A 288,358-nucleotide genomic window follows, 5' to 3' on the forward strand; every position below is an offset into this window, starting at 1 on the left:
CAAGAATATAACTACTATAATACTGCTCCTATGTACAAGAATATAACTACTATAATACTGCCCCTATGTACAAGAATATAACTATGATAATACTGCTCCTATGTACAAGAATATAACTACTATAATACTGCCCCTATGTACAAGAATATAACTACTATAATACTGACTCCTATGTACAAGAATATAACTACTATAATACTGCCCCTATGTACAAGAATATCACTACTATAATACTGCCCCTATGTACAAGAATATAACTACTATATTACTGCCCCATGTACAAGAATATAACTACTATAATACTGATCCTATGTACAAGAATATAACTACTATAATACTGCTCCTATGTACAAGAATATAACTACTATAATACTGCTCCTATGTACAAGAATATAACTACTATAATACTGTGCCTATGTACAGGAATATAACTTCTATAATACTGCCGCTATGTACAAGAATATAACTACTATAATACTGCTCCAATGTACAAGAATATAACTACTATAATATTACCCCTTATTATTGAGAAATGTCATTCATCCATTGCCCAGATCTCGAAAGCGTGGTCACTGTCTTTCGGTTATGCAATAATTAGGGACTACTAGTTTCTCCCATCCTAGGTAGAAGACCAACCAAAGTTGGGAGATGTTTGCGTTGGGTCTGTCACAGGATATCGCAGTACAATGGGCAAGGAGCTAATCACCGAGAACATCATTCAGATTTATTTCTAGAGGAGGAACTGATCGGGTTGTAAACAAGTCTTCGGATGCTTTGTACATTTTTGAATCCTGACCGTTGACTATGACAAATAAATGTGGGGTTGGGTGACGTCACACGGGGTATTTTAAGGATGCTACGTGCCCCGGAGTGACTCAGAGGCACCTTGGAGAGCCCCAGAAATGGACAGGTGAGACCCCCATCATCCCTCCTAGTTCCACTATGAGTCTTCGTTCTACTAGCTGAGTTTTTTATTCTTAGTCATTGTCAACAACACAAAAATGTACAATTATTTTTAGCAGTTTGCAAATAGCTGCGGCGCCTTCTCTTACTAACAACGAGAATATCAACATTTTTTGTAAATTTGATGGACTCATCTCAGTCCTTCCTGACTCAGAGTGAAGCTTTTACAGTGATTCTCACAGATGAGTGATTATACAGTAAGTAGGGCGCTTATTAATAATACCGCACGGTACACAGCAGAGTATACCGCTATTAGTTTAGATTTTAGTTGCTTTATATTATTTTTAGTTTCTGTCTTTTTGAACATTTTTGGGCTGTGCTGATTTTCTTGGTCCTACTACTTGATATTATTTTCTTATTATTTCTTTAGTATTAGTTTTTACATCATTTTTTATCTTTAAGTAAATAAATAAATAGCTCCTTCTTGTGATCTGTATTGTATATGTGTCTTGTTACTTGCAGCTCTGGCAAAAATTAAGAGACCACTGTAAAAATGTTCAGTTTGTTTGATTTTTCTCTTTATAGGTATATTTTGGAGTAAAATGTAAATTGTTCTTTTATTCTATAAACTACTGACAACATGTCTCCGAAGTTCCAAGCAATACATTTTGTATCCTAATCATTTAGAACAACAATACTCAGGAAGAGTTCAGAAATCAATATTTTGTGGAATAACAATGATTGTTAATCACAGCTTTCCTGCGTCTTGGCAGCTTTCCACCAGTCTGTCACACTGCTCCTGGTGTAATAATTTCAGTAGTTCTTCTTTGTTTGATGGCTTGTGGCTATCCATCTTCCTCCTGATTACATTCCAGAGGTTTTCAATGGGGTTCAGGTCTGGAGATTGGGCAGCCATGACAGGGATTTCATGTGGTGGTCTCTTAATATTTGCCAGAGCTGTATATAGTGTAAACCTACAGCAGACAAAGAAGCATGGGATTTATCCCAGTGGAAGAAAACTCTTACTTAGCACCAAATTTTCCTACAAAGTCATGCATCCTGTATACTAAGGCTTGCTCCTTATATTTTACTGTCAGCAGAAAGACAAATCTAGGCTAGCATTATATGCTGTCCACTGGTGCACCCCATTCTCCATTATAGGAGGCATAGGAGCAGATTTACTATCCAAAATGCAGCAGGATTCTGGAAGCTGTAAGGTACATCACATTTATTAAAGGGGTTGTCCAGGACTGATTTATTGATGATCTATCCCTGGGATCATTTTCAGGAGAGTCTGAAAACCAGCACCCCCAGTTCCCGAATCATCTGCCACCAGCTCCAGCGTTGCCTGGATGTCTACATTGTACAAAACTGGAAAACAGCACAGCGCCATGCACTGCATAGTGGCTGTCCTCTGGTACTGCAGCTCAGCTCCTATTGAAGTCAATGAACACTGAGCTGCAGTATCCAGGAATGGCCACTACACAGTACATGGCGCTGTAGTGTCCTCAGTTTATATCTAGCATAAACCTAATTCCAGGCCGCCTAAATTACTGCAGCATTACTCAATCTGCCCCCAAGTCAGACAACCCACAGCTGAGGCTTTGTTACAGTTGCATCCAATCCTCTGTCACCTGCACTCCACACTGATACATTTTAGCAAACATTGTGCAGCTGATGTTTTTAACTTAGGCTACTTTCACACTAGCGTTAACTGCATTACATCGCAAATCCGTTTTTTGCCGAAAAAAACGGATGCGTCAAAAAAAGGGAAAAACGTATGCAACGCATACAGCATTTCGACGGATCCGTCGCAAATCCGCTAAACGTTTCCGTCGAAAATACTGGATGCGTTGCATACGTTGCATCCGTTTTTACCATCCGTTGCATCCGTTTTTATGACGGATCCGTTTTTAAAATGGGAGGCTCCCAAATTTGATTGGCTACTGGAAAATATGGAAAACTATATAGTTACTGTTTTTACAGCCCATCTTTGAGGGTTTTAGTTTTGTGGCAGCGATGGAAGGTGTTCTTGGGAGGATTGCTAGTTTGGTTACCGACGTTATCTTTGAGACGAATCGCCTGGATATCATAGTGCGGGAGAAGGAGGCGGCAGCGGAAAAACGTAGGATGCTTCTGCAGCAACGGAGACGGAGACGACTCTGGATACATCCGATTAATGAACTACGGATGATGATAAAGGGATCCAAACCCTAACCCTACCCCTAACCTCACACCTAACCGTTTAATGAACATTTTCTGACAGTCATAGTGCCACGTATTTCAGTGCCACGTACTATAAATACTATAACTACGTGGTTATACGTGGCACTGAAAAATCGTGGCATTTACGTGAAATAAGTGGCACTTAAATACGTGGAACTTATGTACGTGGCACTTAAATACGTGGCACTTAAATACGTGGCACTTAAGTACGTGGAACTTATGTACGTGGCACTTATATACATGGCACTTAAATACGTGGCACTTAAATACGTGGCACTTAAATATGTGGCACTTAAATACGTGGCACTTAAATACGTGGCACTTATATACGTGGCACTTAAATAAGTGCCACGTATATAAGTGCCACGTATATACGTGGCCATATATGTGGGGTTGAAGGCCCAGGCCAGGTTTATATAGATTTGGGGGTGTCTGGCCAATTGGCAACAAAATCCAGCTTCTGAGCATGCTCAGTGTAAAAAAAACGTATTGCAGCGCTGCATTGCGTCGTACGACGTGTCCCGACGCATCCGTCGCTCATAGGCTTCCATTATAGCCAACGACGCATGCCGCAGGATGCGTCACGACACGTTTTTTAGGCGGAGACAAAAAACGCTACAAGCAACGTTTTTTGCCGACGACGTATCGCCAAATTTCGACGCATCCGTCGTACGACGTACACGACGTATGCCAATCCGTCGCAATACGTCGCCAATACAAGTCTATGGGGAAAAAAACGCATCCAGCAAAAACTTTTGCTGGATGCGTTTTTTCGAAAAAAAGACGTTTTGAGACGGAATGCAGTTAACGCTAGTGTGAAAGTAGCCTTAGGCTACTTTCACACTGGCGTTAACTGCATTACGTCGCAATGCGTCGTTTTGCCGAAAAAACGCATCCTGCAAAAGTGCTTGCAGGATGCGTTTTTTCTGCATTGACTAACATTAGCGACGCATTTGCGACGCAATGACACACGTCGCAAACGGCCTGCGACGGTTGCGCCGTGCTGTGGCGGACCGTCGGGAGCAAAAAACGTTACATGTAACGTTTTTTGCTCCCGACGGTCCGCTTTTTCCGACCGCGCATGCGCGGCCGGAACTCCGCCCCCACCTTCCCGCACTTCCCCGCACCTCACAATGGGGCAGCGGATGCGCTGGAAAAATGCATCCGCTGCCCCCGTTGTGCGGCGGAGACAACGCTAGCAACGGGAACCCGACGCTAGTGTGAAAGTAGCCTTACAGATGATTGTCCAGACTGGATACAATTGTAGCAAACCCTCAGCTGTGACTAGTATTGGATGTACCCAGTATTGAACTGAGGTCACCAGTAACCAACTCCAGGTCCCCACCTTTCAGCTACGTGGAAATGTGATATTATCCTCAATGACACATCTTTATAGCAATAAACTGGTAGATTGTTACATGAATAAGATGCCGCCATTGTCTGTACATACTGAGCCAAGTGTATTGTGCCAAGTACTGCTCATATAAGAGGTATGCGGCCCACCGGAGGATTCTCCTGCTCTCCTGCCGGCCAGTCCAGCCTGGATGTACTGTATACAGTTTACAGTTTTATGCATGCAGCATTTCTTACATTATAAACTCCCTTCACCCTCTAGTTTGTTCTTGAAGCGCCACAAGTTCCTGTACCACTACAAGAACCTCCGTTGGGCACGAGGTCGGCATGAGACCTACTTGTGCTACATAGTGAAGCGCCGCTACAGCTCAGTCTCCTGCGCCATGGACTTTGGCTACCTGCGCAACCGAAGTAACTGCCATGCAGAGATCCTGTTCCTGCGCTACCTGTCCATCTGGTTGGGGCATGATCCAAACAGGGCGTTCAGGGTCACCTGGTTCAGCTCGTGGAGCCCGTGCTGCGACTGTGCGCGGCGCACTGCCGAATTTCTGCGCAACCACCCTAACCTGACCCTCCGCATCTTCAGTGCCAGGCTGTACTTCTGTGAGGAACAGAACGCGGAGCCCGAGGGTCTGCGAAGGCTGCAGAGGGCGGGGGTACGACTGGCAGTCATGAGTTACAAAGGTAAGATATGAGAGCAGCGTCGGACTGGAGCACCTTGGGCCCACCAGAGAAAATCATTCTTGGGGCCCACTATGTAGCTACATAGAAATAAATTCAAGACCATCAAATGTGTGGTAAAACACACTAATATAAGGTAGTACACATCTTAATTATGTAGCAGGGGTTGGGATAGCCCCTCATAGAATATAAAGTAGCCCCCCTCATAGAATATAATGTAGCCTCCCTCATGGAATATAATGCAGCCCCCCTCATAGGGTATAATGCAGCACCCCACAAAATATAATGCAACCCCTTCATAAGGTATAATGTAGCCCCCTCAGAGTATAATGCAACCCCCTCATAAGGCAGCCCCCCATAGAATATACTGTGACCCCCTCATAGGGCATAATGCAGCGTCCCTCATATAGTATTATGTAGCCCCCTTAGAGTATAATGCAGCCCCCCCACATATAATATAATACAGCCCCTCCACAGAATATATTGTAGCCCCCTCTGAGTAAAATGCAGCCCCCTCATAAGGCAGTCCCCCATAGAATATACTGTAGCCCCCCTCATAGGGTAAATGCAGCCCGCCTGAAAGGGTATAATGCAGCCCCCCTCCACCACCATCATTGCTTCCTCCCTCTCCACCACCATCTTTGTCCTTTACACCACAACCATCATTGCTTTCTCCCCCACCACCCCATCATTGCCCATTCCAACACCTCCATCATTGCCTCCCCCACCACCATCATCATTGTCCTTTCCACCACCTCCATCATTGCCTTCTCCCCCACCACCCCATCATTGACCATTCCACCACCACCATCTTTGCCTCCCCCACCACCATCATGATTGTCTCCCCCACCACCATCATCATCATTATTGCCTCCACCACCATCATCATAATCATCATTGCTTCCACCACCATCATCATTGCCTCCACCACCATCATTGCCTTCTCCCCAACCACCCCATCATTGCCTCCCCCACCAACATCATCATCATTGCCTCTTCCACCACCATAATAATCATCATTGCTTCCACCACCATCATCATTGCCTCCACCACCATCATCATTGCCTTCTCCCCACCACCCCATCATTGCCTCCCCACCACCATCATTATTGCCTCCACCACCATCATCATTGTCCTTTCCACCACTTCCATCATTGCCTTCTTCCCCACCACCCCATCATTGACCATTCCACCACCACCATCTTTGCCTCCCCCACCACCATCATTGTCATTATTGCCTCCACCACCATCATCATTGCCACCACCACCAGCATTGCCTTCTCCCCACCACCCCATCTTTGCCTCCCCCACCACCATCATTGACATTATTGCCTCCACCACCATCATCATTGCCACCACCACCAGCATTGCCTTCTCCCCGCCACCCCATCATTGCCTCCCCCACCACCATCATCATCATTGCCTCCCCCACCACCATCATAATCATCATTGCTCCACCACCATCATCATTGCCTTCTCCCCACCACCCGATCATTGCCTCCCCCACCACCATCATCATCATTGCCTCCTCCACCACATCATCATCATTGCCTCCACCACCATCATCATTGCCTTCACCACGATTATCATTGCCTTCTCCACCACCACCATTATTGCCTCCCCCTACCATCATCATTGCCAATCTCCAATACACACACTCACAACACCACTATCACACATACAGGACCACACACAGACAGCACCGCATCACTCTCTCACACACACACAAAGCACCGCATCACATACACACACAGCCGCACACACGCAGGCAGGCAGATGTGACACCCCAGGGTCCGGGTCGTCACAGTGGCATTGCTTTCCTCACGGGGAGAGTGATATCATGCTTGGAAGCGATGAAGGATCTCTTTTATCAGGTAATCACCATACACACAACATGTTCACACTTCAGGCCAGAAGGGGGAGCTCTAAACCTAGTTTAGGGTGAATTCCCCTATAAATACATTCTGGTCTGGAGGGAAAGGGAGATTAGACAGTCTGTCAGAGGACAGAGAAGAGAGCAGTCAGGCATTGAGTGTCGGAAGGACTGAAGGAGCTGTGTAGCCATAGTTGCTACAGCTCCTAAATTAAGAGAATTAAGAAGGAAAGGACAGCTTGTGGAAAGTGTACAGGAGAGCGAAGCACAGGAGAGTGATTACAGTGGAGCAGAGCAGTGAATTAGCTACCACCCTAGCAGAGTGCAGATTAACGGTAGCCAGAACACCGAGGTTGTAAGGGACTCGAAGACATACAGCAGAAACCGGCAGGACAGCTGGATTACACATCGCCTGTCTGCCCTAATACCCAGGAGGCACAGTGACACATACTGTAGAGCCTGGGTCGGAATAGAGACCCTATAAAAAGGCTCGAGTCACCTGCTATACGGGTTTGTGTCCCACCTTTATGAAGGACAGAGAGAACTGTGAGGACCTTGATAGAAGCCACAGGCAGCAAGGCACTACTACACCACTGCGCTATGAGGAAGGCTTTTAACTCCACCTGGTAAAGGGGACTCTGGATTCGCTTCCAAGCCGGCCGGACCCTGCCTGTCCTGTGATCTGGTGCCCTGGACTGTGGCTGCCTGAAGTCTTCAGTAAACCAGGTAAAGAGACTGCAAACCTGTGTCCTCCAATCTTTACTGCACCACTCACCATCTCCATCTACACACCTGGGGCCCTGGGGATGTACTTCACCTGTGGGAAGTTATACCATCTAGCTGCCATAACATCACCCCAGAGAACCCCTTTAAGCAGCTTTGGTCCCCACTGACCGAATACCACAGGTGGCGTCACAAGCACAAACTTTCACAATACCCCTTAAAAGACCGTTCCCCTTTAATTGAGACCCAGGGCCACGGACCGGGTCACAACCACTGTGACATCCCCTTTAAGAGCGACCGGACCCGGTACCGAGTACCCCACTGCCCTGGTGGGCGACTCACAGACACACACACGGCACCTACTCAACTCTCTGCACGTAACCCGCAGCCACAGCACATACCGGCGGCTTCTTCTCTGAAACAGCCGCGCTGAATGATGATGTCATCCAGCCGCGCTGAGTCAGACAGGAAGGGCCATGCAGCGGGCAGGAAGGAGGATGACGTTGGACCACTGCAGCTCCGCTCCGGCCCCAAGCTCCTGGGCCCCAATTGAGCAGCACCGGCAGGCAGTGTAAGCCTTAGTCTGCGGCTAACGCTGCCCGCTATTACCGTGAAATGAATATACACCCCTCTCCACACCCATAGGGGCGTGGGGAAGCATGAATATTCATTTCTCTTTAGCAGCGGGGACACCTGCTGCTCTCTGGCACCGGGAGGGCCGCCCTTGACTCAGGGACCCCATAGCAGCTGGATGTGCCGATATTAGCGACACGCCACTGGCTGAGGGGCCCCTGGAGCAATGGGGGCCCTAGGCAGCTGCCGGCCAATATGTCAGCAGGTGTCAGAGCCAGGGCCCACCGGAGACTCCTCCGGTTCTCCGGTGGGCCAGTACGACCCTGTATGAGAGGAGTGACGGCACCCAAATGCCAAAGCCCAATATGGGATTGTCATCATAGCTTCAGTTAAATGACATATTCGACTCTGCTACATCTGCATGGAGAATATAATTTCTTACATTTTTAATCTTTTCTTACATTTTTAATCCATGGCAGATTACTTCTACTGTTGGAATACCTTCGTGGAGACTCGTGAGCAAAGATTTGAAGCATGGGATGGACTGCATGAGAACTCGGTGAGACTCTCCAGAAAACTGAGGCGCATCTTAGAGGTAAATACAAGTGTATATATATATATAGATAGATAGATAGATAGATAGATAGATAGATAGATAGATATAATAATGTAAAGGACTTTAAAGGGATAGTCCCATTAGAAAAACTTGGCTTATAAATATATTTAGGAGACTGCAACAAAATAAAAAACAAAATACGCAGCACCACTGGCAACCACTAGGCGGTGTAAAGAGACCTTTTACAATTAAAATATTATATTTCAAGTTCTCTTATAGACTAACCCAATATTCCTTCTTTCCATACAGCCTCCCTATGACATGGAAGACTTACATGAAGCATTTGATCTTCTGGGACTTTAGAGATGGAGGCAAAACAGATTCAAATTCAATTTTTCAGTTCAAATAGAAACAAAATCTTCAATAAATGTAACCTGCAACAGCAGAATTTACATCCAACGTCAACAGAGAACCTTCATGCAGGTGAAATGTAAAATGGTTGCATTTTAATCTCTGCAAAGTTAAAACTAGCATCACTGGTATATTAATAATGTCAGGTTCCATACACCCCGCTAAACTAGGAAATAATAAAAATATGCAACGCCAATGTAAATAGGGGGCAGTATTATAGTAGTTATATTGTTGTACATAGGAGCGGTATTATAGTAGTTATATTCTTGTACATAGGGGCAGTATTATAGTAGTTATATTCTTGTACATAGAAGCAGTATTATAGTAGTTATATTCTTGTACATAGGAGCGGTATTATAGTAGTTATATTCTTGTACATAGAAGCAGTATTATAGTAGTTATATTCTTGTACATAGGGGCAGTATTATAGTAGTTATATTCTTGTACATAGGGGCAGTATTATAGTAGTTATATTCTTGTACATAGGAGCAGTATTATAGTAGTTTACTCATAGTTTGTAAGCTTGCGAGCAGGGCCCTCATTCCTCATGATATCTATTTTGAACTGTGATTTCTGTTATGCTGTAATGTCTATTGTCTGTACAAGTCCCCTCTATAATTTGTAAAGCGCTGCGGAATATGTTGGCGCTATATAAATAAAATTATTATTATTATTAGTTATATTCTTGTATATTGGAGCAGTATTATAGTAGTTATATTCTTGTACATAGGGGCAGTATTATAGCAGTTATATTCTTGTACATAGGAGCAGTATTATAGTAGTTATATTCTTGTACATAGGGGCAGTATTATAGTAGTTATATTCTTGTACATAGGAGGCAGTATTGTAGTAGTTATATTCTTGTACATAGGAGCAGTATTATAGTAGTTATATTCTTGTACATAGGAGCAGTATTATAGTAGTTATATTCTTGTACATAGGGGCAGTATTATAGTAGTTATATTCTTGTACATAGGAGCAGTATTATAGTAGTTATATTGTTTCACATAGGGGCAGTATTATAGTAATTACAGTCTCATATATTGGGGCAATATTTTAGTAGTTACTGTACTTTCAGAACCATTAATTTCTTCATGTCCTCATCCTATAATTTTAGAATATTTTCGATATGATTGATGTGAATTTTAGTGACACATAATGCTTGTTAATTCATCTTTCTTGATTGTGTTTTCTTTTTGATATGTTGAACATTGTTGGTGTAATATATATGTATCATATATAAATAAATAGCGAAAGAGCAAAAATTGTGTGTGAATTGATTTTTTTGCAGAAATTTTTATAGAATTCAGAGCAGCTGTAAGGATATGTGAAGACCACCTTAAACACTGTGGGTTGGACGCTGCGTACTTGTGCAGCGTTCAACCAGCAGCGTCCAGATATTACAGCATAGTGGATGGATTTTAAGAAATCCCATGTCCACTATGCGTCCAGAGACGCCCGCAGCTCACCCGTGGAGACGGACATGCTCTCCAGATCGCAGCATGTCAGTTCCTCTTGCCGAGACGCTCAGTCTCTGCAAGAGAAATTTCACCCATACAATGTATTGGACTCGGTGAATCTACACCGTTCAGTGATCCCATGCGGATCCACCTGTGTTCAATAGACAGCAGTGTTTTTATTCAGGGGCACTTTGCAGGGCATTATTTATTTGTAGATATGGTGTGGGGTAGATTTGTGTTCATGGGGAGCATTGTGGAACATGTTTTTATAGACAGGGTGTAGTGAGGAGAATTGTTTTTATTCAGGGCCTAAAGGGTCTGCAGATGATCAGAAAGAAATGACAGTGACTGGTTAATTATTTGTCACTTCATACTTCCTTCTGTCAGAGGCTTGTTCTCATAGCAGCCATGTATTTTACTTCCATTGAGTTTATGCCGCTTTATAATTTTAGGACCTTTACTGAGAAACTAAACGAGCGCACAGTAGGCCTCACTGAGGCCTATTAAAACTGACTCACAGTAAAACTGTCTTTGTTGCCTATAGCAACCAATCAGAGTGCAGCTTTCATTTGACAAGAGCAGTTTAAGAAATGAAAGCTGAGCTCTGATTGGTTACTAGGGGCCACGAGAACAGTCTTACTGATAGGCAGATTGGATAACTGAGGCCCAATATCTCTGTTTTATAAGTAAAAATCACTTATATAAGGCAGAATGCGTTTTTTTACTGAATGCCTTTGAATCAAATAACTCACTCTACTGCACTATTCCAAAAAAGGTATATCAGTGTACACCAACTCTAAAGAGGTCAAAATGTCTTCAGTGAAGAAGATAAAGCCCGGGCATTGTTGGACCTTCTAACAGGGCAATGATACCAAGCACCTCACAGTCCACTACTTGGTTTCAGAAGTCCTGGAAGATTCTGGATCGGCCGTCACACTCGCCTGAATTGATTTCCATAGAAAATTTATGGAGGGATTTGAAGAAAGCAGCTACAGCCTGAAACCCAAGAATATTAGTGACCCGCAGGCCTTTGCTTATAAGTTATGAACTAAGATTCCTCAGGATCGCTACCTGAAGCCGGTGTCTGGCTATTCTTCATGTTTGCAGCAGGTCATAACAGCCAGAAGGGCAGAAGGTCATAACAGCCAGAGGGTTTCCACTAAGATGTTTGTCATGAGGGGTGAATAATCCTGAGACTGTAAAAGTGGAATTTTGCAGTGAATTTGTAGAAAGCATTTGTTATATAGGTTATATTAGTAGTGTTCATTTATCAACTTACATTGTTCATTGATCTATTTGCAAACAGCAGAACTTTACAAATTTGGCTAAGAAAATGAATTTGCGATGGTGGTTGAATAATTTTGATTGCATCTGTATATACACACACGACAGATGTATATATGCAGCGCCCCAGAGTCCTGGTCGTTGCAGTACTGTGGATCCGCCACTATGGGGAGCCATGGTGCGTTCGATGGCACTGAAGGAGTTCATCTGACCAGGTATCACAGACACCAATATGTTTCACAGCAGGGCCTCCGGGGGGAGCTAAGGGTTCTATTCATTAGGCCACTCCCCACCATAGTGGGTAAACTGGGGGTCAGGCAGGAAGTTAGAGGAGAAAGCTGACTGGATTGAACGAAGCAACACCTTGTGGCAGAGGGTGTTGTGGAGGAAGAGACAGTAGGGTCTCTGTCAGGGGTGGGATCCTGACAGAGGCTTGGCATTAGAAAGAACGTAACGGGACCGTGCCTGCTCAGCATAGCGGCGGTGCCCAAGAAAGGACTAGAAGCGAGATAGATTGTGCTGAGTGAGAAACGAGATCAAGCAAAAAGGAGAATACCAGTAGGGGTCATGCTGTAGGACCGGAGCAACATCCTACTGAGGCGCATTACCGGTGGCCGGAACGCCGAGGGAATGGAATAGCATACAGCTTCAAGCCATACTCCAAACAGCGGCAGGGCAGTCAGTTTAAGGCGGGCTGTCTACCACATATCACCTATGAAGTCTTGGGGGGCAATTGCGGGAGAGGGGCGTCTCTAGGGTCCCGGAAGAACTCCAGGCCTACCTGACAAACGGGTGCCGTTCCAACCTGAATAACAGGGAGGGATGGAATACGAGAAGAACATCAGTGAATCGAGTTGTGAGGGAACTTAAGAAACAGACACAACAGTTGTGGGGTACTTTCCGTGAGCACAGCAGGGAAGGACTACAACACATAGCGCTAAGAAGGAGGGCACTGATTTCCACCTGTGAGGAGAACTATGGAAGTGCCATCGGACCGACCAGACTTGCGCAGCCTGGTGAACCGTATTCTGGACTGCGGACTGAGAGATCTCCAGTAAAGAGGTAAAGAGACTGCAACCTGGTGTCCTCGTTATTTACCGCGACCTGCACTCCACAACTGCACCGCTACACCACCGTTACTGCACCATCATCATCACTTATTCTACCGGACGTCCCCCACTGACAGACAGGGCCACGGACCGGGTCTAGCCACCGTGACAACCCCAAGACTGAGACCCAGAGGCCCGGCTCCGGGTACCCCTAGGCCCTGCGGCGGTGTGGGGGCGCTCCAACTTGGCGTCACGAACAGGATCTACTTAAGCCTGAAGAATCAGGTCATGTGTGCCTTGGAACTGTGATTTGTTGTGCTTGAACTGTACTTTATTGCAAAGACTGTGTGTTGTGCCATTTGCCGCCAAAATCCGCCGCCATTGTAGCGCTGGGGAGAGCGCAGGAAGAGAAGAGAGGCGTGAAGTGGGCGTAGGCAAGCTGGAGAGCGCGAACAGCAATGGCCGCCCAGTCTAAGTATTTCTGTGTCCTGAGGACGTGCCCGTCAACAGCCGAGGTCCGCCTCCTGATCTTGGTTGGAGGGTGGAGATCATGGGGACGGGGACGCCCACGAAAGAGACCGCGAAAAGAGGACATTGGAGGACAAATAAAGATGGCGACACCAGAAGTACCACACGGAGCTGACCCGGCCCGGCCTGAGGCTGCACAACCCGGGACAGCCTCAGAAACGCCAACGCTGCAGGGTCTGACCCTCGCCGGGCCACCGATGGGTCGGGCCCCTTTGCCGCTGTCTGCGGAATGTGCGGCTGCAGCCGAGGCTCGACAGCTAGCCCGCCGGCTGAGGGCCGATGCCCGCGTACTTTCACGGCTAGGCCAGCCCACGGAGATCCATCTGGCCCCAGTGTCTCCTGTCGCTACCCACCCGACCGTGGCTGGAGGTACGTCCCAGACGCCGGACTTAAAGATTCTACCCGATGCTGAACATCTGCGGCGGTTGATGGCCGCATGGAGGAGCCGACCCCAGCCTGCGGAACAGATTGATTTGATTAGCGCTCCGGAAATCCTGCCCTCACACTGGGGTGTAGTAGTGGCCTTTAACCCTCAGTGTGGAAGAGGAGTGATCCAAGAGATCGGGGAACCGGTGCAAGTCCGCGTGGACCGAGAGGAGGTAGAACCTTGCCGCGGGAGGTTCGATCGCGACCTAGAACCAGGCGATGCGGTGACGTATACCCGATGGAGGAGGGCTACGGGGGAAGCTGGCTGGATGGCACGAGGCGTGCAGCGGTGCACTGCCTTCCAGGCTGCTGCTGAAGCACCGGAAAGAGGTGACTCCAAGGGGAAGACAGCGGAGCCCGGCCCCGCGGAACCGCAAGAAGCCCAACCTCACCGTGCCCCGGAGGGACGTGTACACCTGCCGACAAGAAGGATCTCCCGGCGAGGGATTTTATCACTGTTGGGACCGGAACAGCGTCCTGGCTCACCAGTGCGATCTGTTGGCCTGGTGAGACCGGACAGGAGACCACCTCCCGCTTCACAACAGTAAAGTATCACTGCTCTTTTATGAAAATGTAAATAGTTTTCCCGTTAACTGTTTGTGAACTGTTTGCTGCTAAACCCGCTCAGGGTTAACTCTTTATGGATCCCTTAGTTGACCCGGGATCCCTATTGTTTGCTTTTCCTACCAGTTTTGCACAAGTTTTACAAACTGAGAAATCATGAACAGTGCATGATCCAAACTTTCTTGTAAATAGTTTGCACCTTCTTAAAGGCGCTTTCTACTGGTTTTACTTAAAGACTCTTTGCGAAGATACCGTTCTGGAACCTTTGCTGAGCAAAGACTGGTAGGCTGAGAAGACGAGCTACCTCAGAAAGACTTGATCCCCTCTTAAAGGGGATGTTTGACCTGAACTTGAAAAGTGATACTGTTTTAGAACAGTAATATGATGATGCTCTGGAAGAAATGTAACTGTTTTTGCATAAAGAAAAGTTATGTGTGTTTAATCTGTTTGAAATGTGAAACCTAGATAATGTTCTTTAAAAAGAAAGATGCAGAGAGCCCGTAGGGGAGGAATTAGAGTCCTGCATAGTTGAAAGAAAGGAAGTAATAACGGAGGTGAGGATAGAAGGTAAACCCTGAGTCCCCATAGAAAGTTAATAATGTGTTACTAAGGACAGAAAGTGAACCCGTAGGGGTTAGTGAGTGAGTCCTTAGAGGAGCCAAGTAGAGCCGGCTCAGTGTTCTCAAACTGAAAGAAAAGTTATGTTCTATACTGTGTATAGTAGTTGAAAAGGCAGTAGGCCCTGGCTGAACGGGGCGGTCCTGTAATAGAAAGGAGAGGCAGTAGGTCTGGTGCCGTTAGGACAGGCGGTCCTGCAGATTCCAAAGAAGGCGAATGCAAAGTTAAAATACCTTATAATGTGATTATAGGAAGGTCTTTAGCGGATTAAGAGTGTATATCCTTAAAGGCAAAGTTAAATTATTGGTCAATAATGTTTGTACCTAGTAGAATACCCGGTTGGGTAATGAGAGCTAATTGTAGCCTGTTGCTATGATATTTAATTATGTTTGTAACGTTAAAGTGTCCTCACCTCCCATAAAGGGAAGCCTGTTCAAGTATACTTATTGTTTTGCACTCAACGAAAATTGTATGTCTTTTTGCTAACCTGTATTGTTGTTTTCTTCCCAGTCCCGGAGTACTGTGTTTAACCAGGGGGGAGTGCAGCGCCCCAGAGTCCTGGTCGTTGCAGTACTGTGGATCCGCCACTATGGGGAGCCATGGTGCGTTCGATGGCACTGAAGGAGTTCATCTGACCAGGTATCACAGACACCAATATGTTTCACAGCAGGGCCTCCGGGGGGAGCTAAGGGTTCTATTCATTAGGCCACTCCCCACCATAGTGGGTAAACTGGGGGTCAGGCAGGAAGTTAGAGGAGAAAGCTGACTGGATTGAACGAAGCAACACCTTGTGGCAGAGGGTGTTGTGGAGGAAGAGACAGTAGGGTCTCTGTCAGGGGTGGGATCCTGACAGAGGCTTGGCATTAGAAAGAACGTAACGGGACCGTGCCTGCTCAGCATAGCGGCGGTGCCCAAGAAAGGACTAGAAGCGAGATAGATTGTGCTGAGTGAGAAACGAGATCAAGCAAAAAGGAGAATACCAGTAGGGGTCATGCTGTAGGACCGGAGCAACATCCTACTGAGGCGCATTACCGGTGGCCGGAACGCCGAGGGAATGGAATAGCATACAGCTTCAAGCCATACTCCAAACAGCGGCAGGGCAGTCAGTTTAAGGCGGGCTGTCTACCACATATCACCTATGAAGTCTTGGGGGGCAATTGCGGGAGAGGGGCGTCTCTAGGGTCCCGGAAGAACTCCAGGCCTACCTGACAAACGGGTGCCGTTCCAACCTGAATAACAGGGAGGGATGGAATACGAGAAGAACATCAGTGAATCGAGTTGTGAGGGAACTTAAGAAACAGACACAACAGTTGTGGGGTACTTTCCGTGAGCACAGCAGGGAAGGACTACAACACATAGCGCTAAGAAGGAGGGCACTGATTTCCACCTGTGAGGAGAACTATGGAAGTGCCATCGGACCGACCAGACTTGCGCAGCCTGGTGAACCGTATTCTGGACTGCGGACTGAGAGATCTCCAGTAAAGAGGTAAAGAGACTGCAACCTGGTGTCCTCGTTATTTACCGCGACCTGCACTCCACAACTGCACCGCTACACCACCGTTACTGCACCATCATCATCACTTATTCTACCGGACGTCCCCCACTGACAGACAGGGCCACGGACCGGGTCTAGCCACCGTGACAACCCCAAGACTGAGACCCAGAGGCCCGGCTCCGGGTACCCCTAGGCCCTGCGGCGGTGTGGGGGCGCTCCATATACACACAACACTTATACACACATCTTATAGTATACAGTATGAGGATTATCCATTCTGCCTCCGCCTGCTCTGTAGTAGGACGCTCCTCCTGAATGGGGTCTCAAAGGATCACTCAAGAGTCCTAGCAAAATGACTTCTATCACTGATGGTGGAAAGACCCCTTTAACTTCTAATCCAGCCCTGGCTTAGCTCAACATGGGTTAAGTAAAAGTCAAATTTCATTTCTTTACAGTAACTATTGTCAAAGTAATGTGTTGTGATATAACTGAATAGACTACAGTCATGGCTGGCACCACAATGCTGTATGAGCCAGTGGTGGTACGTGTCATACAAGATCACCTACTTTTGCCAAGACATATGAGACTACAAAGTTACATAATGGCGCAACATGATATCACAAGTGATGCGTCTGACATCAGTGGTGCCCACCATGCCCATTGTGACATCAGAGCTACATGATATCACAATAACCGCTGATACGAATTGTGCCAGTGACTGTGACGTATATGATTCTATTGTGTAGTCATGTAAATTGTGACTTCACAATAGCTGTGGCCCTATAAATACCAGTGCAGGGGCCCCTGATCCTCAGTCTTTCGGACAGTGCCTTATTAGACAGTTCCTTTTGAGATACAAGCCATTGGATTGAAAAATAGAATATTCAGTTGGAGTCTTGAAGTCAACATGGACTCTAATAGAAATAACAAGAAAACATCACCCTCAAAGGAGGAGATGAAGTGTGGAAAGGAGGAAGAGGAGATTGTCCCAAAGTGGAGAGCCACAGAGATGGCCATGAGGCACAGGAGGGATTTAGCAAGGTGAAAGCAGGTAACCAAATGACAGCAGAATCCTTCAGAGAATGGACTCTGCCTATTGACTAGAAGGACTTCAGGAGCAGTAGGATCTTAATGACATCACAACCACGACAATGGTGAGCAATGAAAAATGGAAGTGGACGTCATGTGACTCTAAGAAACCCTGCCCAGGAGGAACTCAGGGGCAGCTATCAGACTGATTCTAGTGCCACAGTGGAAACACAGGGGCCTAGTGACTGACACTGATGGCCTGTGTATGGCTAGCATTATAGGGGGTCATCTGTGGCTGGTAGGAGCTAATGTGTAAGGGACAATGGAGTTACTGTGGTGGTGAAATGTGCAGCATCTGAAGGACAATATTGGATTTAAAGGAGTTGTCACTATTAGGGCATGTGGATGAGAGCTGCCCATGTGCCCCCTCTAAAGTTGCTACTCTGCAGGACTCAGGACAGGGGAGAATGCTTCGCTCTCTCATTAACATTTTTTTTCATTAATGCTAAATTGACTGCTTGGGCGTTCACCTGTCAGAAAAGTGACGATCATCTGATCATCAGTCGATCCACGTTTAGAAAAAGTCCTTTCTGCCACATTATTCTAAAAAAAAAAAGGTAAATGGGGAGCCCGTTTACTGAGGAATTAGGCTTTCAATGTATTTTTCATTGATTTCCAACAATCTGGATGATACCCCCACCACCCCCCAGTTACAGGGGCAGCATTAATGGTGAAGAACATATGGCACATAGGAGGCTTTGGTTCCCGCTTTCACACTATATTTAATTGTTTACTCATGTTTGTTTTTTTGTTTTCATTGTTGTATTCAGTTGCATTATGCCAACCCCCCATCCTCTAGTTTCAGATTCTGCTAAGAATGGGACCCTCCACTGCAGAAAGAGGGAATTGAAACCACAACTTGTCTTGCCCACCCCTTCCTATGCACACATCCATTATATTCACATTTACTATGGTCAGATTTATAGGGGACCTGTCACCACATACCATGTCCCCTTATAAAAGAAACATAAAGGAGTCCTCTAGACTGGAGGAGTAATTTCCATAAATTGTCCAGTAGGGAGGCCTGAGCCTCAAAGTTAATGCAAAAGTATGCACTAAAGGGTCCTTATGCAGAGCTGAATTCCTCTGCTGGTCACTGAAGAGTGGCGGAGGTCCATTGGTAAAACATTTGATAAGCCCCAAACCACCTCATCAAGGTCGGACCACCCATACCAATGGCTTTCCAGTGACGTCTAGGACTCAGCCATGCCATTGCCTTACTTAGACCGAAGATATTTATACCCATTCTTGGATAGATAAAATTGTTGTCAGGCATCAGGCAATTAGAGGACCTCTATTATCTTGAGATTTGGGGGTCCCAGAGGTGAGCAGTCTTTACCCATATAGAAGGTTATGTGAAGATATCTCCCCCTAACCATCCACCTCTGCCATAGCATAGTAGAATAGCATGCTGTCTATATTCATATAGTACTGCCATATTGTTCCAAATAATAAAAGTGCCACATCACATAGTACCTCTCACAAAGTGCAGGTTTTGGTGTTGTGAGGGCCTTGTACCGTGCAGGCCACCAGTAGCCAGGACCATGGATTCCACAGATTAATAAAAGAGATTTCAGTTCAAACATTGGGACTTTACTGAAGTTGATAAGGGTTATGTACAAGGGGTAGCGGGTACACAGTCTTATGTACACTACCTTCACAGTAAGAAGCCTTTCCATTCCTACTGTATCCTTCCTCAGTTTTCTCAGTAATTCTCATCAGGATCTCACTATCCTTCTCGGTATGTCTCTTTTACGCTGTTGATCACCCCCAGCACTGCACACTTGTTACTCGCCAACTCCTAACTAATTCTATCCAGGAGGCACAGTCGTGCCCCCCCCCCCCCACTGTGGGCTAGTCCCAACACCTAACTACGGAGGAGACTCTGCAGCGTAGCTAAAGGGTAGGCAGGGGGGGCAGTCGTCTCGTGCCCCAAGCTCAGAGCGGCCCACCCAGAGTTACGCTACCCTTAATTGTATCACTAGGCGCAGCTCGCCGATACAGTTAAGCTCTGCCATAGAACAGGAAGTCATGATCTCCCTGCGCTACCGCTTTCTGTTCTGTAGACCACCGGTTGGTCTATAGAACGGCTGAGGAGCCGACGTACGCGCAGGACATCAGAGTCCCGCTGTGGTGACATCATCGCGTCATGCCTGGACTCTGACTTCCTGTGCAGGCGCCAGCACGTTGGTTCACTCGAGCCTCATTTTAGGATTCGTCAGGATCCTGGATTAGGTGAGCATATGATGGTCTTCATTTTGATTAAAACTTGATGGGGCAAAATAAAGAATGAGAGACTCTGAAACAGTGGAGACACTGATCTCTCCTTCAAACCACATATCCAAGCCCTTTCCACTTCCTGCCGCCTTCAACTCAAAAATATTTCACGGATCCGTACATTCCTAAACCAAGAATCTGCAAAAACCCTAGTCCATGCCCTCATCATCTCCCGCCTCGACTACTGTAACTTCCTGCTCTGTGGCCTCCCCTCGAACACTCTCGCACCCCTCCAATCTATTCTAAACTCAGCTGCCCGACTAATCCACCTGTCCCCCCGCTATTCCCCGGCCTCTCCCCTCTGTCAATCCCTTCACTGGCTCCCCATTACCCAGAGACTCCAGTACAAAAGCCTAACCATGATATACAAAGCCATCCACAACCTGTCTCCTCCATACATCTGTGACCTCGTCTCCCGGTACTTTCCTGCACCCAACTTCCGATCCTCACAAGATCTCCTTCTCTACTCCCCTCTTATCTCCTCTTCCCACAATCGCATACAAGATTTCTCTTGCGCATCACCCCTACTCTGGAACCCTCTACCACAACATATCAGACTCTCACCTACCGGGGAAACCTTCAAAAAGAACCTGAAGACCTACCTCTTCCGGCAAGCCTACAACCTGCAGTAACCACCGATCAACCAAACCACTGCACGACCAGCTCTATCCTCACCTACTGTATTCTCACCCATCCCTCGTATATTGTGAGCCCTCGTGGGCAGGATCCTCTCCTCCTGTACCAGTTGTGACTTGTATTGTTCAAGATTATTGTACCTGTTTTTATTATGTATAGCCCTCCTTACATGTAAAGCGCCATGGAATAAATGGCGCTATAATAATAAATTATAATAATAATACATTATAGGGACTACTGTGGGGACCCTTATAAAGTGGTGGGACCATTATACAGTTTGGGGGCTAATGTGAGGTGAATTATATAGTTTGAGGGCTAATGCAGTGGCCATTATACAGTTTGGTGTCTAATGCAGGGGCCATTATACAGTTTGGGGGCTAATGCAGGGGCCATTATGCAGTTTGGGGGCTAATACAAGGGCCATTATACAGTTTGGGGGCTAATGCAGGGGCCATTATACAGTTTGGGGGTAATGCAGGGGCCATTATACAGTTTGGGGGCCAATCCAGGTGCCATTATACAGTTTAGGGGCTAATGTGAGGGCCATTATACAGTTTGGGAGATAATGTGGGGCACATTATATAGTGTGGAGCCTACCGTGGGAGAAATCATACAGTGTGGTGACTACTATGGGGGGCAATCATACAGTGTGGGGGGTCTCATACATTGTAGGGACATCAGTGGGGGTCATCATAAGTTGTGGGACCCATTATACAGAATGAGAGCTAATGTGGGGGCCATTATACACTTTGGGTCCTGTGGGGCCCATTATACAGTGTGGGAGCTAATGTGGTGTCCATTATACTGTTTAGGGACAATTATATAGTTTCACACAGTTTGGGGGCTAATGCAGTGGCCATTACACAGTTTGGGGAAATTATACAGTTTGGGTGGAATTATACAGTTTGGGGGCTAATGTGGGGCCCATTATAAAGGTTGGAGGCTAATGTGGTGGCTATTATACAGTTTATGGGCTAATGTGGGGGCCAATATACAGCTTGAGTCCTAAAGTGGGGGCAATCATACAGCGTGGTGACTACAGTGGGGGGTCTTCATGCATTGTAGGGACATCTGTGGGGGTCCTGAAAATTTTGGGGGAGCCATTATACAGCATGGGTGCTAATATGGCGGCCATTATACTGTTTAGGGGAAATTATACAATTTTGGGGCTAATTCAGGCGTCATTATACAGTTTGAGGGCTAATCTGGGGGCCATTATACAGTTTGAGGCCTACAGTGGGGGCAATCATACAGCGTGGTGACTACTGTGGGGGGCCATCATACAGTGTTGGGTCTCTCATGCTTTGTAGGGACATCTGTGGGGTCCTCGTAAATTGTGGGAGCCATTATACAGCATGGGAGCTAATGTGGGGGCCATTGTACACTTTGGGGCTTACTGTGGGGGCCATTATACAGTGTGGAAGCTAATGTGGGGGTCATTCTGCTGTTTAGTGGCAATTATGCAGTTTGAGGACCATTATACACTTTGGGGCTTACTGTGGGAGCCATTATACAGTATGGGGAACTAATGCAGTGACCATTATACAGTTTGAAGGCTAGTGAGTGGCCTACTGTGGAGGCCATTACACAGTGTGGGTTTTATTGCGGGGGCCATTATACAGTTTGAGGGCTTCTGTAGGGGTCATTATACTGTTCTTTGAGGGAGCAGTAGAGACATCTTACTATGTATAGAGGAGCTGTGGGCACATTATACTGTGTATAGGGGAGCTGTGGGGACATCATACTCTGTATAAGGGAGCTGGGGCCCACCATACTGTGTAGAGGTCAGCTGTACATTGGGGACTCAGTGGATATTATTTAATGTTAAATGGGTAGGACATATTATAGTTATAGGGGAACATAGAGTAAGAGTATTGTGGCCGTCAAAGGGGCAAAATGTGGGCACTGTTTCCTAGGGCATTTGCACAGGGCATTAATATTTTCTAAGGGGAGATTTACATTCTACAGGGCGCAAATGAGGCATTATTACTTTGTAATGGGCACAGTGGTGGCATTATTATGTGGATGTTGGGCACTAAGAAGAGCGCTGTTATTGTGCCAAACAGCAGGTGCAGTAATAAGGACACATACGGCAGCAGCGGCTCAGTATTGGGGTATCAGGGGCAGTAATAGGGACACATACGGCAGCAGTGGCTCAGTATTGGGGTATCAGGTGCAGTAATAGGGACACATACGGCAGTAGCGGCTCAGTATTGGGGTATCAGGTGCAGTAATAGGGACACATATGCAGCGGCGGCTCAGTATTGGGGTATCAGGTGCAGTAATAGGGACACATACGGCAGCAGCGGCTCAGTATTGGGGTATCAGGTGCAGTAATAGGGTCACATACGGCAGCAGCGGCTCAGTATTGGGGTATCAGGTGCAGTAATAGGGACACATACGGCAGCAGCGGCTCAGTATTGGGGTATCAGGTGCAGTAACAGGGACACATACGGCAGCAGAGGCTCAGTATTGGGGTATCAGGTGCAGTAATAGGGACACATATAGCAGAGGCTCAGTATTGGGGTATCAGGTGCAGTAATAGGGACACATACGGCAGCAGTGGCTCAGTATTGGGGTATCAGGTGCAGTAATAGGGACACATATGCAGCGGCGGCTCAGTATTGGGGTATCAGGTGCAGTAATAGGGACACATACGGCAGCAGCGGCTCAGTATTGGGGTATCAGGTGCAGTAATAGGGACACATACGGCAGCAGCGGCTCAGTATTGGGGTATCAGGTGCAGTAATAGGGTCACATACGGCAGCAGTGGCTCAGTATTGGGGTATCAGGTGCAGTAATAGGGTCACATACGGCAGCAGTGGCTCAGTATTGGGGTATCAGGTGCAGTAATAGGGACACATACGGCAGCAGCGGCTCAGTATTGGGGTATCAGGTGCAGTAATAGGGTCACATACGGCAGCAGCGGCTCAGTATTGGGGTATCAGGGGCAGTAATAGGGACACATACAGCAGCAGCGGCTCAGTATTGGGGTATCAGGTGCAGTAATAGGGACACATACAGCAGAGGCTCAGTATTGGGGTATCAGGGGCAGTAATAGGGTCACATACAGCAGCAGTGGCTCAGTATTGGGGTATCAGGTGCAGTAATAGGGTCACATACAGCAGCAGCGGCTCAGTATTGGGGTATCAGGTGCAGTAATAGGGACACATACAGCAGAGGCTCAGTATTGGGGTATCAGGGGCAGTAATAGGGTCACATACAGCAGCAGTGGCTCAGTATTGGGGTATCAGGTGCAGTAATAGGGACACATACGGCAGCAGCGGCTCAGTATTGGGGTATCAGGGGCAGTAATAGGGTCACATACAGCAGCAGTGGCTCAGTATTGGGGTATCAGGTGCAGTAATAGGGACACATACGGCAGCAGCGGCTCAGTATTGGGGTATCAGGTGCAGTAATAGGGACACATACAGCAGAGGCTCAGTATTGGGGTATCAGGGGCAGTAATAAGGACACATACGGCAGCAGCGGCTCAGTATTGGGGTATCAGGTGCAGTAATAGGGACACATACAGCAGCGGCTCAGTATTGGGGTATCAGGTGCAGTAATAGGGACACATATGGCAGCAGCGGCTCAGTATTGGGGTCTCAGGTGCAGTAATAGGGACACATATGGCAGCAGCGGCTCAGTATTGGGGTATCAGGTGCAGTAATAGGGACACATACAGCAGAGGCTCAGTATTGGGGTATCAGGGGCAGTAATAAGGACACATACGGCAGCAGCGGCTCAGTATTGGGGTATCAGGTGCAGTAATAGGGACACATATGGCAGCAGCGGCTCAGTATTGGGGTCTCAGGTGCAGTAATAGGGACACATACAGCAGAGGCTCAGTATTGGGGTATCAGGGGCAGTAATAAGGACACATACGGCAGCAGCGGCTCAGTATTGGGGTATCAGGTGCAGTAATAGGGACACATATGGCAGCAGCGGCTCAGTATTGGGGTCTCAGGTGCAGTAATAGGGACACATATGGCAGCAGCGGCTCAGTATTGGGGTATCAGGTGCAGTAATAGGGACACATACAGCAGAGGCTCAGTATTGGGGTATCAGGGGCAGTAATAAGGACACATACGGCAGCAGCGGCTCAGTATTGGGGTATCAGGTGCAGTAATAGGGACACATATGGCAGCAGCGGCTCAGTATTGGGGTCTCAGGTGCAGTAATAGGGACACATATGGCAGCAGCGGCTCAGTATTGGGGTATCAGGTGCAGTAATAGGGTCACATACGGCAGCAGCGGCTCAGTATTGTGGTATCAGGGGCAGTAATAGGGACACATACGGCAGCAGCAGCTCAGTATTGGGGTATCAGGGGCAGTAATAGGGTCACATACAGCAGCAGTGGCTCAGTATTGGGGTATCAGGTGCAGTAATAGGGACACATACGGCAGCAGCGGCTCAGTATTGGGGTATGAGGTGTAGTAATAGGGACACATACGGCAGCAGCAGCTCAGTATTGGGGTATCAGGTGCAGTAATAGGGACACATACGGCAGCAGCGGCTCAGTATTGGGGTATCAGGTGCAGTAATAGGGACACATACAGCAGAGGCTCAGTATTGGGGTATCAGGGGCAGTAATAAGGACACATACGGCAGCAGCGGCTCAGTATTGGGGTATCAGGTGCAGTAATAGGGACACATATGGCAGCAGCGGCTCAGTATTGGGGTCTCAGGTGCAGTAATAGGGACACATATGGCAGCAGCGGCTCAGTATTGGGGTATCAGGTGCAGTAATAGGGACACATACAGCAGAGGCTCAGTATTGGGGTATCAGGGGCAGTAATAAGGACACATACGGCAGCAGCGGCTCAGTATTGGGGTATCAGGTGCAGTAATAGGGACACATATGGCAGCAGCGGCTCAGTATTGGGGTCTCAGGTGCAGTAATAGGGACACATATGGCAGCAGCGGCTCAGTATTGGGGTATCAGGTGCAGTAATAGGGTCACATACGGCAGCAGCGGCTCAGTATTGTGGTATCAGGGGCAGTAATAGGGACACATACGGCAGCAGCAGCTCAGTATTGGGGTATCAGGGGCAGTAATAGGGTCACATACAGCAGCAGTGGCTCAGTATTGGGGTATCAGGTGCAGTAATAGGGACACATACGGCAGCAGCGGCTCAGTATTGGGGTATGAGGTGTAGTAATAGGGACACATACGGCAGCAGCAGCTCAGTATTGGGGTATCAGGTGCAGTAATAGGGACACATACGGCAGCAGCGGCTCAGTATTGGGGTATCAGGTGCAGTAATAGGGTCACATACGGCAGCAGTGGCTCAGTATTGGGGTATCAGGTGCAGTAATAGGGACACATACGGCAGCAGCGGCTCAGTATTGGGGTATCAGGTGCAGTAATAGGGACACATACGGTAGCAGCGGCTCAGTATTGGGGTATTAGGTGTAGTAGTAGGGTCACATACGGCAGCAGCGGCTCAGTATTGGGGTATCAGGTGCAGTAATAGGGACACATACGGCAGCAGCGGCTCAGTATTGGGGTATCAGGTGCAGTAATAGGGACACATACGGTAGCAGCGGCTCAGTATTGGGGTATTAGGTGTAGTAGTAGGGTCACATACGGCAGCAGCGGCTCAGTATTGGGGTATCAGGTGCAGTAATAGGGACACATACGGTAGCAGCGGCTCAGTATTGGGGTATCAGGGGCAGTAATAGGGTCACATACAGCAGCAGTGGCTCAGTATTGGGGTATCAGGTGCAGTAATAGGGACACATACGGCAGCAGCGGCTCAGTATTGGGGTATCGGGTGCAGTAATAGGGACACATACGGCAGCAGCGGCTCAGTATTGGGGTATCGGGTGCAGTAATAGGGACACATACGGCAGCAGTAGCTCAGTATTGGGGTATCAGGTGCAGTAATAGGGACACATACGGCAGCAGCGGCTCAGCATCGGGGTATCAGCAGGATGAGGAGGTTGTACAGGTTGGGAATAGATGGTGATGGCTGAAAATATGAGAAGTGAAATGTATCTTTGTTGTAATCTTTGCAGCTGAGTCCTGGCTGGAGAAGTCGTCATGTCGGTCTGGGCAAGATGGAAAAGATGAGAAAAATGAAATAACCCCGTCACCTGTAGGTCACTATATACTGTATAACTGTATTGTAATTATTATTATTATTATAGCACTTGTATGTTCTGCAGGACTGATATCTGCCACTAAATGGTCACCACACGGCGGTAATATCAGTGTGCCACCATAGTTGTAACCAGGGCAGCCAGTTAGCCACTCAGATGTTCCCCCCTCGAGCTGAACCCCTAAGCTACACCGCAGATGATACTAGAGGGGTCCGGCTAACATACATTTTTCCCCCATACCATAATCCTAACAGTAGGACCAGGATGACGTTTCCTCATGAAGGCCTCATGTGGTCTCCAGAAGAAAATCAGAGGCTGGAATGGAGCTCTGTTCAGCAATGAATCCTACTTTGGTCTTGGCCATGCCCCTTCCATTACATAACGCTCACCTTTTAACTTTTGGTGACCATGGTGCAAAAACTGAAAGTTATTAGCAAATTGCAATTATTTTCAAGTTTTTTTGAAAATTGCATTATGGTGTCTCACTATACAAGAAATGTGGCAGAAACTGCTTGATAAATGTGGGCCATCTATATATATAAAAACGAGTGTATGTATCGATGATGATGTCATAATTGTTGTCATGGCGACGTTGATGTCATAATAGATTGCAGTGGTGACGGTTATATCATAATGGTTGCCATGGCGACAATGTCATAATAGGTTGCAGCGGTGACGGTTATGTCATAATTAGTGTTGAGCGATACCGTCCGATACTTGAAAGTATCGGTATCGGATAGTATCGGCCGATACCCGAAAAGTATCGGATATCGCCGATACCGATACCCGATACCAATACAAGTCAATGGGACACCAAGTATCGGAAGGTATCCTGTATGGTTCCCAGGGTCTGAAGGAGAGGAAACTCTCCTTCAGGCCCTGGGATCCATATTAATGTGTAAAATAAAGAATAAAAATAAAAAATATTGATATACTCACCTCTCCGACGCAGCCTGGACCTTACCGATGTAACCGGCAGCTTCCATTCCTAAGAACGCGACCAATCACAGGCCGCGACGTCATCTAAGGTCTTTCAAGTGCTCATTCTTAGGAACGGAAGCTGCCAGTTACATCGGTAAGGTGCAGGCTGCGTCGGAGAGGTGAGTACCGTATTTTCCGGCGTATAAGACGACTGGGCGTATAAGACGACCCCCCAACTTTACCAGTTAAAAAATAAAATCTTCTTAAAAGTCGGGGGTCTTCTTATACACCCTATGTCGTCTTATAGGGCCGGTGAATATGTGCCTTTTGGGGGGGGGGGGAGTGATCCTGATGAGGACGAGGGGGCGTCTCACAGGAAAGTGAGTATCCCCCATTACCTTATCATAGCGCTGCAGCGTGGGGTCTCTGTGCTGGGAGCGGCGGCTGCTGTGCTGTGCTGTGCTGTGCTGTGCTGTGCTGTGGCGGCTCCTCTTCTGCAGTGTGGGGCCTCTGGTGCTGTGGGGCGGTGGCGGCGGCGTATCTTCATACAGTCGGGGCTCCTCCGGCATCTCAAAGACTGGAAGCCCCGCCGGCAACTCCATGGGTACAATGCGGTCAGGTGGCCTCCGGGAAAATGGCCGCTGCTCAGATTCAGATCTCGTCCCGAGATCTCGGGAGACGAGATCTGAATCTGAGCAGTGGCCATTTTCCCGGAGGCAGCTCAATAGGTGCGATGCGGTGGCCCGGCCGCTGGGGGCTGCGCATGCTCAGATTCAGATCTCAACGAGATCTGAATCTAAGCAGCGGCCATTTTCCCGGAGGCCAGCGCATTGTACCGATGGAGTTGCCGGCGGGGCTTCCAGGCTGAGATGCCGGAGGAGCCCCGACTGCATGAAGATACGCCGCCGCCGCCACCGCCCCACAGCACCAGAGGCCCCACACTGCAGAAGAGGAGCTGCCACAGCACAGCACAGCAGCCGCTCCCAGCACAGAGACCCCACGCTGCAGCGCTATGATAAGGTAATGGGGGATACTCACTTTTCTGTGAGACGCCCCCTCGTCGTCATCAGGATCACTCCCCCCCCCACCCACCATATACACCCGGTGTACAAGGCGATTCCCGGCGTACAAGACGACCCCCGACTTTTAAGAAGATTTTCAGGGGTTAAAAAGTCGTCTTGTACGCCGGAAAATACGGTATATCAATATTTTTTTTTTTTATTCTTTATTTTACACATTAATATCGATCCCGATCCCGATTTCCGATATCACAAAAGTATCGGATCTCGGTATCGGAATTCCAATACAGCAAATATCGGCCGATACCCGATACTTGCGGTATCGGAATGCTCAACACTAGTCATAATTGGTTGCCATGGTGACTATGATGTCAGAATGGTTGCCATGGCAAAGATGATGTCATAATGGGCATATGGGCACGGAACTATGGGATGGAGGATGTGTGATGGTTATATGGGCACCGGACTATGGGATGGAGGATATGTATGATGGGAATATGGGCATGGGACAATGGGATGGAGGATATCTATGATGGAAATATGGGCATGGGACTGTGGGATGGAGGATATGTATGATGGGAATATGGGCACAGGACTATGGGATGGAGGATGTGTGATGAGTATATGGGCATGAGACTATGGGATGGAGGATATGTATGATGGGAATATGGGCATGGGACTATGGGATGGAGGATATGTATGATGGGAATATGGGTACGGACTATGGGATGGAGGATATGTATGATGGGAATATGGGCACGGGACTATGGGATGGAGGATGTGTGATGAGTATATCGGCATGAGACTATGGGATGGAGGATATGTATGATGGGAATATGGGCATGGGACTATGGGATGGAGGATATGTATGATGGGAATATGGGCATGGGACTGTGGGATGGAGAATATGTATGATGGGAATATGGGCACGGGACTATAGGATGGAGGATGTGTGATGAGTGTACGGGCACGGAACTATGGGATGGAGGATGTGTGATGGGTATATGGGCATAGGACTATGGGATGGAGGATATGTATGATGGGAATATGGGCATGGGACTATGGGATGGAGGATATGTATGATGGGAATATGGGCATGGACTATGGGATGGAGGATGTGTGATGGGTATATGGGCACGGGACTATGGGATGGAGGATATGTATGATGGGTATATGGGCACGGGACTATGGGCTGGAGGTTATGTATGATAGCTATATGGGCACGGGACTATGGGATGGAGGATAATCATTATAATTTGTTATAGCTAACCGCATTTAGTTACTATGCCCGGGCAACGCCGAGCTCTTCAGCTAGATAAATATAAAAATGGGCCGTCCCTTTTAGGGGAATATTATTTAAGTTCTTTGAATCTTTTATGTATGCCATCAGTATATGATCTGTTAATGACACTATTAATTTGGCACTATATTGCAGCATTAAGTAGGGTGAGACTAAGAGCCTAGACAATAATAGACACATCTATGGTATTATTTTAAAAAAAATACTCAGAAAAACTTTTTTTATTACTTTTTGGCAATTTTTAAATGTTTAGCATCTCAGGATTTTTTTTATGACTTTCATTTTGACCTAATAGTGCTTTTTTCCCCCACAAAATGTAATTTTTTTGTTGTAAACAAAGAGAAAAATACATACATACATATATTATAAAATGAAATACATCACGTAGTATATCCATACAGTAAACAAATATTTTCCTCATGAATCATCATCACTTTCCATAATATGATACAATTTTAAAAACTGATAAATTTGGTTTTACAATTTTTTTTCATTAGAATTTTTTGGTCCCACTATGAAATATGTATATATGAAGGCTGGATATTTGCAAATCAGCAGCTCTAGTATGATTGGGACAGTGCTGGGAACCAACTTCCAGACTCATGGTGCTGGTCCAACAGTCATGGTGGCCAGAAGAAACCATCCAAATGTATTTTTTGGATGACCATTGCTATCATTATTAGGGCTCATTCAGATGTCCGTGCACATTAGTCTACAATGATAGCAATGATCATCTAGATAAGCTTGAACAATGGGCAGCGATTAATAGAATGGTATTTAACAGGAAGAAAAAAAATAACATTCTACATATGGGCAAGAAAAATGAAAATTACATCTACAGAATGGGAGGAATGGAACTAAGCAACAGCAAGTGTGAAAAAGACTTGGGTATACTAATAGATCACAGACTTCACATGAGTCAACAGTGTGATGCAGCAGCAAAAAAGGCAAACACAGTTCTAGAATGTATTAAGAGAAGCATAGAGTCTAGATCACGTGAAGTAATTATCCCCCTCTACTCCTCCTTGGTCAGGCCTCATCTGGAATACTGGGTCCAGTTCTCGACATATTTTAAAAAAGACATTGAAAAACTGGAGCAAGTTCAGACAAGAGCGACCAGGATGGTGAGCGGACTGCAGAGTATGTCCTAAGAGGAACGGTTAAAGGATCTGGGAATGTTTAGCTTGAAAAAAAGAAGACTGAGAGGAGACTTAATAGCCATCTACAAATATTAGATGGGCTGTCACAGTATAGAGGGATCATCATTATTCTCATTTGCACATGGAAACACAGATAAGAGAAGATACAGATTAGATATTAGAAAAAACTTTTTGACAGTGAGGGTGATCAGTGAGTGGAACAGGCTACCACGAGAGGTGGTGAGTTCTCCTTCAATGGAAGTCTTCAACCAGAGGCTGGACAGACATCTGTCTGAGATGGTTTAGAGACTCCTGCATTGAGCAGGGGTTTGGACACGATGACCACTGAGGACCATTTCAACTCTAACATTCCATGATTCTATGCTAGACCGCGGCAGCTAGACTGACCGCGGCGCTCTGACCTGAACGAAGCAGCTTCATGTATTTCTATCAGGCTGTTACTCCCGGGTCAGGAGAGCCGCCGCCAGTCCATGGATTGCAGTCCAATATCGAACTGATGTGCACAGCCATCTTAATGAGCCCTTATTGGAATCAGGATCCCCCCTGCAATCATAGCCCACCCAATTACATGAATGGTAGAATGACTAGTTACACTTGTAATGAGTCCAGGCACCATTCATAAGGGAAGGTCTAAAGAAAGATTAAGGCTAAAAAAATGAATAAGTAATAAATGGAGCAAAAATGGTGGCAAAATGGAATGTGTTCTTTTATCTATTCTTTAAAAAAAATGGATTTGTTTGAAAATTGATGAGATAGTTTCCATTGTGCATCAGTTTTTATTCTGATTTTATGAGTCTCTGAACACTTCTATTGTTCTGTGCATTGCTTATAAAACAGATGCACTAATGGATGATATAATGGATGACCCTTCCGTTATGATCCGTGAAAAGATCTGTTTTTAGGGTTGGACAAAACCAAAAAAGTTGAGCAGACCACATTTTATGTTTCATGGTTCTAAGGTTTGGCCGTACATGCTTGTAATGTCACTAGGATGAGGGGAGTAAGATTGATGGCTCATTGTTCTCAAAGGCAAAGGATGGAACATGCTGAAATTCAGCATGCCCAAGCACTTCTTCACCGGATATATGCAAAACTAAACAATCAATAGTGCACCTGAAAATAAGCTGAGAAATCCACTTCTTTCTCCTCCTGGACTGATAATTCATTTTCAGTTCAGGGTAAGATCTGTAAAATGTGTATTCAATGAAGGCACAATTTCCCATTAATGAGATAACAGTTGGTACTTTTAAAATTCTATGGAGGAGACATTCCACTGCACGTTCTCCTAAAACAACAGTTCCAGTTTTCCATGGAGCTTTATGAGCACCAACTGTCATCTCTTATCTCAGTAATAGGAAAGTCTGTATTCACTGAAGTCACATTTTACCCATAAATACGATCAGCGCAAGAGGAGAGAAAATGAAATTTCTCTGATAAGATCTATTACAGTTTCTTATTTTCATGTGCACTATTGATTTTTGTAAAAGAAAATTAAACCGACAATTACTCTTTAACACTTGCTGTAGATTTGCTAAATATTACTGCTAGATACACAAGGGCCCTTCTAGCAAACAGGGATCATTCAAAGTGGACAATCCCTTTTATTTCAATCTATAATGTAGCCGTGTCTCTGAGATAAGGGAAGGGGGGGAGATGTTTCTGCAGAATCGTGTGAGCCGGACAAGATAGAATAGCAAATATATAAAAATATCTTCTTGAATACACTTTAAATAAATAAACTAGACGAAAAGTTCTTGATGGTCCTGGTCCTGATCATTTGTACCAGGAGGAACAAGGCTCTCCATTCTTATAATACTATACACTATATGCAGTAAATCTGGTTCTGATGGATCCAGGGCCGCTCACATCTGCAGAATGATGCAACTTTTTCCAAGACTTCCATGTAATCCTTGCAAAAAAAAATAAACTTTCCTGAGATGTTTCAGTTCATGGTCTGATCGTGTTTGGAGCAGAAGAGGTGGAGCGTGGTGGACATCTACCATCGCCTCATGTTCTGCTTACTCCAGAGGATCCTGCGGCACCTTAACACCGGTCAGTTCTACGCTGTTGCGCTTCCTGGCAGGTTCTAGACGACTCTTTTTCTGAAATTCCTGGGCTATGTCTTCAAATGTCCGACCCCTTGTTTCAGGGACTTTGAAGAAAGTGAAGATGAAGAAGATGATCAAAAAGCCCATGAATATGAGGAAGACAAAAGGACCGCATCCTTTCTGTAGTTTGGAAAGAGGTGGGTAGAGGAAGAAAAAAGGAGATTTATTAAGTTGAGAGAACACGATTATGGAGCTCGTTCTTTAAAGAAGTTTTCTGCCAAGAGCTGAGACTTTCAATTAGGTCCTACTCTGAGACAAGTAACGGGGCTGACAACCCATGTCCAAAAAAATCTATTCCGAAAAGCAAAAAGATTTCTGGTACCTAGCTCCGATCTCTGGTTTGTTGAGGTTGGGTTTCACTTCTTTGGCCAGCTTGGCATCTCCTGGCACCACTGTTGTTTCCATGTCATGATGTTGACCGGGGTATGCACAGACATCATATAATGACCTGGAGCCTAGGAAATGACCAAGGCTCCCTGGATGCCGGACCAAGGACGCCGGCAAAAGAAGTCCAACTGGCTACAAGTGGACCGGACCAGAGGTCAGAACTGGGTAACGTAAATCTTTTTGCTCACCCCTATGATCCAGTCCTGTCCTAAGTGTGGACAGGATATTGGATATGGTCCACCCACTTCTTGGTGAATATCCCCTTCCGATATCTATACCACCTTTCCAACTCACCAGTGCATAGGGAAACAACATGCCCACTAGAAAGTTTGCCGTCCAGTTGGAACATCCAGATACAGCCATGGCTGCCGGCCGAGGACCTTGACTGAAGAGCTCAGCTACGATGAACCAAGGAATGGGTCCTGGGCCGATCTCAAACAAAGCCACAAACCCAAAGACTGCTGCTATGCTGACGTAACTCCATCCTATTACCTGGCCATCATTCTGGAACAACAGGAGGAAAAATAAAAACGTTATCACTGTCATCAAGGGATCACGCTACCTTCCTCAGGAGGAATGGACATCACTATAATTGGATGGTGTTAGACTGGTGGCGGAGGTATTACTACATGGGTACTGTCATTATAGCATATGTTGGCAATATTATTTCGGGCAATATACAGTGATGCAATTTGGGAACTAAGATATTATGATTAAACCACTGTATGGTGGTCTTATTTGGGCACTATATGGCGGTATTAAGTTAGCACTTTATGGTGGAGTTCTTTAACAATCTTAGGGCAATATTATGTATTTGTGTTATTATTAGTTATGCTATTAATACCCTCTTTATAATTTTTTTAGCACTCTTTACTGGTATTATGTAAGTACTATATAGTAGTGTACGGTGATATTATGTATTTGTTAACACCTTGGCATCGCAGACAGTTTTCACATTTTTGTTTTGCATAACTTTTTGCCATTTTACTATCGATATAGCCATATTTATTTTTTGTGGGACAAGTTGTATTTTTTGTTGGCACAATTTAAGTGACCATATAAAGTAGTGCAAACCATTTTTGCGGTATTTATTTTGCGAGTCAGCAATATAATGACAATATAAAAAAAAATTATGTTTTTTATAAAGTTAGTTAAACTTTTACAAGTTGGTTAGCGTTGCTATCTTTTTGGCTCAAAACTTTTTTATGTTCTTTGTGAGTTATAAATTGGTCTACGACGAGCTGTACTTGTTCTAGCTATTATTTTCACCTTCATATGGCTTTTTACTCAGTTTTTATTCTATTAATTGGGGGGGGGGGGTGAAGTCACTAAAAAGCAGCAATTTTTTTTATCTAGTGCTATCTTGGGACACAGAACAAGGGATATATTGACCACAGGTACAACAATATAGTGCAATACAGACAGACTACCTTAATTGGAGCATTAGCTTAGCAGATGCAGTACTTTCTCAGTTGCCTGTAATTAATTATTTTCCTATATGCTGTGAGCTCCCCCTGGTGGTGGCAGCAGGTAATGGAGTCCATCCCAAATATTGCTGTTGGGCCCCATGACTGTGGAGTGAGCCCCTGTTTTAAGGAGATAAATGGCTAGGAGGGAGTCATGGTCTTACGTTTAGTTTCAAGGAAATTGTCATTATTACTGCAAACACTGCCATTCCACCAAGACCAACTAGGTGCAGAGTCCGACGTCCGGCGCGTTCTACAACCAAGAGCTGGAAGAAATGAGAATATCATTCACATTTGCACATATATTAGTATATGAAGTAGTGAGGAGCAAATCTTCTGCAGTGAAAATTAGGAAATTTGCTCCCATTTGGTCAAAAAATTCAACAACAAATTTATTTTGATACAAATCAAATGTAGATTATTTTGGTTTGATCTCCAGACCCCTGCCCATAATAAACATACATAAAAACAAATAAAATAATTATACTTGCCTTCACCTGTCCAGTTGTCTTCTTTGGTCAAGTCGCCGGTGTGGTCTGCATTGGGCCATCCTTGATGGCAAAGATGGCCCAGTGCAGACCACACCGGTGATTGGATCAAAGAAGACAAGTGAAGTCCAGGTGAATATTATGTTTCTATCATTTTTTACTCTCCCTACACTTTTTAATCCAACCAAAAGGTGGCTGATCAGCCACCTTTTTAGTGGATTCACGTGTTTCAAATCACAAAAAAATCCCGCATTTTGTCAAAGCCAATTATTTTGTGAAATTCGAGTTGAACTCAATGAGTCTCAAAGTGATTGGCTCATCTCTATGGGGATATTACTAATATGATGAACTAAGCTCACACTGTGGGTCAATACTCACCGACACTACCGTAAAAACAGTGTTCACCACACCAGCACCAATGGTTGCATAAACCGGATTCGGAACATTTGCAGTCTTGAAGATACTTGTGGAATAGTAAAACACCTGTAAAGAAAACCAAAGCAGTCAATCAGAGGCTAATAGTGAAAAAAAAATGAAAAAAAAGAACAAAGGCTGAAAAATAAGATGACTTACTGCATTAATGCCAGATAGCTGCTGCGAAAGCTGCAGAACGATGGCGATAATAATGGGCTGCCGGTACTGACTGAAGCGGAACAGTTCTATAAAGGACACGGGTTTCTCCTGTGCCATGCGGTGACCTTCTTCCTTCATCTCTTCTAGGTCAGAGGCCACGTCCTGAGTGCCCCGAAGTTTCTGAAGAACTAAAATCACATATGAAGTCCCTCAGTATTAAACAAAAAGTATTCTACTAATACTCCATTACTAGTGCCTCTCCTACAACTGCTATGACTTCTTCTACTAATACTCTATTACTAGTCCCTCCCCTACCACTGCTATGACTTCTACTAATACTCCATTACTAGTCCCTCTTCTACCACTGCTATGACTTCTTCTACTAATACTCCATTACTAGTCCCTCTCCTACCACTACTACGTCTTCGTCTACTAATTCTCCATTACTAGTCCCTCTCCTACCACTACTACATCTTCTACTAATACTCCATTACTAGTCCCTCTCCTACCACTACTACATCTTCTACTAATACTCCATTACTTGTCCCTCTCCTACCACTACATCTTCTTCTACTAATACTCCATTACTAGTCCCTCTCCTACCACTACTACATCTTCTTCTACTAATACTCCATTATTAGTCCCTCTCCTACCACTACTACGTCTTCTACTAATACTCCATTACTTGTCCCTCTCCTACCACTACATCTTCTTCTACTAATACTCCATTACTAGTCCCTCTCCTACCACTACTACATCTTCTACTAATACTCCATTACTTGTCCCTCTCCTACCACTACATCTTCTTCTACTAATACTCCATTACTAGTCCCTCTCCTACCACTACTACATCTTCTTCTACTAATACTCCATTATTAGTCCCTCTCCTACCACTACTACATCTTCTACTAATACTCCATTACTAGTCCCTCTCCTACCACTACTACATCTTCTTCTACTAATACTCCATTACTAGTCCCTCTCCTACCACTACTACATCTTCTACTAATACTCCATTACTAGTCCCTCTCCTACCACTACTACATCTTCTACTAATACTCCATTACTTGTCCCTCTCCTACCACTACTACATCTTCTTCTACTAATACTCCATTATTAGTCCCTCTCCTACCACTACTACGTCTTCTTTTATTAATGCTCCATTACTAGTCCCTCTCCTACCACTACTGCATCTTCTTCTACTAATACTCCATTATTAGTCCCTCTCCTACCACTACTACGTCTTCTTCAACTAATTCTCCATTACTAGTCCCTCTCCTACTACTACCACCATCATATTCTCCTGACACTCACTGGTCTCAGCTTGTTCATGCTCCTTCTTTACAATCAGTAGATATCGGGGGCTCTCCGGGCAGAACGGCAGCAGCCCGCACTGAAGGACCGACAGGAGAACCGTGATCCCCAGTAAGAGAGGCCATAGGGTGGCCGACCCCAGGATGACTTCCAGCCCGAAAATCTAAAAGAGAGAAAACAAAGACCAATCAGGATGTGAGATACTTAGTAGACAACGCAATCTCATTGATCCATGTCCTATGTTATGGGCACACCTGATATCGGCCAACTTTAGTCCAATGTGTATGGGGGCCTTTAGAGGTGAGATGAGGTCCTGAAGGGTAAATCAGGCTTCTCATAGCCATAAATGTTACGAATAATTGTATAACACAGTTATTCGATTATGGTATGGATGGAGGCCATGCTATTTGAGCACTATATGGCGGTATTTACACACTACAGAATAACAATTAAGAAGTGTATATTGGCCTCCATGGGAAATGCCAGCTGAAATCACAGTACCGCACAGGTCTAACATAACACTTGGCACCCACTGTCATTAAGCTAGGGATGGATTATGGCATGAACCGCGTGGGAGTATTTTCTATGGATGTATTATGAAGATGCCATAACCAGTTGGTTGGAAGCCAACTCTGACTCTGCAACTGATCATCTGATTGAGGGTGCTGCAGAGCTCCATCCATGGTGTTATGGCCATGAAAGGTACTGCAGACTCTCCTTCATTCATTTCTACATGCAGTACCATTCATGGCCACTACAAAATGTGCGGCGCTATTGGCTCTTCAGGTGCACTGTAGCACCTCCAATCACTTGCTCAGACGGGGTCTCTTTAGGATTAGGATATACACCGATCTTATTGCACCCTCAAGCCAACCAACCTGCGCTATCAATATTCCCACTACGATGCCAAGCTGGTTCAGAGTGCCCAGAGCGCCTCGGTAAGCAGTCGGTGCCAGCTCCCCGATATACATAGGTATGAGACCGGTGCAGAATCCAGAAAATACTCCAATGATGAATCTTCCAATAATAAGCATCTCAAAGGACCAAGCAAGCTTCGAGAGAGCCATAAGTGCTCCCCCCACCAAGGCGGCGATATTGACCAACAGCATCGAATTCCTCCTGGTAAAGAGAATGTGATCAGATCAATCGATGGCTTCACAATGAACTGGAGTCAATCATATTATTCTGCATGAACGCAGAGTCGATTGACACCAAAACGTCACAAACCTACTGAAACTGGAGATGTTTTTGTACCAGAGAGTCAGGTCAATTGGCCCCGAAATGCGTTGTCATCTAATAGAACCTTATTGTGTAATTATGACTGAGGATTTCATAATTTGGTCCCGAAGAGCGCTGCAATTAACAGGAACTGGATCGGATTGTGTAATTAGGCCTGAAGAGTGTTTTAATTAGCTTCAGAATGTGTGGCAGTCTAGTAACGTGGCACAGGTCCCGTCTAAAGCCTGGAAAACCGTCCCGAAACGCGCTTCAATCAACTGTGAGTGTTTTATATAAAAAAGTGTTAATTAAAAAGTTATGCAAGTCGCGAATGGGTTATTCCAAAAATGACACGTTATCCCCTATTCATAGGATGAGGGATAACTTACTAATCGCTCAGGGGCCGACTAATTGGGACTGTAGGACCCTGAGAACCGGGTTCTGCTGCTCTTTCCTTCTAGAAGGGAGCTGAGGTGCACATGCTTCATCTCTGCTCCATTCTCTGCCTGTGTGACTGCCAGAAATAGCTGGATGCTGTGCTTTTCTTTTCTCCAGCAGCCCCGTTAACCAAGAATGGAGTGGAGACCAAGCATGCGCACCTCAGCTTATTCGGGTCAGGGTTCCAATGGTCCCGGATGACCAAAGGATCCCCAGCGATCTGCACGTTATCTCATATCTTATCTATTTTTGAAAAAACCCTTTAATAAACTAATTTTCATTCATTTTATTTACACCTTTGCTCGACAAGGCAAGTGATAATAAAAGAATTGTGGCTTGAAATGTACCAACAGTGACAGTGACAGTATCCCCGCTCTCACCTCCCAAATCGGTTGGCAACATATCCAACAGAAAGAGATCCAAACATCCCCCCGACGGAGAAGATAGCCACGGAGAGGGACCACAGTGAGGTGAGCAGGCTCTCCGACATCGGCGTCCGGTATCGATGGATGTACGCGTCATTATAGAAGGCTCTGATGATCTATGAAAAAACAAGAAACCATCCCTTTTTAGAAAGACAGAATGATAAAATCACCTATTTCAGAAAAAAAAAATCATATAATCTCTGTTACATCTTTCTTTTTGTCAACTGCCAGTAGCTCACCTACTATCAACACCATCAACTATCAATGTCTACTTGCTAACGCTTTCGAGTTTTCTATCATTTCTTAGTTTTTCTTGAAAAAACAAGAAAATTAGACTATATAGCATTGGGTCAAGCATGAGAGAAAACAGCCATATACAGTGTCACCTAAAGTATAATTAGATATTGCTGCCATACTGTACAAATAAATAATGACGTAAACAGTACAGCATCCACAATTAATAGTAACATACACCGTGCAATCAAATATATCTCTACACATTTAAAGCTAATATATACTGTGCACACAAAGAAAGTCTTCAGGTACAATACACGTACTATATAATGTGTGCATATAAATAATACTACTATATAGTGCAGATAAATTATACTGTAATATACTGTCTTACTCTTTATATGATGATATATAATTGTGCTACACTGTACAAAATGCAAAGTAGCACATACAGTATTCACGTGTGTATGTTAAAGGTCTCCGTTTCATGTACAAAGTCAGGTCCAGAAAAGTTGTGTCGCTGTGTAAAATGTAAAGAAAACAATAATGCAATGATTTGAAAATCTATTATAGCCATATTTTCTTCAGAACATAGGATAGAGATAAGGAAGGTGAGATAAAGTGATAAAGCAGTTGAACGTCGGTAATTTTTCCATTTTATTTTAAAAAAATAACTCATTTAGAAATTGATGACAGCAACACATCTCAAAGAAGTCAGGGCCGAGATAGTAAAAGGCTGGAAAAGTAAGAGGAATTAAGGAAAAACAGTCGGAGGGTCAATTTATAACTAAGTCACATGACTAGATTAAAAGAGCATGTTAGAGAGGCAGAGTCTCACAGTAGCAAAGATAGTCGGAGATGACCAGTGTGTGAATGACTGTGTCTACAGATTGTGGAACAATTTCAGAAAATATATATATACACGCACACAGTGGTATGAAAAAGTGTTTGCCCCCTTCCTGGTTTCCTTTTTTTTGCATATTCGTCACACTTAAATGTTTCAGCTCGCCCAAAAAATATAAATATTAGATAGAGATAACACAGGTAAACACAAAATGCAGTTACACCTATATGTCTGGCCACTTAACTAACAATATTTTCTATTCCGTTTCTTATAAACATCTTGTCGATCTTATTACAGGCTTTCGATACTGCAGTACAGTCACTATTTTTTCTGCTTGTTTTGATTTTTGTCGTTCCTAAGAAACTAAACTTTTTATGTAACATACACTAGTCACAAAAAGTTAGGGATATTTGGCTTTAGCGTGAAATTTCAAGATGAATCAAAAATGCCCTCCAACCTTTTCAGATGAACTTAATGTGACCTCCTCTAACCTTCTGAATGCACAAGTCCAACTGTTCAATGTCTCAGGACTTTTTGCACAACTTGCTGTTTTCTAACAAGGAGCTTAATGGCAAAATTCACAACAAGTGTTTGATCCATTAATCGGCCAATACAATTTGGCGGTCAATTAGAATTAGTATTAAGCAGTCGTCCACATCACGCTCTTCACATTTTGACATCATGAGACCAAGATGACAGCTAACAATTGATGAACGGTACCTCGTCACTGCGAGGCTTCAAGCAGGATGTTCTCAGGTGGCCACTGAGCTTAGAGGGTCACAGAGTCATCAGCAATACCGAGAGACTGGAAGAGTCACAAAAAGGCACCGAAGTGGACGTCCTATGGCCACATCCCACTCTGATGACCGCTTCATTCTGATGAATGACCTTCGAAACCGGATGATGAATGTCACAACTTCAGGCACATTTAAGAGAGGTGAGAGGCGCCCAAATGTCTCCTCAGACTATTCGAAACTGGCCTCAAAATGAGGACATATATATTAAAGACTGGTCATGTCAAAGGTACAAAAATACATCTTTATTAATCAATAAATATGCATGAACAAGACAGTAATAATGGGAATAAATCCATACATCGATTTAAACAGGCGGGCAGCAGTGCAACCACGAGGCAGCAGAAGGCAATTAGTACAGTGCCTTGCGAAAGTATTCCACTCCCTGTAACTTTTCAACCTTTTCCCACATATCATGCTTCAAACATAAAGATACCAAATGTAAATTTTTGGTGAAGAATCAGCAACAAGTGGAACACAATTGTGAAGTTGAACGAAATTTATTGGTTATTTTAAATTTTTTGGGAAATTCAAAAATTGAAAAGTGGGGCGTGCAATATTATTCGGCCCCTTTACTTTCAGTGCAGCAAACTCACTACAGAAGTTCATTGTGGATCTCTGAATGATCCAATGTTGTCCTAAATGCCTAATGATGATAAATATAATCTACCTGTGTGTAAGCAAGTCTCCGTATAAATTCAACTGCTCTGTGATAGTCTCAGGGTTCTGTTTGAAGCACAGAGAGCATCATGAAGACCAAGGAACACAACAGGCAGGTCCGTGATACTGTTGTGGAGAAGTTTAAAGCCGGATTTGGATACAAAATGATTTCCAAAACTTTAAACATCCAAGGAGCACTGTGCAAGCGATCATATTGAAATGGAAGGAGTATCTTACCACTGCAAATCTACCAAGACCCGGCCGTCCCTCTAAACTTTCATCTCAAACAAGGAGAAGACTGATCAGAGATGCAGCCAAGAGGCCCATGATCACTCTGGATGAACTGCAGAGATCTACAGCTGAGGTGGGACAGTCTGTCCATAGGACAACAATCAGTCGTACACTGCACAAATCTGGCCTTTATGGAAGAGTGGCAAGAAGAAAGCCATTTCTCAAAGATATCCATAAAAAGTGTTGTTTAAAGTTCTCAACAAGCCACCTGGGAGACACACCAAATATGTGGAAGAAGGTGATCTGGTCAGATGAAACCAAATTCGAACATTTTGGCAACAATGCCAAACGATATGTTTGGCGTAAAGGCAACAAAGCTCGTCACCCTGAACACACCATCCCCACTGTCAAACATGGTGGCAGCATCATGGTTTGGGCCTGCTTTTCTTCAGCAGGGACAGGGAAGATGGTTAAAATTGATGGGAAGATGGATGGAGCCAAATACAGGACCATTCTTGAAGCAACCTGTTGGAGTCTGCAAAAGACTTGAGACCGGGATGGAGATTTGTCTTCCAACAAGACAATGATCCCAAACATAAAGCAAAATCTACAACGGAATGGTTCACAAATAAACGTATCCAGGTGTTAGTATGACCAAGTCAAAGTCCAGACCTCAATCCAATCGAGAATCTGTGGAAAGAGCGGAAAACTGCTTTTCACAAACGATCTCCATCAACCTCACTGAGCTCGAGCTGTTTGCTAAGGAAGAATGGGCAAGAATTTCAGTCTCTCGTTGTACAAAACTGATAGAGACATTCCCCAAGAGACTTGTAATCGCAGCAAAAGGTGGCGCAACAAAGTATTAAGTTACAGGGGCCGAATAATATTGCACACCCCACTTTTCAGTTTTTGAATTTCCACAAAAATTTTAAAAAACCAATAAATTTCGTTCAACTTCACAATTGTGTTCCACTTGTTGATTCTTCACCAAAAATTTACATTTGGTATCTTTATGTTTGAAGCATGATATGTGGGAAAAGGTTGATAAGTTCCAGGGAGCCGAATACGTTCATAAGGCACTATATCATAGAATAAGTGGGGAGACCATAGAAACTCGGGTCAAAATTGTTATCATATATATTAATCATTATGAGAAACATACATAATAAGGTTTCCCCGCAAAAAAATTCATTCCTAAACTGGGAAGAGAAATTGTGTCAAACAAAAGAATTTGGCCATTCCAATTCTTTGAATCGTAGCGGATGCAATGTATGAGTATATGAAAAAATGCCAAACAGCTTCATTGTGATATAACGATTATATAATGACGTACAGACAACACGGGCCCAATTTCACCTACATAGACGACCATGCTCCAACTCATTGAGGTCGCATTGAGGGAACGGCTGCTGGAGACTGGGGGTCCTCACATGGAGCCGCTTGCACTTTCTCCACACCTGAAACCCATAGAAATACCCATGCCGTGTAAAGGCTCGTAACTCTGTACCCTAAAACCTCAATGACCTGAGGACCACCCTTCAAGAAGAGTGAGATGCCATGCCTCAGCAGACAAAAGGGCCTAGCTGCACCCTGTGAAAATGGAAAAATGTGCAATAAAAAATGAAAAATAATGTATATGATAAATACATTACATGAGGTATTGGTCGATATTTTGGCCAAAATACATAAGCTGGTGACCCACGTCAAGGGTCCTCATGCTTGCGAGTCCCAACACAAAAATCAGAAATGACAATGATCCAGCACATCGAGGTCGCATAATAAGGGAATGGCTACTGGAGACTGAGGGTCCTCCAGACCAGAATCCCATAGAAAACCCATGCCGTTTAGAGGCTCATAACTGTGTACCCCAGAACCTCAATGACCTGAGGACCGCCCTTCAAGAAGAGTGGGACGCCGTGCCTCAGCAGACAATAGCTCCACTTGTGAGCAGCAGGAGACATCGTTATCAGCTGTGATTGATGCTGAAGGCCACATGACAAGTTATTGAGACAGTGACATGTCTTGTTGGGGTACACCCACCGCTGGTGTTGGCTTTTGACTCAATACATCGTTTGAGATGAGGAAATCACAATTGCTGCTTCTACTTAATGCCCGACTGTCATGATAAAATATCACTGTAGCAGGAACTTTTTTTCCCAGAAGTTTCACCCAAAAGCCGAATATCCGGAACGTTTTGTGAGTCGTGTATTTGATGTGTGGTCTCCTACCGTTGTACAGAACTATGTGCAAAGACTCAGCAGCCCGGGGGCAAAGCAATAAAACCAACGAGTTCATAGCACGTAAGAGAATCTGCACTGATCATGGGGAGAAAACGTCAACTCAGACGATGGTTACAAGCCATCATGTCTAAACCCCGTTCTGGGGAGCGGAATTCCAAGTTACCCTCCATTTGTGATGTATCTCCAAACGTTCATGCTTTTGTCTAGTGTCAGTAGTTTTCCTGTGTTGGTAAATTCCAGGACATTCTGTGATTATCGGTCAGGACTCATCAAGAATCCAAACAAAAATGTAACTGTAACAAGTTGAATCATGAAACCTATTCATTCCACATACAGGCAGCCGGCAGGAAGAGTAGGCAGAAAGATATATGACCGTCAGGTCAGGAAGGGTCACAGGAAGCATACAGCATCAGTATCATGGTGGTTAAATGAGGTGGTACTATAGCAGTAATATTATTGTATATAGATGGCAGTATGTAACTACATGCTTGTACAGTTTTATAGTGGTTATATTCTTGTACATAGGGGCAGTATTATAGTAGTTATATTCTTGTACATAGGAGCAGTATTATAGTAGTTATATTCTTGTACATAGGAGCAGTATTATACTAGTTATATTCTTGTATATAGGGAGCAGTATTATAGTAGTTATATTCTTGTACATAGGAGCAGTATTATAGTAGTTATATTCTTGTACATAGGAGGCATTATTATAGTAGTTATATTCTTGTATATAGGAGCAGTATTATAGTAGTTATATTCTTGTACATAGTGGCAGTATTATAGTAGTTATATTCTTGTACATAGGAGGCATTATTATAGTAGTTATATTCTTGTATATAGGAGCAGTATTATAGTAGTTATATTCTTGTACATAGGGGGCAGTATTATAGTAGTTATATTCCTGTACATAAGAGCAGTATTATAGTAGTTATATTCTTGTACATAGGGGGCAGTATTATAGTAGTTATATTCTTGTACATAGGAGCAGTATTATAGTAGTTATATTCTTGTACATAGGAGCAGTATTATAGTAGTTATATTCTTGTACATAGGAGCAGTATTATAGTAGTTATATTCTTGTACATAGGGGGCAGTATTATAGTAGTTATATTCTTGTACATAGGAGCAGTATTATAGTAGTTATATTCTTGTACATAGTGGCAGTATTATAGTAGTTATATTCTTGTACATAGGAGGCATTATTATAGTAGTTATATTCTTGTACATAGGAGCAGTATTATAGTAGTAATATTCTTGTACATAGTGGAAGTATTGTAGTTATTTTCTTGTACATAGGGGCAGTATTATAGTAGTTATATCCTTGTACATAGGTGCAGTATTATAGTAGTTATATTCTTGTACATAGGGGGCAGTATTATAGTAGTTATATTCTTGTACATAGGAGCAGTATTATAGTAGTTATATTCTTGTACATAGGAGGCATTATTATAGTAGTTATATTCTTGTACATTGGGGGCAGTATTATACTAGTTATATTCTTGTACATAGGAGCAGTATTATAGTAGTTATATTCTTGTACATAGGAGGCATTATTATAGTAGTTATATTCTTGTACATAGGAGCAGTATTATAGTAGTTATATTCTTGTACATAGTGGCAGTATTATAGTAGTTATATTCTTGTACATAGGAGGCATTATTATAGTAGTTATATTCTTGTACATAGGAGCAGTATTATAGTAGTAATATTCTTGTACATAGTGGAAGTATTGTAGTTATTTTCTTGTACATAGGGGCAGTATTATAGTAGTTATATCCTTGTACATAGGTGCAGTATTATAGTAGTTATATTCTTGTACATAGGGGGCAGTATTATAGTAGTTATATTCTTGTACATAGGGGGCAGTATTATAGTAGTTATATTCTTGTACATAGGAGCAGTATTATAGTAGTTATATTCTTGTACATAGGAGCAGTACTATAGTAGTTATTTTCTTGTACATAGGAGCAGTATTATAGTAGTTATATTCTTGTACATAGGGGCAGTATTATAGTAGTTATATTCTTATACATAGGAGCAGTATTATAGTAGTTATATTCTTGTACATAGGAGGCAGTATTATAGTAGTTATATTCTTGTATATAGCGGCAGTATTATAGTAGTTATATTCTTGTACATAGTGGCAGTATTATAGTAGTTATATTCTTGTACATAGGAGGCATTATTATAGTAGTTATATTCTTGTACATAGGAGCAGTATTATAGTAGTAATATTCTTGTACATAGTGGAAGTATTGTAGTTATTTTCTTGTACATAGGGGCAGTATTATAGTAGTTATATCCTTGTACATAGGTGCAGTATTATAGTAGTTATATTCTTGTACATAGGGGGCAGTATTATAGTAGTTATATTCTTGTACATAGGAGCAGTATTATAGTAGTTATATTCTTGTACATAGGGGCAGTATTATAGTAGTTATATTCTTGTACATAGGAGCAGTATTATACTAGTTATATTCTTGTACATAGGAGCAGTATTATAGTAGTTATATTCTTGTACATAGGAGGCATTATTATAGTAGTTATATTCTTGTACATAGGAGCAGTATTATAGTAGTTATATTCTTGTACATAGTGGCAGTATTATAGTAGTTATATTCTTGTACATAGGAGGCATTATTATAGTAGTTATATTCTTGTACATAGGAGCAGTATTATAGTAGTAATATTCTTGTACATAGTGGAAGTATTGTAGTTATTTTCTTGTACATAGGGGCAGTATTATAGTAGTTATATCCTTGTACATAGGTGCAGTATTATAGTAGTTATATTCTTGTACATAGGGGGCAGTATTATAGTAGTTATATTCTTGTACATAGGGGGCAGTATTATAGTAGTTATATTCTTGTACATAGGGAGCAGTATTATAGTAGTTATATTCTTGTACATAGGAGCAGTATTATAGTAGTAATATTCTTGTACATAGTGGAAGTATTGTAGTTATTTTCTTGTACATAGGGGCAGTATTATAGTAGTTATATCCTTGTACATAGGTGCAGTATTATAGTAGTTATATTCTTGTACATAGGAGCAGTATTATAGTAGTTATATTCTTGTACATAGGAGCAGTACTATAGTAGTTATTTTCTTGTACATAGGAGCAGTATTATAGTAGTTATATTCTTGTACATAGGGGGCAGCATTATAGTAGTTATATTCTATAAGTAGTATTTATTTTATCACTATACAATAAGCTACACTATGTAGCAACATTTTATTATTTTGTGATGGTTATATTAGTGTTTTGTAGTCACTTTTCTACTTCAGATTTAATGTTATTCCTCTTGGGGGGTCCCTCATCCTGGGTTGCAGTTCAGAATGGGGTAACATTGAGCACATGAGAAAGCTTCTACAAGAGAATGTGAAATCTTCCCCTTTGATTGCTATTAGAAGGACATTTTGAATGATACATGTTTATCGGATCCTACATGTTGACAGAATCATTATCGTTTCTCCTGGACTTATTCCCTTTACCTCTTCGGGAGCGTTGATGACTCCTGTGTTGTATCCAAACTGCAAGGAACCAATTGCTGCCACAATTACAGCGAAAGCCAGGGAACATGTCAGACCTCCCTGCAGAGAGACAAAGGTCATATATTATATATACTTTACCTATTTTAAAAAGGAAAAATATATTTGTTTTTATTTCTTTTTGCATTTATTTGATCAACTATATTATTTTTATATTCGTTAAAGGGAATCTGTCACAAGATTTATGATACCACATCTGACAGCAGCAAGATGAAGGGGCAGAGACCCTGATTCCAGGAATGTGTCACTTACTGGGCTTGCTGCTGCAGTTTTGATAAAGTCACTGTTTTATCTGCAACATATCTAGCAGTCCTCTGAATGCTGAGCTCTGTATAACCCCACCCACATCACTGATTGGCCACTTTCTGTGTACACTGCGCATAGGCAGAAAGCTGCCAATCTGTGGTGGGGGTGGGGCTATACAGTTCTCATGGCAGCAGGTTTGCTCATTCTTCAGTGATAATAGTCTGCTGACGATACAGTGATTTCTATCAAAACTACAGCAAGCAGCCCAGTAAGTGGCACATAACTGGAATCAGAGTCTCTGTTTCTACATCATGCTGGTCTCAGATTAGGCGGCTTAAACCTAGTGACAGATTCTCTTTAAAAGAGAGGGGTGCGTAAAGGGGTTGCCAGTGGTCAAGCATGCTGACTACCAATTCATTCACACTTTTGGAGGGCAGCGATCATTCATTTGTCATGATGAGATTTCTGACTGTATATGGCTATTACACTGGTCAACCAGCCCCACATAAAGTTCATCATCTATTGACACAGTGTAATACCTTGTTTTCCCTCTAGGGGAGCTGCAGGAACAATAAAACTGATCACCAGCGTCCGATCAATTGACCCAGTATCCAGAATAAGCCGAGTATCTCATAGATTCCTGCTGACACCTCTGACTATGCCCAATACTGTATATAGGACAGGGGGTGATCACTTTAAAGAAGACCTGCCACTTGTCATAAATATGTATTTTCCTACCTGGTGTAAATGTCGCTGTCCTCCTGAATCTAGCATTTTTTTTCCTTTTTTCCCTGCGTCTCTCCGTTCCTGAGATATAGCCCCCTCTTCTCTTTCTGGAATTCTAGCCTTTTTCATCCAAGGGGGCGTGGTACTCAAGAAGACACCCACAGAGAAGGGTTAAAGACCACTCCCACTTGGCTAATAAGACCAGATATATAAACAGATAAAAAAGGGCCATATCTCAGGAACAGAGAACAGTATTATCACGTGAAAAACAGCGCCGGATTCAGGAGAACAGCGACATTTACACCAGGTTAAAAAAAAAACAAACTTTTTATGGCAAATCTTTTTCTAATGTCAGTTTCCAAATAAAGCTATAACCATGATTGGCCGTGTAACCTGCGGTATACTATGCAGCTCCTCTTGTAGCTGTTGTAACCCGCAGGGAATTTCTGGTGCTAAAGAATGAAGATTGTTTTCTATAAAAAACAAACTAAAACTTTTCTGTGCTTCCTTGTCTCTGCCTGTAGGTGGCGCCCCGCATGCATCATTAAATAGGCTTTTGGTTCTCAGATATGATTTCCACATATCATGTTATTAATTAGTGCATTAAGGCGGTGACGAACACAGAATATAAAATCCTGGAGCCACGATCAGGAATCTACAGAACTGTACACAACATATTTAAAGGGATGGGAAATATTTGCATTGATTAAATAAAAGACTTGCTGCAATTAAAGCCTGAATATTTACATGGGACTGCTGATAACCTATTTATGTCCTATTTACCCGAAGCTGAGATATGGGGAGCTGCTTGCAGCACCCTCACGCTGTTTATAGGCCATGATTTTGTTTACCTCCTGGTGTTCGCACTGACGTGTGACTTTATGATTCGGGTGGAATTGCCCTGTAAATTGCCGGTAATTATATGTTCTATGTGATATTATGCAGATGTTATAATTCCTTACTAATGGCCATGACCGGGACTCTAGCTCCCACATTGTATGGGAAGATGAGATAGATGGAGGAGAACGCTTCTCGCTGACAACAGAGGAATTTGCTAACACAAGAATTCATTTGGAACGTTCGTGGTGAAACATGTTTCCCTCACATTTTTACAATATCTTCATTACTTTTTTTCTTCTTTTTACTTTTCCTTTTTAGACTCTATAATTTAGGGGAAAAATACTGCTGTAATCAGTAAACTATCAGCAAGCAGGGTTATTGCTGATCTTTAGTAATGATTGATTCTATCCGCTCAGTCGTATCCGACCCTTGGATACTGTGTAGGCCAGATCTCCCCTTGCTTCCCCATTTTCCACAGCTTCTTCCAACTGTTTGATGCTCATTTCACAGTCATTCTTGATGGTGTCCAACCAATGGGCCTTCAGTCTCCCATGTTTCCATTTACCACTGACCATTACCGTGTCCTTTCTCGTGAATCTACCTTCCTCACATGTCCAGAATAGGTCAGTCCCTGGTTATCTCAACTTCCGGGGAAATCTTTGTTCCTGATCCTCGCTGTCCATGGGATTTGTGGAAGTCTTCTCCAGTTCCACAACTCAAAGACATCAATTTTCCTTCTATCTGCTTTCGTCAGTATACTCGTCTCATGGCCATATGTCCCAAGTAGGGACACAATGGCCGTGATCGGTTTTTGATGGTTATTGAGAAGTCTTTGCACTTCCATATTCAGTCCATGGCTGAACACCCCAGTCCTAAGTGATGCTTGATTTCTGCTGTCGTGCCACCATTATGGTTAATTAAGGACCCAAGAAAAACTAAGCCGTTGAACACTTCTATTTCTTCAATGTTGATCTTTAAGTGGACCTCCTCGTTGGTGGTAGTCAGGATTTTCGTCTTCTTCATGTTGAAGTTAAGTCCCACGTTCTCTCTTTCTATTTTCAGAATCAGTTTCTTCAGATCCTCCCCACTTTCTGCTTACAGGGTTGTATCATCTGCATATCTCAGATTGCTGATGGTTCTTCCATCTATGTTCACAACACTTCAATCATCTAAGTCCAGCTTCTAGAGGTTGATAAGAAAAGGAGAGCTGATGCATCTTTGTCTTGTGCCCTTTTTGATCTTGAACCATTCTGTATCTCCATAGCTGGTTGACTTTGTAACTTCTCCACCATCATAGAGTGACCTAATTAACCTAATCAGATGCGCCGGCACTCCTACCTCACTCAGGGTTAACCACAGCTTGTCATACCGGCAAAAGCCTTGGTATAATCAATGAAGCTCAGATCCTCTTTTGATATTCCCTTGTCTTTTCTATGATGCCCTTGTGGTTTGCGATGTGCTCATGGGTTCCTCTATCCTTAGACAACCCAGCTTGGGCATCAGAAAGTTATGAAGGATGTTGCCCAAGATGCTTTAGGATGACCTTCTGAAGAACCTTAGGGACATGGGGGATCAGGGTTATTGTACTATAGTTGACTTCATCCCTGGCGTCACCTTTCCTCTACAGTGGGATGAACACTGATCTTTTCTGGTCCTTTGGCCAAGTGCAGGTCCTAGAGATCTTCTGGCATTTTGCTGCCAGTGAAGGTCCTGGGAATATTTTAATCAGCTCTGCAGTGTTACCCTGAATGTCAGCTGCTTTTCCTGTTTGCCAGCTGCCTCAGTCTCCAATGTACTTCACTTTCCAAAAGGTTTGGTTCTGGTTCCTCTCGTCCCCCACACTCCTCATGATGGTCAACGCTGAGCATAGGTCCTCCCGTTTCTGATTGATGTCCCGCTGGTGGCTAATTTCACTGCCATACATGTCTTTGATGGTTGCTTGGCATACTAAGAAAGACTTTTTCACTTGTTTCACTACGGCAAATAATTCCTTGTTGTGGCCACTCTTCTAGGCTTCTTCGAGGTTCGTGGGTCTTCTCTTTGAAAGTCGGAATTGAGTCGCCTCCCATCGTGAAACCTTTCCTAATCCTTGGCCGCTCTCCTTCTTACTTTGGTGGACGGTGATTTCCGTTCACTAGTTTGTGCTTTAGTAATACTTCAATACGTTACTGGAATTTATTTTTGATACTTTTATTATTATTGAAATTGCTGCTAATTCTATCAATCGCTTATAAAACAATTCCACAATTCATATTAGCGAGGAGGAGTTTGTTAGGTCCTACACGTTGCAGCCATTTCTCATTCTCATCATCTACATAACTGTCCGGACAGAATGTGGTGTCCGAATTACCTTTATATGGGAAATAGGAGTTTCATGTATTATGTTTTTATATGACAGATCCCTAACTGAGAGAAGAGCAGGAGAATTCCATCCAGGAGAACCATATTGTCCAACTCTTCCATAAAGAAAGATCTCCTGGACTCCTGAAGGAGCCATCCGATTTCCTGATTCCAAACATACTCCCCTCCCGCTGTTCCTACATTTCCCTCCAGGCAGTAGAAGGACTTTGTCTGCAGGAGGTAGGAGCAAGAGGGTGAAAGACTTTATTGGGATCTGTTAATGGGAAGGTTTTGTCTGTCTCTACGTAGGGGGTCCTGGTCTGGGGTCTAAATAAAGGACTTGGTCAACAAAGGGGTCTGAAGGGGGTCATATGTACTATATATGATTACATACTATAGGTAAAGGATATGTCCTGTAAATATGGGAGGGCCAATCTTCCTGATGCCCCTTCCTAAAACGTTGAAAAGTATGCCCCGAATCAAACCGAATTCCTCAGTTTTTGACAGAATTCTGTTGTAAAACTATTTGAAATCTTGCCAGATTTTTAAGTAACTTGCAGATGTGCAAAAAACTTTGCTATTACACTTGCTTTGGACAGTTCCACCTAACTTTTCTAAAGTGAGCGAAAGAGAGCAAGAGGGGACGTGAGTAAGTGCAGCCAAGAAAGTGATCACAATTTACCCCTCACAATTATGGCCGAAATGTACTCCAGTCCATGGTGGAGCATGGCAGCTGCAATAAGCACCAAATTCATTATTTAGGGTTTATTACTCTTGTGCACCATGCATCAAGACTGGAGCGAAAAACGAGAACGAGGGTGGATGAGATAAAGAGCGAGAGATAACGACAGAGAGAAGGAGAGTGCGAAAGAATGAGAAAATAACAAAAGGAGAGTGTAAAAGGGGGAGAACGAAAAATGGAACAGAGAGTAAGAGAAAGAGACAGGGATGATGAAAGAGTGAATGAAAGAGTCAGAAAAGAAGAAAGAGGATGATAGAGTGATACAGAGAGAAAGACAGAGGAGAAAAGAATGAGAAGGAATGAGAGATGAGAAAACAAACAAAAACGAAGAATCAGAGCACTACAAAGAGAATGAGAGGCAGAGGAAAAAGAGAGGGAATATATGAAAAAGAGTGTTAGACAAAGGCAATAAAAGAGGGAAGGAGAGACAGAAAGAAAAGAGGCAGAGATCTGAGACAGAATGAAAAATGCAACAGAGAATTAAAGAGGAAGGATAAGAGAGAAAGTGTGAAAGAGAATGAGACAAAAGTGATTAAATAAAAGAGTACTATAGAGAGAAGAGACAGAAAGAGTGAAAGAGAATGGGAGAGACAGAGAGAATAAGAGACAGAGAGAATAAAAGACAGAGAATATGCGATAACAAAAAATGAAGAAGCAACAGAAGAACGTGAAAAAATGAAGCAGAACAAAAGAAGATACAAGAAAAAAACAAAACTGGTGAGATCAAGAGACAGAGAGATTGAGAGATGGAGATGGATAAGCACAGGAAGCCGTGTAATATCAGCCAGAACATGTATCTCTACCCCCATATTATCATCATTACATGGATACATTGTATCTTTTCTGCTTCCTACAGATATTTAAAGACCCCCTTGTAGTTGTAAAAAAGCACATTTTATCCCGGACACAGGACCTCGAGAGCACAAAATAGACCCATCGTCTCACTGAACGGACCACATATCAGAGCTGGAATCGCCCTTTTAATAAATGCCCTGGAGAGAGTGGCCCATCGCTGTGTCCTGAGCTCCAGGCTGTGAGGGATTCTAATGAACAAGCTGCTGTAATACGTAACTACATATTCAACATTTGTAGCGCAAGGGTCCAGCTAGTAGAAAGCAGCAGCACACGATGGCCTCTGTGCACACGCTATACTCCATGTACACACTGGGTTAGATACTAGTTCTGCAAGTCAACAGCTCTTTCCACGTAGGACTCATGGTGCAGTAATTACTTTTCTGAAAAAGTCCTTTATATCAGCAGCAGATAGACTCCTTTACATAATAGTATATTATTAAAACTATGCAGTCAGATCTACAGTGCCCCTGACGTCATCTAATGGCAGCTGTTACCCCTAATATATCCAGTAAAAAAAGGCAATAACGCACCTTTTTAGGCTCCATCTTGCAGATTTTTTGCTCCTTGTAGGGTTAAATCCAAAACCACTAGCAAAGGACCATGCCAAATTTAGCAAGTTGTGTCCTGTCTGCCGTAGTGCAGACGTTCCCAGGGTCACCGCCGTATGAGCTGCTTAGCTTCCACTCTCTGAATATATCAGAGGGTGTGTATATATAGGTTTTGAGGGCTGGGTCTGTTGCATTATTACTAAATGATTATTCTCTATTCCATCTACTCATGGACAGTGACCGGTTGCGCAAAGTATATATAGAGTTATCATTAATTCATATGACATTTCTTAGGGAACTGCCATGGGCACGTTCATCAGTGCTGCACAAATTCTGATTTATAAAGCAAAAAGGAAAAATGCAACTAATTAACATTATTAGTAATGCAGGATAGAGGAACCTATTAACCCCTTTGGCTATGCAGGCAAAGTGCATGCAGGGGTAGAAACTGACAGTAGTGGGCCCATGTGCAGGATATGTGTATACTATAGGGAGAGCAGTATATCAGCCAATCTTTGAAATCATTTAATTAAGTCATGTGGCCTTTCACTCCCATTGCCCCTAGTGTTCAACATCCGGCCCCTCACCCCGAGTGTATAACATCCAGCCCCTCACCCCCAGTGTATAACATCCAGCCCCTCACCCCCAGTGTATAACATCCAGCCCCTCACCCCCAGTGTATAACATCCGGCCCCTCACCCCCAGTGTATAACATCCAGCCCCTCACCCCCAGTGTATAACATCCAGCCCCTCACCCCCAATGTATAGCATCCGGCCCCTCACCCCCAATGTATAACATCTGGCCCCTCACCCCCAGTGTATAACATCCGGCCCCTAATCCCCAGTCCATAACATCCAGTCCCTCACCCCCAGTGTATAACATCCGGCCCCTCACCCCCAGTGTATAACATCCAGCTCCTCACCCCCAGTGTATAACATCCGGCCCCTCACCCCCAGTGTATAACATCCGGCCTCTCACCCCCAGTCTATAACATCCAGTCCCTCAACCCAGTGTATAACATGCAGCCCATCACCCCCAGTGTATAACATCCGGCCCCTCGCCCCCAGTGTATTACATCCGGCCCCTCACCCCCAGTGTCTGCCTTTAATAATATGTGACAGCACTGCCGGTCGTGCAAAGCTCACTGAAACCAGTAACAAGTCCGTCCATGACATTTCTTCCTCCTGAATCTTCCCCCAACACCTATGAGTGATGTTATTGAGAAGTGGAAGGAACCGCAGCAATTCAGCTATGAAGTGGAGACTCCGTAACGTTACAGAGCGGTGGGGTAGTGTTGAGTAGTAAAGGGCAGAAAAGTCACCACTGCACTGCTGACCCCATAACTGCAGAGTGCAGACCTCCTCTGTTATAACATCAGCACAAATGATGCACTCTCGCCAGGAACTTCATGGCCGAGCAGCTACATGCAGACGTACATCACCAAGCACAATGCTGAGTGTCAGATGGAGTGGTGTAAAGCTGCCACCACTGAACTCTGGAGGAGACGTGTTCTGTGCAGTGATGGATCACTGGTGGAGAAGTCTGGGTTTGGTGATTCTAGAATGTTACCCCCTGATTGCATTGTGTCCCCTGTACAGATGGTGGAGGATAATGCTCTGAGCTGTTATTAGGGATCACCATAGGCCCCTTAGTTCCAGTGGAAGAAAATTTTAATGGTTCAGCACAAGACATAGTGGACATTTGCAGCTTCAGCTTTGTCGGAACAGTTTAGAGAAGACCCTTTTGTGTTCCCCATGACTGCGCCCTGTGCACAAGGTCTATACAGACATGGGGGAGTTTGGTGGAAGAACATGAGCGGCCGCACAGAGCCGGACCCCATCCTACAGTGTCTCATCTCATAAATGCTCTGCTGGATAAAGGGTCTTGTAGCGGGAGCTGTTTCATCTGCAAAGTGCCAATTTGGAACAATGTTTAGGAAGACTATAGACATCTTCAGAGTTAACCCAGGGCTTGCAAAGTTTTAGTTGGCTTTCGGAAGCATTTACCATTGAGACCATTTCAGGGATGTTCTTCCTGATTTTGTCATACATACAGCAGGCTTCCTCTTAGCTCATCGTTCTTTTCCTTTTTGTAAACCTCATTGCGTTGCAGAACATCCGCGTTTCCTCATCACCCGATTATCCCACAGTGAATTTACAGTAGCTGCTTGGGCAATGAGAGCGGCACAGATTAATGGACAAGTGTACAAATAATAAGAGAATACACACAAACTCGGACTTACATACAGATAGCTGATGAACGACCAAAAAATTAAATGTAAAACCAAAGTTTATTAGCAAAGATTAAAATAACACATTTAAATTAAGAATCTCAAAAGCAGAGTGCCCATAAGGGGCAAGAACAAACCGGAACGATACCAGAGAGCCAACATCGCTAATCCAAATATCAAAAAATGTGCAATACATATGAGTTATGTATGGCACACCCCAAAGCACGTTTCGCCATCACTTCTTCCGGGGGCATGTCCAGGGAGGAAGAAGCGACGGCGAAACATGAGTTGTGGTAAGAGGCAAGCGCCATCCATACTGACTGTGTGCTCCTGCTCCTACTTTAGATATTGTATTCTGCCACTTTTCTTATCATGCACTCTCTAATCATATACTTGTTTGTATGTACTCCTCTCTGATCTGATACGTTTTGTCATATTCTCTGGTACACTAGCAGGCCATATAACATTTATATAATCCTTATATGTATTGCACATTTTTTTATATTTGGATTAGCTATGTTGGCTTTCTGGTATCTGTGAAATCTTGACAGACCCCATACATCGTGCAAGTAGGCACTCTGTGATTTTCATTATCTTGATTATTATTATTATTATTATTTATTTATATAGCACCATTAATTCCATGGTCCTGTACATGTGAAAAGGGGTTACATACAGATTTATAGATATCGTTAACAGTAAACAAATTTACAGTGACAGACTGGTACAGAGGGGAGAGGACCCTGTCCTTGCGGACTTACATTCTTCAGGATAATGGGGAAGAGACAGGAGGTTGGTGTGCTGCAGCACTGGTGGTGGTGAGGCAGCTGCTCGGGTGGTCGTGGTGGTAGCTCAGGTGGTCAATGACGTGGTGGCAGCTCGGGTGGTCGGTGACGTGGCGGCAGCTCGGGTGGTCGGTGACATGGCGGCAGCTCGGGTGGTCAGTGACGTGGCGGCAGCTCAGGTGGTCAATGAGGTGGTGGCAGCTCAGGTGGTCGGTGACGTGGCGGCAGCTCGGGTGGTCGGTGACATGGCGGCAGCTCGGGTGGTCGGTGACATGGCGGCAGCTCGGGTGGTCAGTGACGTGGCTGCAGCTCGGGTGGTTGGTGACGTGGCGGCAGCTCGGGTGGTTGGTGACGAGGCGGCAGTTTGGCGGTTGGTGAAGCGGCAGAATGGTTATTGCAGGCTGTAAGCTTTCCTGAAGAGATGGGTTTTCAGGTTCCGTCTGAAGGATCCGAGGGTGGTGAATAATTGGACTTGTTGAGGCATGGAATTCCAGAGGATGGGGGATATTCGGGAGAAATCTTGGAGGCGGTTGTGTGAGGAATGAGTAAGTGTGGAGGAGAGTAGGAGGTCTTGGGAGGATCGAAGATTACGTGAGGGAAGATAGTGGGAGATTAGTTCAGAAATATAGGGAGGGGACAGGTTGCGGATGGCTTTGTAGAGCAGTGTTAGTAATTTGAACTGGATTTGTTGGGGAATTGGGAGCCAGTGGAGGGATTTGCAGAGGGGTGAAGCAGGGGAGTCGCGAGGAGAGAGGTGGATTAGCCGAGCAGCAGAGTTGAGGACAGACTGGAGTGGTGCAAGGGAGTTAGCGGGGAGGCCACAGAGGAGGGTGTTGCAGTAATCGAGGCGGGAGATGATGAGGGCATGCACAAGAGTTTTAGTAGATTGTGGGCTGAGGAAGGGACGGATTCTGGCAATATTTTTGAGTTGGAGGCGACAGGAGGTGGCAAGAGTTTGGACGTGCAGTTTGAAGGACAGGGCAGAATCGAGAGTTACCCTGAGGCAGCAGATTTCTGGTGCGGGAGAGAGCGTGATGCTGTTTACTATAATAGATAGATCAGGTAGGGGGGATACGCGAGATGGGGGAAAGATGATGAGTTTGGTTTTGTCTACATTGAGTTTTAGGAAGCGAGAGTTGAAGAAGGAGGATTCTGGACAGAAGAGAGGCGACATCTGAGCCAGAGAGGTAGATCTGAGTGTCGTCTGCATACAGGTGGTACTCGAAGCCATGGGACTTTATGAGTTGTCCTAGGCCAAGGGTATAGATGGAAAAAAGTAGAGGCCCTAGGACAGAGCCTTCAGGGACTCCAACAGAGAGGGGGCAGGGTGAGGAGGTAGCGTGGGAGTGGGAAACGCTAAATGTGCGGTCGGAAAGGTATGAGGCAATCCAGGACAGGGCAAGGCCTTTGATGCCGATGGAAGAAAGAATCTGTAGCAGTAGGAGGTGGTCTACTGTGTCGAAAGCAGAGGACAGGTCGAGAAGGAAGAGGATGGAGAAATGTCTGTTAGCTTTGGCTGTGAGTAAGTCATTAGTAATTTTGGTCAGAGCAGTTTCGGTGGAGTGGTGGGGGCGGAAGCCAGATTGGAGGTTGTCAAGGAGAGAGTTGGTTGAGAGGTGGGAGGAAAGTTGACCATGGACATGCTGCTCAAGGAGTTTGGAAGCAAACAGGAGCAGTGATATGGGGCGATAGCTGGGCATAGCAGTTGGGTCAAGGTTAGCTTTTTTGAGGATGGGTGTGATGGTGGTATGTTTGAAGGCAGAGGGGAAAGTACCAGAAGATAGCGATGGGTTGAAGAGATGGGTTAGGGCTGGAATGAGCATGTTAGTGAGGTTGGGAAGCAGGTGGGAAGGGATGGGGTCAAGTGCACAGGTGGTGAGATGTGATTTGGAAAGGAGGCGAGTAAGTTCTCCTTCAGTGATGTTGGAGAGGGAAGTTATTGGGGAAGGGCAGAGGTCTGGTATATGGAGTGGTTGGGGTGGTGGAACAGTAAAAGTTTGCCTTGTATGGTCGATCTTGTTTTTAAAGTAGGTGGCAAAGTCCTCAGAAGAGATTAGGGGAGTTGGAGGTGGCAGTGGTGGGCGGAGGAGGGAGTTAAATGTGCTGAACAGTTGTTTTGGGTTGTAGGATAGTGAAGATACAAGGTTAGTGAAATAGGTCTGTTTAGCAGAAGTGAAGGCTAGTTTGAAGGCAAGTGTAGCTTGTTTGAAAGCGGTGAAGTTGTGTGGCAGGCGTGTTTTTTTCCAACGCCGCTCAGCGACCCTGGATGCTTGTCAGAGTTTTTTGGTGAGGTTGTTATGCCAGGGTTGCCTATTGATTTGTCGCACTTTGCCATGCATGAGAGGGACGAATGAGTCTATGGCTGATGAGAGGGTGGAGTTATAGAAAGTGGTGGCGCTATCCATGTCGTGGAGTGAAGATATAGAGGACAGGGGTAGAAGAGAGTCTGTGAATGTCTAGGTGTGCAAGGTTTCTGTGAGGATGTGGTACTGGCTGGACTTGGGGGGCAGGTGAGAAGGACAAGGAAGAGAAGGTGAGTAGATGGTGGTCAGATAAGGGGAAGGGAGAGGTTGAGATTAGATAAGGAACAGAGGCGGGTGAAGATGAGGTCTAGCGTATGTCCGGCTGTGTGGGTGGCTGTGGAGGACCACTAAGTAAGTCCAAAGGATGAGGTAAGGGCCAGGAGCTTGGAGGCTGCTGGTTGGCGGGTGTCAGTAGGGATATTAAAGTCACCCATTATGATGGTGGGGATGTCAGCAGAGAGAAAGTGAAGAAGCCAGGTGGAAAATTGGTAAATGAAGGCAGTGGCTGAGCCCGGTGGTCGGTATATGACAGCCATTTGGAGATTAGAGGGAGAGTAGATAGGGACAGAGTGAACCTCGAAAGAAGGGAGTCTTTTGAAAAAAGGAAACCCACTCCTCCACCATGTCTGTTGCCAGAGCGAGGAGTGTGGGTAAAGTGGAGGCCACCGTAACTCAGTGCAGCAGGGGAGGCAGTGTCAAGGGGCATCAGCCAGGTCTCAGTGAGGGCCAGGAAGGAAAGGTTGCGGGAAGTTAAGAGATAGTGGATCATGTGGAGCTTGTTGCAGACAGAGCGGGCATTCCAAAGTGCCCCAGAGAGAGGAAGCAGGGGGATGGGAGTCAGTTGCACAGGTTTTAAGTGTGAGGGATTGCGATAGTTTCTCATAGTGTGAGAAGGATAGGGGTGAGGATTAGTGGAGTGGAAATAGTGAGGGCAAATGTGAGTTTGGTTAAATGGCAGGGGAAGAAAGGAGAAGCAAGTAAAATTAGAATACAGTGATTAGTCTTACCGTCTGGCCGATTCCTGGACTATTTCTGGCATATTTCTGACGATACACTTAAAGATGTCACTTCAAATGATGTCACATCTGACTAAAGTCAAATCTGACCGACACCATTCAGCTTATACCATTCAAGTGTCCAAGATATGAAGCCAGGTGAGAGGGGGGGGGGCAGAGGAGAAAGGAGGTGGAGGACAGTCCACAGCAGGGGACAATTAGCAGATTGCAGTAAATTACCTGATTAGGCTTGGGCACACATACATTATACATCGACCACATACTTACTATACAGGACGGTTTGTTCTTCCCCCTTCTGTGCACTCTGCTTCTGAGATTCTTATTTTAAATGTGTTATTTTAATCTTTACTAAAAAAAAATTTGGTTTTACATTAAATTTTTTGGTCCGCTTCATTGGCTATCCTGTTGTGATTTTGCTTTTTGCTCCCTCTAGTGGTCATTAGTGATTTGACTCTGGAGCTTCTGTCTTTTCCTATATCCTCACCTGGGCCATTAGTTCAGGGGCGTTGCTATATAAGCTCCCTGGACCTTCAGTTCAATGCCTGGCATCGTTGAAATCAGAGCTAATCTGTTGTGCTCTTGTCCTATGATCCGGGTTCCTGTATTTCAAGCTAAGTCTGCTTCCTTGCTTTTTGCTTTTGTTTTGTTTGGTATTTTTGTCCAGCTTGTTCCAATCTGTATCCTGACCTTTGCTGGAAGCTCTAGGGGGCTGGTGTTCTCCCCCCGGACCGTTAGACGGTTCGGGGGTTCTTGAATCTCCAGCGTGGATTTTTATAGGGTTTTTGTTGACCAGATAAGTTATCTTGCTATATTCTGCTATTAGTAAGCTGGCCTCTCTTTGCTGAACCTGGTTCATTTCTGTGTTTGTCATTTCCTCTTACCTCACCGTTATTATTTGTGGGGGGCTTGTATCTTGCTTTGGGGTCCCTTTCTCTGGAGGCAAGAGAGGTCTTTGTTTTCTTCTCCTAGGGGTAGTTAGATTCTCCGGCTGGCGCGAGTCATCTAGCGATCTCCGTAGGCATGATCCCCGGCTACTTCTAGTGTTGGCGTTAGGAGTAGCTATTTGGTCAACCCAGTTACCACAGCCCTATGAGCTGGATTTTTGAATCTCGCAGACTTACACGTTCCTCTGAGACCCTGTCCACTGGGGTCATAACAGTATGCCAGGCCAGTATTAAATGTTTAATGCATTGCAGAAGTGGGATTATAAGAAAGAAAATTTTGAGGGTTTTTTTCCCTCTCTCATTTTTTTTTTTTTTTTTTCCCCTTTACCTCAGAGTGGCTTAAGCTTGCTGCAGACATGAATGTCCAGACCTTGATTACAAGTGTGGACCAGCTTGCCGCTCGTGTGCAGGGTATACAAGATTATGTTACCAGAAATCCTAGGTCTGAACCCAAGATTCCGATTCCTGAACTGTTTTCAGGAGACCGATTTAAGTTTAGGAATTTCAGGAATAATTGTAAATTGTTTTTGTCCCTGAAACCTTGTTCGTCTGGAGACTCTGCTCAACAAGTAAAAATTGTTATTTCATTCTTACGGGGTGACCCTCAGGATTGGGCTTTTTCGTTGGCGCCAGGAGATCCGGCATTGGCTGATATTGATGCGTTTTTTCTGGCGCTCGGTTTACTTTATGAGGAACCCAATCTTGAGATTCAGGCAGAGAAAGCCTTGCTGGCTATGTCTCAGGGCCAGGACGAGGCTGAGGTGTATTGCCAAAAATTTCGGAAATGGTTCGTGCTGACACATTGGAACGAGTGTGCACTGGCCGCTAATTTTAGAAATGGCCTTTCTGAGGCCATTAAGAATGTTATGGTGGGTTTTCCCATTCCCACAGGTCTGAATGATACCATGTCCCTGGCTATTCAAATTGACCGGCGGTTGCGGGAGCGCAAAACCGCAAATTCCCTCATGTTGTTGTCTGAACAGACACCTGATTTGATGCAATGTGATAGAATCCTGACTAGAAATGAGAGGAAAATTCATAGACGCCGGAATGGCTTGTGCTACTACTGTGGTGATTCTACACATGTTATCTCAGCATGCTCTAAACGTATATCTAAGGTTGTTAGTCCTGTCACCGTTGGTAATTTGCATCCTAAGTTTATTCTGTCTGTAACTTTGATTTGCTCACTGTCATCTTATCCTGTCATGGCGTTTGTAGATTCAGGTGCTGCCCTGAGTCTTATGGATCTCTCATTTGCTAAGCGCTGTGGTTTTATTCTTGAACCATTAGAAAATCCTATCCCTCTTAGGGGTATTGATGCTACGCCATTAGCAGAAAATAAACCGCAGTATTGGACACAGGTTACCATGTGCATGACTCCTGAACACCGCGAGGTGATACGTTTTCTCGTTCTACATAAAATGCATGATTTGGTTGTTTTGGGGCTGCCATGGTTACAGACCCATAATCCAGTCCTTGACTGGAAGGCAATGTCAGTGTCTAGTTGGGGCTGTCGTGGTATTCATGAGGATTCCCTGCCTGTGTCTATTGCTTCTTCTACGCCTTCGGAAGTTCCGGAGTATTTGTCTGATTATCAGGATGTCTTTAGCGAGTCCAGGTCCAGTGCATTGCCTCCTCATAGGGAATGTGACTGTGCAATAGATTTGATTCCAGGCAGTAAATTTCCTAAGGGAAGACTGTTTAATCTGTCGATACCTGAACATACCGCTATGCGTTCATATATCAAGGAGTCTCTGGAGAAAGGACACATCCGTCCGTCTTCTTCCCCTCTTGGTGCGGGATTCTTTTTTGTGGCTAAAAAGGACGGATCTTTGAGGCCTTGTATTGACTATCGGCTTTTAAATAAGATCACTGTCAAATTTCAGTATCCTTTGCCGCTGTTGTCTGACTTGTTTGCCCGGATTAAAGGTGCCAAGTGGTTTACCAAGATAGACCTTCGTGGTGCGTACAACCTTGTGCGCATTAAGCAAGGGGATGAATGGAAAACCGCATTCAATACGCCCGAAGGTCATTTTGAGTACTTGGTGATGCCTTTTGGGCTCTCTAATGCCCCTTCAGTTTTTCAGTCCTTTATGCATGACATTTTCCGGAACTATCTGGATAAATTTTTGATCGTTTATCTGGATGATATTCTGTTTTTTTCTGATAATTGGGACTCGCATGTGGAGCAGGTCAGGATGGTCTTTAAAAATTTGCGTGAAAATTCTTTGTTTGTCAAGGGCTCAAAGTGTCTTTTTGGTGTACAGAAGGTTCCCTTTTTGGGGTTCATTTTTTCCCCTTCTGCTGTGGAGATGGACCCAGTCAAGGTCCGAGCTATTCTTGATTGGACTCAGCCCTCGTCAGTTAAGAGTCTTCAGAAGTTCTTGGGTTTCGCTAACTTCTACCGTCGTTTTATCGCTAACTTTTCTAGCATTGTGAAACCTTTGACGGATATGACCAAGAAGGGCTCCGATGTGGTTAATTGGGCTCCTGCTGCCGTGGAGGCTTTCCAGGAGTTGAAACGTCGGTTTACTTCGGCGCCTGTTTTGTGCCAGCCTGATGTCTCGCTTCCCTTTCAGGTTGAGGTGGATGCTTCAGAGATTGGAGCAGGGGCCGTTTTGTCGCAGAGAGGCCCTGGTTGCTCTGTTATGAGACCTTGCGCCTTTTTCTCTAGGAAGTTTTCGCCTGCGGAGCGAAATTATGATGTGGGCAATCGGGAGTTGTTGGCCATGAAATGGGCATTTGAGGAGTGGCGTCATTGGCTCGAGGGTGCTAAGCATCGTGTGGTGGTCTTGACTGATCACAAAAATCTGATGTATCTCGAGTCTGCTAAACGCCTGAATCCTAGACAGGCCCGCTGGTCATTGTTTTTCTCCCGTTTTGACTTTGTTGTCTCGTATTTACCAGGTTCAAAAAATGTGAAGGCCGATGCTCTTTCCAGGAGCTTTGTGCCTGATGCTCCTGGAGTCGCTGAACCTGTTGGTATTCTTAAGGATGGTATTATCTTGTCAGCTATTTCTCCAGATCTGCGACGTGTGTTGCAGAGATTTCAGGCTGATAGGCCTGATTCTTGTCGACCTGACAGACTGTTTGTGCCTGATAAGTGGACCAGCAGAGTCATTTCCGAGGTTCATTCCTCGGTGTTGGCAGGTCACCCAGGAATTTTTGGCACCAGAGATCTGGTGGCCAGATCCTTTTGGTGGCCTTCCTTGTCTAGGGATGTGCGGTCATTTGTACAGTCCTGTGGGACTTGTGCTCGAGCTAAGCCTTGCTGTTCTCGTGCCAGCGGGTTGCTCTTGCCCTTGCCTGTCCCTAAGAGACCTTGGACACATATCTCCATGGATTTCATTTCTGATCTTCCGGTGTCTCAAGGCATGTCTGTTATCTGGGTGATATGTGATCGCTTCTCCAAGATGGTCCATTTGGTTCCTTTGCCTAAGCTGCCTTCCTCTTCCGATCTGGTTCCTGTGTTTTTCCAGAACGTGGTTCGTTTGCACGGCATCCCTGAGAATATTGTGTCAGACAGAGGATCCCAGTTCGTTTCCAGATTCTGGCGATCCTTTTGTAGTAGGATGGGCATTGACTTGTCGTTTTCGTCTGCTTTCCATCCTCAGACTAATGGACAGACGGAGCGAACTAATCAGACTTTGGAGGCTTATTTGAGGTGTTTTGTCTCTGCTGATCAGGACGATTGGGTGACCTTCTTGCCGTTGGCTGAGTTTGCCCTTAATAATCGGGCTAGTTCCGCCACCTTGGTTTCGCCGTTTTTCTGCAACTCTGGTTTCCACCCTCGTTTTTCTTCGGGTCATGTGGAACCTTCTGACTGCCCTGGGGTGGATTCTGTGGTGGATAGGTTGCAGCGGATCTGGAATCTTGTGGTGGACAACTTGAAGTTGTCACAGGAGAGGGCTCAGCGCTTTGCCAACCGCCGCCGCGGTGTGGGTCCCCGACTACGTGTTGGGGATTTGGTGTGGCTTTCTTCCCGCTTTGTTCCTATGAAGGTTTCCTCTCCCAAATTTAAACCTCGTTTTATTGGTCCTTACAAGATATTGGAAATCCTTAATCCTGTATCCTTTCGCCTGGATCTTCCTGTGTCGTTTGCTATCCACAACGTGTTTCATAGGTCCTTGTTGCGGCGGTACGTTGTGCCTGTGGTTCCTTCTGCTGAGCCTCCTGCTCCGGTGTTGGTTGAGGGCGAGTTGGAGTACGTGGCGGAGAAGATCTTGGATTCTCGTCTCTCCAGGCGGAGGCTTCAGTACCTGGTCAAGTGGAAGGGCTATGGTCAGGAAGATAATTCCTGGGTGGTCGCCTCTGATGTTCATGCGGCCGATTTAGTTCGTGCCTTTCACGCCGCTCGTCCTGATCGCCCTGGTGGTCGTGGTGAGGGTTCGGTGACCCCTCACTAAGGGGGGGTACTGTTGTGATTTTGCTTTTTGCTCCCTCTAGTGGTCATTAGTGATTTGACTCTGGAGCTTCTGTCTTTTCCTATATCCTCACCTGGGCCGTTAGTTCAGGGGCGTTGCTATATAAGCTCCCTGGACCTTCAGTTCAATGCCTGGCATCGTTGAAATCAGAGCTAATCTGTTGTGCTCTTGTCCTATGATCCGGGTTCCTGTATTTCAAGCTAAGTCTGCTTCCTTGCTTTTTGCTTTTGTTTTGTTTGGTATTTTTGTCCAGCTTGTTCCAATCTGTATCCTGACCTTTGCTGGAAGCTCTAGGGGGCTGGTGTTCTCCCCCCGGACCGTTAGACGGTTCGGGGGTTCTTGAATCTCCAGCGTGGATTTTTATAGGGTTTTTGTTGACCAGATAAGTTATCTTGCTATATTCTGCTATTAGTAAGCTGGCCTCTCTTTGCTGAACCTGGTTCATTTCTGTGTTTGTCATTTCCTCTTACCTCACCGTTATTATTTGTGGGGGGCTTGTATCTTGCTTTGGGGTCCCTTTCTCTGGAGGCAAGAGAGGTCTTTGTTTTCTTCTCCTAGGGGTAGTTAGATTCTCCGGCTGGCGCGAGTCATCTAGCGATCACCGTAGGCATGATCCCCGGCTACTTCTAGTGTTGGCGTTAGGAGTAGCTATTTGGTCAACCCAGTTACCACAGCCCTATGAGCTGGATTTTTGAATCTCGCAGACTTACACGTTCCTCTGAGACCCTGTCCACTGGGGTCATAACACTATCCGTATGTAAGTCCGAATTTGAGTATATACTACGGTATGAAGTGCCAGCTATTGATTCTATGGAAAACGTTTGATAAATTAAATAATAAGAGAAGAAAAACACAAGAACCCAAGAATTCTGAAGTCGCTAAATGTTTGTGCAGTGAGAAAAATGTTGTGACTTTTCAAAATTTCAGCCAGTTACTCCGAACTTTAGCAAAATGGGCTGAACTGGGGCAGGACAAGGGTGTAACAATAGTGTCACACTACATCTTCATTAATTCATGGTGAGCTGTGGTATTCCTTATGCCAGAAGTAAGATTTCTAACATGGCACATTTAGGCGCACGCCACTCATCAGACGTTGTTCCTATGTATAAGGATATAACTATTATAATACTGCCCCTATGTACAAGAATATAACTACTATAATACTGCTCCTATGTACAAGAATATAACTACTATAATACTGCCCCTATGGACAAGAATATAACTACTATAATACTGCTCCTATGTACAAGAATATAACTACTATAATACTGCCCCTATGTACAAGAATATAACTACTATAATACTGCCCCTATGTACAAGAATATAACTACTATAATACTGCTACTATGTACAAGATTATAACTACTATAATACTGCTCCTATGTACAAGAATATAACTACTATAATACTGCCCCTATGTACAAGAATATAACTACTATAATACTGCCCCTATGTACAATAATATAACTACTATAATACTGCTCATATGTGCATGAATATAACTACTATAATACTGCTCCTATGTACAAGAATATAACTACTATAATACTGCCCCTATGTACAAGAATATAACTACTATAATACTGCTCCTATGTACAAGAATATAACTACTATAATACTGCCCCTATGGACAAGAATATAACTACTATAATACTGCCCCTATGGACAAGAATATAACTACTATAATACTGCTCCTATGTACAAGAATATAGCTACTATAATACTGCTCCTATGTACAAGAATATAACTACTATAATACTGCTCCTATGTACAAGAATATAACTAAGAATGAGTCGCCCGCCAGGGCCGTGGGGTACTCGGTACCGGGTCCGGTGTTTCACAGGGGGATTTCACGGTGGCTGACCCGGTCCTTGGCCCTGGGCGCCTATGTAAAAAGGAAAGGTCTTTAAAGGGAATAAAGTTTATGTTCGTGACGCCACCTGTGGTATTCGGTCAGTGGAGACCGACGCTGCTTTAAGGGGTCCTCTGTGGTGATGTTATGGCAGCTAGATGGTATAATTTCCCACAGGTGAAGTATATCCCCAGGGCTCCCAGTGTGTAGTTGGAAGATGGTGAATGGCACAGTAAAGAAAGAGGACACAGGTTTGCAGTCTCTTTACCTTGTCTACTGAAATCTTCAGGCAGCCACAGTCCAGAGCACCAGATCACAGGGCAGGCAGGGTCCGGCCAGCTTGGAGGCAAGTTAGGAGTCCCCTTATCCAGGTGGAGATCAAAGCCTTCCTCTAGCGCTGTGGTGTTGTGGTCCCTTACTGCCTATGGCTTCAGATAAGGTCCTCACAGATGTTCTCTCTCTCTGTCCCCCGTATAGGATAGGACATAACCTGTATGTCTGGTAACTTGAGTCTGTTTATAGGGACTCTACCATGCCCCGGGCTCTAAAGGTGTCACCGTGTCTCCTGGGTATTAAGGCGGACAGGTAACTTGAAGTTCAGCTGTCCTGCCGGTCTGTGATGTAAGTCGTAGAGGGCCTTACAACCTCGGTGTTCCGGCTACCGGTCTCTGCGCCTGAGAAGGAGGCAGCCTGCTCGTGGCTGGTCTCCCGCTGGTATCCTCTCCTGTGCTTCGCTCTCCTACACGCCCACTGCAATATATTCGGCTTTCTGTATGTCTCTTTCCAGGAGCTGCAGCACTGTGGCTACACAGCTCCGTAAACCTTCTTCTGCCTCAGACTTCTCCAGTCTGTTTCCTGGCAAGAACTGTCTAACTTTCCCTACAAACTACCATGTATATGGGGAGTCACCTAGTAAATAGCATCAAAAGCTCCCCTTGGTGGCCTGGAGGGTGAATGTGTTATCCCTTCTTGCCTCCAAGCGTAACATCACTCTCCCCGTGAGGAAAGCAATGCTACTGTGACGACCAGGACCCTGGGGTGTCACAATAATACTGTGCCTATGTACAATAGTATAACCACTATAAAACTGCTCCTATGTACAAGAATATAACTACTATAATACTGCTCCTATGTAAAGAAATATAACTACTATAATACTGCCCCTATGTACAAGAATAGAACTACTATAATACTGCTCCTATGTACAAGAATAGAACTACTATAATACTGCTCCCTATGCTCCAAGGGTCGCTATGTGTCCCCCAAGATGTGCAAAGAAGCATATTGAGGCCGTGGGAGTGCATTGCAGTCACAGGCATAGCTGTGATTGCAATGTGGAATAGAAGTAAGTGTTGATCTTGGGCAAACTATTTGTCCAAGGCAGATTTAAGAAAACCTGCTCTGGGCTTTTATTTTTGAAACGGACTACAGGCTGGTAGTGGGGCAGTCCGTTTCCTCCCCCAGCCAGGGTTTCCAATGTGGCCGACGGCCACAGGTTTTTTTGTAAAAACTCCTGCAGCAGAGGGTTGGGTGTGTCAGTTTTTGTCTTGCAAGGAAGCAGAGCAGAAGGCTCTGCAGAGCTCAACCTGTGTGAGGCAACACAGGGCCAAGTGGAGCCAAAAGGCCTGACACCCATGGCGGTGCAGTCGCCCACAGTAACCGGTCACGGACTGTCTTTGTTTTCCCAGCTGTGATCCAGACTATAATACTACTCCTATGTACAAGAATATAACTACTATAATACTGCCCCTATGTACAAGAATATAGCTACTATAATACTGCCCCTATGTACAAGAATAGAACTACTATAATACTGTCCATATGTACAAGAATAGAACTACTATAATACTGTCATGTCGGATGCTGTTCACACTAGGGCGTCCGACAGACAGTGGTAATATCTCATTCGTCCACTATGTGCTCAGTGGCGCCGGTTAGATTCGATCCAGATTATCCGGGGTTAATCTGGCTGGTACTCGGGTTGAGGGCTGAGTCACGCCCACTGCCTTTAAATAGTTTTGCTGGGCTTTGGGCGTCGCCGATTATAGCTTCTGTCGTGTGCTTGGTTATCTCGGTCTGGAGTGGTGGTCTAGGAGAAGGAGTTTCGTATTCGGTGGTGTATTTCCCTTTGTCATATTTTCTCCTTCCTTTATTTGTATTGTTTTGCCCTGTGCACTTATAGTGTATTCCTGTGTGACTGCGGCGTGGTGCATATTTTCTGTTATCCTTGTCTGTGCTAACTGTGGGTATTGGTGTGTGGTCTATTCACTGGGTGGTGGGTAGTGGTTTCAGCCTATGGTTGAAACAGGAGACAGGGAGAGGGTGGAGGCCCAGACATGCACACCATCAGTGTAAACTCTGGGAGAAGGGTCAGTCAGGGTTTCCCAGAGTTGAGGGAAACTGCAGGGGCCTGGGTTATTAGCTCTTGCCTACCTAGGCTTCCCGTGACATTATAATCGGCCTTATTTTTGTATTCCATGGATCCCATGACTTCCATAACCCGCCAGTTGGAGGCGCTGTCCCTTCAGGTCACTGAGCTGAAGGGGGCAGTTCAGCAGCAGGGTCTAGTAGTATCTAATGTGCAAGCTGAATCTGCAGGCAGAGTTGCCTGAAAGGTTTGCTGGGGAACGCAGTAAATTTGTTACTTTTCGTATGCGCCCTATCTCCTCAGGTAATGAGGCTCAGCGTGTGGGTCTGATGTTGTCATTACTGAACGGGGATCCTCAAGCATGGGCGTTTTCTTTACCATCTGATTCTGCTGCATATAACTCAGTGGAGAGTTTTTTTTCTGCTCTTGGACTCATTTATGAGGATCCTGACAGAATGGGTCTAGCAGAATCTAAAATTCACGCTATCTGCCAGGGGGAGCGTATGGCGGAGGATTACTGTTCTGAATTTCGCCGCTGGGCGGAAGACACACAGTGGAATGATCCTGCGCTGCGGAGTCAGTTTGTTCATGGGGTTTCAGGAAGGGTTAAAAAAGCCCTTCTGATGTATGAGACTCCTGCTTCTCTAGAATCTGCTATGAGTCTTGTTATCTGTATTGATCGCCGTCTGCGTCAGGGGGTGCAAGAGACGCCACCTATGGGAGAGAGCGTGGATACACATGAGGTTCATGCAGGTGAGCTCACGGAGCCTATGCAAATCGCAGGGGTGTCACATGTGAAGCATCTTGCCCCTTTGCTCAGGAAGCAGAGAGCCTGTTTTTGCTGTGGTAAAACTGGTCATTATGTTGATACTTGTCCTCTGCTATCTAAGAAAAGCGCAATGGTGGAAAAACTACGAAGCTCAGAGGGTGTGGAGGAGACCGATCTGAGTTTATGCGTATCCTCCATAGTGGTTTCTCAATGCATGCTCCCTGCCAAGGTTGTGGTCTCTGGCAGAGAGCTACCTATTACTGTGTTTGTGGATAGTGGTTCTGCCACTAATCTCATTGATGAGGAGTTTGCGCACACAGCTGGTTTCAGGATCGAAAAACTGCCTCATCCTATCCGGTTGGTCACCATCAATGCCGCTCCTCTCCCACAGGGGGAGATTACTGAGTTTGTGGCTGAGGTTAAACTCCATATTGGGGTCCTACATGCTGAGCAAGTTACGTGTAAGGTGCTCAGTAATCTTCCTGCTCAAATGGTTCTGGGTTTTCCATGGTTGGCTGTACACAACCCGGTGATTGACTGGAAAACTCAGGACATAATTCAGTGGAGCGGATTCTGCCAGGAGAATTGCCTGGCCACGTGTATGTCTGCTGTGACTCCTAGCATTCCTGAGTCACTGCAGGACTTCGCGGATGTGTTCTCTGAGAAGGGTTCTTCAGAATTGCCACCACATTGCCCCTATGACTGTACTATTAGGCTAAAACCAGGGGCCAAATTACCGAAATCTAGGATGTTTAACATCTCTGGTCCTGAGAGGCAAGCCTTAAAAGACTACATTGCTGAGAGTTTGAGCAAAGGGCACATCAGGCCTTCGTCCTCGCCTGTTGCAGCGGGGTTCTTCTTCGTTAAGAAGAAAGATGGCAGATTACGCTCGTGTCTGGATTTCAGGGAGTTAAACCAGATTACGGTTCGTGACCCATACCCTATGCCACTGATACCGGATCTGTTCAATCAGGTGGCTGGTGCTTGGTGGTTCTCTAAGCTTGACCTCAGGGGGGCGTACAACCTCATAAGAGTCCGTCAAGGTGATGAGTGGAAAACAGCTTTTAATACTCCTGAGGGTCATTTTGAAAATCTGGTGATGCTATTTGGTTTGACAAACGCGCCTGCTGTTTTTCAGCATTTCATAAACGATGTGTTCTCTCATGTCATGGGAAAATTCGTTAATGTGTACCTTGATGACATTCTCATTTATTGATGCGACCGTGATACTCATTTAGAGCATGTCAGGCAGGTGTTACAGCTGCTCAGAGAGAATAAGCTCTATGCTAAACTGGAGAAATGTGTATTTTCGGTTCAGGAGTTGCCTTTTTTGGGTTATATTGTGTCCGCTTCTGGGTTCAAAATGGACGCCGCTAATGTGCAAGCGGTACTGTGTTGGGAACGTCCTGATAACCTAAAAGCGCTCCAGCGGTTCCTGGGGTTTTCTAATTATTATAGAAAGTTTATTAAAAAATTTTCTATCATTGCTAAACCGCTCACTGACATGACAAAGAAAGGTACCGATTTCTCCGCCTGGTCTGAGGCTGCTGTGCGCGCATTCAAGTTTCTGAAAAACAGTTTTACTTCAGCTCCCATTCTGGTGCAACCGGATGTATCGAAACCATTTACTGTGGAAGTCGATGCATCTGAGGTTGGAGTGGTGGCGGTACTGTCTCAAGGCTCATCCTTGAGCGACTTGCGTCCATGCGCCTATTTCTCCAAGAAACTGTCGTCCGCTGATCGTAACTATGATATAGGCAACAGGGAGTTGTTGGCTATCAAGTTGGCTTTTGAGGAATGGCGACACTTTTTGGAGGGGTCGGTTCACCAGGTTACTGTTATTACCGACCATAAGAATCTGCTGTCTTTGGAGTCGGCCAAGCGTCTGTCCCCCAGGCAGGCTCGCTGGGCATTGTTTTTCACGCTGTTCAACTTTTTTGTCACTTACCGACCTGGGTCTAAAAACACTAAAGCGGATGCTTTGTCCAGGTGTTTTCCCGAAGGAGAACCTCGGGAAGAACCGGTACCCATCCTCCAAAAGGGTGTAGTGGTCTCGGCTCTCACGACCGAGGTTGAGGCTGAGATTGCCGAGGCTCAGGAGGAGGTACCACCTGAGCTTCCCGTTAACAAATCCTTTGTACCGCTCCATCTTCGCCTAAAGGTGTTGGGTGAGCATCATGATGCTGTCCTGGCTGGCCATCCAGGGGTTAGGGGTACCTTGGAGTTGGTGTCGCGTCGGTTTTGGTGGCCCAAAATCTGACAGGACGTGGTCTCATACGTGTCAGCATGCACCACGTGCGCTAGGGCTAAGACGCCCCGCTCCCGTCCTGCTGGCACACTACTTCCTCTCGAGGTACCCAGTAGGCCATAGACGGAGATCTCCATGGATTTTATTACAGACTTGCCTTCCTCTGCTGGGAACACGGTCATCTTGGTGATTGTTGATCGTTTCTCAAAAATGTCGCACTTTGTGTCTTTGCCTTCGTTGTCTAACGCTAAGACTCTGGCTCAGGTATTTGTGCAGGAGGTGGTCAGACTTCACGGGGTCCCGTCTGACATCGTGTCTGATAGGGGTACTCAGTTTGTGGCAAAATTTTGGAAAGCATTTTGCTCACGGCTGGGGATCAAGTTGTCGCATTCTTTGGCGTTTCATCGTCAGTCAAATGGTCAGACCGAGCGTATGAACCAAAATTTGGAGCAGTACTTATGCTGTTTTGTTTCCGACAACCAGGAGGAGTGGTCGACGTTCCTTCCTTTGGCTGAGTTTGCCATAAATAATCACCGCCAGGAATCTTCTGGGGAGTCTCCGTTCTTTTGTGTTTATGGGCATCATCCTCAATTTTGTACTTTGAGTCAGGAGGGCTCTTCCGGTGTTCCGGAGGAGGACATGTTAGGAGCACAACTGTCATCCGTCTGGAGGAAAGTGAAACAGCGCCTGTTGAGTGTGGGTGCAAGGTACAAACGTGTGGCTGACAGTAGACGTGTGCCAGGTCCGGACCTGAGTGTGGGTGACTGGGTGTGGTTGTCCACAAAAAACATAAGACTTAAAATACCATCCCTTAAATTGGGTCCTAGGTTTATTGGTCCGTTTAGGGTCGCCGCCATCGTTAACCCGGTAGCTTACCGATTGGAGCTCCCTACGGTATATAAGATTCACAACTTGTTCCACAGATCGTTATTAAAAAAGGTGGTGGGTTCTGTGGACGCGGTGCCGATGCCTCCTCCAGTCTTGGCGGATGGCAATTTAGAGTTTGAAGTCTCCAAGGTGGTTGACTCTCATGTGGTGCGCCGCACATTACAGTACTTGGTACACTGGCGTGGTTATGGGCCGGAGGAGAGGTCTTGGGTACCAGCTTCGGACATACATGCGGACCGGCTGGTCAGTATGTTTCACCGCCGCAATCCGGACAAGCCGGGTCCTATAAGTCGTGAGGGCCCTGGGGTCCCTCGTAGATGGCGGGGTACTGTCATGTCGGACGCTGTTCACACTAGGGCGTCCGACAGACAGCGGTAATATCTCATTCGCCCACTGTGTGCTCAGTGGCGCCGGTTAGATTCGATCCAGATTATCCGGGGTTAATCTGGCTGGTACTCGGGTTGAGGGCTGAGTCACGCCCACTGCCTTTAAATAGTTTTGCTGGGCTTTGGGCGTCGCCGATTATAGCTTCTGTCGTGTGCTTGGTTATCTCGGTCTGGAGTGGTGGTCTAGGAGAAGGAGTTTCGTATTCGGTGGTGTATTTCACTTTGTCATATTTTCTCCTTCCTTTATTTGTATTGTTTTGCCCTGTGCACTTATAGTGTATTCCTGTGTGACTGCGGCGTGGTGCATATTTTCCGTTATCCTTGTCTGTGCTAACTGTGGGTATTGGTGTGTGGTCTATTCACTGGGTGGTGGTATCAGCCTAGGGTTGAAACAGGAGACAGGGAGAGGGTGGAGGCCCAGACATGCACACCATCAGTGTGAACTCTGGGAGAGGGTCAGTCAGGGTTTCCCAGAGTTGAGGGAAATCGCAGGGGCCCGGGTTATTAGCTCTTGCCTACCTAGGCTTCCCGTGATGAATATTGCTCCTATGTACAAGAATAGAACTACTATAATACTGCCCCTATGTACAAGAATATAGCTACTATAATACTGCCCCTATGTACAAGAATATAACTACTATAATACTGTCCATATGTACAAGAATATAACTACTATAATACTGCTCCTATGTACAAGAATATAACTACTATAATACTGCTCCTATGTACAAGAATATAGCTACTATAATACTGCCCCTATGTACAAGAATATAACTACTATAATACTGTCCATATGTACAAGAATATAACTACTATAATACTGCCTCTATGTACAAGAATAGAACTACTATAATACTGCTCCTTTGTACAAGAATATAGCTACTATAATACTGCCCCTATGTACAAGAATATAACTACTGTAATACTGCTCCTATGTACAAGAATATAACTACTATAATACTGCCCCTATGTACAAGAATATAACTACTATAATACTGCCCCTATGTACAAGAATATAGCTACTATAATACTGCCCCTATGTACAAGAATATAACTACTATAATACTGTCCATATGTACAAGAATATAACTACTATAATACTGCCTCTATGTACAAGAATAGAACTACTATAATACTGCTCCTATGTACAAGAATATAACTACTATAATACTGCTCCTATGTACAAGAATATAACTACTATAATACTGCCTCTATGTACAAGAATATAACTACTGTAATACTGCCCCTATGTACAAGAATATAACTACTATAATACTGCCCCTATGTACAAGAATATAACTACTGTAATACTGCCCCTATGTACAAGAATATAACTACTATAATACTGCTCCTATGTACAAGAATATAACTACTATAATACTGCCTCTATGTACAAGAATATAACTATTATATACTATCCATGGTTATGTGTAGAATTAAGGCCCCGTCTCACACAGCGACGCTGCAGCGATACAGACAACGATGCTGATCGCTGCAGCGTCGCTGTGTGGTCGCTGTGTGGTCGCTGGGGAGCTGTCACACAGACCGCTCTCTCCAGCGACCAACGATCAGGGGAACGACTTCGGCATCGTTGAAACTGTCATCAACGATGCCGAAGTCCCCCTGCAGCACCCGGTAACCAGGGTAATCATCGGGTTACTAAGCGCAGGGCCGCGCTTAGTAACCCGATGTTTACCCTGGTTACCAAAAAAAACAAACAGTACATACTCACCATCTGTTGCCCGTCAGGTCCCTTGGCGTCTGCTTCCTGCTCTGACAGTGCCGCCATACACTGAGAGCAGAGCGCAGCGGTGACGTCACTGCTGTGCTCTCGCTGTACGGCCGGATCTCAGTCAGAGCAGGAAGCGGACGGCAAGGGACCTGACGGGCAACAGATGGTGAGTATGTACTGTTTGTTTTTTTTTACTTTTACGCTGGTAACCAGGGTAAACATCGGGTTACTAAGCGCGGCCCTGCGCTTAGTAACCCGATGTTTACCCTGGTTACCAGTGAAGACATCGCTGGATCGGTGTCACACACACCGATTCAGCGATGTCAGCGGGACCTCAACGACCGAAAAAAGGTCCAGGCCATTCCGACACGACCAGCGATCTCGCAGCAGGGGCCTGATCGCTGGTACGTGTCACACATAGCGAGATCGCTACTGAGGTCGCTGTTGCGTCACAAAACTTGTGACTCAGCAGCGATCTCGCTAGCGATCTCGCTATGTGAGACGGGGCCTTTACTGTCTCTGGGCATTATAGGATACTTCTAGCTTTTGTTGGAGATTATTCCATTGTTTGCGCTGTGTGGCACAGACACGCTCTACTGGTCACAGTCATCTGAGCAGTTGAATCTGTCTCTCACCCACACTGGTAGTTATATAAGGAACTCTTTGAGGTAGGCTGAATATGACATTTTTCCTAAGACCTATTTTTCATTAAATAAAATTGCATTTAAAATAAAATTGAAAAAATCAATATTGTTAACCAGTAAATCTATAAATATTGTAAGAATAATTTCTCTGTGTGTACGGTATCTGCCGAAATATTGGAAGATCTATCTACAGGACAAGTTTCAGGATGTTTCCAAAAACAAATTGCACCAATAAAGTGTGGGGCAAAATGTAATATGTGATTCAGCCAATTTTTATATTCTTGCTGTGCAGAGAAAGTGTTTACCTCCAAGATCAGATCACAATAATTTGTAGACGATGCAAAGCTAGGAGGGATAGCTAGAAAAGACAGAGAAAGGATTCAGAAGGATCTAGATAAGCTTGAACAATGGGCAGCGACTAATAGAATGGTATTTACCAGGAAGAAATGCAAGATTCTACATCTGGCCAAGAAAAACGAAAATTACATCTACAGAATGGGAGGAATAGAACTCAGCAACAGCACGTGTGAAAAAGACTTGGGTATACTAATAGATCACAGACTGCACAGGAGTCAACAGTGTGATGTAGTAGTGATAAAGGCAAACACAGTTCTAGGATGTAGTAAGAGAAGCACAGAGTCTAGATCATGTGAAGTAATTATCCCCCTGTGCTCCTCCTTGGTCAGGCCTCACCTGGAATACTGGGTCCAGTTCTGGGCATCACATTTTTAAAAAAGACATTGAAAAACTGGAGCAAGTTCAGAGAAGAGCGACCAGGATGGTGAGCGGACTACAAAGTATGTACTAAGAGGAACGATTAGAGGATTTGGGAATTTTATCTCTCAAAAAGAAGGCTAAGAGGAGACTTAGTGTCTGTCTACAAATATCTGAGGGGCTGTCACAGTGTAGAGGGATCATCCTTATTATCATTTGCACATGGAAACAGGCAGGGCTGCCACTAGAAATTTCGGGGCCCCATACTTGCAAAACTTTCGGGGCCCCCTTGAGACTCCGCCCAGGCTCCACCCCAGCCCCGCCTCCACGCTCCACCCCTCAAACTGTCCACAGTCCCACCGCTCTCTCTTGGAAAAACTCCACTTCTCACCAATCACACATTGAGGGTACGTATCCACCTTCAGGATGGCCGGCGGTTGCGTCGGAGCGGCAAACCCGCTCGGCGCTAAGCCCCGCCCCCTACTGTGACGCGATGATGCCGGATGTGTTCATTGCACACATCCGGGATCATCGCACCCCACACATAGGGCCCTGTGTTATAGCTTGCGGTGGCGCAGCTGCCGCAAGGAACACGGACATGCTGCGATCTTAAAAGAAGTGCCGCATGTCCGGAGTCGCAGGGCCGCCGGGTGCGTGTTACCACGCATAGTGGAGACGGGATTTCATAAAATCCCCTTCACTATGCTGGAACATGTGGACGCTGCGTGTTTGACGCTGTGGCCCCACGCAGCGTCAAACACGCAGCGTTTACTTAACGTGGACACATACCCTAACAGTTCCCATCACCAGATCACACATATAGCCGGCAGCTTTTGTTTTGGCCAAAAGATTTTGTAAGCCGCCACCATAACACGGTAGACTCTTTTGGTGAGACCCTACTCTGCTGTAACCTATTAAATATTTGTTAAAATATGCAATACAATTTAGGTATATTTTTATTTATTTTTCAATTTTTAAAATGACCAATAATATCACATAAAAAGAACAAATACCGCTACACCATGACCAGATGACATATTACCACCACAGTGATCGAATAATATCACATACAAGGGACAAATACCGCTACACCATGACCAGACCGCATATTACCACCACAGTGATCGAATAATATCACATACAAGGAACAAATACCGCAACACCATGTCCAGACCACATATTACCACCACATAGTTACTGAATACTACAATTCTGATCAGTAATAAAAAAAAAGCACCACACTATCACCATAAGTGCCATTATACACAGGAGATCTGTACTTAGTATGCAGTGTCTGTGTACAGATAATACAGTGATCACTAGTGAAATTATACACAGGAGCTCTGTATATAGTATACAGTGTATAGTGTCAGTGTATAGGTAACACTGACTCACCAGTGACGTCTCTAGGTGAAGTCCTTCATCTTTCATCCAGCACAGACCGCCATCATGTCTTCCAGCCAGGACTCGTTTCTGCAGGAAATAACACAGTTATCTCGAGCTCCACTTGTAGAACACATTACTTAATTTTTCCCAACTTCTACATTACACCGCATAAAGAAAAAGAGGCGACATAGTGTCATTCTACACAGTAACAGGACCGCCCCCTCATTTAAAACAGTGTCCTCAAAAAATAAATACATCACTGCAGTAATAATATCCCTTAATTAGTCCCTATGATAATAATATTCCCCATCCTGGCCCCCGTGTGTCTCATTCCTGGCGTCAGCCATATATTCTCCCATCCTGCCCTCATGAGTATCCATCCTGCCCCATATGATCTCCCCATCCTGCCCCATCTGTCTCCATCGTATCCATCCTGCCCCATGATCCTGCACAATCTGTCTCCAATTCTGCCCCCAGTGTCTCCAATCATGCCTCCTGTGTCTCCAATCCTTCCCCATCTGTCTCCAGTCATGCCCCCATGTCTTTCATCATACCCCATATCTCCATTCTGCCCCTGTGTCCAGCATCATTCATAGCCCCTGTGTCCAGCATCATTCATAGCCCGTGTCCAGCATAATTCATAGCCCGTGTCCAGCATCATTCATAGCCCCTGTGTCCAGCATCTCTGCCCCTATGTCCAGCATCTCTGTCCCTGTGTCCAGCATCTCTGCCCCTGTGTCCAGCATCTCTGCCCCTGTGTCCAGCATCTCTGCCCCTGTGTCCAGCATACTGCCCGTGTCCAGCATACTGCCCCTGTGTCCAGCATTCTGCCCCCTGTGTCCAGCATTCTGCCCCCTGTGTCCAGCATTCTGCCCCCTGTGTCCAGCATCCTGCCCCTTTGTCCAGCATTCTGCCCCTGTGTCCAGCATCTCTGCCCCTGTGTCCAGCATACTGCCCCTGTGTCCAGCATCTCTGCCCCTGTGTCCAGCATCTCTGCCCCCTGTGTCCAGCATCTCTGCCCCTGTGTCCAGCATCTCTGCCCGTGTCCAGCATCTCTGCCCCTGTGTCCAGCATCTCTGCCCCTGTGTCCAGCATCTCTGCCCCTGTGTCCAGCATACTGCCCCTGTGTCCAGCATTCTGCCCCTTTGTCCAGCATTCTGCTCCCTTGTCCAGCATACTGCCCCCTGTGTCCAGCATCTCTGCCCCCTGTGTCCAGCATCTCTGCCCCCTGTGTCCAGCATCTCTGCCCCCTGTGTCCAGCATCTCTGCCCCTTTGTCCAGCATTCTGCCCCCTGTGTCCAGCATACTGCCCCCTTGTCCAGCATACTGCCCCCTGTGTCCAGCATCTCTGCCCCTGTGTCCAGCATCTCTGCCCCTGTGTCCAGCATCTCTGCCCCCTGTGTCCAGCATCTCTGCCCCCTGTGTCCAGCATCTCTGCCCCCTGTGTCCAGCATCTCTGCCCCCTGTGTCCAGCATCTCTGCCCCTTTGTCCAGCATTCTGCCCCCTGTGTCCAGCATACTGCCCCCTTGTCCAGCATACTGCCCCCTGTGTCCAGTATCTCTGCCCCTGTGTCCAGCATCTCTGCCCCCTGTGTCCAGCATCTCTGCCCCCTGTGTCCAGCATCTCTGCCCCCTGTGTCCAACATCTCTGCCCCCTGTGTCCAACATCTCTGCCCCGTGTCCAGCATTCTGCCCCCTGTGTCCAGCATCTCTGCCCCCTGTGTCCAGCATCTCTGCCCCCTGTGTCCAGCATCTCTGCCCCCTGTGTCCAGCATCTCTGCCCCTTTGTCCAGCATTCTGCCCCCTGTGTCCAGCATACTGCCCCCTTGTCCAGCATACTGCCCCCTGTGTCCAGCATCTCTGCCCCTGTGTCCTGCATCTCTGCCCCCTGTGTCCAGCATCTCTGCCCCCTGTGTCCAGCATCTCTGCCCCCTGTGTCCAGCATCTCTGCCCCCTGTGTCCAGCATCTCTGCCCCTTTGTCCAGCATTCTGCCCCCTGTGTCCAGCATACTGCCCCCTTGTCCAGCATACTGCCCCCTGTGTCCAGCATCTCTGCCCCTGTGTCCAGCATCTCTGTCCCCTGTGTCCAGCATCTCTGCCCCCTGTGTCCAGCATCTCTGCCCCCTGTGTCCAGCATCTCTGCCCCCTGTGTCCAGCATCTCTGCCCCCTGTGTCCAGCATTCTGCCCCCTGTGTCCAGCATCTCTGCCCCTTTGTCCAGCATACTGCCCCGTGTCCAGCATACTGCCCCCTTGTCCAGCATACTGCCCCCTGTGTCCAGAATCTCTGCCCCTGTGTCCAGCATCTCTGCCCCCTGTGTCCAGCATCTCTGCCCCCTGTGTCCAGCATCTCTGCCCCCTGTGTCCAGCATCTCTGCCCCCTGTGTCCAGCATCTCTGCCCCTTTGTCCAGCATTCTGCCCCCTGTGTCCAGCATACTGCCCCCTGTGTCCAGCATCTCTGCCCCTGTGTCCAGCATCTCTGCCCCCTGTGTCCAGCATCTCTGCCCCCTGTGTCCAGCATCTCTGCCCCTGTGTCCAGCATCTCTGCCCCATGTCCAGCATCTCTGCCCCGTGTCCAGCATCTCTGCCCTGTGTCCAGCATTCTGCCCCTTTGTCCAGCATTCTGCCCCTTTGTCCAGCATTCTGCCCCTTTGTCCAGCATTCTGCCCCCTTGTCCAGCATACTGCCCCGTGTCCAGCATCTCTGCCCCCTGTGTCCAGCATCTCTGCCCCGTGTCCAGCATCTCTGCCCCCTGTGTCCAGCATCTCTGCCCCCTGTGTCCAGCATCTCTGCCCCCTGTGTCCAGCATCTCTGCCCCCTGTGTCCAGCATCTCTGCCCCCCGTGTCCAGCTTTCTGCCCCAGCGTGTCCAGCGTTCTGCCCCGGGCCCCAGCGTGTGTGTCCAGCGTTCTGCCCTGGGCCCCAGCATGTCCAGCGTTCTGCCCCGGGCCCCACCCCCCTGGGATCGCCGCTCTCAAAAAAAAAAAAAGAGTTCTTACCTTGCCATGCTCCTGCATCGGGGAACCACCTCACTTCCTCCACGCAGGTGAAGGACGCACTCGCCGGCGGCTGACAATGACGTCAGACGCCGGCGAAGTGCGACTGCGCACTGCGGCCGCTCAAGTCAGCTGCCAGCCTCCGACTGGCTGGCGGCGGCTGTTAACCATTGACGTGCGGGCACGGGCCCGCACGTCAATAGTGGCCCGCAGCGCCGGCAGGTGGGGGGCCCGCAGCGCCGGCTGGGGGGGGGGCCGCAGCGCCGGCAGGGTGGGGCCCGGTGAGCAGATTAGACGGGGCCCGATGCGGGCCCCCTCTGCTCACCGGGCCCCATACGCCAATCATGGCTGTCATGCCCTGATGGCGGCCCTGGAAACAGGAGAAGCAATGGGATGAAACTGAAAGGGAGAAGATACAGATTAGATATTAGAAAAATCTTTTTGACAATGAGAGTGATCAATGAGTGGAGCAGGCGGCCACGAGAGGTGGTGAGTTCTCCATCAATGGAAGTCTTCACACAGAGGCTGGACAGACATCTGTCTGAGATGGTGTAGTGAACCCTGCATTGTGCAGGGGGTTGGACACGAGGATCCTGGAGGTCCCTTCCAACTCTAACAGATATTTATGGGGACCGTACTATTTGTACTGAGCCATGATGTGGGCACATGGATGAGCCTGTACTATAGACCGTGAGTGCAGCCTAGAGCAGCGCTCTCTGACATCCCTTCTGGCAGAAAGAGGAAACACCTTCTTCTCTCTTCGCTGTAGTTCTATGACGGGACACGTCTTCCTTCATTTGCCGCTCTACACTTCATACGTGACCAGCAGAGTTTTCCACTCGTAGTGGAAGTCCCCCCAATCCTTCCCAGTATACGGTACATTAGTCATGGACTGCGTCAGTCATACCAGCCAGGTCTTGGTTTCCGTCATCAATGATGAGTGTCCGTAGGGACCATGAAACATCCGCCATAGATCATTTTCACTTCCTGTGGTCTTGTCCTCCTCTGTCTGCCATGTTACATGAGAGGTTTACGTATCTCCAGAAGCCTGAACCAGGCGTCCATCTGCAGCAAAGGCTTCAACATACAGCAATTATAAAATAGAACTCAAATCTGTCCTAGTGGAAAAGGAACTAAAATGATGTGGTTGCATAAATATACACACCCTTAAAAACCTTCACGACCTTGCGATTTTCCATTCTTGTGCTTTTGTTTTTTCCTCCCCATCTTCCAAGCGCCATATCTTTTCTATTTTTCCATCCTCATAGCCACATGAGGGCTTGTTTTTTGTGGGACGATTTGTACTTTTGAATGACACCATTAGATTTACCATGTGATGCACTGGAAAGCAGGAACAAAATTCCAAATGTGTCAAAATTGCAAAAAAAATGGTGAAAAATTTAAGAACTTTTTTTTCTGCTTATGCCGCCATTGTCCGAGACCTGTAATGTTTTCTCTTTTCGGGATATGATGCAGGGCGAGGGATTATTTTTTTGCACCCTGAGCTAATATTTTTATTGATACCATCTTGGGGTGGATACGATGTTTTGATCACCTCTTATTACATTTTTTTGCAATGTTGCGACGACCAAAAAAACTTAATTCTGCTGTTTCAATTTTTTACTTCTTACGACATTTACAGAACTGATTTACTTATTTTATATTTTGATCAATCGGAATTTTACAAATGCAGAATAATGGTGTAAAAGGGGGGTGATTTGAACTTTTGTGTTTTGTTTTTTTTTCAGATTTTTAAATTTTTTGCTCACCTTTCACATATGTTATAGTCCCCTTAGGGGACTTAAAGCTGCAATTGTCTGATCGCTTGTGCCATACATAGCATGAATTACAATCTCCTATGAATGCCAGCCACGGGACGGTGTTCACAGGAGGCTTGTAATGACAGGCACGGGGTCATCAGCAGACCCCAGCTGTTGTGACAACCCATCGGCGTCTCGCAGTCACGTGATGGGCGCTCCACCCGCGGCTGTTATAGACACATGATGGATGATTAAATCAGTCAATATGTGGAGGGAAAGATGTGAGATCGGCGTGTGAGGCAAGGATATGACATGACATAAATGTAGGTCAAAGGTTAGGAGGGTGTTAAAATAATACTTTGTTGAAGAACCCTTTTTTGTCTATAAGGTGGATACATCTAGAATTGGCGATGTTCGCCTGCTCTTTTTGGTGTAGCTCCACATCTGTCAGATTACATGAGCATCTCCTCTGTGGAGCGCCCTCTTCAGGTCCCCACAGATCGACACATGGATTTAGGTCTGGGCTCAGGCTGCGCCATTCCAGAACTTCCATATCCTTCTGGTGAAGACATTCCTTTGGTGATTTGGAGGTTGTTTAGGGTCGTTGCTGTGCTGAAAGATAACATTCCTCTTCATCTTCAATTTTTTAACAGGGACCTGAAGGTTTTGATTCAAAATTGAGTGATATTTGGAACTGTTCATAAGTCCCTTGATATTGACAAAAGCCCCAGTTCCAGCGGCTGAAAAACAGACCTAAAGCATAATGCTGCACCCACCATGCCTCACTGTGGGGATGGTGATCTTTTGGTAATGATCAATGGTGGTTTTGCACCACAAATACATTTTGGACTTAAGGCCAAAAATTTCCACCTTGATCTCATCAGAACACGTTTCCCACATGCTCTTGGCAGACTTGATGTAGGTCTTGGCAAAATACAGCCAGGCTTGGATGTTTTCCTTTGTAAGAAAATGCTTAAGTCTTTCCACCCTGCCCTACAGACTGGGCATATGGAGAATATGGGAGATTGTTGAAACATGCAGGACACAACCAGCACCTGCCTAAAATTACTGCAGCTCCTTTAATGTTGTTGTCGGCCTCTTGGCAGCCTCCCACACCAATATTCTTCTTGTCTTTTTTATCAAGTTTTGAGGCATGCTCAGTAATGTCACAGTTGTGAAAAATTGAAGCTTCTTCTTAATGACATCTTCAGTGTCCATAGTAGATCTTATTCCTTGGAAATGTTTTTGTACCGTTCTCCTGACTGATAGCTTTCAACAATGATATCCCTTTGCTGTGTTGTCAGCTGTTTGCGGACCATGGCTTTTGTATAATGCAACTAAGAAAATATTAGGAATATCTGTAAGAACAGTGACACTATCCATGGGGTTAATCACAATTTCTGAAAATGATGGCGGCGGTGCACTGACTACTGTATGTTACTTGAGTGTAAACATAATTGACTGATTCTGAACACTCCTACATCTCCATTATAAGAGGGTGCTAAAACTTATGCAACCACATTATTTTAATTTTATTATTTTTATTTTCCTCCTCAAAATAATTTCAGTTTGTTTCTCAATGGATTTGTACAGATTATGGGCGACATTAAAGGTGGAAAACGTCTTGAAATGAGCCAAGGTAGGAACCAAAAGAATTTTAAGGCTCAGCCAATGGGGAAGTGTTTTGGGGAAGTGGATGGGTATTTGTTGAAGAAGATGATCTTTGATGTGTATTCGCCCTTTTGAGAAACCAGGAGCCCTTTTCTTAAGCAAGACATAGTCCCCCTGAACTGAGCCTCCTCTATGCTGCCTCTATGGCAGGTACACACTCATCTATCTTGGTGTATCGCTGATAGGTCACATAGACTTTCAGAGTCTCCACCTATATGGTGTAAGAGAGAGAAAGTTTTTCTTTCCGGAGGAGAGCTAATTTGCATAGTTTTCCAAGGGACCATTGTCTTAAAGACTCATTACCAACGAGATCTCAATAAGACGAATCTGCCCCTTTCTGTGCACACTGTGCACAGTCAGTCAGTGGTAGGGGCGGGGTTCCACAGAGCAGTTGACGAGGAGGTACGTAACACCTAGTCCTGTAGTGATAATCTACTGCTGATAAAACACTGATTGTATTGAAACAACAGCACGCAGCCCATTAAATGGCACATTGCTGGAATCAAGGTCTCTGCCCCTACGTTATGCTGCTCTCAGATTAAACAGCAAAAGAACGCTGACAGATTCCCTTTAACCCCGGCTCCCTGACTCTACTTGATCCGTGAAGTTAATTCAATGACAATGTTGTCACAAATCAGAGAAGGTTTTGTGTTATGTTACCGGGTTTTCGCTTTGCTTCATGGGTTTTGATTCTGCGCTCAGGGCGTCATTGATAGTTAAGAACAAACGATAAGATTGAGTTATTGTTACCTGAAGTGTGCAAACATTCATGGTGGCCAACCTTCTCGGGAATACGTGAGGACAAGGAGAAGGAAGCGGCCTTAAGAACACAACTTTTAACTGTTTACTGGAAGTCCATATTGGAAGGTCCATAGTTTTAGCCTTTTTTTACCATCCTTATGTATTTTTTTAACTGATAAGATTGCTTAATAAACATGGACTCGACTTGTTACTCCGAGGTCGGGGTAGAAACTGGCCTCACGGAGACACAAGGTCTACCGGCTACATCAGTCATCTGGACCAGACCCTACTGGCATCCAATACTTAATTGGAGATCCAATTTGGGCTCATTTTTGTTTCGAACTGATAAACATGGACTTTTTTCTGCATCCCAAAAGAATCTTTCCACCATATAACTTGCAAGGACACAAGCTGACCTGATAGGACAACATACGAAGAGATATTCTTGATCTTGACCATCAGATCAAAATTGCAAAAAAAGGAGATTCTTCAAGGGTTGGAAAAGGCCACCATTGAGGTGGTATGAAAAAAACATGTTGAAAAGCCCAGGAGAATAATCATGCTTAGACCTTCCCTAAATTCTGCAAGAACTCATAGGTGGTCCTAAAAAAGCATAGGGTTATTCACAGCAGCCAGATGTTCCTGTAGTTTTGGGCCGTAGATGACGGAGGTTTTACAAAGTGTCTTCTACTATTTTTCCAAAGAACAGAACAAATGTTGCTCTGAACGTATTTATCAAATATCTAGAGCAGAACCCTTGGTCAACCATCCATTTACTAACTTGTTCCTCGAGGTTCCACTCTTAAATGAACATGTCGGTGCTCACGTTCGCTTTCTCGGTGACACAAGGGTTTTGGTTCCACCTCTGGAAATGTAGCGCTTTGGCTTTATTCCATCCGATAGGAGTCAATGTTGCCATAGTCAAATCTTATTATCTAGCGGCCAGCTGGTCCAAAATCTAGAAATCTTTGATGTTTTACTGCATAATATTAATAATTCCGGAGGTCAAAAAATTATAACTATTATCCCTGGTGGTCTAGAAGGTGACAGCTGAACCCCACCATACTTCTCCTCGTCCCTGTACCTGCCATTAAAAACAGTGCGAGAAGGCGAGAACCAAGTGACGGTCATTCATCAGGTTCTTGGCTCTTCGTGACTTGTTACAGTGCCCTGCCCATCAGTAGTCCGGGAAAGGCCGCTACACCCCCTTCTTACCCTTCAAGGAAGTATCAGCAGGATAAAAACAACCCGATATACAGCTGTAATAATATACTTTATGTGCCGACCTGATTTACATTTCCTTACTTGCCAACATATCTGATCAGCAGTGAAAAATAAATTGGCACAAGGGTGTCCACGATATCAAACTAATGGCAAATCAAAGATAACAACACATTCTGTTACCTAATAATACCGTAAATACTAAAGAGATCCGTAAAAAATTGATGAAACTTTATTAACAATTATTGTTAAAAAATACAAAAACACAGGGGAGAGCCACAAAAATAATGAATAAATATACTCAATTATTGAAGAAGTAATTAGCTATAAATTGGCCTAAATAAAAAAATAGCAGGGGAAAAAAATAAAATGTCTAAGTATAATTCAAACAGAGGGAGATGGATAAATCAAGTAATAAATCTCGTGCAAAAGACATGCAACTAGTCACAGTATCCAATGGGAGACCCCCTATGTCAGTCACCAACAATCAAATCACATCATGAAACTACCACTGCCCAATATATATATATATATATATATATATATATATATATATATATATATATATATATGGAGCGAAATCTCCACAGCCAATGGCTTAAACCCAACAGTGGGGGAAGATATATAAGCGAGGACAACTTATCACATTATAATATACCTGAAATTGTAACTGAGTGGACTCCCCACACCCCGACGCGCGTTTCGCTGCTGGCTTCTACCGGAAAAATAAATGTAGAATATAGTTGTTATATTCACATACATTGGGGCAGTATTATAGTAGTTATAGTCTTGTACATAGGAGCAGTATTACAGTAGTTATATTCTTGTACATAGGGGCAGTATTATAGTAGTTATATTCTTGTACATAGGGGCAGTATTATAGTAGTTATATTCATATATGTACATATGGGCAGTATTATAGTAGTTATATTCCTATACATAGGAGCAGTATTATAGAAGTTATATTCTTTTACATAGGGGCAGTATTATAGTAGTTATATTCTTGTACGTAGAGGCAGTATTATAGTAGTTATATTCTTGTACATAGGAGCAGTGTTATAGTAGTTATATTCCTGTACATAGGAGCAGTATTATAGTAGTTTTATTATTGTAATAGGGGCAGTATTATAGTAGTTATATTCTTGTACATAGGGGCAGTATTATAGTAGTTATATTCTTGTACATAGGGGCAGTATTTTAGTAGTTATATTCTTGTACGTAGAGGCAGTATTATAGTAGTTATATTCTTAAACATAGGAGCAGTATTATAGTAGTTTTATTATTGTAATAGGGGCAGTATTATAGTAGTTATATTCTTGTACATAGGGGCAGTATTATAGTAGTTATATTCTTGTACATAGGGGCAGTATTATAGTAGTTATATTCTTATACATAGGGGCAGTATTATAGTAGTTATATTATTGTACATCGGAGCAGTATTATAGTAATTATATTCTTGTACATAGGGGCAGTATTATAGTAATTATATTCTTATACATAGGGGCAGTATTATAGTAGTTATATTCTTGTACATAGGGGCAGTATTATAGTAGTTATATTCTTGTACATAGGAGCAGTATTATAGTAGTTATATTATTGTACATCGGAGCAGTATTATAGTAGTTATATTCTTGTACATAGGGAGCAGTATTATAGTAGTTATATTCTTGTACATAGGAGCAGTATTATAATAGTTATATTCTTGTACATAGGGGCAGTATTATAGTAATTATATTCTTGTACATAGGGGCAGTATTATAGTAATTATATTCTTGTACATAGGAGCAGTATTATAATAGTTATATTCTTGTACATAGGGGCAGTATTATAGTAATTATATTCTTGTACATAGGGGCAGTATTATAGTAGTTATATTCTTGTACATAGGAGCAGTATTATAGTAGTTATATTCTTGTACATAGGGGCAGTATTATAGTAATTATATTCTTGTACATAGGGGCAGTATTATAGTAATTATATTCTTGTACATAGGGGCAGTATTATAGAATTTATAAACGTGCCCTTAGGCTGCATTATTCTATTTTTTTAGAAACTATATTATTCTGGTTTAGTCATTTGCTACTTGATAATCGTAGTCACATACATAACTAAACTATTATCATTCTGAAAAGTGTGTTATGCATTTCCTTTGGTGTAATTTCCTTTTGTGGTTAAGTGAACAGATTATAGAAAAGGATAAGACGACACAGAGAACGTGCCTTTTTGGTGATGCCCTATGTGTGTTACTGGCAGACAACGATGAGCAATAGCAATGTACCATGAAATGATGCGAGACCGAGTACTGTCAAATTCCGACCCTGAAGTTTCTCCATTCATCTATAATAATCAGTATATTCTGAAAAAAAAAAAAAAAAAGAATTTCCACTACTGATCCCTTCATAGTGGCTGATTTTTATTAAGTCAAATTTCTGATCCATCCTAATATAAGATCTGCATTTATATTATCAGAAAAAAAAATCAATATTTTTTATTCTCTGTTCTGTTTTCTACCTTTAATTAGGCCACTTAAGGGGGTGTTATGTTTTTGAGCTTTTTTAGAAGGATCACCTAAAAATGAGTGGATTACGTCATGCTGCTTTGGATCGCTCCCCGCTGCCCCCTGAATGCTGTGATTGGTGAAATCGCAAAATATAGAGAGCAGGCAGAGAGAAGACATTTGGTAAATTCAAAAAAAGTTCTTTTTTTCATATTAACCCTTTAACCCCCAGAGCTTTTTCGGTTTTGCGTTTTCGTTTTTCGCTCCCCTCCTTCCCAGAGCCATAACTTTTTTATTTTTCGGCCAATATGGCCATGTGAGGGCTTATTTTTTGCAGGACAAGTTGTACTTTTGAGTGACACCATTGGTTTTATCGTGTCGTGTACTAGAAAATGGGAAAAAAAATTCCAAGTGCAAAAATTGCAAAAAAAAGTTCAATCCCACACTTGTTTTTTGTTTGGCTTTTTTACTACGTTCACTAACTATTAAAAATGACCTGCCATTATGATTCTCCAGGTCATTACGAGTTCATTGACACCAAACATGTCTAGGTTCTTTTTTATGAGTGGTGAAAAAAAATTCCAAACTGTGTTAAAAAAAAAATTGTGCCATTTTCCGATAACGGTAGCGTCTCCCTTTTTTGTGATCTCGGGTTGGACGAGGGCTTATTTTTTCTGTGCCGAGCTGTTGTTTTTAATGATACCATTTTGGTGCAGATACGATCTTTTGCTCGCCCATTATTTAATTTTAATGCAATGTTGCGGCGACCAAAAAACGTAATTCTGGCGTTTTGACTTTTTCTCTCGCTACACCATTTAGCGATCAGGTTAATCCTTTTTTCATTAATAGATCGGGCGATTCTGAACGCGGCAATACCAAATATGTGCAGGTTTGATTTTATTTTTATTGTTTTATTTTTTTATTTTGAATGGGACGAAAGGGGGGTGATTTGAACTTTTATATTTTTTTTATTTTTTTATATTTTTAAAAACATTTTTATTTCTACTTTTGCCATGCTTCAATATCCTCCATGGGAGGCTAGAAGCTGCCACAACTCGATCAGCTCTGCTACATAGAGGCGATGCTCAGATCACCTCTATATAGCAGATTGCTATGAGCGCTGACCACAGGGTGGCACTCACAGCAAGCCGGCACTGACAACCATAGAGGTCTCTAGGAGACCTCCGGTTGTCATGCTAACACACCCACGTGACCCGCGATCACGTGACCGGGTCACCGGTGTGAGTATTTCCATTATGGTTGCTGGAAACGCTTGTTAAATGCCGCTGTCAGAGTTTGACAGCGACATTTAACTGGTTTATAGCCGCTGGTGGATCGCAATTCCACCCACGGCTATTGCAGGCACATGTCAGCTGTTCATAACAGCTGATATGTGCAGGGAAAGATGTGGGCTCACCGCTGGAGCCCACATCAAAGGGAGGGAGTCCGACATCGGCATAAATGTACGCCTGATGTCGGAAAGGGGTTAATGTACACTCTGCACCCCATATTGACTGGAAAAAAACAGAAATGTAGAAATTTATTAAAAAAGAAAAACTGAACTATCACATGGTCATAAGTATTCAGACCCTTTGCTCAGACACTCATATGTAAGTCACATGCTGTCCATTTCCTTGTGATCCTCCTTGAGATGGCTCTTCTCCTTCATTGGAGTCCAGCTGTGTGTAATTACACTGATAGGACTTGATTTGGAAAGGCGCACACCTGTCTATATAAGACCTCACAGCTCACAGTGCATGTCAGACCAAAGGAGAATCATGAGGCCAAAGGAACTGGCCAAGGAGCTCAGAGACAGAATTGTGGCAAGGCACAGATCTGGCCAAGGTTACAACAGAATTTCTGCAGTACTCAAGGTTCCTAAGAGCACAGTGGCCTCCATAATCCTTAAATGGAAGAAGTTTGGGACCACCAGAAGACTTCCTAGATCAGCCAAACTGAGCAATCGTGGGAGAATAGCCTTGGTGAGAGAGGTAAAGAACCCCAAGATCACTGTGGCTGAGCTCCAGAGATGCAGTAGGGAGATGGGAGAAAGTTCCACAAAGTCAACTATCACTGCAGCCCTCCACCAGTCAGGCCTTTATGGCAGAGTGGCCCGACGGAAGCCTCTACTCAGTGCAAGACATATGAAAGCCTGCATAGAGGTTGATAAAAAAAAACACATGAAGGACTCCCAGACTTTGAGAAATAAGATTCTCTGGTCTGATGAGATGAAGATAGACCTTTTAGGTGATAATTCTAAGCGGTATGTGTGGAGAAAACCAGGCACTGCTCATCACCTGCCCAATACAATCCCAACAGTGAAACATGGTGGTGGCAGCATCATGCTATGGGGGGTGTATTTCAGCTGCAGGAACAGGACAACTGGTTGAAGGAAATATGAATGCGGCCAAGTACAGAGATATCCTGGATGAAAACCTCTTCCAGAGTGCTCTGGAGCTCAGACTTTGCCGAAGGTTCACCTTCCAACAAGACAATGACCCTAAGCACACAGCTAAAATAACAAAGGAGCGGCTTCAGAACAACTCTGTGACCATTCCTGACCGGCCCAGCCAGAGCCCTGACCTAAACCCAATGGAGCATCTCTGGAGAGACCTGAAAATGGCGTCCACCAACGTTCACCATCCAACCAGACGGAACTGGAGAGGATCTGCAAGGAAGAATGGCCGAGGATCCCCAAATCCAGGGGTGAAAAACTTGTATCATTCCCGGGAAGACTCATGGCTGTACTAGCTCAAAAGGGGCTTCTACTCACTAATGAGCAAAGGGGCTGAAGACTTATGGCCATGTGAGATTTCATTTATTTATTTTTCAATAAATTTGCAAAAATTTCTACATTTCTGTTTTTATTTCAGTCAAGATGGGGCGCAGAGTGAACACTAATGAGGAAAATGAACTTTTTACCAAATGGCTCAAATGAAACAAAGAGTGAGAAATGTAAAGGGGTCTGAATACTTTCCGTACCCATTATATGTTCCGTAGGACTGGTATTCACTACTGACCATATGGCGGTAATATCAATATTGGTCTTTACATATAGATTATCTTCAGTAACAGCGCGGTCATCTGCTGAGGTTCCCCTCCACTGTTAGGGTGCGTCCCCCAGTTATAATCAAGGTTACCTGGTTAGGGGCCACTCAGAAGATTCGCATTCCCCCCACCTGAACCAGAACCCTAACTACACCTCTGGTTTAATATGATGGTGAAATGCTTCTAATCAGTGCAGGAGTATTTTGGAATCGGACACCACGGTCTTTTGGCTGTTGTCTGTTGCTGTAAACCCGAGACAGTTGTGTTGGTGCAGAAACACAAAATAACAACAATTGCTCAATTGAGATGAAATCTTTTTTTTTTTTTTTTTTATTTATTTTGACCGGCCTCCAATTATGCCAAAAATCAATACTCAGTTTTCAGCATGATGCCATTTTTGAAATTTTCACTTTTTTATTATTCTACAACTGGAGATCGCAACAATCATAGTAATTAACCCCTTAACGACCGCCGATACGCCTTTTAACGGCGGCCGCTAAGGGTACTTAAACCACAGCGCCGTTAATTAACGGCGCTGTGGAAAAAGTGAATAGCGCCCCCCAGAGTCGGATTTTCTCTGGGGTCTCGGTTGCCGAGGGTAGCCGAGACCCCAGAGAACATGATTCGGGGGGTTTTTACCGACCCCCGAGTTGCGATCGCCGGTAATTAACCGTTTACCGGCGGTCGCAACAAAAAAAAAACAAAACGCGATTTGCCGTTTAATTTCTCTGTCCTCCGATGTGATCGCACATCGGAGGACAGAGAAATAGGGTCCCCGATGGCCCCCAATAGCCCCCCGATACTTACCTACCTCCCCCGGTGCTCCTCGTGTCTCCCCATGGGCGCCGCCATCTTTTTTCCGGGAAAAAATGGCGGGCGCACGCGCAGTGCGCCCGCCGCCCGGCACCCGGATGTTCTTTGGGGTCTCGGCTGCCGGGGGTAGCCGAGACCCCAAAGAACATGATCGGGGTCAGTTTGCACCGACCCCTGCTTTGCGATCGCCGGTAATTAACAGTTTACCGGCGACCGCAAAAAAAAAAAAAAAAAAAAAAGCGATCAGTTATTTCTCTGTCCTCTGATGTGATCGCACATCAGAGGACAGAGAAATAGGGGGATTCGGGGACCCTATCATACTCACCCGGTGTCCCTGGGTCCTCTTCTGTCTTCTCCTGCCAGCCGGCTTTTTCATCATGGCGGGCGCATGCGCAGTGCGCCCGCCATCTGCTGCCATCTGCCGGCCGGCAGGAGAAGACAAGTTGGGGCTAAAATTAGGGTTAGGGTTAGGGTTAGGGTTAGAGTTAGGGTTAGGGTTAGAGTTAGGGTTAGGGTTAGGGTTAGGGTTAGAGTTAGGGTTAGGGTTAGAGTTAGGGTTAGGGTTGGGGCTAAATTTAGGGTTAGGGTTAGGGCTAGGGTTAGGCTACTTTCACACTAGCGTTTTTTGGCTTCCGTCGCAATGCGTCGTTGGAGAAAAAACGCATCCTGCAAAAGTGCTTGCAGGATGCGTTTTTTCTCCATTGGCTTGCATTAGCGACGCATTGCGACGGATTGCCACATGTCGCATCCATCGTGCGACGGATGCGTCGTGCTTCGGCGGACCGTCGACACAAAAAAAACTACATGTAACTTTTTTGTGCGACGTGTCCGCCATTTCCGACCGCGCATGCGTGGCCGGAACTCCGCCCCCGCCTCCCCGCACCTCACAATGGGGCAGCGGATGCGTTGAAAACGCAACATAACGCCCGCAGACAATTCTATCAAAGTCTGCATTCCAAAATGGCGCTCCTTCCCTTCCGAGCTCTGCCGTGCGCCCAAACAGTGGTTTACCCCCACATATGGGGTACCAGCATACTCAGGACAAATTGGACAACAACTTTTGGGGTCCAATTTCTCGTTACCCTTGTGAAAATAAAAACTTGGGGGCTAAAAAATCTTTATTGTTAAAAAATATATATTTTTTATTTTCACGACTCTGCATTATAAACTTCTGTGATGCACTTGGGCATTCAAAGTTCTCACTACACATCTAGATAAGTTCCATGGGGGGTCTAGTTTCCAAAATTGGGTCACTTTTGGGGGGTTTCTGCTGTTTAGGCACATCAGGGGCTCTCCAAACGCGACATGGCGTCCGATCTCAATTCCAGTCAATTTTGCATTGAAAAGTCAAATGGCGCTCCTTTGCTTCCGAGCTCAGCCATGCGCCCAAACAGTGGTTTACCCCCACATATGGGGTGTCGGCGTACTCAAGACAAATTGTACAACAGCTTCTGGGGTCCATTTTCTCCTGTTACCCTTGGTAAAATAAAAATTTGGAGGCAAAAAGATCATTTTTGTAGAAAAAATGCGATTTTTTTATTTTCACGGCTCTACGTTATAAACTTCTGTGAAGCACCTGGGGGTTTAAAGTGCTCACCACACATCTAGATAAGTTCCTTAAGGGGTCTAGTTTCCAAAATGGTGTCATATGTGGGGGGTCTCTACTGTTTAGGCACATCAGCGGCTCTCCAAACGTGACATGGCGTCCGATCTCAATTCCAGCCAATTCTACATTGAAAAAGTAAAACGACACTCCTTCTCTTCCAAGCTCTGCGGTGCGCCCAAACAGTGGTTTACCCCCATATATGGGGTATCGACGTACTCAGGAGAAATTGTACAACAACTTTTGTGGTCTAATTTCTCCTGTTACCCTTGTGAAAATAAAAATTTGGGGGCAAAAAGATCATTTTTGTAGAAAAAATGAGATTTTTTATTTTCACGGCTCTACGTTATAAACTTCTGTGAAGCACTTGGGGGTTCAAAGTGCTCACCACACATCTAGATAAGTTCCTTAAGGGGTCTAGTTTCCAAAATGGTATCACTTGTGGGGGGTTTCCACTGTTTAGGCACATCAGGGACTCTCCAAACGCGACATGGCATCCGATCTCAATTCCAGCCAATTCTGCATTGAAAAAGTCAAACGGTGCTCCTTCACTTCCAAGCTCTGCGGTGCGCCCAAACAGTGGTTTACCTCCACATATGGGGTATCGACGTACTCAGGAGAAATTGCACAACAACTTTTGTGGTCTAATTTCTCCTGTTACCCTTGTGAAAATAAGAATTTGTGGGCGAAAAAATCATTTTTGTGAAAACAAATGCGATTTTTTATTTTCACGGCTCTACGTTATAAACTTCTGCAGGGCCGGCGTTAAGCACAGGCAGACCAGGCAGGTGCCTGGGGCCCCCGCTCCTCCAAGGGCCCCCTGCTGGTTCCATGACCACAATGGAGCTTGCTTACAATTAAAATAGGACAAGGCAGTGCTTTGCTTTGCAGAAGAGGCAGACATAAGTGCATCTGTCTCTTATCTGTTCTGTGAGGCTATATGTGCACACTTTGCGGATTCCACTGCGGATTTTTCCGCGTGGATTCTGAAGAATCGGCAGGTAAAACCCTTGCGTTTTACCTGCAGATTCACCGTGGATTATCTGCGGATTTTATGCAGATTTTGTTCGGATTCCACCTGCGTTTTTACACCTTTGTATTCCTATTATGGAATACGTGTAAAACGCTGCAGAATCCGCACAAAGAACTGACATGCTGCGGAAAATAAACCGCAGCATTTCCGTGTGGAATTTTCCACAGCATGGGCACAGCGGATTTGGTTTTCCATAGGTTTACATAGTACTGTACACCACATGGAAAACTGCTGCGGATCCGCAGGGCCAAGTCCGCTGCAGATCCGCAGCCAAATCCACAACGTGTGCACATAGCCTTATAGGGGTCGCTCACACTAATGTATATTCTCTCATGCAAGATAATTGCGATGATTATCCTAATGACACCACATTGGGCCCCATCTCTTCTGCTCCCGGCCCCAGTGGGACACAGGTTCAGTTACTCTATCGCTGTGCGGGCCCGCACGGCAATAAAGCGCCAGCCAATTGGAGGCTGACAGCTGACGTCAGCACGCACGCCACCGGCGTATTACAACATTGTCATTGGCCGGCGAGTGCGAGCTTGAAACGCTTGGAGGGGTCATCGCCACAGGAGTGCAGCCAGGTAAGGAGAAAGTTTTTTTTTTTTTTTTTTTAATTATATTTATTGAAAGCAGCAAGATGCAATATGTTTCGCCGGCAGGATGGAGACACATAGACCATATGTCTCCATTCTGCCCAGGGTCCTGGCACTAGCGATCAGTGACATCATCACTCTTGGTGACAGTGCACACCACAGAGCAGCCTGTGCAGGATCCTGATCAGTGACCGCAGGTATCATTCATTTCATTATTTCTAGTGAATTAACGCTGCCATGCAATATTATATTTAGCTCAGACATCACTGTTCAAGGGGGTTCTCAAGGTTAGAAGATGTCACTCATCCACGGGATAATTTTCAGATCCCTGCGGTCTGACTGCCAAGACCCCCCATTATTCCCAAGAATCAGGGCTTCAGAGCCCCAGCTGAATGGAGCAGAGATTGATCAGGTGCAAAACAACTCTATCCATTCTTAGGGCTCATACTCATTTGCGAGAAATAAGTGATAAATAAACCTAGAATGCAAATTTCAATGGTGTAATAATATTGTTTAATTTACATATTTTTCACATATCCATTTTCTTGTACTGAATTTAAAACATATTACAAAGCTGTGTTCTTTGTAGGATACAACTAGAGTGAGGATACCCGAGAAAATGTGTTTTTAGTGACTTAACTAGTTGTAGTCAACAAAGAACAAACCCAACCTTGTGATATGTTTTACTCCTTGGACAGAAATTTTGTCTTTGTTATTTAGTGGCTTCTTGGGGGTTAAATATGTTGCTACTAGTTAAAAACTCACTTTAATGCACTGAATTGACTGTAGTGCGGTTGTTAGTGCAATGTTTCAGAATTTGGGGCCCCACTTTGAATTTTGCCTAGGGCCCCACTTTGTCTAAAACCGGCCCTGAACTTCTGTGAAGCACTTGGGGGTTCAAAGTGCTCACCACACATCTAGATAAGTTCCTTGGGGGATCTAGTTTCCAAAATGGTGTCACTTGTGGGGGGTTTCCACTGTTTAGGCACATTAGGGGCTCTCCAAACGCGACATGGCGTCCGATCTCAATTCCAGCCAATTCTGCATTGAAACAGTCAAACGGTGCTCCTTCACTTCCAAGCTCTGCGGTGCGCCCAAACAGTGGTTTACCTCCACATATGGGGTATCGGCGTACTCAGGAAAAATTGCACAACAAAATTTGTGGTTACATTTCTGTTTTTACACTTGTGAAAATTAAAAAAAATGGTTCTGAAGTAAAATGTTTGCAAAAAAAAGTAAAATGTTCATTTTTTTCTTCCACATTGTTTTAGTTCCTGTGAAGCACCAGAAGGGTTAATAAACTTCTTGAATGTGGTTTTGAGCAGCTTGAGGGGTGCAGTTTTTAGAATGGTGTCACACTTGGTTATTTTCTATCATATAGACCCCTCAAAAATCACTTCAAAGGTGATGTGGTCCCTAAAAAAAACATGGTGTTGTAAAAATGAGAAATTGCTGGTCAACTTTTAACCCTTATAACTCCCTAACAAAAAAAAAAATTGTTTCCAAAATTGTGCTGATGTAAAGTAGATATGTGAGAAATGTTATTTATTAACTATTTTTTGTGACATATCTCTCTGATTTAAGGGCATAAAAATACAAAGTTTGAAAATTGCAAAATTTTAAAAATTTTCGCCATATTTCCATTTTTTTCATAAATAATCGCAAGTAATATCGAAGAAATGTTACCACTAACTTGAAGTACAACATGTCACGAAAAAACAATCTCAGAATCAGCGGGATCCGATAAAGCGTTCCAGAGTTATAACCTCATAAAGTGACACTGGTCAGAATTGTAAAAATTGGCTCGGTCATTAAGTACCAAATTGGCTCTGTCACTAAGGGGTTAAGAATCTGTTTGTTTGTTTTTGTTTCAGACAAGTTCAACAGCCGGGATTATGGCCACCGTTCACCACTGTTTTGTTCTCCTTGCCCATTTCACTGCTTTTTTACAGTGCTTATTTATACTCTTTTCATGATATAAAAGTGTCTAAACATATTGTAAAAACCCTATCCCAAAATCCTTATACTTCTTCCATAAAAAAAATTGCAAAAATAGCATAAAAATCTGGAGACAAGACTAGAAGACCCTTTAAGTGGTGAAAAAAAAAACAACTCTGAAATTAGTAAAAATAAATAAATACATAAATACATTTTGCTGTTGTCACGGTTTTCCAAGCCCCCTAATGTTTTCATTTTTCGGGATATGGGATGTGTGAGGGTTTATTTTTGCACCCTGAACTGACTTTTTTAAATTTTCTTATTTTAATGGGGCAACAGTGAGTTAAGTTAAACTTGAGTTTATTTTTATATTTTTAAAAACTTTTTTTTTTTCACTTCTTACTGTAGTTAATACCTGAACCTACAATCGTCCGATGTCTTGTGCTATACGTAGCAGTGAATTGGAGAATAGAGGGATATTTTTGCAGCTGACACATTGGGGCACCGTGGAGCTGTGGACAATAAACTGTAACAAATATTGACTCAGATTATAAGCAAAGTTGTTGTTTTGGATTTTTTAGAAGCATCAGGACAGTAAAAGCTGTTTGTTGCAAAAGTTTACATGTCCTTGAAATATTAGGGAGAGATGTGGCAGAGCTGGTACCGTTAGGGATAGATAAAGGACTGCATCGTCTGTGCACCATTAGAACTCTGTGTGAAATAACCTTTTTAATCTTCCACTACCACAGACGTCCCATCGTGATACACGACCACAGCATCACACCCCGCTCACCATTGTCCCCTGCGATGTTACCTTTTTGCAGCTGCTTCCTCTTAAGGCTACGTTCACACGATCCTTTTTTCACTGCGGATTTTTCAGGTCCTTTTTTTTGGAAAATCCGCAGTGAAAACCGCAGTGCTTTTCACTGCGGTTTTTGATCCTTTTTCTACTGCGGATTCCACTGCGGGTTTCCAACTGCAGTTTCCTATTGGTGCTGCTGGAAACCCGCAGCGGAATCCGCAGAAAGAATAGACATGGTACTTCTTTTTTCCGCAGGCAAATCCGCGCGGATTTTCCTGGGGAAAAAAGGATCGTCGGCACAGCGGGTTTTGTTTTCCATTGGGTTACATTGTACTGTAACCTACATGGAAAAAGGATGCGGATCCGCAGCTGCAAATCCGCACCAAAAACCGCACCGTGTGAACGTAGCCTTACAATTCCTTGAGGCTACGTTCACACGGTGCGGTTTTTGGTGCGGATCCGCAGCGGAATTGCAGCTGCGGATCCGCATCCTTTTTCCATGTAGGTTACAGTACAATGTAACCCAATGGAAAACAAAACAAAACAAAAGCAGTATACTGTATGGGCTATGGGGTGCAGTATAATGTACAGGCTATGGAGTGCAGTATACTGTATGGACTATGGGGTGCAGTATACTGTATGGGCTATGGGGTGCAGTATACTGTACAAGCTATGAGGTGCAGTATACTGTACGGGCTATGTGGTTCATTATACTGTATGGACTATGGGGGTATAATACTGAATGGGCTATGGGGTGCATTATATGGTACAAGCTATTGGGTGCAGTATACTGTACAAACTATGGGGTGCATTATGCTGAATGGACTATGAGGTGCATTATGTTGTATGAAGGACTATGTGGGGGCTATTATAATATTTGGAGGGCTATGTGGGAGCCTTTAAACTGTATGCAAGCAATTATACAGTGTGAAGGTTTGTGTGTGGCCCATCTTTAATGTGGAGGGCTGGGTGGGGGCCATTATACAGTGTGGAGAGGTGTGGGTCCATTATACTGCATGTAGGCCAATTATATTGCACGGAGAGCTGTGTGGGGGTCACAGTCACAGGGATCATCATACTTTTCCGGAGCAGTTGAGGGGTTGGGTACAGTAGTGTCATCATACTGCGCAAGTGGTACTATGGAGGAATTCAGTGTGGGGGTATCATACAGTGTTTGTGGCCACTTTTGTTGATACCATACTTTACGAGCGCAATGAAAGGGGAATCTAGGGCTTCAGTAGGAAAATTAGGGGGCACACAGTACCACACAGCAGGTGCTGTAATAGGGACACATACGGCAGCACGGCTCAGTATTGGGGTACTAGCAGGATAAGGAGTTTGTGCAGGTTGGGAATAGATGGAAATGGAAAGTGGGAAAATAGTTCTTGGGAGCTGGATATGGAAAAGTAGAGTAAGGAAAGTGATGCTACTCCGGTCCTGTAAATCTCAAGACTCGAGTAGGAGCTTTATCCCGGACCTCAGGTAATAGGACAACTGAGCAAAATGCGCAAAATCACCGTTCACTCCAAGCTACAAAGCGCTTTTCTCTCTCTGGAGGACCATCTGTTCTATGGATAGCCTATTCCAAATCATTAGGCGCCATGTAATACCCCATGGTCCCAGTGGAGGCACTGTGGGGAAAGAGGACACTTAGTACCAGGTTATTTCACAGGTTACAGCTGGTTCCTTCTGACCGTCATATATCAGGGGGATTCACAGAACGCTCCCAGTTGGAATCCAGCAATTTCCGCTGAGGTCATGTTTACAGAGCAGCGTCTTCTCTTCCGCTCTGCTCTGTTGACAGAGCGTGAACGCCGTCAGCAGGCTGATTGACAGTCGGCTGCCCACTGCAGAATGTAGGCTAACAAGAAGCAGCATAAAGGTTGAAAATCATACCATAGAGACACATAGCTCTACACAGGTGCTGTATACACACTACGGTATGAGATTATGAGACAAATATTGGCAAAGATACTAATTCTAATATAATTAGAGCCTAACCTGCCGAACATGGGTGTCAAAGATTGCTCCCAGCGGGTTGTATCTCAGATCCCACCCGCTGTTATCTTTGGAGTGAACAGCTCTCCTCTATCTCCCTATCATCCGGACAATTACGTGATTGACCGATGATCAATGGAGAAGGCCATGGGCTGTTTCCACTAATAGGACGGTTATCGGAAAACTATCAATGACTCTATGAAATATGTGTATATACCTCAGATACAGCTACTGTGAACTCCACGATAACTCAAGACTACTCGCTGCCACCACCAGTCGTGTTTTATACAGGCTGACTGGAGTCCTGGTTCTGGTAGCTTATGGCTTCCGGGTGCGGATTACAGAACAAAAGGAACAGAACTATTAAATTTTATAGTTAATCAAAAACAATAGGCAGTGTTTATTAAAAATATACAAAAGATTGTACAAAGTGGACAAAACAATACAGCGTATTCAATTACATAAAATAAAACAGGATTAACAAAAGAACTTACTACACCGATTACAGAGATGATTCAGTTTAGCGAAGGAGAGCATTTCGATTGGAGGTGTTCAGTGAATGGGATTCATGCATACCCTGATATGTATCTATCCACAGGAACACAGATCATAATATGTCTTCTTCACCTTTTATCAGCACCTAAGTTACACCCACACACCCCCAACCCTGTGATGATTTCACATGGGCCGGGTTGTGGGATGTTCTCAGCCCTTCAGGATTTTATGAAATTCCCAACTTATGCGATATCTTCACTCCTGATGATCACAGAAGTTTGAGATCACAGCCATATTTCTTATTGGGATTTTAGCATTACCTAGAGACCAAAAATGACATGGCTGTTGTTAGTTGGTCTGCCCACTGTTGATTTGTGGCTTATAGGCAGGGGTTACAGTTATGAAAAAACATGCATCTTCTTCACCGATTCGTCCTAAAGCTGAAAATATATGTCCCATCACTACTGGATCTATACAAGCCCCAATATTCATATTTTTCTTTCGGCGTCCCTAAGTCTGAGGGGAACAATAGCTTCTTCCACTTCTCTATCTATGTGTAAACACATGTACTATTGTTATCCAACCCTCTGAAAAGACCTCTCCTGCCTTAATTACCTGTCCAATCTATATACCTTTGTCCACGCACAATAGACATCCTCCTTGGCACTGCCGGGGTCTTCTACTTCCAAAAGGAGCTGCATGCATGTCAGGTAAGATTGTCACTTTCCAGCTATACCTAATTTCTTGCTTCTTTATGCCCATTGTACCAGCCTAATTCTAGGAAACTCTGACTGTCAGCTATTGTTTCTACTGCAATTTTGTGTGAGAGGAGGGGGTGAATGCCCCCCCCCCCCACTAGTCACTTCAGAGATTTTAATACTTTCCATGACAATGGGCGATATTTGCAACTCCTACTTAGAACCCTCCCTCCTAGCAATAAGCATGGAGATGATTGTGAATTAATAGGAACATTTTCAATTTAACACTATTTCCTTGTATGACTGCAAATTTATCAACTGCATCCACAACTTGCATGATGCAGCATTGAATTTCTTAATATCGGTACAAATTTCAACCACATTTACTGTAATGCATAGGAAGGTTGCACTCATTTCCTAAAATTACATAAATATATGTGTGCTGCCACTCTGTGACAGATTCAAATGTATTTACATTATTGTTTTTTCTGTTTTTCCATAGTTGTTCTGAAAATGCATTCAGTTTGTATTGTGTTCTTACTTGTTATGATTTGCTGCCACCCAGTGGTCATCTTGGTGTTCAACATGTATATTTGTATATGTTAATGACCTGGGTGGAGACCTTGCTTCCCGGTCAGAACCAGTTCTTCTTCCTGTCTGCATTCTGTAATTGTGGAACATTGATGGAAGTCATACTTTCTGACCTGGCAAAGGAATTGTCTTTTTACCTAGCGGACCGTGATTTGCTTCAAGGCAAAATAAACTGCCAAGTAATCTACTCCCTGACTCCTTGTCTTGTGGATACAGAGGTACTAGAAGAATTCAGGTACGACTCGAGTAATATCTGCATGCAGTTTTCTCACACATGGCAACGTTCTCATGAGGCTGAGCATAAGACAGTCCATACGTGAGGGGCGCGTGACAGAATAGTAAAAAGACAGCTCAGTATATTCAGGAAGAAAGCTTTGTGAGAAGATTTCTCAGCACTACATAGTGTGTGTGTCATAAGCTGCCGGAAGCCTCAGCAGCCCAGTGCAAATCAGAGACTGTAATGTGTAATGCGACACCTGCCTGTGTGTGCCTCATCCAGCAGCCGCATGGTGCCCACAACTGTTCAAGACACAATCCGAACCCATCTGCCCTCAATTAAGTGATAATCCGATCCGATTTGTCATACAATCTGCTTATCTATGAGTGACTGTGACTTATGATCCACCATTTGTGAGAGCACATGTTGAAATCACAGCTTGCCGCCATCTACAGTTCGCGCCATCCGCCACGCGCTCAAAGAGATCTTGATTAATCATAGACTGTATTCCTTTCTTGCATCATCTAAAACCCTGCTTTCTGCCTCAAAAAAAGATTTAAAGTGACAGTACATCTTTATTGCAAAGTGAAGGAAAATGTCTGATATAAGCTCGCCTGCCGATGTAGTGACAGTGATGGACATTCCTGTGTGCACAGAAGTCACAGAGAGTGCAGATGCAGCCACAAAACCTAAAAGGGCACTCCACCCATCCACAAAGGCAGTGGAAAGTTACATGTGCACAAAAAGTGAATATGAAAGCAACTTAAGTGAACTGTGGGAAAGAGTCTCCCAATGCATCTCAGCTTTCCCTCACGGTGATGATACAGCAGAATTAACAGCGTTCATTAACCGTTTATCTGCCAAGCAAGAATCTTATGAGAGGCTTCTTACCAAGTATACCACCTTTCTGAAAAGTAGTAATGTTCCAGATGCCTCACTAACCCTTGCCCAAATGGAAGAACTGAGCCAGCAGAGGCAGGGGACAGTGGAAAACACCAAGGTTAAAGCAGACCTCCGCATCGCCCATTTACAGGAGACCAGATCGCACCGATCTGCTGCATCCAAGCAAACCATCAGGACAGCCAGATCATTACGGTCATGCAGAACTACTAGTTCCAGGAGGTCAGTCTTAAGTGACCAACTCATCCAAGCGCAAATAGCCGCTGCAGACTTAGAGGTGAGGAGTGCCTTCTCAAAGAAAGAAGCAGAAGCAGAGGCTGAAGCCAAACAAGCACAAGCAGAGGCCCAAGCCAAACAGGCAAAAGCAGAGGCTGAAGCCAAACAAGCACAAGCAGAGGCCCAAGCCAAACAGGCAAAAGCAGATGCCCTATTGAAAATCCTCCATACAGAAAAGGAAAAGGCCGCTGCCTTCGCTAAAGTAAAAGTCCTGGAACAAGCGTTGGGCCAGTGCACTAATACAGACTGTTTTCTCCCCACAGAGGAGGTTAGCACGGCTGATCGCACTGCTGAGTACGTGCTGAACCAATCAGCCTCCATGCCTCCTACCAGCGATCTCATGCAACCGCCTAAACCGGATGTCGCAGTGCCGCAGACACTGGCGCCACCTCCAATCCAATCTTTAAATGTGCCTACACACCAGCAGATCTCATCTGCAGCAGACCACAAGGTGAACACCAGCGCACCACCACAGTTCAAGCTACAGCCACCAGTCACCACAGAGGTTAAACCGCAACTCAACCCTTATGCTATGTCATTCCACCCTGGTACAGCTCAGCCTTACACGCCAAACGACTTACCCGTCCAAGAGGGACTACAAGTTTCAGCGGCAACAAGGAACGAGAGGTCAGATCTGTCTGACTTTGCCAGGTACATGATACGCAGGGAGCTGATCAAGGTTAGCCTCTCCAAGTTTGATGACTGTCCAGAGAACTTTAGGGCCTGGAAATCAACTTTCAAGGCTGCAATCGCAGATTTAAGCCTCACCGCCAAGGAAGAACTTGATCTACTCATCAACTGGCTTGGCCCAGAGTCTACCAATCGCATCAAACCGCTAAGGTCAGTGCACATGGATAACCCAGCTCCGGGTCTCGCTGCCGCCTGGAAAAGGCTTGAGGAGTCGTATGGCAGCTCGGAGGTCATTGAGCGTGCCTTGCTCGACAGACTTAAGAACTTTCCTAGGATCCAGATGAGGGAAACTCGCAAGCTTCAGGATCTCAGCGATTTACTGACGGAACTCGAGTTTGCTAAGGCTGACCCACGCCTAACTGGACTGAGATATCTCGACAGTGCTCTTGGTGTGAACCCCATAGTAGCGAAACTACCACATGGCATACAGGAGAGATGGACAATACAAGGCTTCAAGTACAAGGAAGATTATGGTGTGTCTTTTCCCCCTTTCTCTTACCTTTGCAGGTTTGTCCAGAATCAAGCGCGGGTGAGAAATGACCCCAGTTTCGTCTACACCGATCCTGACATGTCAATGCCACCATCTGCCGCTAAGAGGTATGACAACACCACACCAAAACGCAGAGACATCAGAAGGACTGTATCCGTCAAGAAAACTGACATCCCTTCTGCCATGCCCCCTCCTGCTACATCAGTTCTCCCTGCCCCGAGGGAAAGGGATCCCAATAGAGAGTGCCCACTCCATGGCAAGTCTCACTCTCTTCATCACTGTAGGGGGTTTAAGGCAATGCCTCTGAGAGAGCGCAGAGAGTTGTTAAAGAAACATAGAATATGTTACAGGTGCTGCGCGTCTACCCACCATATTGCCAAAGACTGTACGGTAGAAGTCAAATGTGCTGAGTGCAGTAGCAATAGACATGTAACAGCCATGCACCTTGCCTTAGCTCCTGGAATTGCCCAGCATACCCCTGCCTCCAGTCCTGTACCAGTCCATGGCGGGGAGGGTGAGGGGCCAGTAGCTGCTAAAGCAACAGTCTCATCCTCTTGCACTGAAGTCTGTGGGGAGGGATCCGGTCCCAAATGCTGTGCCAAAATATGCTTAGCCAGTGTTTACCCAGAGGGGAAGCCAGAGGGGGCTGTCCGCATGTACGTTATGTTAGATGAACAAAGCAACAGGTCTCTAGCAAAACCCAAGTTCTTTGACATCTTTGGTATAAAGACACCGGCCACTCCCTACACTCTCAGGACCTGTTCCGGCCTGGTAGACACCACGGGCAGAAGGGCCAGCGGGTACATGATCTCTCCAATTAAGGGCACAAAGAGCTTTCCCTTACCTGCATTGATTGAGTGCAATGATATGCCAGATGAGAGAGAGGAAATACCCACACCTGAGGCCGCTTATCATCATCCCCACTTAAGGCACCTGGCCAGTGAGATCCCTCCCATGGACATGAATGCAGAAATACTAATCCTTCTTGGGAGAGACGTCCTTAGGATGCACAAGGTGCGCCAGCAGTGCAATGGTCCCGATAATGCCCCATATGCGCAGAGACTTGATTTAGGCTGGGTAATCGTAGGAGATGTGTGCCTGGACAGGATGCATCACGCAGACTGTGTGAGTTCCTTTAAGACTTATGTTCTAAGTAATGGCCGTCCTACCTGCTTCAGACCCTGTCCCTGTCATTACCAAGTGAAAGAGGGGCCTTCTGACATAGTGCAGACACCCGATGTCATTCCCACCCCTTATGATGACAGTTTGGGGGGACAGGTTTTCCGCACAACTCACGATGACAACAAGATAGCCTCATCAGTAGAAGACGAGGAGTTTGTCAATATTATGGACAGTGGGTTTGTCAAGGACAAGACCAGTCATTGGGTCGCACCCTTACCCTTTAAACTCAACAGGGCCAAACTCCCAAGCAACCGGGAGCAAGCCTTATCCAGACTCAACTCCTTACAGCGCACTTTAAGCCACAAACCTCAGATGAAGGAACACTTTGTCACCTTTATGGGTAGGATATTCAGCAACAACCATGCCGAATCAGCCCCTCCACTACAAGTCAACGAGGAGTGCTGGTACCTGCCTTTCTTTGGGGTATACCACCCACGTAAGCCAAACCAAATAAGAGTAGTGTTTGACTCTAGCGCAAAGCACCACGGTACATCCCTTAATGACGTGCTCCTTACAGGTCCCAACCTCACCAATAACCTAGTGGGGGTGCTATTGAGGTTCAGAAAAGAGCGTGTAGCCATCACTGCTGACATTGAACAAATGTTTCATTGCTTTATTGTGCAAGAGGATCATAGGAACTTCCTCAGGTTTCTGTGGCATCGTGACAATGACACCAGTAAGGAGGTAATCGAGTACCGTATGAGAGTACATGTGTTTGGTAATAGCCCTTCACCTGCCGTAGCTACCTATGGGTTGCGCAGGACTGCATCTGAAGGAGGGGCAGAATACGGGGCAGATGCTCAGCGCTTTGTGGAGAGAGACTTTTATGTTGATGATGCACTGAAGTCCCTGCCCACTGAAGGGGAAGCCATTGATCTGTTGAAAAGAACCCAGAGTATGCTGTCCAAGGCTTGTTTAAGACTGCACAAAATTGCCTCCAATAGCGCAGAGGTCATGAAAGCCTTTCAACATACCTCCCAACTTTTGAAGATGGGAAAGAGGGACAAAGTTTGCGGCGCGCTTTGCGCGCCGCGGCAAATTTTAGGCCACGCCTCTGACCACACCCATTCATAATTAGTCACACCCATATCCACATCCCAACCACACCCATTTAGCACTGCCGATCACAGTTTCATATACAATAATTATAAACAAAAAAATATGGCCACACAGTGCCCCATACTGTATAATGGCCACACATGATGCTCCATACTGTACGATGACCACACATGACGCTCCATAATATATAATGACCACACATGACGCTCCATAATATATAATGAACACACATGACGCTCCATACTGTATAATGAACACACATGATGCTCCATACTGTATGACCGCACATGATGCTCCATAGTGTATAATGACCGCACATGATGCTCCAGACTGTATAATGACCGCACATGATGCTCCATACTGTATAATGACCGCACATGATGCTCCATACTGTATAATGACCGCACATGATGCTCCATACTGTATGACCGCAAATGATGCTCCATACTGTATAATGACCGCACATGATGCTCCAGACTGTATAATGACCGCACATGATGCTCCAGACTGTATAATGACCGCACATGATGCTCCAGACTGTATAATGACCGCACATGATGCTCCAGACTGTATAATGACCGCACATGATGCTCCATACTGTATGACCGCAAATGATGCTCCATACTGTATAATGACCGCACATGATGCTCCAGACTGTATAATGACCGCACATGATGCTCCAGACTGTATAATGACCGCACATGATGCTCCAGACTGTATAATGACCGCACATGATGCTCCAGACTGTATAATGACCGCACATGATGCTCCAGACTGTATAATGACCGCACATGATGCTCCATACTGTATGACCGCAAATGATGCTCCAGACTGTATAATGACCGCACATGATGCTCCAGACTGTATAATGACCGCACATGATGCTCCAGACTGTATAATGACCGCACATGATGCTCCAGACTGTATAATGACCGCACATGATGCTCCAGACTGTATAATGACCGCACATGATGCTCCAGACTGTATAATGACCGCACATGATGCTCCATACTGTATAATGGCCGCACATGATGCTCCATACTGTATAATGGCCGCACATGATGCTCCATACTGTATAATGACCGCACATGATGCTCCATACTGTATAATGGCCACACATGATGCTCCATACTGTATAATGACCGCACATGATGCTCCATACTGTATAATGACCGCACATGATGCTCCATACTGTCTAATGGCCGCACATGATGCTCCATACTGTCTAATGACCGCACATGATGCTCCATACTGTATAATGACCGCACATGATGCTCCATACTGTATAATGACCACACATGATGCTCCATACTGTATAATGACCGCACATGATGCTCCATACTGTATAATGGCCACACATGATGCTCCATACTGTATAATGACCGCACATGATGCTCCATACTGTATAATGACCGCACATGATGCTCCATACTGTATAATGGCCACACATGATGCTCCATACTGTATAATGGCCGCACATGATGCTCCATACTGTCTAATGACCGCACATGATGCTCCATACTGTATAATGGCCGCACATGATGCTCCATACTGTATAATGACCGCACATGATGCTCCATACTGTATAATGGCCGCACATGATGCTCCATACTGTCTAATGACCGCACATGATGCTCCATACTGTATAATGACCGCACATGATGCTCCATATTGTATAATGACCACACATGATGCTCCATACTGTATAATGACATACAGGCACGCAGCTCACACACAGGCACGCAGCTCACACGCACGCAGCTCACACACGCACGCAGCTCACACACGCACGCAGCTCACAAACACATGCAGCTTTGACACAAATGCATCACACACGCAGCCATCACACACACACGCAGCCATCACACACACACACGCAGCCATCACACACACACACACGCAGCCATCACACACACACACACGCAGCCATCACACACACACGCAGCCATCACACACACACGCAGACATCACACACACACGCAGACATCACACACACACACACGCAGCCATCACACACACACACACACGCAGCCATCACACACACACACACACGCAGCCATCACACACACACACACACACAGCCATCACACACACACACGCAGCCATCACACACACGCAGCCATCACACACACACAGCCATCACACACACACAGCCATCACACACACACACACAGCCATCACACACACGCAGCCATCACACACACACACACACGCAGCCATCACACACACACACACACAGCCATCACACACACACACGCAGCCATCACACACACGCAGCCATCACACACACACAGCCATCACACACACACACAGCCATCACACACACGCAGCCATCACACACACACACACACGCAGCCATCACACACACACACACACACAGCCATCACACACACACACGCAGCCATCACACACACGCAGCCATCACACACACACAGCCATCACACACACACAGCCATCACACACACACAGCCATCACACACACACACACAGCCATCACACACACGCAGCCATCACACACACGCACACACGCAGCCATCACACACACACACACACAGCCATCACACACACACACGCAGCCATCACACACACGCAGCCATCACACACACACAGCCATCACACACACACAGCCATCACACACACACACACAGCCATCACACACACGCAGCCATCACACACACACACACACGCAGCCATCACACACACACACACGCAGCCATCACACACACACACGCAGCCATCACACACACACGCAGCCATCACACACACACGCAGCCATCACACACACACGCAGCCATCACACACACACGCAGCCATCACACACACACAGCCATCACACACACACAGCCATCACACACACACAGCCATCACACACACACAGCCATCACACACACACACGCAGCCATCACACACACACACGCAGCCATCACACACACACACACGCAGCCATCACACACACACACGCAGCCATCACACACACACACACGCAGCCATCACACACACACACGCAGCCATCACACACACACACGCAGCCATCACACACACACACACGCAGCCATCACACACACACAGCCATCACACACACACACGCAGCCATCACACACACACACACGCAGCCATCACACACACACACACGCAGCCATCACACACACACAGCCATCACACACACACACCCAGCCATCACACACACACACACACACGCAGCCATCACACACATCACACACACACAATCTCCTCTGTGATGCAGGGGCGGCTGATGTCCATGTGCAGCTCTCTGCTGAAGTCTTCAGTCTCCTGCTCACAGCTCTGCACTATCCCGGCACCTCCCCCGTCTCTCCTTCTCTGCCGGGATAGCAGCTAAGAGCAGAAGCCGGAGCTCCGTGCACACACAGCCAGAGGTAGTGAATCGCTGACCTTTCTTCTTGATTGCTGCAGGCTCTCTCTCCTTCAGCGTGGCAGCGCCGCACAGGGGGCGGGAGGGGGGGGGGTGTTGCGCGGGCGGTCAGGAGGCAGCTTTTATAAAAAAAAAAAAAAAACAGGCTGGCTCTCTCTACGTCCCGGAAGTGGGCGGGGCTTCACCGGCGGCCGCAAATTCGGGATTTTAAATGCCCGAAGCGGGACAGCGGGACCCCGGTGCCAAAGCGGGACTGTCCCGCTGAAATCGGGACGGTTGGGAGGTATGCTTTCAACCTAGTGACCATGCTCCAGGTTTTAAAGACTTAAACCTAGGGTCAGATTTGCCACCTGTGCAGATGAGCCTAGGCCTGAAATGGGACTTGTCAACAGACTCCTTTGGGTTTCAGGTCAGCTGTGCCAACAAGTCATTTACAAAAAGAGGTGTCCTTTCAGTAGTCAATAGCCTCTATGATCCCATGGGATTTGTTGCCCCCATCACCATTCGGGGTAAATTCCTATTAAGGCAGCTTTCAGAGACTGTGAAAGATTGGGATGAACCGCTGCCTGACAGTAAGCTTAAAAAATGGGAATCCTGGAAGCAGTCCCTTCAAGCCTTAGAAGGGGTTAATGTGTTAAGACGCTATGTACCAATACCTCTTGCCTCAAGTAAAAGAACTGAGATACATGTGTTTTCTGACGCATCCACCGAGGCCATAGCAGCAGTTGCCTATCTAAGGATTACAGATTCTTCAGACAAAAACCATATTGGGTTCCTGTTCGGCAAGGCTAAGCTAGCCCCCAAACCCGATCATACAATTCCTAGACTTGAACTTTGTGGGGCAGTGCTGGCCGTGGAGATGGCAGACTTTGTGCAGCAGGAGCTAGATGTCAATGTGGACAATGTTAAGTTTTATACAGACAGCAAGGTCGTCCTTGGTTACATTTACAATCAAACCAAGCGCTTCTATGTGTATGTACATAACCGTGTGACAAGAATCAGGAAATCTTCTAAGCCTGAACATTGGAGCTACGTTTCGTCTGAACTTAATCCTGCTGATCTCGCTACCAGGGCAATATCTGCCAGTGCCCTAGTGAAATCTGCCTGGTTAACAGGCCCATCATTCTTGCTGGACAAGGAGGAAGAGTCAACTCAGGACAACTTCTTCAGTCTCCAGAATCCCAACAGCGATCCTGAGATCCATCAGGAAGTCAAGACTTATAAAACCAGAGCAGGACAGGACCGCCAGCACTTTGAATGCTTCTCGAGCTGGACGAGGCTTGTACGAGCTATTGCAAGAGAAATAGCCCCTTTTCAACTTAATCAGTTCACGGCGGGAGTTATCCTGTGGTCGCTGGGAACTCTTGGATTTGCTACCCTGTGGATTACAGTTACACTGTGGATTACAGTTACACTTTGGATTACAGTTTGCTGTTCTTTTTTCTTGAGGCCTTGGCCAGGAGGCAGCCTCCCACCTTCATTACAATTTGTTCCTGTTTTACATTTTTGCTTTTTTTTATGAACAAAGACTACAACTGTTCTTTTTGCATATTGTGTCTATTAAAAGTGCAATTATTAATGCTTTTCCCTTGCAGCTATTCCATGGACTTTGGGCATTTTCCAGTGCAGTTAATAAAGGAGTAAAATCCCTTGGATTTTAGGCGAGGAGTGTGCTGCCACTCTGTGACAGATTCAAATGTATTTACATTATTGTTTTTTCTGTTTTTCCATAGTTGTTCTGAAAATGCATTCAGTTTGTATTGTGTTCTTACTTGTTATGATTTGCTGCCACCCAGTGGTCATCTTGGTGTTCAACATGTATATTTGTATATGTTAATGACCTGGGTGGAGACCTTGCTTCCCGGTCAGAACCAGTTCTTCTTCCTGTCTGCATTCTGTAATTGTGGAACATTGATGGAAGTCATACTTTCTGACCTGGCAAAGGAATTGTCTTTTTACCTAGCGGACCGTGATTTGCTTCAAGGCAAAATAAACTGCCAAGTAATCTACTCCCTGACTCCTTGTCTTGTGGATACAGAGGTACTAGAAGAATTCAGGTACGACTCGAGTAATATCTGCATGCAGTTTTCTCACACATGGCAACGTTCTCATGAGGCTGAGCATAAGACAGTCCATACGTGAGGGGCGCGTGACAGAATAATATGTGCCCAGTAGCGTAGCTACCAAGGGGGGCAGTGGGTGCGGCCGCCCAGGGCCCACCCAGAGCTATGCTACTATGCAATATACTGTATGGGATATGGGGGCACTACACTGTATTGGCTATGTGGGGCATTATACTGTATAGGCTATGGGGATGCATTATAATATAAAGGCTATGGGATATATTATACTGTATGTACATTATCCTATAAGGATTATGGGGTGCATTATACTGTAGAGCTATGGGGTGAATATACTATATGGACTATGGGGTGCATTATACTGTACAAGCTATGGGGTGCAGTATACTGTATGGACTACGGGGTGTATTATGCTGAATGGATTATGGGGGTGCACTATACTGTATGGGCTATGGGGTATACTATACTGTATGGACTATGGGGTGCAATATAATGTACAAGCTATGGGGTACAGTATACTGTATGGGCTATGGGGTGCAGTATACTGTACGGGCTATGGGGTGTATTACACTGTATGGACTATGGGGTGTATTATACTGAATGGACTATGGTGTGCAGTATACTGTACAAGCTATGGTGTGCAGTATACTGTACAAGCTATGGGGTGCAGTATACTGTACAAGCTATGGGGTGCAGTATACTGTACAGGCTATGGGGTGTAGTATAATGTACAAGCTATGGGGTGCATTATACTGCATAGGCTATGGGGTATACTATACTGTATGGAATATGGGGTGCAGTATAATGTACAAGCTATGGAGTGCAGTATACTGTATGGACTATGGGGTGCAGTATACTGTATGGGCTATGGTGTGCAGTATACTGTACAAGCTATGGGGTGCAGTATACTGTACAAGCTATGGGGTGCAGTATACTGTATAGGCTATGGGGTGTAGTATAATGTACAAGCTATGGGGTGCATTATACTGCATAGGCTATGGGGTATACTATACTGTATGGAATATGGGGTGCAGTATAATGTACAGGCTATGGAGTGCAGTATACTGTATGGACTATGGGGTGCAGTATACTGTATGGGCTATGGGGTGCAGTATACTGTACAAGCTATGAGGTGCAGTATACTGTACGGGCTATGTGGTTCATTATACTGTATGGACTATGGGGGTATAATACTGAATGGGCTATGGGGTGCATTATATGGTACAAGCTATTGGGTGCAGTATACTGTACAAACTATGGGGTGCATTATGCTGAATGGACTATGAGGTGCATTATGTTGTATGAAGGACTATGTGGGGGCTATTATAATATTTGGAGGGCTATGTGGGAGCCTTTAAACTGTATGCAAGCAATTATACAGTGTGAAGGTTTGTGTGTGGCCCATCTTTAATGTGGAGGGCTGGGTGGGGGCCATTATACAGTGTGGAGAGGTGTGGGTCCATTATACTGCATGTAGGCCAATTATATTGCACGGAGAGCTGTGTGGGGGTCACAGTCACAGGGATCATCATACTTTTCCGGAGCAGTTGAGGGGTTGGGTACAGTAGTGTCATCATACTGCGCAAGTGGTACTATGGAGGAATTCAGTGTGGGGGTCTCATACAGTGTTTGTGGCCACTTTTGTTGATACCATACTTTACGAGCGCAATGAAAGGGGAATCTAGGGCTTCAGTAGGAAAATTAGGGGGCACACAGTACCACACAGCAGGTGCTGTAATAGGGACACATACGGCAGCACGGCTCAGTATTGGGGTACCAGCAGGATAAGGAGTTTGTGCAGGTTGGGAATAGATGGAAATGGAAAGTGGGAAAATAGTTCTTGGGAGCTGGATATGGAAAAGTAGAGTAAGGAAAGTGATGCTACTCCGGTCCTGTAAATCTCAAGACTCGAGTAGGAGCTTTATCCCGGACCTCAGGTAATAGGACAACTGAGCAAAATGCGCAAAATCACCGTTCACTCCAAGCTACAAAGCGCTTTTCTCTCTCTGGAGGACCATCTGTTCTATGGATAGCCTATTCCAAATCATTAGGCGCCATGTAATACCCCATGGTCCCAGTGGAGGCACTGTGGGGAAAGAGGACACTTAGTACCAGGTTATTTCACAGGTTACAGCTGGTTGCTGAAGGTACCCTGTGGTCAGTTTAATTGGGGGGCACCTTCTTAAAAAAAATTGTTAAAAGCACAAGAGCCCTTTAAAGGGAAACATTGTTTAAACTGTATATTGCGTGTAACACCTGCAGTGAGACGTGTAAAACTGTAACATTCCAGTTTATAGAACAAGCGATCAAATGACATAAAGTTCAAGACGAAAGTAAAAAAAATTTTTGACAAAAGTGTTAAAAGAAAAGAAAAATGTGAATCACCCTCTTTTCCACCTTTAAAAATAAAGATGTGAAATATTAAAATTGATAAACCTATTTGGTATCAAAAGTCCGACTATGAAAATATAAAACTATTTAACTTATAAAGGTAAAAGCCATAAAGCATTAAAAAATCGAAACATCTTTCTCCAAAACAGCGCAATAAAAAGTGATCAAAACATGATATGTACCCCAAAATCCAACCAGCAAAAACTGTAGCTCACCGGGCGAAATGAAAACCCAGCAATAGAAAAATGAAAACATTATAAGTTTTAACTAAATATGGAGACACCATTTAATTATTTTGTTTTTTTAACAAATTTCTGATGTTTTTTCAATATTCAAATTTAAAAAAAAAAAAATCGTACACATCTTTGATATCGTCGTAATCAGACTGATTAGGAGCATTGTGCCGCCAGGTCGTATTAGTTGCACAATGTACAACATAAAAACAAAATACAAAAATAAATGATGGAATTGTCCCATTTTCACTATTTAACGCACATTTTTTCGTGTTTTTCAGCACATTATATGGTAAAATCAATGGTGTCATTCAAAGATACAATTCGTCTGGCAAAATAAACGAGACGAAAAAGAAAAAGATACGGCTCTTGGAAGAAGGGGAGTGAGAAACAACAGCACAAAAGGACAAAAAAATTTGCCACGATCGGAAGGGGTCACATGGATCCATAGGGGCCCACAATGGTTCCCAAATCGAGCGTAGAGCAAGCAAGCCCTAGGAGGCAGCGGGAGATCTGTCCGATCACAAGACTAAGCTCAGTAAGAGAAGTAGGAAGCGAGATCTGCGTAGCTGAGCCACGGATGGTAAGACCACGGATGGTAAGACCACGGATGGTAAGACCACGGATGGTAAGACCACGGCTGACAGTTGGGCAGTTTGGAGTCATTCCTGAGCATTTGGGATGTTAAGTCTGGATGTGCAGCAAAAAACCTGCAGATTCCTGCATTGAAGAAGTCATGCAAAGTTCTATCAGGTCTCATATTAATGAAGTATTCTCAGCACCATATGGCGACACACAAAGCGCCGTGGCTCCATATTACAGTTCCACCGGGTGCTCAGCATGCGGCCCCCCGCACAGGCATTGTATTTCTTGTACTGGCCCCATGCCCGTGTTGTTGGCAAGCTCCTGTTACTTGTTTTATCTCCGGAGCCGGGCAGTATCTCCATGCCAGCCTGGGATTAGTGTCAGTGCGCCGGGCCCGGCAGGTTACTATATGGATATCACCCAGAGCTGTGCGCTGGCATAAGATAATGCACACGGGGAGGAGGAATCTGCCAGAACGGGTTTTGCAGGTGCCCAGAGCTGCGCCAACTGCTGCTTATTGGGATCATTTTCTGTATTTTATGGGATCACAAAACCTGATCTATTGCGTCAGTGCAGCCATACAAGGGGCGACCCTGCTGGATTCACACTTCGGGGGCGCGCTGCCACTCGGCCTCCCTGCATGCCGGGGATCAAAGGACTCATGAATGATTGACAGCCCAGACTGGGTGGCATGGTGGAGCCGCTGACCCGAACTACGTGCTCTCCAGTGCTGCGGGCAGAGGACAGATGGGCACAGCAAAGAGAATGGCCACTGCTGATGTACTGCAGAGGTGGCCGGTAACCTAGGCAATGGGCAAAAAAAATTGGTAAAGCAAGAGATTTTTATTGCAAAGTTGCTTGCTTTTGGAATTATAAACATGTCCAGTTCTGCCCCACATTACCAGGCAGAAGTGTGAGGAGCCGGATCACACAGCGCCTTGTAAGAGGATCAATAGTCGCTTTCTCAATGCTGTGGGAGCCTTGTTGTGAGTCTCAGGTTTGGGGGTTGTGCACACCGCCGTAATTTCCATCCGAGTGCGATCCGACAAAACATCAGACCAACGTTATTCTACAGGGTCGTGCACACGTCCGATTTTATCCTTGGATCGACTCGGTCCAAAGAAAGTGTTGCATCATGTACGAGTTTGATCTGATAGTCGGCCGTGCAAGCCAATGACACTGCACTCGGATGACATCTGAGTGCAGTCTGATTTTCACAGAGCAGTTGTAAAAGAAAACATCTCCATCTTCTCCTCTGAGAGGATCAGATCAAACTATGCTCACACTCTGATCTAGAGTCATTTTTGTGCTTTCTTCACCTTCTTCCAAGACCCATAACTTCTTTAATTTTTCCATAGCTTTTTAAGGACTTATTTTTTGACCGGATTAATTGTAATTTTGGTTGACACCATTCACTTTACCAAATAATGTAATGCAAAACGGGAAAAAATTCCAAGTGAAGTAAAATTGTACAAAAAAAATGGAACATTTCACTGTTTTTTTTCTCTTCATTTTGTTTTGACAAAGTTCATTGAACAGTAAAAAAAAAAACACTTTACAATATCAATCTCCAGGTCACTATGATTATGGGAATATCATAAGTATACAAGAGGGTTTTTTATATTTTAGTGGTTAAAAAAAAAAAAAAAATTCTGGACTTTGGGGGGAAAAAAAAAGTGGTTTCTGTCTCCATTTTCTGTGACCTGTAATTTTGCTATTATTTGCTGATGGAGCTGAATACGGGATTCTTCTTTTTTGCATGCTGAGCTGTTATTTATTTATTTATTTATTTTATTCATTCTTGCTTTATTTTTAATATTAATATTTTCACACAGGAAAATAAATTACTTTTGCATTTTGCGGTTTGGTGTTTTTTAAAAGTTTTTCCCAAATTTACATAAAATGTGTATTTCCCCTCTGCTCTGCCTGTGTGAGCTCAGTTCCAGGCAGAGGTAATACATCTGCATTTTATAGGGGTTGTTTGAAATTAGAACAACATTTCTGTTTTCCTATAGAAACAGCGCCACTTTTGTCCACAGGCTGCATCTGGTACTGCAGTATTTACTGGAATGGCATGGCAATGCCGCGTCCTCCCATTCTAGATTTCATGCCTATGGTGCCGTGCCCTTTTATGTAATTAAAGATTTATTTTGCAATTTTAATTAGGCTGAGATACAATTATACACTGAATTAGGGAGAGGATCGGTTTATATTTTATATCAAGGTTTCCTAATGAAATACCCACGGTCTGAGTGCCAAGAAGGCAGAGGTATGAGCCGGAGGTGAGGGCAGATTCTTCCCTGTCCATGCACTAACGTCATGCATCTGCTCCAATCTCCTGGCACCGACACTTTGGATCACTGATTGAACACTCTCCTTCCATTAAGGACACAAAGTTTCTTGGCAGCGAAGAAGAGGGACCGAGACACTGCCCGCTGTGCACATATTGAGCCTGGCACAGACTGATGTGTGTATAATTGGTCACTGTGCATTTATTGGGACCGGCTTCACCTGAGTGATAGCAAAATATAGTGACGGTTTAAGGCCATGTTCACACTTTGCGGGTTCTCCTGCAGCGGATTTGATAAATCTGCAGGGCAAAACCGCTGCGGTTATCCCTGCAGATTTATCGCGGTTTGTTCCGCGGTTTCCGCTGCGGGTTTCCGCCTATACTATTGATGCTGCATATGCAGCAATATGCAGCATCAATAGTAATGTTAAAATAAAAAAAAAAGTTTATATACTCACCCTCTGACGTCCCGATCTCCTCGGCGCTGCACCCGGCGGTCCGGTTCCAAAGATGATGTGCGAGAAGGACCCTTCGTGACGTCACGGTCATGTGACCGCTACGTCACGGCAGGTCCTGTTCGCACAGCAACTCTGACCGGCCGGCCGCGTGCAGCGCTGAGAGGTGAGTATAACATAATTTTTTATTTTTATTCTTTTTTTTACACTAATATGGTTCCCAGGGCCTGGAGGAGAGTCTCCTCTCCTCTACCCCGGGTACCACCCGCACATTATCCGCTTACTTCCCGCAACGTGGGCACAGCCCCATGCGGGAAGTAAGCGGATCAATGCATTCCTATGGGTGCAGAATCGCAGCGATTCTGCACAAAGAAGTGACATGCTGCGGAATGTAAACTGCTGCGTTTCTGCGCGGTTTTTCCCGCAGCATGTGCACTGCAGTTTGCGGTTTCCATAGGGTTTACATGTAAATGTAAACGCAATGGAAACTGCTGCGGACCCGCAGCTGCAGAAACGCTGCGGATCCGCGGTAAAAACCGCAAAGTGTGAACATGGCCTAAGGGTTCGCTCACATCTGCGTATATAAAATCGCTGAGATTCTCAGCCAGAAATGTTGGCGAGCATCAGAGAACGTCCTGTGTGTTCTTTCTCACCAAACATCCGTCAGATATTTAATAAGCACTGTGGAGCTAATCTGCCAGCTTTTTAGGAGTTAATGTAAAAAAAAAAATGGCGTGGGGTTCCCCCTATTTGTTAATAACCAGCTAAGGGAAAGCAGAAAGCTGTGAGCTTCTCTTATTAGTCTGGGAAGTGGCGAATAAACACCGAGCCTATTAATATCAAGGCTAAGCAGACAGCTGTGGGCTGATAATAATAGGCTGGTATATTCTTGCACCTAGGAGCAGTATTATACTTGTTATATTCTTGTACATAGGAGCAGTATTATAGTAGTTACATAGTTACATAGTTACATAGTTATTAAGGTTGAAGGAAGACTGTAAGTCCATCTAGTTCAACCCATAGCCTAACCTAACATGCCCTAACATGTTGATCCAGGGGAAGGCAAAAAAAACCCATGTGGTAAGAGTAAGCTCCATCATGGGGAAAAAAATTCCCTCCCGACCCCACATACGGCAATCAGACTAGTTCCCTGGATCAGCGCCCTATCAAGGAATCTAATATACAGTGCCTACAAGTAGTATTCAACCCCCTGCAGATTTAGCAGGTTTAATAAGATACAAATAAGTTAGAGCCTTCAAACTTCAAACAAGAGCAGGATTTATTAACAGATGCATAAATCTTACAAACCAAAAAGTTTTGTTGCTCAGTTAAATTTTTATAAATTTTAAACATAAAAGTGTGGGTCAATTATTATTCAACCCCTAGGTTTAATATTTTGTGGAATAACCTTTGTTTGCAATTACTGCTAATAATCGTCTTTTATAAGACCTGATCAGGCCGGCACAGGTCTCTGGAGTTATCTTGGCCCACTCCTCCATGCAGATCTTCTCCAAGTTATCTAGGTTCTTTGGGTGTCTCATGTGGACATTAATCTTGAGCTCCTTCCACAAGTTTTCAATTGGGTTAAGGTCAGGAGACTGACTAGGCCACTGCAACACCTTGATTTTTTGCCTCTTGAACCAGGCCTTGGTTTTCTTGGCTGTGTGCTTTGGGTCGTTGTCTTGTTGGAAGATGAAATGACTACCCATCTTAAGATCCTTGATGGAGGAGCAGACGTTCTTGGCCAAAATCTCCAGGTAGGCCGTGCTATCCATCTTCCCATGGATGCGGACCAGATGGCCAGGCCCCTTGGCTGAGAAACAGCCCCACAGCATGATGCTGCCACCACCATGCTTGACTGTAGGGATGGTATTCTTGGGGTCATATGCAGTGCCATCCAGTCTCCAAACGTCACGTGTGTGGTTGGCACCAAAGATCTCGATCTTGGTCTCATCAGACCAGAGAACCTTGAACCAGTCAGTCTCAGAGTCCTCCAAGTGATCATGAGCAAACTGTAGACGAGCCTTGACATGACGCTTTGAAAGTAAAGGTACCTTACGGGCTCGTCTGGAACGGAGACCATTGCGGTGGAGTACGTTACTTATGGTATTGACTGAAACCAATGTCCCCACTGCCATGAGATCTTCCCGGAGCTCCTTCCTTGTTGTCCTTGGGTTAGCCTTGACTCTTCGGACAAGCCTGGCCTCGGCACGGGAGGAAACTTTCAAAGGCTGTCCAGGCCGTGGAAGGCTAACAGTAGTTCCATAAGCCTTCCACTTCCGGATGATGCTCCCAACAGTGGAGACAGGTAGGCCCAACTCCTTGGAAAGGGTTTTTTACCCCTTGCCAGCCTTGTGACCCTCCACGATCTTGTCTCTGATGGCCTTGGAATGCTCCTGTGTCTTTCCCATGTTGACCATGTATGAGTGCTGTTCACAAGTTTGGGGAGGGTCTTAAATAGTCAGAAAAGGCTGGAAAAAGAGATAATTAATCCAAACATGTGAAGCTCATTGTTCTTTGTGCCTGAACTACTTCTTAATACTTTAGGGGAACCAAACAGAATTCTGGTGGGTTGAGGGGTTGAATAATAAATGACCCTCTGAAAAGACTTTTCACAATTTAAAAAAAAAATAAACAAAGAAATAACATTCTTTTTTGCTGCAGTGCATTTCACACTTCCAGACTGATCTACAGTCCAAATGTCACAATGCCAAGTTAATTCCAAATGTGTAAACCTGCTAAATCTGCAGGGGGTTGAATACTACTTGTAGGCACTGTATATACCCTGTAACATTATACTTTTCCAGAAAGGTATCCAGTCCCCTCTTAAATTGAAGCAATGAGTCACTCATTACAACATCATATGGCAGAGAGTTCCATAGTCTCACTGCTCTTACAGTAAAGAATCCGTGTCTGTTATTATGCTTTAACCTTTTTTCCTCCAGACGTAGAGGATGCCCCCTTGTTCCTGTCTCAGGTCTATGATTAAAAAGATCATCAGAAAGGTCTTTGTACTGTCCCCTCATATATTTATACATTAACATAAGATCACCCCTTAGTCTTCTTTTTTCCAAACTAAACCGCCCCAAGTGTAATAACCTATCTTGGTATTGCAGACCCCCCAGTCCTCTAATAACCTTGGTCGATCTTCTCTGCACCCGCTCCAGTTCAGCTATGTCTTTCTTATACACCGGAGACCAGAACTGTGCACAGTATTCTAAGTGTGGTCGCACTATATAGTTATATTCTTGCACCTAGCAGCAGTATTATACTTGTTATATTCTTGTACATAGGAGCAGTATTATAGTAGTTATATTCTTGTACATAGGGGGCAGTATTATAGTAGTTATATTCTTGTACATAGGAGCAGTATTATAGTAGTTATATTCTTGTACATAGGGGGCAGTATTATAGTAGTTATATTCTTGTACATAGGGAGCAGTATTATAGTAGTTATATTCTTGTACATAGGAGCAGTATTACAGTAGTTATATTCTTGTACATAGGGGGCAGTAATATAGTAGTTATATTCTTGTACATAGGGGCAGTATTATAGTAGTTATATTCTTGTACATAGGGAGCAGTATTATAGTAGTTATATTCTTGTACATAGGGGCAGTATTATAGCAGTTATATTCTTGTACATAGGAGCAGTATTATAGCAGTTATATTCTTGTACATAGGAGCAGTATTATAGTAGTTATATTCTTGTACATAGGGGCAGTATTATAGTAGTTATATTCTTGTACATAGGGGCAGTATTATAGTAGTTATATTCTTGTACATAGGGAGCAGTATTATAGTAGTTATATTCTTGTACATAGGGGCAGTATTATAGTAGTTATATTCTTGTACATAGGGGGCAGTAATATAGTAGTTATATTCTTGTACATAGGGGCAGTATTATAGTAGTTATATTCTTGTACATAGGGAGCAGTATTATAGTAGTTATATTCTTGTACATAGGGGCAGTATTATAGCAGTTATATTCTTGTACATAGGAGCAGTATTATAGCAGTTATATTCTTGTACATAGGAGCAGTATTATAGTAGTTATATTCTTGTACATAGGGGCAGTATTATAGTAGTTATATTCTTGTACATAGGGGCAGTATTATAGTAGTTATATTCCTGTACATAGGGGCAGTATTATAGTAGTTATATTCTTGTACATAGGGGTAGTATTATAGTAGTTATATTCCAGTACATAGGAGCAGTATTATAGTAGTTATATTCTTGTACATAGGGGCAGTATTATAGTAGTTATATTCTTGTACATAGGAGCAGTATTATAGCAGTTATATTCTTGTATATAGGAGCAGTATTATAGTAGTTATATTCCAGTACATAGGGGCAGTATTATAGTAGTTATATTCCTGTACATAGAGGACAGTATTATAGTAGTTATATTCTTGTACATAGGAGCAGTATTATATTAGTTATATTCTTCTACATAGGGGCAGTATTATAGTAGTTATATTCTTGTATATAAGCGCAGTATTATAGTAGTTATATTCTTGTACATAGGCGCAGTATTATAGTAGTTATATTCTTGTACATGGGGCAGTATTATAGTAGTTATATTCTTGTACATAGGAGCAGTATTATAGTAGTTATATTCTTGTACATAGGGGTAGTATTATAGTAGTTATATTCTTGTATATAAGCGCAGTATTATAGTAGTTATATTCTTGTATATAAGCGCAGTATTATATTAGTTATATTCTTCTACATAGGGGCAGTATTATAGTAGTTATATTCTTGTATATAAGCGCAGTATTATAGTAGTTATATTCTTGTACATAGGGGCAGTATTATAGTAGTTATATTCTTGTACATGGGGCAGTATTATAGTAGTTATATTCTTGTACATAGGAGCAGTATTATAGTAGTTATATTCTTGTACATAGGGGTAGTGTTATAGTTGTAAGAGGGTGGTGCTGTTATGGACAGTAAGGAACACGCTATCACTTTAAGAGGCTGCACCCCCTTGTCTGGCGTGATGGAATGTTCTGCTTCTCCCCTGCAATAGTCGGTGTGATTAACTAGTCTGGCAGAGTGCAGGTGTGGAGCTGGAGCAGCCTGTGTGTGAACTGAGGCTGCGGCAGAGAGGACTTTTTGTGATGATAGCTGAAAGAGAGAAGAACTGTGTCCTGATATAGCTGCAAGAGAGCCACAAAGATACAGAGAAAGGGATTTACAGTTTCCAGGAGCATCCCTAGGATCCAGAAGTAAGGAGAAGACCCCGTTTCACAAAGCTGACAGAAAGCCGTGCGCACCACCGTATAGACTGCTGGGGCCCCCCCTGGGACTGGATCTGATTCTCCAACATCACCGTGAGTTTGTTCCTGTTTGGTGCACCTGTTAGGGTCTAGTGTAGGCTTCAATAGTCAGTACACGGGAGCCGTGTGGCCTGCTTAGTAAAGGCCAGGGAGGTTATACATAGAGTAGCATCATCACTTGTTTATTGTTTACATTTGTTTGTTAATGCATGTAGAGTAGCTGCGGAGACACCATCACGTGTTTCTCAACGCAGTGATCCAGAAAACTGCCCCAATATGCAAATGCATGTAGAGTAGCTGCGGAGACACCATCACGTGTTTCTCAACGCAAGCAATGAATAGCCAGGCCTTTCCCCGGGAAGGAACAACCACGGGAAGGGCAGCATCCAATAAAGGAAAACATCCAATAAAGGAAAACCACCTATGCCAAGCATGGTATCCATGCGAAACACTTGGGGGCAGTGTTCTGGATCACTGCGTTGAAAAACACGTGATGGTGTCTCCGCGGTGTTGGATGTTTTGGTCTCCCCAAGGTCAATCATCTGTACCTTCACAGCCTTTTTACTAGGCACTGCTCCTAATAGCCAGTTTCCTACTCCACACTGATGAGGGGCAAAAACCCTGAAACAGCTGTCTGTGGATGGATACCATGCTTGGCATAGGTGGTTTTCCTTTATTGGATGTTTTCCTTTATTGGATGCTGCCCTTCCCGTGGTTGTTCCTTCACGGGGAAAGGCCTGGCTATTCATTGCTTGCGTTGAGAAACACGTGATGGTGTCTCCGCAGCTACTCTACATGCATTTGCATATTTCCCATAAGGGATGGGGGCAGTGTTCTGGATCACTGCGTTGAGAAACACGTGATGGTGTCTCCGCGGTGTTGGATGTTTTGGTCTCCCCGAGGTCAATCATCTGTACCTTCACAGCCTTTTTACTAGGCACTGCTCCTAATAGCCAGTTTCCTACTCCACACTGATGAGGGGCAAAAACCCCGAAACAGCTGTCTGTGGATGGATACCATGCTTGGCATAGGTGGTTTTCCTTTATTGGATGTTTTCCTTTATTGGATGCTGCCCTTCCCGTGGTTGTTCCTTCCCGGGGAAAGACCTGGCTATTCATTGCTTGCGTTGAGAAACACGTGATGGTGTCTCCGCAGCTACTCTACATGCATTTGCATATTTCCCATTCTGGATCACTGCGTTGAGAAACACGTGATGGTGTCTCCGCGGTGTTGGATGTTTTGGTCTCCCCGAGGTCAATCATCTGTACCTTCACTACATTTGTTTGTTAGACGTATTTTAAGTCTGTAATAGCTGGAGCACCGTGCTATTTTACGGGAAAGATAACGTTTATAACTCTTGTAAATTGTCTTTTGCCATTGTATACCCCTGTTTGCATCTTCCTCACCCACTTCATTCCTTGCCTCCCAATAAATCTACCCTTTGTTGTTTGCACCTCTTCTTGTGTACAGTGCCACCTCTTCAAGAGAGAGATCGAGTACCTGGGCCACATAGTGTCGCAAGATGGAGTTCTACCCTCGCCAGAAAAAGTGGCTGCTATCCAGAAGTGGCCAGTCCCTCGAACAGTAAGAGAACTCCAGGCCTTCCTGGGACTCGCTGGGTACTACCGCCGGTTTGTTAAAGACTTCGCGAAGGTGGCGGGTCCTCTTAATGAGTTGTTGAGGGGGATCGCTGGAGTGCCGAAGACCCAGCGCATCCCCTGGGCACAGTGACAAGACAAGACCTTCCAGGCTATAAAGAATTCCCTTACCTCAGCCCCGATTTTGGCCTATGCAGACTTCGATTAACCATTCCTGTTGTACACAGATGGTAGCCTTCATGGACTCGGTGCAGTACTTTCTCAGATACAGGATGGACATGAGAGGGTCATCGGGTATGCTAGCAGGTCCCTGCAAGACAGCAAAAGAAACCCTCACAATTACAGCTCCTTCCGGTTAGAGCTCCTGGCCTTGGTGTGGGCCATGACAGAAAAGTTTGCAGGCTTCCTGACAGGTACCAAGGTTCAAGTTCGAACAGATAAAAATAATCCCCTGGCCCACCTTGAGAATGCTAAATTGGGGGCCTTGGAACAACGGTGGGTGGCTCGCCTAGCCAAGTTCGACTTTACCATCCGTTACCGCTCTGCTACCGAAAACGCAAATGCTGATGGGCTGTCAAGACTGTGGAGACTCCAGTGGGAGATCTTGATGAGCAACTTGAAGAGGAAGAAACCCCAGACTTTCGTAAGTTTAAGTCCCCAATGGTTGCGGCCCAGTCAAGAAGGGAGGCCTGCGCATTACCCCGGTCCCTGGGGAGAATCAATGAGGAATGGGGACACGTTCAGGATGAAGACGAAGGGCTGAGACAGATGAAATGGTGGTTAACTCAAAAGCGTAAGCCTGGCAAACAAGAGAGAGATGATCTGGACTCTGAAATGAGGAGTGTGTTACACCAGTGGGATAGACTGCTATATCGTAAGAGGCAACAGCCAAAAGATATGGAAGTAAGGTGGCAAGTGGTCATCCCAGGAAGAATGGCTCAAGAAGTAGCTAAAGAAGCCCACGAATTTGGAGCACATTTCGGCCCCACAAAGACCTACCAATGGTTACAGCGGTATGTGTATTGCCCCCGTTTGGAGTTTGTGGTGGAAGAGGTTTGCCGGCAATGTCGAGTATGTGACCTCATTAGGAGTACCGAACAGAGGGCACCCATCCAAACCATACAAACTAAGGATCCGCTAGAAGTCTTGATGATCGACTATCTCCTCGTGGGACACTCGGCCCGGGGGCTGCAATACTGTTTGGTGATGACCGATCATTTCTCTAAGTTCGCAGTAGTCACTCCGACTAGAGATCAGACTGCGGAATCGGCGGCGCGAGCCATCTATCAAGACTTCATCCGGGTGTATGGGTGCCCAAAGCGCATCCACTCCGACCAAGGCGCATGTTTCCAAGGCAAGGTGATGGAAGAATTGTATCGTATGTATGGCATTGAGTGGTCCCGGACCACCCCTTACCACCCTCAAGACAACGGAGCTTGTGAACGCTTCAACTGAACCTTACTTCAAATGCTGAGAACGTTGGAGGAGGATAAGACTATCTGCCGGAATTGGTCTGGACCTACAACAATCGGGTCCACTCCACCACTGGTTATACCAGCTATCTACTGTTGTTTGGAAGAGCTGGACGAGAGATCATTGAGCTGAATTTGGAACAGCCAGAGGAGCTGATGGAGCGAACTGTCACCTCATGGGTGAAAGAGCATCGACAATGATTGCAAACGATACGGCGGTTGGCGGATCAGCAGCTGCAAGAAAAAGAATATACGGGCCGCAAACCGACACAAGAGTTACCGCACCAACCTGAAGACCGAGTATTAGTCAGAGAGAAACACACCCAAGGGAAAACTAAGTGAGAGATGGGAAGTACAGCCATACAAAGTTATCGAGCGAGTGTATGCTAACGGCCCTGTCTACAAGGTACAGACTGAGACAGGGGCATCCGCCCCTAGAGTACTTCACAGAAATATGCTGCGGCCTTGCCGGTCTGAGGTCTGTTCTATGCCATTGTCGCCTGAAGGCGCTACTCCACTTCCTGAATCTGTCATGCCTGATGGTGAAATCGATGATGAGTGGTGGACCGTCCCTGACACAGGAGGGGGTCCTCAGCCGCACAGAGACGGTAATCCCATGGATGTACCAGTACCGCCATGTGAGGACGAGACCAGACAAGAGCTCACAATGTCTCCTGCAACAAGTGTTCCTCTGGAAGATAGTCAAGCCTTGCCTGACAGCCAAGAGCTCCGGAGATCCCAGAGGTCTAATGCAGGGGTTCCACCAGTCCGATATGTAGAACAGTGTGCTCTGTCTGTTTTTGCAACTTTATTGCCTCCTCTATAGGTGCTGTTTCCGCATTGAACGTTCCTCCATTACACTTTGACCCTGATGCTGTGATGGCCGAGGACGACCATCATTAAGAAGGGAGGCATGTAAGAGGGTGGTGCTGTTATGGACAGTAAGGAACACGCTGTCACTTTAAGAGGCTGCACCCCCTTGTCTGGCGTGATGGAATGTTCTGCTTCTCCCCTGCAATAGTCGGTGTGATGAACTAGTCTGGCAGAGTGCAGGTGTGGAGCTGGAGCAGCGTGTGTGAACTGAGGCTGCTGCAGAGAGGACTTTTTGTGCTGATAGCTGAAAGAGAGAAGAACTCTGTCCTGATATAGCTGCAAGAGAGCCACGAAGATACAGAGAAAGGGATTTACAGTTACCAGGAGCATCCCTAGGATCCAGAAGCAAGGAGAAGACCCCGTTTCACAAAGCTGACAGAAAGCCGTGCACACCACCGTATAGACTGCTGGGGGCCCCCCTGGGACTGGAGCTGATTCTCCAACATCACCGTGAGTTTGTTCCTGTTTCGTGCACCTGTTAGGGCCTAGTGTAGGCTTCAATAGTCAGTACATGGGAGCCGTGTGGCCTGCTTAGCAAAGGCCAGGGAGGTTATACGTAGAGTAGCATCACCACTTGTTTATTGTTTACATTTGTTTGTTAGACATATTTTAAGTCTGTAATAGCTGGAGCACTGTGCTATTTTACGGGAAAGATAACGTTTATAACTCTTGTAAATTGTCTTTTACCATTGTATACCCCTGTTTGCATCTTCCTCATTCACTTCGTTCCTTGCCTTCCAATAAATCTACCCTTTGTTGTTTGCACCTCATCTTGTGTACAGTAGTCCGCCGGCCATCGCTTCATAGTAGTTATATTCCTGTACATAGAAGGAGTATTAGGCCGGCGTCACACTGGAGTTTTAAACGGCCGAGTGCAATGCGATAAAAAATAGCATTGCACTCGGACCAATGTTAACATATGGGGCAGCTACCAGCAGCCGACTTTTTGTCGGCCGTTTTCTTTGGTCCGAGACAATCGCAGCATGCTTCGATTGTCTCGGACCGAGGAAAACTCTGGGCTCACTCGCACCCATATAAGCCTATGGGTGCGAGTGAGACAGCGCACACCACTCGGATATCATCCGAGTGACGTGCGTTATAAGCGGACCCCAGCAATGGAGGAGATGGAGAATTTCATTTCTCCGCCTCCTCCGCAGCTGTGCTCCGATCCTCCCTGTGTGAAAGAATCGGAGCACAGACGCATGACACTCGGCTCCTGCTCTGCTGCGAGCAGGAGCCGAGTGTCATTAGCATATCGCATCCGATGATCTCGCATCGCATGCAATACGCCAGTGTGACGCCGGCCTTATAGTATTTATATTCTTGTACATAGGATCAGTATTATAGTAGTTATATTCTTGTACATAGGGAGCAGTATTATAATAGTTATATTCTTGTACATAGGGAGCAGTATTATAGTAGTTATATTCTTGTACATAGGAGCAGTATTATAGTAGTTATATTCTTGTACATAGGAGCAGTATTATAGTAGTTATATTCTTGTACATAGGGAGCAGTATTATAGTAGTTATATTCTTGTACATAGGGGCAGTATTATAGTAGTTATATTCTTGTACATAGGGGCAGTATTATAGTAGTTATATTCTTGTACATAGGGGCAGTATTATAGTAGTTATATTCTTGTACATAGGAGCAGTATTATAGTAGTTATATTCCTGTACATAGGGGCAGTATTATAGTAGTTATATTCTTGTACATAGGAGCAGTATTGTAGTAGTTATATACTTGTACATAGGGGCAGCATTATAGTAGTTATATTATTGTACATAGGAAGCAGTATTATAGTAGTTATATTCTTGTACATAGGAGCGGTATTATAGTAGTTATAAACTTGTACATAGGGGCAGTATTATAGTAGTTATATGCTTGTACATAGGGGCAGTATTATAGTAGTTATATTCTTGAACATAGGGGGCAGTATTATAGTAGTTATATTCTTGTACATAGGAGAGGTATTATAGTAGTTAAATTCTTGTACATAGTGGCAGTATTATAGTAGTTATATTCTTGTACATAGGAGCAATATTATAGTAGTTATATTCTTGTACATAGTGGCAGTATTATAGTAGTTATATTCTTGTACATAGGAGCAGTATTATAGTAGATATATTCTTGTACATAGGAGCAGTATTATAGTAGCTATATTCTTGCACATGGGGCAGTATTATAGTAGTTATATTCTTGCACATAGGGGCAGTATTATAGTAGTTATATTCTTGTACATAGGGGCAGTATTATAGCAGTTATATTCTTGTACATAGGGGCAGTAGTATAGTAGTTATATTCTTGTACATAGGGGCAGTATTATAGTTGTGTTATTCTTGTACATAGGAGCAGTATTATAGTAGTTATATTCCTGTACATAGGAGCAGTATTGTAGTAGTTATATACTTGTACATAGGGGCAGCATTATAGTAGTTATATTATTGTACATAGGAAGCAGTATTATAGTAGTTATATTCTTGTACATAGGAGCGGTATTATAGTAGTTATAAACTTGTACATAGGGGCAGTATTATAGTAGTTATATACTTGTACATAGGGGCAGTATTATAGTAGTTATATTCTTGAACATAGGGGGCAGTATTATAGTAGTTATATTCTTGTACATAGGAGAGGTATTATAGTAGTTATATTCTTGTATATAGGGGCAGTATTATAGTAGTTAAATTCTTGTACATAGTGGCAGTATTATAGTAGTTATATTCTTGTACATAGGAGCAGTATTATAGTAGTTATATTCTTGTACATAGTGGCAGTATTATAGTAGTTATATTCTTGTACATAGGAGCAGTATTATAGTATTATAGTAGATATATTCTTGTACATAGGAGCAGTATTATAGTAGCTATATTCTTGCACATGGGGCAGTATTATAGTAGTTATATTCTTGTATATAGGGGCAGTATTATAGTAGTTAAATTCTTGTACATAGTGGCAGTATTATAGTAGTTATATTCTTGTACATAGGAGCAGTATTATAGTAGTTATATTCTTGTACATAGTGGCAGTATTATAGTAGTTATATTCTTGTACATAGGAGCAGTATTATAGTAGATATATTCTTGTACATAGGAGCAGTATTATAGTAGCTATATTCTTGCACATGGGGCAGTATTATAGTAGTTATATTCTTGCACATAGGGGCAGTATTATAGTAGTTATATTCTTGTACATAGGGGCAGTATTATAGCAGTTATATTCTTGTACATAGGGGCAGTAGTATAGTAGTTATATTCTTGTACATAGGGGCAGTATTATAGTTGTGTTATTCTTGTACATAGGGGCAGTATTATAGTAGTTATATTCTTGTACATAGGGGCAGTATTATAGTTGTTATATTCTTGCACATGTGGCAGTATTATAGTAGTTATATTCTTGTACATAGGAGCAGTTTTATAGTAGTTATATTCTTGTACATAGGGGCAGTATTATAGTAGTTATATTCTTGTACATAGGGAGCAGTATTATAGTAGTTCTATTCTTGTACGTAGCGGCAGTATTATAGTAGTTATATTCTTGTACATAGGGGCAGTATTAGAGCAGTTATATTCTTTTACATAGGAGCAGTAATATAGTAGTTATATTCTTGTACATAGGGGCAGTATTATAGTTGTTATATTCTTGCACATGAGGCAGTATTATAGTAGTTATATTCTTGTACATAGGGGGCAGTATTATAGTAGTTATATTCTTGTACATAGGGGCAGTATTATAGTAGTTATATTCTTGTACATAGGAGCAGTATTATAGTAGTTATATTCTTGGACATAGGGGCAGTATTATAGTAGTTATATTCTTGTACATAGGGGCAGTATTATAGTAGTTATATTCTTGTACATAGGGGCAGTATTATAGTTGATATAGTCTTGCACATGGGTCAGTATTATAGTAGTTATATTCTTGTACATAGGAGCAGTATTATAGTAGTTATATTCTTGTACATAGGGGCAGTATTATAGTAGTTATATTCTTGTACATAGCAGTATTATAGTAGTTATATTCTTGTACATAGGAGCAGTATTATAGCAGTTATATTCTTGTACATAGGAGCAGTATTATAGTAGTTATATTCTTGTACATAGGAACAGTATTAGTTATATTCTTGTACATAGGAGGCAGTATTATAGTAGTTATATTCTTGTACATAGGAACAGTATTAGTTATATTCTTGTACATAGGAGGCAGTATTATAGTAGTTATATTCTTGTACATAGGAGCAGTATTATAGTAGTTATATTCCTGTACATAGGAGCAGTATTGTAGTAGTTATATACTTGTACATAGGGGCAGCATTATAGTAGTTATATTATTGTACATAGGAAGCAGTATTATAGTAGTTATATTCTTGTACATAGGAGCGGTATTATAGTAGTTATAAACTTGTACATAGGGGCAGTATTATAGTAGTTATATACTTGTACATAGGGGCAGTATTATAGTAGTTATATTCTTGAACATAGGGGGCAGTATTATAGTAGTTATATTCTTGTACATAGGAGAGGTATTATAGTAGTTATATTCTTGGACATAGGGGCAGTATTATAGTAGTTATATTCTTGTACATAGGGGCAGTATTATAGTAGTTATATTCTTGTACATAGGGGCAGTATTATAGTTGATATAGTCTTGCACATGGGTCAGTATTATAGTAGTTATATTCTTGTACATAGGAGCAGTATTATAGTAGTTATATTCTTGTACATAGGGGCAGTATTATAGTAGTTATATTCTTGTACATAGGGGCAGTATTATAGTAGTTATATTCTTGTACATAGGAGCAGTATTATAGTAGTTATATTCCTGTACATAGGGGCAGTATTATAGTAGTTATATTCTTGTACATAGGAGCAGTATTGTAGTAGTTATATACTTGTACATAGGGGCAGCATTATAGTAGTTATATTATTGTACATAGGAAGCAGTATTATAGTAGTTATATTCTTGTACATAGGAGCGGTATTATAGTAGTTATAAACTTGTACATAGGGGCAGTATTATAGTAGTTATATGCTTGTACATAGGGGCAGTATTATAGTAGTTATATTCTTGAACATAGGGGGCAGTATTATAGTAGTTATATTCTTGTACATAGGAGAGGTATTATAGTAGTTAAATTCTTGTACATAGTGGCAGTATTATAGTAGTTATATTCTTGTACATAGGAGCAATATTATAGTAGTTATATTCTTGTACATAGTGGCAGTATTATAGTAGTTATATTCTTGTACATAGCAGTATTATAGTAGTTATATTCTTGTACATAGGAGCAGTATTATAGCAGTTATATTCTTGTACATAGGAGCAGTATTATAGTAGTTATATTCTTGTACATAGGAACAGTATTAGTTATATTCTTGTACATAGGAGGCAGTATTATAGTAGTTATATTCTTGTACATAGGAACAGTATTAGTTATATTCTTGTACATAGGAGGCAGTATTATAGTAGTTATATTCTTGTACATAGGAGCAGTATTATAGTAGTTATATTCCTGTACATAGGAGCAGTATTGTAGTAGTTATATACTTGTACATAGGGGCAGCATTATAGTAGTTATATTATTGTACATAGGAAGCAGTATTATAGTAGTTATATTCTTGTACATAGGAGCGGTATTATAGTAGTTATAAACTTGTACATAGGGGCAGTATTATAGTAGTTATATACTTGTACATAGGGGCAGTATTATAGTAGTTATATTCTTGAACATAGGGGGCAGTATTATAGTAGTTATATTCTTGTACATAGGAGAGGTATTATAGTAGTTATATTCTTGTATATAGGGGCAGTATTATAGTAGTTAAATTCTTGTACATAGTGGCAGTATTATAGTAGTTATATTCTTGTACATAGGAGCAGTATTATAGTAGTTATATTCTTGTACATAGTGGCAGTATTATAGTAGTTATATTCTTGTACATAGGAGCAGTATTATAGTATTATAGTAGATATATTCTTGTACATAGGAGCAGTATTATAGTAGCTATATTCTTGCACATGGGGCAGTATTATAGTAGTTATATTCTTGTATATAGGGGCAGTATTATAGTAGTTAAATTCTTGTACATAGTGGCAGTATTATAGTAGTTATATTCTTGTACATAGGAGCAGTATTATAGTAGTTATATTCTTGTACATAGTGGCAGTATTATAGTAGTTATATTCTTGTACATAGGAGCAGTATTATAGTAGATATATTCTTGTACATAGGAGCAGTATTATAGTAGCTATATTCTTGCACATGGGGCAGTATTATAGTAGTTATATTCTTGCACATAGGGGCAGTATTATAGTAGTTATATTCTTGTACATAGGGGCAGTATTATAGCAGTTATATTCTTGTACATAGGGGCAGTAGTATAGTAGTTATATTCTTGTACATAGGGGCAGTATTATAGTTGTGTTATTCTTGTACATAGGGGCAGTATTATAGTAGTTATATTCTTGTACATAGGGGCAGTATTATAGTTGTTATATTCTTGCACATGTGGCAGTATTATAGTAGTTATATTCTTGTACATAGGAGCAGTTTTATAGTAGTTATATTCTTGTACATAGGGGCAGTATTATAGTAGTTATATTCTTGTACATAGGGAGCAGTATTATAGTAGTTCTATTCTTGTACGTAGCGGCAGTATTATAGTAGTTATATTCTTGTACATAGGGGCAGTATTAGAGCAGTTATATTCTTTTACATAGGAGCAGTAATATAGTAGTTATATTCTTGTACATAGGGGCAGTATTATAGTTGTTATATTCTTGCACATGAGGCAGTATTATAGTAGTTATATTCTTGTACATAGGGGGCAGTATTATAGTAGTTATATTCTTGTACATAGGGGCAGTATTATAGTAGTTATATTCTTGTACATAGGAGCAGTATTATAGTAGTTATATTCTTGGACATAGGGGCAGTATTATAGTAGTTATATTCTTGTACATAGGGGCAGTATTATAGTAGTTATATTCTTGTACATAGGGGCAGTATTATAGTTGATATAGTCTTGCACATGGGTCAGTATTATAGTAGTTATATTCTTGTACATAGGAGCAGTATTATAGTAGTTATATTCTTGTACATAGGGGCAGTATTATAGTAGTTATATTCTTGTACATAGCAGTATTATAGTAGTTATATTCTTGTACATAGGAGCAGTATTATAGCAGTTATATTCTTGTACATAGGAGCAGTATTATAGTAGTTATATTCTTGTACATAGGAACAGTATTAGTTATATTCTTGTACATAGGAGGCAGTATTATAGTAGTTATATTCTTGTACATAGGGGCAGTATTATAGCAGTTATATTCTTGTACATAGGAGCAGTATTATAGTAGTTATATTCTTGTACATAGGAGCAGTATTATAGCAGTTATATTCTTGTACATAGGAGCAGTATTATAGTAGTTATATTCTTGTACATAGGGGCAGTATTATAGTAGTTATATTCTTGTACATAGGAGCAGTATTATAGCAGTTATATTCTTGTACATAGGGGCAGTATTATAGTAGTTATATTCTTGTACATAGGGGCAGTATTATAGTAGTTATATTCTTGTACATAGGGGCAGTATTATAATAGTTATATTCTTGTACATAGGAGCAGTATTATAGTAGTTATATTCTTGGGAAATAATCATGAATGAGCATTATTAAAAATGTTTTGTTAACGATTATCTTGCTGTGTAAACTGGCTGCTGATCACCCAATGACCAAGTTCATTGTTCTTGCCGGTGCTTTGTTCTGTATAAACACCCGCACTGCCGAGAACTGTATGTCATGGTTTCCACATTGACTGTGGCCAAGGAACACTTTGTGCACCAAGTGATTTAGTATAGGTCGCTTAGGGTACCGTCTCACAGTGGCACTTTTGTCGCTACGACGGTACGATCCGTGACGTTCCAGCGATATCCATACGATATCACAGTGTCTGACACGCAGCAGCGATCAGGGACCCTGCTGAGAATCGTACGTCGTAGCAGATCGTTTGGAACTTTCTTTCGTCGCTGGATCTCCCGCTGTCATCGCTGGATCGGTGTGTGTGACACCGATCCAGCGATGCGTTCGCTTGTAACCAGGGTAAACATCGGGTTACTAAGCGCAGGGCCGCGCTTAGTAACCCGATGTTTACCCTGGTTACCATCGTAAATGTAAAAAAAACCAAACAGTACATACTCACATTCCGGTGTCCGTCAGGTCCCTCGCCGTCTGCTTCCCGCACTGACTGAGTGCCGGCCGGAAAGCAGGGCACAGCCGCTGTGCTCTGCTTTTACTTTACGGCCGGCACTCACAGTCAGTGCGGGAAGCAGACGGCGAGGGACCTGACGGACACCGGAATGTGAGTATGTAGTGTTTGGTTTATTTTACATTTACGATGGTAACCAGGGTAAACATCGGGTTACTAAGCGCGGCCCTGCGCTTAGTAACCCGATGTTTACCCTGGTTACCCGGGGCCTTCGGCATCGTTGGTCGCTGGAGAGCTGTCTGTGTGACAGCTCCCCAGCGACCACACAACGACTTACCAACGATCACGGCCAGGTCGTATCGCTGGTCGTGATCGTTGGTAAATCGTTTAGTTTAACGGTACCCTTAGTGTGCATTGTTTCCTTTAGTCTGGCTGTGTAAACAGGCAGTCAAATGGCCTCCAATCGGTAAAAGTTTGCTGATCAGTGGTAATGTCGTACCATCAGTTGGTCAGTGTAAATGGACCTTAACACTCTTATTCCTATCTGTAACTGTTTATCCTCCTTATATCATTTGAATTTATGTAAGGATTCATACATTTTGTAATACAAAATTGCAACATTCCATGCATAGACATTACAGTCAAACATTCATGTCACCTGTAGCCACCACTAGGGAGAGCTCTCTGTATATACAACCCCTGGTAAAAATTATGGAATCACCCTGTAAATTTTCATTCCCAAAACTAACACCTGCATCAAATTAGATCTGCTCGTTATTCTGCATCTAAAAAGGAGTGATCACAGCTTGGAGAGCTGTTGCACCAAGTGTACTGATATCAATCACGGCTCCAACATGAGAGATGTCAATTGGAACAAAGGAGAGAATTATCAAACTCTTAAAAGAGGGTAAATCATCACACAATGCTGCAAAAGATGTTGATTGTTCACAGTCAGCTGGACCAAATACAAACATGAAACATGGGAAGGCTGTTAAAGGCAAACATACTGGTAGACCAAGGAAGACATCAAAGCATCAAGACCGGAAACTTAAAGCAATATGTCTCTAAAACAGGAAATGCACAACAAAACAAATGAGGAACAAATGGGAGGAAACTGGAGTCAACGTCTGTGACTGAACTGTAAGAAACCGCCTAAAGGAAATGGGATTTACATATAGAAAAGCTAAGCGAAAGCCATCATTAACACCTAAACAGAAAAAAACAAGCGTACAATGGGCTAAGGAAAAGCAATCGTGGACTGTGGATGACTGGATGAAAGTCATATTCAGTGATGAATCGCGAATCTGCATTGGGCAAGGTGATGATGCTGGAACTTTTGTTTGGTGCCGTTCCAATGAGATTTATAAAGATGACTGCCTGAAGAGAACATGCAAATTTCCACAGTCATTGGTGATATGGGGCTACATGTCAGGTAAAGGCACTGGGGAGATGGCTGTCATTACATCTTCAATAAATGCACAAGTTTATGTTGATATTTTGGACACTTTTCTTATCCCATCAATTGAAAGGATGTTTGGGGATGATGAAATCATTTTTCAAGATGATAATGCCTCCTGCCATGGAGCAAAAACTGTGCAAACATTCCTTGAAAAAAGACACATAAGGTCAATGTCATGGCCTGCAAATAGTCCGGATCTTAATCCAATTAAAAATCTTTGGTGGAAGTTGAAGAAGATGGTCCATGACAAGGCTCCAACCTGCAAAGCTGATCTGGCCACAACAGTCTGAGAAAGTTGGAGCCAGATTGATGAAGAGTCCTGTGTGACGCTCATTAAGTCCAGGCCTCAGAGACTGCAAGCTGTTAGAAAAGCCAGAGGTTGTGCAACAAAATACTAGTGATGTTTTGGAGGTTTTTTTTGTTTGTTTTTCATGATTCCATAATCATCCCTGTATACATAAATATCAAAAAAGAAGGCAGCACTCCATTATTTCCAAAAAGATGTAGGATTTATTTAAACCCACATATCAGTGCGACGTTTCAGCTCTACTGAGCTTTTCTCAAGCAGTGGATACAGCGTTGTCTGTGTCTCAACGCTGTATCCACTGCTTGAGAAAAGCTCAGTAGAGCTGAAATGTCGCACTGATATGTGGGTTTAAATAAATCCTACATCTTTTTGGAAATAATGGAGTGCTGCCTTCTTTTTTGATATTTATGGAAAGTGGACGACCAGTGGACAGGTTGCCTGGAGGCTTTGCACCTGGAGATAAGTAATATTGTGCTGTTCCTTTTTTATGAACATCCCTGTATACAGAGATACATGATAAGATTCTGTCTGCAGTCACCACTAGGGGGAGCTCCCTGTATACAGAGATACATGATAAGATCCTGTCTGCAATCACCACTAGGGGGAGCTCCCTGTATACAGAGATACATGATAAGATCCTGACTGCAATCACCACTAGGGGGAGCTCCCTGTATACAGAGATACATGATAAGATCCTGTCTGCAGGCACCACTAGGGGGAGCTCCCTGTATACAGGGATACATGATAAGATCCTGTCTGCAGCCACCACTAGGGGAAGCTCCCTGTATACAGGGATACATGATAACATCCTGCCTGCAGCCACCACTAGGGGGAGCTCCCTGTATACAGGGATACATGATAAGATCCTGCCTGCAGCCACCACTAGGGGGAGCTCCCTGTATACAGGGATACATGATAAGATCCTGCCTGCAGCCACCACTAGGGGGAGCTCCCTGTATACAGGGATACATGATAACATCCTGCCTGCAGCCACCACTAGGGGGAGCTCCCTGTATACAGGGATACATGATAAGATCCTGCCTGCAGCCACCACTAGGGGGAGCTCCCTGTATACAGGGATACATGATAACATCCTGCCTGCAGCCACCACTAGGGGGAGCTCCCTGTATACAGGGATACATGATAAGATCCTGTCTGCAGCCACCACTAGGGGGAGCTCCCTGTATACAGAGATACATGATAAGATCCTGTCTGCAGCCACCACTAGGGGGAGCTCCCTGTATACAGAGATACATGATAAGATCCTGTCTGCAGTCACCACTAGGGGGAGCTCCCTGTATACAGAGATACATGATAAGATCCTGTCTGCAGTCACCACTAGGGGGAGCTCCATGTATACAGAGATACATGATAAGATTCTGTCTGCAGCCACCACTAGGGGGAGCTCCCTGTATACAGAGATACATGATAAGATCCTGTCTGCAGCCACCACTAGGGGGAGCTCCCTGTATACAGAGATACATTATAAGATCCTGTCTGCAGCCACCACTAGGGGGAGCTCCCTGTATACAGAGATACATGATAACATCCTGTCTGCAGCCACCACTAGGGGGAGCTCCCTGTATACAGAGATACATGATAAGATCCTGTCTGCAGTCACCACTAGGGGGAGCTCCCTGTATACAGAGATACATGATAAGATCCTGCCTGCAGCCACCACTAGGGGGAGCTCCCTGTATACAGGGATACATGATAAGATCCTGCCTGCAGCCACCACTAGGGGGAGCTCCCTGTATACAGGGATACATGATAAGATCCTGTCTGCAGCCACCACTAGGGGGAGCTCCCTGTATACAGGGATACATGATAAGACTCGGTCTGCAGCCACCACTAGGGGGAGCTCCCTGTATACAGGGATACATGATAAGATCCTGTCTGCAGTCACCACTAGGGGGAGCTCCATGTATACAGAGATACATGATAAGATTCTGTCTGCAGCCACCACTAGGGGGAGCTCCCTGTATACAGAGATACATGATAAGATCCTGTCTGCAGCCACCACTAGGGGGAGCTCCCTGTATACACACATACATGATAAGATTCTGTTTGCAGTCACCACTAGGGGGAGCTCCCTGTATATAGAGATACATGATAACATCCTGTCTGCAGCCACCACTATGAGGAGCTCCCTGTATACAGAGATACATGATAAGATCCTATCTGCAGCTACCACTAGGGGGAGCTCCCTGTATACAGAGATACATGGTAAGATCCTGTCTGCAGCCACCACTAGGGGGAGCTAGCTGTATACAGAGATACATGATAAGATCCTGTCTGCAGCCACCACTAGGGGGAGCTCCCTGTGTACAGAGATACATGATAAGATCCTATCTGCAGCTACCACTAGGGGGAGCTCCCTGTATACAGAGATACATGGTAAGATCCTGTCTGCAGCCACCACTAGGGGGAGCTAGCTGTATACAGAGATACATGATAAGATCCTGTCTGCAGCCACCACTAGGGGGAGCTCCCTGTGTACAGAGATACATGATAAGATCCTGTCTGCAGCCACCACTAGGGGGAGCTCCCTGTATACAGAGATACATGATAAGATCCTGTCTGCAGCCACCACTAGGGGGAGCTCCCTGTATACAGAGATACATGATAAGATCCTGTGTGCAGCCACCACTAGGGGGAGCTCCCTGTATACAGAGATACATGCTAAGATCCTGTCTGCAGCCACCACTAGGGGGAGCTGTTGTGAACTCCGTTTTCAGGCTCCCTCTTGTGGTCACAGATGGTATTGTGTGACTTTGGTTTTTTGGCTCCCCCTGGTGGTTTGGTTTATTATCCTGCGGGTCTGCTGGATCAGCTGCCTCGTTATTCACCAGGGAGGCTCCTATTTAGCTCTGCTTCACTTCCACTTGTTGCCGGCTGTCAATGTATTCAGTGCTATTCTGATTACTCCTGATTATCTCGTTTTCTGCCTCTTCAGGATAAGCTAAGTTCTGTGTGAATATTTTTTGCTCATCTGCCTGCAATATGATTTCTGTGTATGATGAGTCTAGTCCAGCTTGCTAACATGTGATTTCTTTTTGCTGGTAAGCTCTGGGGTACGGAGTTGCTTCCCCCGCACCGCTAGTTGGTGCAGGGGCTCGAGCAATCTCTGTGTGGATATTTTGAATAGGGTTTTTTATTGACCGCACAGTTTCCTTCCTATTTTCTGCTATCTAGTATTAGCGGGCCTCATTTGCTAAATCTGATTTCATCTCTGCGTTTGTGCTTTCCCCTTAACTCACCGTTAATATTTGTGGGGGGCTATTCTATACCTTTGGGGTCTTCCACTGAGGCAAGTGAGGACTTACTTTCCCTCCAGGAATAGTCAGTTTCTCAGGCCGTGACGAGACGTCTAGGATTTTTAGGTAACGTTCCACGGCTGCCTATAGTTGTTTGCGGATAGGATCAGGTTGCGGTCAATCTAGTTACCACTTCCCCAGAGCTAGTAGTCTGTTCAGTTACTTAGCTAGTCCGACCTGCGATCCTTGCCACTAGGATCATAACAGTACAGCCGGCCTATAAAGTGTTAATTGCATGGCAGAAGCAGGAGAAAAGAAGCTTGGAGACATTATTTTTTTTTTTTTTTGCTGCCGTGTGTCTAGCTGCTGTGTGTCTGGCTTCTCTCCTCCTCTTAATCTTGGTGTGGCTCTGAGTTCAGCTGCTGATGTGGATATCCAGAGTTTAGCCTCCAGTGTAGATCATCTTGCTGCAAGGGTACAAAGTATTCAGGATTTTGTTGTGCACAGTCCTATGTCAGAGCCTAGAATACCTATTCCGGAGTTGTTTTCTGGAGATAGATCTAGGTTCCTGAATTTTAAGAACAATTGCAAGTTGTTTCTTTCTTTGAAACCTCGTTCCTCTGGGGATTCTGTTCAGCAAGTTAAGATTATTATTTCTTTCTTGCGTGGCGATCCTCAAGATTGGGCTTTCGCATTGGCTCCAGGGGATCCTGCATTGCTCAGTGTGGATGCGTTTTTTCTGGCGCTTGGATTGCTCTATGAGGAACCTAATCTTGAGAACCAGGCTGAAAAAGCTTTGTTGGCCCTCTCTCAGGGGCAAGATGATGCAGAGGTGTACTGCCAGAAATTTCGGAAATGGTCGGTGCTTACTCAATGGAATGAGTGTGCCCTGGCTGCAAATTTCAGAAAAGGTCTTTCTGAAGCCATTAAGAATGTCATGGTGGGGTTCCCTACGCCTGCAGGTCTGAATGAGTCAATGACTCTGGCCATTCAGATTGATCGGCGTTTGCGAGAGCGCAAACCTGCGCACCATTTGGCGGTGTCTTCTGAACAGACACCTGAGTCTATGCAATGTGATAGAATTCTGACCAGAAGTGAACGGCAAAATTATAGACGGCAAAATGGGTTGTGCTTTTACTGTGGTGACTCAGCTCATGTTATCTCAGCATGCTCTAAGCGCACAAAAAAGATTGATAAATCTGTCACCATCGGTACTTTACAGCCTAAATTTATTTTGTCTGTTACCCTGATTTGTTCCCTGTCATCTTACCCGGTTATGGCTTTTGTGGATTCAGGTGCTGCCCTGAGTCTGATGGATTTGTCATTTGCCAGGCGCTGTGGTTTTGTTTTGGAGCCTTTAAAATTCCCTATTCCACTAAGGGGAATTGATGCTACACCATTGGCTATGAATAAACCTCAGTACTGGACACAAGTGACCATGTGCATGACTCCTGTTCATCAGGAGGTGATTCGCTTTCTTGTATTGCATAATGTGCATGATGTTGTCGTGTTGGGCCTGCCATGGTTGCAGACTCATAATCCAGTCCTGGATTGGAAAGCAATGTCTGTGTCAAGTTGGGGTTGTCAGGGAATTCATGGCGACGCTCCTGTGGTGTCAATTGCTTCATCCACTCCTTCTGAGGTCCCTGCGTTTTTGTCAGATTACCAGGATGTATTTGATGAGCCCAAACTCAGTTCTCTACCTCCTCATAGGGATTGTGATTGTGCTATAAATTTGATTCCTGGTAGTAAGTTTCCTAAGGGACGACTTTTCAATTTGTCAGTGCCGGAGCATGCTGCTATGCGGAGTTATATAAAGGAGTCTTTGGAGAAAGGACTTATTCGCCCCTCCTCCTCCCCTCTTGGTGCGGGGTTCTTTTTTTGTGGCTAAGAAGGATGGTTCCTTGAGACCTTGTATTGATTATCGCCTTCCAAACAAAATCACGGTCAAATTTCAGTATCCTTTGCCATTGTTATCTGATCTGTTTGCTCGCATTAGGGGGTCTAGTTGGTTCACCAAGATAGATCTTCGTGGTGCGTATAACCTTGTGCGTATTAAGCAGGGTGATGAATGGAAAACTGCATTTAATACGCCCGAAGGCCAATTTGAGTACTTGGTGATGCCTTTTGGACTTTCTAACGCGCCTTCTGTCTTTCAGTCCTTTATGCACGACATCTTCCACGAATATCTGGATAAATTTATGATTGTGTATCTGGATGATATTCTGGTTTTTTCGGATGATTGGGAGTCCCATGTTAAGCAGGTCAGGATGGTGTTTCAGGTCCTGCATGCCAATGCTTTATTTGTGAAGGGCTCAAAATGTATTTTTGGAGTCCAGAAGGTCTCTTTTTTGGGTTTCATTTTTTCTCCTTCTGCTATTGAGATGGACCCAGTCAAGGTTCAGGCTATTCATGACTGGACTCAGCCTACATCTGTTAAGAGTCTTCAGAAGTTCTTGGGTTTTGCTAATTTTTACCGTCGCTTCATCGCTAATTTTTCTGGTGTTGTTAAGCCATTGACGGATTTGACCAAGAAGTGTTCTGATGTTACTAACTGGTCTCCTGCGGCTGTGGAGGCCTTTCGGGAGCTGAAGCACCGGTTTTCTTCGGCTCCGGTCTTATGTCAGCCAGACGTCTCCCTTCCTTTCCAGGTCGAGGTTGATGCTTCTGAGATTGGAGCGGGGGCTGTTTTGTCGCAGAGAAGCTCTGATGGCTCTGTGATGAAGCCATGTGCTTTCTTTTCAAGAAAGTTTTCGCCTGCCGAGCGGAATTATGATGTTGGTAATCGGGAGTTGTTGGCTATGAAGTGGGCATTTGAGGAGTGGCGACATTGGCTCGAGGGAGCTAAGCATCGTGTGGTGGTCTTGACTGATCACAAGAATTTGATTTATCTCGAGTCGGCCAAGCGGCTGAATCCTAGACAGGCTCGTTGATCGTTGTTTTTCTCTCGTTTTGATTTCGTGGTCTCATACCTGCCTGGTTCGAAGAATGTGAAGGCTGATGCTCTTTCTAGGAGTTTTGTGCCTGACTCTCCTGGTGATTCAGAGCCAGCTGGTATCCTCAGAGAAGGGGTGATTTTGTCTGCCATCTCCCCAGATTTGCGACGAGTGCTGCAGGAGTTTCAGGAGGATAGACCTGACCGTTGTCCATCGGAGAGACTGTTTGTCCCGGATAGATGGACCAGCAGAGTTATTTCCGAGGTTCATTCTTCGGTGTTGGCAGGCCATCCTGGGATTTTTGGTACCAGAGATTTGGTGGCTAGGTCCTTCTGGTGGCCTTCCTTGTCGCGGGATGTGCGTTCCTTTGTGCAGTCTTGTGGAATTTGTGCTCGGGCTAAGCCTTGCTGTTCTCGTGCCAGTGGCTTGTTGTTGCCTTTGCCTGTCCCGAAGAGGCCTTGGACGCACATTTCCATGGATTTTATTTCAGATCTCCCTGTCTCTCAGAGAATGTCGGTCATTTGGGTGGTGTGTGATCGTTTTTCTAAAATGGTCCATTTGGTGCCCTTGCCTAAGTTGCCTTCCTCCTCCGAGTTGGTTCCTCTGTTTTTTCAAAATGTGGTTCGTTTGCACGGGATCCCTGAAAATATTGTTTCCGACAGAGGATCCCAGTTTGTGTCTAGATTTTGGAGGACCTTTTGTGCTAAGATGGGCATTAATTTGTCTTTTTCGTCGGCCTTCCATCCTCAGACGAATGGCCAAACCGAGCGCACTAATCAGACTTTGGAAACCTATTTAAGATGTTTTGTTTCTGCTGATCAGGACGACTGGGTGACTTTTTTGCCATTGGCCGAGTTTGCCCTTAATAATCGGGCTAGTTCTGCTACTTTGGTTTTGCCTTTTTTTTGTAATTCAGGGTTTCATCCTCGTTTTTCCTCGGGTCAGGTGGAGTCTTCTGACTGTCCTGGAGTGGATGTTGTGGTGGATAGGTTGCATCAGATTTGGAATCATGTGGTGGACAATTTGAAGCTGTCACAAGAGAAGGCTCAGCGCTTTGCCAACCGCCATCGCTGTGTGGGTCCCTGACTTCGCGTTGGGGATTTGGTGTGGTTGTCTTCTCGCTTTGTTCCTATGAAGGTCTCCTCTCCTAAGTTTAAGCCTCGGTTTATCGGTCCTTATAAGATTTTGGAAGTCCTTAACCCTGTGTCATTTCGTTTGGACCTCCCGGCATCGTTTGCTATTCATAATGTGTTCCATCGGTCGTTGTTGCGGAGGTATGTGGTGCCTGTGGTTCCTTCGGTTGAGCCTCCTGCCCCTGTGCTGGTTGAGGGAGAATTGGAATACATGGTGGAGAAGATCTTGGATTCTCGTATTTCTAGACGGAGGCTTCAGTATTTGGTTAAGTGGAAAGGCTATGGTCAGGAGGATAATTCCTGGGTTGTCGCCTCTGATGTTCATGTGGCCGATTTGGTTCGTGCCTTCCATGTGGCTCACCCTGATCGCCCTGGGGGTTTTGATGAGGGTTCGGTGACCCCTCCTCAAGGGGGGGGTACTGTTGTGAACTCCGTTTTCAGGCTCCCTCTTGTGGTCACAGATGGTATTGTGTGACTTTGGTTTTTTGGCTCCCCCTGGTGGTTTGGTTTATTATCCTGCGGGTCTGCTGGATCAGCTGCCTCGTTATTCACCAGGGAGGCTCCTATTTAGCTCTGCTTCACTTCCACTTGTTGCCGGCTGTCAATGTATTCAGTGCTATTCTGATTACTCCTGATTATCTCGTTTTCTGCCTCTTCAGGATAAGCTAAGTTCTGTTTGAATATTTTTTGCTCATCTGCCTGCAATATGATTTCTGTGTATGATGAGTCTAGTCCAGCTTGCTAACATGTGATTTCTTTTTGCTGGTAAGCTCTGGGGTACGGAGTTGCTTCCCCCGCACCGTTAGTTGGTGCGGGGGCTCGAGCAATCTCTGCGTGGATATTTTGAATAGGGTTTTTTATTGACCGCACAGTTTCCTTCCTATTTTCTGCTATCTAGTATTAGCGGGCCTCATTTGCTAAATCTGATTTCATCTCTGCGTTTGTGCTTTCCCCTTAACTCACCGTTAATATTTGTGGGGGGCTATTCTATACCTTTGGGGTCTTCCACTGAGGCAATTGAGGACTTACTTTCCCTCCAGGAATAGTCAGTTTCTCAGGCCGTGACGAGACGTCTAGGATTTTTTAGGTAACGTTCCACGGCTGCCTATAGTTGTTTGCGGATAGGATCAGGTTGCGGTCAATCTAGTTACCACTTCCCCAGAGCTAGTAGTCTGTTCAGTTACTTAGCTAGTCCGACCTGCGATCCTTGCCACTAGGATCATAACAGGGAGGGGAGCTCCCTGTATACAGAGATGCATAATAAGATCCTGTCTGTTTTGAGCAATGGTGACAGTGAAGAGGTGAAGATGCGCACATTCTGGATTGGTGTTTCTTGGCGAAATCCCAGAGACACTTGTCATATTTGCATTTTGGCTTCCTAATTTGCTAAATACATTGAGATGAGAATTTGAGGCTGAGCTTTGGAAAGTCTCCAACTGAGCAGAATTATAATTATCTTTTTTATTTTCCCAAAGTAGAACATCATTATACATTTAAATGTAAAGAGACGAGCATCTATTATATAAAACTGCTGCCGAGTGTCACATGTGTGGTAAACCATGCTGGTCAGGAACCAGCTGTCAAAACTCCTAGATTCTTTAGCACTTAGCCCTAGTTTTGGTTAGAGAAAGCCACCTACAATAATTCCAGGATTTTTTTTTTACCGAAACCCAAGATTTTGCATCATTACCTAAAAATGTATTCAAACAATTTGGTTATGGCATCGTTTTTGGGCACTATACGGGCGCATAGAATTTGGGTCAGACTATTTATTATGTGGCTGACCTCTGAAACAATGTAGATTGAGATATAGGAGATACGTCAGAGTGCTACATACAAATTAAGACCGGCCTACCAACAAATCCAAATGTAAGTATAAAAATTATCCAGTATAAAAATTATCCAAAATATGTGACCCGATCTCTCTCTATTGTGGAGCGACTGAGGTTCAGTCAGATGTAAAGTCACGGGATATGAGGAGAAATCCACATGTGTCCTTGTGATAATTATATAGCTCAGAGGTGCGGGTTTGATTAGCCTCAGACGATCTCCTCTTCTGATTTACATAAATATCTACATAAAGATACAAGTACTTCTTTCTCCATTAACCCGTAATCCATCTTTTTTTATCTGGGGTAAATGCCGCTGTTCTCCTGAATCTGTTGATGTTTCTCTCTTGTTCATGCGTCTTTCCGTTCCTGAGATATGGACTTTTCTCCTCTGTATATAAATCCAGTCTTGAATGCCAAATGGGCGTGGTTCTCAAGAATACTCCCACTGACAAGCGTAAGGACAACACCCACTTGGATAAAAAGACTAAATTTATATGTAAGAAAGAATGGGCCATATCTCAGGAACAGAGCAGCGCAGGAACGAAAGAAAAACATCGCCGGATTCAGGAGAACAGCGGCAGTTGAAAGGAAATAATCATTTATGTAAAGTGTCAAGTCCTCTTTAAGGACCACACATTTGTCACCATGGCTTTAAATCTATGCCACTGTAATAGCTCGCTGTCCAAACAAGTCTGGTGCCCCCATTCCCCATCTTCTTACCTCCAGCAGTGAGTCCCACCATTCACAGATCAGTCCATGAAGATGAACGTCATATTCCTTAAAAGTCTAATCTTTTTATTAAACTTTTATGTAAAAAAAAATACTGCATAAAAAATCAGAGACTCACACATTACCTGTGCCAACACTAGGCATCACTGGAGCTGCCCGAATTATATCCTGATGGCCACAAAATATTGTCAAATAATTTTTTTGTTGTTTTATAGCTTACCTTCATTAAATACAACAAAATATTGCTTTAAAAAAATCGTTTCGAAATGCAGCCTCACGGGTCCAAAATATTTTCGGTAGCCAAACTTCTAAAAATTACAAAAATTTTCCGGTCATTTGGGTTATTAACGTTCTTCATAAAAAAAAAAGTTACGGTAAAGTCCAAATCTATTGGAATTTGCTGTTCCTGCCGGCTGGTGAGGCATACAGGGTTAATCCCGCCGTGCTCAGAAGGTACTGCTCCTCTTTGGAGCCACGTAACGGGAAGTATTGAACAAGGTAAGTATGAAATCCAACTGTGTTGGCGCCGAACCCCGGAGTAAGGAGCCGTTCTGTACACAGATCCGTGTTTACTGCCACCGTCCTGCCAACTCCGCAACGTACAAGCTCCTAGAAACAGTGACACAGGGCGGCATGTTCATACCTGTCGCTCCTTCTTCAGTCTTATCAGGTGTCTCGCCCGCAGCACTCCAGATCCTGCTCCAAACTCAAGAGGTTGCATGAGAATACAGAATAGCAACCGTCAGTGTACCGTCAGGTGATGAGGATCAGTCCTGACCATGTGATGGGCGCGCGGAGCGTTACATGGTGCTGCCGTACAGACCCAGCTTTGTGCCTCTGACTTTATTAGGTGTTTTTATGTTTTTAGCCCGGACTTTTCAGTATCTTGTGCTGGGATCTCTCTGCTGCTACACCGCGCTCCATACTCCACAATTCCAGCACTGTAAGATCATCACTCTGCTTCACCAGCTCTGCTGCATCAGTGTCCATTGTTCCAGCACTGCTACATCACTCTACCATGCTAGCTCTGCTATATCAGTGTCCATTGTTCCCACACTGCTACATCACTCTACCATGCTAGCTCTGCTATATCAGTGTCCATTGTTCCAGCACTGCTACATCACTCTACTATACTAGCTCTGCTATATCAGTGTCCATTGTTCCCACACTGATACATCACTCTACTGTACTAGCTCTGCTATATCAGTGTCCATTGTTCCCACACTGATACATCTCCACTGTACCCACTCTGTTATATCAGTCTCCATTGTTCCAAAAATGCTATTTCACTCCGTTGTAGCTCTGCTATATCAATGTCCATCGTTCCAGCACTGCGACATCATCACTTTGTTATACATGCGCTATTAAATCAGTCAACATCGTTCTTGCACTTTACTACACCATCTCTGCCACATCAGTCTAAATTGTTCCAGCATAGAAACAATAGTCCACTGTACCAGCTCTGCTATATCTGTTTCCATCTTTCCAGCACTGCTACATCAGTCTACTGTCCCAGGTCTGCTACATCAGTGTCCATTCTACAAGTACTGCTATGCTATATCACTCTGCTGTACCAGCTTTGCTATATCAGTGTCCATTGTTCCAAGACTACTGCATCACTCTGCTGTACCAGCTCTGCTATGTCAGTCTCCATCGTTCCAGCACTGCTACATAACACAGCTGTACCAGCTCTGCAACATCCACTATTCCAGCACTGCTGCATCATAACTCTGCAGTGCCTGATCTGCTATCCGTTTCCATCGTTTCAGCACTGCTACATCAGTCTACTGTCCCAGGTCTGCTACATCAGTGTCCATTGTATAAGCACTGCAATATCACTCTGCTGTACCAGCTCTGCTATATCAGTGTCCATTGTTCCAGGACTACTGCATCACTCTGCTGTACCAGCTCTGCTATGTCAGTGTCTATTGTTCCAGGACTACTGCATCACTCTGCTATACCAGCTCTGCTATATCAGTCTCCATCATTCCAGCACTGCTACATAATTCAACTGTACCAGCTCTGCAACATCCGCTATTCCAACACTGATATATCAGTGCACTGTTCCATCACTGCTATATCAGTGTCCATTGCTCCAGGACTACTGTATCACTCTACTGTTCAAGCTCTGCTATATCAGTGTATATTGTTCCAAGACTACTGCATCATTCTGCTTACCAGCTCTGCTATATCCATGTCCATCATTCCAGCACTGCTACATAATGCAGCTGTACCAGATCAGTAACATCCGCTATTCCACATAATCTGCAGTACCTGCACTGCTATCCGTTTCCATCGTTCCAGAACTGCTGCATCAGTCTACTGTCCCACGTCTGCTACATCAGTGTCCATTGTTCCAGGACTACTGTATCACTCTGCTGTTCAAGCTCTGCTATATCAGTGTCCATTGTTCCAGGACCGCTGTATCACTCCATGTTACCAGCTCTGCTCTGTTTTTGGAAGAAAGTACCCATATATTTACAACCCTATAAAACATCTTCATTATACTGAGGAGCAGTACTTCTTCCCTATATGCTCTATTGGGAAAATAATGGAAGTAAGCCCTGTGTTCGGGAGCTCCTTCTCTTTGTCAGAGTGAGGAGTGCTACAAAGGAGGACCCGTCCTGTCCTGTATTACACAAACATACCATTCATAAGAATAGGAAATGTGTAATACTTAACTTTCCCTGTGGAGGCGCTGTAGGCAAACACTTCCACTGGTGGAAACAGACACTGATAACAATTTATTGCAGGGGATTCTCTGGAGGCGGAAACTTTGTGATCAGATTATTGCCTAGAGACCCTTCTGTAGGTCATCACAGTTATCACGGATCCATTAGGGCCCCGATATTTTTACTTTCTGCAAATTGCACTATTTTTTCAATTAAAAAGTCTGCAGTCCCCAATGTAACGAGGCTGATCGCCAATGTGAACGGAGCCTGACCCATCACAAGCAGATATAGATGATCTACGTCGCATTCGGAGTCACAGATTTCCACTCTATCCGGATAATTCCGCAGGTAAACATATTTTCCCCGCTCCGCGGTGTCACAAGAACAAGCTTAGGCTAATCCTATAACAAAAAAAGAAATTAATACACAAGTGATGGCGGTCAGAAGTGGAAGGTCAGAGAAAGGACGAGGAGGAGGGAAGGTGGTGAGCAAAGAGGAGTCCACCATGACTAATGGGTGACCACATACAGGGATGGAAACATGGACTATCTCTGATGTCACCGGGTGACAGGATCACATTCGTCCTGTTATGTAACCGTCCATGTCCCAAGGGTAATACGTCCGGTCACCGACCTGAAGAGCTGAGATCAAGCCCTGACCTCCCAGAGCTGCACTCATAATTCTGCAGCTTTTTCTAAACCGACATCTCCCAACATCCCTTGCTGGTTCAGGGTCTGCACAGTCAGGAGGGAGTGCAGACCTCACACTGTAATCTCCCAGGATGGCAGGCAGCCATAGTGTTAAGGTACCGTCACATTAAGCGACGCTGCAGCGATATCGACAACGATGCCGATCGCTGCAGCGTCGCTGTTTCGTCGCTGTGTGGTCGCTGGAGAGCTGTCACACAGACCGCTCTCCAGCGACCAACGATGCCGAGGTCCCCGGGTAACCAGGGTAAACATCGGGTTACTAAGTGCAGGGCCGCGCTTAGTAACCTGATGTTTACCCTGGTTACCAGTGTAAATGTAAAAAAAACCAAACACTACATACTTACATTGCTGTGTCTGTCGCGTCCCTCGCCTTCAGCTTCCCTGCACTGTGTAAGCGCCGGCCCTAAAGCAGAGTGGTGACGTCACCGCTGTGCTTTGCTTTACGGCCGGCACTGACACATTCAGTGCAGGAAGCTCTGAGCAGCAGCGCGGACGCCGGGGGACGTGACAGACATCAGAGGGTGAGTATGTAGTGTTTGGGTTTTTTTTACTTTTACAATGGTAACCAGGGTAAATATCGGGTTACTAAGCGCGGCCCTGCGCTTAGTAACCCGATATTTACCCTGGTTACCATTGTAAAACATTGCTGGCATCGTTGCTTTTGCTGTCAAACACGACGATACACGCCGATCTGACGACCAAATAAAGTTCTGGACTTTCAGCAACGACCAGCGATATCACAGCGGGATCCAGATCGCTGCTGCGTGTCAAACAACGATATCGCTATCCAGGACGCTGCAACGTCACGGATAGCTAGCGATATCGTTGCAAAGTCGTTTAGTGTGAAGGTACCTTAAGGCCAGCAGTCGTCACCACAAGTAGTCAGCCATAAATGAGAAATGTCAAACTGCAATGAAACCTCAGGACAATGAGCATTCCTGGAAAAGTCAGAACCTCCTGCTGAGCAGCAAAGAAAGAGCCGAGCAATGGAGTCCGAGCTGCTCCTCACACTGCAGCCACAGGTGACGATCCTCAGATATGTGCGGTGGTGTGTATACAGGGCCCTTACACTGATCCGCCATCTGATAATCTGACATTCTTCCTCTAACCCCCACCCAAACATATCACTGAATAATCATTGGGGCGACGGACGGACAACGTAGAGAAAAATATTGGGTCCCACATCTCGTTCAGTGAATTCTGGCTTCTCATTCACCCCCCATTGGCCCCTGCGCATACCCTAACTTGCCTCATCCTGGGGTTAATGTGCTCCATCCTGGGCCCCTTCCTGGGGTTAATGTGCCCCATCCTGGGCCCCTTCCTGGGGTTAATGTGCCCCATCCTGGGCCCCTTCCTGGGGTTATTGTGCCACATCCTGGGCCCCTTCCTGGGGTTAATGTGCCCCATCCTGGGCCCCTTCCTGGGGTTAATGTGCCCCATCCTGGGCCCCTTCCTGGGGTTATTGTGCCACATCCTGGGCCCCTTCCTGGGATTAATGTGCTCCATCCTGGGCCCCTTCCTGGGGTTAATGTGCTCCATCCTGGGCCCCTTCCTGGGATTAATGTGCCCCATCCTGGGCCCCTTCCTGGGGTTAATGTGCCCCATCCTGGGCCCCTTCCTGGGGTTAATGTGCCCCATCCTGGGGTTAATGTGCCCCATCCTGGGCCCCTTCCTGGGGTTAATGTGCCCCATCCTGGGGTTAATGTGCCCCATCCTGGGCCCCTTCCTGGGGTTAATGTGCCCCATCCTGGGCCCCTTCCTGGGGTTAATGTGCTCCATCCTGGGCCCCTTCCTGGGATTAATGTGCCCCATCCTGGGCCCCTTCCTGAAGTTAATGTGCCCCATCCTGGGCTCCTTCCTGGGGTTAATGTGACCCATCCTGGGCCCCTTCCTGGGGTTAATGTGCTCCATCCTGGGCCCCTTTCTGGGGTTAATGTGCCCCATCCTGCGCCCCTTCCTGGGGTTATTGTGCCACATCCTGGGGTTAATGTGACCCATCCTGGGCCCCTTCCTGAGGTTAATGTGCCCCATCCTGGGCCCCTTCCTGAGGTTAATGTGCCCCATCCTGGGCCCCTTTCTGGGGTTAATGTGACCCATCCTGGGCCCCTTCCTGGGGTAACGTGGCTCCTGAGCCCCAATATAGAGACCCCAACTACTAGACATCAAACATAGCGCTCACCATTTGGGGCCCCTCATAAGGGGGCCAGTGTGCACCGTGACCTCTGCACCCCGTCCAGTCTCATCTCTGCCAGTGACCCCTTATCCCCTTCGTATGTCATTGCTTTTTGCCTTATTTATCACTTCTTCAGGAAGTGTCATTTTTCATACACTCCGGATCTCATGACATGCTGCTTCTGGCTGCACATCAGTGGCCCATGAATCCACACAGGTTGGTAATTCACCAACTCACCTAAATGGCCGCATCCCAAGGGGATCAGAGGAGCTGCAAGCAGAAGACACAGCACATTAGTGAGAAACAGCACCACCTGGTGGAAAACATAAACACTACTGGCTGACATTAAATAGTGGGTTTGTTGCCTACAGCAACCAATCATAGTGCAGCTTAAAAATACTGTGGATGAAAGCACCGCTGTGATTGGATGCTATGGAAAAAGCTGCACTGTGATTGGTTGATGTGGTAAAATGGAAGCTGCACTGTAATTGGCTGAGGTAAAATGAAAGCTGCACCGTGATTGGTTGATGTGGTAAAGTAACAGCTGCACTGTGATTGGTTGCTGTGGTAAAATAAAAGCTGCACTGTAATTGGTTGCTGTGTAAAATGGGAGCTGCACCGTAATTGGTTGCTTTGGTAAGATTAAAGCTGCACTACTGCACAATGATTGGTTGCTGCGGCAAAATAAAAGCTGCACTGTGATTGGTTGCTGTGGTAAATTGGAAGCTTCACCGTAATTGGTTGCTGTGGAAAAATGAAAGCTGCAGTGTGATTGGTTGCTGTGGTAAAATAAAAGCTGCACTGTGATTGGCTGCTGTGGCAAAGTAACAGCAGCACTGTGATTGGCTGCTGTGGTAAAATGAAAGCTGCACTGTAATTGGTTTCTGTCATAAAATGAAAGCTGCACTGTGATTGGTTACTATGGACAACAATGACAGTGTTACTGTAAATAAACATAGATCTCCCCCAATGAGTTCACAGAGGCTCGTCACTCCCTTTATATTAACCTCTTCATGCCCACCCAGGACCCTATGTCGCTCCATGCTGGGCTCACAGTGGCCATGTTAACCAGAATGTTACACAGGAATATTGAGAATAAAAAATAAAATAAACGTGTGATCATTGTGTCAATAATAATAATGATCTAGCGAAATAAATCACTCTTCCTATGTACAATAAAGAATAATGAAAAAGCCGGAATTGCTGAGTTTTGGTTTCTGCACTTTGCCAAAAAAATGCAATAAAAAACTATTAAGGGTCGGAGCCCACGGCTGTTCGGTCCATCTAATATATAATTGCCTAGAATACTACTTCCTGCAATTTGTGCCAACTTCCGTGGCTTTGTCCGGAGCTAATGTCCGGAGATAAGTGACGTCACCAGTGTCCTACACCCAGGCAGAGCACAGGGGCCCCAGGCAGCATATGGGGCCCCAGGCAGAGCACAGTGGTCCCAGGCAGAGCACAGGGGCCCCAGGCAGCATATGGGGCCCCAGGCAGAGCACAGTGGTCCCAGGCAAAGCACAGGGGCCCCAGGCAGCACATGGGGCCCCAGGCAGAGCACAGTGGCCCCAGGCAGAACATGGGGCCCCAGGCAGAGCACAGTGGTCCCAGGCAGAGCACAGGGGCCCCAGGCAGCATATGGGGCCCCAGGCAGAGCACAGTGGCCCCAGGCAGAGCACAGGGGCCCCAGGCAGAACATGGGGCCCCAGGCAGAGCACAGGGGCCCCAGGCAGAGCACAGGGGCCCCAGCCAGCCTATGGGGCCCCAGGCAGAGCACAGTGGTCCCAGGCAGAGCACAGGGGCCCCAGGCAGCCTATGGGGCCCCAGGCAGAGCACAGTGGTCCCAAACAGAGCACAGGGGCCCCAGGCAGCATATGGGGCCCCAGGCAGAGCACAGGGGCCCCAGGCAGCAAATGGGGCCCCAGGCAGAGCACAGTGGCCCCAGGCAGAGCACAAGGGCCCCAGGCAGAACATGGGGCCCCAGGCAGAGCACAGGGGCACCAGGCAGAGCACAGGGGCCCCAGGCAGCATATGGGGCCCCAGGCAGAGCACAGTGGTCCCAGGCAGAGCACAGGGGCCCCAGGCAGCATATGGGGCCCCAGGCAAAGCACAGTGGTCCCAGGCAGAGCACAGGGGCCCCAGGCAGCACATGGGGCCCCAGGCAGAGCACAGTGGCCCCAGGCAGAGCACAGGGGCCCCAGGCAGAACATGGGGCCCCAGGCAGAGCACAGTGGTCCCAGGCAAAGCACAGGGGCCCCAGGCAGCATATGGGGCCCCAGGCAGAGCACAGTGGCCCCAGGCAGAGCACAGGGGCCCCAGGCAGAACATGGGGCCCCAGGCAGCATATGGGGCCCCAGGCAGAGCACAGGGGCCCCAGGCAGCCTATGGGGCCCCAGGCAGAGCACAGTGGTCCCAAACAGAGCACAGGGGCCCCAGGCAGCATATGGGGCCCCAGGCAGAGCACAGGGGCCCCAGGCAGAGCACAAGGGCCCCAGGCAGAACATGGGGCCCCAGGCAGAGCACAGGGGCCCCAGGCAGAGCACAGGGGCCCCAGGCAGCATATGGGGCCCCAGGCAGAGCACAGTGGTCCCAGGCAGAGCACAGGGGCCCCAGGCAGCATATGGGGCCCCAGGCAGAGCACAGTGGTCCCAGGCAGAGCACAGGGGCCCCAGGCAGCACATGGGGCCCCAGGCAGAGCACAGTGGCCCCAGGCAGAGCACAGTGGCCCCAGGCAGAGCACAGGGGCCCCAGGCAGAACATGGGGCCCCAGGCAGAGCACAGTGGTCCCAGGCAGAGCACAGGGGCCCCAGGCAGCATATGGGGCCCCAGGCAGAGCACAGGGGCCCCAGGCAGAACATGGGGCCCCAGGCAGAGCACAGGGGCCCCAGGCAGAGCACAGGGGCCCCAGGCAGCATATGGGGCCCCAGGCAGAGCACAGTGGTCCCAGGCAGAGCACAGGGGCCCCAGGCAGCATATGGGGCCCCAGGCAGAGCACAGTGGTCCCAGGCAGAGCACAGGGGCCCCAGGCAGCACATGGGGCCCCAGGCAGAGCACAGTGGTCCCAAACAGAGCACAGGGGCCCCAGGCAGCATATGGGGCCCCAGGCAGAGCACAGGGGCCCCAGGCAGCAAATGGGGCCCCAGGCAGAGCACAGTGGCCCCAGGCAGAGCACAGGGGCCCCAGGCAGAACATGGGGCCCCAGGCAGAGCACAGGGGCCCCAGGCAGAGCACAGGGGCCCCAGGCAGCATATGGGGCCCCAGGCAGAGCACAGTGGTCCCAGGCAGAGCACAGGGGCCCCAGGCAGCATATGGGGCCCCAGGCAGAGCACAGTGGTCCCAGGCAGAGCACAGGGGCCCCAGGCAGCCTATGGGGCCCCAGGCAGAGCACAGTGGTCCCAGGCAGAGCACAGGGGCCCCAGGCAGAATATGGGGCCCCAGGCAGAGCACAGGGGCCCCAGGCAGCATATGGGGCCCCAGGCAGAGCACAGGGGCCCCAGGCAGAGCACAGGGGCCCCAGGCAGCATATGGGGCCCCAGGCAGAGCACAGGGGCCCCAGGCAGAGCACAGGGGCCCCAGGCAGCATATGGGGCCCCAGGCAGAGCACAGGGGCCCCAGGCAGCATATGGGGCCCCAGGCACAGCACAGTGGCCCCAGGCAGAGCACAGGGGCCCCAGGCAGCACATGGGGCCCCAGGCAGAGCACAGGGGCCCCAGGCAGAGCACAGGGGCCCCAGGCAGCATATGGGGCCCCAGGCAGAGCACAGGGGCCCCAGGCAGCAAATGGGGCCCCAGGCAGAGCACAGTGGCCCCAGGCAGCATATGGGGCCCCAGGCAGAGCACAGTGGCCCCAGGCAGAAGACAGGGGCCCCAGGCAGCATATGGGGCCCCAGGCAGAGCACAGTGGTCCCAGGCAGTGCACAGGGGCCCCAGGCAGCTTATGGGGCCCCAGGCAGAGCACAGTGGCCCCAGGCAGAACATGGGGCCCCAGGCAGAGCACAGTGGCCCCAGGCAGAGCACAGGGGCCCCAGGCAGAGCACAGGGGCCCCAGGCAGAACATGGGGCCCCAGGCAGAGCACAGGGGCCCCAGGCAGAGCACAGGGGCCCCAGGCAGCATATGGGGCCCCAGGCAGAGCACAGGGGCCCCAGGCAGCATATTGGGCCCCAGGCAGAGCACAGTGGCCCCAGGCAGAGCACAGGGGCCCCAGGCAGAACATGGGGCCCCAGGCAGAGCACAGGGGCCCCAGGCAGCATATGGGGCCCCAGGCAGAGCACAGGGGCCCCAAGCAGCATATGGGGCCCCAGGCAGAGCACAGTGGCCCCAGGCAGCATATGGGGCCCCAGGCAGAGCACAGTAGCCCCAAGCAGAGCACAGGGGCCCCAGGCAGCATATGGGGCCCCAGGCAGAGCACAGCGGTCCCAGGCAGAGCACAGGGGCCCCAGGCAGCTTATGGGGCCCCAGGCAGAGCACAGTGGCCCCAGGCAGAACATGGGGCCCCAGGCAGAGCACAGTGGCCCCAGGCAGAGCACAGGGGCCCCAGGCAGAACATGGGGCCCCAGGCAGAGCACAGGGGCCCCAGGCAGAGCACAGGGGCCCCAGGCAGCATATGGGGCCCCAGGCAGAGCACAGGGGCCCCAGGCAGCATATGGGGCCCCAGGCAGAGCACAGTGGCCCCAGGCAGAGCACACACCAAATCGGAGGCCGAGGGGCCCCGCCAACCAAATCGGAGGCCGAGGGGCCCCGCCAACCAAATCGGAGGCCGAGGAGCCCCGCCCACCAAATCGAAGGCCGAGGGTCCCCGCCCACCAAAGCGGAGGCCGAGGGGCCCGGCCCCGCCCACCAAAGCGGAGGCCGAGGGTCCCCGACCACCAAATCAGAGGCCGAGGGTCCCTGCCCACCAAATCGGAGGCCGAGGGTCCCCGCCCACCAAATCGGAGGCCGAGGGTCCCCGCCCACCAAATCGGAGGCCGAGAGTCCCCGCCCACCAAATCGGAGGCCGAGGGGCCCCGCCAACCAAATCGGAGGCCGAGGGGCTTCGCCAACCAAATCGGAGGCCGAGGAGCCCCGCCCACCAAATCGAAGGCCGAGCGGCCCCGCCCACCAAAGCGGAGGCCGAGGGGCCTGGCCCCGCCCACCAAAGCGGAGGCCGAGGGGCCCCGCCCACCACATCGGAGGCCGAGGGGCCCCGCCCACCAAAGCGGAGGCCGAGGGGCCCCGCCCACCAAATCGGAGGCCGAGGGTCCCCACCCACCAAATCGGAGGACGAGGGGCCCCACCAACCAAATCGGAGGCCGAGGAGCCCCGCCCACCAAAAGTAAGTGCGGCCCCAAAAGTAAGTGCGCCCCCGGGTGCAAAAGTAAGTGCGCCCCCGGGTGCAAAAGTAAGTGCGCCCCCGGGTGCAAAAGTAAGTGCGCCCCCGGGTGCAAAAGTAAGTGCGCCCCCGGGTGCAAAAGTAAGTGCGCCTCCGGGTGCAAAAGTAAGTGCGCCCCCGGGTGCAAAAGTAAGCGCGCCCCCCAGTCCCGTGTGTGAAAAGTGCTGCTGTAAAGCTGGTAGTGCTGTTCAAGCACCATGTATTTCCTTCAGGAAATGCCCATCTAATATATAATTGCCTAGAATACTACTTCCTGCAATTTGTGCCAACTTCCGTGGCTTTGTCCGGAGCTAATGTCCGGAGCTAATGTCCGGAGCTAATGTCCGGAGCTAATGTCCGGAGATAAGTGACGTCACCAGTGTCCTACACCCAGGCAGAGCACAGGGGCCCCAGGCAGCATATGGGGCCCCAGGCAGAGCACAGTGGCCCCAGGCAGAGCACAGGGGCCCCAGGCAGCATATGGGGCCCCAGGCAGAGCACAGTGGTCCCAGGCAGAGCACAGGGGCCCCAGGCAGCCTATGGGGCCCCAGGCAGAGCACAGTGGCCCCAGGCAGAGCACAGGGGCCCCAGGCAGCATATGGGGCCCCAGGCAGAGCACAGTGGCCCCAGGCAGAGCACAGGGGCCCCAGGCAGAACATGGGGCCCCAGGCAGAGCACAGGGGCCCCAGGCAGAGCACAGGGGCCCCAGGCAGCATGTAGGGCCCCAGGCAGAGCACAGGGGCCCCAGGCAGAGCACAAGGGCCCCAGGCAGCATATGGGGCCCCAGGCAGAGCACAGGGGCCCCAGGCAGCATATGGGGCCCCAGGCAGAGCACAGTGGCCCCAGGCAGAGCACAGGGGCCCCAGGCAGAGCACAGGGGCCCCAGGCAGCATATGGGGCCCCAGGCAGAGCACAGGGGCCCCAGGCAGCATATGGGGCCCCAGGCAGAGCACAGTGGCCCCAGGCAGAGCACAGGGGCCCCAGGCAGAACATGGGGCCCCAGGCAGAGCACAGTGGCCCCAGGCAGCATATGGGGCCCCAGGCAGAGCACAGGGGCCCCAGGCAGCATATGGGGCCCCAGGCAGAGCACAGGGGCCCCAGGCAGCATATGGGGCCCCAGGCAGAGCACAGTGGCCCCAGGCAGAGCACACACCAAATCGGAGGCCGAGGGGCCCCGCCAACCAAATCGGAGGCCGAGGGGCCCCGCCAACCAAATCGGAGGCCGAGGAGCCCCGCCCACCAAATCGAAGGCCGAGCGGCCCCGCCCACCAAAGCGGAGGCCAAGGGGCCCGGCCCCGCCCACCAAAGCGGAGGCCGAGGAGCCCCGACCACCACATCAGAGGCCGAGGGGCCCCGCCCACCAAATCGGAGGCCGAGGGTCCCCGCCCACCAAATCAGAGGCCGAGGGGCCCCACCTACCAAATCGGAGGCCGAGGGTCCCCGCCCACCAAATCGGAGGCCGAGGGTCCCCGCCCACCAAATCGGAGGCCGACGGGCCCCACCCACCAAATCGGAGGCCGACGGGCCCCACCCACCAAAGCGGAGGCCGAGGGTCCCCGCCCACCAAATCGGAGGCCGAGGGTCCCCGCCCACCAAATCGGAGGCCGAGGGTCCCCGCCCACCAAATTGGAGGCCGAGGGGCCCCACCAACCAAATCGGAGGCCGAGGAGCCCCGCCCACCAAATCGAAGGTCGAGGGGCCCCGCCCACGAAAGCGGAGGCAGAGGGTCCCCGCACGCCAAAGCGGAGGCAGAGGGACCCCGCCCACCAAATCGGAGGCCGAGGGGCCCCGCCCACCAAAGCGGAGGCCGAGGGTCCCCGACCACCAAATCGGAGGCCGAGGGTCCCTGCCCACCAAATCGGAGGCCGAGGGTCCCCGCCCACCAAATTGGAGGCCGAGGGTCCCCGCCCACGAAATCGGAGGCCGAGAGTCCCCGCCCACCAAATCGGAGGCCGAGGGGCCCCGCCAACCAAATCGGAGGCCGAGGGGCTTCGCCAACCAAATCGGAGGCCGAGGAGCCCCGCCCACCAAATAGAAGGCCAAGCGGCCCCGCCCACCAAAGCGGAGGCCGAGGGGCCTGGCCCCGCCCACCAAAGCGGAGGCCGAGGGGCCCCGCCCACCACATCGGAGGCCGAGGGGCCCCACCCACCAAATCGGAGGCCGAGGGTCCCTGCCCACCAAATCGGAGGCCGAGGGGCCCCGCCAACCAAATCGGAGGCCGAGGGGCCCTGCCCACCAAATCGGAGGCCGAGGGGCCCCGCCCACCAAATCGGAGGCCGAGGGTCCCCGCCCACCAAATCGGAGGATAAGGGGCCCCGCCCACCAAATCGGAGGCCGAGGGGCCCCGCCAACCAAATCGGAGGCCGAGGAGCCCCGCCCACCAAATCGAACGCCGAGCGGCCCTGCCCACCAAAGCGGAGGCAGAGGGACCCCGCCCACCAAATCAGAGGCCGTGGGGCCCCGCCAACCAAAGCGGAGGCCGAGGGGCCCCGCCAACCAAATCGGAGGCCGAGGGGCCCTGCCCACCAAATCGGAGGCCGAGGGGCCCCGCCCACCAAATCGGAGGCCGAGGATCCCCGCCCACCAAATCGGAGGATAAGGGGCCCCGCCCACCAAATCGGAGGCCGAGGGGCCCCGCCAACCAAATCGGAGGCCGAGGAGCCCCGCCCACCAAATCGAACGCCGAGCAGCCCCGCCCACCAAAGCGGAGGCAGAGGGACCCCGCCCACCAAATCAGAGGCCGTGGGGCCCCGCCAACCAAAGCGGAGGCCGAGGGTCCCCGCCCACCAAATCGGAGGCAGAGGGACCCCGCCCACCAAATCGGAGGCCGAGGGGCCCCGCCCACCAAAGCGGAGGCCGAGGGTCCCCGCCCACCAAATCGGAGGTCGAGGGTCCCCGCCCACCAAATCGGAGGCCGAGGGTCCCCGCCCACCAAATCGGAGGCCGGTCCCCGCCCACCAAATCGGAGGCCGAGGGTCCCCACCCACCAAATCGGAGGACGAGGGGCCCCACCAACCAAATCGGAGGCCGAGGAGCCCCGCCCACCAAAAGTAAGTGCGGCCCCAAAAGTAAGTGCGCCCCCGGGTGCAAAAGTAAGTGCGCCCCCGGGTGCAAAAGTAAGTGCGCCCCCGGGTGCAAAAGTAAGTGCGCCCCCGGGTGCAAAAGTAAGTGCACCCCCGGGTGCAAAAGTAAGTGCGCCCCCGGGTGCAAAAGTAAGTGCGCCTCCGGGTGCAAAAGTAAGTGCGCCCCCGGGTGCAAAAGTAAGCGCGCCCCCGGCCCTGGGTGCAAAAGTAAGCGCGCCCCCCAGTCCCGTGTGTGAAAAGTGCTGCTGTAAAGCTGGTAGCGCTGTTCAAGCACCATGTATTTCCTTCAGGAAATGCCCATCTAATATATAATTGCCTAGAATACTACTTCCTGCAATTTCTGCCAAGAAAGAACATACCAATATACATAGTTATTGATACATATTATTTATTATTTACATTATTGTTCTTAACCCCTTAGTGACAGAGCCAATTTGGTACTTAATGACCGAGCCAATTTTTACAATTCTGACCAGTGTCACTTTATGAGGTTATAACTCTGGAACGCTTTATCGGATCCCGCTGATTCTGAGATTGTTTTTTCGTGACATGTTGTACTTCAAATTAGTGGTAACATTTCTTCGATATTACTTGCGATTATTTATGAAAAAAATGGAAATATGGCGAAAATTTTTAAAATTTTGCAATTTTCAAACTTTGTATTTTTATGCCCTTAAATCAGAGAGATATGTCACAAAAAATAGTTAATAAATAACATTTCTCACATGTCTACTTTACATCAGCACAATTTTGGAAACAATTTTTTTTTTTGTTAGGGAGTTATAAGGGTTAAAAGTTGACCAGCAATTTCTCATTTTTACAACACCATGTTTTTTTTAGGGACCACATCACCTTTGAAGTGATTTTGAGGGGTCTATATGATAGAAAATAACCAAGTGTGACACCATTCTAAAAACTGCACCCCTCAAGCTGCTCAAAACCACATTCAAGAAGTTTATTAACCCTTTACGTACTTCACAGGAACTAAAACAATGTGGAAGAAAAAAATTAACATTTTACTTTTTTTTGCAAACATTTTACTTCAGAACCATTTTTTTTAATTTTCACAAGTGTAAAAACAGAAATTTAACCACAAATTTTGTTGTGCAATTTTTCCTGAGTACGCCGATACCCCATATGTGGAGGTAAACCACTGTTTGGGCGCACCGCAGAGCTTGGAAGTGAAGGAGCACCGTTTGACTGTTTCAATGCAGAATTGGCTGGAATTGAGATCGGACGCCATGTCGCGTTTGGAGAGCCCTTAATGTGCCTAAACAGTGGAAACCCCCCACAAGTGACACCATTTTGGAAACTAGACCCCCCAAGGAACTTATCTAGATGTGTGGTGAGCACTTTGAACCCCCAAGTGCTTCACAGAAGTTTATAACGTAGAGCCGTGAAAATAAAAAATCGCATTTGTTTTCACAAAAATGATTTTTTCGCCCACAAATTCTTATTTTCACAAGGGTAACAGGAGAAATTAGACCACAAAAGTTGTTGTGCAATTTCTCCTGAGTACGTCGATACCCCATATGTGGAGGTAAACCACTGTTTGGGCGCACCGCAGAGCTTGGAAGTGAAGGAGCACCGTTTGACTTTTTCAATGCAGAATTGGCTGGAATTGAGATCGGATGCCATGTCGCGTTTGGAGAGTCCCTGATGTGCCTAAATAGTGGAAACCCCCCACAAGTGATACCATTTTGGAAACTAGACCCCCCAAGGAACTTATCTAGATGTGTGGTGAGCACTTTGAACCCCCAAGTGCTTCACAGAAGTTTATAACGTAGAGCCGTGAAAATAAAAAATCTCATTTTTTCTACAAAAATGATCTTTTTGCCCCCAAATTTTTATTTTCACAAGGGTAACAGGAGAAATTAGACCACAAAAGTTGTTGTGCAATTTCTCCTGAGTACGTCGATACCCCATATGTGGAGGTAAACCACTGTTTGGGCGCACCGCAGAGCTTGGAAGTGAAGGAGCACCGTTTGACTTTTTCAATGCAGAATTGGCTGGAATTGAGATCGGATGCCATGTCGCGTTTGGAGAGTCCCTGATGTGCCTAAACAGTGGAAACCCCCCACAAGTGATACCATTTTGGAAACTAGACCCCCCAAGGAACTTATCTAGATGTGTGGTGAGCACTTTGAACCCCCAAGTGCTTCACAGAAGTTTATAACGTAGAGCCGTGAAAATAAAAAATCTCATTTTTTCTACAAAAATGATCTTTTTGCCCCCAAATTTTTATTTTCACAAGGGTAACAGGAGAAATTAGACCACAAAAGTTGTTGTGCAATTTCTCCTGAGTACGTCGATACCCCATATATGGGGGTAAACCACTGTTTGGGCGCACCGCAGAGCTTGGAAGAGAAGGAGTGTCGTTTTACTTTTTCAATGTAGAATTGGCTGGAATTGAGATCGGACGCCATGTCACGTTTGGAGAGCCGCTGATGTGCCTAAACAGTAGAGACCCCCCACATATGACACCATTTTGGAAACTAGACCCCTTAAGGAACTTATCTAGATGTGTGGTGAGCACTTTAAACCCCCAGGTGCTTCACAGAAGTTTATAACGTAGAGCCGTGAAAATAAAAAAATCGCATTTTTTCTACAAAAATGATCTTTTTGCCTCCAAATTTTTATTTTACCAAGGGTAACAGGAGAAAATGGACCCCAGAAGCTGTTGTACAATTTGTCTTGAGTACGCCGACACCCCATATGTGGGGGTAAACCACTGTTTGGGCGCATGGCTGAGCTCGGAAGCAAAGGAGCGCCATTTGACTTTTCAATGCAAAATTGACTGGAATTGAGATCGGACGCCATGTCGCGTTTGGAGAGCCCCTGATGTGCCTAAACAGCAGAAACCCCCCAAAAGTGACCCCATTTTGGAAACTAGACCCCCCATGGAACTTATCTAGATGTGTAGTGAGAACTTTGAATGCCCAAGTGCATCACAGAAGTTTATAATGCAGAGTCGTGAAAATAAAAAATATATATTTTTTAACAATAAAGATTTTTTAGCCCCCAAGTTTTTATTTTCACAAGGGTAACAAGAGAAATTGGACCCCAAAAGTTGTTGTCCAATTTGTCCTGAGTATGCTGGTACCCCATATGTGGGGGTAAACCACTGTTTGGGCGCATGGCAGAGCTCGGAAGGGAAGGAGTGCCATTTTGGAATGCAGACTTTGATAGAATTGTCTGCGGGCGTTATGTTGCCTTTGCAGACCCCTAATGTACCTAAACAGTAGAAACCCCCAACAAGTGACCCCATTTTGGAAACTAGACCCCCCATGGAACTTATCTAGATGTGTAGTGAGAACTTTGAATGCCCAAGTGCATCACAGAAGTTTATAATGCAGAGTCGTGAAAATAAAAAATATATATTTTTTAACAATAAAGATTTTTTAGCCCCCAAGTTTTTATTTTCACAAGGGTAACAAGAGAAATTGGACCCCAAAAGTTGTTGTCCAATTTGTCCTGAGTATGCTGGTACCCCATATGTGGGGGTAAACCACTGTTTGGGCGCATGGCAGAGCTCGGAAGGGAAGGAGTGCCATTTTGGAATGCAGACTTTGATAGAATTGTCTGCGGGCGTTATGTTGCCTTTGCAGACCCCTAATGTACCTAAACAGTAGAAACCCCCACAAGTGACCAAATTTTGGAAACTAGACCCCCTAAGGAACTTATCTAGATATGTGGTGAGAACTTTGAAAGCTCAAGTGCTTCACAGAAATTTATAATGCAGAGTAGTGAAAATAAAAAAATATATTTTTTTCCAACAAAAAAGATTTTTAGCCCCCAAGTTTTTATTTTCACAAGGGTAACAGGAGAAATTGGACCCCAAAAGTTGTTGTCCAATTTATCCCGAGTACGCTGATGCCCCATATGTGGGGGTAAACCACTGTTTGGGCGCACGGCAGAGCTCAGAAGGGAGGGAGTACCATTTGACTTTTTTAGCGCAAAATTGGCTGTCGTGTTTGGAGACCCCCTGATGTACCTAAACAGTGGAAACCCCCCAATTCTAACTCCAACCCTAACCCCAACACAGCCCTAACCCTAATCTCAACCCGATCCATAATCCTAATCACAACCCTAACGATAATCACAACCCTAACCCCAAAACAGCCCTAATCTCAACCCTAACCATAACCCTAATCAAAACCCTAAATCCAACACACCCCTAACCCTAATCCCAACCCTAACCCTAATCCCAACCCTAATCCCAAACGTAACACTAATCCCAACCCTAATCCAAACCCTAACCCTAATCCCAACTCTAACCCTAACTTTAGCCCCAACCCTAACTTTAGCCCCAACCCTAACCATAACTTTAGCCCCCGTCGTCACAAAAAAAGTTCAATGTAACCTTTTTTTTGTACGTCGCGTCCGCCATTTCCGCGGATGCGTGGCCTTAACTCTGCCCCCTCCTCCCCAGGACATAGACTGGGCAGCGGATGCGTTGAAAAACTGCATCCGCTGCCCACGTTGTGCACAATTTTCACAACGTGCGTCGGTACATCGGGCCGACGCATTGCGACTGCCCCGTACCGACGCAAGTGTGAAAGAAGCCTTAGGCTACTTTCAGACATAGCGCATTTTTGAGCGCTATTTTGCGGGCGCTTTTCAAAAATGCGCAATGTCATTTTCGTCTGCCGGCAAAGTGAATGAGAAATTCACTTTGCCGTTCAGACACACCGCAAAAAAACGCGGCGCTTTTGTCTGCAAACACGCCGGCGTAAAAAGAATTGACATGTCAATTCTTTACGCAGCGGCGTGTCTGCGTATCCCCCTAGGGCCCCATATTACCTTCCACACACAGCGCCTTTGTCCTGGGTGTCGGCGTCTTTGTACGGAGGGGTTGACACCCAGGACCGGACGTGACGTCGGACAGGAAGAGGGAAGCCCCCGCCCCCCAGTGAAGCAGCATGGAGTCCTTGTGTGTGTGTGCGTGTGTGTGCGTGTGTGTGTCCCCATGCGACGCTAGTGCCACCATTGTGCTAAGTCGCCGTATGGGACTACTACTCCCATCCGGTATTAGGATGGGAGAGTTGTCCCTGTGTCCGGCGACTTAGCACAATTGTAAAGTTACACAAAACACCTACACACAATACACATACATGACACACAGTACATACAACATATAACACAGAGTATATACTCACCAACAGCACACTTGTAGGCGAAGCCCTCGATCCTCCAGGAAAAAATCCAAAAATAATAAACCAAATTCATACTCCCTGTCCGCAGAATCCATAAAACGAGTGTCCCACGCCGATCGGCTGCTCTCCGGCGATACACTGCCAGGAGCGAAGCTCCTAGCAGTGTATCGCGTACTGTTCCGGAGTTCAATGACTCCGGCGTCTCGGTTAACAGCAGTACAGCTGCGTTGAACTTTCCCACGCAGCACTGCCGTTAAGCGAGAGTGCCGGGGTCAATGACCGCCGGTAAACTCGCTCGCGCATGCGCAGTGACACACCGACAGGAACTATGGCTCCTGTCAGTGTGTTGCTGCAGCCGTGGAGAGCAGACATATCTCTGGATGTGTCTGTTCTCCATGGAAAATCTTGATACGTGGCACTTAAATATGTGGCAATTAAATACGTGACACGTGGCACTTATACGTGATACGTGTCACTTAAATACGTGGCACTGAAATACGTGATACGTGGCACTTTGATACGTGGCACGTGTCACTTAAATACGTGGCCCGTGGCACTGAAATATGTGGCACGTGGCACTTTGATACGTGGCACGTGTCTCTTAAATACGTGGCACGTGGCACTGAAAGATGTGGCACGTGGCACTTTGATACGTGGCACGTGGCACTTTGATACGTGGCACGTGGCACTTTGATACGTGGCACGTGGCACTTTGATACGTGGCACGTGGCACTTTGATACGTGGCACGTGGCACTTTGATACGTGGCACGTGGCACTTTGATACGTGGCACTGAAATATGTGGCACGTGGCACTTTGATACGTGGCACGTGGCACTTTGATACGTGGCACGTGGCACTTTGATACGTGGCACGTGGCACTTTGATACGTGGCACGTGGCACTTTGATACGTGGCACTGAAATATGTGGCACGTGGCACTTTGATACGTGGCACGTGTCACTTAAATACGTGGCACGTGGCACTGAAATATGTGGGACACGTCGCACAAAAAAGTTACATGTAGTTTTTTTTGTGTCGACGGTCCGCCGAAGCACGACGCATCCGTCGCACGACGGATGCGACATGTGGCAATCCGTCGCAATGCGTCGCTAATGCAAGCCAATGGAGAAAAAACGCATCCTGCAAGCACTTTTGCAGGATGCGTTTTTTCTCCAACGACGCATTGCGACGGAAGCCAAAAAACGCTAGTGTGAAAGTAGCCTAACCCTAACCCTAGCCCTAACCCTAACCCTAAATTTAGCCCCAACCCTAACCCTAACTCTAACCCTAACTCTAACCCTAACCCTAACCCTAACCCTAATTTTAGCCCCAACTTGTCTTCTCCTGCCGGCCGGCAGATGGCAGCAGATGGCGGGCGCACTGCGCATGCGCCCGCCATGATGAAAAAGCCGGCTGGCAGGAGAAGACAGAAGAGGACCCAGGGACCCCGGGTGAGTATGATAGGGTCCCCGAATCCCCCTATTTCTCTGTCCTCTGATGTGCGATCACATCAGAGGACAGAGAAATAACTGATCGCTTTTTTTTTTTTTTTTTTTCTTGCGGTCGCCGGTAAACTGTTAATTACCGGCGATCGCAAAGCAGGGGTCGGTGCAAATCGACCCCGATCATGTTCTTTGGGGTCTCGGCTACCCCCGGCAGCCGAGACCCCAAAGAACATCCGGGTGCCGGGCGGCGGGCGCACTGCGCGTGCGCCCGCCATTTTTTCCCGGAAAAAAGATGGCGGCGCCCATGGGGAGACACGAGGAGCACCGGGGGAGGTAGGTAAGTATTGGGGGGCTATTGGGGGCCATCGGGGACCACATTTCTCTGTCCTCCGATGTGCGATCACATCGGAGGACAGAGAAATTAAACGGCAAATCGCGTTTTGTTTTTTTTTGTTGCGACCGCCGGTAAACGGTTAATTACCGGCGATCGCAACTCGGGGGTCGGTAAAAACCCCCCGAATCATGTTCTCTGGGGTCTCGGCTACCCTCGGCAACCGAGACCCCAGAGAAAATCCGACTCTGGGGGGCGCTATTCACTTTTTCCACAGCGCCGTTAATTAACGGCGCTGTGGTTTAAGTACCCTTAGCGGCCGCCGTTAAAAGGCGTATCGGCGGTCGTTAAGGGGTTAAGCAAAGAACCGTTGTTGTGGCATTTGCCACAACACGCAAAGTTGTTGTCTGATGTCTTTCATCACTCCCCTCATAAGCATGTTCATGGATCCTGTGTAACTGTACCTTAAATAACAAGAATTGTCAAGAGCTGGTGAGTGCAGCCATTTTTTGTTCTTTCTTACTATTATTTATTAATTGTATTATTCTTACATTTGAATAAATAAAGTATATATGGATTCTAGACTCCCGATTCTTTAGAATCGGGCTGCCATCTAGTCTAATATATAATTGCCTAGAATACTACTTCCTGCAATTTGTGCCAAGAAAGAACATACCAATATACATAGTTATTGATACATATTATTTATTATTTACATTATTGTTCTTAAGCAAAGAACCGTTGTTGTGGCATTTGCCACAACACGCAAAGTTGTTGTCTGATGTCTTTCATCACTCCCCTCATAAGCATGTTCATGGATCCTGTGTAACTGTACCTTAAATAACAAGAATTGTCAAGAGCTGGTGAGTGCAGCCATTTTTTGTTCTTTCTTACTATTATTTATTAACTAGATGGCAGCCCGATTCTAAAGAATCGGGAGTCTAGAATCCATATATACTTTATTTATTCAAATGTAAGAATAATACAATTAATAAATAATAGTAAGAAAGAACAAAAAATGGCTGCACTCACCAGCTCTTGACAATTCTTGTTATTTAAGGTACAGTTACACAGGATCCATGAACATGCTTATGAGGGGAGTGATGAAAGACATCAGACAACAACTTTGCGTGTTGTGGCAAATGCCACAACAACGGTTCTTTGCTTAAGAACAATAATGTAAATAATAAATAATATGTATCAATAACTATGTATATTGGTATGTTCTTTCTTGGCACAAATTGCAGGAAGTAGTATTCTAGGCAATTATATATTAGATGGGCATTTCCTGAAGGAAATACATGTTGCTTGAACAGCGCTACCAGCTTTACAGCAGCACTTTTCACACACGGGACTGGGGGGCGCGCTTACTTTTGCACCCAGGGCCGGGGGCGCACTTACTTTTGCACCCGGGGGCGCACTTACTTTTGCACCCGGGGGCGCACTTACTTTTGCACCCGGAGGCGCACTTACTTTTGCACCCGGGGGCGCACTTACTTTTGCACCCGGGGGCGCACTTACTTTTGCACCCGGGGGCGCACTTACTTTTGCACCCGGGGGCGCACTTACTTTTGCACCCGGGGGCGCACTTACTTTTGCATCCGGGGGCGCACTTACTTTTGGGGCCGCACTTACTTTTGGTGGGCGGGGCTCCTCGGCCTCCGATTTGGTTGGTGGGGCCCCTCGTCCTCCGATTTGGTGGGTGGGGACCCTCGGCCTCCGATTTGGTGGGCGGGGACCGGCCTCCGATTTGGTGGGTGGGGACCCTCGGCCTCCGATTTGGTGGGCGGGGACCCTCGACCTCCGATTTGGTGGGCGGGGACCCTCGGCCTCCGATTTGGTGGGCGGGGACCCTCGGCCTCCGCTTTGGTGGGTGGGGCCCGTCGGCCTCCGATTTGGTGGGCGGGGCCCCTCGGCCTCCGATTTGGATGGTGTGGACCCTCGGCCTCCGATTTGGTGGGCGGGGCCCCTCGGCCTCCAATTTGGTGGGCGGGGACCCTCGGCCTCCGATTTGGTGGGCGGGGACCCTCGGCCTCCGATTTGGTAGGCGGGGCCCCTCGGCCTCCGATTTGGTGGGCGGGGACCCTCGGCCTCCAATTTGGTGGGCGGGGACCCTCGGCCTCCGATTTGGTGGGCGGGGACCCTCGGCCTCCGATTTGGTGGGCGGGGACCCTCGGCCTCCGATTTGGTGGGCGGGGCCCCTCGGCCTCCGATGTGGTGATCGGGGCCCCTCGGCCTCCGCTTTGGTGGGCGGGGCCGGGCCCCTCGGCCTCCGCTTTGGTGGGCGGGGCCGCTCGGCCTTCGATTTGGTGGGCGGGGCTCCTCGGCCTCCGATTTGGTTGGCGGGGCCCCTCGGCCTCCGATTTGGTTGGCGGGGCCCCTCGGCCTCCGATTTGGTGTGTGCTCTGCCTGGGGCTACTGTGCTCTGCCTGGGGCCCCATATGCTGCCTGGGGCCCCTGTGCTCTGCCTGGGGCCCCATATGCTGCCTGGGGCCCCTGTGCTCTGCCTGGGGCCCCTGTGCTCTGCCTGGGGCCCCATGTTCTGCCTGGGGCCCCTGTGCTCTGCCTGGGGCCACTGTGCTCTGCCTGGGGCCCCATGTTCTGCCTGGGGCCACTGTGCTCTGCCTGGGGCCCCATAAGCTGCCTGGGGCCCCTGTGCTCTGCCTGGGACCACTGTGCTCTGCCTGGGGCCCCATATGCTGCCTGGGGCCCCTGTGCTCTGCCTGGGGCCCCATATGCTGCCTGGGGCCCCTGTGCTCTGCCTGGGGCCCCTGTGCTCTGCCTGGGGCCCCATATGCTGCCTGGGGCCCCTGTGCTCTGCCTGGGGCCCCTGTGCTCTGCCTGGGGCCCCTGTGCTCTGCCTGGGGCCCCATGTTCTGCCTGGGGCCCCTGTGCTCTGCCTGGGGCCACTGTGCTCTGCCTGGGGCCCCATATGCTGCCTGGGGCCCCTGTGCTCTGCCTGGGGCCCCTGTGCTCTGCCTGGGGCCACTGTGCTCTGCCTGGGGCCCCATAGGCTGCCTGGGGCCCCTGTGCTCTGCCTGGGACCACTGTGCTCTGCCTGGGGCCCCATATGCTGCCTGGGGCCCCTGTGCTCTGCCTGGGGCCACTGTGCTCTGCCTGGGGCCCCATATGCTGCCTGGGGCCCCTGTGCTCTGCCTGGGTGTAGGACACTGGTGACGTCACTTATCTCCGGACATTAGCTCCGGACATTAGCTCCGGACATTAGCTCCGGACATTATCTCCGGACAATAGCTCCGGACAATAGCTCCGGACAATAGCTCCGGACAAAGCCACGGAAGTTGGCACAAATTGCAGGAAGTAGTATTCTAGGCAATTATATATTAGATTGTATTATTCTTACATTTGAATAAATAAAGTATATATGGATTCTAGACTCCCGATTCTTTAGAATCGGGCTGCCATCTAGTCTAATATATAATTGCCTAGAATACTACTTCCTGCAATTTGTGCCAACTTCCGTGGCTTTGTCCGGAGCTAATGTCCGGAGCTAATGTCCGGAGCTAATGTCCGGAGCTAATGTCCGGAGATAAGTGACGTCACCAGTGTCCTACACCCAGGCAGAGCACAGGGGCCCCAGGCAGCATATGGGGCCCCAGGCAGAGCACAGTGGCCCCAGGCAGCATATGGGGCCCCAGGCAGAGCACAGGGGCCCCAGGCAGCATATGGGGCCCCAGGCAGAGCACAGTGGCCCCAGGCAGCATATGGGGCCCCAGGCAGAGCACAGTGGCCCCAGGCAGAGCACAGGGGCCCCAGGCAGCATATGGGGCCCCAGGCAGAGCACAGTGGTCCCAGGCAGAGCACAGGGGCCCCAGGCAGCTTATGGGGCCCCAGGCAGAGCACAGTGGCCCCAGGCAGAACATGGGGCCCCAGGCAGAGCACAGTGGCCCCAGGCAGAGCACAGGGGCCCCAGGCAGAACATGGGGCCCCAGGCAGAGCACAGGGGCCCCAGGCAGAGCACAGGGGCCCCAGGCAGCATATGGGGCCCCAGGCAGAGCACAGGGGCCCCAGGCAGCATATGGGGCCCCAGGCAGAGCACAGGGGCCCCAGGCAGCATATGGGGCCCCAGGCAGAGCACAGTGGCCCCAGGCAGAGCACACACCAAATCGGAGGCCGAGGGGCCCCGCCAACCAAATCGGAGGCCGAGGGGCCCCGCCAAGCAAATCGGAGGCCGAGGAGCCCTGCCCACCAAATCGAAGGCCGAGCGGCCCCGCCCACCAAAGCGGAGGCCGAGGGGCCCGGCCCCACCCACCAAAGCGGAGGCCGAGGGGCCCCGACCACCACATCGGAGGCCGAGGGGCCCCGCCCACCAAATCGGAGGCCGAGGGTCCCCGCCCACCAAATCGGAGGCCGAGGGTCCCCGCCCACCAAATCGGAGGCCGAGGGTCCCCGCCCACCAAATCGGAGGCCGAGGGTCCCCGCCCACCAAATCGGAGGCCGAGGGTCCCCGCCCACCAAATCGGAGGCCGAGGGTCCCCGCCCACCAAATCGGAGGCCGAGGGTCCCCGCCCACCAAATCGGAGGCTGAGAGTCCTCGCCCACCAAATCGGAGGATAAGGGGCCCCGCCAACCAAATCGGAGGCCGAGGGGCCCCGCCAACCAAATCGGAGGCCGAGGAGCCCCGCCCAACAAATCGAAGGCCGAGCGGTCCCGCCCACCAAAGCGGAGGCCGAGGGGCCCCACCAACCAAATCGGAGGCCGAGGGTCCCTGCCCACCAAATCGGAGGCCGAGGGGCCCCGCCAACCAAATCGGAGGCCGAGGGGCCCCGCCCACCAAATCGGAGGCCGAGGGGCCCCGCCCACCAAATCGGAGGCCGAGGGTCCCCGCCCACCAAATCGGAGGATAAGGGGCCCCGCCTACCAAATCGGAGGCCGAGGAGCCCCACCAACCAAATCGGAGGCCGAGGAGCCCCGCCCACCAAATCGAAGGCCGAGCGGCCCCGCCCACCAAAGCAGAGGCAGAGGGACCCCGCCCACCAAATCGGAGGCCGTGGGGCCCCGCCAACCAAATCGGAGGCCGAGGGTCCCCGCCCACCAAATTATTCTTACATTTGAATAAATAAAGTATATATGGATTCTGGACTCCCGATTCTTTAGAATCGGGCTGCCATCTAGTTGTAGGATAAAATGAACGGAGTCATTCAGAACAATACAACTCGTGGCACAAGTCCTCGTACAGCTCTGCGGACGTGGAAACAAACAGTCTGGGTCCTCGGATTAGAGGAGGACAACAGAGAACAGGGAGCTATTAAAGAATTTTCCATTGTCATAAAAAATTGCATGATATCATGGCTGCAGACCTGTAAATACAAACCATGGGGAGCAGTGGAGAAGAGGTGCTGCAGTAGCTGGGGCTTCAGCAGCCCAGTCGTTTGTTTATGTACAGTATTACCTACCTTTGGCCGATTTGTATGAAGTTGGACAATTTGTTATTCCATTTGACAGAACAAGGCTTTTAGGCTGGCCGTGCCCCTTACCTACAGGGCCCCTATGCAGCTGCACAGGTGGCGCACATAGTATGGCCTCAGAGTTGTATGCTGCAGGGTAATGTGCCACCTAGTGTAGATAGATGATGAGAGTAGTGGTCACAGACGAATTCTGTAATACATCATCTTGGTCTTGGAGTATATTTATTTAAGTTGTTGTAACTTTTATTATTTTCCGTGTTAAACACACCTCAGCTGCTGCAGAACCTCTGAGATAAAAGCCTGTATGTCAATGAATGGTGACATCTGTTGATGGACACAAGTCAGAATATAAGATGATTTAATATTCAAATCAGATTGGTATATTATTGTCACAGATGTGATATTGCGGTTGGGGAGTCAGGTGGGCGGCAAGTTATGGAGGACTAATAGGAGCACAATGGTGGTGAATAGGCTGCGCTTTGGTGGCCAGCCTGAAGGATGTGCTAATCAGGGGCGTAAGTACCGCAGTTGCAGAGGTCGCCACCATGAGTGGACTCTGCAGGTGAGGGGCCCACCGACGCCAGCACACGCTTCAACTGGATGTACGTCCTCAAACACATAGAGCTGAAGTGCAGTGCGGCGCACAGACCAGTCGGGTCCGTGATCGGCAATACACGCTACCGGACAATCAGAGGCCAGCAGATGACATCTGCGTGCACCTCACTGAGGCCGCACAGCAGGGATGTCATGTACTCCCGTCACTTGCACACTGAAGTCAGCTGTTGGCTTCAAAAGAGGACGCCGTGCGGAAGAAGAGCGGATGGTAGGCGAGTATATTTTTTTTTTCTATTCATTCAAGAACAGCAGCAGAATGGGGGATATATATACCAGGATGGGGGACATATACCAGGATGGGGAACACATATACCAGGATGGGGGACACATATACCAGGATGGGGGACATATATACCAGGATGGGGGACATATACCAGGATGCGGGACATATATACCAGGATGGGGGACATATATGCCAGGATGGGGGACATATATACCAGGATGGGGGACATATATACCAGGTTGGGATACATATACCAGGATGCAGGACATATATACCAGGATTGGGGACACATATACCAGGATGCGGGACATATACCAGGATGGGGGATATATATACCAGGATAAGGGACATATACCAGGATGCGGGACATATACCAGGATGGGGGATATATATACCAGGATAAGGGACATATACCAGGATGCGGGACATATACCAGGATGGGGGATATATATACCAGGATAAGGGACATATACCAGGATGGGGGACATATACCAGGATGGGGGATATATATACCAGGATGCGGGACATATACCAGGATGCGGGACATATACCAGGATGGGGGATATATATACCAGGATAAGGGACATATACCAGGATGGGGGATATATATACCAGGATGGGGGATATATATACCAGGATAAGGGACATATACCAGGATGGGGGATATATATACCAGGATGGGGGACACATATACCAGGATGCGGGATATATATACCAGGATAAGGGACATACAGTGGGGCAAAAAAGTATTTAGTCAGTCAGCAATAGTGCAAGTTCCACCACTTAAAAAGATGAGAGGCGTCTGTAATTTACATCATAGGTAGACCTCAACTATGGGAGACAAACTGAGAAAAAAAAATACAGAAAATCACATTGTCTGTTTTTTTTATCATTTTATTTGCATATTATGGTGGAAAATAAGTATTTGGTCAGAAACAAAATTTCATCTCAATACTTTGTAATATATCCTTTGTTGGCAATGACAGAGGTCAAACGTTTTCTGTAAGTCTTCACAAGGTTGCCACACACTGTTGTTGGTATGTTGGCCCATTCCTCCATGCAGATCTCCTCTAGAGCAGTGATGTTTTTGGCTTTTTGCTTGGCAACACGGACTTTCAACTCCCTGCAAAGGTTTTCTATAGGGTTGAGATCTGGAGACTGGCTAGGCCACTCCAGGACCTTGAAATGCTTCTTACGAAGCCACTCCTTCGTTGCCCTGGCGGTGTGCTTTGGATCATTGTCATGTTGAAAGACCCAGCCACGTTTCATCTTTAATGCCCTTGCTGATGGAAGGAGGTTTGCACTCAAAATCTCACGATACATGGCCCCATTCATTCTTTCATGTACCCGGATCAGTCGTCCTGGCCCCTTTGCAGAGAAACAGCCCCAAAGCATGATGTTTCCACCACCATGCTTTACAGTAGGTATGGTGTTTGATGGATGCAACTCAGTATTCTTTTTCCTCCAAACACGACAAGTTGTGTTTCTACCAAACAGTTCCAGTTTGGTTTCATCAGACCATAGGACATTCTCCCCAAACTCCTCTGGATCATCCAAATGCTCTCTAGCAAACTTCAGACGGGCCCGGACATGTACTGGCTTAAGCAGTGGGACACGTCTGGCACTGCAGGATCTGAGTCCATGGTGGCGTAGTGTGTTACTTATGGTAAGCCTTGTTACATTGGTCCCAGCTCTCTGCAGTTCATTCACTAGGTCCCCCCGTGAGGTTCTGGGATTTTTGCTCACCGTTCTTGTGATCATTCTGACCCCACGGGGTGGGATTTTGCGTGGAGCCCCAGATCGAGGGAGATAATCAGTGGTCTTGTATGTCTTCCATTTTCTAATTATTGCTCCCACTGTTGATTTCTTCACTCCAAGCTGGTTGGCTATTGCAGATTCAGTCTTCCCAGCCTGGTGCAGGGCTACAATTTTGTTTCTGGTGTCCTTTGACAGCTCTTTGGTCTTCACCATAGTGGAGTTTGGAGTCAGACTGTTTGAGGGTGTGCACAGGTGTCTTTTTATACTGATAACAAGTTTAAACAGGAGCCATTACTACAGGTAATGAGTGGAGGAAAGAGGAGACTCTTAAAGAAGAAGTTACAGGTCTGTGAGAGCCAGAAATCTTGATTGTTTGTTTCTGACCAAATACTTATTTTCCACCATAATATGCAAATAAAATGATAAAAAAAACAGACAATGTGATTTTCTGGATTTTTTTTTCTCAGTTTGTCTCCTGTCATGATCTCTGCAGGCAGAGATCATAGCAAGCCTATAGAGGGACAAGCTCTCGGAAGATGGAACTATACTGACCATGAACTAAGCCTGCCGCGCAACTAGAAATAGCCAGGTAGCATTTCCTATTTATCGCTAGATGCCCAGCTCTGGCCTAAGACCTAAATAGCTAGCAGAGGGAAATATAAGACCTGGCTCACCTCTAGAGAAATATTCCAAAGAAGACAGTAGCCCCCCACATATAATGACGGTGAGTTCAGATGAAACAACAAACGCAGCAGGAAAATAGTCTTAGCAAATTTGAGGTCCGCTTACTAGATAGCAGAAGACAGATAGTATACTTTCATGGTCAGCAGAAAAACACTAACAAAACACCATCCAGAGATTACCTTAAACTCTGGCATTAACTCATAACGCCAGAGTAGCAATCCCTGATCAACGAGAGCTTTCCAGACACAGTAACAAAACTTCAGCTGTGAACTGGAACAAATAGGCAAAACAAAACATGGACAAAAGTCCAACTTATCTAGTAGTTGTCTAGAAGCAGGAACAAGCACTGAGAGGCATCAGATAACATTGTTGACCGGCAAGAAACCACCAGAGAAATGAGCTTAAATAGCGACACCCACTACTGATGGAACCAGGTGAAACAGGAAAGAGGATGACAAGTCCAATTCCACAAGCGGCCACCGGGGGAGCCCAGAATCCAAATTCACAACAGTACCCCCCCCTCAAGGAGGGGGCACCGAACCCTCACCAGATCCACCAGGGCGACCAGGATGAGCCCTATGGAAGGCACGAACAAGATCAGAAGCATGAACATCAGATGCATTGACCCAAGAATTATCCTCCTGGCCGTAACCCTTCCAGTTGACCAGATACTGGAGTTTCCGTCTGGAAACACGAGAGTCCAAAATTTTCTCCACAACGTACTCCAACTCACCCTCAACCAACACCGGAGCAGGAGGCTCAACTGAAGGTACAACAGGTACCTCATACCTGCGCAATAACGACCGATGAAAAACGTTATGAATGGAAAAGGACGCAGGGAGGTCCAAACGGAAAGAAACAGGATTAAGAATCTCCAATATTCTATAAGGGCCGATGAACCGAGGTTTAAACTTAGGAGAAGAGACCCTCATAGGGACAAAACGAGAAGACAACCACACTAAATCTCCAACACAAAGCCGAGAACCAACACGACGATGACGGTTGGCAAAACGCTGAGTCTTCTCCTGGGACAACTTCAAATTGTCCATAACCTGCCCCCAGATGTGATGCAATCTCTCCACCACCGCATCCACTCCAGGACAATCCGAGGATTCCACCTGACCGGAGGAAAATCGAGGGTGAAACCCCGAATTACAGAAAAACGGGGACACCAAGGTGGAAGAACTGGCCCGATTATTGAGGGCGAACTCTGCCAATGGCAAAAAAGCAACCCAATCATCCTGGTCAGCAGAGACAAAACACCTCAGATATGTCTCAAGGGTCTGATTAGTCCGCTCGGTCTGGCCATTAGTCTGAGGGTGAAAAGCAGATGAAAAAGACAAATCTATGCCCATCCTAGCACAGAATGCCCGCCAAAATCTAGACACAAATTGGGTACCTCTGTCAGAAACAATATTCTCAGGAATACCGTGCAATCGGACAACATTCTGAAAAAACAGAGGAACCAACTCAGAAGATGAAGGCAACTTGGGCAGAGGAACCAAATGGACCATTTTAGAGAAACGGTCACAGACCACCCAGATGACAGACATCTTCTGGGAAACAGGCAGATCTGAAATAAAATCCATCGAGATGTGTGTCCAAGGCCTCTTAGGAATAGGCAAGGGCAACAGCAGTCCGCTAGCCCGAGAACTACAAGACTTGGCCCGAGCACAAACGTCACATGACTGCACAAAGACTCGCACATCTCGTGACAGGGAAGGCCACCAGAAGGATCTTGCCACCAAATCCCTGGTACCAAAAATTCCGGGATGACCTGCCAATGCAGAAGAATGTACCTCAGAGATGACTCTGCTGGTCCAATCATCCGGAACAAACAGTCTATCAGGCGGACAACGATCCGGTCTATCCGCCTGAAACTCTTGCAAGGACCGCCGCAGATCAGGAGAAACGGCCGACAAAATTACTCCCTCCCTAAGGATACCTGTGGGTTCAGAATTACCAGGAGAGTCCGGGTCAAAACTCCTAGAAAGGGCATCTGCCTTAACATTCTTAGAACCCGGTAGGTATGACACCACAAAATTAAAGCGAGAAAAAAATAAAGACCAGCGCGCCTGTCTAGGATTCAGGCGTCTGGCAGTCTCAAGATAAATCAAATTTTTGTGGTCAGTCAATACCACCACCTGATGCCTAGCCCCCTCGAGCCAATGGCGCCACTCCTCAAACGCCCACTTCATGGCCAAAAGCTCCCGATTCCCAACATCATAATTCCGCTCTGCGGGCGAAAATTTGCGAGAAAAGAAGGCACAAGGCCTAATGACGGAGCAGTCGGAACCTTTCTGCGACAACACTGCCCCAGCTCCGATCTCCGAAGCGTCAACCTCAACCTGAAAAGGCAGATTCACATCAGGCTGACGCAACACAGGGGCAGAGGCAAAACGGCGCTTAAGCTCCTGAAAGGCCTCTACAGCATGAGGGGACCAATTAGCAACATCAGCGCCATGTCTGGTCAAATCAGTCAGTGGTTTAACGACATCCGAAAAACCAGCAATAAATCGGCGGTAAAAGTTGGCAAAGCCCAAAAATCTCTGAAGACCCTTAAGAGAGGAGGGCTGAGTCCAGTCACAAATAGCTTGCACCTTGACGGGATCCATCTCAATGGAAGAGGGAGAAAAAATATACCCCAAAAAGGAAATTTTCTGGACCCCAAAAACACACTTAGACCCCTTCACACATAAAGAATTAGACCGCAGAACCTGAAAAACTCTCCTGACCTGCTGGACATGAGAGTCCCAGTCATCAGAAAAAATCAGAATATCATCCAGATATATTATCATAAATTTATCCAGAAAATCGCGGAAAATATCATGCATAAAAGACTGGAAAACTGAAGGGGCATTAGAAAGACCAAAAGGCATGACCAAATACTCAAAGTGGCCCTCGGGCGTATTAAATGCGGTCTTCCACTCATCCCCCTGCCTGATCCGCACCAAATTATACGCCCCACGAAGATCAATTTTAGAGAACCACTTAGCACCCTCTATACGAGCAAACAAATCAGTAAGCAATGGCAATGGGTATTGATACTTAACAGTGATCTTATTCAGAAGCCGATAATCAATACATGGTCTCAAAGAGCCGTCTTTTTTTGAGACAAAGAAAAACCCAGCTCCCAAGGGAGAAGAAGATGGACGAATATGTCCCTTTTCCAAAGACTCCTTTATATATTCCCGCATAGCAGCATGTTCCGGCACAGACAAATTAAACAAACGACCCTTTGGATATTTACAACCCGGTATCAAATCTATGGCACAATCGCACTCACGGTGCGGAGGTAACGACCCAAGCTTGGGTTCGTCAAAGACGTCTTGATAATCAGAGAGGAACTCAGGGACTTCAGAGGGAATGGACGACGAAATAGAAACCAAAGGTACGTCCCCATGAATACCCTTACATCCCCAGCTCAACACAGACATTGCTCTCCAGTCCAAGACTGGGTTGTGAGACTGCAACCATGGCAATCCCAGTACCAAATCGTCATGTAAATTATACAGCACCAGGAAACGAATAATCTCCTGGTGATCCGGATTGATACGCATGGTTACTTGTGTCCAGTATTGTGGTTTATTATTAGCCAATGGGGTGGAGTCAATCCCCTTCAGAGGAATAAGAGTCTCCAAAGGCTCTAAATCAAAACCACAACGATTGGCAAAGGACCAATCCATAAGACTCAGAGCGGCGCCAGAGTCAACATAGGCGTCCGTGGCAATGGATGACAAAGAACAAATCAGGGTTACAGACAAAATAAACTTAGACTGAATGGTGCCAATGGAAACAGACTTATCAAGCTTCTTTGTACGCCTAGAGCATGCTGATATAACATGAGTAGAATCCCCACAATAGAAACACAATCCATTCTTCCGTCTAAAATTCTGTCGCTCGCTCCTGGACAGAATTCTATCACACTGCATACTTTCTGGCGTCTTTTCCATAGACACCGCCAGATGGTGCACCGGTTTGCGCTCCCGCAGACGCCTATCAATCTGAATAGCCATTGTCATGGACTCATTCAGACCTGCAGGCAAAGGGAACCCCACCATAACATCCTTAACGGCATCAGAGAGACCTTCTCTGAAAGTTGCCGCCAAGGCGCACTCATTCCACTGAGTAAGCACAGACCATTTACGGAATTTTTGGCAGAAAACTTCAGCTTCGTCTTGCCCCTGAGATAGTGCCATCAAAGTTTTTTCTGCCTGAAGTTCCAAATGAGGTTCCTCATAAAGCAAGCCCAAGGCCAGAAAAAACGCATCCACATCGCGTAACGCAGGATCCCCTGCTGGCAATGAGAAGGCCCAATCTTGAGGGTCACCCCTGAGCAAGGAAATCACAATCCTAACCTGCTGAGCAGGGTCTCCAGCTGAACGAGACTTCAGGGACAAATAAAGCTTACAATTATTTCGGAAATTCTGGAAGCTAGCTCTATTCCCTGTGAAGAACTCCGGCAAAGGAATTCTCGGCTCAGATACCGGAGCATGTACCACAAAATCTTGTAAATTTTGTACTTTCGTGATGAGATTATTCAAACCCGCAGTTACACTCTGGAGATCCATTATTGTCAGGTGCACACAGAGCATACAGAGATTAGGAGGAGAGAGAGAAAAAAGACTGCAGCAAGGCAGACTGGAGGAAAAAAAAAAAAAAAAAATTCCAGCAGACTTCTTATAACTCTCCTTTCTCAACCTGGGTCTTTAACACTTTATTGGCCGGTCAAACTGTCATGATCTCTGCAGGCAGAGATCATAGCAAGCCTATAGAGGGACAAGCTCTCGGAAGATGGAACTATACTGACCATGAACTAAGCCTGCCGCGCAACTAGAAATAGCCAGGTAGCATTTCCTATTTATCGCTAGATGCCCAGCTCTGGCCTAAGACCTAAATAGCTAGCAGAGGGAAATATAAGACCTGGCTCACCTCTAGAGAAATATTCCAAAGAAGACAGTAGCCCCCCACATATAATGACGGTGAGTTCAGATGAAACAACAAACGCAGCAGGAAAATAGTCTTAGCAAATTTGAGGTCCGCTTACTAGATAGCAGAAGACAGATAGTATACTTTCATGGTCAGCAGAAAAACACTAACAAAACACCATCCAGAGATTACCTTAAACTCTGGCATTAACTCATAACGCCAGAGTAGCAATCCCTGATCAACGAGAGCTTTCCAGACACAGTAACAAAACTTCAGCTGTGAACTGGAACAAATAGGCAAAACAAAACATGGACAAAAGTCCAACTTATCTAGTAGTTGTCTAGAAGCAGGAACAAGCACTGAGAGGCATCAGATAACATTGTTGACCGGCAAGAAACCACCAGAGAAATGAGCTTAAATAGCGACACCCACTACTGATGGAACCAGGTGAAACAGGAAAGAGGATGACAAGTCCAATTCCACAAGCGGCCACCGGGGGAGCCCAGAATCCAAATTCACAACAGTCTCCCATAGTTGAGGTCTACCTATGATGTAAATTACAGACGCCTCTCATCTTTTTAAGTGGTGGAACTTGCACTATTGCTGACTGACTAAATACTTTTTTGCCCCACTGTATATACCAGGATGGGGGACATATATACCAGGATGGGGGATATATATACCAGGATGGGGGATATACAGTTAGGTCCATATATATTTGGACAGAGACAACATTTTTCTAGTTTTGGTTATAGACATTACCACAATGAATTTTAAACACAACAATTCAGATGCAGTTGAAGTTCAGACTTTTAGCTTTCATTTGAGGGTATCCATATTAAAATTGGATGAAGAGTTTAGGAGTTTCAGATCCTTACCATGTGCCACCCTGTTTTTTAAAGGGACCAAAAGTAATTGGACAATTGACTCCAAGGCTATTTCATGGGCAGGTGTGGGCAATCCCTTCATTATGTCATTCTCAACTAAGCAGATAAAAGGCCTGGAGTTGATTTGAGGTGTGGTGCTTGCATTTGGAAGGTTTTGCTGTGAAGTAAACATGCGGTCAAAGGAGCTCTCCATGCAGGTGAAACAAGCCATCCTTAAGCTGCGAAAACAGAAAAAACCCATCCGAGAAATTGCTACAATATTAGGAGTGGCAAAATCTACAGTTCGGTCCATCCTGAGAAAGAAAGAAAGCACTGGTGAACTCATCAATGCAAAAAGACCTGGGCGCCCACGGAAGACAACAGTGGTGGATGATCGCAGAATAATCTCCATGGTGAAGAGAAACCCCTTCACAACAGCCAACCAAGTGACCAACACTCTCCAGGAGGTCGGCGTATCAATATCCAAATCTATCATAAAGAGAAGACTGCATGAAAGTAACTACAGAGGGTTCACTGCACGGTGCAGCCACTCATAAGCATCAAGAATAAAAAGGCTAAAAAACATCTAAAAAAGCCAGCACAGTTCTGGAAGAACATTCTTTGGACAGATGAAACCAAGATCAACCTCTACCAGAATGATGGAAAGAGAAAAGTATGGCGAAGGCGTGGTACAGCTCATGATCCAAAGCATACCACATCATCTGTAAAACACGGCGGAGGCAGTGTGATGGCTTGGGCATGCATGGCTGCCAGTGGCACTGGGTCACTAGTGGTTATGGATGATGTGACACAGGAATGAATTCTGAGGTATTCAGAGCCGCCATACTGTGTGCTCAGATCCAGCCAAATGCAGCCAAACTGATTGGTCGTCGTTTCATACTACAGATGGACAATGACCCAAAACATAAAGACAAAGCAACCCAGGAGTTTATTAAAGCAAAGAAGTGGAATATTCTTGAATGGCCAAGTCAGTCACCTGATCTCAACCCAATTGAGCAGCATTTCACTTGTTAAAGACTAAACTTCAGACAGAAAGGCCACAAACAACCAGCAACTGAAAACCACCACAGTGAAGGCCTGGAGAGCATCAAAAAGGAGGAAACACAGCGTCTGGTGATGGCCATGAGTTCAAGACTTCAGGCAGTCATTGCCAACAAAGGGTTTTCAACCAAGTACTAGAAATGAACATTTTATTTAAAATTATTGAATCTGTCCAATTACTTTTGGTCCCTTTAAAAACAGGGTGGCACATGTTAAGGAGCTGAAACTCCTAAACCCTTCATCCAATTTTAATGTGGATACCCTCAAATGAAAGCTGAAAGTCTGAACTTCAACTGAATCTGAATTGTTTTGTTTAAAATTCATTGTGGTAATGTCTATAACCAAAATGAGAAAAATGTTGTCTCTGTCCAAATATATATGGACCTAACTGTATACTAGGATGGGGGATATATATACCAGGATGGGGGACACATATACCAGGATGGGGGACATATACCAGGATGGCGCACATATATAACAGGATGGGGGACATATATACCAGGTTGGGATACATATACCAGGATGGGGGACATATATACCAGGATGGGGGACACAAATACCAGGATGGGGGACACATATACCAAGATGGGATATATATACCAGGATAAGGGACATATACCAGGATGGCATATATATGTTTATAATGTACATAAGGATGGGGCCCAGGATAAGGGACATACAGTATATGCTCCTCTTCTCGGTATATATGTCTCCCATCCTGGTATATATACCAGGGCACAATACTGGGCCCTTCCTGATAAAAATGCTCCCCATATGTGCTGTATCCTAGGCCCCTTCCTGGTATATACTTATGGTCAAAATTGTTGGTGCCCCTCGTTTAATGTCAGAAAAACCCACAATGGTCACAGAAATAACTTGAATCTGACAAAAGTAATAATAAATAAAAGATCTATGACAATGAACAAATGAAACTCAGACATTGCTTGTCAACCATGCTTCCACAGAAAAAATAAATAAATAAAACTCATGAACTAGGCCTGGACAAAATTGATGGGACCCTTGAAAATAATGTGACAGAAGGGACATGTTAGATCGCGGTGTGTCCACTGACTAGCATCACAGGTGTCTACAATCCTGGAATCAGTGAGTGGCCTGTATATAGGGCTGCAGATCCTCACTGTGCTGTGTGGTGACATGGTGGGTATCACACTCAACATGGACCAGAGGAAGTGAAGGAAGGAGTTGTCTCAGGAGATTAGAAAGAAATCTACATGTTGACAAGCCACAAAGCTTCTGGGAGAATGTCCTATGCACAGATGAGACAAAAATGGAACTTTTTGGCAAGGCACATCAGCTCTATGTTCACAGACGGAAAAATGACAGATGGATAAATGAAGCTTATGAAGAACACTATCCCTACTGTGAAACATGGAGGAGGCTCTGCTATGTTCTGGGGCTGCTTTGCTGCATCTGGCACAGGAGGTCTAGAATCTGTGCAGGGTACAATGAAATCTCAAGACTATCAAGGGATCCTAGAGAGAAATGTGCTGCCCAGTGTCAGAAAGCTTGGTCTCAGGGGCAGGTCATGGGTCTTGCAACAGGATAATGACCCAAAACTCACAGCTAAAACACACAAGAATGGCTAAGGCCTCTTTCACACTTCCGTCTTTCAGCTCCTGTCGAAATACGTAGATTTTTGAAAATGCATGATCCTGTGGAATTTGACGGCCCGTCTTTTCAAAAAAACGTTCCATGAAACGTTTTTTGTCTGCAGTGGAAAAACATCCCCCAACGCCTCCTACGGCATACGTCGTCACAGAGAATGGGAGCCTATGGACACTGGATCCCGCGCACACTGTGAAACGCAGGAATCCAGTGACGGATGCAGTTTTTACATCTGAGCATGCCCGGAAGCATATTCCAACCCGGGGAAAAGGAGTCTCTCTCTCTCGACATTTATACCTGAAAATTCATCCCGGAATTCATGCAACGCATCTGTCATAACACTGGATGCGTTGCACACGTTTTCAACTATTTTTGCAACGTCCGTCGAGATGTCGGTTCACTGCACTCTGACGCAGGACGACCGACGGAAGTGTGAAAGAAGCCTAAGGCTGTGTGCACATGTTGCTGATTTTTTGCAGTTTTTTCGCATTTTTTCACGATAAAAACGTGAAAAAAATGCAAAAAAAAGCATACAATATGCATCATTTAGAATGAATTCTGCATGTTTTGTGCACATGATGCGTTTTTTTCCGTGAAAAAAATTATTTTTTTATTTCTGTGGAAGCATGGTGGAAAAGCAAAGTCTGACTTTCATTTGTTCGTTTTCATAGATTTTTTATTTATTATTACTTTTGTCAGTTTCTGTCATTAAACGAGGGGTATCAACCATTTTGACCACCTGTGTGTGTGACCTCCATCCTGGGCCACTTTCTGGTATATATATTCCATGATCTGAATTTTTTTAAAAAATTCTCGCCTTCCTCCACTCCCTCGATGTGCGGCGTTCCTCTTCGTCGTCCTCTTCCAGGCTCATGTTTTTTGATCTCTGCACTTTGCCAAAAAAAATGCATGCAATAAAAAACTATTAAGGACTGAGGCCTCCATCTCATGTAATAATCTGGTTGCAACCTTTGAGCTGACTAAATTCCCAATATCCTTTTTAATATGTGCAGTCCAAAAACTGGATCCCATATTCAAGATGCGGCCTTAGGAGTTATTTATAGAGGGGTGCCAATTCGTTGAGATCACTGGATTTTATCTTTCTTATTCACCCTAAAATCCTTTTTGCTTTTGCAGCTGCTGCCTGACATTGAGAACTGCTGCTCCGCTTACTCTCTACCAGAATACACAAGTCCTCCTGTCCTGTCGTCCTCATTTTGCCCCCCACTGATGTCAACCTTACAGGACTGTAACTGACTGGATCCATGTTCTTAATCTTCGTGAACATCGGTCCCACGTCAGCCATCCTCCAATCATACAGCATCAATACTATTATAAGAGAGTCTAAAGAGATGAGCGACAGAGGTCTGTCCACCACTGGGGTCAACAGTGCAGGCAGAAGGGGACATACCATGGATGCACAAGTTACACCAATGTTACCACTGTCTCCACCACCGTGCCTGATATGTTGCATTTGGGTTTCAGCAGGACAATATGGCCAACCTTCTCCACTTTTGTCCATATCTCATTATTCCAGAAGTCTTGTGGTTTGTTCAGATGAATCTTCGCAAACTTTAGCCATACTGCCATATTTTTAGAAAGAAGAGGCTTTCTTCCGACAAGCCTTCCAAACAAATCGTAGTAGTTCAGTCGCTTTCTAATTGTATTTTCAAGAGCTTGAACATAGAACATGCTAACTGAGGCCTTTATAGTCTGAGCTTTAGCTCTTGGGCTTTTTTTTGCAATTTCTGTGTGCAGTTCATGGTCGTACCTTGGGGTGAATTTGATGGCATGTCCACTCCTGGGAAGATTGTCAACTTGTCAATTATCTAACTGTAGAATGATGAACATCATAATTATTTGGAAATGGTCTTATTTTCAGGGCCAAAGAGAGCAGCAACTGCGACACATGAAGGGCCACAGAAAGCAGCAGCGACATGTGCAGGGTCACCGAGAGCAGCAGCTACACGTGCAGGGCCCCAGAGAGCAGCAGCGACACGTGCAGGGTCACCGAGAGCAGCAGCGACACGTGCAGGGTCACCGAGAGCAGCAGCGACACGTGCAGGGTCACCGAGAGCAGCAGCGACACGTGCAGGGTCACCGAGAGCAGCAGCGACATGTGCAGGGTCACCGAGAGCAGCAGCGACACGTGCAGGGTCACCGAGAGCAGCAGTGACACGTGCAGGGTCACCGACAGCAGCAGCGTCATGTGCAGGGTCACCGACAGCAGCAGCGTCATGTGCAGGGTCACCGAGAGCAGCAGCGACACGTGCAGGGTCACCGAGAGCAGCAGCTACACATGCAGGGCCCCAGAGAGCAGCAACTACACATGCAGGGCCCCAGAGAGCAGCAACTGTGACACGTGCAGGGTCACCGAGAGCAGCAGCGACACGTGCAGGGTCACCGAGAGCAGCAGCGACATGTGCAGGGTCACCGAGAGCAGCAGCGACACGTGCAGGGTCACCGAGAGCAGCAGCTACACATGCAGGGCCCCAGAGAGCAGCAACTACACATGCAGGGCCCCAGAGAGCAGCAACTGTGACACGTGCAGGGTCACCGAGAGCAGCAGCGACACGTGCAGGGTCACCGAGAGCAGCAGCGACACGTGCAGGGTCACCGAGAGCAGCAGCTACACATGCAGGGCCCCAGAGAGCAGCAACTACACATGCAGGGCCCCAGAGAGCAGCAACTGTGACACGTGCAGGGTCACCGAGAGCAGCAGCGACACGTGCAGGGTCACCGAGAGCAGCAGCGACACGTGCAGGGTCACCGAGAGCAGCAGCTACACATGCAGGGCCCCAGAGAGCAGCAACTACACATGCAGGGCCCCAGAGAGCAGCAACTGTGACACGTGCAGGGTCACCGAGAGCAGCAGCGACACCTGCAGGGTCACCAAGAGCAGCAGCGACACGTGCAGGGTCACCGAGAGCAGCAGCGACACATGCAGGGTCATAGTGAAGGCGCTTATGACCTGTGTCATTTGAGGTCATGCATTGCAGATTCTCTTGTTTTGTAAGTGGTTCTAGAGATCCTGTCTTCCTCTCTGAAGAAACAATTTGCATATTTATTTTCCCGGAGGAGCATGCATGGCCTATAAGTCGCCTTACACCGGAATGTTACTCTCCAAAAGGCTAGACGTTGCCTCACAGACCCCAGTCAGAGGCCTCTCATACCAATCATATCTCTTTCTTTGCACTGAGGAGGAGCAAACACCCTGAAATGTGTGTTTGCAAACACAGGTTCTGGTTTGGATTTTATCCCAAGTCACATAACAAGGTCCATTAAAGGAATAATATTGACTGTTAGGATTGCTACTTCCACTAGGTGTCACTAGAGTTCAGGTCCTCTTCCTCTCTGAAGAGGTGATTTAAATATCTTGCTATGTAATGCATACATGTGGCCACTTGAGGGCGACATTGCATCAGTTTTGCTCCATGGCTCTGCTGCTTTGATTTTCCCTCTTGCTCCAGTCTGATTTGGGTCTTGGAATCAGAACAGCCATAAAGTTATTATCACAGCGGCTTATTTTGTTTGTTAAATTTGGTGCATTGTTTTTTCAAAGAGGGAATATTAGATTTTTTAAGTCAGCTCACTTGTGGTTGTGTTGTAATTTGTGCCAAATGTATTAAAATGTGACAAATTTGGCAGATTTTTAGACAACACTTTTGTCAGCTCTGCTGCATTCGACAAACCTAATATGAGTTGTGCAAAATACCAAACTCTACTCTGCTGCATCTGACAAATTCCCAATAAATAGAAATATACAACAAAGTCTCTATGAATTGTGCTACGGGACAAACTCAGCAGTGCAACATCTGACAAACACATTATAAAATTATGTCAAATGACAAACTCAGCTTTGCTGCATCTGACAAACCAACAAAATTTTACAGATTACAAACCCAACTCTGCTACATCTAAAAAAAACAAAGGCAGCAGTGAATTCCTCCAAACTACAAACTCAGCTCTGCTGCATCTGACAAACCCATACAATTTCCCAGATTACAAACTCAGCTCTGCTGCATCTAAAAAAAAAACAAACAAAAAAAAACAGCAATAAATTCTTCTAAACTACAAACTCGGGTCTGACAAGCCAGTAAATTGTCCCAAATGGCAAACTCAGCCCTGCTACATCTGACTCACCCATGACTTGCTCCAACTTTCAAATCAGCTCTACCGCATCTGACAAATCCATAAATTGTGTTGTTACAAACGCAACTTTGTTGCTTCTAACATGCGCATAACCTATTCTAAATCACAGACTCAGCTCTGCTGCATCAGAAAAAAATCTAAATTGCTCCAGTCAGCAACCTCAGCTCTGCTGCATCTGACAATTGCATAAATTGTTCCAAGCTGCAAACTCAACAGACCATAAATTGTTCCAAAACAAACTTGGATCTACTGCGTCTGACAAACCGACATATGTTCGTGTCAAATTACAAACTCAACTCCGCTGCATCTGACATATACATAAATTGCTCCAAATTACAATCTCGGCTCTGCTGAATGTCACAAATGTGAAATTACAAACTCAACCCTGCTGCACCGAGCAGCCCATAAATTGTGCTAAATAACAAACTCCTCTCTTCTCCATCTGAGAAACGTATCATAAAATTGTGTGAAATGAAAAACCCGGCTCTGTTGTCCTAAATGACAAGGCCAAACAAAATGACAAACTCATCTCTGCTGCATCCGATGAGAAGTTTGCCACAATTTACGGAGCGTCTGAGCAGTTTATGATTTGAAACAAATCATCGATTCGTCAGATGCAGCAGAGCCGAGTTTGCGAGTCACCGCAGTCATTGCGATGTTGCAGACCCTAGAAAGCTGTAGCAATGTTGTGTTTGCCATTTTCCGGCATGGCATCTGACATGCAGCAGAGCTGAATTTGTCATGTAGTAGAGCTGGGTTTGCCATCTGGCACAATCCCCTATAATATCACAATATGTGTGTTTTACATGGGACTGCATTCTATTCTCTGCAGTTCCAGCTCTGCTACATCCGCCATGCTTGGCCTGTGCACTTCTCCTGCGCTCTCCCCTCCCTGCTCTCCTCCTCCCTCCTTCCCCTTCTCTCTCATGTCCTCCCCTCCTTTTTCAGACTTATGGCCCGGAAGAAAACCCAACCCTGCAGGAAGCAGAAAGTCCTCCTCTATCTGTCTGGATCCCCCCACCCCCTCCATCAGAAATCTGCCTCACCCCCTCCCCAGCCTGTGCAGAGGAGAGGGGGCGACCCCCCAAGAAGAGACCAAGAGAGGAGGCGCAAAGTGTCAGAGGCAACAGGAGGGGAACCAGGGTGAGGAGGCAGCAAAGGGGAGACGCAGACACAGGAGTGACAGCTCCAGACAGATGTGCTCACATGCGGATAATTATAGACACACGGACACATAGCAGCCAGGTACACGCTGCACAGTGACAGCTCCAAACACACACGCCCGCCTGTGACAGCAGCGCACAGTGACAGCAGACACATAGCCCCACAGGTAGACGGATGACTGACGAGGGGCAGCTGACAGAGACAGGCAGACTGTGGAGACGGAGGCGAGCAGACTCTAAACGTGATGGCGGGCACTGACAGTGTGTGGCACGGCCAGACAATGAGACTGAGGAGCAGGCGTATCGGGGCTGACGACAGGCAGCGAGATTGCTAGACAAAGCGGTAGACATGGAAAGGGGGCGACGGCAGGGGTGGGCATACATGGCATTGAAATGTGTGGGCGATGCTGAAAATGTGATGCTTGTGAAGAAGGCAAGTGGGTGCTGGTAACGTGGGGCAGGCGAACAAGCGGCTACGGGTGTAGTGGGACACAAAGGGGAGAGGTTGCATGTATTGGGGGCAAGTAGACTGGTAACGGGAAGGCGGGAAAGGCTGAACATGTCAGACAGTGGTTGCATGTATTAGAGGGGGTGAGTAGTCGGGCAGTGGGAAGGCGGGAAATGGCGGGAAGGGCTGATCATGTCAGACAGTGGTTGCATGTATTAGAGGGGTGAGTAGGTTGGTAGTGGGAAGGCGGGAAAGGCCTGGAAGGGCTGAACATGTCAGACAGTGGTTGCATGTATTAGAAGGGGTGAGTAGTCGGGCAGTGGGAAGGCGGGAAATGGCGGGAAGGGCTGATCATGTCAGACAGTGGTTGCATGTATTAGAGGGGTGAGTAGGTTGGTAGTGGGAAGGCGGGAAAGGCCTGGAAGGGCTGAACATGTCAGACAGTGGTTGCATGTATTAGAGGGGGTGAGTAGTCGGGCAGTGGGAAGGCGGGAAATGGCGGGAAGGGCTGATCATGTCAGACAGTGGTTGCATGTATTAGAGGGGTGAGTAGGTTGGTAGTGGGAAGGCGGGAAAGGCCTGGAAGGGCTGAACATGTCAGACAGTGGTTGCATGTATTAGAGGGGTGAGTAGGTTGGTAGTGGGAAGGCAGGAAAGGCCTGGAAGGGCTGATCATGTCGGACAGTGGTTGCATGTATTAGAAGGGGTGAGTAGTCGGGCAGTGGGAAGGCGGGAAATGCCGGGAAGGGCTGATCATGTCAGACAGTGGTTGCATGTATTAGAGGGGTGAGTAGGTTGGTAGTGGGAAGGCGGGAAAGGCCTGGAAGGGCTGAACATGTCAGACAGTGGTTGCATGTATTAGAAGGGGTGAGTAGTCGGGCAGTGGGAAGGCGGGAAATGGCGGGAAGGGCTGATCATGTCAGACAGTGGTTGCATGTATTAGAGGGGTGAGTAGGTTGGTAGTGGGAAGGCGGGAAAGGCCTGGAAGGGCTGAACATGTCAGACAGTGGTTGCATGTATTAGAGGGGTGAGTAGGTTGGTAGTGGGAAAGCAGGAAAGGCCTGGAAGGGCTGATCATGTCGGACAGTGGTTGCATGTATTAGAAGGGGTGAGTAGTCGGGCAGTGGGAAGGCAGGAAATGCCGGGAAGGGCTGATCATGTCGGACAGTGGTTGCATGTATTAGAGGGGTGAGTAGTCGGGCAGTGGGAAGGCGGGAAATGCCGGGAAGGGCTGATCATGTCGGACAGTGGTTGCATGTATTACAGGGGGCAAGTAGTCGGGCATTGGGAAGGTGGGAAAGGCCGGGAAGGGCTGATCATGTCGGACAGTGGTTGCATGTATTACAGGGGGCAAGTAGTCGGGCATTGGGAAGGCAGGAAAGGCCGGGAAGGGCTGATCATGTCGGACAGTGGTTGCATGTATTAGAGGGGGCAAGTAGTCGGGCAGAGGGAAAGGCAGAAAATGCCAGCAAGGGCTGATCATGTCGGACAGTGGTTGCATGTATTAGAGGGGCAAATAGATGGGTAGTGGGAAGGCAGAAAAGGTCGGCAAGAGCTGATCATGTAGGCCAGTGGTTGCATGTAGCAGAGGGGGCGAGTAGACGGGTAGTGGGAAAGCGATAAAGGCCGGCAAGAGGCTTAACATGTAGTGTAGGCATGAGAGCAGGAGCTGGGTATGAAGGGCAAGCACGTACATATAGAGGCAAGTATAGTGGGGCAGCAAGAGGAAATAATATGGGGGAAGCAGAGGAACAGGAGGTGGGAATGCTAGAGATAAGCAGGAGCTGGTAAAGCAATTGCTGGTGAACCATGGAAGTCATGCAGGCTGTTGCCGGTAGGTGGTGTAGTTGGGTAGACCGTTACCGGTTTACTAGAGCAGGAAAAAATGCGTTGCTTGTATCAAGATCAAAAGGCAAGCGGGTGCTGGCAATGTAGAGTGGGCAAGTGGACGGGGCAGGAGGGCAACTGTCAGCTATATGGGGAGGTAAGCAAGGAAGTGCTGGGGTGGCAATGACAAAAGGCAAACACTAGTTGTATGGCAAAGACAGGTAAGCAATCGTTGGGTCAGTTCAGTGGGTAAGTAAATTCTGGTAGGTCAGGGCAAGGCAGGTAAGAAGGCAAGCAATGTGGTGATCAGGTACCAGAAATGCTGGTGGATGTTGTGTGTGGGCCGGGGGGACACTGCAGGCAGCGCTGGTGTAGAGGAGACAGAACAAGGCAGCAATCACACGATGATGGAGGCAGACAGAGAAAGTATCCGAAAAATGGACAACACCGAGGAACAGACATCTAAGATACAATGTGACGACACACAGACGGGCAGACCACTAACAGACCCCCTGACTACACACGTCTAGAGACAATGTAACAAAGACAGAGATACAATGTAAGAACACACGGACACCTGTAGCTACAGACAGACACATAGATACAATGTAAGAACACACGGACACCTGTAGCTACAGACAGACGCATAGATACAATGTAAGAACACACGGACACCTGTAGCTACAGACAGACACATAGATACAATGTAAGAACACACGGACACCTGCAGCTACAGACAGACGCATAGATACAATGTAAGAACACACGGACACCTGTAGCTACAGACAGACGCATAGATACAATGTAAGAACACACGGACACCTGCAGCTACAGACAGACGCATAGATACAATGTAAGAACACACGGACACCTGTAGCTACAGACAGACGCATAGATACAATGTAAGAACACACGGACACCTGCAGCTACAGACAGACGCATAGATACAATGTAAGAACACACGGACACCTGTAGCTACAGACAGACACATAGATACAATGTAAGAACACACGGACACCTGCAGCTACAGACAGACGCATAGATACAATGTAAGAACACACGGACACCTGTAGCTACAGACAGACGCATAGATACAATGTAAGAACACACGGACACCTGCAGCTACAGACAGACGCATAGATACAATGTAAGAACACACGGACACCTGTAGCTACAGACAGACGCATAGATACAATGTAAGAACACACGGACACCTGTAGCTACAGACAGATGCATAGATACAATGTAAGAACACACGGACACCTGCAGCTACAGACAGACGCATAGATACAATGTAAGAACACACGGACACCTGTAGCTACAGACAGACGCATAGATACAATTTTAGAACACACAGACACCGGCAGCTACAGACAGACGCATAGATACAATGTAACAACACACGGACACCTGTAGCTACAGACAGACGCATAGATACAATGTAAGAACACACGGACACCTGTAGCTACAGACAGACGCATAGATACAATGTAAGAACACACGGACACCTGTAGCTACAGACAGATGCATAGATACAATGTAAGAACACACGGACACCTGTAGCTACAGACAGATGCATAGATACAATGTAAGAACACACGGACACCTGCAGCTACAGACAGACGCATAGATACAATGTAAGAACACACGGACACCTGTAGCTACAGACAGACGCATAGATACAATGTAAGAACACACGGACACCTGTAGCTACAGACAGATGCGTAGATACAATGTAAGAACACACGGACACCTGTAGCTACAGACAGACGCATAGATACAATGTAACAACACACGGACATCTGTAGCTACAGGCAGACACATAGATACACTGTAAGAACACACGGACACCTGCAGCTACAGACAGACGCATAGATACAATGTAAGAACACACGGACACCTGTAGCTACAGACAGACGCATAGATACAATGTAAGAACACACGGACACCTGTAGCTACAGACAGATGCATAGATACAATGTAAGAACACACGGACACCTGTAGCTACAGACAGATGCATAGATACAATGTAAGAACACACGGACACCTGTAGCTACAGACAGACGCATAGATACAATGTAAGAACACACGGACACCTGTAGCTACAGACAGACGCATAGATACAATGTAAGAACACACGGACACCTGTAGCTACAGACAGACGCATAGATACAATGTAAGAACACACGGACACCTGTAGCTACAGACAGACGCATAGATACAATGTAAGAACACACGGACACCTGTAGCTACAGACAGACGCATAGATACAATGTAAGAACACACGGACATCAGTAGCTACAGACAGACGCATAGATACAATGTAAGAACACACGGACACCTGTAGCTACAGACAGACGCATAGATACAATTTTAGAACATACGGACACCTGTAGCTACAGACAGACGCATAGATACAATTTTAGAACACACGGACACCTGTAGCTACAGACAGACGCATAGATACAATGTAAGAACACACGGACACCTGCAGCTACAGACAGACGCATAGATACAATGTAAGAACACACGGACACCTGCAGCTACAGACAGACGCATAGATACAATGTAAGAACACACGGACACCTGCAGCTACAGACAGACGCATAGATACAATGTAAGAACACACGGACACCTGTAGCTACAGACAGACGCATAGATACAATGTAAGAACACACGGACACCTGTAGCTACAGACAGATGCATAGATACAATGTAAGAACACACGGACACCTGCAGCTACAGACAGACGCATAGATACAATGTAAGAACACACGGACACCTGTAGCTACAGACAGATGCATAGATACAATGTAAGAACACACGGACACCTGCAGCTACAGACAGACGCATAGATACAATGTAAGAACACACGGACACCTGCAGCTACAGACAGACGCATAGATACAATGTAAGAACACACGGACACCTGTAGCTACAGACAGACGCATAGATACAATGTAACAACACACGGACACCTGTAGCTACAGACAGATGCGTAGATACAATGTAAGAACACACGGACACCTGCAGCTACAGACAGACGCATAGATACAATGTAAGAACACACGGACACCTGTAGCTACAGGCAGACACATAGATACAATGTAAAAACACACGGACACCTGTAGCTACAGACAGATGCGTAGATACAATGTAAGAACACACGGACACCTGCAGCTACAGACAGACGCATAGATACAATGTAAGAACACACGGACACCTGTAGCTACAGGCAGACACATAGATACAATGTAAAAACACACGGACACCTGTAGCTACAGACAGATGCGTAGATACAATGTAAGAACACACGGACACCTGTAGCTACAGGCAGACACATAGATACAATGTAAGAACACACGGACACCTGTAGCTACAGACAGACGCATAGATACAATGTAAGAACACACGGACACCTGTAGCTACAGACAGACGCATAGATACAATGTAAGAACACACGGACACCTGTAGCTACAGACAGACGCATAGATACAATGTAACAACACACGGACACCTGTAGCTACAGACAGATGCGTAGATACAATGTAACAACACACGGACACCTGTAGCTACAGACAGACACATAGATACAATGTAAGAACACACGGACATCTGTAGCTACAGACAGACGACGATACAATGTAAGAACACACGGACACCTGCAGCTACAGACAGACGCATAGATACAATGTAAGAACACACGGACACCTGTAGCTACAGACAGATGCATAGATACAATGTAAGAACACACGGACACCTGCAGCTACAGACAGACGCATAGATACAATTTTAGAACACACGGACACCTGTAGCTACAGACAGACGCATAGATACAATTTTAGAACACACGGACACCGGCAGCTACAGACAGACGCATAGATACAATGTAACAACACACGGACACCTGTAGCTACAGACAGACGCATAGATACAATGTAAGAACACACGGACATCTGTAGCTACAGGCAGACACATAGATACAATGTAAAAACACACGGACACCTGTAGCTACAGGCAGACACATAGATACAATGTAAGAACACACGGACACCTGTAGCTACAGAGAGACGCATAGATACAATGTAAGAACACACGGACACCTGTAGCTACAGAGAGACGCATAGATACAATGTAAGAACACACGGACACCTGTAGCTACAGAGAGACGCATAGATACAATGTAAGAACACACGGACACCTGTAGCTACAGAGAGACGCATAGATACAATGTAAGAACACACGGACACCTGTAGCTACAGAGAGACGCATAGATACAATGTAAGAACACACGGACACCTGTAGCTACAGAGAGACGCATAGATACAATGTAAGAACACACGGACACCTGTAGCTACAGACAGACGCATAGATACAATGTAAGAACACACGGACACCTGTAGCTACAGATGCGAAGATACAGGGGTGGGGCGGGGTGGTGTTGTCTAAAGATGCTGTTGCTCTGTGTGTTTTTGGTGTATTTTTGTATATAGATCATAGAATGTTAGAGTTGGAAGGGACCTCCAGGGCCATCGTGTCCATCCCGCTGCTCAATGCAGGAGTCACTAAACCATCTCAGATAGATGTCTGTCCAGCCTCTGTGTGCAGACGTCCATTGAAGGAGAACTCACCACCTCTTGTGGCAGCCTCTTCCACTATATTTGGATATTTGTAGTCACCTCTTAGCCTTCTGTTTTGCAAGCTATACATTCCCAGATCCTTTAACCGTTCCTCGTAGGACATACTTTGTAGTCCGCGCACCATCCTGGTCGCTTTTCTCTGAACTTGCTCCAGTTTTTCAATGTCATTTTTTAAAATGTGCCCAGAACTGGACACAGTATTCCAGATGAGGCCTGACCAAGGAGAAGTAGAGGGGGATAATTACTTCACGTGATCTAGACTCTATGCTTCTCTGAATACATCTTAGAACTGTTTATCTTTTTTTGCTGCTGCATCACACTGTTGACTCCTGTGCAGTCTGTGATCTATTAGTATACCCAAGTCTTTTTCACACGTGCTGTTGTTTAGTTCTCTTCCTCCCATTCTGTAGATGTAATTTTAGTTTTTCTTGCCCAGATGTAGAATCTTGCATTTCTCCGTTTAATACGATTCTATTAGTTGCTGTCCATTGTTCAAGCTTATCTAGATCCTTCTGAATCCTTTCTCTGTCTTCTCTAGTGTTAGCTATCCCTCCTAGCTTTGCATCATCTGCAAATTTGATCAGTTTACCTTCGGTTCCCTTATCTAGATCATTTATAAAAATATTGAACAATGGGGCCAGGATAGAGCCTTGTGATCCCCACTTGAAACACTTGTCCAATTGGATTTGCAACCATTTATTATCATTCTTTGAGTATGATCACTGAGCCAGTTATGAATCCATCTAACCGTAGCCTTGTCAATCCCATACTCGATCATTTTTCAATAAGGATAGTATGAGATACTTTATGAAATGCTTTGCTGAAGTTGAGATATACAATATCTACCACAGTTCCCTGATCCACCCAGTCAGTGATTCCATCATAGAAGGAACTTAGATTAGTCTGGCATGACTTGTTTGCCCAAACCCATGCTGGTTCTGGTTATTTAGTGGATTGCAAAAAAGCAATAGATAGCATATTTTCATTTTGACACCACCAGTTAAAATGTAATAGGATAATTTTTGCACTTTGGAACATTACAATGATTAGCCAAAGTTACATGATGAAGAGGTGACTACCAGCAGCTGCCATTAGGGGGAGCTCACTGAGCACTATGTATATTCTGATCGAAAAAATGAGCTTACTCCAAGGCAGAAGATATCTAAGGAGAGGATCTGGAACTGTGTATCAGGAAAAGAGAGCATCAAAAATGTAATGTAAAAAGAAATGCATCGCCATTAAATTCGTCATCTATAAAATGGTGGTGAAGGCTGGACATTCCCTTAAAGTCATTAGTGCAATTTCTACACCCAAAGGAAATGTTAGCACCATATGCGGTTATATCAGTACAATGTGTGAACTTATACATTGCATACATTCAGATTCCAGCCAAATTCAGGTGCTGCGTATAATACTGGTGCCAGATCTGCTTACTGAAACATCAGTTACTTATATTCTTACATAGGAGCAGTATTAAAGTAGTTATATTCTTGTACATAGGAGCAGTATTTATAGTAGTTATATTCTTGTACATAGGAGCAGTATTATAGTAGTTATATTCTTGTACATAGGGGCAGTATTATAGTAGTTATATTCTTGTACAAAGGAGCAGTATTATAGTAGTTATATTCTTGTACATAGGAGCAGTATTATAGTAGTTATATTCTTGTACATAGGGGCAGTATTATAGTAGTTATATTCTTATATATAGGGGCAGCATTATAGTAGTTATATTCTTGTACATAGGGGCAGTATTATAGTTGTTATATTCTTACATAGGAGCAGTATTATAGTAGTTATATTCTTGTACATAGGGGCAGTATTATAGTAATTATATTATTGTACATAGGGGCAGTATTATAGTAGTTATATTCTTGTACATAGGAGCAGTATTATAGTAGTTATATTCTTGTACATAGGGGACAGTATTATAGTAGTTATATTCTTGTACATAGGGGCAGTATTATAGTAGTTATATTCTTGTACATAGGGGGCAGTATTATAGTAGTTATATTCTTGTACATAGGGGCAGTATTAAAGTAGTTATATTCTTGTACATAGGAGCAGTATTATAGTAGTTATATTCTTGTACATAGGAGCAGTATTATAGTAGATATATTCTTGTACATAGGGGCAGTATTATAGTAGTTATATTCTTGTACATAGGGGCAGTATTATAGTTCTTATATTCTTACATAGGAGCAGTATTATAGTAGTTATATTCTTGTACATAGGGGCAGTATTATAGTAGTTATATTCTTGTACATAGGAGCAGTATTATAGCAGTTATATTCTTGTACTTAGGAGCAGTATTATAGCAGTTATATTCTTGTACATAGGGGCAGTATTATAGTAGTTATATTCTTGTACATAGGAGCAGTATTATAGTAGTTATATTCTTGTACATAGGAGCAGTATTATAGTAATTATATTATTGTACATAGGGGCAGTATTATAGTAGTTATATTCTTGTACATAGGAGCAGTATTATAGTAGTTATATTCTTGTACATAGGGGCAGTATTATAGTAGTTATATTCTTGTACATAGAAGCAGTATTATAGTAGTTATATTCTTGTACATAGGGGCAGTATTATAGTAGTTATATTCTTGTACATAGGAACAGTATTATAGTAGTTATATTCTTGTACATAGGAGCAGTATTATAGTAGTTATATTCCTGTATATAGGAGCAGTATTATAGTAGTTATATTCTTGTACATAGGGGGCAGTATTATAGTAGTTATTTTCTTGTACATAGGGGACAGTATTATAGTAGTTATATTCTTGTACATAGGGGCAGTATTTTAGTAGTTATATTCTTGTACATCGGGGCAGTATTACAGTAGTTATGTTCATGTATATAGAGGCAGTATTATAGTAGTTATATTCTTGTATCTAGGGGCAGTATTATAGTAGTTATGTTCTTGTATCTAGGGGCAGTATTATAGTAGTTATGTTCATGTATATAGAGGCAGTATTGTAGTAGTTATATTCTTGTATCTAGGGGCAGTATTATAGTAGTTATGTTCATGCACATAGGGGCAGTATTATACACTTGTACAGATGAGGCTGAATGTTTCTCTCTGTATTAAGAGTTTTTTCTTGCTTTCATACAGATCCTTGTCATTCTCATACAGCCATCTTCCATTAATCTTTCAGAGTTACTGACCTGCCCTTTTACTTTCTCAGCCTCATGATGGCGTCTGACCTGGGCAGCAGCCTGACCTCCATAGATTGGCTCCCGCAGTTGACCATCCAGGCTGCAATGAAGGGGTCTCAGCAGAGCAGCGGAGGCAGAAAAGGACCTGGATCTCCCACCGACCCCAACGCCATGTTAACTAAGGAGGAGGCGGCTGCACATCGAGATGGAAAACCCCCTTACAGCTATGCCAACCTCATCCAGTATGCGATAAACTCCGCACCTGCCAGGCGTATGACCCTCAGCGAGATCTATCGCTGGATCTGTGACAACTTCCCGTATTACCGCAATGCCGGTGTAGGATGGAAGGTGAATCAGAAAAGAAATGGAATAGAAATTACTTTTTGTCTGGGGGAAGGGGGTCACTTATTTTTTTCTTACAGGTACATTAACTTGTTTTCTTGTTTCTATCATGCAGAACTCAATCCGCCATAATTTGTCACTAAATAAATGTTTCAGAAAAGTGCCGCGCCCCAGAGACGATCCCGGAAAGGTGAGCGAACCGTAGCCCTAACCCTACACAAAAGTGCCCAAAATTGCGCCCAATAGGTCATGTGTAGTCTGACTAGTCAAAGTAACCAGTGTCAGGAAGCTGCTGCTAAAGCAAAACTTTTTTTTTTCTTACTAAAGTTAAAGGGTCAAATAACATCGTATAAATCGATAGTAAAAGCCAATATAGGAAACTTTGTAATTTATCTCATCAGAGAAATCAACTTCTTTCTCCACTCTTGGGCCACTTCTCCTCTCCCACCTCCTAAACTCCTCATTCACTGTGAAAAATGCTAAAATCAGTTTTCGGTAAAAAAAATAAAAAGCAAACTGAAAAGTTCATTGAGGGGTCAGATTACAAATGCATATAAAGTTTATGAAGATGGAAGAGGAGCAGAGTGAAAAAAGAGAAGCAAAAGGTGCTACTTCTTACTGTTTAAGTGGTTCATTTCACCCGTGCTAAATTCACAGCAACACTGCTCAGTACTGCACTATGATGTACTCCATGGTGCTGCTTTCTAGTAAGTTTTTTTCTATCTCACACCGTTCAAAGCTACACTGCTCAGTACCGCTGCTGCTTTCTACTAAGTGTTTTATCTCATCACAGAGCTGGATTCACAGCTACACTGCTCATTACTGCTGTATAATGTGCTTCATAGAGACAGGAGAGCAGGAATGTCACGTGTGGTTCAGCAAATCTCCACCTTCTAGATTAGAAACAATTGAAAATTAGAGTTTGAGACTACGATGGGGAAAATGGTGAAAAATGCAGCTTAAGAATCGTATCACAGTCAGAAAAAGTGTTATGCCTCTTGTACACAATGACAGCGCTTTCTGAACAGTCTCCTGAAAGAGAGAAAGACAGTAGAGTAATTGATTTAATTTCTGGCAACTAATTTCCAGGGATCGTACTGGATGATTGACAGCTGTCCCAAAGAAGATGTAGCCCTTCCCCGCAGAAAACGTCCGCACCCCGACGATGAGGTAAGATAACGATTGACATACCAGCGTAATAAAAGTCACATTAAAGAACTATGAGCAATCTTCTAATATAACAATAATAAAGGAATTGCTGACTGTACAAACTAACGCTAAGGACCAGAGGATAGACTAATCCCTGGCACTGCCCTGCAGGTGTCGTGGGCGTTTATGGCGGCCCATACAGTCGTAGCATAGACACGATTAGTGCCAATGATCGCCATAATATGGTCAGCTTGTTAATGACTTACATTATGTCTATGGTCATCTTTACAGAAAGTATCTCAGCCTTGAAGTTTTATGGTGTCATCATTTCTCTATACAGCTTTCCCAAGACTCCCCTGAACCGGAGGTCAATAAAAGTCCCCTGAGTTCCACCAGTGACGTCTCCTTACCTACCGAAAACACACAAGGTCATCACATGGAGAACAACTCAGCTCTCCCAAGCTACAGCCAGGTAACAGGCCAGTATGTGGGATCAGAAGTGAAAACACACTGTTCTCTATATATAATACTGCCCCCTATGTACAAGAATATAACTACTATAATACTGCCCCCTATGTACAAGAATATAACTACTATAATACTGCTGCTGTGTACAAGAATATAACTACTATAATACTGCCCCCTATGTACAAGAATATAACTACTATAATACTACTCCTATATACAAGAATATAACTACTATAATACTGCTCCTATATACAATAATATAACTACTATAATACTGCCCTCTATGTACAAGAATATAACTACTATAATACTGCTCCTATGTACAAGAATATAACTACTATAATACTGCCCCCTATGTACAAGAATATAACTACTATAATACTACTCCTATGTACAAGAATATAACTACTATAATACTACTCCTATGTACAAGAATATAACTACTATAATACTGCCCCTATGTACAAGAATATAACTACTATAATACTGCCCCTATGTACAAGAATATAACTACTATAATACTGCCCCCTATGTACAAGAATATAACTACTATAATACTGCCCCCTATGTACAAGAATATTACTATAATCCTGCCCTCTATGTATAAGAATATAACTACTATACTACTGCTCCTATGCACAAGAATATATCTACTGTAATACTGCTCCTCTATGCAAGAATATAACTACTATAATACTGCTCCTATATACAAGAATATAACTACTATAATACTGCCCCCTATGTACAAGAATATAACTACTATAATACTGTCCCTATGTACAGGAATATAACTACTATAATACTGCTCCTATATACAAGAATATAACTACTATAATACTGCCCCCTATGCACAAGAATATATCTACTATAATACTGCTCCTATATACAAGAATATAACTACTATAATACTGCCCCTATGTACAAGAATATAACTACTATAATACTGCCCCTATGTACAAGAATATAACTACTATAATACTGCCCCTATGCACAAGAATATATCTACTATAATACTGCTCCTATATACCAGAATATAACTACTATAATACTGTCCTCTATGTACAAGAATATAACTACAATACTGCTCCTATATCCTATATACAAGAATATAACTACTATACTACTGCTCCTCTATGCAAGAATATAACTACTATAATACTGCTCCTATATACAAGAATATAACTACTATAATACTGCTCCTATGTACAAGAATATAACTACTATAATACTGCCCCCTATGTACAAGAATATTACTATAATCCTGCCCTCTATGTATAAGAATATAACTACTATACTACTGCTCCTATGCACAAGAATATATCTACTGTAATACTGCTCCTCTATGCAAGAATATAACTACTATAATACTGCTCCTATATACAAGAATATAACTACTATAATACAGCTCTATGTACAAGAATATAACTACTATAATACTGCTCCTATGTACAAGAATATAACTACTATAATACTGCCCCCTATGCACAAGAATATGTCTACTATAATACTGCTCCTATATACAAGAATATAACTACTATAATACTGCCCCCTATGCACAAGAATATATCTACTATAATACTGCTCCTATATACAAGAATATAACTACTATAATACTGCCCCTATGTACAAGAATATAACTACTATAATACTGCCCCTATGTACAAGAATATAACTACTATAATACTGCTCCTATATACCAGAATATAACTACTATAATACTGTCCTCTATGTACAAGAATATAACTACAATACTGCTCCTATATACAAGAATATAACTACTATACTACTGCTCCTATGCACAAGAATATATCTACTATAATACTGCTCCTCTATGCAAGAATATAACTACTATAATACTGCTTCTATATACAAGAATATAACTACTATAATACTGCTCCTATGTACAAGAATATAACTACTATAATACTGCTCCTATGTACAAGAATATAACTACTATAATACTGCCCCATGTACAAGAATATAACTACTATAATACTGCCCCATGTACAAGAATATAACTACTATAATACTGCTCCTATGTACAAGAATATAACTACTATAATACTGCCCCCTATGCACAAGAATATGTCTACTATAATACTGCTCCTATATACAAGAATATAACTACTATAATACTGCCCCTATGTACAAGAATATAACTACTATAATACTGCCCCTATGTACAAGAATATAGCAACTATAATACTGCTCCTATGTACAAGAATATAACTACTATAATACTGCCCCCTAAGTACAAGAATATATCTACTATAATACTGCTCCTATATACAAGAATATAACTACTATAATACTGCCCCCATGTACAAGAATATAGCAACTATAATACTGCTCCTGTGTACAAGAATATAACTACTATAATACTGCCCCCTATGCACAAGAATATATCTACTATAATACTGCTCCTATATACAAGAATATAACTACTATAATACTGCCCCCATGTACAAGAATATAGCAACTATAATACTGCTCCTATGTACAAGAATATAACTACTATAATACTGCCTCCTATATCCAAGAATATAACTACTATAATACTGCTCCTATGTACAAGAATATAACTACTATAATACTGTCCCTATGTACAAGAATATAACTACTATAAAACTGCCCCCTATGTACAAGAATATCACTACTATAATACTGCCCCTATGTACAAGAATATAACTACTATAATACTGCTCCTATATACAAGAATATAACTACTATAATACTGCTCCTATGTACAAGAATATAACTACTATAATACTGCTCCCTATGCACAAGAATATATCTACTATAATACTGCTCCTATATACAAGAATATAGCTACTATAATACTGCCCCTATGTACAAGAATATAACTACTATAACACTGCCCCTATGTACAAGAATATAACTACTATAATACTGCCCCCTATGTACAAGAATATCACTACTATAATACTGCCCCTATGTACAAGAATATAACTACTATAAAACTGCCCCCTATGTACAAGAATATAACTACTATAATACTGCTCCTATGTACAAGAATATAACTACTATAATACTGCCCCCTATGTACAAGAATATAACTACTATAATACTGCTCCTATGTACAAGAATATAACTACTATAATACTGCTCCCTATGCACAAGAATATATCTACTATAATACTGCTCCTATATACAAGAATATAACTACTATAATACTGCCCCTATGTACAAGAATATAACTACTATAACACTGCCCCCTATGCACAAGAATATATCTACTATAATACTGCTCCTATATACAAGAATATAACTACTATAATACTGCCCCTATGTACAAGAATATAACTACTATAATACTGCCCCTATGTACAAGAATATAGCAACTATAATACTGCTCCTATGTACAAGAATATAACTACTATAATACTGCCCCCTATGCACAAGAATATATCTACTATAATACTGCTCCTATGTACAAGAATATAACTACTATAATACTGCCTCCTATATCCAAGAATATAATTACTATAATACTGCTCCTATGTACAAGAATATAACTACTATAATACTGTCCCTATGTACAAGAATATAACTACTATAAAACTGCCCCCTACGTACAAGAATATCACTACTATAATACTGTCCCTATGTACAAGAATATAACTACTGTAATACTGCTCCTATGTACAAGAATATAACTACTATAATACTGCCCCCTATGTACAAGAATATAACTACTATAATACTGTCCCTATGTACAAGAATATATCTACTATAAAACTGCCCCCTACGTACAAGAATATAACTACTATAATACTGTCCCTATGTACAAGAATATAACTACTATAAAACTGCCCCCTACGTACAAGAATATCACTACTATAATACTGTCCCTATGTACAAGAATATAACTACTATAATACTGCTCCTATGTACAAGAATATAACTACTATAATACTGCTCCTATGTACAAGAATATTACTACTATAATACTGCTCCTATGTACAAGAATATAACTACTATAATACTGCCCCCTATGTACTAGAATATAACTACTATAATACTGCCCCTATGTACAAGAGTATAACTACTATAATACTGCTCCCTATGCACAAGAATATATCTACTATAATACTGCTCCTATATACAAGAATATAACTACTATAATACTGCCCCTATGTACAAGAATATAACTACTATAACACTGCCCCTATATACAAGAATATAACTACTATAATACTGCCTCCATGTATAAGAATATAATTACTATAATACTGTCCCCTATGTTCGAGAATATAACTACTATAATACTGCTCCTATATACAAGAATATAACTACTATAATACTGCCCCTATGTACAAGAATATAACTACTATAATACTGCCTCCATGTATAAGAATGTAATTACTATAATACTGTCCCCTATGTTCGAGAATATAACTACTATAATACTGCTCCTATGTACAAGAATATAACTACTATAACACTGCCCCTATGTACAAGAATATAACTACTATAATACTGCTCCTTTGTACAAGAATATAACTACTATAATACTGCCTCCATGTATAAGAATATAATTACTATAATACTGTCCCCTATGTTCGAGAATATAACTACTATAATACTGCTCCTATATACAAGAATATAACTACTATAATACTGCTCCTATGTACAAGAATATAACTACTATAATACTGCCTCCATGTATAAGAATATAACTACTATAATGCCGCCTCTATGTACTAGAATATAGCAACTATAATACTGCTCCCTATGTTCAAGAATATAACTACTATAATACTGCTCCTATGTACAAGAATATAACTACTATAATACTGCCTCTATGTATAAGAATATAACTACTATAATACTGCCTCTATGTATAAGAATATAACTACTATAATACTGCTCCTATGTACAAGAATATAATTACTATAATGCCGCCTCTATGTACTAGAATATAAATACTATAATACTGCCCTCTATGTATAAGAATATAACTACTATAATGCCGCCTCTATGTATAAGAATATAACTACTATAATACTGCTCCTATGTACAGAATATAACTACTATAATGCCGCCTCTATGTATAAGAATATAATTACTATAATGCCGCCCCATGTTTTCGTCCTCTGCCTTGCTGTGTATAGTAGCAGTGTCGGTCTGTGTCTCCCCCCATGTCATGTAATAATCCCCCCTCTGGTGTATTATAGGCGGCCTCGGCTCACATGCCAGCAGACTCACGGACTCCATCATACAACAACAGCGATTGCTACAAGTTCTCCTTCTCGGAGATCCCCGACCTCAGCTGTTCCTTCCGCAGCCTGTACCGTACTTTGCAGGGTAAACAGGGTGAGAATGGCGGTGGGGAATTGTAGGAACATGGACGGCACCCACATAATGGGATATTGGGGTGCGGACATGATATTATACAGGTAGTGCGGGAGAATTAGATTTCTGAATATTAATCTCTGTACAATTACAACTTTCCTTCACACTTTGCTTCAGTTTATCCTCATTTTCCAGATCTCTGCTTTCTGTCAGTGAATTGTAACGTTCTCCTTTACATGTAGAACCTGAAATCCTGCTCAGATCGAAGATTTCTTTTTCCGCATTTCTATTGAGTGCAAAGTAGCGATGTGCAGCCTGCAGCTGCTGAGAAACTACAACTCTCAGCATGCCCGGACAGCCAGTATGCTGGGAGTTGCAGTTCCACCACATCTCGAATATGACTGTTCCCATTCACTGACAGCAAGCAGAGATCTTGAGAGCAATGACTAAGATAATTCGGATTTTCTCCATTTTCCCGTCAGGGCTCTCGCCTCTCCCCGCTGACGTACAGCCGCCATCGTCAAGCTGCTGCATGTACCAACAGAATTCGGGGGAGTCTTCCTCGCTGCACCCCCACAACGTCCCCAACATGAACAACCCCTCGTCTTCTCACCATCCCAGCCAGCACCAGCAGCCGCCATACCTCCCCTCCCAGCAGATGCCCCGACCCCCCGCTCCTGGGATGCCTATGGGTACGTTCTGTACGCGACGTGCGCCTTCGCTTCTTCTCGGCGGAAGAGCTGACAATCGCTCGTCTTTTCTCCAGGTCTTCCCAGCGACTGGTGCTCCAACATAGACTCCTTAAAGGAAAGCTTCAAGATGGTCAGCAACTTGGACTGGTCCACCGTGGACCTGTCCCAGTTCTCAGGTAAGGATGTAATGGTTCCCCCTGGTGGACAGTTGCGGAATTACATCTAAAAGATCAGTTCTAATTTATGCGAATTCCGTAAGATTTAAATCCCACATTGATACATTTTTTTGCCTCCGGTCACATCCAAAGCTGCATCAAAATTCAAGACGAAATCTGAATGCAGCTTTGGTTGTGAATTCAGAGCAGATGCGCAACATTTCATAAAGAGTCAAATGGCAAAATGATTTTCCAAAGGGGGTCTGTTCGTTAAAGGGGCACTCTCTAAATGCATGTCTCGCCTCATCAGACCTCATGGAGAGCCTCCGCCAGGCAGAACTGAAGAACTGGAGCCTGGATCAGCATCACATCGCCAGCCTGTGCGACTCCTTAAGTCATCTGCTAAGTCACACCGGACTCCTGCCTCCCACCTCCTCACATGGACAAGCACCCCCCTGCCAGGCCCAATTAATGCCCCCCACCACCAGCAGCGCCTGTGCACTCCAGGGAGCAAAGCCAGGTCATACCATGGCAGGTAGGAATGGGGAACAAAAACAGCGCCACTCTAGTCCACAGGTCGTGTGCGGAATTGCAGCTCAGCTCTATGCACTTCCATGAAACCGAGTTGCAGTACTAGACACAACCTGTGCACAATGGTGGCGCTGTTTCTAGAATAAAAAAAATCAGGGAGTTTTTTTTGTGTGTGTACTTTTATAACACACTTGATAATATGGGAAATTACTGATTTATCTAATATACTTTATTTCTTTTAATTTGTTTTGTTTTACTGATTACTTCCAGTCACCCCCTATGGGCAGAACCAGCAGCCTCCAGCATCCTGTGGTCATAATTTCACTGCACCCCCTGGGTATCCTATCCAAACCCAGGCCCCTCCAACATACAGCCAGCAAGGTGAGGTTCACGGGAAACATGGTCCTAAGATAACTGGTAACTTTGAAAAAAATCTCAAAAATTAAAGGGGAGGTCTAGTGGGGATTTACAAAGACACACCGAGGTCTAGATGGATTTTTGATTTTTTTCCCCATTGGGTTTTGCTCAGCCGCATCATCTACTTGAGACTTGTCTGAAATAAATCCCCGTTTTGCCCAAGAGGCTCTGCTGCAGCTTTGTGCCTCAATGCTTTACACTGCAGCTTTGCTCCTTTGGACACCGGAGGTAGAATTTATCACTTCCTCTGCAGTAGAAAAGTGGCATCAAAAAGAAACAAAATTTGGCGTAAGTGGTATTTTGACTTAGGGAGAAGCAGAAAAGTCTTTTTTATGGTCGTTTACGGCTTTTTTTTCCCCGCCCATAGGCCGCCATTCTCAGCGCGCTCTGTACCCGCCGGCTCGCCAGGTACTCCGTTATCCTCCCAGCAGCGAAGAAATACAAGACGACTTTGACTGGGACTCTATCGCTTAAAGACTCTGCGCTGCAAAACCCCCCAGGTGGAATACAAAAGAAATATAGGAGAGGGTTAAACGCTCCCTCCACGTGTATAGATATATATAAATATATAAATGTATATCTTCGCCCGACAATCAGGGCCGACGGGCCCCTGTCACTGGATTCGGAGACCCTTCCCGCACACAGACGTTTTATATCTCTCCCTCCGGGACACATCGAGGATGGCGCCCGTCCTCTGCCCGCCTCGTACGTCCTAGTGCCAAGCTGTACCGGTGTTACCATGGGGGGAGGCAATCACAGCGTCTCCGGGGAGCGGAGGACTGGGCTGCCAGTCTACCCAAGGTTCACTTATTTATAAAGCGTACGTATATTGCACAGCACAAAGTGTTAACCAGGAGTCTACAGCCATCTTTGGACTTGAGACGTTGGTGAGATTTCCTACAGACTTTCATGACTTTTTTCGGCAGACCCCGTCCCCGAAATCCCAGAAACAACTATTTACAAACCAGCGCGATCGTCCGTCTTCTTTGTATTGCTTCCCGTTGGATGTCTCTTATGCTTTTACCGTTTTGTTGTGAAGTTCATTACTGTAGTGGTATGTGGCACATAGAACGAGCGGACCCGACCATGCCAAGGGAGGCATCATGGTTTGTACATCACAAAAATAAGGCTTTTTTTGGGGGGAGGAAAAAATAACTCCCTCCAACACTTCATCTTTTGGATTGGATTCCTGGGTTGGTTTCCATCTTGGATGATCGATAGAGGACTGGCAACTATGGCTCCTGGGCATGCACGTCCCGGATATGGATCCTACATCGAAAAATGGAAAAATTGGAGAGGCTGTGGTTTGTGGATAGGCTCAGTCTTATGGGTAACGGTCATCCTGGTGGTATTTGTACACAGCCCTCTAATCAGTGGTTATCCTGGTCACTCGTAGACACAGTACTCTAGTCAATGGTTAATATTGGTTGCATTTTAAACTAGGCAATGGCTATCCTGGTCGTATACAGGCACGGTCTTCTAGTCTCTGATTGGTATGTGGGTACAGTCTATGGCTATGCCAATCATAAGTGGGCACAGTCCTTTCATCAATGGCTATCCTGGTCGTATACAGGCACTGTCTTCTATTCACTGATGGGCATACCCATAGACTTTACCCACACACCAATTATAAGTGGGCACAGTCCTTTCATCAATGGCTATCCTGGTCATATACAGGCACTGTCTTCTATTCACTGATGGGCATAGCGATAGACTTTACCCACACACCAATCATAAGTGGGCACAGTCCTTTCTTCAATGGCTATCCTGGTCATATATTGGCTCAGTCTACTAATCAATGATTATCCTAGTTATTTGGGCTCAGGTTTCAAGTCGATGGCTATCCTGGTTATATTGGGCACAGTCCACTAGTCAATGGTTATCCTGGTCAGTTTTGGGCACTCTAGTCAATGGCTATCCTGGTCATGTTAGCACAGTCTACTAATCAATAACTATCCTTGTTGTAATGATGGAGCCAGCTGATACCTTGATGGGCATAGACCACCAAATAGTCCTTATGCCAGTAGCATACTGGCCAACCAGTATTTTTCCATTACGTGGGTGTTGACCCCCCATGATGAAGCAGGCTATATCCAGGTCACCATCACGCTGACCTCCCGAGTCTCACGGGGGCTCTTCAGTTTACAGCAATGCATAATCCTGCAGAATAGTTTAGTATTCAGCTTACATCAATATATTGTGCCAGGTGAAAGATCCAGATGCCGGGTGTACCAGAAAGCGCCTTCTACAATCCTAGTTAGTGGGTTTCCCATATTTGTAGTGCCCATATTCTTCATGTCGGCAGATCGTGCAGTGCCCTGGTGTTACGGGATATCATTTCTCGAGCATCGCTGTGGTGGAGCGGAGAAGCACCAGACCTTTACGGGAGATTCATGGTTGCGGTTAGTGATGGCTCATGGGTCGGCGTGTACACTGTGCATTTCCCCGAACGTTAAATTTCTCGGTAACTATAAATTATGGATTTGTCCTACATGGTAATAATTGTACTTGCCCACTTGTTGTGCTAGTTACACACTGTATAATGTCCACAGCAGTTGACCCTTCCAGAATTGTGCAGATCCAAGTTCGCTCGACAGGGTTTCTTATGGCTCTAGATGTTTTGGTTGGGTAGACCCTCTGGGCTTCAAGTCATAATTGGTGATTATAGGGATATACGTTTCTAAGACAACCACTATGGAGGCAATTACAGCTCCTTTAGGGAATAATTGCCTCTACCTCACTGTTCCCAAAAGTCTCGGAAACTTGAGAGATGACTTGTGAGAACGTTTTCCCTGAAATCGATCAGTTTGAGCAAGGTTGATGACCCACTGACTTTTCACCATTCATTTGAGCAATGCAGGCAGTACATTCAGTGTCCGGGTGAAGGAAGATGGAAGTTGGAGTGGCCGGTCCATCATTGCTCAGTGACTAGAAGGGTCCCATCTTGATCGTCTTCCTAATGATATCGATTTTTCATGACCTTAGAGGTCTGGTGCTCTTCAGTCATGTCTACGTATACACAGTCCAGATTGTTCCAAATCACAGCCAAAATTGCATTCATGTTGGCCATTCTCATGTGCGATGTGCCCGGTCCAGTCCAAATCACACACATGACCTGAAAATTTAACTACCCGGAAAACTTCATATCCATTGTAGGATCTCGTTTACATCGATCTTGGCTGTTGAGTGGTGGAGAAATGGCACAACAGTTGACGAGCTGCCCTGGAATCATTTAACCCAGTCGCCATCCTCTCCGTTCGAAAGCCATCTTTGTGACTCCCAATTATTTTGCTGTTCAAAATGAGTCTCAATGGACGCTTATTAAACATATCAGCAGAAAATGGCTTTTGCTTGATGTTTTTTTTTTCCCAATGATGATACTGATTAACAGATGCACTTGACGCAAAATTGCACAAAGAGGAGAACAAACATCATACAAAATGGATATTTATATAAATAAATGCAGACACGTGTATGGGCAAGGCAGGTAGGTTACGACGTTGCAGTCCGTCACCGGTACGCTGCCTGTTAAATACAATATAAAACTACAGTTTTTATTAAAATATATAAAATAACTGTACAAAATAAAATTCATCCAGCGCACGGGACGCTGGTCGCCGAGTAATACTTTAGAAAGAGCAATCCCATCCAAGAGGGATTCATACATAGCAATGGGCATCCATATATTAGAGTGATTGTCCCGTCTACGTACGTAACATCAAGCCGTGTCCATGGCACGTTCCACTGACCATCTGCGTGTTGGGGTGGTCATGCATGTTTGCATAGTGTGAATTAACAGACTGGATGGAATTACCTTTTCAGTGGTCAAAAAAGTTGAAAAATTTGCTACACACTACACATCCATACAATCACACATCTAGCTTCTGCAGCATAAGACACTGCACATCTCACAACAACAGTCACAACTACATCACACATCTTTCCGTCACCCTGTTCCATACGCATCGTTCCGTCACCCTGTTCCATACGCATCGTTCCGTCACCCTGTTCCATACGCATCGTTCCGTCACCCTGTTCCACAAACTGATTGTCATCACAATATGCAGGTCGGTCCCCACAGTCTCACCATGAGCGTGTATCGATATATAACTGCATTCCGACTACAATCACACATCTTTACTGATATGTATGCAGGTAATCATGCCAAATAGAAATATATATAGGGAATTGCAACTTAATTTCCTCATATATAAGTTCCGGTTAATTTTTTAAGGCTTGTTTTTTTTTTTGCCTACCTAAATGACCGAATTTAAAAAAAAAAAACAAGTTTACCCTGTTTAAACGCAACTTACCAGTGTATTTTTCTGGTGCTAAAATTATCTAGATTGTCGTTGCCTTACCCCAAGCAATGCACTTATGCAACATTGTGGACATACAATAAATTTACACAGCTACCTGGTACTGGGAATCATACATACATCACAGATCAAACATCAAAGTGTTAAACTAACTGTATAACCCACAATACACACTATAAGCTGACTTATTAAAATGGAGTAATATGGCCATTCAGCTTAGTTTTGAGCTAACGGCAATGACCTACAAACATGTCCTTAATAACCCTAATCATTCAAGGTAATGTGACAATCTGATTACCAAGTCACCTACACATCTGGTAAGTTCTACTGCCAATAGACAATCTAATTTTTTCAAGGTTAAATTGAGTTATGCATTTTGAAATATTGAGTGCTTCTGAAGAGAAGCAGCAGGGCTTTTTAAGAAAGGGTTAGGATCAGACCCCATTGCGGTACCCAAATTTTATATCATTCCTGTAGCATAAAAATCATAATGAACACTAAAATTCTGACTTTTTAAAAAACACTACTTTGAGCCAGAAGCAATGATACAACTCTAAAAAGTTGAACTCGTGCACCCTATTACAAAGGTCAGCAACCTTTGACACGTTAGCTGTTGGGAAATTATAATTTACAGGACTTATGATAGTCACAGCCTATCAGGTCATGTTAGGAGTTGCGGTTCCACTATAGTTAGAGGGCCAAAAATTGCTGATACATGCCCCATGTGACAGCTCAGACACTATTCATGAACTGGTGGAAGAACAAAACAACCTTACCAGAAAGATGTCCGTAATTATCAAATTTCTCAAGTAATAACTACGCATTTTTGATTATTCACAGTATAGGATTTCATGTACAAAAATGTTCCACTTTGTTGGAAAATTGTGATGCAAAAATGTACATTTTTCACTAAGTAAAATGTTTTTAAAAGGGTAGGGTCAGACCCCATTTTGGTACCTGAGTGTTTAAGGCCTGGAAGTTTAAAGTGTGGCCAACTTATCACTACAGTGTGGACTTATAATTTTAAGCACGCTCAGTTACCAAAGGACCTTGACACACATGAATTAACACACGTACATTTGATCACTATCGATGATGCCGTTTCTCTTTTCTTGGGAAATCTTCTTTATGGCTTCTTCACGATTTGAACCAATGACCTTTCACTTGGGATTCAACCTAGTAACACACTGAGCTATTAGGGAATGTGAGAACAGGTTGTACTTTGTAGTATTCAGGAAGAAAAAGATTTTTTCATCACCAGGAGCAAAACACTATTGCCAACGGATTTTGAAAAATGGTTGGTGATCAGTCTCTAAAGCTGGTACCATTGCAACTGAACTGAACTTCCGTAAAACAAGCAGGAGAAGAACTTCTTTCACAGGCTGGAATTGGCCATTTTCACACTGTGTGGACCCATCCTGTTTCTTAATGTAAGATGCTTTTATATTGACAACCACATTCAGGTTGGAGATAGGCCAAGGCTGCGGTTTAAAGTGTCATCCAGTTGGAGGGTCTCCCTCTCTAGCACTTGAATTCTAGTATCAGAGGTCACAGCAGCCAGGGAACGAGTCAGATTTTGTCTAAGGCTCATAAGGTCGTCAGTGGTACGGGAACATCGTTGTATGTAACGGGAACGGTGGCCACGTTCTGTCTCGAGCTGCGACTTTAGCGAGGAGATCTGCGGGAAGAGAGAGAAGATCACTATGCGCTATGGCTCCTGACAATTGCAGACTCCTTCTTGTTCTGTCTTATACCTGTTGCTCTAATTCTGTCACACTTGACTGAGATGCAGAAGATTCAACTGTATCCTAGAGGTTAAAAAAAAAATAAAAAATCATGGGCTAATTAAAGGGGTAGACAAACATGGCTTGCTTCCGAATACAGAGCCACCCCTGTTAACAGGTTGTGTGTGATATTTTATTTGTACATCTGTAGACACGGGTGGCACTGTTTTTGGAAAAAGGCAAATGTCTTTTCTGACATTGGACATCTCCTGTAATGAGAGATGCCACAATGCGTCGAGACTAAAGAGGGACCGCCGCGTTACAATGAGCCAAATATAAAAAGTCATCAAATGTGCAAATCAGTTGATGGTGATGATAAAACACAAGTTCCATATTCTAAAAGTATTTTATTTATGACCGACCTCTTGCGTTTTGTCCTTGGAGCCCTGCACTGTTGCGGCATGGAGCTTTCGCAGCTCCCTACGGAGGTTTCTCCGCTCGCTCTCCACCTGGCAACACAAAATGAAACGTAAGAAAACTTTGACTTAGTTCATCATCCACGGCTCTTGCTCATATAGTGGCTCTTACTTCTTGTAATGTCGAACTCAGATGTAGGGTTTGGTTTTCCAATAAAGATTTGTCGTTTTCCAACCTTGCAACAGCCTCCTGGAGGACCTCCAGCCTCCTTTGCAGGGAATCGCCATTCCTTATGACTAGGCCATCCACACGTTTGGGGTCCTTTTTAGGAAAGTGAATAAATGCATGTTATCTAGGCTACTCCTAAACCCCTAGGATCCCCGGTATGGCCATTACAGCTTAGGATCCCTGCTTTCTGGGGACCTTGAAATGATGCTCCGATTGTCACTGCTCATACATTACCGTAAAGTGGTCAACACTATTGTATGTTTATCCTATTTCTTATCTTAATACTTGCTCCTAACACTTACTATTCAGCCATCATGGCGCAATCTAGTGTACACTGCTCTACAATGACCAATCTGTAATGGAGGGGTGAGGATGAATTAACAAGAACAAAGAAAGATGATTCAGTTCGGGGCGAAAGTCTGGCAAAACCGAGGTGCACCTGCTTCCCGACAGTCACAGCGGCTGACAGAGGATAGGGAAACTCGTGTGAAATAATTACCTATTCCCCGACATAAGATGTAATAGTAGCTCCTAGGTCAAGCTCCTATATATCTAACAGGCTCAGGAGCTGAGCCTACACCATACCCGGTCGATGCTGGCTGTTATACAACATGCATGTGTCTAACAGCAGCGACCAGAGCTAGTGCTGCGTAAGCAACTAAAATGTCACTCTCAGCAGTAATTGAATGGTGGGATTGCACGGAGCCTATGGGCTGACATGGCACCTGGGGGCAGATGAAGGCCTCTATGGCTGCCATGTCCTCCTGTAGAGGTCCATCCGTTGTGAAGTTTCATAGGAGAAAGTCATTATGACAATATATTATAGTAAATAGAATAAGTGATCACATAATTGCAGGTTCAAAAACTCTAAAGGGACTAAAGATAAATTTTAAAAAATAATCACATAAAATAAAAAAATTATACAAATTTACAAATTTGAATTCCTCTTCATCTACTTTCTAGTCTATATGACAAAGCAGATTTGGTATTACCACCTCTAATGTACCAAAATATAAAATTAAAGTGAAAAAAAAAAAGCACCAAACTCCCAAAAAAACGGCAATGAAGAAAGGAATCTCTCCATGGAAAAAAAAAATAAAAAAGTGACATGTCTCAGAAAATGGCAAAACAAACATTTTTTAAAACTATTTCTGAATACTTTCAACCCTTAAATAAATGCGCTTTTTTTCACCATTTCAAAGCAGTTGGACTTTTCGCCTCCTCCATTTACCAGTATATTTTATGGTAAAATGAATTATGTCATTCAAAATTAGAACTTCTTCATCCTTCAAAAAAGATTTTAACCCCTTAGTGACAGAGCCAATTTGGTACTTAATGACCGAGACAATTTTTACAATTCTGACCAGTGTCACTTTATGAGGTTATAACTCTGGAATACTTTAACGGATCCCGCTGATTCTGTTTTTTCGTGACATATTGTACTTCATGTTAGTGGTAACATTTCTTTGATATTACTTGCGATTATTTATGAAAAAAATGGAAATATGGCGAAAATTTTTAAAATTTTGCAATTTTCAAAATTTTTATTTTTATGCCCTTAACTCAGAGAGATATGTCACGAAAAATAGTTAATAAATAACATTTCCCACATGTCTACTTTACATCAGCACAATTTTGGAAACAAAATTTTTTTTCTTAGGGAGCTATAAGGGTTAAAAGTTGACCTGCAATTTCTCATTTTTACAACACAATTTTGTTTTAGGGACCACATCACATTTGAAGTCATTTTGAGGGGTCTATATGATAGAAAATACCCAAGTGTGACACCATTCTAAAAACTGCACCCCTCAAGGTGCTCAAAACCACCTTCAAGAAGTTTATTAACCCTTTACGTGCTTCACAGGAACTGAAACAATGTGGAAGGAAAAAATGAACATTTAACTTTTTTTTTGCAAACATTTTACTTCAGAACCATTTTTTTTATTTTCACAAGTGTAAAAACAGAAATTTAACCATAAATGTTGTTGTGCAATTTCTCCTGAATACGCCGATACCCCATATGTGGGGGTAAACCACTGTTTGGGCGCACCGCAGAGCTTGGAAGTGAAGGAGCACCGTTTGACTTTTTCAATGCAGAATTGTCTGGAATTGAGATTGGATGCCATGTCACGTTTGGAGAGCCCCTAATGTGCCTAAACAGTGGAAACCCCCCACAAGTGACACCATTTTGGAAACTAGACCCCTTAAGGAACTTATCTAGATGTGTGGTACTTATCTAGATGTGTGGTGAGCACTTTGAACCCCCAAGTGCTTCACAGAAGTTTATAACGTAGAGCCGTGAAAATAAAAAATCGCATTTTTTCTACAAAAATGATCTTTTTGCCCCCAAATTTTTATTTTCACAAGTGTAACAGGAAAAATTAGACCACAAAAGTTGTTGTGCAATTTCTCCTGAGTACGTCGATACCCTATATGTGGGGGTATACCCACTGTTTGGGCGCACCGCAGAGCTTGGAAGAGAAGGAGTGCCGTTTTACTTTTTCAATGTAGAATTGGCTGGAATTGAGATCGGACGCCATGTTGCGTTTGGAGAGCCCCTGATGTGCCTAAACAGTGGAAACCCCCCACAAGTGACCCCATTTTGGAAACTAGACCCCTTAAGGAACTTATCTAGATGTGTGGTGAGAACTTTGAATGCCCAAGTGCTTCACAGAAGATTATAATGCAGAGTCGTGAAAATAAAAAATATTTTTTTTTTCCACAAAAAAGATTTTTTTAGCCCCCAAGTTTTTATTTTCACAAGGGTAACAAGAGAAATTGGACCCCAAGAGTTGTTGTTCAATTTGTCCTGAGTATGCTGGTACCCCATATGTGGGGATAAACCACTGGTTGGGCGCACGGCAGAGCTCGGAAGGGAAGGAGCGCCGTTTTGGAATGCAGACTTTGATAGAATGGTCTGCGGGCGTTATGTTGCGTTTGCTGAGCCCCTGATGCACCTAAACAGTAGAACCCCCCCACAAGTGACCCCATTTTGGAAACTAGACCCCCCAAGGAACTTATCTAGGTATGTGGTGAGAACTTTGAATGCCCAAGTGCTTCACAGAAGTTTATAATGCAGAGTCGTGAAAATAAAAAAAAATTTTTTCCACAAAAAAGAATTTTTAGCCCCCAAGTTTTAATTTTCACAAGGGTATCAAGAGAAATTGGACCCCAAGAGTTGTTGTCCAATTTCTCCTGAGTAAGTCGATACCCCATATGTGGGGGTAAACCACTGTTTGGGCGCACCGCAGAGCTTGGAAGAGAAGGAGTGCCGTTTTACTTTTTCAATGTAGAATTGGCTGGAATTGAGATCGGACGCCATGTCGCGTTTGGAGAGCCCCTGATGTGCCTAAACAGTGGAAACCCCCCACAAGTGACCCCATTTTGGAAACTAGACCCCCCATGGAACTTATCTAGATGTGTGGTGAGAACTTTGAATGCCCAAGTGCTTCACAGAAGTTTATAATGCAGAGTCGAGAAAATAAAAAAAATATTTTTTTTCCACAAAAAAGATTTTTTAGCCCCCAAGTTTTTATTTTCACAAGGGTAACAGGAGAAATTTGGACCCCAAAAGTTGTTGTCCAATTTATCCCGAGTACGCTGATGCCCCATATGTGGGGGTAAACCACTGTTTGGGCGCACGGCAGAGCTCAGAAGGGAGGGAGTACCATTTGACTTTTTGAGCGCAAAATTGGCTGTCGTGTTTGGAGACCCCCTGATGTACCTAAACAGTGGAAACCCCCCAATTCTAAATCCAACCCTAACCCCAACACACCCCTAATCCTAATCTCAACCCTAACCTCAAACCTAACCCTAATCCCAATACACCCCTAACCCTAATCCCAACCCTAACCTTAACCCTAATCCCAAACCTAACCCTAATCCCAAACCTAACCCTAATCCCAAACGTAACCCTAATGCCAACCCTAACCCTATTCCAAACCCTAACCCTAACTTTAGCCGCAACCCTAGCCCTAACTTTAGCCCCAACCCTTGCCCTAACTTTAGCCCCAACACTAACCCTAGCCCTAACCCTAACTTTAGCCCCAACCCTAACCCTAACTTTAGCCCCAGCCCTAGACCTAACCCTAACTTTAGCCCCAACCCTAACCCTAACCCTAAATTTAACCCTAACCCTAGCCCTAACTTTAGCCCCAACCCTAAGGCTACTTTCACACTTGCGTCGTGTGGCATCTGTCGCAATCCGTCGTTTTGGACAAAAAACGGATCCTGCAAATGTGCCCGCAGGATGACTTTTTTGCCCATAGACTTGTATTGCCGACAGATGGCCACACGTCGCGTCCGTCGTGCACTGGATCCGTTGTGTTTTGGCGGACCGTCACAAAAAAAAGTTCAATGTAACCTTTTTTTTTGTACGTCGCGCCCGCCATTTCCGCGCATGCGTGGCCGTATCTCTGCCCCCTCCTCCCCAGGACATAGACTGGGCAGCGGATGCGTTGAAAAACTGCATCTGCTGCCCACGTTGTGCACAATTTTCACAACGTGCGTCGGTACGTCGGGCCGACGCATTGCGACGGCCCCGTACTGACGCAAGTGTGAAAGAAGCCTAACGCTAACCCTAAATTTAGCCCCAACCCTAACCCTAATTTTAGCCCCAACTCCTCTCCTGCCGGCCGGCAGATGGCAGGCGCACTGCGCATGCGCCCGCCATTTTCTTTCCCGATGAAGAAGCCGGCGGACAGGAGGGGACGCAGGAGGACCCAGGGACACCGGTAAGTATGATAGGGTCCCCGAATCCCCCTATTTCTCTGTCCTCTGATGTGCGATCACATCAGAGGACAGAGAATGACAGATCGTTGTTTTTTTTTGCGACCGCCGGTAAACAGTTAATTACCGGCGATCGCAAAACAGGGGTCGGTAAAAACCGACCCCAATCATGTTCTTTGGGGTCTCGGCTACCCCCGGCAGCCGAGACCCCAAAGATCTCCCGGGTGCCGGCCGGCGGGCGCACTGCGCCCGCCATATTTTTGCCGGGAAAAGATGGCGGCGCCCATCAGGAGCCACGAGGAGCACCGGGGGAGACAGGTGAGTATCGGGGGGCTATCGGGGACCCATTTCTCTGTCCTCTGATGTGCGATCACATCGGAGGACAGAGAAATTAAAAGGAAAATTGCGGGTTTTTTTGCGATCGCCGGTAAACGGTTAATTACCGGCGATCGCAACTCGGGGGTCGGTAAAAAAAACCCGAATCACGTTCTCTGGGGTCTCGGCTACCCCCGGCAACTGAGACCCCAGAGAAAATCCGACTCTGGGGGGCGCTATTCACTTTTTCCACAGCGCCGTTAATTAACGGCGCTGTGGTTTAAGTACCCTTAACTGCCGCCGTTAAAAGGCGTATCGGCGGTTGTTAAGGGGTTAAAAAGCCAATGTACAGCGAAAAAAAAAAAAAAGTTAAAACTTTTGAAAGAAAAGGAGGAATAAATAAGAGGCACAAGTACAGTACAGACCAAAAGTTTGGACACACCTTCTCATTTAAAGATTTTTCTGTATTTTCATGACTATCAAAATTGTACATTCACACTGAAGGCATCAAAACTATGAATTAACACATGTGGAATTATATACTTACCAAAAAAGTGTGAAACAACTGAAATTATTTCTTATATTCTAGGTTCTTCAAAGTAGCCACCTTTTGCTTTGATAACTGCTTTGCACACTCTTGGCATTCTCTTGATGAGCTTCAAGAGGTAGTCACCGGGAATGGTCTTCACTTCACAGGTGGGCCCTGTCAGATTTAATAAGTGGGATTTCTTGCCTTATAAATGGGGTTGGGACCATCAGTTGTGTTGTGCAGAAGTCTGGTGGATACACAGCTGATAGTCCTATTGAATAGACTGTTAGAATTTGTATTATGGCAAGAAAAAAGAAGCTAAGTAAAAAAAAACGAGTGGCCATTATTACTTTAAGAATTGAAGGTCAGTCAGTCTGAAAAATTGGGAAAACTTTGAAAGTGTCCCCAAGTGCAGTGGCAAAAACCATTAAGTGCTACAAAGAAACTGGCTCACATGAGGACCGCCCCAGGAAAGGAAGACCAAGAGTCACCTCTGCTTCTGAGGATAAGTTTATCCGAGTCACCAGCCTCAGAAATCGCAGGTTAACAGCAGCTCAGATTAGAGACCAGGTCAATGCCACACAGAGTTCTAGCAGCAGACACATCTCTACAACAACTGTTAAGAGGAGACTTTGTGCAGCAGGCCTTCATGGTAAAATAGCTGCCAGGAAACCACTGCTAAGGACAGGCAACAAGCAGAAGAGACTTGTTTGGGCTAAAGAACACAAGGAATGGACATTAGACCAGGGAAAATCTGTGCTTTGGTCTGATGAGTCCAAATCTGAGATCTTTGGTTCCAACCACCGTGTCTTTGTGCGACGCAGAAAAGGTGAACGGATGGACTCTACATGCCTGGTTCCCACCATGGAGGAGGAGGTGTGATGGTGTAGGGGTGCTTTGCTGGTGACACTGTTGGGGATTTATTCAAAATTGAAGGCATACTGAACCAGCATGGCTACCACAGCATCTTGCAGCGGCATGCTATTCCATCCGGTTTGCGTTTAGTTGGACCATCATTTATTTTTCAACAGGACAATGACCCCAAACACACCTCCAGGCTGTGTAAGGGCTATTTGACCAAGAAGGAGAGTGATGGGGTGCTACACCAGATGACCTGGCCTTCACAGTCACCAGACCTGAACCCAATCAAGATGATTTGGGGTGAGCTGGACCGCAGAGTGAAGGCAAAAGGGCCAATAAGTGCTAAGCATCTCTGGGAACTCCTTCAAGATTGTTGGAAGACCATTCCCGATGACTACCTCTTGAAGCTCATCAAGAGAATGCCAAGAGCGTGCAAAGCAGTCATCAAAGAAAAAGGTGGCTACTTTGAAGAACCTAGAATATAAGACGTAATTTCAGTTGTTTCACACTTTTTTGTTAAGTATATAATTCCACGTGTTAATTCATAGTTTTGATGCCTTCAGTGTGAATGTACAATTTTCATGGTCATGAAAATACAGAAAAATCTTTTACTTCAAATAGGTTTTTATTAAGAATAACAAGATGATTGACATGTTACATTCGTATTTTCAATACAAAATTTTCTCCCCCCCCCTTCAAACTCCCTTTGATCCCAACACCCCCCACCCCAACCCAACAAGACAGCCCATCTTGCTTAACACCTCCATCAGTAAAACAAAAGGATGACTAATCCCCCAGCCCCTAATGTAAGCCACACTTTACAATGCCATTAATTAGGGATCGTAGTTCATTCAATTTGTATAATACCCCTATCCCTATCCCATGGCGATCCACGGAGACCACAGTTTATTGAACACTTCGATTTTCCCTTTCTTTTTGTAAAACCCCTTTTCGAGTGTCAGGCCTTGTTTCACATATTGTAGGAATTCTCCTCTTGACGGCGGTTCTTCCCTGATCCAATTTCGAGCTATTACCTTCCTAGCCATGTATAACAGTCTGGCAATAGCTATCTTTAGGTTACTATCTACTCCAATCTCATCCACGCATCCCAACAGGCACACAATTGGATCTCTTGGCACCGCACATCCATACGCACCTTCCATACGACTCAAAACTACTAACCAAAATGCAGCCAGTCTCGGACACGTCCACATCATATGAAATATATCCGCATCCGTAGATTTACACCTTGGGCACTCGGAATTATCACGCAAACCTGCCTTATATAGTATTATCGGAGACTTATAGACCCTGTGTATTACATAGAGCTGTGACAGAACAAAAGCACCAACAACAGTTTTTATATCCAAAATATCAAAAGTACTTTATTATAATAAAAATATTACAACAGGTATAAGGGAAACAAGGGGGATCATGCGGCAATGCGACACTGAGAGTGCCCAATAACAACAGTGGACAAAAAACGTGTATCACATACATAAAAGGGTTCCATCTAAAAATACATCACAATTAGTGCACCACGCCATCATAGACAGATGGAAACCCATAATTTATCAATCAGGTGACGGTCCAAATGAAGCAAAAAATGTTGTACATTACCCTGGGGTCAACGGTGGACGGCGTGGTGACTGGCGTGCACATCTTGGTAATGTACAACATTTTTTGCCTCATTTGGACCGTCACCTGATTGATTAATTATGGGTTTCCATCTGTCTATGATGGCGTGGTGCACTAATTGTGATGCATTTTTAGATGGAACCCTTTTATGTATGTGATACACGTTTTTTGTCCACTGTTGTTATTGGGCACTCTCAGTGTCGCATTGCCGCATGATCCCCCTTGTTTCCCTTATACCTGTTGTAATATTTTTATTATAATAAAGTACTTTTGATATTTTGGATATAAAAACTGTTGTTGGTGCTTTTGTTCATTCTTAGTGAGTTTTTGCAGTTTGTCCTGTCATGGTCCATATGTACAGTGGGGATTATCATTTGGCTCTATTATCGGGCCTTTATCTTTGTTATTTATTACTCATTTGTACATGATGTTATTTTTTGGATACCTAATAGAGCTGTGACAGTCTATATGGTTCGCTCACTGACAGTCTTGGGACCCATTCTAGCACCGACTCCCAAGTCTCTTTATCCATTGGACCCAGATCCCTCTCCCATTTAGCTCTCGCCATTATCGGAAATCCCAACAGGAAAGTATGTAGCAGATCTTTATACAAAGTAGATATAACCCCCCCAGTAGACCCTTCATTACACACATACTCCAGTACTATATCTCTTTGCATTCTAATATCTCCGCTCCTATTCTGAGCTCTAAAAGCATGCAACATCCGCAAATACTGATACTCCCCCGCAGTCCCCAGACCAAACTCCGCCTGCAATTGGGAAAATGATTTTAACTCACCTCGCTCAAGTATCTGATACACGTACTGAATCCCTTTGACCTGCCATTCTGTCAGTATCCCCAGTGCCTCAAACTCCTGTAAGTTATTGTTATGCCATAGCGGAGAGAATCTTGTCAAGTCCGTGATCCCGCGTATATGTCTCAATCTAACCCACAACCTACGTATCAACAACACAGTCGGGTATAATTTCCCCAGAGCTCCCAAGGATCCATCCTCCAAACATTGTACTACTGGCTTTCTTTTTGTCATCACTTCCATCAACCGCTGTACTGCTCCAAGAGACCCCTCAAGCGCCCATCCCTTTAGATGCTGACTCTGTGCTGCAAGAAAGTATATTTCAGGGTTAGGCAATGCTAGTCCCCCATCGTCCTTGGGTCGGTGAAGCGTCTCCAGTCTAATCTGCGGATATTGTCTCCCCCATATTAAATTCCTAAACAGAGAATTGATCTGTCTAAATTTCCCGCGTGGTATCCACACTGGTGCATTATGCAAAATATACAGTATTTTCGGCATCAGAATCATTTTAATAAGATTCACCCTACCTACCACAGATAAATGCAGCTTAAGCCAAGCATCCACTTTTGCCTTCAGAACACCCAAGATTGGAGTCATATTCCTATGTATATAATCAGTAACAGGCATAGATACCCATATGCCAAGGTACTTGAATTGGCTCGTCACCTTCAGTCGCCCATCTTCCAGTGGCTCCCCCCCAACATCATCCACCTTAAACAAGATAGACTTACTCCAGTTTATCTTAAATCCTGACACTGATCCGAAGCGTTCAATAATCCCAATGGCTCCCTCCAAGGACGCACCCGGGTCAGCCAAAAACAAAAGAATGTCATCTGCATACAATGCCACCCTTTCTTCAATCCTCCCATATTTAAACCCAGTCATCTCATCAGACCGTCGAAGTTTAGCAGCCAGTGGCTCCACAGCCAGAGCAAACAAAAGAGGAGAGAGTGGACACCCCTGCCTAGTCCCTCTAGTTAGCTGTATGGTCCGTGATAACTCCCCGTTCACCCTGACCCTGACAGAAAAATCTTTAAATGAGAAGGTGTATCCAAACTTTTGGTCTGTACTGTCCATTGGTTACAGCAGAAAGGAGTGAATGACCACACAGTTGTGCAAAAACCATGTGGCCATTGCCAAAAGTAATATTCCTATATTCTATTGGACAGCTGTTGTGACCGTCAGGCAGCGGCACCATCGCGTCTGCATGTCAGTTGCTCACTAGCTTGAGAGCAAGATGCAAATTCCTCCTAAAAGTCAGGAGAGTCCACTTTATATACTCACAAATGCAAAACATAAAGTACTACATAGAGAAAACTGATGCTAATCGACCATCATCTGAGAAGTCAACCAGGTAAGCTTGTGTTCTTCTGGAATCTGTTACTGTAATCCGAAAATAGATGCTGTCCCCCTCCCTCTTACACGGAGAGCGAAAAAGACAAAAAAAAGGGAGATAAAAAGAGTGATCGAGAAATAAAAAAAGAAAGTGAGAAAGTAAGAGAAACAGGTGAGAGAGAAACAAAGAGAAAGAAACAAACGGAGTAAGAGAAAGCTTAAGATGGAGAAAGCTTAAGATTGAGAAAGGGGAAGGGAGAAAGGGAGAAAGGGAAAAAGGGAAAGGGAGAAAGGGAAAGGGAGAAAAAGAAAGGGAGAAAGAGAAAAATGAAAGGAATAAACAAACAAAATAAAAAGAGAAAGAAATAGAAAGGACAATCCTGTCAATCTATGGAACAGAGCCTGTATTTGCTCTGGTCTCCTTCTTAGCACTGATAGGGAGGATGCTGCAGGGTCACTGCCTTCCTCTGGCCGAGCACTGACACTTAAAGAGGTACAGTCTGTGAAGATGGTTTTCAATTGTGCCTAGACAACAGGTTTTCGCATAGTGGTCTATCCCTGTTCAGTAGGAAATTTTTAACGAGTGATTAATCGCACTCTTTGCAATAACTGGGAATGATTTTGTCTGGTCACGTTGGGGTCATTGCTTCTTTTTTATACAACAGGTCTGTTGTGATCCCCTTGAGGAATCAGTCCTGATCTATTATGTTTTTCATGATGCTTTTTACCTCTTTAAACTAGGTCTATGTGATTTACGCCTCCAAGCTACATTATTCTGACCAAAGAATAACAGTGACTTTGCACACTACAGGCCGCCTCTAAAAGACAAGACATCTTACTTTTTGAAGTCTCGTCTTGAATTCCAGAGATGTCTGCCTCAATGTAATCTCCTCAGCCTCCATGCGTCTTAGCGTCATTTCAGATTTCTTCAACTTCCGCTTAAGATCATCTTCCCTCTTCTTAGCTTCATCTCTCTCTTGAGAAAGTGCTTTCATTTCTCTTAACAGCTCTTGTATTTTCGTCTCTTCCTTTAAGTAATTGATCTCCATTAATACAGGTTCCTCATGTTTGTTTCCTAGCAACTTTCTCTTCTTCATCAATTCTGAATGTTCTATGGACTCTTCTCCCATCTCCAATTTGTGACGTGTAAATTTTTGTGAGTCTCGTAAATTATCTTCCAGACGTCTTCTTTCTTCCACAACCATTGGGTCACCTAGATGTTTCTGTCTGTCTTCTTGCACATCCAAATACAATCCAGTATCTGATTTCTTTAAACCTTCACATTTAATCTCCAGAATCTCCCTAGAAGATGTTTCTTTGTCTTCGGTTTTCTGTCGTATGTCTTGGCCTTCATCTGTTATGACTTCTCCAAATACGTCAATCTCCAGAGTCAAAGCATTTTTCTCAATATCCATAACATCTTCTTTCCTTTCTTCTGTGGCCTGAACAAATTGTAATACTTTCTGCCTTAGGACATTTCTCTCTTCATCATGTATCTTACACTGTCGCTCTTTTTCTACCAAGCTTTGTCCTAGCTGCTCTATCTGTTCCCTCAGATGTTTCATCTGCCCTTCCAGGCCTTCTGCTTCTACTTCCTTTTCTGTCAAAGCTTGCGATAGTTCAACTATTTTACTTTGCATGGTTGTCTTTTCCATCTCATGTGATCTTATCTCATTTATCACTTTCCTTTCTTCCTCTTTCAGAGCCTGTTCAACTTGCTTTCTCCCTTCTTTTAAGGACTCCATATTTCCTGCCATTTCTTCTACTTCTCTTACTTTATTTCCTAAAGTTTGAGTGAGATCGGTCACTCTTTCTGTTAATTTTTTCTTTTCAGTTTCCCTCTGTAATTCCTTCTCTTGAATTTCTTGCTTCTTATGAGTCAGAGCTTGTTTTAGTTCTCCTACCTGATCGCTCAGAAATACCAACTCTGCTTTAAGAGCATCGGCTTCTCGTTCTTTCTCCTTTACATTTAATGAAAGTTTTTCCACTCTCTGGCTCATAATTGTCTTTTGTTCATCCATTATATCTTCATGGACCATGGTTCCTTTCCTACTCAGTTCTTCTATCTTCACTCTAAGAGAATTCCTCTCCATCTTGGTCTGATCTGCTTCATGGTCTTTCTCTAATAAAGACTGAGATAAGCTCTTAATTCTCTCCTTCATGACTTTCTTTTCTTCTTCATTGTGTCTTCTTTGCACCACGAATTCTTCGTCCTTATTTACTAAGACTTGCCCAATTTCTTCAAGCCTATTTCTAAGATATTTCATTTCTAATTTCATATCTGCAGCCTCTTGTTCCTTCTCCAGTAAAACTATGGACATTTCTTTCATCCTTTGCGTTAAGGATGTCTTCTCTCCAGCACTAATTCTATTTTCTGCCTGAATCTTTTCTTCTTTCTCCAGTATGACATGTCTAAGCTCTTCTATCTTACGTTTCAGCCATGTCACCTCAACTTTTGCCGTATCAGATTCTTGATCCTTTTCGGCCAGAGCATTGGTAACGTCCCTTACCCTCCGCTGTAGAGTGTTCCTTTCTTCATCGCACTTTCTTCTCTCAGATTTTCTCTCTAGCTCCTTATTTGTAAGCAGAAGCTTAAATTCTTCTATGGTTTCCTTCATAGTGTTTACCTCATCTGCTTCCCTCTTCCTTTCGATTAGGGATGACGTAAGATCGGCAACTTTTCTACTCAAATTATGCATCTCTTCGTCATGTTGCCGTTCATCATCCTTATTTTCTTCTTCCTTTGCACACAGAAGTTGTTGCAGTTCTTCAATCTTTTCTTTCAGAAGCTTCATTTGCATCTCCTTATTGGCATTATTTTCACTCTTTTCTACTAAAGACTGAGTAAGTTCTGTGAATCTCTGTATTTGAGATTCCTCATATTGTGCAATCTGTCCTTCTTTATCATTCATTTCTCTTTCTTTTTCTGTCAACTGTTCTTCGAGTTCTTCTATCTTACTTTTCAATAATTTTGTCTGAGCCCTCGCAAATTCTGCATCCTCGCTGCTCTCGAATAAAGCCTTTGAAAGTTCTGCTGTTTTTTGTCTTACATCTTTAATCTCATGTTCACCCCTTGTTATCTCCTCTTCGAGCTCATGTTCCTTACTTACTAAAACACGATGAAGCTCCGACATCTTTTCTTCAAGAGATATAATTTTTAGATCTTTGTTATCGGTTTCCCTTTCCTTTCCTGTCAGAGATAATGAAAGCTCTGCAACTCTTTTCCTCAGATTTTGCACCTCTATCTCGTGTTTATGTTCTTCATCTTTATTATTTTCTTCTTTTACACATAAAAGTTGTCGCAGTTCTTCAATCTTTTCTTTCAAAAGATTAATCTCCATCTCCTTCTCATCATTCTCTTCATTTTTTTCTATTAAAGACTTTGTAAGTTCTGTAAATCTTAGTCTCTGAGATTCCTCATCTTCAGCAATCTGTCTTTCTTTTTCTACCAACTGTTCTTCGAGTTCTTCTATCTTACTTTTCAATAATTTTCTCTCTGCCCTTACAAATTCCGCATCCTGGCTTCTCTCGGCTAAGGTCTGTGAAAGTTTTGCCATTTTTTCTTTAAGCTTCTTTTTTTCATGTTCACCCCTTGTTAACACCTCTTCGACCTCATGTTCCTTACTTATTAAAGCCTTTATAAGCTCTGCTATCTTGTCTCCCAGAGATATCATTTTTAGATCTTTATTATCGGCTTCCCTTTCCTTTTCTGTTAAAGCTTGAGACAGTTCTGATATTCTCCTGTTTTGAGACTTATTTTCCAGCTCGATAAAGCTTTTTCTCTCTCGTATTTCCTGATCCTTGTCCGACATGACTTGCCTCAATTCTTCGATCTTATCTTTCAGGAACTTAATTTCAACTTCCTTCTCTTCTATATCCAACTTCTTCTCCGACAGATTGTAAGATAGCTGAGATACACTCTGTCTCAACATTGACTTCTCGCCCTCACTCTTCAGCTCCTCATTTCTCACCTCATCTTCATTCTTTTCGATAACTTCTTGCAGTTCATTTATTTTCTCTCTCAGTGATTTTATCTTATCTTCTGCTTCTTCTAATCCATGTTCTCTTTCCATAAGAACTTGAGATAGTTTTGCCATTCTCTCTCTCAAACTGTTTTGATCATTTTTTTCGTCTTCGCACTGTCGCTCTCTCGCTCTTAGGGCTTTTCCAAGTAATTTTAGCCTATCGATTAAAGCTTTATAATCTTTTTGCACTGGAGATATCTCTCCAATAAGAGCCTGGGAAAGTTCTGTCACCCATTTCTGTAATTCTGATCTTTCTTCTTCTCCTTGTTTAGATTCAATAGCTTTCTCCATTAACTCCCGACCCATTTGGTCTATTCTAATTTGCAAAGATTTTAAGTGCCCTTCTCTCTCCTCAAACAGGATCCCTTGGTCGGCAAGCCCTCGAGTCAGTTCTTCAACTTGCTGCTTCAGAGTCATTATCTCTTGATCACTCTGGATTTTCGAGCCGTCTACCTCTCTTTGCTTTTCTACCAGAAAATATTGAACCTGTTCAAGGTCTCGCTTCAGATCTTGTATTTTTGCTTTATTTTCTTGCTCTTGGATGTCTTTTTCTTCCAGGATGTGTAACAGATCTTTGACTCTAGCATCCAAGTTAATGTTAACCCTGCTTAACTGCATCCTCTCCCCATCAGCCTCTGCCTCTTTCTCTAGCAGGGTTCGGGAAAGATCTTGTAACTTTACATTAAAAGATTTGCTGTCTCTTTCCCTCAGTTCCTCGACCAGTTGCCTCTCATACAAGATCTCAGAAAGTTTGCTCTCCAGGTCTCTATTCTCGTTCTCAAGTCTTTTCCGTTCCTGCAATTCTTTTTCATTCTCTTTTAAAGAGCGTGAAAGCGCTTCGAGTCTCGTATTCATGGTTTCTCGCTCTTGCTCATACTTCTCTTCCAAAACTTCAACCTCCAGTTCTTTTTTCTTTAAGGACTGAGAATATTCAATCACTTTTCCCTTGAGCAGTTCTTCCTCTATTTTCGCTTGCTTCTCCAGGTTGTCTTTCTGAGACAGCAACTGTTCTATTCTGGCTTCTACCAGAGATTTATCATGTTGGGACCTCCGTAACGTCTCTTCCAAACTCAAAATCTCTTTCTTCTGCTGCTCTTCAGTTAGTCTATGATGCTCCTTCTTTTGATGGATGTCTTGCAGTGTTCGTTCCAGCTCTTCGTAATCTTTACCTCTTTCTTTCAAAGTATTTTTGTGGAATTCTAAGTCATTACAGACCATTTCTTTTTCTTTTTGAGCATTAGACAAAACTTCCTTCAAAACTCTCATTTCCCTCTCTCTTTCCTTATCTTTTTTAGTTTGAGATTGCAATAAACTAGACAACTTCTCTTTCTCCTCTGCATACCCTTTAATAGTCTCTTTTAGTCTAGCTACGTTTTCTTTACACGCCTTATAATTTTCAGCTAACTGGTCTTTCTCTAATTCGCACTCCACAATTCTAGATCGGAAAGATTCAATCAGAGAGTCCCTCTCTTTTAACATTATGGTTTGATGGGCTACTTCTTCAAGTGTCTTCGCCTTCTCGGCCTTTAGGCTCTCCATCTCCTTTTCCAGCTCCCTTACATTTTGCCACAATGAGTTCACCTTGGTTTCTTGCTCTTCCTGACATTGTCTGAGAAGCTCTTTTAGAGCCAACTGTTTCTGCTTTGCCTTGGAAGTTTCCACAGACAACTTCTGAAAGACTACTTCCTTTTCTTCTAGAACAACGCTCAACTTTTCATTCAGAGTATCAACTTCCCGATCCTTCTCTGCTATACTCCGGCGACTGTCTTCTTCTGCTTTCAGTGCAAGCTCTTTCTGAACATCACACTCTCCAAGACGATTTTCCAATATTGACATTTGCAGCTCAGCCTCCTTACAACTCTGGATGTTCTGTTGTAACTCCGTGACCACTGCCTCCTTCTCTTGTAGGAGTCTCAGTATATTCTCCTTAGAAGTCTTGATTTCACGTTCTCTTTCTTGCACAGTCAACTGGAGTTGAGTGGCTGAAGTCAAAGCTGTCTCCTTCTCCTCGTTACACTCTTCAATATTCTCTCGGAGTTCTGTAATTTGCCTCTCCATTTCTTCTAAATTATCTGCTTGGCTTTCTAACGCATCAAGAGCTTTCTCTTTTTCTTCCTGACAGTCTTTTAAGGTCTTTTTGATCATCTCCATTTCACGATTCTGTTCTCTTTTCTCTATTACTTGACGCTCCAAGTTTTCTATTGTTGCCTCTTTCTCCGATTGACAATTCGCTAGGTGGCCCCTGAGCTCAGAAACTTCTTTTTCCAATTCCTTCTGTAAGTTGGTTACTTTATCCACCTCAGTCTTCTTCTTTTCCTCCAGCTCATCTACCCGCTCTTCAGCAACCTGTCTCAGGCTCTTTTCTTGCTTCAGGCGGTCTTTTAATTCTTCCTGAAAGAAATCAATGTTAAGTATTATTAAATGCTATGCTTCTCCAAGCTCCTTTCTTATCCCACACAACCAGTAAATGCAGTCGTATATATGATGGATAATAGTTATATAATTAACAGACTAATATGTGGACAGACAGGGTTATTCTCATCTTCTATCTTCAGGACTGCACCGCTTATCCGCACTCCTAATGATTGACAGCTGACACCAGTGGCATGACTGAGCCGCCGACCTATACTGTGTGCACAACCATTCTGCACCAGAGACAGATTTGCTTCAGAAGCGTCGGCGATGCGCAGGGACAGTGAAGATCATGAGCTGATCAACTTCAGAGCAGCACTTACAAGCTCTGTACAAAAGAGCTAATACATATTGCGTTCCTTCTCCAGAAAACCGGCCATGGCAGCTAAACTGCAGAAACCTAATAAAATAAAAAACAAAAAAATCCCTCCTGTCTCGAGTGGATTTTTCATAAAAGATAAATTGCAAAGTTGCTTATTTTCCCAGCACATTGCAATTTCACTCATTTATGATGAAAAAAATACCTTTATAGAAATATTACTAACCATGAATTGATTCATTTGGCTTGCTGACATCAATGTGTCAGGCTGCCCTCAAACATTAGATTGCCTGTGGGATCTGCAAGATTTTTATTTTTGCTTTGCATACTTATGTCCAGCTTTACTTTGGGGAAAAGATATACAGAAAATAACCTCCATCAATAGCATAGAGGATAACATAATAACTAGTGGGGATCCATCTGCTGGGACCCCAACAAATCCTGAGAGCTCTGTGTCGAGAAAGAAAAACTCTGGTCGTTATCTAGGAGACTACTCTTAGACAACGTGTACTCAGCAGTGGACCAGTTCTCTTCACACAAGGGATTTTGCAATTGGTATTCAATACCAGTTTAAGTGGTACCTTACCAAGTTTAAGTCCAGCTCTCCTCTCCGTAATGTTTCCGCCTCGTTCTCGGCTTCCAAGTCAGATAGTTTCTGAGAAAGAGCAAGACATCTTTTCTGTAAGACGTCCTGCTCAGTATACAAGAGAGAGAGCTCATCTGTAACGAATTCAGAAAGCCCCCGATAAGTAACAGTCTCCCAACCAGGGATGAGCGAACCTTTCAAGGTTCGGTTATATTCGCCGATCACCATTCAAGTCAATGGGAGGCAAAACCAATGGCATAGACAAGACCTTCAGGGGGGACAAAAGCAGCTCAAATTAGGGGCAGACATCAGGAAAAGTAGCATCAATTGACCCATCAACTGCTATAAATAAATAATTAAAACAAAAAAATGAATGTGGGTTCCCCTGTATTTTTTATAACCAGCCAGGCAAAACTGACAGCTGCGGGCTGCAACCCTCAGCTGTCATTTTTTGCAAGGCTGGTTATCAATAATAGAGACATTTGACAACCAGCCAAGCTAAAGCTGACAGCTGTAGGTTGGTATTCTCAGGCTGGTAAGGGGCCATGAATATTGACCCCCCCCCAGCCTAAATAAAACAGCCATCAGCTACCCCAGAAAGGGCACCAATTCCGGTGCTTTATCCTACTCTTCCCACTTGCCCTGTGGTGGTGGCAAGTGGGGTTCATATTTGAGGGGTTGTCACCTTTGTATTGTCTGGTGACATCAAGCCCACAGCTTAGAGATGGAGAGGCATCCATAAGCATCCATATCGGCTTTCCCTGGGCTGTTTATGAAAATTACGGGGGACCCCATTCAGTTTTTTCATTTATTTCTTTATTTATTAACAATTACAGGAAAATAAACACTTAAGGTAACCTTAGTTCACAGCCTTCAGGTGTTGTTACAGCAGCTGGAAACTTCAGTAACCTTAAAATGTCCCTCAAGGTTTCATATGGAGTTTCTGAGCCTTGCAGCTGTGGGGAGACCCGGTGGCTTTGAACTCTGGTAACCTGAAAGGTTATGGAAAAAAAAGCCAGCTTACCGACAGCCACAGCAGGTGCACGGAACGCTGTCTTGTCTTGACATGGTTAGCAATAAAAACCTGAAGTGTTCCAGCTCCTTCAATAAAATCCAGAATTTATTCAATACACATTAAAACATGTTGAAGGTTCCAGAACCGCATTCAAACAGGGGAGGTACAGCGTTTCGATCGCTGAGCGATTGTTATCAGAGCTGTGATAAAGATCAATTGACCATCGAAACACGTCGCTGTACCTCCCCTGTTTAAATGCGGTTCTGGAGCCTTCAACATGTTTTAACGTGTATTGAATAAATTCTGGATTTTATTGAAGGAGCTGGAACACTTCAAGTTTTCATAACCTGAAAGGCTACCCGAGTTCAAGCCACCGGGTCTCGCTGGTAGCTCCAGTGCCGAACTGTTGAATGCTGGAGTGCTGGACTAGCGGCCGTTCATCAGTCCGGCACTGGTAATTGCAAACAAACAGCTACTATGAACTCAGGTGACATTACTGCTCTTGTTGACAATTAAAAAAAGTAATTTGAAAAAAAAAACCAACATGTAGGGCTACCCTGTAATTTACATAATCAGCAGAGGGAAAGCCAAAGGCTGGGGGTTGATGTTAATTTTCTGGCAAAGAGACAATACTCAAAGGTTTCCAGGCTATTAATATCAGCTGACAGCTGTATACTTAGCCTTTCCTGGTGATTAAAATGGGGGACCCCTCAAAAAAAAAAAAAAAAAAAAAATATGACGTAGGATCGCCCTATATTTAATAACTAGTAAAGGCTAGGCAGACAGATGTGGGCTGATATTAATAGCCTAGGAAGGGGCCATGGATATTGTCCCCCTCCCAGACTAAAAAGATCAGCTCTCAGCCACCCCAGAAATGGCGCATCCATAGCATGCGTCAAATCTGGCACTTAGCCTCGCTCTGCCCATTTGCCCTGGTGCATTGGAAAGTCGGGTGATAGTTGGGGGATTGATGTCACCTTTGTATTGTCAGGTGACATCAAGCCCAGAGGTTAGCAATGGAGAGGTGTCCAAGACACCCTATTACTAACCCCATAGTGATATTGTATTTTAAAAAAAACAACATACACCCAGAATAAAGTCCTTTAATTGAAAGAATGACACACACTCCTTTAATGAAACTAAATTAAAGCAGACACGTCATCGTCCAGTCCACAGAATTAAAATAATAAACCACAATATTCTTTACCTGCTAGACACGTCGCGGGCCAAATGGACTATTATCTTCTCGGTGGACATGTAAGGAATATTGTTGTTTATTATTTTAATTCTGTTACAGGAGACCATGGCTTCTGTGGACTGGGCAATAACGTGAGTATGGTATAATTTAGGTTCATTAAAGGAGTTTGTGTAATTCTTTCAATTAAATGACTTTATTCTGGCTATGTCTTTATTTACAATATAACTATAGGATTAGTAATAGATAGGCGTTTTATAGATGCCTCTCCATTACTAACCCGTGTTCTTGATATCACCGGACGATACAAAAGTGACATCAAACCCACAAATATGAACCCCACTTGACACCGCCACAGGTTAGGTGGGAAGAGCCGGGATGTTATTTTTAGGCTGGGGGGGCAATATCCATAGCCCCTCTCCAGTTTGAGAATACAAGCTCCCCCCCCTGTCAGTTTTAGATTAGCTGGATGTCAAATATGGGGGACCCCCAAGCGGTTTTCTGAAATTATTTATTTAAATAATTAAAAAATACAGCTTGGGGACCCCTCTATTCTTGATAACCAGCCTTGCTGAAGCTGACAGCAGAGGGTTGCAGCCCGCAGCTGTCAGTTTTGCCTGGCTGGTTATCAAAAATACAGGAGAATCCAACATCTTTTTTTGTATTCATTTATTTACAGAGCAGGAGGCAGCGGATGAATAATCCCATCATCCGCCGCCTGCTCTCGCTGTTAACAGTTGAATACAACTCAACATTGCAGCACAAGCAGGGGACAGTGATGTAAGCTGTCTTCACTTAAGCACCCTATGCCAGGGAACAGTGCAAACAGCATGGCCGATTCGTGTCACACTGAAGACACATGGATGTCATCCGTGTGTCACGAGTGTGCACATGTGCGGGATGTTTTGCGGCCCGTGCTGCTACTGGAAACACTGACGTCTGAAAGAGCCCTTAGTGAACTCGATCATGGCCAACTTTTGATTTTTAGGGAAAAAGCTTGGGAATCTGAACACGAATCCAAATGTGCAACGTTCGTGCCGAATTTATGATTGGCGAACGTTTTCCGAACAAGTAAGACAAGGACTCTTACCTTGGACCGTTTTCTTAGACTGACTGATTGTCTGCACTTCCAGCTCTAGTTGGCTGTATGTAATCTCCAGCTCAGATGATCTCTCCTGAGATGCAAATAATGACCTTTCCAGAGATTCTTTCACCTTTCTGAAAAATAAAAACATGAAATGCTGAAGATGATAAGATATGACAAAAGAGGGAAATGCATCATGGCAAGATGTGTCATTGTCTTACTGGAGGTCTCGGAGCTGTTCTTGCAGTTCCTGACACGCTCTCTCAGTTACTCCAAGTTGTACTTTCAGTGTGGACGTTTCTCGATTCAAGGCCTCTGTCTCTTGTGAGAACCTGTCCTGATCTTTCCTCAGGTTCTCACTTTCCTATCAAATAAATGAGTTAAAACAGAGAACTGATTCCAGATAATATTAAGGATGGGAAGAGGCTGCATCCTTGCTTTGTGGTGCAGTTGCACTGGCTGAATTGGAAAATGAGCATTCAGGTAAGCAGAAAGAGATGAATGAGCTGGCTTAAAAATAATCACTTGGCAGCAAATTGTCCTGTGTAAACAGGTCCTGTGCTGCTGAGAACAATGATAGCTTATACGCACAGCACGAACGTATTAAAGAAATCAATCTATGCGCATGAGAAGCTATTAAACAACCACCTAACGTCTTACATGTAAACAATTGGTGATTGTATAATGGCCACCATCATGCATTGTAAGTGCACCCTTACCATCATTATAGATTCATCAGGTTTACCCATGGGATTGTATCGGAGCGGAGTGGTGGTTGTACACCACTGGCTGCAATTGGGCATTTGGGAGCCATGTTCTCAGGATACGCTGGTAATTCCCCCCCACCAATCCACAAGATCTCACCTATCCTCTTTGAAAGAGGTCGTCATCCGAAAATGATACCTGCTCCCTCCATCAAAAAAGAAAGTCTCACAGGCCATTGTAAATGTAAATCAATAGGTCATGTAAGAGGCAGTGTAAAGGAACTGTTGTTTAAACAATGTAATTTCTTCTTGTTTTATTTTATTTTTTTTCCACTAACATGTTCTGTCGAGACAATATGTGATGTCACAGCAGACCTCCTCCCCTTCCCTGCACATGTCGAGCAGCGGCTCGTGTACTAAGCATTTAATTGTGGAAACCATTGCAGCAATTCGTTATAATCCAGCTTTGTTTCAAGAATTAGTGATGCTTCCATTCACCAGTTTAAGCCGAGCCTGCAGCGTCTCCCTCTCCCCCCGGATGAACGACAGCTCGCTCTCCAGCCTCTCCCTCGCCACTTCCGCATCCTGCAGGAGTAGTCGTCCCTGGGTGAGCTCTGCCGTCCGATGGGAACGTTCCTCCTCACATTGCTGCAAATGCTGCCGAGCCGTCATCAACTCCCTCTGCGACTCGTGGAGGATTTCTCGGACAGTCTCCAGCTCTTTATCTCTCTGGGGAACCAAAATGAAGAGTAAATCTTCCCTGTAAAGTGACTGAACGCATCAAGGCTGCAATGACCCTCATCACTCAGCCCGCAGGGTCGATAAGCAGCGGTAGTTCAGATTCAACCATTTAACTGAAAAGGAAAACAATATATGATTTTCCACATCTCTAAAGTTTCGTCTCATTCATCCTGCACTGAAATGTGAGTCCAGGTCTAGACATTTGATATACATTGCGGCCACAGCTTACACTGGATGCATTTTCTTTACCTGCTGCAGGAGACTGTTCAGTCCCACCTTATCCAAGGACAAGGCTCGGTTCAGGTCGCCCATCTTAGCCGCGGCATCTTGCAGGTTGTCCACCTCGGCCTTGTGTCGGCTCTGCTCCACCAGCAGCTCTGCCATCTGCTTTTCTACCTACAAAATAGGAGCAAAATATGCAAAAAACTTTACAACTCTGGACATAATCCGGTAATAATCCCCACGTGAGGAGAGGTTACCTTGTGGAGAGCGTCCTGCGAGCCGGACATTTCATCCCGAGAGAGGTCGGCCTCTAGACGAGAGCGTAGCAGCTCCTCCCGCAGCAGCACTAGATCATGGAGTAGATCAGAGCGCTCGGACTCCACGGCATCAAGAGACCGCTGACTAAATGGGGCAGAACACAGAGAAGGTAAGGGTGGTCTCACATTAGGGGGATGTCACAGCTCACCTCTTCCCCCTCACTGCACTATGTGATAACCAATTTCCCTTCCTTCAAAACAAAGATGCAAGTTTTCATTCATTTACACCGTCTTATGCAAAAGTTTGGGCGCTCCAAAAAATATGTTAAGAGCCAAACACTTGGACAACTTCTCTAACAATTCACGAGGGACCATTTGTTAATCCCTTCACCCTAGGGCGATTTTCCATATTTTTTCCTCCCCTTCTTCCAATAGCCATAACTTTTTTTATTTTTCTGTCCCCATAGGGGTATAGGGAATAGTTTTTTGCCAGAAAAGTTGTACTTTTCACTGACACCATGGTGTACTGGAAAAAGGGGAAAAAAAATCCAAATGTGTTGGAATTGTTAAAAAAAAAAAAAAAAAAGAAAAAAGTGAGCAATTCCCCAACTGTTCATTATTATTATTTTTTATTTACCATGTTCACTAAACGCTAAAACTGACCTGCCAATATGATTTCCCGGGTCAGTACGAGTTTGTAGATACCAAACATGTACAGTTTTCTTTTAGTTACGTGGTTAAAAATAAATGTGGTAATTTGTAAGAAAAACATTTTTGCTTTTGTTGCAATTTTCCGAGACCCGTAGTGTTTCCATTTTTTGGGATCTGGGGCTGTGTGAGGGCTTCATTTTTGTGCCCTGACATTTTTATTGATATAATTTAGAGGAAGATATGATGTTTTGATCACCTTTTATCGCAATGTTGCGGCATACAAAAAACTAAATTCAGGGTTTTTTTTGTTTTTTTTTCATTATGCCGTTTTTGGATCAGATTAATTTTGATAGATTGTATATTTCTTAATGCAGTCATACCAAAATATGTGTATTTCTTTGTTCTATTTTCAGTGAGGTAAAAGGGGTGGGATTAGGTTTTTTTTTTTTTTTTAATTATATTTTTTAAGTTCACTTTTTACTGTCTTCAATATTCCCCTTAGGGGACTTGAAGTTGCGATCGCCTGTGCTACACATAGCAGGGCTTTAGCACAGCTTTGTATAGTGAAAATCACCATCTCCTATGAACGCCGACCTTGGCATTTACAAGAGAATCGCAACGACAGGAACGGGGGTAACCAGCAGACCCCTGACCGTCATGGCATGCCATCAGTGCTCCGCCATCATGTCACTGGTGTGCTGATGGAAGCGTGGAATGAGGCTTTCCCTACTGACACTGGTTTAATCCTGATGTCAGAGATTGATCTAACAGATTAACAGCCGCAGGGAAGCTCCGCTCCACCCGCAGCTGTTATAGGCACATGATGGCTGATGAAATCAGCCATCATACATCCGTGTAGGGGATAAAGCAACAGAACATGTGATAAGAGAAGGAGACGCCAGAAATTTAGCACAGGACCATAACATTTACATGGATAATTGTACAGTCTGGAAACGGTTGATTATAGAGACTGGAAGCTGCACTCACTGCACGTCCCGAAGATCCCGCTTCGTACTCTGAAGCCGCGACTCTTCCTCCAGCTCATGCGCGGTCAGGCGAGACCTCAGAAGCTCCGCCTCCCCGTAACACTCCTGCAGCTCCGCCCTCAAAGAGCGGACTTCTTCTTGCAACGCTCCAGCGCGGTCCCGATGCGTCTCTGCGTCCTGTTCTGAGAACTGCACCTTTATCTCCAGCGATCGCACTTCCTGCCGCGAGGCCTCCAGTTGGACCATTAATGAATCCATTTCCTTCTCGCTCTCTTGAACCTTTGACGTCAGTGACTTTACCTCCGACTCCAGACGTGACCTTGTGGTGTCTTGTTTTGACGTTACAAATTGTGATTGGGAAATGTCCATTAAATTGACTTCCTGTCCGGACCCAGCTCCCTGCCGAGCTGTCTGCAGAAGTGACATCATCTTGCTGGTTTCCAGAGGCGTGGGCTCTAGCAGTGAGGTCATCAGCGGGGTTGATTCTAGCGGTGGTGACAGAGAGCCTGGAAGCGTCGTCTCCAGTAGTGATGTCATCACGTTAGGTTCCTGTGCAGCCGGCACCAGAGGCAACCTCACCACATTACCGCCCTGATGTGGAGTCACAGAACGCAACGTCATCACGCTTCCCTGCCGTGTAGTTATGTCCTGCTGCAAATTCACCTCCAGTTCTGACTTCATAATGCTCACTTCCTGTCCCGCTGTCAGCAGCCATGTCCTCATCGTCCTCGCTTCCTGATTCGTAGCCGCCAGCTGTTCCCTCAGCGTGCTTGCTTCCTGCTCTGCGGCCACCAGCTGTTCCCTCAGCGTGTTCACTTCCTGCCCCGTTGTCAGCAGCCGTGTCCTCATTGTGCTCGCTTCCAACTCCGTTGCCTCCAGCTGCGCCCACATTGAGCTTGCTTCCTGCCCCGCTGTCAGCAGCCGTGTCCTCATCGTGCTTGCTTCACACTCCGTGGCAGCCAGCTGTTCCCTCAGCATGCTTGATTCCTGCTCCGCCGTTACCAGCTGTTCCCTCAGAGTGCTTGAATCCTGCTCCGCCGTTACCAGCCGTGTCCTCATCGCGCTCGCTTCTTCTTGTGCTGTCTCCAGATGTAACCTTGTTGCGCTTGCTCCTTTTTCTGTTGCCCCCATTTGAAGCTTCAGCAAGTTGGCTTCTCGCTCTGCTGCCTCATACCGAGACCTAAGTGATTCCCGTTCCCCTTCTAGTATCTGCACAGATGAGGTTTTAGTTTCCACTTCCAGCTGCAGAGCCTCAATTTGTGATTTTAATGATTCCTCCCTTTGCCCCAATGTATCCAGCAGAGAGCGCTCTTCTGTCATTGCCGCTCCGACCTCCTGTCCTGCCTTCTCTATTGACTCTATCCCTCCACCCCAGGTTACCAGCAGGTATTTTGGGGGTTCGGTTATTTTTCCTGGATCCTGAGGCCTCCATGAAATAATGGAGGAACATGAAGTTTGGAGAAGGCGGATACATCTAATCCATTCAGCACGAAACACGGAGAGATCCCTGAAAAAAATCAAATACATCATATGTAATAAAGTTTGAAAACAGACAATGAACGCGTAACCTCTCCCGTGTGGTGTAGTATATAGAGGATGTGTCCCATGTGGTGTAGTATATAGAGGATGTGTCCCGTGTGGTGTAGTATATAGAGGATGTGTCCCGTGTGGTGTAGTATATAGAGGATGTGTCCCGTGTGGTGTAGTATATAGAGGATGTGTCCCGTGTGGTGTAGTATATAGAGGATGTGTCCCGTGTGGTGGAGTATATAGAGGATGTGTCCCGTGTGGTGTAGTATATAGAGGATGTGTCCCGTGTGGTGTAGTATATAGAGGATGTGTCCTGTGTGGTGTAGTATATAGAGGATGTGTCCTGTGTGGTGTAGTATATAGAAGATGTGTCCCGTGTGGTGCAGTATATAGAGGATGTGTCCCGTGTGGTGTAGTATATAGAGGATGTGTCCCGTGTGGTGTAGTATATAGAGGATGTGTCCCGTGTGGTGTAGTATATAGAGGATGTGTCCCGTGTGGTGTAGTATATAGAGGATGTGTCCCGTGTGGTGTAGTATATAGAGGATGTGTCCCGTGTGGTGTAGTATATAGAGGATGTGTCCCGTGTGGTGTAGTATATAGAGGATGTGTGGTGTAGTATATAGAGGATGTGTCCCGTGTGGTGTAGTATATAGAGGATGTGTCCCGTGTGGTGCAGTATATAGAGGATGTGTCCCGTGTGGTGTAGTATATAGAGGATGTGTCCCGTGTGGTGTAGTATATAGAGGAGGTGTCCCGTGTGGTGTAGTATATAGAGGAGGTGTCCAGTGTGGTGTAGTATATAGAGGATGTGTCCCGTGTGGTGTAGTATATAGAGGATGTGTCCCGTGTGGTGTAGTATATAGAGGAGGTGTCCCGTGCGGTGTAGTATATAGAGGATGTGTCCCGTGTGGTGTATATAGAGGATGTGTCCCGTGTGGTGTAGTATATAGAGGATGTGTCCAGTGTGGTGTAGTATATAGAGGATGTGTCCCGTGTGGTGTAGTATATAGAGGATGTGTCCCGTGTGGTGTAGTATATAGAGGATGTGTCCCGTGTGGTGTAGTATATAGAGGATGTGTCCCGTGTGGTGTAGTATATAGAGGATGTGTCCCGTGTGGTGTAGTATATAGAGGATGTGTCCTGTGTGGTGTAGTATATAGAGGATGTGTCCCTTGTGGTGTAGTATATAGAGGATGTGTCCCGTGTGGTGTAGTATATAGAGGATGTATGGTGTAGTATATAGAGGATGTGTCCCGTGTGGTGTAGTATATAGAGGATGTGTCCCGTGTGGTGCAGTATATAGAGGATGTGTCCCGTGTGGTGTAGTATATAGAGGATGTGTCCCGTGTGGTGTAGTATATAGAGGATGTGTCCAGTGTGGTGTAGTATATAGAGGATGTGTCCTGTGTAGTTTGGGATCTTTCCTTATTTTTCCCACATCCTTCGTACCTTTCTGTTGCAGTCTTTAGCTCCTTAAAATGGCGATGAAATGTCACCACCTCCGTCCATAACCGCAGTAGTCGGGCGTTCTCGCCCTGTATGCGACATTTGTAAACCTGAAAGAGAAAACAACCTGGGTACTTTTCACTGCTCGGTATTACTGGAGACTCATTTTCACTACATAATATTGTAGTATTGCAGAACACAGAACAAAGGATATGTAGAATAAAAAACTTTTTTCATTAAGCTATTACAGCACATGATATAATTTTCGGAAGCGCCGGCATTAGGTTGGTTTTCTGCATCTTTTCACTCTCACCTGCGGACGATTGAGGATCGCCTCGTGGACCAGGAGCCGTGCAGCAGATTGAATAACCAGGACATTGGTTGGGACTTCCCCCCAAGATCAACTTAAGTCTGGTGAGTGCATTAGCTTTGCACTTTTTGTGATATTTTTAATAATGTGCCTAGATCCTGAGCGGTGTTGTCCCTTTTATATTCCCTATCCTCAGTGTATTATATGAATATAGTAAATATATTTGGTATCATTGTCCCTAAAATTACAGGATTTATTAAAATATAAAATTACAGTATTTGATCTGTGCAGTAAACAATGGAAAGATAAAAGAAAACAAAACACCAGTTTTTTATCATTGCACCTACCTCAAAATGTTTAAAAAAAAAAAGTAATCAAAATATTGCTTGTACCCCAAGATAGTATCATTAAAAAGTACAGATTGTCACCCAAAAAAACAAGTCCTCAATCAGCTCCATCAATGGAAATATAACAAATAAAAAAATAATTGCATGCACATCTCAGATAATGACAACACAAACCAAAAATAAATTTATTTATTAATTTTTTTACTTTTTGCAAAGTTAAAAAAAAAAAAAAAAAAAAAAAAAAGCTACCGGATCTTTAGGAAAAAAAAAAAATAAGAGGCAAAAAAAACTTGCAAAAATTGAAATATCACATGGTCAAGAAAGGGTTACAGACTGGTTCTCCTGAACTACCATCCACGTGACCTCAGAGTTACACGGGCGGTCCGGAATTAGTACTGCAGGACCGCTAATGGGTCAGTAATAACACAATGTGCAGTGCGCGCCCCCTAGTGGCAGCCACATGCACCCTACGAGTCATTTTTCAACTCTAATTCAAGGATTTGGAAAAATGGAGCCTGGGCCATTGTAGTCATATCAAAAAATGAACCAGTGCCCAATTTGGGGCTCGCAGCACATAAATGGCTTTTAAAGCACCACTCCAATGTTTTGTTTTTTTTAGTGCTGAAGCAGTTCTAATGTAAGGCGCCTGCCCCAAGCCTTATGTTCACCAACCGCCGTTTGGGCCTTTTTTCAGCACTGCTCCGGTCCCGCAGCTTCTGACCGGCAGGAACTCAGAAGTTTATGTCACAAGCTTTCAATGCAAGTCTATGGGACCCCCAACAAGGCTCTCATACACTTATATTGAGTTGTGACCTCTGCATCGCTCCGGCTAACAATGGGGCGATCCGGGAGGCCAGAAACTGCTGGAGACCAGAAGGAGCAGCGCTGATAGAAAATGAAGATGGCGGCCGGTGAGTATCAGACTAGGGTCAAGGAACTTAGATGAAAAGCAGCACTCCAGCACCAGATTGGTGCTTTAAGGGTTAACACTGGAGTCGCTCACCTCCCTCTCTTCTTTCCATTCATTCTCCTTTCGCTCCAGTTCCTGTAGGGCTCCGGACCAGTCAGCCGTCAGCTTGTGGATATCTTCCCCCAGCAGCTTATTGGCCTCCTGCGTCCGCACCAGATCCTCCCTGAGCAGAGCATTTACTGAAGCCAGACTCTCGCATCTGAGGAAGGAGATGAATCGGCACTTATAAGAGAACACAGCCCCCATCATCACAGCGAGGAGTCCTCCGCTCACCTTTGCTGTTCTTCTTCCAACTTTCGAAGAGCTTTCTCCAACTCCAACTCCCCGCGGCTCTATGGCAGAAGCAAAATACAGCGGTAAAGAGGCGCCGGCTATGAAAGCATCCGTACCTGATAATCTAGGAACTACAGGAGGGCGAGATGACGTCATCTGGACATTGGTCTCGTCAGGCATTGTCATCTAGTAGTCATAACCAAGTGTATCACAAGTATTAGAAAAGGCATGGATGCCGTCATCCAAAAACAGCTACGCCCCTGTCCACAGGCTGTGTATAGTGCGGAGACTCAGAGCAATGAAAAGATAATGCCAGTTGGAAATAGTTGTTACCAATAGGACATCTGGTCGATGAGCAGTAGTCTGCCCGCGGCTGATATCCAGTTAAATGCCGCTGTCAAATCTCTGCCAGGGGTATTTAACACGCGCTGACAAGGGTTCCACGCTCCCATTGGCACTCCTGTGAAAAGACAGTGGGGTGCCGATGGGTTGTCATGACATCCGGGGGTCTGCTCATGACCCCTGTGTCTGTCATTATGATCCACCTGTGCAAGCCAGTCCGTGGTCAGCCTTCATAGGAGAACCAAGGGATTGGATGATTGTAGTTTCATCTTCCCAAAGAGGACTATTAAATACAGTAAAATGCTTTAAAGAAAAAAAAAAAAAATTCAAATCAACCCCCTGTTGCCCTATTAAAAACTTTACAAATCTCGGAAAAAGGCGACATAAGAGAAAATATTTCTTTTGTTTTCCCATCACAAATAAAAAAAACAAACAAACTATATATGTTTGGTATCTGTGTACTAGTACTGACCTGGAGAATCATATTGCCAGGTCAGATTTACCATATAGTGAACAGTGTAAATATAAACCCCCCCAAAAAACATTTGTGGGATTGAAAAAAAACAGAAAATTGCAGTGGGTGAAGGGGTTAATGATTACGGGAGCAGAGTACAGTCATTGCTTACCAGACTGAAGTCCTGGCTCTGCTGCAGATCCTGGTAGCGATTCCTGTACTGTACAACCTGCAAAGTGAGAAAGAAACACAGGAACTATTAGGATATTCTATCAATGTCCAGCACCAAAGAACTAGGAAACTGCATGAATAGCAATCCCCTAATATGCAGTCATCGAGCATGTGGTATAAGACCGCAGGGAAATCAATATTGCCCACATCGGACTTTACATATGGGACCTTTTAACCTAGAAGCTCCCCTGCATGATTAGGCTCAGTGCACACAAAGGGGTTTTTGTTTTTTTTTTTGTTTTTTTTGAGAGGGGGGGGGGTTCAAATACGGCAAGAGAATTTCACAGTGAGACAACTTATAGGAACATTCCTCCTTTGGGGAGTTTTTCTTTTGCTTAAGTACCGTAGTTTAGAAACATTTTGGCGCCTTTTTTTTTTCTTTGCTGAAGACTTTTGATTGATCTTTGATTTATCAGTTTTAAAAAATTCTTAACTTTATAAAAAATAAATAAGGACATTTAGATTGTTATATTTTCTTCTCGTGTGCAGAACTGTAGGGTTTATTTTATATACATTGTAATTGTACGGATACAGCAATAAATAAGCTTCAGTAAAATGGGGAGCAATGGAACTTTTATGTTTCCTTTTGTTTTGTTTTTTTAATTTTTAAATACTTTTTACATTTATTCATTTTACATTTTTGTAGGTTGGTGTTTCATGGATACAGTAATGGCCAAACTTAATTATTTTTTTAAACTGTGAAAAGGGGGGTGGGTTTTGTTTAATTTTTTGTTAAAACATTTTCATTTTTCACTTTTTTTTGTCTTATTACTGGTGACTTGAACCAATGTGTGTACTATGTACTGCAATGTTTTTGTGTTGCAGAGTATAGTAAAAATACCGATCTCTTATTATGCGCAGCCTGAAAACTTCAGAGAGGCACCAAGATGGCGACGACGGCAACTTTCAGCACACCCCAGCTAGCCATCAGCACCACACAAAGGTAGAACATTGGTTTGGGGGAGGGCCATGGGCGCTCAAAAAGAAAGCAGAGACAGGAGTCAGCTGTATCAAACAAATCACAAAAAAAAAAGAAAAATAAATTAGTAAGTGGTTGGTCAGGTGACCTTCCAAGATGGCGGTCTGCAACTATAACTCCCAGCAGACTCTGAAGGCTGCAGACCGTTGCTCCAGGACCAGGTTATTGCATATAAAGCTCTCCATCTAACAGCTGCGGCTTCTTTTAGAAATCACAAACGCAGAATCTGTGCAGACACAGAACGAGCAGCGAAAGATTCCAGCTCTGAAGGCAGCACAATGGTGAACGTCAGTGCGCCGACTTCAGAGAACAGAGAGGATCTAGACTTAGTGTCAGGACGGACGGACGGACGTCACCTTTGCCTGTAATTTCTCCACCAGAACCGCCTGCCTCTTCTGAGCTTCTAGAGAGTTCTGCAGCTCCCTCTGCAGCGTCAGCCAGTCCCTGCCGAGCTCGACCCCCTGAGTCATAGCTGGGAGGGCGTCATCTGCCTCCTACACCTGGGCAAAGACACAAACAGAGCCCAATGTCAGCAACATGTCACATGGGCAGTGTACTCAGGAGCGGAGTCTGGGCTCAGGCCACACGCTGCGATGACGATGCAACAAAAAACATCACCAGAAGACAAGGACTGGCTGTGAGCAAAGACCAGCGCAGCCCAGACCGTCATTGTCCCTCTTTACCACAATATTGTGCTGCTGCATCTAGGAGAGAGCAAACGATTGAAGATCCAAAACTAAAAAATGGAAAAATAAACATTAAAGGGAACCCATCAAGTGAAGAAATGCTAATAACCTGCAGATATGGGGTTAATAGTGTTCTGAATATGCCCGATGCTGGCACTTAGACCCCCACTGCCGGGAGGAGATTAACTTTATTCACCCCCCGCAGTGTTTGGGTTTCAGTCACCACTATGTGTATGGAGAACGATGGTTGTAACTGCCCGGCACTGACTGACCCCGCGTCACTCCGACCACCCTGCGTCACTCCGATCACCCTGCGTCACTCCGACCACCCTGCGTCACTCCGACCACCCTGAGTCACTCCGACCACCCTGAGTCACTCCGACCACCCTGAGTCACTCCGACCATGCGTCACTCCGACCACCATGAGTCACTCCGACCACCATGCGTCACTCCGACCACCCTGTGTCACTCCGACCACCATGCGTCACTCCGACCACCCTGAGTCACTCCGACCACCCTGCGTCACTCCGACCACCATGAGTCACTCCGACCACCATGAGTCACTCCGACCACCCTGCGTCACTCCGACCACCCTGCGTCACTCCGACCACCCTGCGTCACTCCGACCACCATGAGTCACTCCGACCACCATGCGTCACTCCGACCACCATGCGTCACTCCGACCACCATGCGTCACTCCGACAACCCTGAGTCACTCCGACCACCCTGAGTCACTCCGACCACCATGCGTCACTCCTACCACCATGCGTCACTCCGACAACCCTGCGTCACTCCGACAACCCTGCGTCACTCCGACCACCCTGCGTCACTCCGACCACCATGAGTCACTCCGACCACCCTGTGTCACTCCGACCACCATGCGTCACTCCGACCACCCTGTGTCACTCCGACCACCCTGAGTCACTCCGACCACCCTGAGTCACTCCGACCACCCTGAGTCACTCCGACCACCCCGCGTCACTCCGACCACCATGAGTCACTCCGACCACCCTGCGTCACTCCGACCACCCTGCGTCACTCCGACCACCCTGCATCACTCCGACCACCCTGCGTCACTCCGACCACCCTGCGTCACTCCGACCACCATGAGTCACTCCGACCACCATGAGTCACTCCGACCACCATGCGTCTCTCCGACCACCATGCGTCACTCCGACCACCATGCGTCACTCCGACAACCCTGAGTCACTCCGACCACCATGCGTCACTCCTACCACCATGCGTCACTCCTACCACCATGCGTCACTCCGACAACCCTGCGTCACTCCGACAACCCTGCGTCACTCCGACCACCCTGCGTCACTCCGACCACCCTGCGTCACTCCGACCACCCTGCGTCACTCCGACCACCATGAGTCACTCCGACCACCATGCGTCACTCCGACAACCCTGAGTCACTCCGACAACCCTGAGTCACTCCGACCACCCTGAGTCACTCCGACCACCATGCGTCACTCCTACCACCATGCGTCACTCCGACAACCCTGCGTCACTCCGACAACCCTGCGTCACTCCGACCACCCTGCGTCACTCCGACCACCATGAGTCACTCCGACCACCCTGTGTCACTCCGACCACCATGCGTCACTCCGACCACCCTGTGTCACTCCGACCACCCTGAGTCACTCCGACCACCCTGAGTCACTCCGACCACCCCGCGTCACTCCGACCACCATGAGTCACTCCGACCACCCTGCGTCACTCCGACCACCCTGCGTCACTCTGACCACCCTGCGTCACTCCGACCACCATGAGTCACTCCGACCACCATGAGTCACTCCGACCACCATGAGTCACTCCGACCACCATGCGTCACTCCGACCACCATGCGTCACTCCGACCACCATGCGTCACTCCGACAACCCTGAGTCACTCCGACCACCATGCGTCACTCCTACCACCATGCGTCACTCCGACAACCCTGCGTCACTCCGACAACCCTGCGTCACTCCGACCACCCTGCGTCACTCCGACCACCATGAGTCACTCCGACCACCCTGTGTCACTCAGACCACCCTGCGTCACTCAGACCACCGTGTCACTCAGACCACCGTGTCACTCAGACCACCGTGTCACTCAGACCACCGTGTCACTCAGACCACCGTGTCACTCAGACCACCCCGCGTCACAGCGATCACCCTGCGTCGCAACCACCACCCTGCCATCTGGGACATTCTCACTGTCAAAAATTCTGGAAACTGCCTTAAAAAAAAAAGCTTTTGTAAAGTTTAACATTTTTTCTCAGGTTCGATGAGAAACTGAACGAAGCCTGAAAAAACTTTACAACTTCTCCGCAGCGGCGGCGGCTGTACAGCGACATTACGATGGCGTCGTCGCTTAGCAACGTGACACAACCGAGCTGCTGCAGTCAGTCTGTGATTTGGCTCCATAATTGTCACACAAGCCTCTATGGTCTGAGAACAGTTGTCATGGTTACACCCTCACCTAAACCTGCCCGGTTACACAGCTGTACACACTGCTGCTGCCCGTACCTGTCAGAACCCTGATAACGCCGGGTGTCAGCTGGCTGCAGACCCCATCAGCTATATCATCCCCTCCCCCCAATCCCGTTCTCTCACCCCCATTTTGAATCTCCCTCCAGTGTCTCCCGTTTCGGATCAGTCCTGACCCCTGACCTCTGACCTCTGACACGAGAGCCACCGACCAGTCACAAACTGCGCCGAGGTCACGTGCTCACTCATCGTTTCCTCCTGTCATCGAACATTGGAGAGTACGTCAGGCTCCGCCCCCCTTTTCCGGCTCTTTCGCGCTGCACTGTGGGAAATGTAGTTCCATAGTGATAAATGTGAATTCGCAGTGCATCATGGGGGCGGTCACTATTAATAATGAATATAGTGGATTTTGGGGATTTTCGTCCTTTCCCCGCGGTCCTTGTGTCTGTGGGGTTTGTGTGGTTGTATGTAGGACTGACAATGTTATACAGGGAGGCGCCCACGTCTATTACATGCCGCTTCAGGGCTTGTTTTTCATACATTTGCTTTTTCCTATAGAGAAAATACATTCAAAAACTCAGTGTTTGTGAAAAGTCACTGTGTGCACATAGCATGTTGGCATTTTGGGGACTTTTTTCCCACTGCTGATTTTTTCGGAGGCTTTTCCCACGGTTTTTGTGAAATCGTTTTATTATCATTTTCCAGTTGTTGTTTTTTTCATGCCATGAAATAATAAGGAAACTTCTAGTGATTTTTAATTATCGACATATGCTGCACAGGATCCGTGATATGCCGTCTCCCTGACTGATGAGTCACAAAAATTGAAGACGGAAAATGGCATCACAGCAAATTAAAAAAAAAAATTATAGCTAATTTTTTTATTTTTTTTAAAATAAATTTCAGAATTTTTTTTGCCACTTAAATAAAACAAAATCTATCCATGCTTGGTATCTGTGTAATCGTACCGAGCTGGAGAATCGCACCGTCAGATTACTATTTCACCACTCTTGAATGTTTTTTCTCCCTTTCCAGGGCAACACATGATAAAATAATTGGTGTCACTCAAAAAAGTAGAAATCATCCAGCAAAAAACAAGCTCTCATCCAGCTATGGGTACAGAACACTAAAATAGTTCTGGAAGACGGGGAGGAGAGAAGAAAAACTAAAAAAATCACCCTGTCCTTAAGGAGTAAGGCAAAAATGATGGAAAAATGCTTCAAAAAAAACATCTGGACGTCTTTTGAGCTTTCCTATTGATGTTATAAAGGGCAGAGCGTCCAAAATAAGACGTCCAAAAGCCTGAACATATGATCAACGAGTCGTTTTTCCATAGAAACATAGATTTGCAGGCAGATTCTAGATCCTTGCATTTTTTCCTTTTTTTTTTTTTTTGCCGTTTTTTTGATTGGACAATTAATAGTTTGCTACTGATGCCATCAGCAGCCGCTTCATGGAAGTGTCATGCACTTATTTTATTTTTTATTTTTTTTTATGCAATCAGGTGTTTTTTTAAACTTTTTTATGAGCAAAAAAAAAAACAACTAAAAAAACCCCCAAAACTCTACATATGAACAACAACTTGGATTCCCATAGAAATGAATTTGAAGAGTTTTCCAGGCGTCTTTTCAGCAGTCTTTAAGGAGGATCTACTCAAAATAAAAAATCCGTAAAAAATTCCTTGTCAACAAATTGAGCGCCCCCACATCAGGTCAATGGGGTACCCGGTCCTTATCAGTTCTGGGGATGTCACGGTGGCTTGACCCAGTCCGTGGCCCTTTGAGAGGCGTCTAATTAAAGGGGTAGTTTGTACGGTGTTCGTGACGCCACCTGTGGTATTCGGTCAGGATGACCGACGCTGCTGAGGGGTCCGCTGGGAAGATGTTATGGCAGCTAGATGGTATACCTTCCCACAGGTGAAGTGTGTCCCCAGGGCTTCCCGGTGTGTAGATGGTGATAGTATAAGACGCGGTGAATAACGAGGACACAGGGTTGCAGTCTCTTTACCTTTTACTGAAGGCTTCAGCATCCACAGTCCAGAGCACTGGTCACAGGGCTGGCTGAGACTGGCCGGTCCAAAGGCACATCCAGAGTTCCCCTATCCAGGTGGAAATCAGTAGCCTTCCTACTAGCGCCTGTGTGTTGTAGAACCTCCCTGCTGAGCACCACGGGATAGTCCTCACAACTGTCGTGTATATTTCTGATGTTATCTCTCTCTCTGTCCCCCACATGGTATGGATAGGACAACCCGTATGACGGGGTAGGCCTGGGGCTTGTTTGTAGGGACCCTAGAGACGCCCCAACCCCCACAATTTGCCTCAGTGTCTTCTTAGGTATTAAGGTCGGGCAGCCAACTTGGAATTGACTGTCCTGCCGGTCTCTGAAGTAATGCGTAGAGTCAATTACTCCCTCGGTGTTCCGGCCACCGGCTACGCGCCTCAGAAGGAGGCTGCCGATCTTGGGGCAGAACTCCTCCCGGTATTATCTCCTTGTGCTGTGACCTCGTTTCTCACTCTCCACAATATACTTCGCTTCGTGTCCTTTCTTAGGATGCTGCCGCACGTAGGGGCAGGCGCAGCTCCGTAACGTTCTATCTCGTGCTTGGCCTCAGTCAGGATCCCACCCCTGACAGGGACCCTCTGTCTGCAGCTCCGATGTTCCTCCTTTCCCCCTGTCTGCCTGACAGGTCCTCTCTGGGTCAAACCCAGGCAGCTTCTCACTGACTTCCTATCCAACCCCCAAGTTTTACCCGAGTGTGAGGAGTGCCCTAATAGATAGAAGCAAGGCTCCCCCTGGTGGACTGGAGTGTGAAGTGTAGTGTGTGACTTGTGATACCTGGCAAAGTGAACTCCTTGTTGTGAACTATAGTTCTTGGCTCCCTCTTGTGGTCATTAGCGGTATGGCACTTTGAGTGTAGCTTTGTTTAAAATGTGATTCCTGATTTTGCTGGAAGCTCAAGGGGGGCTTTTATCCTCCCCCCACACCGTTAGTCGGTGCGGGGGTTCTTGGATATTCAGCGTGGATATTTTGTAGGGTTTTTTGCTGACCGTATAAGTCATCTTTCTATTTTCTGCTCTTAGTCAGTGGGCCTCTCTTTGCTAAATCTAGTTCATTCTTACGTTTGTCATTTCTTCTTACCTCACCATTATTATTTGTTGGGGGCTTGTATTATAACTTTGGGGTCCTTTCTCTTGAGGCAAGAGAGGTCTTATTTTCTCTGAAAGGGTTAGTTAGTTCTCCGGCTGGCGCGAGACGTCTAGAACCAACATAGGTACGTTCCCCGGCTGCTGCTAGTTGTTTGTGTTAGGATCAGGTATACGGTCAGCCTAGTTACCACTTCCCTATGAGCTGGTTTTTTGTGTTTGCAGACTTAGCTGGTACTCCTGAGATCCTCTGCCATTAGGATCATAACAGTAATCCAGGCCTAAAAAGTGCATTGCTGAAGCGGGACTATAAGAAAAGAAGTCTGAGGTTTTTTTTGTTTTTTTTTCTTCCTCCCCTTTATCTCTGAGTGGCTTGAAGCTCTGCTGCAGACATGAATGTTCAGACTCTGATTACTAGTGTGGATCAGCTTGCTGCACGAGTGCAGGGCATTCAGGATTTTGTTATTAGCAGTCCTATGTCAGAGCCTAAGATTCCTATTCTTGAGCTGTTCTCTCGAGATCGATTTAAATTTGGGAATTTTAGGAATAATTGTAAATTGTTTCTATCTTTGAGACCTCGTTCATCTGGAGACTCAGCTCAACAAGTTAAAATTGTTATCTCCTTCTTGCGTGGCGACCCTCAGGATTGGGCTTTCTCATTGGCGCCAGGAGATCCGGCATTGGCAAATATTGATGCGTTTTTTCTGGCGCTCGGATTGCTTTATGAGGAGCCCAATCTTGAAATACAGGCAGAAAAAGCATTGCTGGCTATCTCTCAGGGCCAGGATGAAGCTGAGGTGTACTGCCAAAAATTTCGGAAATGGTCCGTGCTTACTCAATGGAATGAGTGTGCTCTGGCCGCAAATTTCAGAAATGGCCTTTCTGAAGCCATTAAGAATGTGATGGTGGGTTTTCCCATTCCTACAAGTCTGAATGATTCTATGGCTCTGGCCATCCAGGTTGATCGGCGTTTGCGGGAGCGCAAAACTGCTAATCCTCTGGCGGTGTTGTCTGAACGGACGCCTGACTCAATGCAATGTGATAGAATTCAGACTAGAACCGAACGGCAAAATCATAGACGTCAGAATGGGTTGTGTTTTTACTGTGGTGATTCTACACATGTTATATCAGCATGCTCTAAACGGCCATCAAAGTTTGTTAGTCCTGTCACCATTGGTAATTTACAGCCTAAGTTCATTTTGTCTGTGACTTTGATTTGCTCGTTATCTTCCTACCCTGTTATGGCATTTGTGGATTCAGGTGCTGCCCTGAGTCTTATGGATTTATCATTTGCCAAGCGCTGTGGTTTTGTCCTGGAGCCTTTGGTTAATCCTATTCCTCTTAGAGGAATTGATGGTACGCCATTGGCGGAGAATAAACCGCAGTATTGGACACAAGTGACCATGTGCATGTCTCCTGAACATCAGGAGGTGATTCGTTTTCTTGTTTTGCATAAAATGCAGGATTTGGTCGTTCTGGGTCTGCCATGGTTACAGACCCATAATCCAGTTTTGGATTGGAAGGCAATGTCTGTGTCAAGTTGGGGTTGTCAGGGAATTCATTGCGATTCCTCGTCGGTGTCTATTGCTTCTTCTACTCCTTCTGAAGTCCCTGAGTATTTGTTGGACTATCAGGATGTATTCAGTGAGTCCAGGTCCAGTGCTCTTCCTCCTCATAGGGACTGTGACTGCGCTATAGATTTGATTCCAGGTAGTAAATTTCCTAAGGGACGACTATTTAATCTGTCGGTACCTGAGCATGCCGCGATGCGTTCTTATATAAAGGAGTCTTTAGAGAAGGGACATATTCGTCCATCCTCTTCCCCTCTTGGTGCGGGATTCTTTTTTGTGGCCAAGAAAGACGGCTCTTTGAGACCGTGTATAGACTATCGGCTTTTGAATAAAATCACTGTCAAATTTCAGTATCCTCTGCCACTATTGTCGGACTTGTTTGCCAGGATTAAGGGTGCCAAGTGGTTCACCAAGATAGATCTTCGTGGTGCGTACAACCTTGTGCGCATTAAGCAGGGAGATGAATGGAAAACTGCGTTCAATACGCCCGAAGGTCATTTTGAGTACTTGGTGAAGCCTTTTGGGCTTTCTAATGCCCCCTCAGTGTTTCAGTCCTTTATGCATGACATTTTCCGGAAGTATCTGGATAAATTTATGATTGTTTATCTGGATGATATTCTGGTTTTCTCTGATGATTGGGATTCTCATGTAAAGCAGGTCAGGATGGTGTTTCAGGTTTTGCGTGATAATGCTTTGTTTGTGAAGGGCTCGAAGTGTCTCTTTGGAGTGCAGAAGGTTCCCTTTTTGGGTTTTATCTTCTCCCCTTCTGCGGTGGAGATGGACCCAGTCAAGGTCCGAGCTATTCATGATTGGACTCAACCCACGTCCGTTAAGAGTCTTCAGAAGTTCTTGGGTTTTGCTAATTTCTACCGTCGTTTTATTGCTAATTTTTCTAGCATTGTAAAACCTTTGACGGATATGACCAAGAAAGGTTCTGATGTTGCTAATTGGGCTCCTGCGGCCGTGGAGGCTTTCCGGGAGCTGAAGCGCTGGTTTACTTCGGCGCCTGTTTTGTGCCAGCCTGATGTCTCACTTCCCTTTCAGGTTGAAGTAGACGATTCTGAGATCGGTGCAGGGGCTGTTTTGTCGCAGAAAGGCTCTGGTTGCTCTGTGATGAGACCATGTGCTTTTCTTTCTAGGAAGTTTTCGCCTGCTGAGCGGAACTATGATGTTGGTAATCGGGAGTTGTTGGCTATGAAGTGGGCATTTGAGGAGTGGCGTCATTGGCTCGAGGGAGCTAAGCATCGTGTGGTGGTCTTGACTGATCATAAAAATCTGATGTATCTCGAGTCTGCTAAATGCCTGAATCCTAGACAGGCTCGTTGGTCGTTGTTTTTCTCCCGTTTTGACTTTGTGGTCTCGTACCTGCCTGGTTCAAAGAATGTGAAGGCTGATGCTCTTTCTAGGAGTTTTGTGCCTGACTCTCCTGGAGTCGCAGAGCCAGCGGGTATTCTTAAAGAGGGAGTAATCTTGTCGGCCATTTCTCCTGATTTGCGACGTGTGTTGCAGAGATTTCAGGCTGGTAGACCTGACTCTTGCCCACCTGACAGACTGTTTGTTCCTGATAAATGGACCAGTAGAGTTATTTCCGAGGTTCATTCCTCAGTGTTGGCAGGCCAACCTGGGATTTTTGGTACCAGAGATTTGGTGGCTAGGTCCTTTTGGTGGCCGTCCCTGTCACGGGATGTGCGATCTTTTGTGCAGTCCTGTGGGATTTGTGCTCGGGCTAAGCCTTGCTGTTCTCGTGCCAGCGGGTTACTTTTGCCCTTGCCCGTCCCGAAGAGGCCTTGGACGCACATTTCCATGGATTTCATTCCAGATCTTCCGGTGTCTCAAGGAATGTCTGTCATCTGGGTGGTCTGTGATCGTTTTTCCAAGATGGTCCATTTGGTGCCCTTGCCTAAGTTGCCTTCATCTTCCGATTTGGTTCCTTTGTTCTTTCAGAATGTGGTTCGTTTGCACAGCATTCCTGAGAATATCGTGTCTGACAGAGGATCCCAGTTTGTGTCCAGATTCTGGCGATCCTTTTGTGCTAGGATGGGCATCGATTTGTCATTTTCATCTGCCTTTCATCCTCAGACTAATGGCCAAACGGAGCGAACTAATCAGACGCTGGAGGCTTATTTGAGATGTTTTGTTTCTGCGGATCAGGATGATTGGGTGACTTTCTTGCCACTGGCTGAGTTTGCCCTTAATAATCGGGCAAGTTCCGCTACTTTGGTTTCGCCAATTTTCTGCAACTCTGGTTTTCATCCGCGGTTTTCCTCGGGTCATGTTGAACCTTCTGACTGTCCTGGGGTGGATTCCGTGGTGGATAGGTTGCAGCGGATTTGGAATCTTGTGGTGGACAACTTGAAGTTGTCACAGGAGAAGGCTCAGCGCTTTGCCAACCGCCGCCGCGGTGTGGGTCCCCGACTTCGTGTTGGGGATTTGGTTTGGTTGTCTTCTCGGTATGTCCCTCTGAAGGTTTCCTCTCCTAAGTTTAAGCCTCGCTTTATTGGTCCTTATAACATTTTGGAAGTCCATAATCCGGTGTCGTTTGCCATTCACAATATGTTCCATAGGTCTTTGTTACGGCGGTACGTGGTGCCTATGGTTCCTGCTGTTGAGCCTCCTGCTCCGGTGTTGGTTGAGGGCGAGTTGGAGTATGTGGTGGAGAAGATCTTGGACTCTCGTCTCTCTAGACGGAGGCTTCAGTATCTGGTCAAATGGAAGGGCTATGTGTCATGATTCCCAATGGCAAGGGAACAGAGAAAAAACGGACTAGCTCTAGGAAGATGGAAACTAAGGTAACCGCGATGCTGAACCTACCACGCAACTAATAGTAGCCAGGGGGTGTTCCTACGTTGTTTCTAGACACCTCGCGCCAGCCGGAGATCTAACTACCCCTATCAGAGGAATACACAGACCTGGCTTGCCTCCAGGGAAACCCCAAAAGTCATAGTAGCCCCCCACATATAATGACGGTTAGGTAAGAGGAAAACACAAACGCAGTATGAATATAGATTCAGCACAGTGAGGCCCTCTAACTAGATAGCAGAAAAATACAAAAGAGGACTTCACGGTTACCTAAAAACCCTAAGTAGCCATCCTGAAATTACCTTAACTCCGTTATCAACTCATGACACCGGAGTGGCAATTCCAGCTCGCTAGAGCTTCCAGCAGCACAAGAAACATAAATGCATGCTGGACAAAAAACAAACGTTCAAATGCCAAAGATTCAACTTAGCTGAATTGCAGACTTGGAGCAGGTAGCAAGCAACAGGAGAGCTCAGGTAACATTGACTGCTGGCACTAGAATAACTGAGAAGCCAGCCTAAGTAGGAAACTCCCAATTGCCTGATGAAAACAGGTGCACTGGGAACCCAAGCCACAAGTCAGCAGTACCACAAGTAGCCACCAGAGGGAGCCCAAAAACAGAATTCACAACAGCTATGGTCAGGAGGACAATTCCTGGGTGGTCGCCTCTGATGTTCATGCGGCTGATTTGGTTCGTGCCTTTCACGCTGCTCATCCTGATCGCCCTGGTGGTCTTGGTGAGGGTTCGGTGACCCCTCATTAAAGGGGGGGTACTGTTGTGAACTATAGTTCTTGGCTCCCTCTTGTGGTCATTAGCGGTATGGCACTTTGAGTGTCTTTCCCCAGGTTGGCACTCACCTGCTTCGTTTGGTCTGGGTGTGCCTATATAAACTTCCTGGATACTCTGTATTGTGCCTGGATTCGTTGTTATCAGACCTTGTCTGTTTTCTCCTGTCTCCTGGTCTCCTGATTTTGCAAGATAAGCTAAGTCCTGCTTTCTTATTTTTGTGCATTTGAATTTCCCTTATTTTGTTCCAGCTTTGTTTAAAATGTGATTCCTGATTTTGCTGGAAGCTCAAGGGGGGCTGTTATCCTCCCCCCACACCGTTAGTCGGTGCGGGGGTTCTTGGATATTCAGCGTGGATATTTTGTAGGGTTTTTTGCTGACCGTATAAGTCATCTTTCTATTTTCTGCTATTAGTCAGTGGGCCTCTCTTTGCTAAATCTAGTTCATTCTTACGTTTGTCATTTCTTCTTACCTCACCGTTATTATTTGTTGGGGGCTTGTATTATAACTTTGGGGTCCTTTCTCTTGAGGCAAGAGAGGTCTTATTTTCTCTGAAAGGGTTAGTTAGTTCTCCGGCTGGCGCGAGACGTCTAGAACCAACGTAGGTACGTTCCCCGGCTGCTGCTAGTTGTTTGTGTTAGGATCAGGTATACGGTCAGTCAAGTTACCACTTCCCTATGAGCTGGCTTTTTGTGTTTGCAGACTTAGCTGGTACTCCTGAGATCCTCTGCCATTAGGATCATAACACTCCTTTAGTACCATCAGACGTAATATCACTCCCCCTGGTGGAAGAGTGACACTACTGCAGCAACCAGGACTCTGGGGCGCTGCACTCCCCCCCCCCCTATTAAATCCAGTACTCCCGGACTGGGAAAAGAAGAACAACAATACATGTTAGCAAAAGACATACAAACATTTTTGGAATGCTGTAAACAAATTAATTTAACAGTGCTTCCCTTTATGGGAGGTGAGGACATTTGAACGTTACAAACAAGAACATGTTTACATTGTGCAAAGACAAATTGAAAACAATTATTATCTATATATGGAACCAATTACCCATACAGGTATTCTACCTACTAAGTGCTATAACTATAATTTAACATTCTTCTTTCTCTAAGTGCAAAGTCTATCAACCATCTATCTATGGCTCTCTAGAGGACTCACTAACCCCTACGGGTTCACTTTATTGACTCCTTTTGTCCTCAATTTTATTTAAAGTACATCATTAAACATTTTACTCTCAACAGTTATCAAACATTTCTTATCACTAGCTTTCTAACTACATACTATTACTATGTAAAACATTAATACTATCTATTTAAGGCAACATTATCACTTTTAGGCAAAGTGCAACAACTAACATTCCCTTTAAGAGGAAACCAAGTCTTTTCTGAGGTAGTGCAAACAATCAATTTGCAAGTCAGTTATCAACTTGTAAAACAACAAGAACTTTCACGCTGTAATCAGGAACAGTCTCTTCAAAAAGCTCTTCTTTGTAAAACCAGTAGAGAGCACCTTTAAGAAGGTGCAAACTATGTACAAAAGCAGTTTGTGAATCATTTACCGTCCATGATTCGGCAGTTCTTTAGAAAAGTAGGAAAACTTTGTGCAATACTTGAAACAATAGGGTTCCCGGGTAAACAAAGGGATCCCTTTAAGAAGAATAACCCTGAACAGGTTTTAAGCAACAAAGAAACAAACAGGAACAGTTTTAAATAAAACTATGTACATCCTCAGGTTTCCGAGGTTTATTCTCATAGTAGGTTGCAAGACATCAGTCGGTAATGAACACTTCCTAACCGGGGAAGCTTCGGCTCCGTGCTCTCGTCCGATGCAGTGTCAATGTCATTGGTTCGTCTCTCAGGTGCGGTCAAGTCACTAGAGGTCTGGGTTCGAATGTCAGTTTTGGTAGCAAGTTCAGTAGTGGAAATGGTGCACACAGTGGTGGTAGTGTTAGGACTTGTCAGTTCAGAGTTAGTCTTAGTCAGGGCAGCAGGTGGCGCTACAGAGTGTCCACATCGCTTAACGTTCCGAGCGTACCAATCTTGTCCACTCCGATGGCGGGTGTAGGTCACCTGGTCCCCCCTGCGTAAGATCCGGTTCCGATACCCGTCGCGGAATTGGACCTCCACTGTTGTGAATTGGATTATTTGGCTCCCTCTTGTGGTCACTAGCGACATGACACCTTGAGTTTCTTTCCTCAGCTTGGTTCCACCTGGCTCGTTAGTTCAGGGGTGTTGCTATGTAAGCTTCCTGGATTTTCAGTCTGGTGCCTGGCATCGTTGTAATCAGTTCCTTTCTGTTTGCTCCAGTCTGCTGGTCCTGGTTCTTGCAAAATTAAGCTAAGTCCTGCTTTCTTGTTTTTTGGCTATTTGCATTGCTTTGATTTTTGTCCAGCTTGTACTAAATGTGATTCCTGATATTGCTGGAAGCTCTAGGGGGCTGGTATTCTCCCCCCGGGCCGTTAGACGGTTCGGGGGTTCTTGAATATCCAGCGTGGAAATTTTGTTAGGGTTTTTTTGCTGACCGTATAAGATATCTTACTATATTCTGCTATTAGTCAGTGGGCCTCTCTTTGCTAAATACCTAGTTCATTCTTACGTTTGTCTTTTCTTCTTACCTCACCGTTATTATTTGTTGGGGGCTTGTATCTAACTTTTGGGGTCTTTTCTCTGGAGGCAAGAAAGGTCTATTGTTTCCCTTCTAGGGTTAGTTAGTTCTCCGGCTGGCGCGAGACGTCTAGAACCAATGTAGGTACGTTCCCCGGCTGCTGTTATTTGTGGTGTTAGGATCAGGTATACGGTCAGCCTAGTTACCACTCCCTATGAGCTAGCTTTTTGTGTTTGCAGACTTGGTACTACTTCTGAGACCCTCTGCCATTGGGGTCATAACAGTATGCCAGGCCAAAGGTGAATGTTTAATGCATTGCAGAAGTGGGATAATAAGAAAGGAAATTCTGAGTTTTTTGTTTTTTTTTCCTTCTTCCTCCCCTTTACCTCAGAGTGGCTTGTGCTTGCTGCAGACATGAATGTCCATACTTTGATTACTAGTGTGGATCAGCTTGCTGCTCGTGTGCAGGGTATACAAGATTTTGTTACCAGTAGTCCTATGTCTGAACCAAAAATACCTATTCCTGAGTTGTTCTCTGGAGATCGATTTAGGTTTAGGAATTTCAGGAATAATTGTAAATTGTTTCTATCTCTGAGACCCCGTTCATCTGGAGACTCAGCTCAGCAAGTTAAAATTGTAATCTCTTTCTTGCGGGGCGACCCTCAGGATTGGGCTTTCTCGTTAGCGCCAGGAGATCCGGCATTGGCAAATATTGATGCGTTTTTTTCTGGCGCTCGGATTGCTTTACGAGGAACCCAATCTTGAAATTCAGGCAGAAAAAGCCTTGCTGGCTATCTCTCAGGGCCAGGATGAAGCTGAAGTGTATTGCCAAAAATTTCGGAAATGGTCCGTGCTTACTCAGTGGAATGAGTGTGCTCTGGCCGCAAATTTCAGAAATGGCCTTTCCGAAGCCATTAAGAATGTGATGGTGGGTTTTTCCATTCCTACAAGTCTGAATGATTCCATGGCCCTGGCTATTCAAATTGACCGGCGTTTGCGGGAGCGCAAAACCGCTAATCCTCTGGTGGTGTTGTCTGAACAGACACCTGATTTAATGCAATGTGATAGAATTCAGACTAGAAATGAACGGAAAAATCATAGACGTCAGAATGGGTTGTGTTTTTACTGTGGTGATTCTACACATGTTATATCAGTATGCTCTAAACGCCTAACTAGGGTTGTTAGTCCTGTCGCCATTGGTAATTTGCAACCTAAATTTATTTTGTCTGTGACTTTAATTTGCTCATTGTCTTCTTACCCTGTTATGGCGTTTGTGGATTCAGGTGCTGCCCTGAGTCTTATGGATCTGTCATTTGCCAAGCGCTGTGGTTTTGTTCTTGAGCCATTGGTAAATCCTATCCCTCTTAGAGGTATTGATGCTACGCCATTGGCGGAAAATAAACCGCAGTTTTGGACACAAGTAACCATGTGCATGACTCCTGAACATCGGGAGGTGATTCGTTTTCTTGTTCTGCATAAAATGCATGATTTGGTTGTTTTGGGTCTGCCATGGTTACAGACCCATAATCCAGTCTTGGATTGGAAGGCAATGTCTGTGTCAAGTTGGGGCTGTCAGGGAATTCATGGTGATTCCCCGCCGGTGTCTATTGCTTCCTCTACTCCTTCGGAAGTTCCTGAGTATTTGTCTGATTATCAGGATGTATTCAGCGAGTCCAGATCCAGTGCTCTGCCTCCTCATAGGGACTGTGACTGCGCTATAGATTTGATTCCAGGTAGTAAATTTCCTAAGGGAAGATTATTTAATCTGTCTGTACCTGAGCATACCGCAATGCGTTCGTATATCAAGGAGTCTCTGGAGAAGGGGCATATCCGTCCATCCTCTTCCCCTCTTGGTGCTGGATTCTTTTTTGTGGCCAAGAAGGACGGATCTTTGAGACCTTGTATAGATTATCGGCTTCTGAATAAAATCACTGTTAAATTTCAGTATCCTTTGCCTCTGTTGTCTGACTTGTTTGCCCGGATTAAAGGTCCCAAGTGGTTCACCAAGATAGATCTTCGTGGTGCGTACAACCTTGTGCGCATTAAGCAAGGAGATGAATGGAAAACTGCATTTAATATGCCCGAAGGTCATTTTGAGTACTTGGTGATGCCTTTTGGGCTCTCTAATGCTCCTTCAGTGTTTCAGTCCTTTATGCATGACATTTTCCGGAAGTATTTGGATAAATTTATGATTGTTTATCTGGACGATATTCTGTTTTTTTCTGATGATTGGGACTCCCATGTAAAGCAGGTCAGGATGGTGTTTCAGGTTTTGCGTGAGAATGCTTTGTTTGTTAAGGGCTCAAAGTGTCTCTTTGGAGTACAGAAGGTTCCCTTTTTGGGTTTTATTTTTTCCCCTTCTGCGGTGGAGATGGACCCAGTCAAGGTCCGAGCTATTCATGATTGGACTCAACCCACGTCAGTTAAGAGTCTTCAGAAGTTCTTGGGTTTTGCTAACTTCTACCGTCGTTTTATCGCTAACTTTTCTAGCGTTGTTAAACCTTTGACGGATATGACCAAGAAAGGTTCTGATGTTGCTAACTGGGCTCCTGCAGCCGTGGAAGCTTTCCAAGAGCTGAAATGCTGGTTTACTTTGGCGCCTGTTTTGTGCCAGCCTGATGTCTCACTTCCCTTTCAGGTTGAAGTGGATGCTTCTGAGATCGGGGCAGGGGCCGTTTTGTCGCAGAGAGGCCCTGGTAGCTCTGTAATGAGACCATGTGCTTTTTTCTCTAGGAAGTTTTCGCCTGCTGAGCAGAATTATGATGTTGGCAATTGAGAGTTGTTGGCCATGAAGTGGGCATTTGAGGAGTGGCGTCATTGGCTCGAGGGTGCTAAGCATCGTGTGGTGGTCTTGACTGATCACAAAAATCTGATGTATCTCGAGTCTGCTAAACGCCTGAATCCTAGACAGGCCCGTTGGTCATTGTTTTTCTCCCGTTTTGACTTCGTGGTCTCGTATTTACCAGGTTCAAAGAATGTGAAGGCTGATGCTCTTTCAAGGAGCTTTGTGCCTGACTCTCCTGGAGTCGCAGAGCCAGTTGGTATTCTTAAAGAGGGAGTAATCTTGTCAGCCATTTCTCCGGATTTGCGACGTGTGTTGCAGAGATTTCAGGCTGGTAGACCTGACTCTTGTCCACCTGACAGACTGTTTGTTCCTGATAAGTGGACCAGCAGAGTCATTTCCGAGGTTCATTCCTCGGTGTTGGCAGGGCATCCGGGAATTTTTGGCACCAGAGATTTGGTGGCTAGGTCCTTTTGGTGGCCTTCCTTGTCACGGGATGTGCGGTCATTTGTGCAGTCCTGTGGGACTTGTGCTCGGGCTAAGCCTTGCTGTTCTCGCACCAGCGGGTTGCTCTTGCCCTTGCCTGTCCCGAAGAGGCCTTGGACACACATTTCCATGGATTTCATTTCAGATCTTCCGGTGTCTCAGGGCATGTCTGTCATCTGGGTGGTATGTGATCGCTTTTCCAAGATGGTCCATTTGGTGTCTTTGCCTAAGCTGCCTTCCTCTTCCGATCTGGTTCCTTTATTCTTTCAGAATGTGGTTCGTTTGCACGGCATTCCTGAGAATGTCGTGTCTGACAGAGGATCCCAGTTTGTTTCCAGGTTCTGGCGATCCTTTTGTGCTAGGATGGGCATTGATTTGTCATTTTCGTCTGCCTTTCATCCTCAGACTAATGGCCAAACTGAGCGAACAAATCAGACTCTGGAGGCTTATTTGAGGTGTTTTGTTTCTGCAGATCAGGATGATTGGGTGACCTTCTTGCCATTGGCTGAGTTTGCCCTTAATAAACGGACTAGTTCCGCTACTTTGGTTTCGCCATTTTTCTGCAACTCTGGCTTTCATCCTCGTTTTTCCTCGGGACATGTTGAGCCCTCTGACTGTCCTGGGGTGGATTCTGTGGTGGATAGGTTGCAGCGGATCTGGAATCATGTGGTGGACAACTTGAAGTTGTCACAGGAGAAGGCGCAGCGTTTTGCCAACCGCCGCCGCGGTGTGGGTCCCCGACTTCGTGTTGGGGATTTGGTGTGGCTGTCTTCTCGGTTTGTTCCTATGAAGGTCTCCTCTCCTAAATTTAAGCCTCGTTTCATCGGTCCCTATAAGATTTTGGAAATCCTTAATCCAGTGTCCTTTCGCTTGGATCTTCCGGTGTCGTTTGCCATTCACAACGTGTTCCATAGGTCTTTGTTGCGGCACTACGTTGTGCCTGTGCTTCCTTCTGTTGAGCCTCCTGCTCCGGTGTTGGTTGAGGGCGAGTTGGAGTACGTGGTGGAGAAGATATTGGATTCTCGTCTCTCCAGACGGAGGCTTCAGTATCTGGTCAAGTGGAAGGGCTATGGTCAGGAGGATAATTCCTGGGTGGTCGCCTCTGATGTTCATGCGGCCGATTTGGTTCGTGCCTTTCACGCTGCTCATCCTGATCATCCTGGTGGTCTTGGTGAGGGTTCGGTGACCCCTCCTTAAGGGGGGGGTACTGTTGTGAATTGGATTATTTGGCTCCCTCTTGTGGTCACTAGCGACATGACACCTTGAGTTTCTTTCCTCAGCTTGGTTCCACCTGGCTCGTTAGTTCAGGGGTGTTGCTATGTAAGCTTCCTGGATTTTCAGTCTGGTGCCTGGAATCGTTGTAATCAGTTCCTTTCTGTTTGCTCCAGTCTGCTGGTCCTGGTTCTTGCAAAATTAAGCTAAGTCCTGCTTTCTTGTTTTTTGGCTATTTGCATTGCTTTGATTTTTGTCCAGCTTGTACTAAATGTGATTCCTGATATTGCTGGAAGCTCTAGGGGGCTGGTATTCTCCCCCCGGGCCGTTAGACGGTTCGGGGGTTCTTGAATATCCAGCGTGGAAATTTTGTTAGGGTTTTTTTGCTGACTGTATAAGATATCTTACTATATTCTGCTATTAGTCAGTGGGCCTCTCTTTGCTAAATACCTAGTTCATTCTTACGTTTGTCTTTTCTTCTTACCTCACCGTTATTATTTGTTGGGGGCTTGTATCTAACTTTTGGGGTCTTTTCTCTGGAGGCAAGAAAGGTCTATTGTTTCCCTTCTAGGGTTAGTTAGTTCTCCGGCTGGCATGAGACGTCTAGAACCAACGTAGGCACGTTCCCCGGCTGCTGTTATTTGTGGTGTTAGGATCAGGTATACGGTCAGCCTAGTTACCACTCCCTATGAGCTAGCTTTTTGTGTTTGCAGACTTGGTACTACTTCTGAGACCCTCTGCCATTGGGGTCATAACACTCCACGTCATAGCTGGCAACAAAGATCTCAGTCGGTAGTCCCGGCTCTTGTATAAAGCCCCAACCCCTTTTCGGGTGAAAGGCTAATACGGTTCCTTGTTTCACCGAGTTCTTATTACCGCGTTCGGTCTTTGGCTTTTGTACTTTCGGTGGGTCATTTTGTTCTGTCTCCTTTCTGTTTTTCCAGTGTGAAATTAAGCATTGTTTGTATTGCTCCCAGGTGAGCACAGCAATATAGGTACCTTCTTGTTTGGACCCGTCCGGTCTAGTCTTTGGAGTGTCCCACTTAAAGATCACCCCCTCCGAGCTCACGTCTAACGGTTCGCCCATAGATGTCGGTAACGGGGGCAGTATCCCTTCTATCTTGCCCAGAGCCGTCACGACTAGTTCGGCAGCAGGTGGTTGGTCACAGTCGGGGTGGGGAGCGGTCACCGGAGCAGGATCGGTCGGTGGGGCAGGAGCGTTTCCCGTACCTGCGTCTAATGTAGTTACATCGATGTCGATCCGCTCCGCTGATGAGGACACTGGAGTTGGCAGCGGCTCGGGCCATGGTTCTTCCAAGGCGACCTTCTTGCACAGCTCCGACTTCCATTTCTTCACTGTGGTTGGTTCTTCGTCCAGGAGCTGATGGCTCGGCCCCTCCACCGGCGGGTCCCAGGAATTCGGATCCTCCAGTAGTGGCAGGTTCGGGTCCACCTCCGGTCGACTGAGACAGTCCTGGGTCACTCCGTCGTCGTTCAGGCACTCGCTGGTCGCCCTCACTGCCTCGAGGTCAGCGGCCGCACATGCACGTTGCTCCTCCATTTTCTGGGGGTGGAGCTCCTTCGCTTCGGGGCACGTCGTCTTCTCGCAGCAGTAGTCGGAGGGGGCGGTCTGTCATGTTCCCAATGGCAGGGAATCTGAACAACAGAACACAGGCAAAAAACAGGACGAGCTCTAGGGTGATGGAACCTGAGCTGACCGCGATCCTGAACCTCAACTCACAACTAGCAGCAGCCGGGGAGCGTTCCTGGGGGGACTCTAGACGCCTCGTGCCAGCCGGAGATCTAGCTTCCCCTATCAGAAGAATAACAGACCTCGCTTGCCTCCAGAGAAATGTACCCACAGAAATAGCAGCCCCCCACATATAATGACGGTGAAATGAGAGGAAGGCACAAACGTAGTTATGAAAATAGATTCAGCAAAAATGAGGCCCGCTAAAAGCTAGATAGCAGAGGATACAAAAGGTGAACTGCGCGGTCAGCTTAAAACCCTTCAAAATACCATCCTGAAATTACTTGAACTCATGTGCCAACTCATGGTAAATGAGTGGTAATTTCAGCCCACTAGAGCAACCAGCCACAGAAAATTACATATCTGCAAGCTGGACTAAAAAACATGAAAACAAACATGAAACAGGGAAATCCAGACTTAGCTTGTCTTGAAGGCTTTAGGAGCAGGTAGCAAAGGTAACAGAGACACACTGATACATTGATAGCCGGCAAGGGAATGACAGGAAAGCCAGGTTAAATAGGAAACACCCAGCCTCTGATGGACAGGTGGAAACCAGAGACCGCAACCCACCAAAGTCACCCAGTACCAGTTGTGTCGTGATTCCCAATGGCAGGGACTTAGGCAAAAAACGGACAAGCTCTAGGAAGGATGGTATCTTAGGTAACCGCGATACTGAACCTAACACGCAACTAAAAGTAGCCAGGGGGTGTGCCTACGTTGTCTCTAGACACCTCGCGCCAGCCGGAGATCTAACTACCCCTAGTAGAGGAATACACAGACCTGACTTGCCTCCAGGGAAACCCCAAAGGTTATAGTAGCCCCCCACATATAAAAACGGTTAGGTAAGAGGAAAACACAAACGCAGTATGAATATAGTTTCAGCAAAGCGAGGCCCTCTGACTAGATAGCGGAATATACAAAAGAGGACTTCGCGGTCACCTCAAAACCCTGAACAGCCATCCTGGAATTACCTTAACTCCGTTGTCAACTCATGACACCGGAGTAGCAATTCCAGATCACTAGAGCTTCCAGCCGCACAAGATATGTAAGTGCATGCTGGACAAAACAAACACAAAAAGCCAAAGATTCAACTTAGCTGACTTGCAGACTTGGAGCAGGAAGCAAGCAACAAGGTGCTCTGATAACATTGATTGCCGGCACTACAATGACTGGGAAGCCAGACTAAATAGGAGACTCCCAATTTCCTAATGGAAACAGGTGCACTGGAAAAAACAAGACACCAGTCAACCAGTACCACCAGTAACCACCAGAGGGAGCCCAAAAACAGAATTCACAACAGTACCCCCCCCCTTAAGGAGGGGGCACCGAACCCTCATGAGAACCACCAGGGCGATCTGGATGCGCCCTATGAAAGGCGCGAACCAAATCAGAAGCATGAACATCAGAGGCAGTCACCCAAGAATTATCCTCCTGACCGTATCCCTTCCATTTAACCAAATACTGAAGTCTCCGTCTGGAAATGCGAGAGTCCAAAATCTTCTCCACAACATACTCCAATTCACCCTCCACCAGCACAGGAGCAGGAGGCTCAACAGAAGGAACAACCGGTACCTCGTACCTCCGCAACAACGACCGATGGAAGACATTATGAATGGTGAAAGATGCTGGTAGATCCAAACGAAAAGATACAGGATTAAGAATCTCCAAAATCTTATAAGGACCTATAAACCGAGGCTTAAACTTAGGAGAGGAGACCTTCATAGGGACAAAACGAGAAGACAACCACACCAAGTCCCCAACACGGAGATGATGACCCACACGACGATGACGATTAGCAAACTGCTGAGTCTTCTCCTGAGACAGCTTCAAATTGTCCACCACATGACTCCAAATCTGGTGCAGTCTATCCACCACAGTGTCCACTCCAGGACAATCCGAAGATTCCACCTGGCCAGATGAAAAACGAGGGTGAAACCCTGAATTGCAAAAGAAAGGAGAAACCAGAGTGGCAGAACTGGCCCGATTATTGAGGGCAAACTCTGCCAACGGCAAAAAGGCGACCCAATCATCCTGATCAGCAGACACAAAACACCTCAAATAAGTCTCCAAGGTCTGATTAGTTCGCTCCGTCTGGCCATTAGTCTGCGGATGGAACGCAGACGAAAAAGACAAATCAATGCCCATCCTGGCACAGAACGCTCGCCAGAACCTGGACACAAATTGAGATCCCCTGTCAGAAACGATGTTTTCCGGGATACCATGTAAACGAACCACATTCTGAAAAAACAAAGGAACCAACTCCGATGAAGAAGGCAATTTGGGCAAGGGTACCAAATGAACCATCTTAGAAAAACGGTCACACACCACCCAAATGACCGACATTTTCTGAGAAACCGGGAGATCCGAGATAAAGTCCATAGAGATGTGCGTCTACGGCCTCTTCGGAATAGGCAAGGACAACAACAATCCACTAGCCCGAGAACAGCAAGGCTTGGCCCGAGCACAAACATCACAAGACTGCACAAAGGTACGCACATCCCGAGACAAGGAAGGCCACCAGAAGGATCTGGCCACCAAATCTCTGGTACCAAAAATTCCAGGGTGGCCTTCCAACACAGAAGAATGAACCTCTGAGATGACTCTACTGGTCCACTCATCTGGAACGAACAATCTCCCAGGCGGACAACGATCAGGCCTATCAGTCTGAAACTCCTGCAAAGCACGCCGCAAGTCTGGTGAGACAGCAGACAAAATCACTCCATCCTTAAGGATACCCGTAGGCTCAGAATCCCCAGAGGAGTCAGGCTCAAAACTCCTAGAAAGAGCATCTGCCTTCACATTTTTCTAGCCCGGCAAGTATGAAACCACAAAAATAAACCGGGAGAAAAACAAAGACCAGCGCGCCTGTCTAGGATTCAGACGCCTGGCAGACTCAAGGTAAATCAGATTCTTGTGATCAGTCAAGACCACCACCTGATGTCTAGCACCCTCAAGCCAATGACGCCACTCCTCAAATGCCCACTTCATAGCCAAGAGCTCCCGATTACCGACATCATAATTTCGCTCGGCGGGCGAAAACTTTCGAGAGAAGAATGCACATGGTCTCATCACTGAGCAATCGGGACCTTTCTGCGACAAAACCGCCCCTGCTCCAATCTCGGAAGCATCAACCTCAACCTGAAAAGGGAGCGAAACATCAGGCTGATGCAACACAGGGGCAGAAGAAAAGCGGCGCTTAAGCTCCCGAAAGGCCTCCACAGCCGCAGAGGACCAATTGGCAACATCAGCACCCTTCTTTGTCAAATCAGTCAGAGGTCTAACCACACTTGAAAACCCAGTTATAAATCGACGATAGAAATTAGCAAAGCCCAAGAACTTCTGAAGACTCTTCAGGGAAGTAGGCTGCGTCCAATCACAAATAGCCCGAACCTTGACAGGATCCATCTCAACAGAAGAAGGGGAAAAAATATACCCCAAAAAGGAGATCTTCTGAACCCCAAAAATACACTTTGAACCCTTTACAAACAAAGAATTGGACCGCAAAACCTGAAAAACCTTCCTAACCTGTTGAACATGCGACTCCCAGTCATCCGAAAAAATCAAAATATCATCCAAATACACAATCATAAATTTATCCAGGTATTTACGGAAAATATCGTGCATAAAGGACTGAAAGACTGAAGGAGCATTAGAAAGACCAAAAGGCATTACCAAATACTCAAAATGGCCCTCGGGCGTATTAAATGCAGTTTTCCACTCATCTCCCTGCTTAATCCGCACCAAATTATACGCACCCCGAAGATCAACCTTAGAGAACCACTTTGCCCCTTTAATACGAGCAAATAAATCAGTCAATAGTGGCAAAGGATACTGATATTTGACTGTAATCTTATTCAACAAGCGATAATCAATACAGGGCCTCAGGGAGCCATCTTTTTTACCCACGAAAAAAAAAACTGCTCCTAAAGGGGATGAGGATGGACGGATATGTCCCTTTTCCAAGGACTCCTTAATATACTCTCGCATAGCAGCATGCTCAGGCACAGACAGATTGAACAAACGACCCTTGGGAAACTTGCTGCCAGGAATCAAGTCTATAGCACAATCACAATCCCTGTGAGGAGGGAGCGAACTAAGTTTAGGCTCCTCAAAAACATCACAAAAATCAGACAAAAATGCCGGAATTTCAGAGGGAGTAGATGAAGCAATGGAAACCAAAGGTACTTCCCCATGAGCCCCCCGACATCCCCAGCTTAACACAGACATTGTTTTCCAGTCGAGGACTGGATTATGAGTTTGCAACCATGGCAATCCAAGCACTAAGACATCATGCAAGTTATGCAACACAAGGAAGCGAATCACCTCCCGATGGTCAGGAGTCATACACATAGTCACTTGTGTCCAGAATTGTGGTTTATTCCTAGCCAAAGGTGTGGAGTCGATACCCTTCAGAGGGATAGGAACTTCCAAAGGCTCTAGGCTAAACCCACAGCGTCTGGCAAAGGACCAATCCATAAGACTCAAGGAAGCGCCAGAATCCACATAGGCATCCACAGTGATAGATGACAATGAACAAATCAAAGTTACAGACAAAATAAACTTAGATTGTAAGGTGCCAATTGAAAAAGACTTATCAACCTTTTTTGTGCGTTCAGAGCATGCTGATATAACATGAGCAGAATCACCACAGTAGAAGCACAACCCATTTTTGCGCCTATAATTCTGCCGTTCACCTCTGGACAGAATTCTATCACATTGCATAATCTCTGGTGCCTGCTCAGAAGACACCGCCAAATGGTGCACAGGTTTGCGCTCCCGTAAACGCCGATCAATCTGAATAGCCATAGTCATGGATTCATTCAGACCTGTGGGCGTAGGAAACCCCACCATGACATCTTTAACGGCGTCAGAGAGACCTTCTCTGAAATTCGCCGCCAGGGCGCACTCATTCCACTGAGTAAGCACAGACCATTTTCGAAATTTTTGACAATATATTTCAGCTTCATCATGCCCTTGAGAGAGGGCTATCAAGGCCTTTTCAGCCTGAATCTCCAAATTAGGTTCCTCATAGAGCAACCCCAGTGCCAGAAAAAAACGCATCCACACTGAGCAGCGCAGGATCCCCTGGCGCCAATGCAAATGCCCAATTCTGGGGGTCACCCCTGTCATGAATCCCAATGGCTAGGGATAGCAAGGGACAAGCAAAGTAATACAAAATATCGGACGAGCTCTAGGGTGATGGAACCTGGGCTGACCGCTGCCCTACGCCTGACAAACGCAACTAGAGATAGCCAGGGAGCGTGCCTACGTTGGTTCTAGACGCCACGCACCAGCCTAAGAGCTAACTAGTACTGCAGAGAAAATAAAGACCTCACTTGCCTCCAGAGGAATGAACCCCAAAAGGTATAGTTGCCCCCCACATGTATTGACGGTGAAATGAGAGGAAGGCACACACATAGAGATGATATATATAGGTTCAGCAAATTGAGACCCGCTGTAAACTAGAAAGCAGAACGATACAAAAGGGGTCTGAGCGGTCAGCAAAAAACCCTAATCAAAAAACCATCCTGAGATTACAAGAACCCATGTGCCAACTCATGGCACATGGGGAGAACCTCAGTCCACTAGAGCTACCAGCTAGCATAGAGACATAATAAGCAAGCTGGACAAAAAAACCAACAACTGAAAATCAGCACTTAGCTTATCCTGAAAGATCTGGGAGCAGGTAGGCAGGAACCAAACAGAGCACATCTGAATACATTGATAGCCGGCAAGGGAATGACAGAAAGGCCAGGTAAAATAGGAAACACCCAGCCTCTGATGGACAGGTGGAAACCAAAGGCCGCAACCCACCAAAGTCACCCAGTACCAGCAGTAACCACCAGAGGGAGCCCACAAACAGAATCCACAACAGTACCCCCCCCTTGAGGAGGGGTCACCGAACCCTCACGAGAACCCCCAGGGCGATCAGGGTGAGCTCTATGGAAGGCGCGGACCAAATCAGTCGCATGAACATCGGAGGCGACCACCCAGGAATTATCCTCCTGACCATAACCCTTCCACTTAACCAAATACTGGAGTTTGCGTCTGGAAACACCAGAATCCAAGATCTTCTCAACAACATACTCCAATTCTCCCTCCACCAGCACCGGAGCAGGAGGCTCAACCGAAGGAACAACGGGCACCTCATACCTCCGCAACAACGACCGATGGAACACATTATGAATAGCAAACGATGCTGGGAGATCCAAACGAAAAGATACAGGGTTAAGAATCTCCGAGATCCTATAAGGACCGATGAACCGAGGCTTGAACTTAGGAGAAGAGACCTTCATAGGGACAAAACGAGAAGACAACCACACCAAATCCCCAACAAGAAGTCGGGGACCCACGCGGCGACGGCGATTAGCAAACTGCTGAGTCTTCTCCTGAGATAACTTCAAATTGTCCACCACCTGGTTCCAAATCTGATGCAGCCTGTCCACCACCACGTCCACTCCAGGACAATCCGAAGACTCCACCTGACCAGAGGAAAAACGAGGATGAAACCCCGAATTACAAAAAAAAGGAGAGACCAACGTGGCAGAACTAGCCCGATTATTAAGAGCAAATTCGGCCAGTGGCAAAAAAGCAACCCAGTCATCTTGATCAGCAGAAACAAAACACCTCAAATAAGTTTCCAAGGTCTGATTAGTTCGCTCCGTCTGGCCATTCGTCTGAGGATGGAATGCAGACGAGAAAGACAAATCAATGCCCATCTTGGCACAAAACGTCCGCCAAAATCTAGACACAAACTGGGATCCCCTGTCAGAAACGATATTCTCCGGAATCCCATGCAAACGAACCACGTTCTGAAAAAATAAAGGGACCAACTCAGAGGAGGAAGGCAACTTAGGCAAGGGCACCAAATGAACCATCTTAGAAAAGCGGTCACACACAACCCAGATAACGGACATTTTCTGTGAAACCGGGAGATCAGAAATAAAATCCATGGAAATGTGCGTCCAAGGCCTCTTCGGGATGGGCAAGGATAACAACAACCCACTGGCCCGAGAACAGCAAGGCTTAGCTCGAGCACACACTTCACAAGACTGCACAAAGGTAAGCACATCCCTAGACAAGGAAGGCCACCAAAAAGACCTGGCCACCAAGTCTCTAGTACCAAATATTCCAGGATGACCAGCCAACACAGAAGAATGGACCTCGGAGATGACTCTACTGGTCCAATCATCCGGAACAAACAGTCTTTCTGGTGGACAACGATCCGGTTTATCCACCTGAAACTCCTGCAATGCACGTCGCAAGTCTGGGGATACGGCGGACAATATTACCCCATCCCTAAGGATACCAGCAGGCCCAGTGTCTCCAGGAGAGTCAGGCACAAAACTCCTGGAAAGAGCATCTGCCTTCACATTCTTTGAACCTGGTAGGTATGAAACCACGAAATTGAAACGAGAAAAAAATAACGACCAACGAGCCTGTCTAGGATTCAAACGCCTGGCAGACTCAAGGTAAATGAGATTCTTGTGATCAGTCAAGACCACCACACGATGTTTAGCACCCTCAAGCCAATGACGCTACTCCTCAAATGCCCACTTCATGGCCAAAAGCTCCCGATTACCCACATCATAATTGCGCTCGGCGGGCGAGAATTTTCTAGAGAAGAATGCACATGGCTTCATCACCGAGCCATTAGAACTTCTCTGTGACAAAACCGCCCCCGCTCCAATCTCGGAAGCATCAACCTCAACCTGAAAAGGAAGTGAAACATCTGGTTGACACAACACAGGAGCAGAAGAAAACCGGCGCTTAAGTTCCTGAAAGGCCTCCACGGCCACAGGAGACCAATCAGCAACATCAGCACCCTTTTTAGTCAAATCAGTCAAAGGTTTAACAATACTGGAAAAATTAGCAATGAACCGACGATAAAAATTAGCAAACCCCAAGAACTTCTGAAGGCTCTTAACAGATGTAGGTTGTGTCCAGTCACAAATCGCCTGAACCTTGACGGGATCCATCTCAATAGTAGAAGGAGAAAAAATGTACCCCAAAAAAGAAATCGTCTGGACTCCGAAGAGACACTTTGAGCCCTTCACAAACAGAGAATTGGCCCGCAGAACCTGAAACACCTTCCTGACCTGTAGAACATGAGACTCCCAGTCATCAGAAAACACCAAAATATCATCCAAATACACAATCATAAATTTATCCAGATATTCACGGAAAATATTGTGCATAAAGGACTGAAAGACTGACGGAGCATTGGAGAGTCCAAAAGGCATTACCAAATACTCAAAATGGCCCTCAGGCGTATTAAATGCGGTTTTCCACTCATCACCCTGTTTTATCCGCACCAGATTATACGCACCGCGAAGATCTATCTTAGTGAACCACCTAGCCCCCTTAATGCGAGCAAACAAATCAGTCAATAATGGCAATGGATACTGATACTTGACTGTAATCTTATTCAGAAGGCGATAATCTATACAAGGCCTCAGGGAACCATCTTTTTTTGTCACGAAAAAAAAACCTGCTCCCAGAGGGGACGAAGATGGACGAATATGTCCCTTTTCCAAGGACTCCTTAATATAATTCCGCATAGCAGTATGCTCTGGCAGTGACAGATTAAATAAACGACCCTTAGGGAACTTACTGCCAGGAATCAATTCTATAGCACAGTCACAATCTCTATGCGGAGGGAGCGAATTGAGCTTAGGCTCCTCAAAAACATCCCTATAGTCAGACAAAAACGCAGGGATCTCAGAAGGAGTAGATGAAGCGATTGAAATCGGAGGTGCATAATCATGAACCCCCTGACATCCCCAGCTTAACACAGACATTGTTTTCCAGTCCAGGACAGGATTATGAGTTTGTAACCATGGCAGACCAAGCACTAGTACATCATGTAAATTATACAGTACAAGGAAGCGAATCACCTCCTGATGAACGGGAGTCATGCGCATGGTCACTTGTGTCCAATACTGCGGTTTATTCATAGCCAATGGTGTAGAGTCAATTCCCTTCAGAGGAATAGGAACTTCCAGAGGTTCCAGACTAAAACCGCAGCGTTTAGCAAATGACCAATCCATAAGACTCAGGGCAGCGCCCGAATCCACATAGGCATCGACGGAAATGGAAGACAGTGAAAAAATCAGAGTCACAGACAAAATGAACTTAGGCTGCAGAGTACCAATGGCAAAAGATTTATCAACCCTTTTTGTGCGTTTAGAGCATGCTGATATAACATGAGCTGAATCACCACAATAAAAACACAATCCATTTTCCCGCCTATAATTTTGCCGTTCACTTCTGGACTGAATTCTATCACATTGCATAGTCTCAGGTGCCTGTTCAAAAGACACCGCCAACTGGTGCACGGGTTTGCGCTCCCGTAAACGCCGATCAATCTGAATGGCCATAGCCATCGACTCATTCAGACCTGTAGGCGTAGGGAACCCCACCATAATATCCTTAATGGCCTCGGAAAGACCATTTCTGAAGTTTGCAGCCAGGGCGCACTCATTCCACTGAGTAAGCACCGACCATTTCCGAAATTTTTGACAATATATTTCCGCTTCATCATACCCCTGAGAGAGGGCTAATAAAGCCTTTTCAGCCTGAATCTCCAGGTTGGGTTCCTCATAGAGCAATCCCAATGCCAGAAAAAACGCATCCACATTGAGCAATGCAGGATCCACTGGTGCCAATGCAAATGCCCAATTCTGAGGGTCGCCTCGCAGGAAAGATATTACAATCTTGACCTGTTGAGCAGGGTCTCCAGAGGAGCGAGATTTTAAAGAAAGAAACAATTTACAATTGTTCCTGAAATTCAGGAAGGTAGATCTATCTCCAGAAAAGAACTCTGGAATAGGAATTCTAGGTTCAGACATGGGAGTGTGAACAACAAAATCCTGTATGTTTTGAACTTTTGCCGCGAGATTACTCAGGCTGGAAGCCAAACTCTGGACATCCATGTTAAACAGCTAATATCAGAGCCATTCAAGGGTTAAGAGGAGGTAAGAAGCAGCTAGACAGCAATTAAGGGCTAGGCAGCAAAACTCTGAAGGAAAAAATAAATAAATAAATAAATTTCCCTTAAACACTTCCTTTTCTCCTGCTTCAGCCCAAACAATTAACACTTTGTGGGCCGGCTATACTGTCATGAATCCCAATGGCTAGGGATAGCAAGGGACAAGCAAAGTAATACAAAATATCGGACGAGCTCTAGGGTGATGGAACCTGGGCTGACCGCTGCCCTACGCCTGACAAACGCAACTAGAGATAGCCAGGGAGCGTGCCTACGTTGGTTCTAGACGCCACGCACCAGCCTAAGAGCTAACTAGTACTGCAGAGAAAATAAAGACCTCACTTGCCTCCAGAGGAATGAACCCCAAAAGGTATAGTTGCCCCCCACATGTATTGACGGTGAAATGAGAGGAAGGCACACACATAGAGATGATATATATAGGTTCAGCAAATTGAGACCCGCTGTAAACTAGAAAGCAGAACGATACAAAAGGGGTCTGAGCGGTCAGCAAAAAACCCTAATCAAAAAACCATCCTGAGATTACAAGAACCCATGTGCCAACTCATGGCACATGGGGAGAACCTCAGTCCACTAGAGCTACCAGCTAGCATAGAGACATAATAAGCAAGCTGGACAAAAAAAACAACAACTGAAAATCAGCACTTAGCTTATCCTGAAAGATCTGGGAGCAGGTAGGCAGGAACCAAACAGAGCACATCTGAATACATTGATAGCCGGCAAGGGAATGACAGAAAGGCCAGGTAAAATAGCAAACACCCAGCCTCTGATGGACAGGTGGAAACCAAAGGCCGCAACCCACCAAAGTCACCCAGTACCAGCAGTAACCACCAGAGGGAGCCCACAAACAGAATCCACAACACACCCCGCAACAAGGAAATAACAATTTTAACCTGCTGAGCGGAATCTCCAGCGGAGCGAGATCTCAGAGAAAGATACAATTTACAATTGTACTTAAAATTCAAAAAACGAGATCTATCTCCAGAAAAGAACTCGGGTATAGGGATCTTGGGTTCAGACACAGGAGCATGCATAACATAGTCTTGGATATTTTGAACCTTAGAAGCGAGAGCATTTAGGTTTGAAGCTAAACTCTGGATATCCATTTTTCAACAGCAGAGATCTGAGCCATTCAGGGGTTAAGAGGAGAGAAAAAAAAAACAGCAGACTGCAATTATGGCTAGACAGAACTTCTGAGTAAAAAAAAAAAAAAAGTGTCAGAAACTTCTTTTTTCTCTCTTTCTTCAGCCAATACTCTTAATACATTTGGCCGGCAATACTGTCGTGATTCCCAATGGCAGGGACTTAGGCAAAAAACGGACAAGCTCTAGGAAGGATGGTATCTTAGGTAACCGCGATACTGAACCTAACACGCAACTAAAAGTAGCCAGGGGGTGTGCCTACGTTGTCTCTAGACACCTCGCGCCAGCCGGAGATCTAACTACCCCTAGTAGAGGAATACACAGACCTGACTTGCCTCCAGGGAAACCCCAAAGGTTATAGTAGCCCCCCACATATAATAACGGTTTAGGTAAGAGGAAAACACAAACGCAGTATGAATATAGATTCAGCAAAGCGAGGCCCTCTGACTAGATAGCGGAATATACAAAAGAGGACTTCGCGGTCACCTCAAAACCCTGAACAGCCATCCTGGAATTACCTTAACTCCGTTGTCAACTCATGACACCGGAGTAGCAATTCCAGATCACTAGAGCTTCCAGCCGCACAAGATATGTAAGTGCATGCTGGACAAAACAAACACAAAAAGCCAAAGATTCAACTTAGCTGACTTGCAGACTTGGAGCAGGAAGCAAGCAACAAGGTGCTCTGATAACATTGATTGCCGGCACTACAATGACTGGGAAGCCAGACTAAATAGGAGACTCCCAATTTCCTAATGGAAACAGGTGCACTGGAAAAAACAAGACACCAGTCAACCAGTACCACCAGTAACCACCAGAGGGAGCCCAAAAACAGAATTCACAACACAGTTGTAACCACCAGAGGGAGCCCAAAAACAGAGTCCACAACAGCGGTCGTCGCTTCTGCTGCCACTTTGGTAGTCTCCTCCCATGGCACACCCTTCTTCTTCTCCTGCGCTCCTCGTGGCACGGTAATGGTGGCGATTTTGGCGGGAATTTTGGCGGCAAATGGCAGTACTCAGTCCTTAAGCAAATCACAGTTCCAATACAGTTCTGACACAGTTCTTAGGCACACATGACCCGATTCTTCAGGCTTAAGTACATCCTGTTCGTGACGCCAAAAATGGATCGCCCCCCACGTCAGGTCAATGGGGTACCCGGTACCGGGTCCTTCTCAGTTCTGGGGATGTCACGGTGGCCCGACCCGGTCCGTGGCCCTTTGAGGGGCGTCCAATTAAAGGGGTAGTTTGTACGGTGTTCGTGACGCCACCTGTGGTATTCGGTCAGGGTGACCGATGCTGCTGAAGGGTCCGCTGGGGTGATGTTATGGCAGCTAGATGGTATACCTTCCCACAGGTGAAGTGTATCCCCAGGGCTTCCCAGAAGTGTAGGTGGTGATAGTATAAGACGCAGTGAATAACGAGGACACAAAGGTTGCAGTCTCTTTGCCTTTTACTGTAGACTTCAGCATCCACAGTCCAGAGCACTGGTCACAGGGCAGGTGGAATCCGGCCGGTCTGAAGGCACATCCAGAGTTCCCCTATCCAGGTGGAAATCAGTAGCCTTCCTATTAGCGCCTGTGTGTTGTAGTACTTCCCTGCTGAGCACCACGGGATAGTCCTCACAACTCTCGTAGATGTTTCTGATCTTCTCTCTCTCTGTCCCCCTGATTATATGGATAGGACAACCTGTATGACGGGGTAGGTCTGGGGCTTGTTTGTAGGGACCCTAGAGACGCCCCGACCCCCACAATTTGCCACCGTGTCTTCTTAGGTATTAAGGTCGGGCAGCCAACTTGGAATTGACTGTCCTGCCGGTCTCTGAAGTAATACGTAGAGTCAATTACTCCCTCGGTGTTCCGGCCACCGGCTACGCGCCTCAGAAGGAGGCCGCCGATCTTGGGGCAGAACTCCTCCCGGTATTATCTCCTTGTGCTGTGACTTCGTTTCTCACTCTCCACAATACAATTCCTTTCTTGTCCTTTCTTAGGATGCTGCCGTGATGAAGTGCAGGCGCGGTCCCGTAACGTTCTATCTCGTGCTTGGCCTATGTCAGGATCCCACCCCTGACAGGGACCCTCTGTCTGCAGCTCCGATGTTCCTCCTTTCCCCCTGTCTGCCTGACAGGTCCTCTCTGGGTCAAACCCAGGTAGCTTCTCTCTAAGTTCCTATCCAACCCCCCAGTTTTACCCGTGTGTGAGGAGTGGCCTAGTACATAGAACCTTTTGCTCCCCCTGGTGGACTGGAGTGTGAAGTGTAATGTGTGACTGTGATACCTGGTCAGGTGAACTCCTTTAGTACCATCAGACGTAATATCACTCCCCCTGGTGGAAGAGCGACATTACTGCAACGACCAGGACTCTGGGGCGCTGCACAAAGCCTTAGGGTATGTGCACACGTTGCGGATTCTCTGCGGATCCGCAGCGTTTTTTGCAGTGCAGAAACGCCGCAGATCCGCAATTGATTTACAGTACAATGTAAATCAATGAGAAAAAAAAAATGCTGTGCACACTTTGCGGAAAATCCACTGCAGAAACGCTGCGGTTTAAAAGAAGTAGCATGTCACTTCTTTTTTGTGAATCCGCAGCGTTTTTGTACCCATTTCATTATTAAAAAAAACGCAGGGGTAAAAAACGCAGCAAATCCGCAAGAAAACCGCAGCAAAAACGTACAAAAAAACGCTGCGGGACCGGACAAAAAAACGCAGGTGTGTTTTCTGCCAGGAGAGACAGAATCAGCACCAGAAATTCCTAAGCCTAATCCGCAACGTGTGCACATAGCCTAAAACTGCATGGCACAAAATGCTGCATTTCGCAGTCTGACCTCCTGCATTTTAGGGTTTTCAACAAGAAAACAACTTTCTTGTGACTGTGCCTACAATAAACTTTGGGGGAGATTTCCTACTTCTGGTGCACCAAGCTCCCTATGGGGTGTAGAGGCGCCAGTAGGCAGGTACCATGATAATCACCTTTTTTTTTTTCGATATTACCTCTTAAGACTAGCAACTTTTTCATTTTTGTGCTCAAGGTCGCTGTATGATTTATTGTTTTTTGTGGAATGAGTTTATCCGTCTTTATAATTTTATTTCTTAGGACATACAGTATATGTAATCAGTGATATCTAATCTATTGTAAAGAAAAAAGGTTTGTTTTGGGTTTTTTTGTGTTGTTTTTTTTCCCTCTTTATGTTTTTTCCCTTGTGTTGATTTCTTTTCTTTTTTTATATATTTTTTTAATTGTCGGTACATAACCATTTGTTAGGGTATAACTAAAACCAAGATCCATGGTCTGACGGCCCTGGGGGTCTTTCTATGCATTCTTGTTGGCCAGTCATTTTAACAGCTGTCACAAAGAATTGCACTAAATGGTGGTCAGAGGTTTCCTTGGTTTTGGTCCTCGGAGCTGCTGCCTGCCATTAAGGCTGACTATTCTCATCTTGTATTGTCAATGTTATTTCATGGTTTTCAGCCTCGAGCTGCAAAGAAGAATGTTTCTATTCACTGACTGCAAGCAGAGGTATTGAAAATGAAGAATTGTAACAAAGACCCTTTAAGAAAGTTGAAGTACCACTAGGGACCTGCCATTACGCTCAAGCTGTTACCCAAGACACAGACCAATATGCTGAGATCTTGTAGCCCCTCGTTATCTGTAGATCTGAGGGTCCTTGAGGTCGAATCCTCTCATTCCAAATGACAGACAGGTCATAGCTGTGAAAGCAGAAAAGTTTTTACCTGTTAAAAGCTTGTAAAAGATTGACACCAGTGACCCTCAACGATCTGCCATTTTTCAGTGTGACAATACAGTATGTGCTGAAGCTCATTTTTGTCGGATCGGCTCCTGTGCAGAAAGCAGAAGCTCCACCAGGAATTCATAACTTTGCTAAAAAGAAAAAAAATGCAATAAAAAATAAAGTTTCTCATTGTTAGTCCTCAAGTGAATATATTTGGGCCATTGTATAGACTCCTGCTATGGGTGACATGGGCCGACCTCAAGCTTCGGCACCCGCTGCTCCCTGTGCAACTATCAGGATCGTAGATAACTATTCCTGCAGCTTAAAGGGGTTTTCCACTTTTAGAAAAGTAGACGCCAACCAATCAGATAGAAAAAGAAAAACTAACACGGATATACAAAATAGTCTCCCTCCGATCACCTACCCCCCGCTCTGGGCCACTGCTCCGGTCTCTATGTTGTTGACCACATGAGTTGCTGAGCTCAGCGATTGGCTGCAGCGGTGATGGATGCTGGAGTCATGTCACCACTGCAGCCAAATCTCAAAGACCGTAGCATGGGCAGAGAGCCGGCACTGGACCAACAGAGGACAAGCACTAGCTTTGGTTTTTTTTGGGTTAGAGTCTAGTTTTCTAAATGTAGAAAATCCCTTAGGTGCCGTGGTCAACAGCAGCCGTAGCACCTAAGTGGTTTGTCAGAGCGAGGGGCATCTTTTGTGGCTACTTTGGTGCCCCTACAAAGGGAATAGCAAAGGTAACAATACTAAACCTGACCATAGGATTTCAGGGGACCAGGACCACCTAATGTATGGAGGATGTCCAGACTCTTGGATATCTGTGCACCGATCGTTTTGTTCTCAAGGGACCAGCGCTGCCTGGCAGAGGCCTATTCTCCTCTCCTTACTGAAAACTCATGCACGCTCGGCCGACACGCGCATACATGTGTATGTGGGGTCACAAGGAAGGAAGAGCTGTCAGCTACAGAGGTAGAAAAATTCTAAAAATGAATGCTCCTGATGTGCGTCTGTAAAAAAAAATTAAAAAAGGCAGCATTACTGTCAAAATAGGCACAATTTAACCCCTTCATCTTATTTATGAACCCAAGTCATTGCCGATAAGGATAGGATCCACTTTCACACACTTACTCGGAATGGAAAGTCCTCAAAAATTAGAAAGCAAAAACAAGAAGTCATTTATTCAAAGTTAAGCAAAACTGCAAAAGAGGAAGCTGCTGCCCCATGTCCTGGCTGGTGGTCCGCTGTGTGACACTTTCTGTCCTAATGGGCAAATATCAGAAACAAATGGGGAACTAAATGCACTGAATGATGAATCCGAGGCACCATTGTGTAGTCCGTCCTATCTATGCTCTATAAATAAAGGTCTTCAGCCAGTGGGTCCGCAGCTGCTGTAAAACTACAACTCTAAGCATGCCCTAGTCTGTATATCAGTAAGTGACTTCTGTGCCAACCTCTTAGGCTTCTATGAGGACCCATGGGAGCTTATGTGATTCCTATAGGTGGTATTAATACAAACATGTCCACAGGATGGGACTATAGCATATTGATGCTCTGTGTGATTGTATTATTTCTGCGCTGTATGGCTGTTGTACATCGTTACTCACCTTTCTCTGTTCTGTTCTGTCCTCGCTGGATTACTATGCCACTATGTCACCATCCACTGTCCTACATCTGCTCATCTGTCTATCACCCTACCCGTCCTCTCCACCATGCTGCACCGCCCTACATCTTCCCCTCATCTGTCTACTACCCTACCCGTCCTCTCCACAGTGCTGCACCGCCCTACATCTCCTCATCTCTAGCACCTTACCCGTCCTCTCCACAGTGCTGCACCGCCCTACATCTCTACGTCGTCTGTCTAACACCATACCCATCCTCTCCACAGTGCTGCACCACCCTACATCTCCTCCTCATCCGTCTACCACCCTACCCATCCTCTCCACAGTGCTGCACCACCCTACATCTCCTCATCTCTAACACCTTATCCATCCTCTCCACAGTGATGCACCACCCTACATCTCCTCGTCGCCTGTCTACCACCATACCTGTCCTCTCCTCAGTGCTGCACCACCCTACATCTCCTCCTCATCCGTCTACCACCCTACCCGTCCTCTCCACAGTGCTGCACCGCCCTACATCTCCTCCTCGTCTCTAACACCTTACCCGTCCTCTCCACAGTGCTGCACTGCCCTACATCTCCTCGTCATGTGTCTACCACCCTACCCGTCCTCTCCACAGTGCTGCACCGCCCTACATCTTCTCATCTGTCTACCACCCTACCTGTCCTCTCCGCAGTGCTGCACCGACCTACATCTCCTCCTCATTGCTAACACCTTACCCGTCCTCTCCACAGTGCTGCACCACCCTACATCTCCTCCTCATCCGTCTACCACCCTACCTGTCCTTTCCACAGTGCTGCACCGCCCTACATCTCCTCCTTATCTGTCTACCACCCTACCCGTCCTCTCCACAGTGCTGCACCGCCCTACATCTCCTCCTCATCTGTCTACCACCTTACCCATCCTCTCCAGTGCTGCGCCGCCCTACATCTCCTCGTCATCTGTCTACCACCCTACCCATCCTCTCCACAGTGCTGCACCGCCCTACATCTCCTCATCTGTCTACCACCCTACCTGTCCTCTCCACAGTGCTGCACCGCCCTACATCTCCTCCTCATCTCTAACACCTTACCTGTCCTCTCCACAGTGCTGCACCGCCCTACATCTTCTCATCTGTCTACCACCCTACCTGTCCTCTCCACAGTGCTGCACCGACCTACATCTCCTCCTCATCTCTAACACCTTACCCGTCCTCTCCACAGTGCTGCACCACCCTACATCTCCTCCTCATCCGTCTACCACCCTACCTGTCCTTTCCACAGTGCTGCACCGCCCTACATCTCCTCCTCATCTGTCTACCACCTTACCCGTCCTCTCCACAATGCTGCACCGCCCTACATCTCCTCGTCATCTGTCTACCACCCTACCCGTCCTCTCCACAGTGCTGCACCGCCCTACATCTCCTCATCTGTCTACCACCCTACCTGTCCTCTCCACAGTGCTGCACCGCCCTACATCTCCTCCTCATCTCTAACACCTTACCTGTCCTCTCCACAGTGCTGCACCGCCCTACATCTCCTGTTGTGAATTTGGATTCTGGGCTCCCCCGGTGGCTACTGGTGGAATTGAACTGGTGTTTTCATCTTCTCTGTTCACCTGTTCCCATCAAGATGTGGGAGTCGCTATATAACCTTGCTGCTCTGTTAGTTGCTTGCCGGTCAACAATGTTATCAGAAGCCTTTCTGTGCTTGTTCCTGCTCCTAGACAACTACTAGATAAGTTGGACTCTTGTCCATGTTTGTTTTTGCATTTTTGTTCCAGTTCACAGCTGTAGTTTCGTTACTGTGTCTGGAAAGCTCTTGTGAACAGGAATTGCCACTCTGGTGTTATGAGTTAATGCCAGAGTTTTAAAGTAATTTCTGGATGGTGTTTTGATAGGGTTTTCAGCTGACCATGAAAGTGTCCTTTCTGTCTTCTGCTATGTAGTAAGTGGACCTCAAATTTGCTAAACCTATTTTCATACTACG

The 288,358-nt window shown here is 45.5% G+C and overlaps 4 protein-coding genes and 1 long non-coding RNA gene across 8 annotated transcripts; 3 read left to right on the forward strand and 2 right to left on the reverse strand.

The window, feature by feature from the left end:
* The first annotated feature begins 902 nt into the window (after nucleotides 1-902).
* On the forward strand, nucleotides 903-9,251 carry LOC143767550 (single-stranded DNA cytosine deaminase-like). Its single transcript, XM_077255958.1, has 4 exons — nucleotides 903-910; nucleotides 4,745-5,166; nucleotides 8,812-8,927; nucleotides 9,198-9,251. The coding sequence occupies exons 1-4, from the start codon at nucleotides 903-905 to the stop codon at nucleotides 9,249-9,251; spliced, it is 600 nt and encodes a 199-aa protein (XP_077112073.1).
* An 8,306-nt stretch (nucleotides 9,252-17,557) lies between these two features.
* On the forward strand, nucleotides 17,558-36,783 carry LOC143769522 (uncharacterized). The gene is made up of 3 exons (XR_013214417.1): nucleotides 17,558-17,774; nucleotides 26,751-26,830; nucleotides 36,404-36,783. It is a non-coding gene; the product is annotated as an uncharacterized LOC143769522 (long non-coding RNA).
* Nucleotides 32,688-149,697, reverse strand: LOC143769521 (solute carrier family 2, facilitated glucose transporter member 3-like). 2 transcript variants are annotated; one of them, XM_077258152.1, is made up of 10 exons: nucleotides 149,244-149,697; nucleotides 48,153-48,251; nucleotides 39,607-39,767; nucleotides 38,449-38,689; nucleotides 37,571-37,733; nucleotides 36,257-36,444; nucleotides 36,062-36,166; nucleotides 35,360-35,461; nucleotides 34,024-34,233; nucleotides 32,688-33,462 (listed from the first exon to the last, which is right to left on the reverse strand). In XM_077258152.1, exons 1-10 carry the CDS (start codon nucleotides 149,247-149,249, stop codon nucleotides 33,253-33,255), a joined length of 1,485 nt encoding a protein of 494 aa, XP_077114267.1. In that variant the 5' UTR covers nucleotides 149,250-149,697; the 3' UTR covers nucleotides 32,688-33,252. The 2 variants fall into 2 exon arrangements, with proteins under 2 accessions (XP_077114267.1, XP_077114266.1); XM_077258151.1 differs by lacking the exon at nucleotides 149,244-149,697 and adding an exon at nucleotides 54,489-54,632.
* Nucleotides 149,698-192,254: 42,557 nt separating this feature from the next.
* FOXJ2 (forkhead box J2) lies at nucleotides 192,255-214,935 on the forward strand. 3 transcript variants are annotated; one of them, XM_077258154.1, is made up of 11 exons: nucleotides 192,255-192,424; nucleotides 202,551-202,869; nucleotides 202,979-203,053; nucleotides 203,953-204,033; nucleotides 204,353-204,484; nucleotides 209,679-209,817; nucleotides 210,279-210,488; nucleotides 210,563-210,664; nucleotides 210,954-211,178; nucleotides 211,445-211,555; nucleotides 211,959-214,935. In XM_077258154.1, exons 2-11 carry the CDS (start codon nucleotides 202,555-202,557, stop codon nucleotides 212,063-212,065), a joined length of 1,497 nt encoding a protein of 498 aa, XP_077114269.1. In that variant the 5' UTR covers nucleotides 192,255-192,424; nucleotides 202,551-202,554; the 3' UTR covers nucleotides 212,066-214,935. The 3 variants fall into 3 exon arrangements, with proteins under 3 accessions (XP_077114269.1, XP_077114271.1, XP_077114270.1); XM_077258156.1 differs by having other exon boundaries at nucleotides 192,294-192,424; nucleotides 209,679-209,808; XM_077258155.1 differs by lacking the exon at nucleotides 192,255-192,424 and adding an exon at nucleotides 194,589-194,726.
* A 779-nt stretch (nucleotides 214,936-215,714) lies between these two features.
* LOC143769523 (uncharacterized) lies at nucleotides 215,715-252,974 on the reverse strand. Its single transcript, XM_077258153.1, has 18 exons — nucleotides 252,868-252,974; nucleotides 249,938-250,081; nucleotides 248,544-248,600; nucleotides 247,576-247,634; nucleotides 247,336-247,501; nucleotides 245,679-245,785; nucleotides 242,698-244,203; nucleotides 241,060-241,204; nucleotides 240,830-240,976; nucleotides 240,338-240,568; nucleotides 239,357-239,499; nucleotides 239,142-239,269; nucleotides 235,842-235,975; nucleotides 229,339-234,915; nucleotides 218,223-218,372; nucleotides 218,057-218,143; nucleotides 217,665-217,718; nucleotides 215,715-217,588 (listed from the first exon to the last, which is right to left on the reverse strand). Exons 2-18 carry the CDS (start codon nucleotides 250,049-250,051, stop codon nucleotides 217,370-217,372), a joined length of 9,024 nt encoding a protein of 3,007 aa, XP_077114268.1. The 5' UTR covers nucleotides 250,052-250,081; nucleotides 252,868-252,974; the 3' UTR covers nucleotides 215,715-217,369.
* Nucleotides 252,975-288,358: the final 35,384 nt, after the last annotated feature.

The sequence above is a fragment of the Ranitomeya variabilis genome, chromosome 4, assembly GCF_051348905.1.
Source record: "Ranitomeya variabilis isolate aRanVar5 chromosome 4, aRanVar5.hap1, whole genome shotgun sequence".
Taxonomy (NCBI): domain Eukaryota; kingdom Metazoa; phylum Chordata; class Amphibia; order Anura; family Dendrobatidae; genus Ranitomeya; species Ranitomeya variabilis.

What these genes read in the sequence shown, in the direction of transcription:
- LOC143767550 (XM_077255958.1), top strand. An exon ending in GGCAGTCATGAGTTACAAAG is followed by an intron (nt 5,167 to 8,811) that starts GTAAGATATGAG and finishes AATCCATGGCAG; the next exon opens with ATTACTTCTACTGTTGGAAT. An exon ending in AACTGAGGCGCATCTTAGAG is followed by an intron (nt 8,928 to 9,197) that starts GTAAATACAAGT and finishes CTTTCCATACAG; the next exon opens with CCTCCCTATGACATGGAAGA.
- LOC143769521 (XM_077258151.1), bottom strand. An exon ending in AGCTATCTGGCATTAATGCA is followed by an intron (nt 36,167 to 36,256) that starts GTAAGTCATCTT and finishes TTTTCTTTACAG; the next exon opens with GTGTTTTACTATTCCACAAG. An exon ending in CTGTTTTTACGGTAGTGTCG is followed by an intron (nt 35,462 to 36,061) that starts GTGAGTATTGAC and finishes CATTTCTTCCAG; the next exon opens with CTCTTGGTTGTAGAACGCGC.
- FOXJ2 (XM_077258154.1), top strand. Translation starts at nt 202,555, where the DNA reads ATGATGGCGTCTGACCTGGGCAGCAGCCTGACCTCCATAGATTGGCTC. An exon ending in GGACCTGTCCCAGTTCTCAG is followed by an intron (nt 210,665 to 210,953) that starts GTAAGGATGTAA and finishes TCGCCTCATCAG; the next exon opens with ACCTCATGGAGAGCCTCCGC. An exon ending in GCCAGGTCATACCATGGCAG is followed by an intron (nt 211,179 to 211,444) that starts GTAGGAATGGGG and finishes GATTACTTCCAG; the next exon opens with TCACCCCCTATGGGCAGAAC.
- LOC143769523 (XM_077258153.1), bottom strand. Translation starts at nt 250,051, where the DNA reads ATGACTCAGGGGGTCGAGCTCGGCAGGGACTGGCTGACGCTGCAGAGG. An exon ending in AGAGCCAGGACTTCAGTCTG is followed by an intron (nt 247,635 to 248,543) that starts GTAAGCAATGAC and finishes CTTCTGCCATAG; the next exon opens with AGCCGCGGGGAGTTGGAGTT. An exon ending in GAGAGCTGGACTTAAACTTG is followed by an intron (nt 234,916 to 235,841) that starts GTAAGGTACCAC and finishes GATTTCTTTCAG; the next exon opens with GAAGAATTAAAAGACCGCCT.